The sequence below is a fragment of the Lissotriton vulgaris genome, chromosome 10, assembly GCF_964263255.1.
Source record: "Lissotriton vulgaris chromosome 10, aLisVul1.2, whole genome shotgun sequence".
NCBI classification, from domain to species: domain Eukaryota; kingdom Metazoa; phylum Chordata; class Amphibia; order Caudata; family Salamandridae; genus Lissotriton; species Lissotriton vulgaris.
Window position 1 is genome coordinate 1,049,464,887 of NC_141698.1, and position 288,358 is coordinate 1,049,753,244.

Sequence of the window (288,358 nt, forward strand, 5' to 3'; positions counted from 1 at the left end):
CCCTGTCTTATCTTCCTGGAGGTACACACTTGTCTCAACTCCCTGAAGCTAAGAACAGTATATCTGGAAGGGAGGACCTGTGGAGGGTCCACTGACACAAGGGGAGACTCAGAGTTTCCTCCTTTGTCTGACATACTGTTTCTAGTGTGGTGTAAGTGATGCACCTACCTACACTATGTGTTTGCCTACTGATCCCTTGCTAAGAGTTGCAGCCAAGGTGTGCTAAGCCTTGAGGAGCTGCAACAGCTGGTTCAGTAGAACTCAGAGTATTCTAAGCTTAGTTATATGTACTAACAGTACTTATGTGATCTTTCAACAAGATATTCTTAGGATACGTGTGGTAAAACAACAGCAAGCTCAAATCCCAACCGCTGCTCACCAATGTGAGAAGGTGGCCTGATATGCAGTGCTCACTATTCTAGTGAACACTATGTATCAGTCCAGCAACCCTTATTGATGATTGGTTGTAAGTCAACCTTATAGACCAGCTATCCTAGTAGCGTGGATACGAGCAGTCTAAGGCTAAAGACTCGAGAGGGCGTGTTAAGCCAGCTGTTTACCACACATATACCCCTTGAACACCAAGTGAAAGGACACCACACAAGTGTTATGAAAATAAACAGTTATTTATTAAGATTCACAACAGCCCTGTACTCTTTATGAGGACAGGGTACTAAGCACAAAACAAAACTCTTATGAAAATACTTAAGTTAGCACAGTATATACAAATGCCCGAGGGGCACGGAAAACCATATACTCTGAAAGTGGAATGCGAAATTACTAGCAGGTAAGTACAGTACTAATAGCCTTTGGAATCGCTAGGACTTGACTATAGAATTGTTAGATTACTTCTAGGAGACCCAGGGGACTCGGGTGCAGAGTGTGCACTCTCACGCGTGATGCGGGACAAAGTCTATGGTAGCTAGTAATTGCAAAGTTAGTGTTCTCGGGCGAACCCGACCTGGTAGGAGGAAAACGAAAGTGGATTCTGACCCTTGGATAGTGAGGCTATGGTGGGGCACCGAAATGCCGAAGTTACCTAGCCCAGGGGCTGCAGCTGCATAGGACTCAAAAGACGTCGGGAATCCTCGTAGACGGACCAGGAGCCTGGAAGAAAGAAGTTGCTGGCAGGCGACCAGTGAAGAAAGTTCGGTGGATCCAAGCCTGGATCGATGGAAGATGACACCTGAAAGCAGAGGGGACCAAGTTCGAGACTACTAGCCAGTAGTCAGTGGGCACCAGGAGGGCACCGGATGGTAGCCACCTCGACAAGGTGAGTGGGTGACGCTGTGATCGCAGATCTCACGGACCAGGAGGCGTTGTCGGCGACCAGGATGGAGGAGCGATCTGTCCCACGATGGATGAAGCTGTCGGCTTCGCTGGACCCAGGGTTGGGCAACAAAGCCTTGGCAAATTCAAGCCCACGCGGTGGACCTAAAATGGCGTCTGGAGTGGACCAGGAGGGTCCGGGGTGCCTCTCTTGAGGAAGGAAGCAAGGGCCAGTCTGGAGCAACCAGACCAGCAGCAGTGATGTCGTCGGGCGTCGTGAAGAAGGCCACAAGCCAGCCGGCTAGTAGCCACACAGCGCGGTGAGCACGCAAAAGCAGAAGGGCCCCACGCAGATCGTGGAGATGCTGGAGGGCTGATCTTCGGTGCTGGAGCTGCTCAGGGTTGGGGCTTCTCGGACCCCAAAGCACTCACCAGTGGAGCACACGGTGGGCTTGTTGCAAAGAAGTCGTGCAGTCTTGGCGATCGTCGGTCCCTCGAGCTCTCGTCGCACTCACAGTTCTCAGCTTTGCTGTAGAGGTGAGTAGAGGTCAGAGGTGCCAGGGAAGCCGGGTCTCGTCGAGCTGGGTCGTCGGATTCGTGAAGAAGGACTTGCAGCAGACCGCAGTGTTCTTAGGATGGTGCCTGCGGATGCAGGGTGACTACTCCTTAGCCACAAGGGAGAATCTTGAAGAAGGAAATCTTGAAGTCCTTTCGCAGAAAGTCGTGTCTTGATTCCAAAGATGATCTAATTTGAACAGGGGGCCCGCTCCCATCTTTATACTAAAAAAGGGGGCTGACCCGGTGACTAGGTCCTGCCTATGGGTGGGACTAGGAGGGGGGTGGTTACACCCCTCTGCCATGCCGGACTTTCCCCAGGCCAGGGGCTGGTGTGCCCCTGGAACTGGTTCTGACCGGCCTATGCGTAGTGAGCACCGGGGTGCCACTCAGCAGTCACCTTCCTGAAAAGCCCTGCCTACCCAGGATACACAAAACCATGTCTGGGACGGTGCTAGCACCGCCCCTGACAGGAAACCCTTTGTCCAGGCTCCCCTCGCTTGAAGGACTCCCAGCTGTAGGGGGTCAGACTCGTGTCTGTGGTGGCAGCATCCATTTTGTGGAGCTGAGGCTTCGTTTAACTTTAACCGGGGTTCACAGTTACATACATGTCGTGTCCCTCTAGAAGGGTGGAATGCTAACCCCGTCGCCAGAATTGGCGAGGGGTTAGTATTCCAATTCGTATGACACCTTACTCGACATGTTTTGATAAAGCAATACCAAAGTTAGCATTTAACCGCGAGGATTATAATGCACTTAAGAGTATATGGTATGCGATATCATGGAACAGCTATTAGGACTTGGTTCCGCAAGCTGCAGACAGGCTCAGCTCATGCCAGAGCACCATCTCACACGATTCCAAGCACTCTGCCTTCAGGATTGTCAAGGCCTGCCATAGGAGTGACTGATAGGAATCTGTGTGTCCATTTTAGGGTTAGGTATAGGTATACTACACCTACAGCAAAGGGTGATTACACGACTTTGCCCCAGCTGTCATGCAGCCAGTTGTGTCAAATTTAGGAGGCCAGCCAGGGGTGGCATAATACATGCTGCAGCCCCTGGCAGCCCTGGGTACACCCATGCCCTGAGTTACAGGGTCTGATAGGGTGGCCCAGTACCAATTGGAAATGCACCTAGGGTACATGGAATCCATTTTACAGAGAGAGCAGTAGGCCTGGGGTCCTGATTGGCAGGGCCCCAGGTCGACTATGTCAAAAACCAGCTAAAACACAGGGCAAAAAGTTGGGGGCAACCATAGTCAGGAGTTACCTTCCTACACATACAAGCTAGCATCAGTAGTTCTAATGCACTTATGGCCCATCCTAAATGGTTTCAAGGTAGGAGCACTAACAATATCATTTTTCATATCCTGAAAGGCCTTGTCTTGTTCATCTTTCCACTCAAAAGCTACCTTCTGCCTCAACAACTTTCTTAACGGTTCCATTTTGGTTGCAACATTTTCTACAAACTTACTGTAGTATTCGCACATGCCTGAAAAAGAAAGTAGTTGTTCTCTATTTACTGGAGCTGGTGCTTTAAGAATAGCCTCTACATTAGATTTCTTAGGAACTAAACCTTCACCTGATAATGTATGTCCTAAATATTCAACTGATTTACAAAACAGCTTATATTTATGTGCCTTTAAAGTGAGACCACTATCCTCCAGTCTTTTGCAAACCTGATCCAAATGTGACACATGTTAGAGTTCATTTTTAGAACATACTAAAATGTCATCTTGGAAACACTTGACAAAGGAATCCAAGTCTCTAAACATTTGGAAAATTACTCTCTGAAAAACAGAGGCCGCTGAGGCTAACCCAAAAGGCATCCTTTTATATTGAAATAACCCCATAGGTGTAATAAATGCAGTGTATTTTTTGGATTCCTCAGTTAACTCTATTTGATGATACGCTGATCTGAGATCAAGGGTGGTAAAAATCTGTGCACCATCAAATGAAGAAACCAGTTCATTAATGTTGGGAAGAGGATGACAGTCGATTATGATATTTGAATTTAATGCTCTGAAATCAATGCACACACGCAAATTTGATCAGGTTTCCACACAAGGACAATGGGAGAAACCCATTCTGAGGACTCAATTGGTTCTATTATGTCCTCTTTAAGAAGGTCATTCAACATCTCCTTCAATTCATCTCTCACATTAAGAGGAACACCTCTCGATTTCTGCTTAACAGGAATTGCATCATTTTTCAAAACAATTTTGTGCGCAAAATGTTTTAACCTTCCCAAATCATCACAAAAAAACTTTGCTATATTTATGACTCCAAAAATGTGTGTCTTCCCTTATATTTTCTTTTCCAACAACCTCATGACTAGTAGTACTTACCATGTCTTTTTCACTACATAAAGATACTGGATCTTTTGAATGTGGGTTGAGAATGATACCTAACTCATATTGATCATGTCAACCTAAAACATTCACACCCTTGACTGCAATGTATAACTTAATCATAGCAGTTCTGTTTTTGAAAGTAAGCGGTACCTTTAAGACACCCTCAATATCAATGATTGATCCATTGAAACTTTCAGCAATGATATCCGAAGGTAGTAGATGTTTAATATCACAAACATCTACAAATCTCTCACTAAAATGTTCTTTAGTAATGATCGTCCATGGCGATCCTGAATCGACCATAAGTTTTATTTCCTTACTATAAACATAAAAAGAACGTATAGACTTCATGCTACCTACAACAACACAACCCCTTTGTACAATAGAAACAACAAAACCTTTGTTAAGTTCTTGAGTTTGATTAACTTCTGTACTTTCACTAATACAAGACACTTTTGTGGGATCTAACTTGTTGGAAGATGTGCGTGTCTGGTTAAAACGTCTGTCTCTACAAACATTGCTAAAATGTCCTATCCTTCCACAAATATTACACTCTTTATTGATAGCTGGACATCCCTGAAATGAAGCAATATGTGACTTACTACCCCACCTAAAACAAGAAAGCAAATTATTATAGTTAACTTGTCTTTTATAAAGAAAATTATTAACATTCTCTTTGTTCTTTCCTTGCGCAAAATAGGAACCCTTATTATCAGATTTTGGTTTAATAACGCAAACCTCTTCTTCAGAACAGAAGTGGATTTGTTAGAGTTAGAATTTTGCTTAACGACATCCATCCATTTCTCAGACATTTCAGTGGATTTAGCTACCGCAATAGTTTCTTCCAAACTGGGATCTCCCATGCACCATAGTTTCTCCTGGCTCTTTTTATTTTTAACATGGACGATGATTTGATCCCGCAGCATTTCATCACACATTGTCCCAAAGTTACAATGTAGGCTAAGAGATCTTAAGGCCGTAAGAAAATCATCTAAGGATTCATCCATTTTTTGCGCTCTGGTGTAGAATTTGAATCTATTTAAAGCAAGGCTAGCAGTTGGCTTAAATCTTTTTTCAAGTCTAGACAATGCCTCAACATACACATTCAAAGCATCACCTTCACCCATACGTGAAGCAGATTGTGGCAAAGTTCTGAAAATTTCTTGGCCTTCTGAGCCAAGGCAGTGAAGTAAAATGCTTTTTTTTCTCTCAGCACCCATGCGTTCCCCATCAATAGCCTTCATGTAACTAAAGAACTCCTCTTTCCATCTGGACCATGGCATGAGAGGATCTACTTTGTTTCGTAAAAATTTGGCTGGGGGATCAAACTGCATATTTTTAACTAAGTCTAAAATCCAGTGAAAAAAAAAATGATGGTATCAAATCAATGAAGAATAAAACAAAATAATTATACTGTAAGATATTAATAATAGTACATATATACAATGGTTTGAGTTTTGTCCAAGTTCAGAAATAAAAGCTTTAGTTTACCAAAATGAAATAAATAAAATCCTTTGTTTTGAAATAGAATGTTACCGTGTGAAACTTAAGTAATTCAAAATACAGAAATCCAATGAACTGCAAACTTCTGTGTCCTTCAGTTGTGTTTTAAAAGGCTTCCGTGTGGTTAAATCTGTTGAAAAGGATACGAAATACAACAGCGTAATGGCAGTGCACTGCTTCCGTGTTATTTGAATGTTGCTGAGCAATCAGACGAAAGAGTGACGGCAGCTGCTTCCGCGTTGTTTGGTAGTTGCCTAGTAACCAAACGTGGTGCTCGACGTCTTATTACTGACGCGTGTGTTAGATCAGACGCAAAGGAATCAGCGTTGTCGGAAGAAGAAACGTCTTGTTACCAGGCAGCAGCGCGAGGAAAGAAGAATTCCAGTTCCTCACGCGTACAACAACATCGAGGAATTTAAAGAATGCAGGGCTTCGTTGCGCTGAAAAATGAAGCGCTTAGCTGACAAAAGGTACAACAGGTACGATAATGGCAACACAAAAAAAATGTCAATGAAGGTTTCACAGGAATGAATTCCCACGAGTTAAAATGAAAGTAAAAAAATGATCCAAACGAAGTATCTTTATCATCCATACGCTGACAAATCGAAAAACAATGTTGGAAAACTTGTAGAAGATGCCAGAATAGATGGTAGAAATCACCACAGAAATAATGTAAATGAAACAGTACCTTGAAATATGAAAAATCTTTCGGAGTTTCCAGGAACATGAAAAATACCTGTAAAATTCCAATGGGTTCAATTATACTCCGCTCCTGTGCTGGGAAAAAGGCAGGAGTAATAGGTCCTAGTCGCCAAATTTGTAAAGATTCAGTCCAGAAGCTTTTAAGAAATTTATTTGAAGAACAGCACAGCAGAAGTCCTGACTAGATGGCAGCAGGATACAACTGCCTTCCTAGTACAGAATGCTACATTAACAAAGCTCTGTTTAGAATACAGTCAATTACAGAAGATAACAAGTCTCATGCCTTAAAGTGATATAACAAAATACATGTAAATAATGTACTTGCACTATATACAAAATATAACACCGCGGTCCTTGCCAAGGATCAGAACCTCCATTTTATTGCCGTTGAGTTTCAAAAAGTTGACATTCATCCAAGCCATAACTTTATTGATGCCGGATCTGAGTGCCGAGGGCTCGGATTGTTTGTCGGCTGACAGCGAGAAGAGGATCTTGGTGTAATCAGCGTATGAAAAAAGCGACAACCCCAATTCCCCCACTAAAGCTGCCAGCGGTCTGATATAAATATTAAACAACAGAGGACTGAGAGTTGAACCCTGGGTGACCCCATAGGGCAAGGGGTGAGATTTGGATTTAGAGGTAGAGGAGAAAACCTGAAAGGCGCGATCGGAGAGGAACGAGCTCAGCCAACTCAAGGCAGTCCCCTTAACACCTAAGAGTCTGAGGCCCTTAATGAGTACAGTATGAGAGACCATATCAAAGGCCACACTCAGGTCAAGTAGCACTAAGGCCATGGTCTTGCCCTCATCGATGTTGAGTTGGAGCCCTTCTGTAACCCTGAGCAAAGTAGACTCAGTAGAATAACCAGTCCTGAAGCCGGATTGGGTAGGATGTAGCAGCCCATTTATCTCAATAAATTTGGACAAGTGTCCATTAATGTATCTCTCAAGGATCTTTGAGAGAGAAGGTAAAAAAGAAATTGGGCGAAAATTGGAAAGAAGGGCAGGATCAGCATTCGTTTTTTTTAACAGTGGGACCACCATTGCGTGCTTCCAGCTTAAAGGAACGGTGGAAGTCTTTAGAGAGGTGTTAAGCAATTGGAGAACGTGAGTGAGAGAGGGTGGGTCAATTTGTTGCAAGACTGAGTTAGGCAGTAAATCACAGGGGGATCCTGATTTAATATGGCTAAGATGATGTGTGAGTGCCACCATATCCAAAAGTGGCCAAGATTCAAGGGTGGGTATATTTGTCAAGTCAGTGCAATTTTCAGATGACATGACTGGGCAATTGGCAGATATAGTGGGTAGAAGAGAGGAGACAAGGGGTGGAGCTGGCCAGTGAAGAATAGATGATCTCCACTTTATTTACAGAGAATTGTGCGAGATCTTCGCATTGTGTAGAATTAAGTTTGGGAGGGGAATGTATGGTGGTTGAACCGGATAAGTCCTTGACCATATTAAACAAGGTTTTAGGACAGTTTTTAGCCTATAGAATAGATGTAGAAACATAATTAGCACTTGCAGCCCGACAAAGGGAATGATAGGCCCGCTATCCAGTATTATAGGCAAGTTTAGCTTCGGCTGTATAATTCTTGTGCCAACGACGCTCCAAGTTTTTACATTTGGTTTTCTCCTTTAGTTTGTCGGAGAACCAAGGGCTCGGGGGGGGGGCGGTGGTTGTTAAACTTTCTGACAGAAGTGGGGAGACAGATATCGAGGGCCAATTGAATCCATCCAAAAAAACGCTAGCAGATCAGAGGCAACATTATTATGGAAGGTGGGAGTGTTTATGGACAACAATGAGTTAAAGTTGGTGATGTCAAGCTTTGTCCAATTCCTAGAAGGTATAACGGTAATGTTGCTATTTATATGCGCAAGACGGGGGGTTACCAGGCTGAAACCTACTAAGAAGTGATCCGTCCAACAAAGAGGGGCGGCCGTTATACATTGTAACGAAGATAGGTATGAATGAGGCGAGATCTTTCAAGCCATCACTCAGGCAAACCTGATGGTAGGTTGAAGTAAGGCCAAGTGTGCTGAAAAACTTGGCACCCCCTAACACAGTCATCATTTTCATGACATTTGGAAGAGGAAATTTATACTCAAACACCTCTTTGTTGAGCTGTCTGAGGTCCACACACAATATGTTGTCTTGTGAGCTTTTAGTCGCCACAACCACAAGAGGCATCCACTCAGAAGCTACAATAGTTTCAATTATCACTTCAGCAAACAAACAATACAGCTCCATCCTTACCACACCTTGTAGGCTAATGGGAATATTCCTGACTTTACGCGCCACTTGCATAGCATCCTCTTTTGCGGATGCGATGTACATATCCCTGACTACAGCCCACAGTATTTGAAAAAACATCAGGGAATTCTCGAAGAAAGGTATCAGCAAAATATCACAAAGGCACAGCAATGATAGCAATCATTCTGACTAGAAATTGGGGTTCAAAATTAGAATCAAGGTAAATCCTGGACACTTTCCAAAGAGGCCAACTCAACATCGTACCACCCTTAACTAATACATAGATCTTACCCACCGCAACATTCACAACAAATTCTGTTTGGGCCTCAAAATACCCAGCCAACTCAATAGATTTCCCTCTATAAATGTAGGGGTTGAAATCATGATCCCTGAGACAGACTTTCCCTTGAAAACAACTGGCGAAGTCTGTCTGAAACGAAGGAAAATCTCGGTCTACAATCCATCATCATGGTGACAACAATACACCTGGTCCGCAGGATGATCACATTGAATACTAGATACACAATTGATATAATTAATCATTTGTAACACCATTTCTGGTTCCTCAGCCACAGCTTCAAACACTTCCTCCTTGAGCCCATTTGATTTACAGCACTTTGCATAGTGACCCTTTTTACCATATAATTTAAAGATGACTTTCAAAGCTGGACATTTCCTTGACATTGGCAAAGTGATTAGGGTTCCCACACCTAAAGCAAACCATTCTAGTTTTGGAGATAGCAGAAAATAGTTTTTTTCTGTTTGGAAGAAACAGAATCTATTGTTGACAATGTGTCAGTGCTTCTGTAACTCTTGAACACAATAGTTTATGAGCAATTAGGACCTTGTTAAGATTATGACCATTTTTGGATCACAATTCCTCATAAACTTCGTCACACTTGCATTCCAACATGAATTGATCTCTTATTCTTTCATCAGTACTGTCCTCAAAATTACAAGTAGCGACCAATTTACACAGAGCTGTGGCAAAATCCTCAACAGATTCATCAACACCCTGTTGTCTCTGGCCAAAGTGATAATGTTGTAGAATAATAAAAACTTGAGAGAAAATGATTATCCAACCTTTTCAAATACTTCTCAAATTCATTAGGAGATTGAAAGGCATCCCCATCACTTTCAGAGTCTACCTCGGGCAAATGTTCAAACATTTCTTGGCGCACAGCCCCCAAATAGTGAAACAACATGGAAGCTTTTCCCTGGATGCCACTACGACTTTTGATCAAGTGGAGTGGTCGTACCTCTTTGCGGTCCTGGAGAAGTTGGGGTTCGGCCCCGAATTTATTGGTTGGGTTAGCCTTCTCTACTCAGCCCCCCTGTCTAGTGTGGTCGTAAACAATCATAGGTCCGCGACTTCTCACTTGGGAGGGGCACTCTTCAGGGTTGCCCTCTCTCACCACTCTTGTTCGCCCTTGCTCTGGAGCCACTTGCGGCCTGGGTACGTTGGGACCGTTCGATTAGAGGACTGCGTTGGACATCGGAATGGGAGGATAAGATTTCACTGTATGCTGATGACATCCTATTGTATTTGACCTCCCCTCACAGTTCCCTGTTGGTTTTTATGGATATCCTTGCTATTTTCGGGAGGCACTCGGGCTTCGCTATTAATTGGGCGAAGTCGGTCCTCTTTGTGTTAAGTGGTGAACCTCCCAGAGTGCCAATGAGTTGCCCGGTGAAGCTGGAATTGGTCAGTTTTCGTTATTTGGGGATCCAGATATCGAAGGACCCCAAGGTACGCTTTAGTTTGAATTTATTACCCCCATTGGCCAGACTGCGTAATGATGTCGCAAGGTGGAAAGCATTACCGCTCTCCTTGTTGGGCCGTGCGGTCCTCTTTAAGATGTTGGCCCTCCCGCGTTTTTTTGTATGCTCTGCAGAACTCCTTCGACCCAGTGCCTCCGTCGTATTTTAACGAGATAGAATCATTGCAGCGCAGCCTTCTGTGGGAGGGAAGGCCGCGTATTGCATTGTCAAAATTTATGTTGCCCTGGTATTTCGGGGGTATTGGTCTGCCCAATATCAGGAAATACTATTGGGCTTCCCAGTTGGCTCCTATTAATCATGCAATTTATGGCTCGCCGGTAGATCCAGGCTTTGCAATGGACCGTGGCCAAGTGCCCGGGGGAGAGTATACTAGAGTGTTGTATGCGAAGAGTGGTCGCTTCCCTATGGTGGGTCCTCCATCGACGGCGACAAGGGTATGGCATGAGGCTAACAAGGCCCTTAAATGGGTGGGGCAAATAACACTGGCTACGCCTTTGTGGAGCTCGGAGATGTTGGGTAATCTGTAGAAAACAAAAGGGTTTGACTGTTGGGATTTGATTGGAATTACACATGTGCGAGATGTGTGGGGTAAGGATAGGGTGTTGACATTTGAGGAGTTGCAGGCCAAGTACCAGCTGCATGATACTGAACTGTTTAGATACCTTCAGGTTAGTCATGCTTTACGTGCTGTAATCCCCAGTGGTGAGACACCTCCGGTGGCCTCCCCGCTGGAGGACCGACTGTTGGATGTGTAATTGCCTACCAAAGCAATATCGTTGACCTACAGAAAACTCATTAACCATACTGAGGATCCCCTGGTGCAGCTTAGGGAACAGTGGGTGGCGGATGGATTAGTTCTGGATGAGGAAGATTGGAGGGAGGCGGTGTCATCCCCTAGAGTAGTGGCGGTCCAAATGAGACTTCGTTTGGTCCAACTCAGGATTCTGCACCGTTCCTACTCCACGGGTCCCGGATTGTTGAGGATGGGGTTGGCCGTATCTGTAGATTGTCGAAGAGGGTGTGGAATGCCTGGAACGTTCCTTCATATTCTGTGGGAGTGTGAGAAGGTCCGTGATTTTTGGACGAGGATACATTTGAAGATGAGTGAAGTATGGGGTGTGCGGGTTGAATTGGAGGCACCTCTATGTTTGCTGAATGTTTGGGAGCCCTCCGATCTCTCGAGTCATGGCAAACTCTGGGTCACTCTTGCTTGTGCGATAGCCAAATGTAATATTGCACAACTCTGGGGTGCTGTGCGGGCGCCTCGGATTGGGAAGTGGATGGAGGACCTCGACTGGCGTATGTTCCGGGAGAGGTCTGTGTATGTGTCGAGGAGGCGACCCCGCAAGTGGCGTAAGATCTGGGGAGTTTGGAACGCTTATCGTGGTGACATCTGTACACTACCTGAAGTGGATCCTGCCAGTGTGGAATCGGAAGACGCCTAAGCCCATTCCTTATATTTTGCTTATTTGTCTAATATGGAGGTCTAGGTTCTCTATGTGTATATTTGCAGTCACTCAATGCGCTCTGGTCAGTTTTGAGTTGTGTAATGTCCCTTTCTTTTTGTTCAATAAAAAGATGTTTTAAAAAAAAACATGGAAGCTTTTTTGTCTGGAGACAAATTAAGACCACACACCTTAAAACTATTTAGAAAAAACGTCTCCCACTTGGACCATGAGAGAAGAGGTTCTCCAAGTAAAGGTAAAAAATTGAGGTGAAGAGATATTTTGCATAATGAAAATGAAAATAAATTAAAAAAAAAGAAAAAGGAAAGAAAACGCAGGGCAAAGTGAGTGACTGGCACACATATATATGTCTGAAATCCTCCTGAAAAGGTTAACACTAATGCAATTTAAAATGCTAAATAGTTAAGCCTTTTTTGGAGGACTGGGTCCCAAATATCTGTCACAGTTTCAATCATGAAAGTGGGAGGAGCTGAAAACAATCCTCACTGTAATGCTACATGCAATAATTGCTATGCAATCATGAGGAGAAGACCATAAGGATGCTCAAGGTAAGCAGGCAAAAGCATTTGCACAGGGAAAGAAGACCAGTGAAGCCTACAGTAAGCACTCTCTGCATACACTGCAGCAAGACAGGCATAGAAACTGTTTTATCGGTACTCCGGTCATGGCAGGAGAGGCTAAATACAAGCGAGATGAAACCTTGAAAATGCTCTCTGAATGCACTCCCTGGTCACTGCTTGTTCCCTGAATACAGCGCCTGCTCACTGTAATGGTTTTACCAGTACTCCGATTACTGCTCAAGGGCAGGAGGGAAGGAGCATAGTGATTTCTGGAACTTACGTCCCAGAAGACAGCTCCCAAGTGCGAGCAAGGCTCCAATACAGGATTACTTAAATAACAAAAGAACCTTAAGATGTGCCAAAATGAAGTCAAAAAATGGCTTTTGGCAGGGAGGGCTTAAGTACAATATATCCATGAGCCCAAGAAAGCCACAGTAGTAGGAGGGCTTGAATAGAAGAGGGGTTATGGAAAGCAGTCAAAGTAAACTCTAAGATGAAGGAGCTGTACTTTGGGATAACAAACAATTAGGAGAAGCGTAGAAGAGCTGCTACCGAAGTGCAAGGAGAATGTGTTGGTTTCTCTTGAAAATAAAGTCTAGAATGAAGGGGAGTTCAACTAATCATCGCTAATGTGAAATGTAGGTATAGATGTAGATAATCCCAGTGATCAAGGTAGAAGTGTATTCTTTATTATTATCAAAAGAAACTCCATTAACAGCTGGGCAGGACCATGTCTTCACTGCTCCTCTACAAGCCATTCCTCGAGGCCAATGGATCCCTCGACCCATCCCAGTCCGGATTTCGAGCCAATCACAGCACCGAGACCGCCCTCATCGCAGCCACCGACGACATAAGGACCCTACTCGACAACAGGGAAACCACCGCCCTCATCCTCCTAGATCTCTCAGCCGCCTTTGATACAGTCTGCCATCGCACCCAAATAACCCGCCTCCACAACGCCGGGATCCAAGGTAAAGCCCTGGACTGGATCACCTTGTTCTTCTCCGACAGAACCCAGAGAGTCCGTCTCCCTCCCTTCCACTCCACGACCACCATGATCATTTGCGGCGTACCCAAAGGCTCATCGCTCAGTTCAACCCTCTTCAATATCTACATGAGCCCCCCCATCACCATCGACGCAAACACAACCTCAACTTCATCTCATACGCCGACAACACCCAGCTGATCCTCTCCCTCACCAAAGACCCAGCCACCACCAAACTCAGCCTTCAGGAAGGAATGAAAAATGTTGCTGAACGGATGAAACTCAGCCATCTGAAACTGAACTCAGACAAGACGGAGGTCCTCATCCTCAGACCATCCCCATCGGCCTGGGACAACTCCTGGTGGCCCAATGAACTGGGCACCGCACTGACACCCACGGACCATGCATGCAACCTGGGATTCATCCTGGACTCCTCTCTCACGATGACCAAGCAAGTCAACGCCATCTCATCTTCATGCTTCAACACCCTACGCATGCTCCGTAAGATCTTCCGATGGATCCCTACCAGATCTAGAAAGACGGTCACCCAGGCCCTCGTCACCAGCCGACTAGACTACAGGAACGCCCTATATGCAGGAACAACAGTCAAACTTAAGAAAAGACTCCAACGCATACAGAACGCATCCGCAAGACTCATCCTCAACATCCCCCGCCACAGCCACATATCAGCCCACCTGAGAGACTTGCACTGGCTCCCCATCAACAAAAGACTCATGTTCAGGCTCCTCACCCATGCACACAAAGCGCTCCACGACATAGGCCCTGAATACCTCAACAACCGCCTTACGTTCTACACTCCAATATGCAAACTTCGCTCAGCCAGCCTCGCCCTCCCCACCGTCCCACGGATCCGCAGAACCACCGCCGGAAGATAATTCTCATACCTGACGGCCAAAACGTGGAACTCCCTCCCCGCCCTCCTACGACTGAGCCAGGACCACCTCACATTCAGGAAACACCTCAAGACCTGGCTATTCGAGCAGTAGCGGCACTCATCTCTCCCCCCCCCACCCCAAGCACCTTGAGACCCCCACGGGTGAGTAGAGCGCTCTACAAATGTATTGATTGATTGATATCAACTTTCCAAGAACAACAAAAAATTCAACAATAGTTAATACATTGGAAGATAACAGTTAAACTATAACAAACTTTACAATTCTACAATGGCAACGGTTTGAATTTCAAAATGGTAAGTACAGCAAGTTATATTTTATGTGGAAATTATTCATGCCACTTGTCAATTACTTATCAATTAAAAGTTTTCTGTAACATGTGCAAAAACATACATTGCCATTGTAGTCCCTGGCCCTAAAGGCGAGCTCCCTTTGGAAGGGCAGAATGTGGTCACTCACAGTGAAGTTAGCCAATGGCTGAAGTGAGCTGAACCATTTTCCATGCTGTTTGGTATGATGGGCAGGAGAAAAATATGAATGACTTGGTAACCAATAGATGAAGAGGGCTGGCTGACAGTCCTTGTAAGGATTATGTTACTGACCCTGTAAGCATCTGTTTGTAGCATGTAATGCTGTAGATTCACATTCATTGCAGACTCCAGATGTTTGCAAGTTGCTTTTCTTTGAAGAAGACTTGACTCACAAGTTCGAGTGACTCTCCCTCTTGGTGATAATGCGCATGGGCATCACCCTTGTTAAATTGTTTTCCTGCAGGCGGGTGTGAATGGAGTGACAGTAAGCGCAAGTAAAGAGATGTCCATGCATAGGAGTAATGGTAAATGAAACTGCAAAGGCCACAGGTGTCTGGGAAGTTGGGTGGGCGCATGCGAAACTACATGCCACAAATACATTTACAGGGTAGTTAACAATCTGTTCGAGGAATGTGTAGCTGTAGATATACACGCTTTGCATAGACTGTAAAGCAGTGCCCTCAAAAGCGATTACTAACCAGTGGGTGTTGGAGTTGCTTGAAAGGGTGTACGTAGCACTGCCTGCCCTACTGCTGCTTGTTGGCATGCTAGAAATCCACACATTGTTTAGTGAAAGTGTGTGGTACATGTAGCCTTCTTGCATATGTCAGCTAGTAGGAGGTTGCTTAGGAAAGCCATAGAATCCCCTATTTTTCCAATACAGGGTCCTCTAGCGGGTGTTGGTAAAGTTCACTTCTCTTCCCTAACATATTTGAATGGACTTACCTATCCATCTGGAAATGCCAGATTTGGATATAGGCTTTCCTTTATGAGTAAAGGCGGGTGGAGAATTCCGCTCCACTAGCGGAGTGTGCGGAGATTTGCCTACGCTCCGTTCCGCAGAGAACGCAGAGTATAGTCCAAAACTCCCACTCCGCAGCGGAGCAGGCCAGCTCCCACCTCCACCCCCCCAAAAAATATGTACAAATTAATGTAAGGGGTGGGAGCGGAGTTCTACGGAGTTTGTTACCAACTCCGTGGACCTCAGTGTAGTCGCACTACGCCAGGTCCTCCCGCCCTTATTTATGAGGAGGCAAAAAAGCAACAAATAGTTGTTTCGTCTTTCGAAAGGTTTTAGTTCAATTAATGGAGTACAAAAGGTCTCTTGACATCTAATGTATGGAGAGCCGTTACTGCAATTGAGTCTGGTTGAGGAAACAATACTGCCAACTCAATTGATTGATGAGGTGAAAATGGGAGACTATCTTTGGAAGGAATTTGTGGTTGGTGCGAAAGACCACCTTGTCTCTGTGAATTTGGGAGAAGGGGTTTTCCAAGATTATTGCCTGCAGCTCACTAACATGTCAAAGTGAGGTAATGGCACTAACAATGACACCTTCCAAGACAGAAATTGTAGGGGGCAATTATGTGGGTGTTCGAATGGAGGACCCATGAGCCTTGTGAGAACAATGCTAAGATTCCATGAAAGAGCAGGTGCAACCCGGGGTGGAATCACTCTCAAGTCCTTCCATGAAGGTTTAAATGACGGGTACTCTGAATAAAGACAGGTGTTGTCTATTTTGCAGATAGGCAGCTATAGCGCAAGTTGTAACCGTATGGATGTGAATATGAGCCCAGAGAGCTGTAAATCAACAGGTAACGAACAATGTTTTGAACTGTGACATTAAATGGATCAATTTGTTTAGTGGAACAGTAACAAACAAATCTTTTCCATTTGGCTGCATAGCATGGCTTAGTGGAAGGCATTCAAGCTTCTTTGAGGATGGTCATACATTCAGGTGGGAGATTAAGTTAGCAGATATCTATGACCTCAGGGAGCCAGATCGCCAGGTTGAGTGCCTTGCAATCTAGGTGCCTGATAGAAATCAGGAACCAAAATCGCAAGGCACTCAACCTGGCGAACATGACGAAACATGGTTCTGAGTGAGAGAGTCCGGCCTGATGGGAAGCTACTGAGAGGTCTAGTAATGCTGCGAACCAGGGCTGTGAGACCCATGTGGGAGCGACTAGTATGCATGCGAGATGTTTGCCTTGATTTACAAACCAGAAACAGAAAAAGAGGGAGAGGCAGAATAGTGTGGGCAAATATCCCTGACCAATTCATCCAAAGGGCATTGCTCTTGAAAAGTGGGTGTGAGAACCTGGAGGCAAGGCCTGGGCATTTGGCATTGTCTGCGGTTACGAACATATCTATTTGAGGAAATCTCGACTTGCGGAAGTAAGGAAGGAGAACTTGGGGATGGAGTTCCCACTCGTGGACTTACTGCTGCATCTTGCTGAGGATGTTGGCAAAATCATTGTGTCCGGAAGGTGTTCAACTAACAGATGAATGTTGTGATGTAGGGCCCAGTGTCAGATGGTCTGAGGTAGGTGTGACAACTGTAGAGAATGTGTCCCCTCCTGTTTTTGTAGATAGTACATGGTTGTCATATTGTCCACCCAGACTAGGACAACCTTTTCGATTAGGTAAGGTAGGAACTCTTTCAATGCTAGGTGAACAGCTTGAAGCTCTAGGTAGGTGATGTGGAGATTCTGGTGCTTGGCATCTCAGAGACCCTGGACTGGGAGATCCTGTAAGTGTGCACCCCAGCCCGCGAGTGATGTGTCCGTTGTCAGAGTGATGTGGGGAATAGGGTTGAGGAAAGGTTGCCCTTTTAACAATTTCACCACTGTAGAGAGTGATGAGTGTGGCTGTTTATCAACACTAGATCTTCAAATCGACCCTGTGTCTGAGACCACTGTTGCGATATGCATACCGGTAAGGGATGCATGTGTAGTCGTGATGGAGCAGATTTCATCTGCAGTCAGGCATTGTTTTATTTTTTGTGCTTCAGACAGACTGCATTTAAATTGCCACGCACATTTTGGTGCAAGTTAAAACCAAAGGCCCATGAAAAATATAAAAGTGACACCTAGTCTTTCTGAAATGCTTGTGCTGAATTAACATGTGTTTTTACAGTATAAAGAAAAGTGGCCTTTTTAGCTTTAAAGATTAATAAAATGTGTTTCTCTCCTTCCTAGCTCATCTATTGCAATCTGAATTCACTATTTTCTGTTTTAAAAGACTTTAGCTTGGTACATAGTTAATAAACGTGTTTAGTTTAAAACACCTCTTTTTATAATGTGTGAAAATAATGCACCAATCACTATACATGGTGCTAAAATGCTTTGTACATGAAAAGGTATCTAAAACATTGATAACATGTTTCTGTGTGTGTTACATTAACTGTATGTGCTTTTAAATTTTACACTAAAGCATAACATGCTTTATTATACATTGCACATTTATTTTGCATGTTATTATAAATAATAGAAAAAGCTGCTTTAAAATTAGTAGCTGGGTTAGGTAAACATAGTATTAAATGGTATACATTGTACACATTAGTGCTGTATCTAGAGTATGTCCTCTTTTTATTTTTATTATGTGTTTACATCACATGACCAACCCACGTGACCTAAGAACTGGGCCTTGCAGCATTGGAACCTAGCCAGTTGGCTACCGAAGCTGGGACTCTCCTAAAAAAGCCCACCTTTGCCCTTGAAGAGATGCTGTTTTTATGTCTAATAATGATACAATGTTGCACACTTTTAAACTCTAAGGGGGGGGTAATGTCACGTGAAATACGTAATAGGGGAACATAGAATTATAGGTGGTGACAGTGACTTAACCACCTCCCTTGACCAATCAAAAGATGGGACCTTGTCACTTGCAACATTTGTGGGTGGTACCTGACCTTGAAGGCACTATAAAGGTGGCTGCACACACTGGAGAATCGTCCGTCTGGGCTGACTAGCTGACCAGACACTGACCCACCACTCTACAATAGGCCCCATAGATAGATGCTGCGAAGCACTCTGTCACTCTGTCAGAGGACCCGGGACGAGGTCTCTGTGCCTAAGTGCTGCAGAGCACTCTGCCAAATTTTCTAAGTATAGCACCCAGATAAGGAGAAGGGCTACAAAGTTCTTTGTCATTTTTTTCCCCACCGGCTCCTTTTAACCCAGCTGGCACTGGGCACATTAGGGAGGAGGGGGCGTGTGAGCCTTGACAGGAGACGCAGATTAGAACAGGCATCTCTGTGGGTTAGGCACGAGATCGTGGCGGGTATTTTTTGGGCGTTCCGAGGAGGGTCTGATAAGAGGGTTTCCCTGTTGATTTTTTTTCAAAATCCTGGCACGTCATATTTGGCACAATAGGCCACATTCCTCTCTGCGAAGGGCGGGCTGCTTGCTCTTTGGAAACTGACAGAATGCAGAAGAAGCAGTGAATAGATAGAATTAGGTTTAAAAGATTCGTCCAAACTTATGCATTTAATTTTCTTAATGGGAGACTATTGATTACCCTTGCAAAACTATTTTCTTAGACACTCTTTAAAAGTTTTGTATGACATTCTGCGCCACATTTTTCCTTCCTACATGTAATGCTTATATGCAGACTGTAATAAGTTCTGTAATAATGCTATTTTACCTGTTTTCCAAATTCTGTAACCTGATTGATGTTACTGATGAATAAAGGGTCAGAAAAACCTAACTTTTGATTAGAAAATAAAACCCTTTAAAACTCAACAACTCTCTTTATTGGCTTAAATTAATAATTGCATTTTTACTGTTCATCTTTATTTAAAGTCTCCTGAAGGTAAATTCATGGTGTGAAGGGCCCAACACCTTTTTGAGCGGTAAATTAGAGGTAGCATGAGGGTTTTGCATTGAGAAACTACCAGAAGAAATTACTGCTCCATCAGTTTTTGGTAATCAGAGGATGGTTATTATTGATTAGTTTGGTGATTAATGATTATTGATTTCACCATCAACTACTCAACTAATGGATCATTGACCTTAAGTAGGGAAGTAAAATAATTGCCCAAGTTAGATAAATGTCCAAGTCCTGATTCCTGACTCCAATGCTCAAAACCTGAAGACTGGCAAAGCAGTACTGGAAGGTGATGCAAGAGGTGGTGTGAGTATCAATAGGGTTGTGAAATGTTGTTGATATGCTAGCATGTATGTATGTATTTTTTGAAGTGTTGAAATAGTAAGGGTTTTTACTGTTGGTGACATTTTGCTCATTTTGAATTGATGGTGTTATTGATTATATTGGTAATTTCATAGGACATAATTTTTGGTTATTGATTACATGTTTTAACTCTTCATGTTAAGTTAGTGTCTTGTTCTTTGTTGTCTGGAACACGCAGGTATGCACACCTGTGGAATCCCGGGAAGGAAACGCGGGTGGTAAATGGAAGCCACACTGCACTGAGGTTACTCGTCTGTTGGAATAACTCTGAGAAGCTAGGTAGGGCTGGCAGTGTTAAATTAGGGACTATTTTCTGTGTGAGTGATTGTAGCAAAGAGTTCGCTGGTGAAACTTTGGTCTGATATCACCTAGAAAGGGTCACACCAAAGGAGTAGCAGGTTCTTCTGAGCTTGAGTGACAGCAAAAGGGTTCGCTGGTGAAACTTTGGACTAAGATATATCCTGAAGGATAAGTCCAAAGGAGTAGCAGGTTCTTCTGAGCTTGAGTGACAGCAAAAGGGTTCGCTGGTGAAACTTTGGACTAAGATATATCCTGAAGGATAAGTCCAAAGGAGTAGCAGGTTCTTCTGAGCTTGTGTGACAGGTAAGCGGAAGGGATTTACCTGTAGTGTTTGAAGAGTAAACGGAAAGCCTTACTTTGTGAAGGGTAAGCGGAATGTGTTACTCGCAGTGAATATAAATCTATCCTTTATTTAGCACAACAGACAGAGTAGCGAATGTATTTATGTTGTTACTAACAGAGGTATTGATTCAGAGAAATATTGCAGTAAGATTTTGTGGAGGTTCAGTAGTAGGAGTAAAACTGACTAAAATTGAGATTGACAGCTTTGGAGAAAAGAAATTGCATTGAACTATTGCAAAAATGAAATTGTTTGAAGGCTTAAAGAAGCTGTTAGGAGGTAAAGTGAAAAATTCGTTTTTAATTGGTGATGCTCCTGAAGGAACACCTGTGCATTTTATGTCTACCAATTCGGGACAAAATACATGTATGTGGGTTCACCAATGGTGCAAGATTACTAAAAAAGAGGGTGCTTTGAGGTTTCCAAAAGATGGTACTTTTGAATTGCAAATTATTGACAAATTAAGGGAAGTCTTATGTGAAATAAAGACACCATCTAAAGCTGCACAATTTGAGGCCTTAAGCATGTGGGAAAAGACAGCAAGAGAGAAAGCAAGTGAGGATAAAAAGGTAAAGCACCAAATGCAGGAGAAGAGAATTAATGATGATAAAGTGCTTCAAATAAATAATGATTCAGGGGATAAAATAATGGATGAATTGTTAACTGAGTGTCCACCACTTTATGTGGTTCCCATTAAAAATACTGAAAATGGTGTACTAGTAAGCACTACAGTGGCTACTGCTTCTGTTGAGCAGAGAAAAACACATATTGAGAAAACTGTGCAAACATTTCAGATTGACCCACTACCTGTTGATTCAGCACTGACAGTGATACCTCCAGGTGTTACTGCTTCAAATGTGCCATATTCAGTCCAAGAATTGCTAACTGCAGATGCACAGATAATACATAGAAAAATTATGACTGTCCCAATTAATATGGCCCCTACTGAAAAGGTTCAAAGAGCTGCAGAAGGAGTGATTATGGCAGAGTTTATTTCAGAAACTCAGAATTCACAGATTATTGAACAGAAATTAGCCCAAGCACTGAAAGGTGAGGGAAAAATGGCCTTTACCACATCTACAGCTCAGGATAAAATAAATATATTTGAAAATGGGATTTCTCAAACCTGCTTTGAGGAAGCAGCAGTGATTAAAAAGTTAGAAAACATGGGAGAACATATTAACACAGGCCCTGAAAAAGAGAGACAGCTTAGTGTTTTAAATTCAGCACTTGAACATGTAGAAAATAACAGTCCATGCTGTTTAAATAATGAAAATGTGAACAAGTGTCAGGAAAAAGAATTAATTTCCCTGAGTAAGGTAACAGCTGTATGTGCATTAACTACACATAATGGCCTGACAGATTTGATTCAAAATTATGAAATTGATGTTTCAGGAAGTTTTCCATCTCAGAAAGGTTTTAGAGTACATATGGATGATGAAGCAAATGAGAAAATGTGCTCTTCCGGAATGCAATTGCATATTGCAGAAATAAAGTATATTTTTAAATGAAATGGGTTTGAGAAATTAGGAGACAAATGGGCAAGAAAACATGAGAAGAAAAAGAAACCACCAGACCTAGCAAGGAAACTGGAAAAGGAAAAGAAGCCACCAGATTTAGTTGAGAAAAATAAGCAGAATGGGGGAGAAGCTTTTGCTTACTCATTGAGAGAAAAGGTGGGAGAAGTGCATGTTCCTATGCCACAGAATAAAAGTGAACTTGCAGCATTTCTGAACACATTCCCACAATTGAGAGACAGAATTATGCTGTGGTACCCACAAATTGATGGATGTCTTGACATTTTAAAAGAGTCGTGCATTAATTTGGAAATGTTCTTTTACATTGCCATGCAGAATGAATTGTGGTTTGAATCTAAAGTTATTCAAAGCCCAAGTGAAGAGGCAATGAAAAGGGTTTGCATGAATGCACCATCATTTTCTGTTGTTATGGAGGAAAACATAGCAGTGATTATTTTCCTGAAGGGTGGAGTGCCAACAAAGGATGTTGATTGGGTACAGATTAAAAGAACACAGGATGGAAGTAAAGGTGTTTTGGTTTGTGAAAATTCAGGGATGGATGTTGTACTGCTGGAAAATGTGTCCTTTTGCCATCTTTATAGCAGATTTGAGCATTGGAAGAAGAAAAATAAATTTAAACATGATGCACAAAAACATGGAGAAATGCAGATGCAAATTATACCAGCTAAGCAAATGCAAATGTCAGTTCAGAAACAGGTACCTATGGCAGGAATTATTCAAGCAAAGATCCCACAAAATATGGAAAAAGCTAAAATTAATTTAAATAGGGTGTCCAGAGCAAATGTGAATTATTTCCAGAGGCAAAATCAGAACCCAGTCCAACAGGTTGCTGTGTTTGAAAATGAGAGTTTTAACCTTGACAATTCTGAATTTATCAATTCCATTGTGAAGGCAGAGGAAAGTCCAGATTTAGTTGCAGGAGTTTTAAACAAAGAAATTACAAACCCAGTTTTAGAAAAATGTGCACCTAAATTAGGCCCATTTGAGGAAAATTACAAAACTGTTGTCTGTGATTCAGGCCTAGCAGAAAAACAATTGTTTTGCAAATTAAACAGCACAGAATACTGTACACCAGATAATATTATTTTTCAGATTCCTGATGAGGATGTACATTTTAAAATGGCCCAGCAAGAAACAGCTGTAGCATTATTTTCAGAAAAGACAGTTGAAAAATTACCTTCTGATTTTGAAAAAATAATAAACACATAAATAAGAGTTCATAGAGAAGGATGCCAGATTAATAAAATGTGCAGAACATGTCTTATTAAAATTAGAAAAAAGTGACATGTATTCAGGAACACCATCAGTTGCAGGAATTTTACCAATAAAAGTATTTTTGATGGAATTGATTAGAAGTTTGTGTAACTTTCTGATCACAGGTTCACAGAAAATAAATGAAAAGAAGAGAATAGTGCAGGAGATTAAAAGCATATTTTTTTCATGTTGTCCTGTGGTACCGAATCCAGCCAATATATTTTTTCACATTCCATGTGCTGAAGAATGGCTTACTTTTATTGATTTTTGCAAAGTCCATGTAACAGTGCCATTGCATGAGAATAGTCAGGAGTACTGTCAAAAAGCAGATGAATATCTGGGACACAAAATTGGAAAGGGAGATAGAAAGGTGTCACCAGAAAGGGTGGAAATGATTTCCAAGAAAAATCCACCTCAAATTAAGAAAGAAGTTAGGACACTTTTGGGAATGGTTAGCTGCTGTAGAGAGTGGTTACCAAACCTTTCCTTAGTGGCTAAGCCTTTACTGAGGCTGACACATGAGGATGTGTCTGATCCGCTTCCATTGGACAACAATTGCACAAAAGCATTCCTAGAGTTGAAAGAGAAAGAATGTTGCGCCCCAGCACTAGGAATGAAAGTTTATTTAAAAGAAAATATACCAATTTGCAGTGAGAGGGAGGGCTGCACTCTCTCATTGCCTATTGAAAAAGATGACTGTGTTCAAAGGTCTGTGATGTATTGCCCAATGACCTTTGACCCGAACTTCACAGAAATGTCAGCAAATGATTTGGATTGTGATGAAACCGAATATGAGTGTCTAAATATCATGAAAATATGCATAAAGCCAAATTCAGCCTTTAATGATGAATGTCTGAGTCAGCCCAACAATGTCCATTTTGTAGATGACCCATGTTTGAAAGGTGACACATTAAAAGCAGCACATGCTGTGCTCCTTATATACTATGTTGTCAAAGCTTCATGGCTTTCAGTAATTACCTCAGCCCAAAATTCGAAATTGATTGCCCTTACCATAATATGCAGTATATCTGCTCAAATGAGAGTCACTGTTGTCATGGGAGAGAGAAATGCTTATTCAGTTGCACACATTTGTGTTCTGTTAGCATGTACATTCTATGGAATCTTCACAGGTGAATTAAAAGAGGCTCAAGAAAATGTTTTTAAAGCAGCACAACAGGGTTGTATCAGAACTGTTTTTGAGAAAAGCGACAACTGCAAAGTGGTAAAAGTGTTATTGCAAAGACTGATGCCCAGGTATAGATTGCCAGTTTCTCTGAAATCAGATCATAATGTGGTCTCAAAGATAATGAGTGCAGAACAACAGATTGGACAAGGAATGGATTGCAGCTATCTGCCTGAAGTGTCAAGCATAATAAAGCTACACAATGGCAGCACTGAGTTACCTTTTGCAAAAGACGGTGTCTCACCAACACTAAAGTGGCTTGAAAATGCATATGCAAATGCACTTGTGGAAAACACTGAGGAGAACACTAGCCATTGCTGTGTAGGTCTGGTTGATGTACAGTGTGCAGTTTCTCACCAGATTGCAGCTGCTACACAAGATCTGCATAATGGATGGTGCAACGGCTTTGGTCTGAGAGATGCTTTGGTGAAACATCAGAATCTGATCAAAGTGAAAATAAGTGTGAAAGGCATTGGTTGAAAAAAAGTGCAAAGGATTGATGGTGCTCTGTCAGAGTTTCTCAGCACCTAAGTAGTCTAATTTGCATTGAAAAGGTAGAGAATGCCACACTGTATGAGCCATTCTGATGGCAAGCTGATGACAATGAGCAAAGAAATGCTGAAACTGTCCTGTTGAATTCCTTTTTTTATTATTTTAGTTACTTATTTTAAAGAAGACTTACTGTTCAAGAAGCTACTTACAGAACTCTGCACTAAAACAATTGAGCTTGGCTATATATGATCTGATTACAGATAGACTTGTGTTTGCCTTAGAAATAGAAGTAAAATTGCTATATGCTCAGCTTTTGCAATTAAAAAAAATCACTTTTGAAAATGAAATATGGAAATGTGTGATGAATTAAAAATCATTTTATTATGATTTGAATTATCAGAAGGGTGGATTGATGGAGCAGATTTCATCTGCAGTCAGGCATTGTTTTATTTTTTGTGCTTCAGACAGACTGCATTTAAATTGCCACACACATTTTGGTGCAAGTTAAAACCAAAGGCCCATGAAAAATATAAAAGTGACACCTAGTCTTTCTGAAATGCTTGTGCTGAATTAACATGTGTTTTTACAGTATAAAGAAAAGTGGCCTTTTTAGCTTTAAAGATGAATAAAATGTGTTTCTCTCCTTCCTAGCTCATCTATTGCAATCTGAATTCACTATTTTCTGTTTTAAAAGACTTTAGCTTGGTACATAGTTAATAAACGCGTTTAGTTTAAAACACCTCTTTTTATAATGTGTGAAAATAATGCACCAATCACTATACATGGTGCTAAAATGCTTTGTACATGAAAAGGTATCTAAAACATTGATAACATGTTTCTGTGTGTGTTACATTAACTGTATGTGCTTTTAAATTTTACACTAAAGCATAACATGCTTTATTATACATTGCACATTTATTTTGCATGTTATTATAAATAATAGAAAAAGCTGCTTTAAAATTAGTAGCTGGGTTAGGTAAACATTATAGTATTAAATGGTATACATTGTACACATTAGTGCTGTATCTAGAGTATGTCCTCTTTTTATTTTTATTATGTGTTTACATCACATGACCAACCCACGTGACCTAAGAACTGGGCCTTGCAGCATTGGAACCTAGCCAGTTGGCTACCGAAGCTGGGACTCTCCTGAAACGCCCACCTTTGCCCTTGAAGAGATGCTGTTTTTATGTCTAATAATGATACAATGTTGCACACTTTTAAACTCTAAGGGGAGGGTAATGTCACGTGAAATACGTAATAGGGGAACATAGAATTATAGGTGGTGACAGTGACTTAACCACCTCCCTTGACCAATCAAAAGATGGGACCTTGTCACTTGCAACATTTGTGTGTGGTACCTGACCTTGAAGGCACTATAAAGGTGGCTGCACACACTGGAGAATCGTCCGTCTGGGCTGACTAGCTGACCAGACACTGACCCACCACTCTACAATAGGCCCCATAGATAGATGCTGCGAAGCACTCTGTCACTCTGTCAGAGGACCCGGGACGAGGTCTCTGTGCCTAAGTGCTGCGGAGCACTCTGCCAAATTTTCTAAGTATAGCACCCAGATAAGGAGAAGGGCTACAAAGTTCTTTGTCATTTTTTTCCCCACCGGCTCCTTTTAACCCAGCTGGCACTGGGCACATTAGGGAGGAGGGGGCGTGTGAGCCTTGACAGGAGACGCAGATTAGAACAGGCATCTCTGTGGGTTAGGCACGAGATCGTGGCAGGTATTTTTTGGGCGTTCCGAGGAGGGTCTGATAAGAGGGTTTCCCTGTTGATTTTTTTTCAAAATCCTGGCACGTCATATTTGGCACAATAGGCCACATTCCTCTCTGCGAAGGGCGGGCTGCTTGCTCTTTGGAAACTGACAGAATGCAGAAGAAGCAGTGAATAGATAGAATTAGGTTTAAAAGATTCGTCCAAACTTATGCATTTAATTTTCTTAATGGGAGACTATTGATTACCCTTGCAAAACTATTTTCTTATACACTCTTTAAAAGTTTTGTATGACATTCTGCGCCACATTTTTCCTTCCTACATGTAATGCTTATATGCAGACTGTAATAAGTTCTGTAATAATGCTATTTTACCTGTTTTCCAAATTCTGTAACCTGATTGATGTTACTGATGAATAAAGGGTCAGAAAAACCTAACTTTTGATTAGAAAATAAAACCCTTTAAAACTCAACAACTCTCTTTATTGGCTTAAATTAATAATTGCATTTTTACTGTTCATCTTTATTTAAAGTCTCCTGAAGGTAAATTCATGGTGTGAAGGGCCCAACACCTTTTTGAGCGGTAAATTAGAGGTAGCATGAGGGTTTTGCATTGAGAAACTACCAGAAGAAATTACCGCTCCATCAGTCGTGCATGTGGTACTGTGGCAATGCAGTAAACCATCATGCCTAAGAGCCACATGACTATTCTCACTGTCAGTTATTGATTGGATTGGAAGAGTGGTATGAAGGTATGATAATGTTGGATTCTTGCAATATTGGGATAGGCTATTCCTAACTGTGTTTAGAATAGCACCTAGATACAGTTGAACCTGCAGCAATTGCAGGTGAGACCTGGTGATATGTATGGTGAAGCCTAAGCGATGGAGCAGATTTATGGTAGCTTGAGTATGTTGCTGGCATTGATGAGGAGTACTCGCTTTGAAAAGCCAGTCGTCGAGATAAGGCAATACATGGACGTTCTGTCTGCGCAGATGTACTGCTACCACTGCTAGGCATTTGGTGAATACCCGAGGTGCAGTATTGATCCCGAAAGGGAAGACTTTGAATTGATTAGGTTTTCCGACTATCACAAATCTTAGCTGGGGAACATCCTTTACAACGCAACTTTTACCACGCAGTGCCTTTACGACGCAACTTTTACAACGCAAACCATTACAACGCATTGCGCTGTGGGCGCTCTAGGATAGGGAATAGGTTTAATGTACTATCAAACACCTTCCCTACCATCCACGGGGACTGGAGTTGGAATAGTAAATTAAACTATTCACTATCCAGCGCCCCAAAGCACTATGCGTTGTAAAGGCATGCGTTGTAAAAACCACGTTGTAAAGGCATGCGTGGTAAAAGCATGCGTTGTAACATCATACATCCATCTTACCTACATGCTATGTGCTGGGTGTATTGAAATGAGAAAATAGGCGTCCTTTAAATCTAGCGCTGCCAGAAAGTCGCCTTGATGGAGAAGTGGGATCACGCCTTGGAGAGCGACCATATGAAAGTCATCTGACAGGATGTAGTGGTTTAGGGGCCTTCGGTCTAGAATGGGCCATAAAGATCCATCCTTTTTGTGGATTAAGAAGTATAGGGAGAATACTCCTGAACCTTGATGTAGGAGGACAGGCTCTATGGCTCCTTTGAGTACAAGAGCTCAAACTTCCTGTTTGAGCAGTGTTTGATGTTCCAGGGATAACCTGTGGGTGCGAGGTGGAATGTTGGGAGGTGTAGTAATGAACTCCAGACAATAACCATGCTGGATAATATCCAACACCCACTGGTCTGATGGTATTGATTGCCCTGTGGGTAGAAATTCCTGTAAGCGACACCCGACCAGTGGTATATGGTCTGGAGGAAGGAGAAGGAAGTCATTGTTTGATGGTGGGTGTTCCACCATGTGGGAAAGCACCCTTGCCTCTACCCTTGCCATTGTTGCCCCTGTAGGGGCCTCTAAATTAACCTCTTGGAGAGGAGTACTGACTTCATTGGTAAGAGGTGGAGGTATCAGAAGAGGTGGTTTTGGAAACTCCACAATAGGAGCCATGGTGAGTAGGTGTTTGAAGGGCCCTCATTGGTTTAGCCGTCTCAGGGTCTTTTTTTAATCTTCAAGGCCTGGTCAACTTAGGGACCAAAGAGATGTTCTTTGTGAAAGGGAACATTACGATGACTTTTCTGTATTTTAAACCCAGAAATATGAATCCATGAGTGGCATCAAAGCAAGATGCTGATATTGTGCCTCTAGCTGCAGTATCGGAAGATTCTAGGGCACAGCGTATTGAGGTGATTGATATTAGCCCTCCTTCTACGGCAAGTTTAGTTTTTCTTCCCTCTTTGTGTTCCTCTGGGAGATATTGGAGGAGGTACTCCATTTCATCCCATTGAGCACGGTCACAACAAGCAAGCAACCCTATTAAGATGACAATGCGCCAATGGTTGGCAGATTGTACCACAGCCCTTTTGCCTGCCACATCAATGTGCTTGCTCTTTTGTCAAGACGGGGCTTCTCAGCTACCTTGTGAGTTAACACGCTTGTGAGCAGTGGTAATTACTAGCGGTGGTATTTGTCCCCTAATGTATATGGGACCTGATGGATAGTCCTTCTATTTCTTGTAGACCCTGGGTATTATTACTATAACCCTAACAAAATCTTGAAAAATGTCCTCAGTATGGCGTGATCTGCCCTTTAACATGGCTAATTACTGCGTGGCCCTATGGGTAGAAAAGGGTCTCAAAGAGGAAATCCTCTTCTAGGGGTTCCTTGTGAAGCTGTGCATCATGAAAGGCAGCAGCCCTACCAATTAATTCCTGGTGAGTCAAGAGCCTCGTGGAAAGGCACCTGTCTTTTCGGTGGTTGTGGAACCGGAGCCGAACACTTGGTTAGGGTACAGTCAGTATGAGGTTGGATGTGGATCTGTCCTTGTCGAGTGTCCAGCATTTTTTTTGCAGTTTATGTAGGATAGGTTCTACTGGCTTGCCGGCATCTGGTTTTGGAGCCTGCTTCAAAGCTCGTGATCTGAGCACTGTTTTTGTTTCGGCGCCGATGTTCCACTCTGTGTCAGAGTGGTTTACGTCAATGGACGGCTCGGCATGGATGGTCAGCTTGACATCAATGTGCTTGACGCCAAAGGCTTTGGCTTAGGTTTATGTTTCAGCACCGAGCCAGCAGGCGGGGCGTCCGAACCATTTGCTCAGTGCCAACCATGGCCAGCTGAAATTGGTGAACTGATGGCATCTTGATCAAGAGGAGCCGTGTGCCTCTTAGAGTGTTCAACTCCGTGTTGAGGGACAAGGGGCACCGTACTCATGGTCCTGCATTTCAAAGTCAACTTCGATGTCGGAGCTGGAACTGCCCTCAACGGAGAACACTGCTTCTTCTGCTACGGATGCTGCAGGGTGTTCTTGTTCTTCTTCACTAATGTCTTCATGGCCAAAGATGTAGGGAGTGTCCTCTATGCTTCTCTGCTGTATTTCAAGCCGTCATGCATGATGATATCAGAGGTTTTTCTTAAGAGAGGAAGTTGAGAGGCCTCGCAATCCGCCTCTCTGTGTTCTGATGACAAACACAGATTACAGACCTGATTGAAGTCGGACCAGGGATATTTTGCGTGCCAGCGATGGGCAGTAAGAGAAGGGGGCCTGTTACATCTGTCTGGAGAACCTGAGGGAGACTGAGTAAGATGGACCCCAAGGGCGAGGCACTGTAGGGGCCACAGTCGAAGCCCGTCGACTCGACAAGCAATGTAGCAATAGCTCGATACACTGAATAGGAGAGCACGATTAAAACACTATAGGCAAGGTTGAGAGTAGCACAAATCGAAAAGAGCACCAAAATGGTCATGAACCGGAGCGAAGGCACACACGTCCGATGCTAACGGCAGAAAGAAAATCTAACTACGGAGTCTATGCCCATGCGCATTATCACCAAGAGAAGGAGTCACGCAAACTTGTGACTCAAAAGACTTCTTCGAAGAAAACAACTTGTACACATCCGAACCCAACACTAGATTTCAGGTGTATGCAAAGCATGTGTATCTACAGCTACACATGCCTTGAACAGAAGTATATTGTACATATAGTTGTAGTAAATCGAAATGTCTTGGCTAACGCCAGGCTTAAAATGAGTTGAAAGAATGTTAATGCAGTTTATTCTATTTTAAAAACACTTGAGGTTTAGGCCAGAGGCTGAATTGCGGTGTAAAAAACGCATAGGAGGGGTTTACACCTAAAACTGAAACTGTTGTTCCAGGACTGGCCCTTCCAGAACCCCAAAACATGCACCAACAACCAGTATTTTCCTCTGAGAACGTTGGAACCCTAGAAGGAGGTGATGCAGGTGCCTTAAGTTGTGGAGCATTGAAGGAGATTGTAGGGAGGAGTTTTTGCAGGCTGTAGAGATGTGATGCTGGAAAATTAAAGAGAGAAGTATATGAACCAAGAGCAAGTGACACCTCCAGAACCCTGGTGGGAGCACGCACTGCAAGAGTACTAAGTGTGGGGAGCTGTGGTAAGTAGCCTTGCCAAAGTTCCTAGATTCACACACAACTAGATTCTTCTATAGTACATTGTAAAACGTAAACTATCTAAAAATTCAGAGAACCCAGCATCTGGTCATACATGGCGTGGGAAATCGTGAAGGCATGGATAAGTAATTGCTGAAGGAGCCTGGAGGTAGTAAATGCTACAGTATCCTAGAGAAAGGATGTGCTGCAACAGCCTCAAGGATAGAGAATGAAGTATGGAGGGACTGTTGTAGGATTGAGAATGGGACCACAATAATGCAGGTAGTAGGAAGAGAGACTATGCAAGCTTGAAAGAAATAATGAAGTCCGCAGCGAGAGTGCACTGAAAGAGCTAGGAGTGGGGAGACAAGAAGATTGACCCATTTCTGCACCAGTCATGCACTGGTATAATTCCAATCTGAATCTATAACAATGCACTTCCTTGCTATGTACTTCAAACTCTCTCGCACCCAAAAGAAAATGCTACACACATCAGCGTTATGGGGCCCTCAGCTCATATAATGTTGGTTCAGTAGGCTGGGGACAATTGCCCTAGAATGATGGAAACTAAGTGTTATTCCAGCTAGACAGACAATAATTCAGACTTTGCGGGGTTTATTTTCGAACAATGTTTAGTCATTCAATCTTGGGTCAAGGTGAGGACCATCTGTTATGTTATACCTTCTTGTATAGCGCTCGAATCACTGTGGGGCATCTCGGCGCTTATGAATGCATATGAACGTCTGTTGCTGCGTCTGCCAATTTAGTCGCAATTTGAGCACACGATGTGTGCCATCCACATAAAAATATATTCTAATGTCAAACTCTAATAATGGATAATATACAGTCCATAAGTTTAAGTTAAGCAAGAAAGGGGAAAGAATGGACGCATGTGGAACTCCCCAGTGAATTTATTTTCCTGAAACAAATTGCTACATCATCTCTGATCTCTTCCATTTAGATAGGGAGATAACAATTTTAGAACAATGCCTCCTATGGACAATTTTTTAATCTTTGTAGTAGGACTCAGTGCTCAATGATGTCAAAGGCCACCTAGAGGTTGAGAACCAGGATTTCTCGTCCACCAATCCACGCAAGTTGTCCACTTCTGAGAGGATCACCAATTCTGTATGTCAACCTGGCCTCAAACCCGCTTGCATGAGGCGTAAGAAATATTCAGCTTCAATAAAGGACAGACATTTCTTTCCAGTGGCTTTGACTGGGTAAGAGAGCATTTGGCCTAAAATATGCTGTGCCTACAGGAGCCAAAGGATATTTTTTCGGATTGGGCATTTTTTAAAGCTATCCGGTATTAAACCATTTTTCTAAGGAGGCACGAAAAATATTTAAAGCATAGGGATCGGTGGAGTCCTTCATATTTTTCCAGAAGTGGCTTGGGCAGGAGGGGTATTGTGGGCTCCAGGATGGAAGTGGTTGCTATAAAGTTATCGCAGTCAGTAGAAGAAAGGAGTTTGAACTCTGATAGCGGAGGGTAATCATGTGGAGTCCTACTGGTTTGGTTGAGGAGGATAGCACCTCTCTAATGATCTCTATTTCTTGGGGGAAAGAAACTATCTAGTTTACCTACTAAAGCTTGTGAAAGAAGAGGACAGGCAACGTGATGTGAATTATTCCAAGTATTTCCAACTGAAATAATTATCGTGAAATATTTGGGAGATTAAGAATGGTTTTGAAAAAATATTCCCTTTTGGGTTTCCTTTTAAAGACTGGGGGTACCAAAGGAGTTACTACACTGGTAAGTTTTTCAACTTTTGTTTCTCCTGAACTTTCTTGAAATGTCCCAGTTATCTTAAATCAGAGCCTTATGTAGTATGTCTGCATCTAATTCTGTTAGTCTCTCCATAAACTTCACAGAGGTTTACATTTGAGAAATATTAGATCATGAATTTATCCTCGCTTCAAATACTTTAGATTCATTCATACACACACCCCAGTTAAATGCTGGAGAATGGTGTTGTACCATAACTCTTCATTTTCAGGTGTTCAGAGCATTTCCCATAGGATTCCAGCTTCCAGGGCTTCAAATTCAGGCGAGCAAGCATGAATATTGTATCTTTTTTGTTTCTCAATTACCTAGTAAGGCAAACAAGAGCAGAGAGTAGCCACCTATCTATTCGGAGTAGGGACAATGGTCGCTGATAGTGGGCGTTCTCACACGACTTCAGAACTCCTGTATCTCATGTGAAAACCACCCAGAGGCACTCTGGCCAACACAATGGCGATTTGCCGGAGATCCCGGAGACCAAGCCTTCACCACCAATGCCTCATCGCGTTTTGCCACTGCATGAGTTGAGAAGTAAGAAAATGTAACTTTAGAATTTTCTAGAAGATCTAAAAATGGAAACACACACAATGCAGTGTGATTAGCTGCCCATATGCTGATGAATGAGAGCAGGGAAGCGTATGTAGGAAACAGCAGGGTAGTCACAGCATCGCATTTCGAACTGACGTGCGGTGCCTTCTGGAGCTGTCCCAATGCATTTATCTATGAAAGCTTCCACTACATATTTCTAAAGACCAGAAAGAAATACATTTATAATGCTGAATGTGAATGGAGATATGTTTTTCATAATGGGATTTATCTAGGGGATTATCCAGATATTATCAATAGCTATCTCGTCATTTTTAATACCCTAATATAAATTCAAAAACAATAATTATGTGTTGCTAGGACTGCAGATGTATCTGGATCTCCAGGATTAAGACTCGACATCAAAACCAGAGGCAAAATCAGTAGGAGGTTAACGGAGTGAATTCAACAACGCCAATCCCACCTTGAGAAGATGAGCACAACATAATAAAAGATGGGCCAGCACAAGTAAAGGTGTTCAACCTCCATGGTCCATTATCTCCATACAGCTGTGTAGAAGAGTCCCTCTCCAACCCTGGACTTGAAGAGACTGCTCCATCCACGAGTGATTTTACCAGGACATTATTCATTGGAAAAACTTTCAGTAAAAACAGAAAGATGTCTAATCGCGTCCATCGCGTCTGATTTGCATTAAGAGTGCATGCTGCTTATGCACACAGTAGGGAAAGGATGGCTCCAATACTCCATGCGTATGGAATTGTAGAAACCTTTTTGTGATGAGACAGCCCAAATTTAAAGTGACTGGCACACTGGGTAACCATCCAAAATATGCCAAGACTGTATGAGGAGGACATCAGCTCTCGGCAACAGACAGCTGAAGCGGACTGTGGCCAGATGCTAAAACTGGAATTGTGTTACAAACTCAAGTACTCAAGTCTGCTGGAAAAAAAAGAACTTGCATTAAGACAGGCATGCACTATCTGGGTCACACATTTTTGAACACTCTGGTGGTGGGGGTCAATGTGTCCCTGATTACTATGTTTTAGTACGTAGCAGCAGTCCGCATTGGTATTCAGTGCTTTTACAGGGCTCACAAATTCTCCATTAGTTTACAGCAACTAGGTGGACATTACAGTAAATATTGTACACTTGGGTAACAGATGATAAAATAAATTACAATTCCAGTATTATGTCTCTTGTCTTACTATGCAGGTTTGACATGAAGACTAGGAGAAGAAATGTTGACCTCTTCAAGACCTATTGTTATAAATGCTTTAAAATAACTTGGAGGGCTTTGGTTCAGCCCACACGAGTAATTCTCACTCAGCTCATGTTACATCTCAAAAGTACACTGGATCATCACACATTTAATTATTTATTTCATGGATACACAGTATACAAAAACACTTTCTGGTTTTTTTCCTCACTGTAGCACAAACTATTATGTTTATATTTTAGTCAGGACTCAAAATGCAACTTTGGGTTTTGTTAGGGCTGGTGCAATCCAAGCCCTTGCATTTATGTTTTTTTAATCAGTCATATAGCCCGTCCTAAAGCCCACATATAAGGATGGGCTCCTTCGGCAATTGGCTTCTTTGGTTAAGGACTAAGCTTGGGCAGAGTTTGCAGAGTTCAACGAAGTGACAAAAAAAACTCCGCCAAGCTACATGGAGTTACCTCACGCCCTTCACACTGATTTTTAGTGCCGGATGTTTGTCCCGTGCTGTACAGCGTGAACTGCATCTTGCACAGTTCAAAAGGGCGCTGCGTCTTTGTGCCGCTTGAGTAGAAGTTCTACTTAAGCAGCAGCTTTCTCAACGTGAGCAGTAGTGCCCATCCGCGACCGCCTGCATAGAGAAATTTTGCTGGGAAGTGGTCTAGTGTTGGATTTTCCTTGCTCGTGCTCGCCAACTTACCGTTGGCAAGCGCAAGCGAGGAACAAACTTCGCTCTGCGAAGTGGAGCTGAGCTTTTCAGAACTCCGAGAGTTCCGCGGAGTGCGAAAAAGTCTGCAAACCAAGCGTAGTTTACCACCCAGGCTTATTCAGGACCCCAAGCCATTTGCTTGAGGCTGGACATCTGGACTATATTCTCACCATCTTCTGAATGACTTATTCCATCTTCAAGGGGGATGCAAGAGTAACTATTTTACATCTCCAAAACTATGGCCAATTGCCACACATTCAAATATTTACTGAAAAGACCAATAACTTCTAAAACACCCAAAATATTAACATTCCTTTGTCCTGTCCCCATGCTTGGATTTTGTGCGCGTGGAAGCTCTGCTTTAGCCGATGTCTGGTGGCTCATTTCAAATGCACCTGGAATGATGCTCACAAAGGAAGCATGCCTGTTGACTACTTCTCTGTCGCTGGGATGCCTCTCACACCGTGAACACCATGTGGATCTTCTCCCCGGCCGCTGTGCTGCTGCTTCCAAACAAGAACCTGACCTTTGGCAAGGCGACACCCTGAATATGTGAATGACAGATTGAGTCAAGGGAAGGGAGTCATTGTTTCTGATGTCCAAGAAATAGCCTACCAAGCCCACAGTATCCATTAATTGTGAGATAAACCAATTACAACAATTCTACACTTGTGAGAAGTTGCCCTTCCCACAAATGGTGCTTCATATGCATTTAAAACCAAAATTTGACCTTCTGTAGCATGTATGAATGTATCCAACTTGTTGATGAACATCATAAAATCAACAAAAAACAGCAAGTATGAATGCAAAAAATGTTTATTATGTTATACGTTCAAATGTGAATTGCATGGTTATCTTCGTTCAAGTACAAAAAGTTAAGCAGCATGGAATGGGTTGCATTTCACAGGCGGTGCATACAAGCGGCAACTAAAGAGAATGCTCTGTTAGTATCCCACATACGAATTAAAAGACGAAATATGCACAAAGTCACAAACCTAAGACTAATGCAGCCATCTTGGAAAAGTACTCATTTACAGTAATATCAGTTGCCTATTTGCTAAACCTTTCACTATTTTCTCAATGGAAGAAGAACTTGTCTTTTACTAGTAACAATGCAAAGGTCAGGCAGACTTTCAGTGCATCCCTTTCCATCTCTCCAATCTATATCTGAGGTGTACACCAGAAGTAAGGATTGCATAGATATGCACCGACCATATTCCTATCCCTATTGATCAGTAAAGGAAAAAAGGGGCCAAGACAACACTAGACTTCCTGACCGCATAAATGTATTAAATGGTATGGTACAGTTAGCAATCCCGCCGAATGTCCCCGGACATCTATAACTCAAGGAGTCTGCTCTTAAAGTGGATTCATTTTTAACATCAGCAATCATGTCACACTTACATTACATTGTATTTAAAAAGAGCAGCAAAGGTGACCATAGAAGACATTGGGTGCCAGAGAGGTGCAGGTCGCCCCAAATAAACTGGGTTTAAATAATAATGGCTGTGAATCTACACTGGTTGCCCCAGATGTACAAGGATATAAACGCATAGGACTGCCATAGGCAGTGTGTGTGCAATGGATGCACCACTACAGTACATACCATGAATAGCCATTCCGATATATTCAAATTTCATTGGGTCACGTTTAAAAAAGGCACGTGCTAAATTTTCCATGAACTCATTTTTGCCTGGAATTCTGGCTTATCTGTAGTACACAAAGATCACACCAATGCACCTTAACTCAGAACACGACATCCACATCCGACAGATCTCCTTACTCAGGTGTAACCAATTTTTTAGAGTACTTAAATTATTTCCCCCTAGTCATTTCTTTTAAAGAAAAAAGCTGCAATACTATAATAAATGAGAGCTGTCACTTCACCTATAATGGATGTTTGTGTAGGACACATTTTATATTCCCACTATCTTTTGCTGGCACTGCTGTCCTATAAGGCACATCATCATAAGTAAGCTGTAATAAGGTGAAGAAAACTGCGAAACCAAACAACCTGAGGCAATGTGGAAAAGAGGTAAAAAAAAAAGACTGTAAACATTAGCAGTATCACCAAACCCAAGACAGAGAGTAAAGGACGCAATGTTCCATGTCGCAAAAGGCTGTTAGTCGATATAAGAAGTTTAAATATACTTGCAATAGACTGAGCTGAACTGTGATCTTAAGTTATAGTAATGCCAGTTGGCATAAAATATTTCAAATCAACTCTTTCAGGATGGTCCAGTCCATAAACCCACCACGAGACATGTCAGAAATAAAATGGTTGCTGGCCGTATAGCGAATTCCAGATTTCTTCTAAAATTATGGTGTATGTAATACGCGGACACATTTACTGGTTAAAAATCTGGCATCAAATACCTTTAACGAAAGACAACTATCCCAAAAATCTGCCTTTTGGAACAAACAATCTCCTATAATAGGTTTTTTGAAGCAAAATCTTCAAAAAATAGAACCACCCTCACCCCCCAGAAAGGTGAAGCACAAGCAAAGTTTTGAGAAGCTGACAAGCTCTGCAGTCGATCTTCACAAAACGTAGATGGGGACATTATAATTTTGTACATACATGGCCAGGATAGGCATCTGAACTGGTTACAAAAGGCATACAGTAATCTGAACACTGCAATTATACTATCTAAAGCATGTGGGTTAAAGTAGAATTCAGGAATCCACATAGAATTATTTTTTTTGGGAGGAGCAAAATATTTGTGCGTGGTTATGTTCATTTTGACCTTCTTTAAATGGAGGTGGAAATGCAGGAGGACGTTGACCAGGTTCTGCTACTTTTTATTTTTTATTTCTTTTTACTAATTTCAAAACACTTCAACTGGCAGTTTCTGTGGCACATCAAGCAGACAGAGAATGGGAGAAACCTGAAGTTTGCTACCATTACTTATTGGAGTGCAGATACTTGTAAATAGGATCTGAGCGGAATGGCTGTTTCATGACTTACTCATAACGCGGACCTAAGTCCCAACGTCCGTTAAATGCCAGTGATCTATTGTGCGGTAGGTAGCACTCACCGATGTGCTATTTGTAAAAACAACAATTCGGTTATCTTTCTTACATGATTTAGCCAAAGCTTTAAGACAACCTATGAAATATAAACTACACAGCTCGTTAAATTGTACTTATTGCTTACTTGTTGACATATCCACACAATGGCACTATTTTATTGAAAAAAAAACAATGCAGAACTCAACCCCAACTCCCAAACAACTAAAACGACAAAAAAAAAATAGATTCCATTTTAAAACATTGTTGTGCGCAACTCTAGACCAGCTGGAAATCCCTTAAGGGTGTTGTTTTTACTCATGATTTTTTTTTGCAATTATCTTTCGAGCTCGAAAAGTTTTATAAAACTTTGTGGAAGAAGTTGTCAACCTCAGCACCCTTCTTCCTGCATGGTTTTAACTGGCACAGCCATCCCTGGGATGTTTAAAAATTGAATCCATGTATGATGAGGTAGGATAAGGTCATCATGAAAAGAGAAACATTCAAATAAAGCATAGTGTCTTCAACCCATACAATAACGCTCTTTTAGCAAGGGGAATAATCTTCTGAACGGGGCACGTGAAAATCAAAATGTTTGAAGATAAATGAGAAGTCTCCTTCAACATCTCAACATTCTGGAAAATGTAGAAGACTAGAGAACTCCATAAAATGTGCCAAGTATTAAAAAGTACACCACACTTTCAATGTTGACTTGACCTAGTGTGATGCCACAATGGTATCAGATTAATGCTGGATAAATGATCTATCACATTCAAAACCCAATAAAATGTTTGTAATGAAAGGTTAGAAAATGTAAAAGGGGTCCCTAGAAAATGGACTTTGTGCATTATTTTAGGGTTGAGGATCAACAAAAGGGAACAATGGATTAGTAAGCATGCAAGGCAAATCTTCTTACGTATAGGGAGTGGTGATGGATACATTCACTCAGGTACATACTTCTAACAGGAGTATATGTTTTCAAGTAGGTTAGTAGCGGGATATCTGGTTAATGCCATAATCTTCCTGGTGGGCCCATAGATTCCATACAGTAGTCTTCCTGCGATGGCTGGATTGACTCATCTGCTGAAAACCTCTAATACCACCGCCTGCTTGTTCTTCGGAGTGGCAGACGATTTTCCATAGGTAGTGTGGCCAGAGTGTTTAAATGTGCTCCGGGTGGCTCTGCAGGCAGGAGATGACTTCCTTTACAGGTTTTCCTTCGTAGCAGATCTGGTAGACTGCTGTGAAGAGCGGAAACCTAGAAGTAAAAGAAATAAACGCGTTGATTCCTGGACCAGATAAAGATTGGTCAGCTGATGTATGGTGTAGTAACCAACAAGATCCTCTGAGCTCAGGGGAACAGGGATTGGCAATAACTCCTGATGGGTACTGGGAATGTCTTCTACAGTGCACAAGGATGCTGTCAGTACCTACTACTGGGCACATTAAAATTGGCAATACCTGCTGAAAAGGGCAAAGTGGAAATTGGAAAGATGTGATAAACTGGGTACGTAAAGATAAAGGACCACTTACTCACTCCTGCAAAGTAGGTATTTATTTGCTACCACACTTCAGGCTGTAAGTCGTGTTTTTGAATGCGAATTTGCAAATCATTGGTTGTTAAGGGTGTAAATTGCTACCGTGCCGTTGCTTTTGTTCATCTCTTTATATACAGACTGTATCCCTTGTTACTGAACACATCTGAAAAGTTATAACTGCTCACAATGAACTGTTTAATTACATGCTACAGCCTCAAAATGTAAAGTATCATCACATCAAAAAATTCCAACAATGGCAAGTTATGCTAAAGGTGCATGCGTTTTTCCAGAAAGCTCACTGGGGTTAACGGGAATTTGAAGCTACTACCGCAGTGACTATAATGAAAGGACTAGAATAGCTGTTCATGTCTCCATATCAACTAGGCATTATTTTCCACTTGACCCCTTTCAGAGATTTGCACCAACATATCAAGTTTATCACATCGCCATGCACTTATATCGATTCCACAAAAATCGAATACAAACGTATTGTTAAGTAGATATGGAGACACAATCAGTAAACATACACTTCCAATTTTATTTGGGTAAATGCGACACTCAGGAGACTTCCAATCAATCTTTTCCATCAATTAGCCACTATGGAGTAGTCCGTATAGAAGAATTTCACTATGGCCATGGAAGGAAACTAGTTGCCATAAAAACTCCCAAAACTGATATTCCTCAATAATGGCATTCGTTATTCCGAGTGGACAGAAAACTATTTACCAGTGAGTCACATTTATCTAGGGTGATTCTATGCCATTCGCAATAAAATCATCTTCGTGCCAAAGGAACTTTCTATGGCACAACTCCACCATAATAGATCTTTGTGGAGTGGTGTGGCTCACTGGTTAGAGGCGGCAGACCCGTAAGCAGAGAACGGCCCGGGACCAGGGTTTCAATTCCCGACGCGGCAGGGTCATGGACCAGGGTCAGCGGACTCGATAATTCTCGCCTCGGTGCCTAATCTAACCAGGGAACACACTCGGCAACTCTGGGCATTAAGCTTGCCTCATCTCTACAACGGCCCCCCACATACGCCGGGGATGCCTGGTTTCACCTTGGAGATACCCAGTAGGGACCATCTCACAGGGAAAACCAGGACGGATTCCCCAGCGGTCTTCAGCGCGAGGATACTCCATGGAGTCGCAGTGCGCTTTACAAGTACACCCACATTTACATTCTCTCACAGTGTCCTACAGGAAATGCTCCCAATTAATATGTTTCCTCAAAGATAGAGATATTCTGAGATAGCAACAAATTCACAGAGGACTTGCCTCGGACAGTGACACCAATCAAAGGAATTGCATTGGCACAATTTTCTCTTGACTCTCTCAGCCACTATCACTGTGACCACCAAAGCTCTGCTGAATATTCTCGTGAACTTTATCGTCCTCTCCTGCAAACTATATTTTTGTCCAAATAGCAAGCTCCCTTTTTCAAACCTGTCTTTAGAAACAGGGCTTCTTCCAATACTGCTTAGTCTTGAACAAAGCAGTGTTCAGGAGACCCACCGATTCAGACGAATAAGGAACCTTCCATTCTGCTGCACACCAGCCTCTGCCATTCACAGTTATTAAAGATCCAATTGATCTGTGTGATCCAGAGGGAGCAGTTCTAGGTATGATCCATCCCTCCGAAATGAAACTATCTTGATGAGATGATTTGGTGGAAAGTTTCTGAAAGAACATTTGCACCTCAGCAGCCCATTTGGATGCAGTTCTCTTGAATCCCACAGCACATCAGAGCCTCCTCTTCCTTGCTTGAATTTTGCAAGAAGCTGAAGGCCTGGCTCTTTGAGTTAGCTCTGCTGAGCCAACTGCACACTTCTGCTACAGCACCGGGATACCCTTACGGGCGATAATGCACTATAAAAATACAGGTAACATAAAATTAAATGAACAATCTCACGTGAGAAAGTATCATGATAATAGGACCCCTTTTAGGGGCAGCTCCAAGACTGAGTTTTTTATGGTTAGTCCTAGTTTCATGCCACAACCAAAAACCAATAGAATAACAGACTAATTACCAGTAGTCAAAATTGACATCTTCAAAAGTCACAATATTTTTCTCAACAAGGTATGGGTATAAGAAGTGGTTAAACAGCAGAATGTAGAGACTCGTTTCTTCAGCTGCAATATCTGTCATGGAAACATGAGGACAATGCAAAAGAATATCTGTGTCAGAAGAAAAGAAATCAGAAAGGAGGCTAAAAAGTAAATTTAACAACAAAAGGAAATACCCCTAAAGAATAGAAAAATAACAAAAGGCTTTGTTTTCCAAAACACATTACAAACACAAGGTCTTCAAAATATACTAGTACAAAGGAAAATGTTTGCAGTTTTGTCAACATTTTGTGCCATTTAAAATTACTTCCTTGTTAAATTCATCTCACTACTGTATTAGGAACTGTTTACACAGAATACATTGGAAAGCTCGTAATCTCTTGGTACTGACTTACATGTGTAATCGGTACCAAACAGTATTGATTTAGGAGACTTGCAAGTGGTGTAGAGGGGCCTTTCGCCCGTTATGACCTTGAGCATGGGAAGAGAGACAAACCTTACATATATGATGTTGCTTGATTTGACCTGATTTTGAAATAAGATGCAGGTAATTTGATTCAGTATTTGTTGCTGGTGGACGTCCCACGAGAGACCGAAACACTGGAGAGAGCCTAAGAACATGCAAGAATTCAATGAAAATTTCAAATCATTGGGAAGTGGGACTGTACCCCAACACAAGTGAAGACTGATTTCCACTTTACAACTGTTGACGCATCGGTATGACCTCTTCTTTTGTTAGAGTTAATTTTAACAAATCACATAATTTTTCACTTTTTATTTTATTTTTTAGAGTTTTATATAGCGCAAACTAGACCAGGGACATCGGGTATCAGACCGCTTTACATGAGCACCAGTTTTGTTACAGAAGGACACATTCAGTTTTGTTAGGCACAGGGAGATTAAGTGATTTGCCCAGAATCACAGGATGTTGAGCGTCGTTGCCGAGACTCAAACCCAGTTCCCCAGCTTCGAGGTCAACCGCTCTAGCCGTATGGCTAAATCCTTTCCCCTTGGACCCAGAGCCCTTGAATCAATCCTGGCACGTGTATGGACACTCGCATTGTGCTGATTGTCAATGGCTAGAATACCCCAATTTCTTTTTAAAACGGAATTACAGTTTTGGGTCTATTTTTTTTTTTTTAGAGTGATAGGTAAAATCACCGTTTTATTCAGGCTTTCAGTTGCACCGAAGGCTTGATAGCCTAAGAGGGAAAAATAAAACGTGAAACTTGGTAGATATATTTAGGGTGGGGGGCTGCTTTATATGTTTTCAAAATTATTACCACATTATGCTGCACAAACATACTCCGTCCCACACATCACCCTGAGGATAAACAATTTTGCAGACCGCAGGGAGAGAAATTGAAGGCGTAAGGATAACAATCACCATAGGGGGCTTTATCATTCCAAGTTCTTATTTCGATCTTAGCCAAGCAAAGTGAATACTTTTATCCTGAACTGTGCACCAAATCATACTGCATTTTCAAGGCATCCAAACTTCTGAGAAAATGATTCTAAAGCAGAATGAGAAACACATACTAGTTCTGGGCTGTGGTGACCATCATAGCAGGAGGGATTTTAAGAGGAGAAACCTTAAGATGCATTAATATACTGAAGCTGTGGAACTCTTGCTATCCACCCAACAGCACATGAGATGGCTTCAGGCCCAATGACCGGCAAAAATGACACCAGTCAACAAGCTTGATCAATCCACCTAGACTTGGGGGAAGCGGAATCAAGGTTTGCGATCAGTAATACGCTGATGCAATGAGGGGATGTGAGGTGGCTGAAAGCACTGCAACAGCATGCATGGAGGAAGAACATCCATGGAGTCCACTGGCCAAGCACAGAGACAGCGGTCCTTTCGAGGGCCTGAATGCTTCTCTGAAAAATTAAGGCAGCAACCCCTCACAGACCCAGACGCTGATAAAGAAGTTGAGAATCAAACAGACCAACACAAACATTGTGCCTGCTATGGAAGATCACCACTATCGCACCATGCGGCCCAAGGAGGCAACAAATAAAGGGAGGAAGGAAAGAACATTTCTTCAACTCAGAGACACTGTGCTGGGCGTCACAGGCTTTCTTGCTACATAAAGAGAGTTGAAGAGCGTCTCAAGAGAATGCTTGTTTTACAACATCAATAAAGGAGCTTCACGGCAACCACACAACATAAGAGTGGAAGCAACATCCCCAGAAAAAGCAAACTGGAGAGTTAGGAATGGGTATTATGCAACCCTCCTGAAAGTGGGGACATTGAAACTGATATTTCTGCCCCTGTGGGAGTGTGAAGAGAGTGCAGAGTTCCAGGAGTGTGCAGTACATTCCTTTACATAATTAGGCTGAAAGTGATTGCCTGGAGAGCGAGGCTCATCATGGCCATCTAGATCTGTTGTGTCTCCCTGCTCCAAAGGATGGTGATAACATAACTGAATTAATAAAGAAATGTTTGCATTCTGAAGTGCTTTCTTGACAAACTCTACAACACTATGGAGGATATTCTGGTTCCGACTCAGGCCATATGGCACCTCCACAAGGCAAGGGACGAATATTGCAGACTTAGTATGGGACGGGGAGACGTAAATGGTCATTACCAATATGGTGAATAAAAAAATTCCTGATTAAGGGGAGCAGAAGTCTGTTTTCCAGATATGAGCAGATAGGAGAATTAAAACAGAGGAAGGGACTTTGTGCAATTGATCCTGGAAGTGATGATGTGATATCCCTACAAGTCTTAACGCATATTCATCAGTTCTTAAGAGTAAATAAAGCCGTCTGGCACTTTGTGGACAGTGTTAAGGCAGTAAAGGGGGAGGTCTTAAAACGTAGGTGTCTTTGTTTGAGGACTGTGATGTTGCAGTTTGTTTCTACTCCCTTGCGGAGAGGAGCATATGCTGGATGGCCGAACAGAAGATGGGATGGAGTGGCAAGTCTACATGCGTTGCTAACTTTGAGATGTTTCAGTAATGTTTGTGGGGATGTAGAGACAAACGTTTTGTATTTACATCCTCTCTCCTCCCCAAATGACTAAATCTTACTTGATCAGTTGGGGAGTGAAATATCTGTATTCTTATTGCAGTCATTATTGATGCATGCTCTCCACTCTGTTCTTTTGACGGGGCTTTGTAAGAGAGCTGGAAGATTTGCTCAAGACAAATTTATATGAAAGATTCTGCAAATGTGCACCAACACGAGCTAAGGAGACATTCTGTAACTGATATCACTGTACTAAAAGGCACTGCACTTACTTCTCCACCAGGCCCTTCTGTTGAAGGATGCGGTAAACCTCTGCCGAGGTCTGGGGCCCCTGCAGCTTTTGACCATTGAGCATCTCCTGCTCCAGTTCTTCAATGCTCTTGGGAAAAAAATGCAAATTAATTAGACTGTCAGGTTTTCAGTGTTTTTGTAAATTTCAGTTGTGTTTTCTCAGTGTTTTAAAAACTCTTGCAATCAATGCTCATCAGGGTTTATTCAGCTGTCTAGCCCCCAAAATAGATAAAACTTTGTTTTTACAGTGTTTGCAAAACATTGTTTTTGTAGCAGTGATGGTTAGAAATCACATATCTAATTTAAAAGGAGAAATAATGCAGGGTATTTAGCGTCTTCCCATTCATTGACCGTGTGTCCAATGGACTTATGCTAAATAATTATAAGCATAGAACGTGTATACTGAACTCACTCACACCCCATTACCTTCTCTCACAACTCACTTGCTCTCACACTCCCTGTAAGCACTGACTGCTTTACAGGCCTATTAATCGATTAAAAAAGTTAAGGGTGCTATATTCAAATGTTTTAATAAACACATTCTTGGACACAGTTGGGGGTTATTCACCTACTCCCCACTGAATAATATGACATTGTAAGGGTGGTCCACCCTGCCAACAGCAAAGTACCTTGTGAAACTATTAAAATGTTTAATTACACTCAATTAATTGGTAGCCCTGCATTCTAAGACACCTTAAACATGATGCATTAACAAAATGCTTGGCAATGTTTTTCTGCACTCTTTGCCTGGTTACAATATGGTGATGCTGCTGTTGAATGGACATTTATAGCTATCAAGTATCCCCATGGCAAATGTCTCACTTTAAGTCAATCCTGACCGGAGGAACTTTGGCTGTTAACATTGCAACTATGGGATTAAAAGACCATCAGGTTGGATAACAAGCCAGGATTAGCCAAATACATCCCTCAAAACAAAGGGACACCTTGCAACTATGATTTTTTATAACACGTAGAAGTGTTGTGATATGTGTTTGCCACTACTCCATGTGAATGGTGGCAGCACCCTTCTCACAGGTACCAGTCACTGCATCTTACATTGAATGTTTAAAGCCGGAGGTGTTTGGCAGCTGATCCGCTATCAATATTGACTCGTTAGGAAAGGGGCCTAGTGTATCAAATGTTTTTACCCATTCTGTATTTCTGGGAAAATAGGATACTACCTATTGGGCAAGATTCTTATGAGTCAGCCATTTCACAAATCAGTGAAAATTAAATACCACCAAAAAATCAAATACGATAATATTCACAGATTCTGTGCTATGTAAACAATAATTAGATCAGACCTAAAACCTGCTTCTAAACATTGCACCTTTAATAGAAGCAACACAACTGGAAGAAAGAAAAGGAAGAAACAACAATATTTTAATGACATCTGTAAAAGCAGAATAATCTTTGCTGCTACCATGTAGAACAATGTTCAATTCTGTTGGCCCTTTCAGGAAGAAATAGAAATGACTCCTCCCTCACTTTGCTTTCTTTGAATTGCATTTTAGTTTATGGTTGTGCAGGTATGTACCAGTTTTTTTATATGTTCACACTGATGAGGGCTGTTTGCCTTTCTGTGGCGTTTTATCAGTTATTGTAGATTAACACCTAAAACAGCATTGCCTAAAAATATTCAAACATTTGCAAATACAGCCATTAACTACAATGTGTATTACTCTGTTAAGGCAACACGCTGTGGATAAGTTTTCCTTGTGCGGTTCTGTACACTTTGATTAAAGTCTTTGAGAATCTAATACGGAATACAATGTTTCAGGAGAATTTGTGGGCACGTTGCAGCAACACTAGGAGAAACCCAGAAGGTAGGGGGCTGAAAGCAGCTTCATGATCTGCACTTACACAGGTTTGTGATACAGTTTGTATACTGTACTCTTTACTACAATCGTACATAAAGGTGTAATACATTGCAGAGGGAAATCCTTGACTTCGGATTATGGATGCTCAAGAATCCTACAATCTCAAAATAATGTTGTTACAGTCTATTTTGAACTGGTCACGTAATGCCCTTTAGTATAACTACTCAAACAACTCAACGTGTTAAATTTCTAGCCCACAAAAGAGATAGTCATTAGCCCTCATATACAGTCACAAGAAAGCAGGGAAGTGCCCTCTTTAGCCCTTCTCGAAATCCTCAATGACATTCTTGTTCACATCATCACACTCTTCATCTGTCCTCATCCCTCCTGCAGGAACACTGCATATTCTCCTGTGACTATGGTTGCAATTTCACCTCGTCCTCTTCTCTCATTTTTGGGTTAGGGACACAGGTGCGGCCTCCTGAATGTTCACTATTCCCTCTAAATATAAACATCCACTCTAGAGCTTGACACAATCCCTGCACAGCTAGACTGGAATCTAAAATAAAACATGTTCAAATCAGCTTTACGGTGTTGGAGACCACAGCTACAATGGGACTTTACTGCCGCCCATCCAACTCTGAGTGGACTTTAGCATGCAGCCTACCAGGAAAATGCCAGGGTGGGAGAATGGCCAGTCCAGCCTGCTCTCCCTTCTGACCCCCCTCCCACCCTAGATATCCTGTTCATCCCTGCCCTCCATACACACTACAAACACAATGGAGCAGTACTACCGAAACCACACATCAATAAATGTGTCAATGCTGACCAAAAACAGGCTTGACTTGAACCCTACTGGGACTGCACACACTATTGAAAGCACCCATTCTGTGAGCCTCCCCCCCCCCCCTCCCCCCATCCCAAACCAAGAGAAGGCCAAATAGGGGAGGCTGGAATTATTATTCTTCCAACAGAAATGGACAAAGTTCATAAAGTCTGCACCTTCTCAACTTTGTGAAGTGTAGAAAGTGTATCCTAACAAGCCGCTGCCAATGTCTTCCACCACCCTTCTCATCCAGAATTTGTTTTGCTAAAATATTCCCTTGTGAATTTTACTTTCACTCATTTTACTGAATGCTGAGTCAGCAAATGGTAACATGTTCACTTGTCTCCCGAAAGATCTATTTTTTGTGTACTCATCTGTTTCTTTTGAAAATCCATAAGCTTTAGAGGATTGTACAGCAGGTCTGCACACCCCAGTGCCTGTGGCAGTCTTCATGAAAAAACTGAGGATCCGCCTCAAGCACAATAAAAGGTACCACAGACAGCAAAACAGAGAGCACTAAAGGAGGCTTTCATAGAAAGGTATTGTGTGTGCAGAAAGGCCCAACTTTTATTTTTATTTCAAGGCATGTATAAATGTAAGAAAAGCACTAGAATGCTTTTTTTTAAACTGATTCATCTTAAAGGGGCACGACCACCAAGCAGTATAATAAATAAATAAACACAACCTTCTCTTTATCCAGCCTTAAGTCATTAACAAGAATGTTGGCAATACGTATTCTAGAATGTTCCTTTGTTTGCTGAAGTCTGCTGGGTTTAGAGGTGAACAGCGACAACACTGAATAGGTTGACCCTTTGATTATAAACCAAGGTTAACAAATGCTGAAAATATTTTAAAGAGATACTCTATAAAATATGAGATAGAAGGTAAGCTCCAGTGCAGTTTGTATTCAGTGGCATAAAAACAACAGCTTTTTAAAATTGAAATACCTTTCCAGTTTTCACAAATGCTTCCGACACTTTGCGGTTGCGACCGCCGTAGCAGGTGGTGACGAGGTCGGCCACGCCGCAGCTCTCCAGGAAGGTTGCGGTAGACACTGTGCCCTTGCAGAAGATCTTGGCGAAAGCGATCATCTCCATGAGGCCGAGGCGGATCACCGCTGCCTTGGTGTTGTCTCCGCAGCTGAGGCCGTCACAGAACCCGGCGGCCACTGCCACGATGTTCTGAGGACGAGTCGCAAAGACAAAACTCTGAGCATGTAGAAGTACACAGCACAACACATAATCTTAGGTAGGACAATGGTTATAGTGAATGGGGGAGGATTAACATGAAGGGGTGCAGAACAGGGCTCTCCCCTGCTGCTGAAGAGAGCTGGATTTTAGTGACCTAGATCCGCTGCTTAAGACCCTGAAGCAGAGCAGGTAAGCCATCAGCAGCAGGGCCGAACCTCAAGGTTCACCAAATACAATGGCGATGCCTTTGGACACAGAGTTTATACCGAAGAGTTTATCAAGAACACCAATTGCAAATCCCAATTCATAAAAAAAATATATAATTAAAAACTATATATATTTTTTTACATATTTTTTTACAAATGGCTTGAGGGGGGAGCGTAACTCATTAGTTCAGCATCTATCTGGTTATTAATTTTCAGTACTGCATGCATGAGCTAGGACCGTAAATGCCATTTTTTGAAGACGGTACAGTCGCATGGGTGCTATAAGTAAATAGTAATATATTCCTGTTCTACATACACTGAACGATATTGTAATTTCATTAAAGCGCATAAACCAACCACAAGAAAGAATCTGCAAACCGGCCATTGATGAGACCAAACTAGAAGGGACCGAAAAATCCCTACAGTGAGCTCCTGCAGATCAATGTTAATGATTACCCGCTTTACGCGACAGTGCAATGAATCACATAATAAACCCCCCAAAAAACACATTGCTTCATTAAATTTGCAAAGTCACACAAGTCCAATTATAATATTCATGGGACAATCAGACATGTCATCCACCTTAACTCTTAAAATTGTTCAGTGACACATCAATTGCATAAGGCCAATGTCCAATCACTGGAGCACTCTCCAGTAGTCGCGTACTTCAGTATCAGAAGCAAAACATCAAAATTGACACGGTCACCTACATCAAGATCAATCAATGATTTCTGTTTATGGTTTGATTGTCCTACAAACCAGCTGTTTTTTTTGTAATAACTAAAGTGCAATGGTTTGGTAAATTTACAGACCAAATCGCTTCCTTTCTTTTTTGGATTTAACACCTGGGGTGACATTTTGTATACCACTTTATAGTATTCGCCCCCTTTTAATTTTTTTCCTTTCAATTTTTATTTTCATTTTTTAGAACACACTTCTGCTCCGCAGACAACGCAAACAGGTTGTCTGCTTGCCGCTCATTTCAGACGCCTCATTTCGGGCGGCCAATGCTGCCCAACCAGACCACCATAATGGAATGGTTTTGCCCACAGTGTATTACTATTTTACTATTCCAAGATGGCCAACAAATGTAGCGGTCAAGCTGGAACTTCAAAGCAATGTAAAATATGTTCCGTACCACAGAAAGGCCGACACTCGGTATTGTGGTTAACTTTATTTTATATTGCATGCGTAGGCCAGCTATGTTTAGGTGGCAGCATATTTTCTATTTTATTCTCTTAATTTATCCGGTACATGTTGTTTTATTGTGGTTGTGTAAATGAGTGAATGCAAGAATGAGTAAGTGGGTAGATGAGTGGATGCATGAGCGCAAGGATGAGTAACCAAGTGCGTGCGGTGTGATGACTAATGAGTGACTGCACCCATCCTTTATAAGCCAGACCCTGCCCGTCCCAAAGCATGAATATATTCTCTTTTGCAACTGAATGGAAGAGAGGAAGCTACCTCATATGGATTGCTTGGGACTAGAGCTACAGAGTGAAGCAGGACACACCCCTTGAACAGAATGACTGTGGGGCATCAACACATGGGGTGAAGGAATAACGAAATAAATATTTTCAAGGGCATAGCTTGCCTACCTTGAAAACTAGGTTCCAATCCCAGCTTTTCCCCCTGCCCAAAATGTGCCACTATGGTAAATCATGTTTTCCTTCGTGTGGGAGTCATACGCAAACAATTTAATGTGAGATCTATTTTCCTAACTTTGTGGCCCATTCACTAAGACATTTAAGAGTATGTGGAATGGTATTGCAGAAGTAATACTTAATATACCCTTAGGGGCTCTGTGAATTGGCCCCTATGTGTTCATTCCCACTTCGACTATCATATCCTAGATTCTATAATCTGCCTCAACCACCACAATCCCGGCGGTGCCGCACCTCACAATGGCGGTGTCCCTCCTGCAATAAGACACTTCTCTGTAAAGAACCACCCTGCTTCTTGGAGCTAGGTGTGTGCTACACCATACATTTGAAACACAAATATGAGCTAATTCAGTGATATGAGGTGGGGTGGAGGACTCCTTTTACAAAAATGATGCCCAGGGACATGGAGCGCTACTAACGGGGGAGACCGAATCTTACTCCACCCACAGTGTCTGAAGACGGAGTGGAGTGGAAGATTATGACAGTAGAAAGCCCAGATGTGGGCATGCACCAGCCCAGGGATGGGTGGTGGAATCCAAGCAGACCTTGGACGCTCTAGTGCTGGGTGGCTAATATAAGTCCTATATGGATGGCTCCACTATCTATTTCAGGATAACCACCAACTAAATATATGCAGATCTATTTAGGATAACCATACCAAAATTACTTTTACGTAGATATTCTATAAATCTGGCCCATAGAGATCTGCACTGCACAACTCTCCCTCTGGAACAACCACCATGTGAAAAGAGGATGGATTAAACCACAAGAAGCAGAGGACTCTCACCACAAGCAGGGTGTAGTGTGTGGATGTGGTGGTGTGCACACTTACATACCCGCTGGATGTGGTGGTGTGTACACCTTGAAACCAAGAAGAGGGGCTCTTATACTCCAAAGTGATGGAGCACCCAGTAACTTTAAAGGTAAAAAAATCAATGTACCCTTTGGAGACACCCTGGGTAATATTGGAATCCACAATTTATGCAACCGCATTCATACTAAACACAGATATTACTCCACTCAAAATGTTTACGGTACTTATGAACAAATGTAAAAATCACAAATAAAGATTAAAAAATACACAATATTAAATTCGAAACAATTAAAAATACAAGAGATCCTGATAGGAATCCTTTCATATTAAAAAAGGAGAATTTATCAAGACATCTGTATTAGTCATACAATTTGGAAAAATAGACAGCACTATGCACGGACATCAGTACCCAGTCTAATTCGGACTGCTGACTTTGTACCAAATTTAACACAAAAACACAGGGCATTGGCGTGTTTTGGTGGGACAATCACAGTTAGGCCACCTTCTTCAGGACTCCGCTTTTATTTCTCCTTTGTAAATAATTCAGTGATCATTCATTTATAGCACCGGTGCAACAGCACTCTGGTTGAAACTGCTCCCAGTGGGTACTGATGGTACTTCCAAAAGGACCTTTTATAATACATTTCATAAGGGTTAGTGTTTTTTTTTTCGATATTCAAATGTTCTCCATATATCACATGCCCTGGGAAAGTCCTCGTTTCGCTCCCCCGATATGAAATGATATAGGTCGTCACAACTCCTAGGCAACTTTAATTTATATCCAACATATCTAAGGGACACATCTCGGCAATTAAGGAATATATACAGCGGATCTCCGTATATCCCGTCTGATATGCACCAGGATCACGTATCCGTAGCTCTTGATTCTAACGGATATCGCTACTCCCGGTGTTAGCTCATGGATGCGGTTTGTACGCCTACATATACGCTGGATGTGGTGGTGGGTATACACCTACATACACGCTGGAAGTGGCGGTGTGTACACACCTACATACACGCTGGATGTGGTGGTGTGTGTACACCTACATTGGTGTGTGTGTGTGTATGTGTACCTGTGTGTGTGGCTCTATGTGTGTGACTTTGTGACTCTTTACTACTCACTCTTTCACTCTTTACTACTCGCTCTTTACTACTCACTCTCTAATACTCTACTACTCTCCACTCACTCTCTAATACTCACTAAACTCACTACTACTCACTCTCTATTAATCACTCTATTACTCTCTAGTACTCACTCTACTACTCTACTACACACTCTCTACTCCTCTACTACGCACTCTCTACTTCTCACTCTCTACTACTCACTATTACTCACTCTACTACTAGGTCTCGCATTTGCAAGAGATTTAGCTATTGGCATTGTAAATGACAATGCCATTTATTTATCTGTTTTCAAAACCAACACATAAATAAAAATGTTGTCATTTACAATGCCAATAGCTCTAACTTTTGCAAAGACGAGACCGTTTCATTGTAAATGCTTGTTTCTGGTTTTAAAGGAACTGGGGTTTCTTTGTGGAACAGGGTCTGCTTAAAAAAAAAATACACACAGGGACAGCTATTTGTTATCTGCTTCAGGCCACTCTCCCTGTGCTTGGCACCGCCCATAAGGGGTCGCAAATTACAAGCTGCCTCATGAATATTAATTAGGCAGGTCATTCTGCAAACCCAGTAGTTTTCTATTTTGCAAACGGATCTATTAGTACAGAAGTCAGTTAGCAAAATCAGATTGAATTTGCAAAAAGTCAGTGTTCATTTTGTGACTGCTTTTTGTAAATCCAATCTCAGTGCATCTGGCCGAATATTCCTTACTTTTGATTAAAAACCCTGGGTTTTACACTCAGCTCTAAAAAGACCTTGCAGGGCCTTCCGTTACACTAGGTGAGGTTTGGAACAAGGGAGTTTTATCCTCCACAGCATCATTTCCCTCTTGGACCTACGGTGGTTATTAATCTTCCCACTGTCTACTCTAACCCAGTGAATACCACTTTGTATATATATTTTTATGATTTGATTTGATTTGATTTGATTTTTCTATTTGTATAGCGCGTGATTGCCCAAGGGTGTCTTGGCGCTGAGAATTCCCACTGGTTCATTAAAGATGTATAATTAGAGCTGTCTAGCGAAGAGCCATGTTTTAACTTCCTTTCTGAAGGATTTCAGGGATGGACTGGTTTTTATGTCTAGCGGTAGTTGGTTCCATATTTTTGCCGTCTGTACCAGGAAGCTTCTGCCGCCCCAGTTAGTTCTTCTGAATCTGGGTACCTTTATGAGTTTCATTTGCCCGGATCTTAAAAGTCTGTTTGGCTCATATAATTGCAGATGTGTTTTTAGGAATTTTGATCCAGTTCCATTTGTTGCTTTATATGCCAAGCATAGTGATTTAAATTGTATCCTGCTTGCTATTGGGAGCCAGTGCAAACTTTTTAGTTTATGGCTTACTTTTTCAAACTTTGGTATTTCCAGAATCAGCCTAGCTGCTGCGTTCTGCAGGCGTTGTAACTTAAGGAGGATTTTCTTCCTTGCTCCGGCATATAGGCCGTTTCCGTAGTCCAGTCTGGACAAGGCCAGTGCCGTTACCACTGTTTTGCGTGAGTCATACGTAAGGTAAAATCTTTTTAATCATTTTCAAGATTTTCAAGATGTTTATCACTTGTTTGGGATGGGGGGCGCACATACACAGGAATTGCCTACTCCATGTATGTCATACTACTGACATATGCATAATTACAACATTTGAGATTGTCGCCGTTACAGTAAGGTACATTACCTTTTATAGCTCTTAGTTTAGATGCAGAATTACAATGGGGTACATTACCCTGTCGTGGCACTGGAATTGTTCTGTGTAGAATGTGACATGTGTTGATTGCATCTATGATATACAATTGATTAGCCTCATAAAACTATTCATGTACTAAAGTTCATTCCATGCTCTTATTGTACAATAATATTTCCTTCCAGCTGTTATATGCAGAAATCTGTTTCAGTACATTAATGTTGCCAAAGCTGTTCCATTTTACACAGCATGACACGCTTCTGGATTTCTGTTCCAATTATGATTGCTTTAATTGTATGTTATTAATTTTTATTCATTTGTATTCACGATTGAGCTCTAGATTTGGAATGTATCTAGCGCGTCGATTGGCTTAGTAGTATTTCTTCCATGTTAATTACAGGCTTACGGAACGATTGCATTGGCGATTCAAATGTGATTTTATTGCACTCATTTTCTGCATCTTCAGACATTTTAAATTGATTTATTTATAAGTATTGAGGACATAAGACAATCATTTTTGCAATTGCAGTCTATTGTTTTGGTATTTGTTCCAAAACTATAGTATTTTCTTCATGTTCATGAATCAAGAGGTGTATTTCTATAGGTGATAGAGCGCAATTCCTCAACTTGAGAAAGGCATTGCCGAAACGCGTTGTTCTTTATGTGCACAAATAAAATCTGTGTACTGTCCTCTGGTGTGGCGCTGGACTTCTTGGTGGGATTTCCTACTTTGTTCCTGCTTTCTGCAATATATATATATATATTCCAATAGTACCCTGTCATGCAGGACCTAGGCTGTTTACAGATAACATATACCGTGGGTCAGGTGGCAGACTGAGCCTGTACACCCCCACAGAATATATTAGCCATTAGGTGAAAGGTTTAGTCCATAAAAGGCTGCAGTCCTTATAAGGCATGATGTACTTATAAGGCATTCTGTCCTTATTTTGAGTTATGTACTGATAAGGCTTTTTCATAAGAAACAACAGGAGGTGATGCAGAGAAAGTGTGCAATGTTTCTTGGACCTATATTAGGATACCAATATGAAATATAACATCTGTTCTTACTGGAGCTGGAGAGAGCTAATTCATATGAATGAGGTGGTGTTGTGTGTTCCATGTAGAGGTAACATTAAGTCCATATCATTCCATCTCCCATTTACCATCCCATTCCCCTTTCCCTTTTGTGTGATCAGTTGAATGGTCCTGTACCTTTCCAGCCTCTTCTTTGGTGAAGAAGTTGACTGAGAGAACATTGTGAATGTGTGAATGTGTGACGGCTCCTTGACTGGCAAATGCTATGCTGTGCAGGGACAGTCATGTGACAGCCGTGCTCTTGCACTGGAGAATTATAGCTGACGTCCACCTTTATGCCCTGATTTTGACAGACTTATCCTAAGTTCCCTGCAGATTTCCATGGACACGTTCCAAAAGCTTTAACCTGACCAAATGTATCCATGATAAACCCTGAGAGTGCAGTAGTGTTACTTTTTTTGCAATGCCCGTTAGATCAGAAATTCAGTTTTTGTGCAAAATCAAATGTACATCAAGACTTGCAATGAAGGTGTCTGTGGTGTCACAATGTCGCCACTATGTGATGTTCAGGCCTTGCTAATATGAAATTTGAGCTCTAATTTAGAATGAGTTCTACTTTGTAAATTAGATTCTATGTTTGGAATGAGAGTTCTAATTAGGAAATAAAAGAATTCCATTAGAATGCAGATTGGAACCACACTTCTAATTTGGATAGTCAGAACTGAGTTTGGAATGCAAACTCTACCCTTGGAATGCCTCTTGTGCAAAATATAAATTGTTTTTTCAGGTTCAAGCTGCAGCTGTGTATGATGTCCAAGGTTCATTTTGTGAGTAGTAATGAGCGGATTCTTAGGCTACAGTTTTGTTGGGCACCTCGTCTCCCCTGGGTACCCAGAACTACCTTCTATTGACTGAATGGGTGCGATGCTCTTGAAGCTGTGTAGAGTCACACAAGGAGTCTATGGCAAGCCAGGCCAGCACAGAGGCATTCACACAGATGAAGACTCAGAGCCCAGCCATAAGGCCACTGCCAGGCTCTGCCAGTCAGTGCAGAAGAAAGATGCAGGGTGTCTTCTAATTCTTAGATCCCACCCTGCCATTTGAGTACCTGAATCACACCTGTGAAATGGGCAGAGCAGATAAGAGGAAACAGAATGAAATGCTGTACATTCCTATGCAGTGCACCAGGTCCGTCTCACCAGCGCCTTAACAGATTCTCTTACGATGGGTTTGAAGGACATTCTTTTTGGCAGCGACATTGAAAGATGACTATTGTTAATTATTGACCACAGTGGCTACAACATCTGCAGAATGATCCAGACAGAGAGAAATTCTGAAACAAATCCTCTGACAGCTTCTGTCTGTCTAGGCAGGTTCAAAATAAAAGTCTGTAAGCAATAAAGAGAACACAGGAAACCTTAATACTTAGCTAATTGTTTTTGACTTCCTTTCCTTAATCTTTTGGTTATGTGATGTCATGTTACAGATGGGCTTACACCTATCAACATAATGTAACACTGGTCTCTCCATGCAGCCTTGAGTGCTATCAGTGTTTCCATCAATCCCTTGTGACATCAGGTACTACATCACATCCCGGGTCCTGGCAGGCTTGTGACATCATGTACCTCATCAGACCACTGGCAGATATTATGACATCATTCACCACTTAGCTATATATAGAGCCATAGCCAGGGATGCCTGCAGTGTGTGGGCTAGCCTATGAATGGTGTGAATGTGGTGTGAATGGGGCCCTCAGACTGCCATCAGACAGGCAGGATGGCCACAACAGCTCTACTTCTCATCGGCCTGACAGGAGCTTGCCTGGTTCCTTCAGGGGGAGAGATCAGGAAGCAACCTTGTGCACGCAGAACCCGATGAGAAGGCAGTCAATGGTACTGTGACGTGGGGGTGCAAGGACCAGTCGGTGTGGTATGGCCAAAAACAAGTTGTTTCCCGGGTTCTCCAGTAGGCAAATTGAATTTTGCCCTGAGCTCGACGAACCCGTAGCACTGCCCCTATCTGGAGCTGGACACCGGATCCCTGATCTGATGAGAAGCAGGGTAGTGCCCTGAATGTGACGGTGTGAATGGTGTGAATGCAGCCGCGGCTGGTAGTGGGAGTACCGGCCGGGCGGTGACGTGGGGAGGGGGAGGGGCAAGGTGGGGGGTAGTAATCCATACATTACTACCCCCCACCCTGCCCCTCCCCCTCCCACGTCACCGCCCGGCAGGTACTCCCACTGCCCCATGGCTGGTGTGAATGTCCAGTAGCAAAGGTCAAAACCTTGGCGTGGTGCTTCTGCTCACAAGTTTACCCATGAACTTGTTCTAATTTGACCTATTTTGGATGAAAGTGGATCGTGCATTGGCTTTGATTTCTTTGTCTTTCTGTTCTGTGTTTTTCTCCTAACTGCTTTCTTGTCCTTTCATGTTGCCTTTCTCACTTTTGCTTTCTAAATCTCACTTTATTCTCTTCATACATTCTTTTATTCCTTCATTGTTCAATTCTATGGGTTTTGCCTTCTCATTTGTTTAGTCTTGTATTTTATTCTTTCATCCTGTATAGGCTTCCAACTTTCCACATTGCTTTTTTTCTATTTTGTATCTTGGACTTTCTCTTGTCCAGAACATTTTCTTTTCTCATTCTTGCTGTATCCGTTCTCTTATTCCAACTTCCATACTTTCTCTTTATTTCCTAGGTCTTCTTTATGTTGTCTTTATATTTTATCCTTTCTGACATTGTATTCGTTTTCATATTGTTCCTTTTACCACTCTTCACTTCATTACTTTCTGGCATCAATACATCCCAATTTGTTTTATTTTAGGTGTTTCTTTTTACAAATGGGATAAATATATTTTAATTTGTTTGGGGATGACTTTTGAATCACCAATACAATGGGGTACCTAGAAGATGTCTTAGCCATTTTAGATGTAGCCACTACCTTGTAAGCAGTGAACCCTATCCTGGCACCATTGAGCTGTATATTACATCTGTTCTGCATCTTACCAGAGTAGCTGTTTGAGTTACATGAATCAAGAAGACGAACCTGGACAAAAGGACCTACTTAAGACCTTGTGTTCAACAGAAGTAGAAAGACACTGAAAGATGCTAAAACCAAAAATAAAATTTTGAAAGTCCTGCACCTGTCCTTAGAGGGGACAATATCTGAGAGGAGCTTCTCGGCACTCCAAGAACTGTGAGGTATAAAGAGGACTGGACAGTAAACCTTTGAGCTATTCTGAGTCTGCAGTGAAGGTGGCCACTTACACTTTTTTATTGTATAGCCTGCTTTGATTTTTAGACCATGTGTAGAGTCTTATTGCTGTAATAAGAAATGTGTACAGGTGTTGAAACCTGTTAAGCAAGTCTGGATTAGGCCCTGATACAGTATCCAGGAAAAAAGCACTGGTAAAGCCAATCGGTCTGACACTGGCTGGCAGTCTTTTGATTTTGCCAATTCTTATTTTGTTTTCTTATTTTTGTTTTATAGTAAAGAGTGTTTTTTTCTCACTCTCACCACCTTTCTTACTTCTGTTTTCTTGTCTTCCACCTCGGTTCAAACCTGGTTTGTTTGTGTTTGCCTTCAGAGAGGACATAGTCTGGCAGTTCAACTGGATGGTTCCCATGAGGAGCAGGGTCAAGACTGATTTGCCAAAGGCAAGGTATAAACCGAGGTGGCATGGTGAGCAAAAGAACCATTGGTGGGAATGCTACCCGCATGAGTGCCCGTGGTTAGATTACTTTCAAGCATTCCTCCCATCACCTTTTGAGAGAACTTTACATGGACCAATTGTACGAAGCCTATATTTTTGATCCTAGAAACTCACATAGCCATAAGTTGGAAATGTTGCTTCAGTATATTCATAATGATTTTGATATTTGGCTGGGAACTGAGAAAAACCTTTTGGCATTTGTTTTATCGCTCAACAACTGCAATCCTGACTTACAGATCACACTTGAATGCAGAAATAAAAAGACAATTATATGAGAAAAAGCATCTTAAGATCAGGATCAAAAACAAAGAGTTTCAATAGTGCCTTATGTAAACCTGCCAAGTAAAACTCTATCGCAATATGGTAGCTTTCATTCCAGGGCGGTGAGAGATAACTTGTCCTCGTTCTGCTTCTCTGGTTTGGTGGATGTGATTAATCATCAGTGACGTCTTGGATTGAGATTCCTGTGTGATAAAGTGTGGTTTCTGTATGGTCGAAGTATGTGGTCTTGCAGGGGTGCCTTACAGTGCAATACCGATAAAATATGCAAAGATGGAACCCAGGTACTCTCTTAATAGACCTCCTCTCAGTATACTCTCCAAGTATACCTTCTATCAGTCCTGGTGGAGTGACAAAGACCACACAGGCTACTTAGAGGAACAATTGTGAAGCTTTTCAAATCAGCAAAATTGACAATAAGTAATTGACACGCATAGAGAGGATTCCAACACCATTTTAGAAAAATAGCTCTGATTTGATATATTTTTAGACACAAAAATGAATTCAATACATACAGTATGACCGGAGCAATCAGTTTTCAAACAATACATAAACAATACTTTGCAATGTGAAAAACATTAATGTTACGTTCAGTGGGAAAAACACATGCAGTTGACACTTTAAAGGATTTGTTCGATGGAACTCTTAAAAACGGGTAGCGTGGTGCAGAGCGGGCGGGCCAAACTCCGGAGGAAATGTGTAAAGCATCTGCGCAGCACACTCACAGGCGACACACCAGGCACACTACAAAAAGAGACTCCACACCAGGTTGCATGTAAAATAGCTTGTGTATTATACCAAACACAGTAGGATGCAATCACAGTTGTGATCACGGCGCTAACTGGCACCGGGTAGCCGTATACAGGGGATTATTTACAGGGCAGGGCCAATTGGGCCTCTGCCAACATCATCACCAAGTACACATATAAAATGAAAGTCCATAAGCAGTAAACGTATAACAGCCAGTAGCTACTGGCCAGACCAAGACCTTAGTAGAAATCCTTGGCATAAACCTCAACAATGTGCACCCTAGGAAAAAGCATTAGGCCCATCGGCACAGCCATAGGTATTAACACATTTGTATAAATAACTTTAACATGAGGCATAACCTGGAACATCAAAACCTGACATTATGCAACTTCATATGCATTAGGCATCAGTAGGCATGGAAACCACCACAGCATGAAGTAGACATAAAACCGCATCAGCATAGGTACAAATCATGAACATGGGGCACACTATGCATAACCATAGGCACAAAACATATGAGCATGGAGACATAATCATATTTGCATAAATCACTTGAGGCATATGCTGAGTAGGCCTTGGGCATAGAACCTCATACAGGGCATCAGTAAGCAGGAAAACATTAGCATGGGTGCACTTTACACAAACCCCACTTACACCCAGGATCAGCAGCGCCAACATTTGGGAAAAAGATATTAGGCAGGATCAGAGCTCCTCCTGGGGCGTGAAAACACAACGTGCAGACCTTCAGCCTCTTATGGCATCAACCTCATTGGCAATGGGCAAATAAATAAAACCTCATGGCATTACTGAGAGTGGCACCTTCTGCACAAAATCGCCAGTGTAACTGCACCATCCGATAGCCATAAATCAAACTCCTTTCATTAAGCATGAATTACATTTGTAGGAGGCATCATCAGTAGCCTACAGGCCACAGTAGACCTGCCAATCATACTCTGCACCAATCCTATGGTTTAAACATATCATGTGGCTTCTCTTTTGCAGGAACAAAATAGGCCTAAAATCAGCACTGAAAACCGGAGGGAAAAGCATTAGGTATCATCCTAGGTACAAATGCATTATGCAACAATAGTATGCAATAAATCATATGGGGCAAAAGGCCTCGCCAGCACAAACACAGTTCGCCCCAATCGGAGGCACAACACTCTGAAACTGACCCGAGGCCAACTGACCTCTCTCCGGGGCTCAAATGCCATATGTCCCGCAAAGTCAGGTCTGGCTGCAAAAACAGCAAAGTGCGCAAAGCGCTGGGGCAGGGCATGAGTGTCTCTCACTCCTCTCTCTCTCTCTCTTCTCATGAGGAGTACAATGCCCCCAATACGTTGCAGCTGCCTGCGCACTCGCGACGCTGCTGGGAGTCAGGCCCAAAAATAAGCACTGGCACCACTGCACAGTTGGGGGCCCAACTCCGGGACCCCTGAAATTCACAGTGCTCCCCAAGGTTGCAGCTGCCCGCTGTCAGACGAGGCTGCTGTAAGGTCAGCACGGGCACCACGGTGCCCTCAGAGCTGCACCAGGTCGAGGCGAGTACCGACAATGTGCCCCAACACCACCCCCACCAAGATGGGACTGAGCCCTACTCACCGGGCTCCCTGGAGTCCTTGCGCAATCTCTCGGCACCGCACTGTGCCCAGATAGGCCCCTTCCTGCTGGCAGGCGATGGGGGCAGCCGGAATGGAGCACGCACTGCTCCAGCTTCTTCGGTAGCTGCAGGGCTCTCTCTGGCAACACCGTGGGGAGTCCCACAGGCCTTCTCCTTGGGGTGGGGTTGAAATACAGCACACAGGAAAGTAGTGCCCACGCTCCTCACTTCCTTCTGGGGCACAGCTGTAGTGCTCACGAGGCGCTAGAGTCCTCCCAAGTCCAGGGTGTCCCAGAATAAAGTAGCGCTCTGGCAGCACAGCGCTGCAGGCATCAGCTTCTCACCTCCTTGATGTACAGGCCACCAAATATAGCGCTTTGACAGCACAGCGCTGCTGGCATCACTCGGAATGGAGCACGCACTGCTCCTTCGGTAGCTGCAGGGCTCTCTCTGGCAATAACGTGGGGAGTCCCACCGGCCTTCTCCTTGTGGGGAGGAGGGGAGGGGGGGGGGTTGAAATACAGCACACAGGAAAGTAACTCCCTGTTGCATTTAACAAAATTAATTGATGACTCCTTGTGTTGCTGCGTCCAGATGTGTGTTCATTCTTGGTAATCAAATAATCAAGTACAGTATTTAGATAAGGTAGTAATCCATGTTCCAGTAAAGGTTAAGGTAAATGCCCCACCGGGAGCAGCTGCCCTGCTGCTCAGCCTCTAAGGTAACTGACAGTACACTTCAAGACACACAGATAGAGCTAAGGATGACATCATAGAGACAGGCTGAGCAGCAGAGTACAAGAGACTAAGAAAGGACAAGAATGAAAGATGAGCAGGGAGAAGCAGGATACAACACGCCCACGCTCCTCACCTCCTTCTGGGGCACAGCTGTAGCACTCACGAAGCGCTAAGAGTCCTCCCAAGTCCAGGGTGTCCCAGAATAAAGTAGCGCTCTGGCAGCACAGCGCTGCAGGCGTCAGCTCCTCACATCCTCACCTCCTTGAAGTAACAGGCCACCAAATATAGCGCTTTCCCAGCACAGCGCTGCAGGCATCACTCCTCCTCTGGCATCCAAGAAAATAGTGCCTTCAAGGCGCTAGGGAGCTGGTGAGGATCCTGAGTCCCACACAAGACAATAGTGCCCACGAGGTGCTAGCTCCCAGGAATGACATCATGGTCCCACAGAAGCAAGCTGCAGCAAAAATGCGGGGAATTGAATATATAGTACTTTAGCAGCACGGCGCTGTATAGAAAATAACCAGCTCTCCCTGGCAGCACGTGCTGCAGGTCCCACATACCTTCTTCTCCTGGGCAGGTGCTGGAGGCAGCGCTCACCAGGCGCTAGAGAGGCCCAACAGCTCCAGGGACAACTGACAGTGCTCTTCTTCTCTGGCAATGTAGACAATAGTGCCCACGAGGCGCTAAGAAGCAGGAAAGTCCTTGGGGGCTGGGATAGCGCTGCCGGTCCAGTGAAGGAGATTAGGATGCGCCCGCCACACTGGCGGGGGCATTTAGCATTTTTTACATTACGGCGAGCAGTGCTTTCAGCAGCACCCACCGCAATGCGAAAAAGGAATGTTGTGCATTTGCATGAACGTGGCAGGCACCACACGGTGCCTACCACTTTGTACTCTCAACTTTTGACAAGTAACACAGCAGTATTAATTAAAGGGAAACATTTGAAATGGATGGTCAAAAACATTTGGGAGACAACTGTCACGATTGCCAGTTCCACATCAAATATGGCCACAACGCATGTGCAAGGAGGTCAGGCAGCCTTAAAAGCCTGACTTCCCCTGTTTGATGCGCTTCGTGTTCTAGTGCTCGACTCTTCGCCGCGTCATTTACGCCTCGCTGCGTCACCCTCTGTTCTGTCCTCGTCAGATTTCCTTCGTTCCGGAGAGACCCTTGAACTTTTGTCGGTTCCGCGTCTCCTAGAGTTCCCCTGGCAGCTCTTGGCCTTCCCTGGAGCCACAACCTTTGCAGCTGTGAAACGCCCGAGTAGCTTGGCCGTTCTTCCTCCCATTGCGGCATCTTAGAACCTCCCTTTCTTTTTTTTACTTTGAGCCGGCTTTCTTCTCCTCTGTCCCGCAGGCCGAACGGACTGTTTCTTCGGCTGGACTTGTTGTTCCGTCGGCCGGCTGGATTTCGTCAGAGCAGTTCCGTCGACTTTACCGGGGCATTGTGGTTGTTGAAGTCCGCTCTACATGATTGTCATATACCCCTTATTTTTTGTTGCCCTCCTTGGATACCATTGAAGTCTTGACACCAGGCACCTGCCACGGCAGTGAATTCCTGAAAGACTGGTAACGGCGCAGTGCGCTACTTTATTATTACTTCCACCAGATTATATGTACCTTTAAGCTTACAACACCTTGTATCTTTCAGAACACACATGGTAAACTGATAGATTCTAGGGGCCTCATTTATGACAAATTACGCATCGCTGCGTGAAAGCAGCGATGCGCCACTTCTCAGTGCGCACTCCTTGCGACTTTCCTGATGCGTCATATTTAATGTATGACGCATCATGTCGCAAGGAGTTACAGATACGTCAGTATTTCTGACGTATCTGTAAGCGCAAAAGTGACGCATTGCTGGAGTGTGTCACAAAAGTGACGCAACTCCAGCAATGCGTCCTTTCACATGGGGCAAGCCCCATGTGAAAGGGCCTGCGTCAGTCTTACGCCTGCTGTGAGGCAGGCGCAAGATTTTGACGCAACGGCATCCTAAAAGTGACACAGTGAAATCTCATAGTTTTCACTGCATCACTTCTACGACCCTTTCTTGCGTCAAAACGCTCCCCTTGCATACATTATACCTGGCGCTAGATGCGTCACTTTGTAAATATAGCGCAACAAGGCGCATTTTTTACGCCACTGCTGCGTCACAAAAAGTGACGCACCGGCGGCGTAAAAGTGACGCACAGCCTCATAAATTAGGCCCTAGGATTCCTCAAGACCTACGCCCACTGTCGATGAGCCAGATAGGGTGATCCTCTATTAGGCGCTGGTGTGCCACTGTAGATATTGAGCCGGTTCACACATATCTTTTCTTTTCTTTTCATTATTAGGCTGCTTAGAGTAGTGGTAGTCTCTGGTCCAATCTATTGTGGGATCCTGTGAGAAAACTTTAGTGACCTGTGTTCTGAGAACCTGCAAGAAGACCTTAGGTAAACTTATGAAGGAATACCCAGTTGTGTTTATCTCTCTTGTTGTCTATTGATCGCTATCCTTTTTTTTAGTACCTGTGTCCTACTCGCCTGTTTGAAGACTCAACCAGTCCAAGGAATCTCTTCCCTCTTCCTTTCCTTGTTTTGTTCCCTCCTTTCCCATCATATCACCATCGTGGTCTAGAGTTTGATAGACGCAATAGGTGTAGGTGGGAGGGGGTGGGTCTGTCTTAGGTTCCAGGACACTCTTGCAGAAACAACGCTTGGATCCTTACAACAATCAAGAATTAGATCCTACAAATAGTCTTTCACCAGGGTCCCACAAACCCTTCTGAATAATCTGCTATGTGGATAGATTTGAATTCACTAGGAGGAAATCTGATGCTATCAGGCCCATCACCCAAACTGTTAGTATGGTATGTCACAATACTCCACTGCAACCAAAGACAGGGAATGCAAGCTCCCATTAGAAGGTAGTTTAAAGTCAAAGACAGGAAAATGGGTCCTGGGCATGGTCACAACTCTACCCACTGGATTGAACATTACTAAACATCTGTTACTTTAGTTTCTTAGACATTTATATTTTAGAAAGATTTTGTCAGAGTCTAAACAGCAATCTTAAAATAATTTTGATAATCTTACTAGCTTCCCCCATGGCCCACACCCAGGTTTCCTTCCTAGATGTAGAATCCAGAAGCCGGGCCTGATGCAGCAGCAGAATTACAATGATGTATGATTCCTGTGTTGGACTTTTTCCCGCTTGCAGATTCTCTACTGGCAGCCACTCCCCAAGGTGCATATGAACTGGTCCAGAAGAAAATATACCCAATAGGTCAGATTTAAAAAAAAATAACATGCAATGCAGCGCAACACCTAAAGAGGCTGCACTACGTTCCGTGACAGGGAGGGAGCAGGAGAGCGCCATATCTGCTATATGGCGCTTTCCTCCCCTTTCCTTAGCGCCAGCACTGATTTCAGCTGCTGAGCACCACAGACACACCTTAGCGACATAGCGCTAGGGTGTGTGCATGAGTCTAGCATAGGTTGTATACAGGAAGGGTACCCTTCCTGTACCAAATACCATGCCTAGACACGTTTGAAAGTTTTTCCCACTTTGTATGTGTGCTGCATAGTGCATCACGTAGGCAAAGTTGGAAAAGAAAGAAGAAATAAAAACATTTCCCCTGTTAGTGCCTCCTTTAAAGTGGTGTTAACTTTTGGTGCAAAACCCTGCCTACAATTATTGGTAGATAGTTTTGCATCAAAAGGCATGGGCGGTTGTATGGAACAGTCATGACGCTCGCGCAAGGTCACACATTGTTTTATCCTCTGACCAAAACCCGTTGTCCAACACAGTTGCACTTAGCAGTAGCGCGTAGGTGCTATATGAGAAGCTTGAAACTCACTAGCTCCATGAAGCCGTACGCTCCGATACTACCCCTGCTGGGGACACCCAGGGAGTGCGGCCTGGTCACAGACGGTGTTGAGAAGCTGGGCGCAAGCTGGGGTAGATACTGTAGGAGATTTATATGCAGAGGGGATGTTGGTCCCCTTTGGGACGCTAGCCACTGACACGGGCCTCCCAGCAGGACAGTTTCTGCTACATGCAACACTCGCAGGCACACTAACACGGGCCTGGGGCGACCTCTCTGAAGAACTACAAACTCATCTGCTAATACAATATTTGCAGGTCATGGGGAACGGGTCCCACGTGGTACACTGGCTTGCGCAGGCCCTCCATACCCACACATAGTTTTCTTCCCAGCGCCTGCGGGACAGGTGGGCGGAAGACAGGGGACGGGAGTGGACAGACAAGGAGTGGGCAGTGGTACTGACTGGCGTAACGAACATACCGCGCAACTCCCGCATTAAACTCATTCAGTTCTACATCATACTTCGTCCTTATTTGTCTCCAGCCAAAATCAATCGCTACTTCGGGCTCACAACGTCTGCGTGCCCCAGATGTGCACTTGTAGCTGCAGATCTTTTGCATATGCTTGGGTCATGCCCCTCGCTGCAAGCTTATTGGCGTGCAGTGAGAAATGCGTTACTTACCTGTAACAGCAGTTATCCAGTATTGGTGTCTTTCATAGATTCACATGCCTGAATCATTCCCCGTCGCTGAGACGGGAGCCTCCGGTACATAAAAAAGTAATGTCCTAAGGACATACATAGAGAATATAGGCCTAAGGGCCTCCCCTTTTGGGGCCTTTCCACGTCCTTATGTAAAAGGACCGAACTCTCATCGTTAGCCAATCAGCTCCGACCTCCTTCTAGAACCTTCCCGGGAGGAGCCTCCGTCCCTCAGATTTTCGTACGCACCCAGCTAGGGTGTCGCAATGTAGACATAGAGGTACGCGAGTCCTTACCGGGGAGGCGGGAGGGTTGCATGTGAATCTATGAAAGACACCAATACTGGATAACTGCTGTTACAGGTAAGTAACGCATTTCTTATCCAGTATTTGGGTGTCTTTCATAGATTCACATGCCTGAATCAGAGTAGCCAGCAGTTATACATGCATAGTGGTAAAGCACATTCTCACATCTAGCAGGCCTGCATAGATTACAGACAACATGAGAGAAACATGGTAATATACAGTCATGCATATAGCAGAGAAAACCATGAGGAATGTGCATACCTGGATGGCGGGACGAGGTAAGGCTCACCTTATTGGAAGAGATGGCGCAGCACCGCTTGTCCCACTGCAGCGTCCTTCTGCAGTTCGATGTCCAGGCAGTAGTGCTTGGAAAAGGTATGCGGGGACTTCCATGTCGCCGCTCGGCAGATGTCCAGGATCGTCACTCCAGCGAAGAGCGCTGCTGACGTTGACATCGCTCTGGTCGAGTGGGCAGCCACTCGGTCTGTCAAAGGCCGTCCGGCCTGATCATGGCAGAAAGCAATTGCTGAAGAAATCCAGCGTGAGATGCTCTGTTTTGTCAAGGGCAGCCCCATTCTCGGGTTGCTGTAGGCTACAAAGAGTTGAGAAGACTTCCTGACGTCTTTGGTCCTGTCCAAGTAGAATTTGAGACACCTTTTAATGTCCAGGGAATGCAGCGCCCTTTCCGCTGCCGTGGAAGGGTCCGGAAAGAACGACTTGAGGACAATTGGTTCGTTCAGATGAAAGTCTGACGGCACTTTCGGAATGAATTTAGGGTTGGGCCTGAGTACCACTCGGTCGTGCCTGAATTGGAGATACGGTTCCTGAATGGACAGCGCCTGAAGTTCGCTGACCCTTCTGGCCGACGTCAGGGCTAGCAGGAGAGCCGTTTTCCAGGAAAGATGCTTGAGCGATGCCCGGTGTATGGGCTCGAATGGGTGTTTCATCAATTGGTTTAGCACCAAGTTCAACTGCCAGGTTGGAGGAACTTTCCGAGGCCTCGGAAAGGATCTGTAAAGGCCTTTTAGAAATTGTTTCACCAGTCGACTGGACCAGAGGGAGGGTCCCGATGGGGTCCTGGTGAACCTAGAAATCGCAGCCAGATGAACCTTAATGGAGGCGTGAGCCAGTCCCGATTGAGCCAGGTGCAGTAGGTATGGTAGCAGCTGTACTGGGGTGACCCGGAGCGGGTGTAAGTCGTGTTCCGAACACCACACGCAGAACCTCTTCCACTTCAGCGAGTAGGTCTTGGTCGTGCTGCTCGCTCTCGCCTTGGCCAGTACTGCCCTGCAGTCCTGCGGTATGTCTAGCTCCCCGAACTCAAGGTGCTCAGGAGCCAAGCCGATAAGTTGAGCGAACGGAGGTTCGGGTGGTGTACCTGGCCTCCGGACATTGTCAAGAGGTTCGGGAGTTGTCGCAGGTGAATCGGGGGCCTGGTGGATAGGCGAAGAAGATCCGAGAACCAATGTTGTCTCGGCCAGTACGGAGCAATCAGTATCAGCGTGCACGGTTCCGTCCTCATCTTCCGGAGGAGCCTCGGTATCATCGGGAACGGCGGAAAAGCGTACGCAAACACGCTGGACCAGCCGATGGAAAAAGCATTTCCCAGCGACCCCCGTTGGGGATGCCAGCTTGCGTAGCTTCGGCATTTGGTGTTCTCCGCCGTCGCGAAGAGATCGATCCTCGGGGTGCCCCATTGTGAGAAGACGTGGGCCACCGTGTCGCCGTTGAGCTCCCATTCGTGGGAGAGAGAGGTCCGCCTGCTGAGGGCGTCCGCGATAGTGTTCTCCTTCCCTGGAACGTACTCCGCCTTGAGGGAGAGGCCGTGCGCCACCAACCAGTTCCAGATTTTTTGCGATTCTCGTGAGAGAGAGAGAGATCGCGTTCCCCCTTGTTTGTTCAGGTAGTGCATCGTCGTGGTGTTGTCTGTTTTGACGAGCACAGGGGAAGAGCCGATGCGTGGCAGGAAGGCCTGTAGAGCCAGGTACACTGCCCTCAGTTCCAGGAGGTTGATGTGTAGTTGTGTTTCCTGGGCGTCCCATTTGCCGCTGACTCGAAGGTCTAACAGTACTGCGCCCCAGCCTTCCAGTGAGGCATCGGTCGTGATGACCAGTGGTGCCGGCGGCAGGAGGAACGGCAATCCGGCCGTCAGGTGAGTCCTGTTTCTCCACCACAGCAGGGCCTTTATGATGGCCGGCGTGATTGTGAGAATGTCGTCGAATGAGCCTGAACACTGTTTCCATTGTCTCGCCAACGCTTCCTGTAGGGGGCGCATGCGGAGCCTGCAGTGCGGTACGAGGAGAATGCATGAAGACATCATCCCTAGCAAGGAGGTGAACGTCCGGACCTTGATGCGAGGCTTCTTGGCCACCGCCGTGGCCAGAGACAGTACGTTGCAGATCCTGTCCTCTGAGGGGAAAGCCTTCGCATGCTCCGTGTCCAGGGTTGCCCCTAGGAAGGTGATCCTCGTTGACGGAGTAGTGCATGATTTTTTGAGGTTGATCGTCAGACCCAGCTGTTGGAAAAGAGCGCTGCAGGCGTTGAAGGAAGCCAGCGCGTCCTCCGGGGAAGGAGCCTTCACCAGCCAGTCGTCCAGGTAGGGGAACACCTGGTGACCCCTTTGTCGCAGGAAGGCAGCCACGGGCGCCAAGCACTTTGTGAAGATACGTGGGGCAGATTTGAGGCCAAACGGCAAGACCTTGAACTGGTAATGTCTGCCCGCTATTTCGAACCTTAGGTATTTCCTGTGCCTGACGAGGATGGGGACATGGTAGTAGGCGTCCTGTAAGTCTAGGGAGACCATCGAGTCGCCTCTTTCCAGTGCACCCAGGATCTCCTGGATTGTGACCATCCGGAAGGATTGACTCCGTAGGAAGGCGTTGAGCGCCCGGAGGTCTAAGATCGGCCTCCACTTGTCCCCTTTCTGTTGGACCAGGAAGAAGTGGGAATAAAAACCCTTCCCTTTCTGGGAGTCCGGGACCTTTTCGATGGCTCCTTTGACCAACATGGCAGCGACTTCCTGGAGAAGGAGGTGCAGGTGTCTGTGAGTACGCTTCAGTGGAGGGGTGTTGGGAGGGGTGTTGACCAGTTCGAGGGAATGTCCAAATTGAATTATTTGTAGTACCCACCGATCCGTAGTGATTTTTCGCCAATTGTGGAGGAAGTGGGTCAGTTTTCCCCCAATTCGAAAGGATTGAGACGGTGGTGGGACTGGCTGGAGTAAGTGGTCACTGGCGGCCGCCAGCGCCCTTCTTGGCGGATTTGCCTCTGAAGGACGATCTCCCATAGGAGGACTGTCGGGACTGTTGTTTCTGCTGGGGTTGGCTCCTGGTGCTATAGGAATAGGACGACCGATTTTGGTAGGAACCTCTGTAGGAGTACTGACCTCTGGAGCGGCCTCCCCGAAAGGATTGGTTCCGGGACTGGAGGGAGCCCAGAGCCCTCGCCGTGTCGGTGTCTTTTTTGATGGCCTGGAGTGCCTCGTCTATCTTCTCCCCAAAGAGGAATTGCCCATCGAACGGCATATCCAGCACCTTAGATTGGACCTCCTGCCGAAAAGACGTCGCCTTGAGCCAGCCCTGGCGGCGGAGCACGGCAGCCCCTGCCAACTGGCGGAATCCCGTCATGGCTGCGTCGATGGCGCAGTCGATAATTTCAGCCGCGGAGTTTTGTCCTTCCGCCAGAAGAGCTTTCACCTCGTCCTGGACCGTGGCCGGCAGGCCTTGCAGGTAGGGAGCTATGTCTTCCCATAGCTGGCGGTTGTATCGGCCCAGGAGGGCGATGGAGTTTGCCACCTTGATGGACATGGCGGATGTGGTGGAGAACCTCTTGCCTATGGTGTCCAGCTTCCTTCCTTCCTTGTCCGGGGGCGCGGACAGCGGCGAGGAGGGGTTTCGGGATTGTTTTTGGGCCGCCTGAGTGACAACCGAGTCCGGTTTGGGGTGGCCGGTCAGGCAGGCAGGTGCGGAGTTCGGGGCCTTATATTTTTTGTCTAGGCGCGGAACCACCGCCGGCACCGAGGCAGGCGTGAGCATCAGCTTCTTGCCCTGTTCCCATAGAAAGTCTATCAGAGGAATAGACTTGGTCGATTTCTGTGTGTGCTCCTTGAAATCATGGAGGAAGCATTCCGTTTCCGCGGATTCCACCGCCATGTGAAACCTCCTTGCAGCTCTGTCCACCAGTTTGTGGAAACCTCCCACGTCCGCTGCTTCAGAGTGGCGTGGTCTCGGGGATGCCGGGGCAGACGAATGGTGTGATGACGCAGCATCGGCATCGTCGTCTCTGTGGTCCGAGGCGACGTCTTGCACCTCGCCTTCCTCTAAGTCCGTGTCATCCTCCTCGCTTTCCGATGAATCCTCCGCCTGTGTTTGCGGTCGGAGTTGGCTCCGAGGACGGGCCGGGGGAGCGGAAGGGTGCGAGGCCGACGGTTGCGCTTGGGTGACCGGAACCTGGGCACCGCTGTCTGCGTCCGGGAACCTTCGTTTATAGTCCTGCACCAGGGATTTCAAATCGTTGACCAGAGACAGTGGCAAACAGATCATCGGGGTTTTCACCGTGTCTACGGTCAGGGAGCTGCCTTGATACGTCACTCCGTCCCGGATCTCTTGGACGTCCTGGTGTTCTTCGTGAACCTCCTGTTCTTCGTCCGACTCCTCACTCTGTAGTGTGTCTTGTTCTTCCTCGGGTGCCAACTCCACCGTTGGGAGAACCGAGGGCGTTGGACTCGAGTGAATAGAGACTTCGACCAATCTCGATTCTTTCCAAGATGGCGCCGGGGTCTCTTCCGACGACGTGCGTGAAGATGGCGCTCCCGCCAAGCGTGCCGGTGATTTGGGCACCTCCGTCAGGGTCAATGGTACCAAGTTTTGCGGGGATAGGGGTTTCGCCGCCTTACTGATGCTAGTGTCGTGGACCTGGGATATCTTTGTCGAAGGTGTGGTTCTTGAATTTGACTTCGACTGTTTAGGAGACGAACTTGACTTCGATGGCTTGGGTGACGAGCCTTCGGTATGAGGTGTTTTCGGCGAAGGCGTACCTGAAGATTTAGACCTCTTAGGTGACGCGGCCTTCGTATTGGATGAAGGTTTCAGAGGAATGGTCGAGGAGACCGGTGCGCCTGAGGACGCAGTGGTGGTCGTCGTGGTCGCCGTGGAGGGCGATGAGGCCGTAGTAGTCGACACAGTGGTCGTGACTGAGGTGGTCCGCTTAGTAGATGGAGCGGGCTTCTTGAACCTCTGGCCATCCTTAACAGACACGGAGGAGGTGGTGGAGCGTGCCTCCGAAGGCTTCCTGTGCGCCTTCTTAGGAGGAGTGTCTGTCTCTCCAGGGGACTGCACCCTGGGTCTCTTCTTGGAGACTTTGGAGGTCGCGGAGACACTACCCTCGGAAGATTCCAGAGTGTCTCGGACCTTAAGCCTGTCGAGCCATTCACGAAGGCGAGTTTCCCTTTCCTTAACCGTCTTCTTTGGGAAGGCTCTACACACCCTACACTTGTCAGTGACGTGGTCAGGGTACAGGCAATATAAGCACAGGTCGTGCTTGTCCTCCGCTTGAATCCGCTGCTTGCCGCAGGAGGAGCAGGCCCTCAGGAGGGCTTTCTTCTGTGAGTCCGCCATGGACGAAGTTTTCTTATTAGATTCCGACATGTAGTCGATGCTAGGATGAAATCCTTTTCGTACAAAGTGAACTTCGGTGAAGTTTGAGACTTCGAATTTTGGAAACCTGAAGAGCTCAGGTTGGAGACTCCCTAGCACAACGTGCGGTAGAAAAATCTGAGGGACGGAGGCTCCTCCCGGGAAGGTTCTAGAAGGAGGTCGGAGCTGATTGGCTAACGATGAGAGTTCGGTCCTTTTACATAAGGACGTGGAAAGGCCCCAAAAGGGGAGGCCCTTAGGCCTATATTCTCTATGTATGTCCTTAGGACATTACTTTTTTATGTACCGGAGGCTCCCGTCTCAGCGACGGGGAATGATTCAGGCATGTGAATCTATGAAAGACACCCAAATACTGGATAACAGCCTCCTTAGCTGAAAGTGTAGGCGGGGAATTGCAACACACATGGGAAACATGCATCTTAGGCCTCTACAAAAGGACGAAGCAGACAAGAGTTCCCACTAGATTCTGGGACCTTGGTTTAATCACGGCGAAAAGGTTAATTACTAAACGCTGGAAAAACAGCGAGCCCCCCCAGGCGGCACATTGGCGCAGCTCTTTCGACAATTGGGCGAGAGCGGAAAGCACGACACTACATAGGGAAGAAACAGCGGGATTATGAACGTACCCTATAGCACAGTCCTGGGATGACACCTTGATTGCCTTTCACCGGGCGTGCCTTCAATGTGGAATTACATAGACGCACTCTTTGACCCAGTCTGTGAGCGAGACACTATCACAAGAGGTGGCCCAGTGCAATTATTTAGTGCCTGGCTTCCACCTGGGGAAAAGTCATTTGCGAAGCAGCGTTGACATATTCACATACTAAATTCCGATAACTCGGTTCCTAACATGCTGAAACCCTACTGAGGCCATTATTGACCCTTGTACCTCCCCGCTGACCCCCCCCTCCGACCACGTCACCTACATATCCCCTGACTCCCAAATAAGCCACACCTCGCATCAGATGCTTTACATTAGCAGTAACACAACATTGACAACCAGCCTCTCTTTTTTTTCTTTCTGCTTTTTTATATTTTCTGTTATTATTATGTATTACGTTATTGTTGCAGTTTTTGAAGATAGTTTCAATGTTCTGAATATTGACTTGTACAAGCACCCCTTTGGGCTCTACCCAATGACTACGCTTGCGGATTTCGTTACCGTGGTCCTATAACTGTTTAATGATACACACTACTAGAGGCACATAGGTGAGACTATACCTCTTGAACAGAATCATCGGCTGCTAGGAAGAACGGCTAGACAGACCACGATGTCATGCACTCTTTGCATTTCTTTTGCTTCATGTATCCCCTGCACCTTTCAACACCTTAGGTAATGTGGCACTAAATTATTTTGGATTGTATTTCCTTTTCTCTTCTATGTGAACCCACCACATCTTGGAAGAATGATTCCTTAGTAGTCGTGCCTTTGGCTGCATATTTGACTTGTAAGATATGGAACATGAGTAATACCATCGTAGCACACTGTTGTAGCACACTGTGGTCTCTACTGCATATTTTTATATGACTACGATTTGTTATGATACATTTTCACTATTGGTACTTTTGATATGTAAAGCAATCCACATAAAAAATGCAATAAAAGATATTTTAAAAAAAATGGGTGGTTGTATGTAAATGCCCATGTAACGCCCTGATGGTGCAAAGTAAAGCGCAGTGCTTCCCGCTTATTTGCAACACTTTTAGGGTACTTTCCAGCACATAACAAGTTTTGCAGAGGAAAGAAAATCCCCCCCCCTCAATTTTTTTGTGGTGGTTAGCGTTACTTTTGTGATGGTAATCCAGTTCAAAATGTTTGAAAATGTACCCCAATGGAGCAAATTTTCAAAAAATATATACAACACAGCACCCAAAGAGGTTGTGCTTTGTGACAGCGAGGAAGCAGGAGATCGCCATATCTACAGGGATATGGCTCTCTTCCCCTCTCCCTAGCGCTGGTGCGGATTTCAGCTGCTGAGCACCACGCACATACCCTAGCACCATAGCGCTGCAGTGTGTGCATGTGTCTAGCATAGGTTTCGTACAGGAAGGGTATCCTTCCTGTACAAAATACCATGCATAGACAAGTTTAAAGGCTTTTCCCACTTTGTAGGTGTGCTGCACAGTACAGCACGTATGCAAAGTCAGAAAAGAAAGGAGAAATACAAAAAATCCTCCTGTGAGTGCCTCCTTTGAAGTGGTGTTAGCTTCTGGCGCAAACCTCTGTGCACAATTCTTTGCAGATAGGGCTTGCGTCAAAAGACATGGGTGGTTACATGGGAATGCCCATGTACCACCAATGTACGGTCTCCTTGCCACTAAGTAACACAAAGCAGTTCTTCTTTTTGCTACTTTTAGTGTACTTTCCTGCGCAAAAAAAAATTTGCGCTGGAAAGTAAATTCCTTCAAAAACATTTTGTGATGGTTAGTGTCACTTTATTGATGCTAACCCAGTGCAAAATGTTTGAAAATCTAGCATGCAAAGTCAGAAAAGAAAAACAGAAATATAAACATTTATCTTGTTAGCGCCTCTCTTGAAGTGGTATAAACCTTTGGCACAAAACACTGTATACAATTGTTTGTAGATAGGGTTTTGAGTCAAAAGACAGGAATGCCCTTCTACCACCCATATAACTACAACTAGTAGCTACTTTTAGATTATTTTCATAGAAAGTAAATTTAAAAAGAAAAACATTTTGTGCTGGTTAGCATCACTTTTGTGATGCTAACCCAGCACAAAATGTTTGAAAATCTATCCTGAAGTGTCCTTGCAACACAAAAGATAAGGAAACCACTTTTTAAAAGCACAGACAACAAGCATTGGAAATGCAATAGGTCTCGCATTAGAAAAGTTGGAGCTATTGGTCTTGTAAATGACAAATATTTTATTTATTTGTTGGTTTTTAAAACAGCTAAATTGATAGCTTTGTCATTTACAATGCCAATAGTTCTAACTTTCGGGAATGTGACACCTATAGCATTTGGAATGCAACACTGAAGAGAGGGTGCTGCCACAGCACTTAATCATTCAAACTAAAACCTCCCTCCTCTAGATTTGCTTGGTGTGTTTGGACCATGGAGGCTGCGAGCATTGGAGGTTCGGCACTGTGGCTGTGGTGTGTGTGTGTGTGTGTGTGGGAGGGTCTCGGTTTACATTTAGAGCTGAGCATAGGTATATAACCACCTACCGCCTCACGGGGTTCACCGGTGGCCTACAAGTTGGAGACCCCGGGTGAAAAGCGCAGGGCCGGAGGCTCCCCAGATACATATTTTGGCACCTGTAAGAAGCGGTGGACGGATGAAGTGGGAGAGGGGTGGGGGGGGGTCAAGTGGGGAGGCTAGAGAATGGAAGATATCTCGTGACGGGACTTGGTGCTGATAAAATGTGTTTTCATGTTACAGCGCCCTGCTTAAAAGTGCTGGTACTCTTCCTTTCAAACTAAAGATGTACAGACAGCTACTATGTATTTATTTGGCAGCGCATGCCTAGTTCAAGTACAGCACAGATATACACAAAACAGAAACGAATTTGCTTTTGTAAATTACACTGTTATGCACTGGGGTGATTATTAATTGTGGCTTACATCAAGAGTGGAACATCTCTTCTCCCATCCTGTGCCGGTCAGATGCACAACCTGCCCGCACCGCACAGACTTTGTGCCTGTCACTCACCAGATCATCTGTTATTTTGCCTGGTGGGATTATGTCATCTCTGTCAAATTAGCTGCCACAAAACACCACACAATTCAAGAGCCGGGACGCTGAATAAAAATATCTTCTGTTGTTACCCTGCTCCTGCGTTCGTCATTTCCCCTCACATAGTCCGCTGTTGCCGGGTGAGCACAAATCGCTTCCGTGGTCCACTAACAGATGGGCGCTTTACTATGCCCAAAACGTGATACCAATGACACGGTATTAATCTGTTTTGGGTGCACGTACCCGTTTCGGCGTAGTGCTGTAGCTGCCTACTGTTGCATTGTTTTGTTATTGTATTGCCTGCTCTCTCGACCTTTCTCTGTGTCTGAAATATTGCAGTACTTTCCGCAATCTGATGAAAATGTTGATAAGAATAACAACTGTAGATATTTATTTTACAGCTTAAAGTTCACTTTTTGAGGTAACTGAGTAGATCCCTCAATATCGTTGACGAGTAGTTTGTTTCAGTGTGGCACAGATCATTTGAGTACAGGAGAAGCGCTGCATCTCTCATAGTCCCTTTTCTGTGTTGCTATTATAATGTAATGAAATGTCTGGCTCTTAAAAACAAGGATCAGGGTTACGTGGCTGCCCTTCCAAACGCAGAAATCACGCGAACTTTTATGTAAAGGAGACAACAAACTTCACTGCTTACATAACGCTCAAAAGGCGACATATACATGACAGTCGTGGTTGCAATCCTGATTTCCAACTGAAAGTTTCTAGTTATTATGGAGTAGGTGTTGTGAGACGTGATGTGCGGCACTCCCGACCTCGAATGCAGCATTTTGCTTTGAAAAAGACTTTACCCGACGTCACACTTAATTCAAGCCCTGGGTGGCATCTTGGGGTGAGGTGACCCCACACATCCTCCCACACAAAGATGATGGGGGAGAGCCTGCACAACCCCAGAGTTTACGCAAGAAGGAGCCTCACTGTACACCCTGTGCCTATCCCGTTACTGTGGGTGTTCGTGTTTGACGTAGGACGTTTTCACTACCTGACCAACACAGTTGGCAGGCTGTGCGATGCTGCTGAAGCTACCGACTTTGGAGCTAGAGAACAGGGTCCGATCCTCAGCGTGGGCTACATCATTTAATTATTAAAAAATAAATTGCAATCTCGGAGGGGGTGTGGGGAGAGACAAATTAAAACAAGTTTGTTAAATGTGGGTAGAGCGACTGTCCCGGTACCACGTCAAAAACTCTGGTAAAATGTCACCCGATAGTTAGCTCAGCGGGTTAGTGCGCCAGCTGCTGAGTTATGCGTGCAAACTGCTAGTTTGAAATACAACTTGTTGATTGAGCCTTCCCTCATTCTGGGGTTGTGAAGAAAGTGCCAGATGATTGTTGGAAAGTAACACCTAATGTGTAGAGCTCAAAGACGCTGCAGCACGGTGGTAGTTAGTGTCATATGGTTATTGCTTCAGGGTCTAGGGGTATTTTGCGGTCAGATTGTACGATAACCTGCCTAGCATTAGACGGCAGCTGAGACCAGGGCTAGCCGTAGTAAGTGCCAGTCGAGATGGTGGGGTAGATCCAGGAAAGGGAAGTAAGACAACCTCTCTTTCTGAAGCGTTTTAAAGTGCAGCCATGCCAGAGAAAGAGCATTCCATTATCACATTAATACAAAACAAGTAGGAGGGCACAAGAGTGCAAGGAAAGTTACACATCCAAGGCTGTGGGAACCTTACGGAGCGACTATAGCTATTAAAGACATCCCGCTGAGATTCCGATTGGCCCGCAGCCGGACATTGATTGATTGCCTGCAGGGTGATTGAGTGGATGGCTGCGCGACGATCAGGGCAGTGATTGAAAGGGGCCTAGTGATGTGAGAGGTTATTCGAGATGGAAGAAGAGGGCGGGGAGTTTGTGGAACGGAATGAATTGAAGGCGTGTCTGTAACTAAGCCTGGCTGGAGGCGCAGACTGTGAGCCTATGCCGGTGGGAGGCCCCGAGCTAGACTGCAGGCACTGGACACAAACACAGGAGATGGCTGCCGGCCTGCTCTTGCGCCAATACTGATTGGACTGTGCCGGTGCCCTAGTGCCAGAACAAAGAACTGGTAAGGGCGCCTGCTACTACCGCCTCAACGAAGCTGGGGCGGGAGATTGTTGTGCTGGGGCTGGGAGTCCACGAGCGAGAACACCCACCGGATGGAGACGTGGGCCGATGGGGGGGGGGGGGGCTATGCCGGGCGTGGTTGCACCTCAGGCTGAAGAGGAAATCGAGACAGCTGCCTGCTGTATCCGTGTTATTGTTGTAGCAATAATCATAGCACGTCTAGTCATCAGGACATGCGTGTGCTGATCAGTCTGAGTGTGACATTAAAAGGAACAAGTAAAGGACGCGTGCACACAGTTTTCTAGGGCAGTCAGAACACTCCCAGCGCCAGTGATCACACCGGGAGAGTTTGCATGTTTCCTCTTGGCGGGGGCGGAGGGGCTTGGTCGTGCCGGAGGATATTGCCGATAAAGAAAACAAGCGCTCGTGTATAGAGTAGCGGATAAAAGCGGATATGGAAGAACGCTACATTAAACAAGACGGAGGGAGAGAAGGGGAGGGGGGAGGAGAAATGCGACACGGCGGGCAGGGGAGGGGGCGGAGCGGGGAGAGGGTGTTAAAGCAGCCGGCTGAGGTAACTGATGTGCACGCGCTTTTAAGCTCAATGCGCATGCGCATTGAGCTTAAAAGTCACGGGCACTGCAAGGAATCGCCACGATTCCTTGCAAGTTAGTTAAAGAGTGGTTAAGCCCCCATAGTCTCGCAAGCTCCATGCGCATGCGCATCGAATAGCGAGACCTAAAAAACGAATCTAGTGATGGTGATGGTATACTGGTCTTTAACAGAGAAAAATCGCCATTTAAACAGTTTTTGTTAATTTAAATATCAATCGTGCAATGTAACTGTAGCAATTTCAGAAAAAAACTTGTACAAAACCAAAGCTGAAGATAAAAAGCTATTGAAAAAATAACCAACATATCAAAGAAATGTAAATTTACAAACGGAGAAAGGCTTAAAAATATCAGAACCTTCCTGTGCAGCGCTTTTATTATTCCCCGCAAATGATTGACCTGTGCCTCTAAATATATCCTGATATTCGGGTGTGTGCTAACATTTAGTTTAAAAGTACGTGGTTCTTTGGAATCCTGTTAAAAGAAATCCAGAGGCTCTGCCCAGCCTTCCTGTGCAAAGAAAAAAGAAAGGGCGCCCGGACGTTTCCAGGGTCAGCCAAAGATTTGCAAATTCACACATCTGCATAACAAAGCGCAAGTAATCAACTTGGCTGATACCTGCTGGCCGTGACCGTCAGAGATTGGGGGTTGGGCGCTCCTCCAGCCTAATACACACACCTTGGCTCTGTGAGCAGACAGAGCAGGAGGCCAGGAGCAAGGAGCAGTATGTGCGACGCTGAAAGGCTGAAGATCTTGTCAAAGCATTTTTCTTGTCTCTGCTCAAAGCATAGATGCGTGTCTGTGATTACAGCAAACACTTTTGTCCAAGCTCACGAAAAACATGTAAAAAGTATTTTTTGTAAGTGCATTAAATGGTGAGCTATAGCATTCCTATAAAAGCTACAGCAGCCTTCTTTGGACATTGGAATCCAGGTTCGAGTCTCAGTGTTTTCTAATCCTCCCGTGATTGTGGGCAAAGCCTTTATTCTCCGGGGTATTCAACCTTTACAACGCAACTTTTACCACGCAGTGCTGTTACAACGCATGTATTACAACGAAAACCATTACAACGCATTACACTGGGGGGCGCTCTAGGATAAGGAATAGTTTTAATTTACTATCCAACACCTTCCCTAGTGTCCACGGGGACTGGAGTTGGAATAGTAAATTAAACTATTCACTATCCAGCACCCCCAAGTGTAATGCGTTGTAAAGGTTTTCGTTTAAATACTTGCGTTGTAACAGCATGCGTGGTAAAAGCATGCGTTGTAACGTCATACATCCTTCTCCGGATGTAATGCCCTTGGGTCACGTTCGCGCTAGAAAATAAAAATGCCAATAACTGAGGCACCCTCATGATTTAATAAGTGCTAAGCACCTTGTACAATTGCATTTATTGAACGGAACCGCACAGTGACGTCACATGCACAGGCGTGCAGAAAGTTTAACATTAATGCTTGTTTTGTTTTAGTTGACAGCACCAATTCTTTATTTCGTTTTAAATTCATATTCATATTGCACCTGCTAGTCATTTTTCATTGAGCATTTCTAAATCCTCACAATCTTCATTTTTAGGTCTTTTTGAAGGAGGATGCAATTTTGAAATTAATCATCTACCTACTTGCAAAAAGTCTCTAATATTTCAAACAAGCATTAGCATAGCCAATAGGTCTCACCTTTGGGACCTTATAAGTGTGTAGCCGGAGATTTTGGCTCTGCCAATGTCTTTAAGCTATGTTTTAGAGTAGCATAGCTGCTGTGCAGCATGTTGAAAAGTTATAAAACAGTGTTATGGGGGCATGGCCAAGATGGCGGAGTGAATGGAGGGCTTTCCTTGCGATCCATCCCCATCCAGAAAATCACCTGAAACTGCACCCCTCCCCCTGGCTAGATAAACAGCAAGGGGCCCCTTTAAGTGCCTCGGAAGGGGGTGTGGGGGGGTCCGATGCATCCGGGAGCTGATCGGTGCCTGAGTGACATATACCTGATGGAGCCAAGAGATCTGGCTTGTGACGTGAGCGGGCCACGCCACTGTTGGACGAGCACGGACAGGTGAGTGAGGTGGAGGTGGGCCCCGGCGGGGGCGTATCGGGAAGAGATGGTGCACCTGGGAGGGCTGAGGTCAGTTCCCCTGTGACTGGCAGGCTCAGGCGTTGGAGCCACAAGGGAGCTCCAAGCCTTCCCTCATCTGAGCTCTGGGCCTGGGTCAAACCTGGAAAGTGTTTCGGGTGTGCACCAGACGGAGTGCAGCCTTGAACACTGTAGCAGTTTGAGGATGGGTGAGCTCGGACCCTCAACGTCAGTCTGGGAGGCCCTACGTTGACAAATGGATTTCCCCAGGCCAATGACTATGTTGGGGCTTCGTTGGGCCCGCTCCTCGCCCAGGGTCAACCTTTGTGACCACGGCTGCTGGTGGTGACTTTGCTCAGCTTTTGTTCAGATCTACTTCCCCCCACCCTCGGAGCTGCATCCCACTGTCCACCCTCACTCCCCCCGCGACAGAATCTCCTGGTCCCCGGTGGAGGATCTGTGGCAATGCTGGTTTCTGTCCCTGACTGGGTGGGGGGTAGCACTGGCCTGAAGGCCCCCATTGTCTGCACGACCCTCTGGAGTCCCTTGGCGGCTTGATGAAAGCATAAGAGCCCTCCTTTCTCAAGGGGCCTGTCTCTGGGAGTCAGGTCTGTCCTGTGCGCACCTCGGGTAATGGACCGCCCTGCCTCCCCCAATTCTGCGCCTCGTGCCCTGGCAGCCCTCCCCCTGCGGCCTGACTTCTTCAACGCTTTGTGGACTTCGGGGGAGGCCATCAGTTATTGCACATTCTGCACTGGAATCGGACCACCTAGGGGTCATCATCCTAAGTCTCCCCTGGGCGTAGGGGAGAGTCTATCTTGCTGGCCTGCCACCTGGGTCTCGTCAGGGAACAGGATCGCTGGTTTGTCTCTTTAACAGGTGCCTTCACACTCATCGCCCTGGCTGGGCTGCTGGGGGCAACACTCAGAGCCCCCACCTGGCTTTCGATTTTGCACTTCCTGTGCATGATGTGACCGGGGGTGTGACATTGCTAGGCATTCTGACGCCCGAGGGCTGCTTCCGTGTAGAGTGTGCTGGCCGTGAGTTCAGCGGTTCCCTCTGGGACCCCGCATTCTTATGCCCCTGGGTTCAAGATAAGTGCGCCATGGCTATAAAGGTGAAGAAAGACAGATATGTTAAAGATATGCTATGTAAGAATACGATAGGTCCGCAGCAAGAAAAACCGCCCACAGAGAACTCCAAGCACTTGGTGTTGGCGACACAACTGAGACCTCAGTGACCCGTGAATTTCTGGAGGCGCTGTTCATCTCTGCGTGAAGACCTACAAATGGTTAAAAAAGCTCTTACTGCAGAGCTAAGGAAAGTATACTGAGACATCCATGAGGTGGGGGAGAGAGTGGTGGCACTGGAGGAGAGCTCCCTATCTAGGGGCGTAGAGGTCGAGGAGCTACAGCAGGCAATCATTCGCTTGCAGGACCAGCAATTAGTTCTCCAGCCCCATGCTGAGGACGTGGAAAACAGATCAAGAAGGAATAACATTTGCATGAGGGGAGTCCCTACGGGTGCAGAAGGCATGGACCTTGAGGGCTACATCCAGGCCCTATTCAAAAAACATTGTAGGAGACAACTCGCGACTAGCACCAAGGTAGACCGTTGTCACAGAGTCTGCCCCCAGAGCATCACATCACCCACCTGCAGATATCTTCTTTGTATCCGTACATTCACTGAGAAAGACGCGATCCTCAGGGCTGCCAGATTTGATCAGACGACCGTTCTGCTGCCACTCCAGATATACCAGGAACTGGTGGTCTCTACCCTTCTGAAGCGGAAATAATTCCAGCCCGTCACTGGTCACCTTCACTCTCAAGGAATCTCATACTTCTGGGGCCACCCTTTTCACCTCGTCTTCCAGTTGAATGGCAAATCCTACCAGTTGAGTTCCTTCACGGAGGCCTGTAAGATTCTCAACCTCGAAATTCCTGACTCTGGACTCCCAACATCCCTTAAATGATCAGAAAATCCAGGGCAGGAGCGGCCGGGGCCTCTGGCCGTTTTTGAGATCTATGCCCCACTGCCCACACTCTGCACCCACGGCCTGGGAACGTTCAGAAGTTCTGCGTTCCCTCACTGGTGAGAGCAAGCCTGATGGTGACTCCCCCTCATATGGTACTGTGCATTGGCGAAACGGATGCTATCATACGGGTGGGGGAGGGAGTGCTAATCTACTTTGTTTCGAAGCTGGCTCACTGTGCCTTGCTAACCCCCAAGGACCCGGACTTCAAAGTCTCAAAAGACTTCCTGGACAATATGTTTATTCTTATTTTTCATGTTATGTTGTGGTTCTGGGGTTTTCCTCTTCCGACTGACTACAGGCGGGCGACACAGCATGCCACGGAGCAGCAATGGCCTTCCTACTTGTCGGATCCCCATACATTGCACATCTATCCCTTAGTGCCCCCAGACTACATTTGCTTGGTCCTCTTCACACCTCAGAACATGGAGATTAAATTACTTAGTCTCACTGTAAAAGGCCTTAACAACACTACTATGAGGGTAACGATTCTGTCTTTTTTAGAACACGCACAAGGAGATATCTGTCTGCTTCAGGAGACACATCTGCTCGCACATGACACTTTCAGAATGCACTCTAGGAGAGTCCCTCACCAAATCTGGTCATCTGCATGGGGGAAGAGAGGGAGAGTACCAATGCGGTTCTCCAGATGTTTCCAAGGGGTGATCCTGGGTACCTGTCAGGAGGTTAAGGGCCGTTCGCTAGCCGTCCGGGTTCAAAAAGGCACATTTTGCTAAACAATAGCCTTCCTGTATGCTCCCAACGAACAACAGGAGACCTTTATCACTGACGCTCTTGCCAAGGTCTTGCAGTCGCCAGACCAGGCCGTCTCGGTGGGAGGAGATTTTAACATAGTCATGGACAGGAAGTTGGACCGCTCAGGGCACAGGACAGGACACTTGAGGGTTCTCTCTCTCTCTCCTGTGGGGCTGGCCTGACTAGCAGACTGCGGGCTATGAGATGTATGGCTTTTACAGTACCCCGATGAACAGGACTACACATTCTACTCAGTGGCGCACAAAACCTAGCTTCTCACTCCGCTATCCGACACTTACCTTACTATTGCACTCACTGGAGTGGGAATAGTACATGTTTCCCCTCCGCTATCCATCACTTTCCCTACTGTTGAAATTACTGGAGTGGGAATAGTACATTTTATCCCTCCGCTATCCAACACTTTCCCTACTGTTGCACTCACCCATGCTGTCTTTCACATACCCACTTTCTCACCCATATACTGACACATACTGCCCCACACATACTCACTCACTAACCCATACAGTCACTGAATCACCCACTCACTCTTCGATACAGGCAGTCACACACACCCTCACAGGCAGTCAGATACCCACACAGGTACTCATATGTTCGAGGCATGAGGGCTGCTGAATTCATATCTGTGCATAGATCGCCGCCTAGTGTTGGGTCCGGATGATTGCACATTGTTGTCCTGGAAGAGTCTTCGAAGTATCACGAGATAGGTGGCTCCTCCCCTGGACTACAGTGCGCATGGGCATCCTCTCCATCCCCAGATTTTTTTTTTCCGCCATTGTGGCAGAGATGGAGTGTAATACTGAAAGTGATGACCATGCCTGAAAATGATTCTGAGAGCTGCAGCTGCGACAGGCACCGGGGAGGAGGGCGGGCGATATGAATGTCAGCAGCCCTTCATGCCAAGAACAGATGCATACTGGTAAGTAGCATATTCCGTTCGAGGCATGAGGGCTGCTGAATTCATATCTGTGCATAGAATAAATAGCAGTTTCCTCCTTACCGGCGGGTGCCCGTGCCAGCTGCAGAAGTCTGAAAGAGAGTTCTGAGCACAGCCTGTCCTACAGCAGCTTGCTGCTTGGAGTGTACATCTACGCAGTAGTGTTTGGTAAATGTATGTATGGTGGTCCATGTGGCTGCTCTACATATGTCCTCTAGAGGAATATTACCCAGGAAAGCCATGGAGGCCCCTAACTTGCGTGTGGAATGCGCTCTAGGGGGAACTGTTAATGTGCGCTTAGCTTTCTGATAACAGATCTGGATACATTTAACAATCCACCTGGCTATACCTGACTTGGAGATAGGGTTGCCTTTATGTTGTGGAGAGAATGCAACGAACAGCTGTTTAGTCTTTCGAAAGTCTTTTGTCCTGTCGATGTAATACAGGAGAGCTCTTTTGACATCCAAGGTGTGCAGTGCTCTGTCTGCCACTGAATCTGGGTTAGAAAAGAAAACTGGCAGTTCAATATTCTGGTTAAGGTGGAACTGCGAAACTACCTTTGGCATGAACTTAGGGTTGGTGCGAAGAACCACTCTATTTGCATGGATTTGCAGGTAGGGTTCCTGAATTGTGAGGGCTTGCAGTTCACTGACCCTCCGCAGCGATGTAATAGCTATTAGGAAGGCCACCTTCCAGGTGAGGAACTGTATTTCACAGGAATGGAGTGGCTCAAAGGGCGGCCCCATGAGTCTGGTGAGAACGATATTTAAGTTCCAGACTGGCGAAGGGGGGTGTCTGGGAGGGATTACTCTCTTAAGTCCTTCTAAAAAGGCTTTAATGGCAGGTACCCTTAAAACGGAAAGGTGCTGCCGGTTTTGAAGGTAAGCGGCTATGGCCGCCAGATGGATCCTGATGGAACTGTATGCCAGGTTGCATTAGTACAGATGCAATAAGTAACATATGATGTTTTGCGTAGATGCGTCCAACGGATTAATGTTATTGTTGGAGCAGTAAATAACAAACCGCTTCCATTTGGCTGCATAGCAGGCCCTGGTAGTCTGTTGTCTTGCCTCCTTGCACAGATATGAATGTCAGCAGCCCTTCATGCCAATAACAGATGCATACTGGTAAGTAGCATATTCCAACCAATCAATTCCCCATACACCCACCCATGTGCTTACTCACACCACCATACAGCCACCTGGACTCCAACTGACAGACTAATACAGACATTCAGACAACCTTGTAGGTGACCCATGCATTCACTGAGACACCTAATCACTTGCTTATGCAGTCAGTCACACACCCACAGAATCATTGATACAGGCACTCACACACCCACTGATTCATCAATGCACCTTGGTGTATATATATTTACCACTCACAGTCACTGGATGATGTCATTTTAGATGTCATGAGTGATGTTGCTGACCATGTCATGAGTGATGTAAAATGTGAGGTCATAAGCAGTTTCTTGCGAGAGCGCAAGTTTTAGTTGCCTAAGGTAACTAGAACTGCTACATTTCTATGGTTTTGTAAGGGCAAAATCTGAGCTTAACTGTACATCCCTATAACATTTTTTCAGTGAATATATATATATATATATATATATATATATATATATATATATATATATATCACAGCAAAAACGGCGTACCAACGAGCACTTAGAGGAACAAACACGGGAGTCAGGTCAAGGTTCCAGAGAAAAGGGTTTATTAATTCATAAACCTCGTGACGCGTTTCGCGCTTAGAAAGCGCTTGTTCACACAAAGTCTGCACCATTACAATCACGCTATATGGGCATTCTCACTTCCGTGTCATGGACACCAACAAAGGACTTGTTTATGGTCGCCATCTTTGAGTGGTGTAACAATCATTATTGTCAAAACGTAAAACAAATAACAGAATCGTGTACGATATAGTATACAAACACATAAGGCGGCATCATATTATGATTGCTAGTGCATTGTGCATGACACATATTGCCGAAAAAGTGGCATCCTGCTAATTCGCTTGTTAGTGCGTTTGTCAGCATAGTATATAATACATGTAAAACCACTGGCGAAGGAAATACTGTTCTCAGATAAGTATGGTAATCATGGAAACCGGTCAAGATCATTAATGTAATCAAAATCGGTTGCGGTACAAATAAAAATTGTCCTACCCATTAGAGACATAGCAATAAAGAGTCTCATGGTTGGTACGCACAAATACTAAAGTTGTAATACAAAAATAACTGTGCGATAAAGTCTAAAAAATATATAAAAAATATATATATTGGGTTCAAGCGCTGGTTAGTGCGCTACAGCTCAGGAACAATAAGTTCAAATAAATGCTGTATCTGGGTAGCTGAACCCTATCCATTAAGAGGAGAAGCTGGTGTAAAAATAATAAAGTCATTCATATCATGATTATTCATTTCAGGAAATACCATACATAAATTTATGCCATGCATGAAAAAATTATAAAAGTCTCAAGCTGCAAGATATGCATATCATCATCCAGCTATATTAAGTCCATGAGTGCTGTCCATAGCCCATATGTATAAGAGCACGGTGCAAACCCTTAGATGGAATGAGTGAAGTTCACCTCCTGATAGTGTCCAAATATCACACGTGTTATTCCAAAATCCAAAATTACCGTGAAAGTCAAATATGAAAATAAAGTACATCCATGGATGGGAGAGAAGAGGAAAAAGAGTCATGACGGTAGGCAGGGACACCGCCAGACACAAGCCTGTGGTGGGGGCCCTCACCTTCATCCTGTGTAATGTGGAAAAGAGAGAGAGAAAGACATCAGTTCATTCGCAGTAAACTACAAACAAGTACAGAATATTATTCATATAGATGTCTACTCATTTCTTCATCCATATTATGGCCTTTAGGAGATTTAGTGCATAAATTAATAATGTACTTGGACTCCCTCTGTCTAAGATGTAACTCCCTGTTACCACCTCTGGGGCCCAGATTGACCTGTTCCAAAATGAAATAGGACAATTTGGTGGCATCAGAGAAGTGACAGGCTTCAAAATGACGGGCCACCGGGTATTGTTTGTCATTTTTAGTGATGGCCCGAAGATGTTCCAAAATTCTTTTTTTGGCCATATGTTTCGTACTGCCCACGTAAAGAAGATCACATGGACAGACGAGAACATAAACTACATAAGTAGTCGTGCATGTCAGGAATTGTTTAATTTGTACGGTTTTGCAAGAGCTGGGACACCAGTATTCCTTCTTCATTTGACTGTTGTTACAGGCCTTGCAATGGCCACATGGATAAAATCCACATAAATCTACACCCCTTTTGGTTTTAAAGTTGCTGATTTCATCATGTACCAGGAGGTCTCTGAGTGTCTGACCTCGTCTGTATGTGATACTCGGTGTAGCTGGTAAGCTGGCACCTATTATCGGATCAGCTTTCACAATGTTCCAATTCTTTGCAATGATCTTGCGAACATTGTCTGCATTGCCATTGTAATTCATGATGATCCTGGTTGTGTTATCTTGCTCTTCACTGTCATTAGGGGAAGTTGTGGTTTTGGTGAAAAGGCTATCTCGTTTAACAAGTTTAACTCTGTCTTTAGCTCTTTGTATCACCCAACTGGGATAGCCGCTCTCCCTGAAACGCTTGGACATGGTAAGTTCTTCTTTCTGGTAATCAATGTCAAGACTACAGTTGCGTTTGGCTCTTAAGAGCTCGCCATAGGGGATATTCCATTTAAGATTATCTGGATGGCTGCTCATTCCATGTAACAGGCTGTTGCCTGCCGTGGTTTTCCTGTAGAGGGATGTTTGTATACAGTTGTCCCTAATCTGAACCTTAATGTCCAGGTAGTCAACTTCTACATTGCTTATGTTACATGACAAAGTAATGTTCTTGGTGTTTCTATTCAATTTATCTACAAATGTGAGAGCCTCTGTTTTGGTCCCATTCCAGACGACAAAAATGTCGTCTATGTAGCGTAGCCAAATTATTGTCTTGCCCAATTCGTCAGTGAGATTCGTGTCGCTGTGTAGATCATTTTCCCATGCCCCCATGAACAGATTAGCAAAACTAGGGGCAAAACATATTTGACTTTCACGGTAATTTTGGATTTTGGAATAACACGTGTGATATTTGGACACTATCAGGAGGTGAACTTCACTCATTCCATCTAAGGGTTTGCACCGTGCTCTTATACATATGGGCTATGGACAGCACTCCTGGACTTAATATAGCTGGATGATGATATGCATATCTTGCAGCTTGAGACTTTTATAATTTTTTCATGCATGGCATAAATTTATGTATGGTATTTCCTGAAATGAATAATCATGATATGAATGACTTTATTATTTTTACACCAGCTTCTCCTCTTAATGGATAGGGTTCAGCTACCCAGATACAGCATTTATTTGAACTTATTGTTCCTGAGCTGTAGCGCACTAACCAGCGCTTGAACCCAATATATATATTTTTTATATATTTTTTAGACTTTATCGCACAGTTATTTTTGTATTACAACTTTAGTATTTGTGCGTACCAACCATGAGACTCTTTATTGCTATGTCTCTAATGGGTAGGACAATTTTTATTTGTACCGCAACCGATTTTGATTACATTAATGATCTTGACCTGTTTCCATGATTACCATACTTATCTGAGAACAGTATTTCCTTCGCCAGTGGTTTTACATGTATTATATACTATGCTGACAAACGCACTAACAAGCGAATTAGCAGGATGCCACTTTTTCGGCAATATGTGTCATGCACAATGCACTAGCAATCATAATATGATGCCGCCTTATGTGTTTGTATACTATATCGTACACGATTCTGTTATTTGTTTTACGTTTTGACAATAATGATTGTTACACCACTCAAAGATGGCGACCATAAACAAGTCCTTTGTTGGTGTCCATGACACGGAAGTGAGAATGCCCATATAGCGTGATTGTAATGGTGCAGACTTTGTGTGAACAAGCGCTTTCTAAGCGCGAAACGCGTCACGAGGTTTATGAATTAATAAACCCTTTTCTCTGGAACCTTGACCTGACTCCCGTGTTTGTTCCTCTAAGTGCGCGTTGGTACGCCGTTTTTGCTGTGATATTGACTCCGGCTGCTCCGCCGGATACGAGCCACTTCTTTAAGCGTCCGGTTTGCCAGCAGGAGCTTCTTGAAAGGATATATATATATATATATATGTATATATATATATATATATACAAAGTAAAAAATTTACCATTAACAGTAATTAAAAACATATATTAACAAAAACACATTTGATTAAATGAAAATATTAATTTTAAATAAAAAAAGATTTGATATATTTTAGAATTAAAATACAACAATATAAATCATTTGAACAATATACCAACAAATATTCATTTAAAAAAAAAGAATATATTAATAAAAGTTGGAAAAGAGTCACACTTGCGAGGAGTTACACTTACTATTACCACTCCAATGTAAACAAAATCAGGGAAAGGTTGGAGTTTTGGAGGTGTTAGATTTGTTAGTCCCACTCCAACCTAAACAACAGCAAGGATAGAACTTGACTTTGGAAGGGTTAGATTTATAGTTCCCACTCCAATTTAAACAATACTAGGGAAAGTATTGGACTTCAGAGGGGTTTGATTTACTGTTCCCACTATAGACTAAGCAATAGTAGGAAATTGTTATAATTAAGAAAGAAAGACCATTCCAAAATAGAATCACCTTTTAATAGAATCTTTAAATACCTAACAACATAAAGTAATAAAAATATATTAAAACAAAAAATATATTTACTACATACATTTGAAGAAAATAGTTTTTAATACAAAAACACAAAATAAAAGCACACATTTAATTTACATAAAGATGAACTAACATTAAATACAATGTATAATTTGATTAACGTCCAGCCCTATTTCTTTATAATACTAAAATATAAACTACTAATTATCTTGAAATAACTATAAAGTACAATTTGAAATAACAAACATATATTTTAAATATAGTAAAATGTATTCCAATAAGACTTACACATAAAATGTATCTATTTATGTACATATACATAATTGCTTAAAAAATAATGATTACAACTATATTAAAGTAAAGTATAATAATTACAATAATATCCTTATTAACAATATTGCATAATAATAACCTGTTCTTCTTCTTTCGATATTCTGTTTCACAATATTTTTGTAGTGATGATATTTTTGACACATTCTTGTCAGATAATTTTTTTGAATCAATATTTGTGTCATGTAACATATTTGCCATGTGTCCATATTGATACTCTCTTTTCCAATGGAAAATGTAGCTGCACAACTTTAACTGATTTTCTCTACTCTGGAAAAAGGGACTGCAGGTCCAATTCAGAAAATAATATTTAATACTTTATGTAAAAATGCTCATTCATGAAAATATGTTTTTGAATTTTGTGAAGGATTCCTATCTATAACTAGGGCACATTTTATGGATTCTTTTCCCACACAAATGGCTGGTGCATGCCTATCAAAGTCCCTCATGTCAGTCGCTCACATTCTGTTCCTGTATGTTAACTGCAAATATTTTACTCAAACTGCGCAATTTGTGATTAGCAGCGAATATTGCGACATTATAGGCATAAAGGAGTATTTACTGGAATTTTGCATTAACAAGAGTAACATGAAATACCTGAAGTTATAAGAAATGTGTTGCATAATTTACATTTCACCCATGCCTAGCACTAAGCTGCATATGTGCTATGATTGCATCCAAATGCAATCAGTTAATGTAGCATCAGTGTTAGTCAAGCAGAGCAGCTGGTAGGAACTGATGCAAATCCATTCATGTTGCCCAAAAGACTGACTGCGGACCAACAGGGAAGTGTGACGAGCAGTAAGGAATCTTGTGCTGAGACACAACCAGCTGAGAATGCAATGTGGGGATCTGTGATTCATGTAAGGGGTTGGTGGGTGGGGCCAAATTGTAGGTGGCAACTGAACAAGGGTTCCTAAAAGAAAAAAGCCAGATCTGTGCCTACTCTACTGATAGGTGACCCCAATTGATGTTAATTACTTTTGGCCCACTTAACCCTTCAATGCCTGTAGATTATGCCTATGCCACTTTTAGGAGAACCTCAAATACCCCTGGAATTGTTGCTTTCCATTGGGTTGCTCATTTAGTACCTCAGAAGGCCCCAAAGTTTTGTAAATGCCTGTTAATTGTTAGATTGACACCTCCCACCTTCCCATGACCCCTATAAGGAAAACTGACTACCAGAGTAACATGTAATAGAACAGCCACTGAAACTAAAAATCTCTATTGTCATAGAGAAGCTCTGCAATCTCATCAAAATGTGCACACTACGCGTCCGTTTTCCAAGAAGATCTTATGCTCCTGAATACCAGTCTTACCACTCTAGCCTCTGTATCCACCCTCTATCTTATCACTTCAGTCTATTGTACATCCTGAGTACCTCCTCCACACTGGTATCCTCCTGCAAACTGCTCAATGCCCCTCAGTCTTTTAATACAGAATAAATGAGACAAGACAAAAACAGCATTTAAAGGCATCTCTATGCCTTATTCATCTTTTGACCCCCGGCTTACTTATTTTGAGGGTGCTGCAGTAACCCACCTTCCCATCCTTCAAATATTACTTTCCACTCCCTTTCATATAATCATACAATTTTTTCCACCTACTCCCATCAAGTTCCTCTCCATCGAACAGCTCACTTCCCAACATTCCCAGTCACCTACCCTAACATCCCGTACCATCTCAACCATCTCAACTCTTTCTAACCTACCTAACAATTCCCTATCTCTCTTATCCTGTCTGTCCGTCAAAGCATGATTTACCAACAAGAATTGCTTAAATATTTACAGTTAAAACATGCCATTTTAAACTAAAAAATACACTGCATTCACCAGTTATAGTTATCTCAAGTAATTATAAGTTGAGCTGAGTGGAAACACCAGGAGTCAAACTTTGAGTGGGAGGTCAAACACTGATCCTTCAAGTGAATACATTAGTGTACTAGTCCACTAGACTAATATAATCTGTTCGGTATCTTTAACATGGCATCATTGCACACATTATTGTGGAGACTTGAAATTCACTACGGTCACACTCTAGCAGGTGGGGATCTTGGCACCCCTATAATCACACACCGTCTCGCTGGGGACCTGAGCAGCCCTATAAGCATAGACTGTCTCTGTGGGGACCTGGGCATCCCTATTATCACACACAATATCTGTGAGGACTTACACATTACTATAATCACACACTATCTCTGTGGGGACCTGGCTTCCCTATAATCACACACTATCCGTGTTGGGACCTGGGCATCCCTATAATCACACACTATCTGTGTTGGGACCTGGGCATCCCTATAATCACACACTATCTGTGTTGGGACATATAATCACACACTATCTCTGTGGAGACCTGGGTATCCCTATTATCACACACAATATCTGTGGGGACTTGAACATTACTACATTCATACTCTATCTCTGTGGGGACCTGGCTTTCCTATGATCAAAAACTATCTGTGTAGAAACCTGACCATCAATATAATCACACACTATCTCTGTGGCGACCTGGCATCCCTATAATCACATACTATCTGTGTGGGGACACAATCACATACTATCTCTCTGGAAACCTGGCCATCTCTATAATCACACATTGTCTCTGTGGAGACCTGATCATCCCTATAATTACACACTATCTCTGTGGGGACCTGGGTGTCCCTATAATCACACACTATCTCTGTGGGGACCTGGGTGTCCCTATATTCACACACTATCTCTGAGGGGACCTGGGTATCGCTATTATCACCCACAATATCTGTAGGGACTTGAACATTACTATAATCACACACTATCTCTGTGGGGACCTGGCTTCCCTATAATCACATACTATCTCTGTGAAAACCTGACCATGAATATATTCACACACTATCTCTGTGGGAACCTGTGAATCCCTATAATCACACACTATCTCTGTAGGTACCTGGGCACACCTATAAATCACACATCTCTGTGGGGACCTGGCGATCACAATAATCAAACACTATCTTTGTTTGGCCCTGGGCATCAATATTACCAATCACATGCTATCCTTGCAGGGCACTGCGCCTGCCTATATTGACACACTTTCTCCGTGGGAAATCTGGTAACAACCTTCTCCAACACTATCTTAGTGAGGAAGTAGACATCCATCCCCATACTCACACACTGTCCCTGTGGGGAACCGGGCATCCCTACATTCAAAAACTATCTATGGGCATCTGGGCATCAATATAATCCATTACAGACTATCTTCTTGAGGAATCAAACATGGCTATCATCACATACTATCTCACTAGTGACCTTGCCATGTCTATAATCACACACTGTTGGGACCTGGCCATCAATTTAATCACACTATAGCTTTGTGGGAACTTGAACATTATTGTCTTCACACACTATCCCGGCAGGGATATGATTGTGTCTGTCAAAAAAAAAATTCCATAGAGAGACTTGTGCTGGACTGTTGTCTCACACGTGCGCTGCAGGTCTTCAGTCACTATTGTTGTGGGGGGGTGGGCATCCCAATCATCACACACAATCTTTATGCGGGCCTAGGCTTCACTATGATCGTACAACACAACAATCCCTGCAGGACTTGAGCAAGACTATAATACCCCACTATCCGTGCAGGCAACTTGTTATAACTATAATAACATACTATCACTACAGGGACATGAGTATTATAATAAACCAACTCTCTGGGAACTTGAACATCACGATCATAACACTATGTGGGGACTTGAACAGAACTATGAACAATCACTATCTATATGGCATGTGAACATAACTATAATCACAAAATATATTTGAGGGACCTTGAACATGAATATAACCACACACTATCTCAATATGGACTTAAGAGTGACTATAATTAAACGCTTTATTTGTGGGGACCTGAGCATTAATGTACTGACACACTATTTCCACATAAACATCAGTATGACTACCATCGTACCCTATCTCTACAGAGACTTGCATATGACTATTATAACACTTTTTATGTGGGTACTTGAATATAATTATGACACTCACTCAGCAAGAACCTGAACCTGACATTATTCACATGCTATTTCTGCGGGGACTTGAACAAGACAATAATCACACACTATCTTTGCGGGGACTTGAACATGCCAATCATCACACACTATCTTTGCGGGGACTTGAACATGCCAATAATCACACACTATCTTTGCGGGGACTTGAACATGCCAATAATCACACACTATCTTTGCGGGGACTTGAACAAGATAATAATGTATGTATGTATGTATGTATGTATAGGCATTTATATAGCGCACTACTTACCCGTAGGGTCCCAAGGCGCTTCGACCGCTGCGAAACCCTTCCTGGCTTCCCTGAGAGATGGTCCCTTAATGGGTATCTCCAGGGTGAGACCAGGCATCCCCGGCAGTCTGGTGGGGCCGTTAGTGAAGATGAGGCAAGCTAATGCCCAGAGTTGCCGAGTGTGATCGCTGATCAGAGTGGGCACCGAGGCGAGAGAATTATCGAGTCCGCTGACCCTGGTCCAGAAACCTGCCGCGCCGGGAATCGAACCCTGGTCCCGGGCCGTCCTCTGCTCTCGGGTCTGCCGCCTCTAACCAGTGAGCCACACTACTTCACTATCACACACTATCTCTGCGGGGACTAGAACATGCCAATAATCACACACTATCTTTGCGGGGACTTGAAAATGACAATAATCACACACTATCTCTGCGGGGACTAGAACAAGATAATAATCACACACTATCTTTGCGGGGACTTGAACATGCCAATGATCACACACTATCTTTGCGGGGACTTGAACATGCCAATAATCACACACTATCTCTATGGGGACCTGGGCACTTCTTGAATAACACACTATATTAGCATGAACTGCAGCATGACTGTCATTGTACATTATTTGTAGGGGGCCTGAATCGGACTATAACCAAACTAGATTATAATCAGACACTGTTTTGTAGGATTTAAACATGTCTAAAATCACATCCTATCTGAGCGAGAGTCTGGGCATCGCTATAATGAAAAACTATCTCATGTGACTAAAACATAACTAGCATCAAACACAATGTCGTTGGAGACTTAAGTATTAGTATACCCACACATTATCTATGTGGGACTTGAACATAAATATAATCACGCACCATCCCCATAGGAATTTGGGAGTGACTACATTGAAACACAATTTTAATATAATCACGCTCTATCTCTGCAGTGGCTTAAAAATGATTATCATCGCATACTCTTCGGTCAGCTGTAGAACATTACTATAATAACATACCATATATTTTGGGGCTTACATGGTAAGGTTGATGAAAAGGGCCTAGGGAATCTCAACTTGCCTTTCCTAACAGACCACATTGCAGGATGTGTGGCCTCTAAATTATCATTTCCAGGGACTTCATATGCAATAGGCTGCTGCTGAGAAATTCATGATCATCACAGTTCTTGTGCTCCTAGGACACAATGAGCTATTTATATATGAACAAACGATCATGTAATGTAAGTACAGCATTGAAAAATAACATTTAGCCACGTGTTTATGAAGGCATTCAATCACAAATGACAATTATTGAGTAAGTCCCCACAATGATGGTAACACATGTTCAAGTCCCCACAATGATGGTTCTGTGCGCGCGATTAAAAAACAATATATTTGCAAATTTGAAGCAGGATCCTTCATTATGATTTTTTTCTTAACATATTTCTGTTATTTCCATATTTTGAAACCATTGGGAAAGGGGAGTCCCCACAAGGATAGGAGAGAGGGGGGGGGGGGGGGGGGGGTGTGTGTGTGTGTGTGTGTGTGTGTGTGTGTGTGTGTGTGTGTGTGTGTGTGTGTGTGTGTGTGTGTGTGTGTGTGTGTGTGTGTGTGTGTGTGTGTGTGTGTGTGTGTGTGTGTGTGTGTGTGTGTGTGTGTGTGTGTGTGTGTGTGTGTGTGTGTGTGTGTGTGTGTGTGTGTGTGTGTGTGTGTGTGTGTGTGTGTGTGTGTGTGTGTGTGTGTGACTATCCTTGTGGGGACTTGGGTGTGATAACACACTCACGTTGTGGGGACTTGAACATGTGTGTCAATTTTTACAACTTTTAAAAATTTGCCTTGTGGGGACCTGTGTTACATCAAGTGTGTTTATATTTTTGATCGCTCTGCCCCGGTAGACAGGAGGTGGTACTGGAGTCTTAAACACACTTTGCATTTATACACACTTTGTTCACCAGGAACACGAGTTAGCAGCACAGATATTTCAAAGAAAAAACTGCAAAACCCTGTCTTAAACAATATTTTTCATGCAAACTAACATTTTCCCCATTTAATAAAGTAAAACTTTATTTATCTGAAATTTTTTTATTTAGACTATTTGAGTTTAAAAATTGTTAGTGGTTTTATAAACATTGCTAAAAGCAATTTGGGTACATTTTAAGATTGCATCGCTATTGCAGTCTGATCCTTATCTGCAATTAAAGAATGATGTTGCATTAAAATATGATACAATATAAAATGATCTGATTGTTTTTTGCAAATTTTATTACATAATATTATGCACTTTGGAATACGTTCTTAAGATGATGGCTAGATGAGTGAGTGCCTAGAGTTGCATTGTGCCTACAGCTACAATCTCTCAGACTCCGAACTGCAGTAATGTCATGCCCACAGCATGGGGAAGTTTAATTTTAACAGAAAAAGCATGTTCTTAGGACATTAGTGACATTCTTAGAAAATATATTCAAATATAGCCATACAATGAAATTACATTTCAATCCTTTAAATTGCTTAATTTCCAAGCTGTTCCCAATTATTTACAAATTAAAGCAGATTCATTCTCAAAGATGGGTGAAGAACAGTCATATAACAAGCATTGGCAAAGCCAACAGGTCAGCTACTGGCTTTGACAGTGTTTTTTTGCCCTGCTGTACAGCAGTGTTCTTGCTGTGCTGCATGGATGCATATGAGATGAAACATTTTAAAAAGCACTATGATGCAGCCAAAACAGACCACATCATGACACTTATTTTTATTGCTGGCAGAGGGGTGGGGGCGTTTGAGGGATCAACACAATCAACGGAGGGGGTGGGGAAAAAAATAATCACTGACGCTGCCACTACTGATCACAGTATATAAAGAAGTTGTCAGAGCCTCCTTGGCCTTATTCAATTATAAAATGCAGACTCTGATATGTTTCAACCTTAGTGAAGTAGGTGCAGCGACACAGGGGTCCTGGTTTACCTTAATTAGCGGCAATGTCTTAAAAGCCAAAACAGGGGAGGTGAAAGGGAGACCAAATCCCTATCCTGCATTAAGGCTCACAGTGCCCTTGCTACTGCATTGGCACCCACACTTTTGAACTTAGTGCTTCAGCTAAGGTGAAAAGTTCTGCTGTGAAATGGGCCAGCTCATGTTGGTGTCCACTTCAATTTGCCCTTCCTGTGTATTTAAATATAGTTTGCCTTCCAAGATCATACTCGTTTAACTACAACATACTGCAGTAGCATAGGCTGTGCACAACCACCTGCCTTATGAGTGAGAAGGTCTTCAAGCTGGATGTGTGGAGAGGTTGTGGCATTATGCTCGAGCTGCAAACTTGGAACTCAATTCATGATGTTGGCTTGACACCCTGTGTTTCTGGTCAAATCACTTTATCTCCCTGTGCCTAAAGAAATTGTACATGACTTAATTGGTGCTCATGTAAAGTGCTTCAAAGTGGAGTGACACAAGCGCAGCACTGATGGGAATGAGGCATTTACATAATTATGTGAGAAGTGGATTCTGTTGCTTCACCATGAGAACTTTTGTGTGGGTTAAGTCTATTAATGCAACCAAAGTCATGGGTGAGGATGATATAGACTACTGCTCAGTTCTCGAGATCTGTCATGCAGCCTGTTCTACATCAGTACTAGACCTACTGAGAAGATGAACTGCCTGTGTGTTTATATTCCTTCCTCTTTCCTTCAATTGGGAATGTTACTATAATCTGCCTGGAAAAGAAACTCAGGCAGGGCTTCAGGGCAATGACCCTTGCACATAACAAATTTCCCATTAACAAGTGAATAGGCCGGTGCACCTGAACCTTCTGAAGTTGATTCCACTCCCATAGTGGGAGATGGGCCCTGCTGGTAACAGCACACCTTTGGAACGAGAAGCAGTATGTGCTGTGCTAAGACCTTGAAAGCAACTAGGCAGGGAATGAAGCATCCAAAACACTTAAAAGGTCCCAAAGGCAACACCTATTGGCTATGCCAATGCTTGTTTTATATGCTATCATGCAATGAGTTTATAATAGGGTTAGGCGTAACTTGCGTAATTTGCTGTGGCGTAATTACGCCAAATTCCAGCTAAATTATCCAACATCGCGCAGAATGACGTGAGAAGTGTAACCATTCATTTTGTGCTATTTTCCTAGTGCAAAATGCACTTGTGTGTCCAAAATGGACCACAGGATGCATTTTGAGCTATGAAAATAGCGCCAATTGCAACAGAAAAGGAACAGCAACAGCCAGCAGCAGCTCGCGTTAGGCCTTTTTATGCCGAAATTACTCTAAATTATGCAAGTGGATTAAGTGGGTTTAATCACATTATGTTTGGTAATTTCACATCACAATAGTAATGCAAAATTACTGAAACTACTCTGATTACCCTGACGTAAGTAAAATTTCACCCAGGACTAGCATATGCAGTTGTGCGAGTGATGATGGCATTTCATTCTTACTTGTTTCCTTCTGGGGAGACTGCTGAAAGGCTGGCTTTTTTACCTTCATTATGTCATGGTATGTTGGATAAATATTATGTGTGAGCTATTTGTGAGAGGTGTGGTTATCAGGGGGATTTGCAAATAGAGTGATCATCAATTTTGACCCTCTTAATGTATACTTCACAAAGCGATGATCCTTTTATCTCAGTCTAATGATGTCCCGTACATATATCCCAGTGTGCACATACATTCTTCCTGTACTTCACTCAAGAAACATGGGAAGCTGATAAGTGGGGAAAGTTTAAAGGCCCTTACGTTTGTCCCATGCCAGTTTTCTATCCCTGAAACTCACTTCATACATTCCCCTTTTCATGCTGTATGGCCAACTCTCTAGGCAAAGCGAGCAAATGCAGTCCTCGGCCTCGGACCAGACCAATAAACGTAAAAACATCGCCAGTCAGAATGTGTCTGATTGTGGACACTGATCTCAATGACTGGAAATCGGAGTATGTTGACAAATGATAGATCATATATATAGTGCTTTGTTACATACTTAGCAACTTCTAAGCGCTGAAATAGATGCAGGTGCAGCACCTTCCACAAACTTCAACCATGCTACCTGACCAGTCTTGTGTGGACTCGCAAACTAACTAGGATTCACAATACTCTATGAGACAGAAGGAAATTCTACTGTCCACTTCATCACTTTTTTTGCTGATGTACAAGTCGAAAAAACAATTATGTTAAGCACTTGTATTTCAGAATGGGAATGGTTGAAAAAGTTAAAGTGCTTGGTTCGTCAGAATTAGGCACACTGGCATTTCTAAGTAGCATTGTAGATTGCAATGAAAAGTAGCCCTGTATAGTCATAGGTATTGCCATTAACAGATGCACAATAAATGTACATTTGCAAGTTAAAGCATTCATTTTTTTTTACATGTAACTTCTTATTAGCTGTGCCTCCTGTGTACCTTTTCCTGTCTGGTATCCACCTTCTAACTAATCAATGCCTGTCTTAATTTCCCTTCTTAACTTACCTAAGCCATCTAGCTATGTCCACCCCCTCCTACCCCTTTCTCCTACCCATACTTCTAATGTTACCTCACACAGCTGCTCCTACTTCCTCCGTCTTCCTATCCTCATGCCATTCCTCCAACACATTGCGTCTTAGGATTGCGTCCTGCACAAAAGAAATTCTGCTTTCAAAGCAGGCGCCCTTGCACCATGATGCAAGGGTGACTGCGTTTGCGATAGGCAGTACAATGTGCGCTTGAGCAAGAGAAAGACAGGAATGTGCCATATAATGTGGAATGCAGCGCATTCCTGCCCTATCCCTATCACACAGAGCAGCAAGGTGGCCTGCTGTGCTACGTGATTTTTTGATAAATATTCCCCCAACATTTAGGGGCTCATTAGGATCACGGGCGGATATTACTATTGCGGGGGGGACCGTGGCGGACGGAAAGACCGTCCACCGCTTTTCGGCCCGGTCAACGAGTTGACCGGGCAGAAAATGGTTTAATATGTTGGCGGTGTCTGTTACACTGCCAGCCATATTAACATGGGTGCGGAAAGATGCCTTTCCGTGGCGGCATTGCTGCCACGGAAAGGCATGCAGGAATTGAACAGGGGCCCATTGCGGGCCCCAGGTACTCTGGGGGGTGGGGCGTGCACATGGGGGGGGTACCTATGGTACCTCCCAGCAGTTCCATGTACAACATGGTAGGCACCGCATGGTGCCTGCCATGTTGTGCATGGAAGTGCACAACATGCCTTCCTGGCATTGTGGCAGGCGGTGCTGAGTGCACGGCCCGCCACATTGCCAGGAAAGCAGGATGCGCCCGCCACTGTGGCGGGCGCATCCTAATTGCCCCCACGGGACCCCCGCCATTATGGCGGCCGGTCCCTTTTACCGTGAGGATGACGGGTGGAAGAAGTCCGCCTGCCATCCTAATGATACCCTTAGTGTGTCTAACGCCTTCTTGTTTAGCTATTCAGTATTGGGAACAGATTGAAAGCAAAGTAGACCTAGATTTACTAAACTTTAATGGGAGAGCACAAATGTGAATCAAACTGTAGCAGTGATAAAAGTTCCTCTTTAAAAAGGGATTTGTATGTGAAAGTTGATGCAAGCACGGTGAGAAATGCAATGCTTTGTATAGCAGGGCAATATCCCTGTGCAAAGAGAGACGAGGTGATAACAGTGAAAACACCTCTCAGATTCCATGCAACGCAAGATCAGCCAAAGTCTTGACAAGTAACGTAATGAAAACAGGTGTAAGCAATGGGCAAAAGGAAATTGTGTGATATTGCAATACATGTATAATTTTCTTCACAATTGCACATACTACACGATTTTCCCACTACGCTTTTGTTGGTATGAAGACATTTGTAAGGGAGCGTGTACTTCCAGTACAAAATTCACACAGTGTACTTGCCTGCTTGCACTTGCTTCACGGTGAAACTCTAATGCACGTTTAGCATCATGAAACTACTGTCCTTTTAGCATCAGCATGCATACTGTTTGTACAATGCAATGCTGCAGGTTTTTGTGTGCATATGAATCAAAAAAGTGGGTGCACAATATAGATGTGAGCCATTGTTAACCTGTGTGCATATGTATTCATTGCGATGAGGGCACAAAAACGAGAAAGAATTTTATGCGGACAATAACTAAACGTGCTCCTTAGCTGCTCCATATTATGTACATTAGGTCATGAATTTTAGTGTTCCTGTTTCATGCAACATGAAGAGTTGTTCACTCACAATATTTTATGAATTGGGTGCGCCAGGATGAAAACTGATTTGAATGTAATGCAGACTCTTTAGCTTCTTGCCGGAGTATCGCGCCACTGTTTTTATTTTCTTCTACTTAACATAAAGAGCCAAGAAAAACCATGTAGGAATGAGAATAGTTTGCAGGAAACAAGTCCCGACCAATGCAACTGTTCCTATTGACAGTGAGAACCCCAAGCAGCGCTTAGGTTAGACCAGCCAGCCCAGCCCAGCCAGCGAGGTGCAAATGCACGATCGCGCATAACAAAAGACTGATTAGCATGACCAGAGGCCAAGGCTCTGAAAGTCCCTGAACTTGCTGAAAACCGGCTGGGGGAAGGGTCCGGCTGCTCAGAGCACACCTTTACTTTACAAAGCGGGCAGACAGGGCAGCAGCATGGTGTCTGATTGTCTGGTGAATCTGACAACAGCAATGATGGGGCCGAGTCAATCAATCAATCAATCAAAGACATTTATAGAGCGCACTACCTACCCGTAGGGTCTCGAGGCGCTTGGGAGGGGGGGTGCCGCTAATGCTCGAACAGCCAGGTCTTGAGCTTCTTCCTGAAGGAGAGGTGGTCTTGGGTCAGGCGCAGGTCGGCCGGGAGGGAGTTCCAGGTCTTGGCGGCCAGGTAGGAGAAGGACCTTCCTCCTGTGGTGGCTCTGCGGATGCGTGGGACGGCGGCGAGGGCGTGGCTGGCAGATCGGAGGTGGCGTTTGGGAGCGTAGAAGTTGATGCGGTTGTTGAGGTAGCTCGGGCCTTGATCGTGGAGAGCTTTGTGTGCGTGGGTAAGGAGGCGGAAGGTGATTCTCTTGTTGACCGGGAGCCAGTGTAGGTCTCTTAGGTGTCCGGAGATGTGGCTGTGTCGTGGGATGTCGAGGATGAGTCTAGCCGAGGCGTTCTGAATGCGCTGGAGCCTCTTCTGGATCTTGGCGGTGGTTCCGGCGTAGAGTGCGTTGCCGTAGTCCAGTCGGCTGGTGACGAGGGCCTGGGTGACGGTCTTCCTGGTCTCTGTGGGGATCCACCAGAAGATCTTCTGCAGCATGCGCAGGATGTTGAAGCACGACGAGGAGACGGCGTTGACTTGCCTGGTCATGGAGAGGGAGGAGTCCAGGATGAAACCCAGGTTGCGTGCGTGGTCCGTTGGTTTGGGTGCGGTGCCCAGGGTGGGGGGCCACCAGGAGTCGTCCCAGGCGGAGGGCGAGGAGCCCAGGATGAGGACCTCCGTCTTATCTGAGTTCAGTTTCAGGCGGCTCGTCGTCATCCAGTCGGCTACCTCTTTCATCCCTTCGTGCAGGTTGGCTCTGGCGGCGGCGGGGTCGTTGGTCAGGGAGAGGATCAGCTGGGTGTCGTCGGCGTAGGAGATTATGTTGAGGTTGTGTTGGCGTGCGATGGCCGTGAGGGGGCTCATGTAGACGTTGAAGAGGGTAGGGCTCAGCGAGGATCCTTGAGGGACGCCGCAGATGACTTCGGTGGCCTCCGACTTGTACGGTGGTAGGCGGACTCTTTGTGTTCTTCCGTCGAGGAAGGAGACGATCCATTCCAGTGCCTTCTCCTGGATTCCGACGTTGCTGAGGCGCTGCACTAGGGTGCGGTGGCAGACCGTGTCGAAAGCCGCGGAGAGGTCTAGGAGGATGAGGGCCGCTGTTTCTCCGTTGTCCATCAGGGCTCGGATGTTGTCGGTGGCGGCGATGAGGGCGGTCTCGGTGCTGTGGTTGGCACGGAATCCGGACTGCGATGGGTCGAGGGAGTCAATGAAAAATAGGCTCTCCCAAATCGCGCTGGGACCTTTATATGCTCTCAAGAAGGAGTGAAAGTAAAAATTTCAAGTGGCCTGTCAAACTTTATATTCACCAGGTCACTTAATTGTTATTTTCAACGCTACCTGGTAAATAAACAAAGCTTTTCTCGTGCGCAAGCAGCAGCTGTGTTTGTGGTAAGGCTCAGTGACAGGAAAACGTCTTGGTAATGGTTTATTGGAGATATTTGAATGTTTGTTTTGAAATGCATACATTTTTGATGATTTTCGAATAACTATATCGTAGCTGTAGCGGTTGTGTTTCTATATTGGCTTTATTAAATCCCCCTAGAGACTGCGCCGAGCCTCTCCCACCTGCTCCTTTTCTCTTCCAGGGGCCGAGAGCGCTGATCACCAAAATACCTGCGTGGGCTGGCGGCATTGGCAGTGGGGGTCGTCCTAATTGCAATAGATTTCCTTGGCATTTTTCACATTTAAACAAAAGTATAGATGGAGTGAAATGGGTTACAGAGAAAGGTATGTGGGGAAGAAGGAGAAGGGGAAGTCGGGGTGGAAAATAGAATATGAAAATTAAGATCCATTCAGAGTGGAAAGACAAAGAAGGAGGAATTGTAAAGACATGGAAATCTTAGCTCCTAAGAAGAGACTTGATAGTTAAGCATGGGCAAAGGGTATATTACACTTACATAATTTACATAATTTTGGGAATTTCGCATTACACTTTTTATGTACAATTCCCCAAATTACTCCGTTATGCCACTTTGCATATTTACGCGCCATTTGTGGGGAAAGTTTACCATAAACGCACACGAAAAACAAGACGTAGGTAGCTGCTCTTCACGGTGCTATAGTTTTTTTGCACTATTTTTTGCACAAAATGCACTTCACATCAAAAATTGATGTGAGGACACATTTTGAGCTCAAATATAGCATCAGATGACATATTTGCACTTCAAGTAATTTTGTGTAATTTCACATAATTGTACTGAAATTTCACATAGGTAAATGACAGCAAATTTCACACACCCCTAGTGATGGCACAGATAGTGAAAACCAGAACCTGGTGAGTAAAGAGGTAGGTGCACATTAAAGGTAAGGGCAGGAGCTACTTCAGGGAGAAAGAAGGGTAGACAGGAAACAATAGATGTGTGCGAGCCAACAAACTAACAGGGAGATCCGAGCCAAGGGTCAGCTCTTGCACTAAGAGCCCATGCATGAGTTGAGCCATGAAAATATTTGGCATGAGAATCATGTAACAACAATAAAAATATAATAAAGTCTCTTCAAAATGTGCTTTTTAACATACTGAAGTGTTTCATTTTACATTAGATAATTTCACTAAACAGAGAGACATTTATTTAAAAAAATTTTAACTTGAAATTATAAACATACTTGCCCTCCAACCTGACGACAATGGGGTTAGTGAACTATGAGGCAAGTCAGTTATCATGTGCACCACCTATATATGATTTATTTGAATTATATATGAATAAACATTATAGTGTATTAGACCAAGGACAAGAGAAGTTTTTGTACAGTGCGCATTCTGAACTCCTGTATTTCAAGGTGCTCTCATATGTTATGTTAATTCAGTTTTGATATAGCGCAAGCTCATCCCCGAAGGGACATCTTGGTACATTAGCAGGCAGGAAATGAGAGCGCATCGTGAGAGCTGCTTGTTAGAAATGTCATGTTTTAAGATGTTTTTTAAAACTGAAAAAGCTAGAACATGCATGAATAAACTGAGGGAGTTTATTCCAGTGAAGCGGTTAAAGAAGCGGCTCCAGGAAGTAATTATAATTAACATATACATTCACCCCAAACATAAACAAAAAGGTGCGGAAGACCTGGCCAAACTGGTGAAAAAAATAATGGAAGAAAGGGTGTCTGATTCATTCATCTTGGCAGGCGACTTTAATATGCTTCTCATCAATAAAGAGCAACTCAGCGACCTCACCCAAGATATGAATGCAGCATGGGGCGTGTCGACAAAAGGCCAAATAAAAAATAAGAATCCAACGAAGCATTTAAAAAAACTTACTTCGACATCTAGAACAACTTAACTTAAGGGGCCTGAACGGTCGCTATGTTGACGATGATCCACCAGTTGCCACCTTCCACTCCAACAAACAATCTTCCTATCTCGACTACATGTTCACATCTTTAAACATGTTTTGCTGGGTAAATTCCTTCAGAATAGGGACGAGCGACCTCAGTGACCACCTGCCTCAAGAGGCCGAAATAAGATCTACTTCTTACCTGGAAACTGAACCCTTTATAGGCTTCGATACAGATACCAGCTCAAATTTACAGCAGCTTTGTTGTAACGCCGGAAACATTGACTCCATTAGCTCTGCGGCAAAAATTCTTTTCTGTGATATCTTCATCAAAGCCATCAGGGAGAAAATGGTAAAAAACGCACCCAGCAATTTACGTCAATGGCAGACGCCCTTTCATGGGAAACACTCATGCCCAGAAATGAAAACACAAAACGATTAATAAATCAAACATTGAGATGGTTGCGAAAGGACCCAACAAATTATAGCTTGCAAGCTGCCCTACGAGAAGCTAAAAAACAGCTGAAACGGACAAAATGGGAAATCATAAGCGAAGTAATGAAGATCTATGGGTGAAGCTAGTTTACGAAGGGAAGCAGAAAACAGCTCCAGAATCTAGCAAATGGTTAAAAGATTACAGAATCCTGACCTCCCAGGTCAAAATTCTCACATAACAGAGGAGGTATGGTCAAAATACCTATTGATGCATTTCAACAACGATGGGACCATAGACGAGGCTGTTACAAATATACTCCGCTTAAAAGCCACAAGGCACAAAATAGAAGGAAACTCCAACCACTATACCGGCACAAATTCCCTCGAAACAGGGGAGTACGAGGCCACGAACATATCAAAACCTGACAAATCAAAAACGGAAAAAAGCTCCACAAAGGTTCTTGAGTCAGGGTTAAAGATAATTTTCCCATCTGACATCCAATGGCAAATAACAAGGGGGAGACCAACCGGAGCTCCGGGGCCGAACGGCATACCACCTATGCTCTACAAATCAGACATTGAATTTTGGAGCGCATCTCTAGCACCAGTGTTTAATAGCATAAGGCTCACCCAGAACCTTCCCGAGTCATGGCACGGGTCAGTCACCAGCCCGATTTATAAACAAGGTAGCAAAAGCCATCCAAACAGTTATCAGCTTATTGCCCTATTAGACGTGGAGGGAAAATACTTTGCTGGCCTTATCTTGGAGTAGTTAACATCATGGGCAACTGAAAACTCCATCATTCCAATCAACCAAACGGGTTTCTGTAAAGGCCAAGGGACCACAACCAATCTCATGGCCTTATCATTGCTGATGGAAGCAGCAAAAGAAACTAAGTCACATTTATTCTTCTGGTTCATCGACTATACTGCTGTATTTGATCACGTGGACCGTAACAAACTTTGGCTGAAACTGGACAATTGGGGAATACCTAAAAGCCTATTAGACATCCTAATGCTGCTACACTCAAACACCTGTATTAAAATCAAACTTGGGGCTGGAACACACCTCTCAAAACCCATCAGGACAACAAAAGAATTAACACAGGGGTGTCTACTCGCGCCCATCCTATTCAACCTCTTCCTAGCCGATCTACCTGGGCAACTCGACAAATGTCCCAATCATGCACCGAAATGAGGAAAAATTACCCTTTCCAACCTGTTATATGCGGACGACCTGTTGCTGATAAGTCGGACCCCAACGGACCTCCAACACCTCCTGAACACAACTCATGCTTTTTCAGCAAAGAATGTACTACAAATAAACTTCAATAAGTCAAAGGTTATGGCCGTGAATTATAGGAAAAAAAAGAATCCCCGCTGGCACTTGAATGGCGAAAAGCTCGACTGAGTTACCACATATAAGTACCTGGGAGTAATCCTGGACTCAAATAATACCTCTAGGGCGCAGCTCAACTCCTTGCGAGGGAAGGCCATAATGACCTATTTGGCACTAAAATCACTAAAGGCCAAACTACCTGACCTTACACTCAAACCTCTCCTTGAAATTTTGCGTGCCAAACTACAACCGTCTCTTACCTATGGGAGCGAATCACACCATGGTAAGGACGCGGCATTGCTGGACACACTCATGGCTAACTCATACAGGGCTATTTTTAATCTTCCCAAATATGTCTCCCCTGCTCAGATTCGATTAGAATTCGGCATCCTGAAACAAACCTTAGAAAGGCGGAGTGTGTATGCAACAAGCTGGCATAAGATTCGCAATGCAGAGGCTGGATCGTTATGTGCAAATGTATGGGAAGAGCTACTTCGGCACCCCAACTCCTCGCCGAGAGCCTACTTATATGAATCACTCAAAGTTCTAGGTTTGACTGATATTTGGGAAACATCTATAGATCTCGTCTTTTAAAAAAGTAGCTAAAAAATCAGCACGTATCATTTCAGTGATTGTAGACAAGAAGGACCTAGACTATAGAGCGAATGGATGACTAACGCTGGGTGATTACGGAAAAATGCAGTCACAAGCATACCTCAACATCGGCATGGAAATAAAAGTTAAAGAAAAATTCTTAAAACTACGCCTCGGCGTAATTCCCATACTCCCACATCTTCCCCCTTGGTAGAGAAACAACCCTTCACAACAGTGTCGCATGTTCATGTGATTTGCATCTGTCCTAGCCTAAAGGACTTGAGGTACAACCTCCTACGTCCATCCTTCAATCTACATGCCGTTCGGACCTGTAGGCAGGCAGTTAAACTGTGCTTTTCCATCAGCGACACCAAATTGAACTGCCAAGTTGTGAAGTTCTTCGACTTAACAAGCAAGAGACTCAACAACGCCGGATGAACTTTTAAATCCCTTGAGGATAACTATGAACTGTTTCCAACAAATCTGTAATTTTATGTATTCCAATTTGTTAAGTTCAAGTACAAATGGTTTTTCTTTTAACAATGATTTTATCGTAGGTTTTACAATTTTGTAAAGATTTTAATCATGTACAAATAAAACATTACTTACTTACAGTGAAGCGGGGTAAGATAAGAAAATGCCTGGCATCCCTATTTTGACGTGTGAATGCATAGAGGGTGCAGCAGATGCTGATTTTTTTATCTTAGATTCCTGTAAGGGAGGTATGGGGTAAGTCTGTCCTGAATATAATTTGGGCCTAGTCTGAACCTAGATTTGTAAGTGAGGCAAAGGAGTTTGAACAATTCTGTCTTATTACGAGGAGCCAGTGGAGTGCTCGAAGTGTGGCGGGTAGCAGAGGGCGTGGAGGCAGATTGTAAACCATTTGGACAGCTGTGTTTTGAACAATCTGCATTTTAGCTACCAGAGATTTATTAATGACAAGGAACAGAGCATTGCCTTAATTCCGGTGGCTGATGATTAATGCTTTGATTAGTGTCTTCCAGGAACTCAGAGGAAGCCATTGGAAGTCTTTTCTAAGAAGGCGCAGTGTCCCAAAGCAAGTACTGCAGACGGAAATGATCTGGTCTTTCATGGACAAAGTGTCGTCCAGAAGTATACCCAAGTTCCTAGCTGTTCTGCTGGTCACAGGGTTTGGCTGGCCAAAGGTATTTCAACCAATAGAGTTGGGCTTTACCAAACAAAGGAAACTGTGTTTTGCCGCCATTCAGATGAAGACAGTTATGGGACATCCAAACGCCTATTTTCCTCATACAAGCAACAAATCGCTGTTTGACGTTCCCGATGTCATGCACAAATGAGATAACCAGTTGGGTGTCATCAGCATAGGAGAGTATTTCAAACCTACCGGGCTTCACCAATAGGGCTGGGAAGCCACATATATGTTAAAGAATGTGGGGCTCAAGGAGGAGCCCTACGGAGCTCCTTGTCCAAGCGGATGGTTTTAGAGTGAGAGTAACCTATAGAGACATTCTGGACCCTGTCTGTAAAAGTCCTTGAGCCAGTCGAGGGCGGCGCCCTGGATCCCAATCTGTTTACGCTGTTGTGCCACCGACACATCAAGCAAAACCAACATGGCAGGATTTACAGCATCAAGGGATAGCCTGATAGTATCTATGACTGCAAGAAGGGCAGTCTCCATACTGTGGGATGGTCTGAAGCCTGATTGAAAGGCATCCAACAAACCTTAAGTCTCTAAATACGAGAAGAGTTCTTTGTTGACATAGGTTGCCTGATCTTTGCCCAATAGAGGGAGATGGGCTATGGGGCGAAAGTTAGCTTGGTCACTCGGATCTGCATTTATTTCTTTCAGGATTGGTGTAACCTGGATTGCTTTCCAAAGTCGCAGAATAGAGGCTAGAGTCAGGGACTGGTTGCAGAGAGCTGTGATAACTGGTGCGAGAAAAGGAGGAGAGAGTGGCAGGGATATACGGGATACAGACAGAGATCAGAAGGAAAACCAGATTTTGCATAAATCAGCACATTGTGCGTCTGGGATTTAGAGAGAGGCTCAAATCCTTAAAATATTACTGATGCAGTTATTTGAGGTGGTCCATTGGTTTGGAAAATATCTGGTGTATTAGTCACTGAATGAAAGCTATTGTGGATTTTGGTTTGAAAGCGGCTAGCTAAAGTTTTACATAGTAGTTGTGAAACAAGTATGGCCATTGAACAGGGTTGAGGTTTGGCAAAGTTGTTTAAGATTTTAAATCATTCCTTAGAGTAATTGCTTGCTTGCTCTATCTGGTTGACAATGAAATGCCTTCGGGCTGATCTTATTTTACAGTGGTAGGCACGAAGGGCTGATTTATATGTTTGTTTGTCTGTATTTGTTTTAGTAGCGCTCGATTTACATTCTAGTCTCTTGCAATTTTTTTTGTCGTTTTTCAAATCAGCTGTGTACCACAAAGTGTTAGGCCTGGACATTTGGCAGAAAGTGGCTTATGGGAGCAAACGATATCGAGTGCATGTAAAAAGGTGTCATGAAATTGAGCTAACACTGAGTTTATATTCTGTGAATTGTCTAAGATGGGAGCAGAAAACACAGATTGGAAAGTTTACACAGTAATCTGTTTCCATGTTCTCGAACTAATAACCTGAGCTGAAGGTTTTGCATACATGACCATAGTAGGAATCTGAAAACTTATTGGGAAATGGTCAGTCCAGGTTAGGGTTAGGGGAAGTGGAGCATCAGCTTGAAGAGACCTGAGAGTAGAAAAATGTGATCCAATGTGTGTCCTGCTGAATGGGTAGGACCGCTCTTGGTCAGGTGAAGGTCTAGCAATTCAAGGTCAGATACCACTGTGAGTATGTCAGGGTTAGTGGCTGTGTCGGTGTGATAGTTAAAGTCCCTGATTAGGAGGACATTATGTGTAGATAGAACGTAAGGTGCTAATCGTTCTGCTAGTTTTTGACAGAACTTATTCTTTGGGCCAGGAGGGCAATAAACAAAGGCAATAAACTAGGGTGCAGATAGCTACATATGCAATAATTAAGAAAAAGGAGGCCTGTTTAAATGAAATATTTGTCTATTCTCACACAATTTGCTCAAAGAAGACAGCAGGGATTGATCCCAAGTTTTCGGGATAAACATTTTGCAATGCAGCTACCAAGTGGGTATCTTTTTTTCTCTCCTGTTTTTACATCAACGTTTAATGTTTGTCTCTAATGCCTGGCACATGACGTTAGAGTTTGGGTGGGAGGCAGAAACCACATGGTGGCTCAGCTGGTTTTGGGTTTGAGGGTACATGAGGACCTCGAGTTGAGGCAGAGCTGGTCATATGGCTCGAGCCTTTAAAGACTTGCCCACCTCTATGAAACCTGCAGGACTTTGAAGAACTGACAAGGTGATAGATGGATATGCAGAAAGAGCAAAAACTACAGAAACAGACAGGTTGGCAGGAACAGTCAAGAAGAGTTGGAAAGGTACAGAAAATGCAGAGAGAGAGTAAATAACTGGGGAAAGACCTGCAGATAAAGGAAATACAGGGAGAACAAAAGTACATAAGGAGAAATGGACAGATAAGGAGAAAACATAGGGAGCACAACAACACAGTCAAATTGTTCCGTACCAGATATTGGTATCTAATCTAGTACTGATTTGTTTTCTTTGCATATTGGTACTTGCTGCTAGACATTTTAATGGAGAAAACATAGTGAACAATAAAATGATGTAAAGAAAAATAACAGGGCTGGATAAGCTTTATCTGCCTAATATCTAACAGCTCAAAGGTTACCGAAAACTGCAGAGGAATTATAAGATTTAAGGCAAACACAGGATGAAGAAACTATAGAGGAATGATGGACAGATAAGGGAACTCAAAAGCCCTATATGTTAATGAAAGTGGTCAAGACATGACCTGTTATACCAACTGAACTGCCCCAGCATCTTGCACAAGATCAATCCTGCACCCAGCTCACAAAAGAAGTGGCTAAAGGATACCCTGACTATGATAGACCGACCTCCTTTCAACCTGTTCTCGCCGTTCCTACCTTTGTGTGGATAACTGATCAACTTGACTCCACGCCTCACGGTACCCGCTGCGCGGGTCCCGCTTCGCAGAGGGGCACTTTTCTTTCACCTGGGAGCTGCTGCTGGGGTCTAACAGGGGCCGAGGGCTGCGAGCAGAAGGGCTGGGACTCCATTTCCCAGGAGTCTCAGGACATCCCGCGCCCGCTCCACCTGGGCCGCTCTCCCTCACCGCCCTGCCCCCAACAGAACTTTGGAATAAAAACCGGACTGCTCTTTGCTTCGTGGGACCTCCTTTCAACCTGTTCTTGCCGTTCCTACCTTTGTGTGGATAACTGATCAACTTGACTCCACGCCTCGCGGTACCCGCTGCGCGGGTCCCGCTTCGCAGAGGGGCACTTTTCTTTCACCTGGGAGCTGCTGCTGGGGTCTAACAGGGGCCGAGGGCTGCGAGCAGAAGGGCTGGGACTCCATTTCCCAGGAGTCTCAGGACATCCCGCGCCCGCTCCACCTGGGCCGCTCTCCCTCACCGCCCCGCCCCCAACAGAACTTTGGAATAAAAACCGGACTGCTCTTTGCTTCGTGGGACCTCCTTTCAACCTGTTCTTGCCGTTCCTACCTTTGTGTGGATAACTGATCAACTTGACTCCACGCCTCGCGGTACCCGCTGCGCGGGTCCCGCTTCGCAGAGGGGCACTTTTCTTTCACCTGGGAGCTGCTGCTGGGGTCTAACAGGGGCCGAGGGCTGCGAGCAGAAGGGCTGGGACTCCATTTCCCAGGAGTCTCAGGACATCCCGCGCCCGCTCCACCTGGGCCGCTCTCCCTCACCGCCCCGCCCCCAACAGAACTTTGGAATAAAAACCGGACTGCTCTTTGCTTCGTGGGACCTCCTTTCAACCTGTTCTTGCCGTTCCTACCTTTGTGTGGATAACTGATCAACTTGACTCCACGCCTCGCGGTACCCGCTGCGCGGGTCCCGCTTCGCAGAGGGGCACTTTTCTTTCACCTGGGAGCTGCTGCTGGGGTCTAACAGGGGCCGAGGGCTGCGAGCAGAAGGGCTGGGACTCCATTTCCCAGGAGTCTCAGGACATCCAGCGCCCGCTCCACCTGGGCCGCTCTCCCTCACCGCCCCGCCCCCAACAATCCTCCCACCATCGCTACAGCCATAAAGGAGAGCGCTACTACCGGCGCGCGGGAGCTCGCCGGGAGAAGCCCGGGACAAGGGCGGGACCGTCTAAGGCCGTCCAAGGACGATTAAGGTCGGGTTGGGTCCGCTCTCTTTCATTTGTGATCCCAGGCTTTTATCATTTGATTGGTTTTAAGACGTTGTATTACATATTTAGTTGTTTCTAGATAGGAATATCAATATATCAAATCCACATGATGTCCTTGCGTTCAGGGAAGGGTAGACAGGTAACTGTAAAAACGAATAATGGGAAAGCCACTGGTACCTTAGATGACTTCATAACCCGGGCCACGGGGATTTTAGAAAAAGAAATCGCCCTTACTGAAAAGCGCTTGTCCTTAGATCTAATAACAGGAAAACGTTCCTCCTTGGGACGTATTGGTTCAACAATTACCCCCAATAAGGCTCCTATCCCTGATCAGAGTGCAGACAGCAACTTGGAGGCTAGTCCAAATCTAGTTGTAATTTCTGACTCACAGACAATCATGGTAGCAGATTTAGGGGATTCCCAAGATGAAGCACCTACACTCACTCCTATACCCATTCCATCAGGTATCACGGGGGATAGCACCCTGGACTGTAACTTGAGCAGCAATGGGCCTATCCCCACAGAAGCTAGAGCCGTAGACTGTGAGCGTGAATCTAACAATCCGAATAAACGGAAAAGAGGGGGGGAATCACAAAAAAGGAACTAGAACCAAGTTAGCGAAGACAGTTGTACCTAGAGCTCTGGCAAATGCCACTAAACAAAAGGGCACCCACTTAGCTGATGCGGGACAGAAAATCTTTTCATTTAACACTATTAATAATGACGATTTTCTGGGGAAAATTGAGAAATTGGTTCAGATGCTTTTGTTGCCCCTTTTAGAGAAAACCCAAATTGTTAACCTAAAGTTAGACCAACTGGAACATCTTATCTCACTTAACACCCGTTCCCTCGATACATTAGCAAACAAGAGCAAATCATCCGAGGTGGGGGGCACTAATAACAATAATAACAACAATAATAATAATAGTAACACCAACAATAGCAACTCAAGAAAAGGGGGAGGGAGTAAAAATGTGAGTAAGACACCTCAATCACTTGCATCTGCTGATCCTAAGGCAGCACCGGTCCCTTTAGCATGAACTAAACCTGTACCACTAGCACGTACCAAACCTGCAGTGGCGGTCACTGTGGAGCCTCCAAGCCAAAATATGGCCAGTACAGCTCCAACATCTGAAGCAACAACCACTAAACAGGGAACTACCCATAGGCCCAAACCAACACCATTGCAGGGACCTGTAACAGACAATGATAGAGTACACAAAAAGAAATTACCACCAGTAAACCTGCCCCCAGACTCAGTCCCTTTTATGGTAATTCTTACAGGTGTACCCCCAATTTTGCCTAATAAAACGGAATCAAATCAGGAGTTAAAAAACAAAGCTACATATTGGCTCAATAATAATAGACCACTTCCTCCCGATTCTAAAACAAAAATACTCAGTGTGCGTAGAGTCCCCTGGGTGGGCCCAAGTGAGAAGGACCTAGAGGGTGACTGTATCCTGATTAATTTCAGTGACACCTGGGTTAAAGATATCATCTGTCGTAAACCAAGGTTTGCTAGAGTTGGGGATATCCAATGCATAGGCCTGGAATACTTTTATCCAAATTTGAATTTTGTCCCCCCGACTCTGTTGCACAAGAATTCTGGGCAGACCCCTTACAGTGAAACATACCCTGGGTGGGTCCGGAGAAATAGGGCCGCATGGCCGAACCAAAACAACTGGGAACCATGGCTCCAGGGTGATGGTTTCTTTAGGGGTCCAATATGTAATAACAACAATTCTTTGCAAATTTGGCATAATGACCCAAGATCAAGATTTCAGGGAGAAGACTATCTAGGATTGTTCCCAAGTAACATCCCCCTAAGAAACCGTTTTGACCCACTTGTGGGTATGGAGGAGCTAGATTGACCACCACAAAATTCTCCTAGTGATGCTTTGATAATAGGAGAGCCTAGCCAGAGGGAGAAGGGGGAAAGCCGTAACGATAACTTGCGGGAGAATGTTTCCGTAGGTGACGATCGTACTTCCAACCCTCAAGCCCCTGAGGTTAGCCTTACCCAAGAAAATGATCTACGTTTAATCACTCCAAGGCAAAATGTGGAAGCAATACCTGACCCAGTCAGTAAGAATCAAAGTGAATTAAGGTTGTGCCTAATTTCTTGGAACATCGCTGGGCTTGCTTCAAGACTAGAGGATGAGGCCTGGCTAGATTTTGTGGGAGACCGCGATCTTCTGTGTCTCCAGGAAACATGGAGCCGATCCACTCAGAATATAGATGGTTTCCAATCATTTAATGTCTTAGCGGTACCTTCACATGCGGGTAGGGCAAAAGGTGGACTAATGACAGCGATTTCTTTAAAATTATGTAAACTTGTAACGTCCAAGATTGTTGACACCCCATGGTTTCAATTGCTAATGTTGGTCAATTTGTTCCCTGAACCACTATTACTGATTAATTGGTATTATAACATCTTTGATGATAACGAGACAGCTGTAATGTCGAAATTGGAGGAGGCTATAGCCAGGGCACGTCGCGAACATCCCCTACTTTTTATCATCTGGGTGGGAGATTTCAACTGTTCGTTATGCAGCCATGGGGACTCGAATGTGTGTGGTTTGAAAGACTCCCATGATCATCCCCTGACACACTTCAAACATACCCCACAGGGGGACGCTTTAAATAATATCATTATTCTAAACGATTTATGTATAGTGGAGCCCTGGGTTGGTCCAAATTCGGCTCCGATACCAACCTTTCAGGGAAGCAGAGGTACGATGAGTTTTATTGACTTTACAATTGTGTCTAGTGGGTATTTCCATTATGTTGACAAGTTGGAAGTAATTGTAAATGCTGCTAGCGATCATAACCCCCTAATCTTATCCCTGCACTGTCCTGTTAAACCCAATCATCTTGTTTGGGAGCAACCTATTAAGTATAACAGGAACCAAGGAATTACTCTCAAATGGGGCAAAATAGATGCTGCTGGTCTAGAGGCAGAGATCCTAAATGGTTATAGCTCTGAATATGAAGCGTGTCTAACATCCACAGCTAACCCCGAAAAAATCATAGGGAACTTTGAATCTTTATGTAGGCATGTAGCCGAGCGCCTCATTAAACCAATTGGGAAAAATAAAAGGTTAGGTCCCAGATGGTTTGACGCTGCATGCTCGGCATCACATAGATCCCTGAAAACAGCTTTAAAACAAAAACCAAGGGACAAAGAGCTGGTCAGAGCATCCAGGCTGGCCTATAAAGAGGCCATAAGAACAAGGAAACAGGACTTAAAAAACCTAGCCTGTGAAGATCTTGAAAAGGCCTCGGAATTAAAAGATAGCAGGCTCTTTTGGGAGGTTATTAACCGCCCCCTCTTTACGAGTGATGGCAAGGATAATATCGTCATGCAGATTACATGCGAAACATGGGAATCACATTTTGGGAAAATTTTTAACCCACATGGAATCTTACCCCAAGAATTATCACTAGGAGACGCTAGGGAGTTGGTGGTCTCTCAATCATCTTTGTCCCTAAGTTCATCCCTTACCTTGCAAGAGGTGGAAGATGCTCTGTCGAAAGGCATACTATTAAAGGCCCCCGGCCCCGATCTAGTGCCTTTGGACTTTTTCAAACATAATGTCAAGGTTTGGGCCCCTCTGTTGTTAAATGTGTTTAGAGCAGTTGTTATTGGCCGTGTCCCGGCATCATGGAAGGAGGCAGTAGTGGTGCCGATTTTTAAAAAGGGCAATAGATCGGATCCCCGATGCTATCGCCCAATCTCATTAATCGATGCATCGTGTAAGATACTGGGTAGGGTTATCTTAGCTAGACTGGAAACGTGGGCAGACTCGGTGGGCCTTATTGTGAATTCCCAATATGGGTTCAGAAAAGGTAAAGGAACTGTCGAGCAGTGTCTGAACCTGGCCCTAATCATAGGGAAGTACATGAAGGCAAGGAATTCTTCCATCCACCTTGCCTTCATGGATCTTTCAAGTGCATTCGACACTGTGTGTCGGAGCAAGTTATGGCAAATGATGGGGGATATGGGCTTCGAGGAACCCTTGGTCACCTTGCTCCGTAGACTGCACGAATCAACAACTGTAGCTATAAGGTTCGGGCCAGGGGGAGAAAAACCCAAATCTATCCTCTCAACTGAGGGCGTTCGACAAGGATGCATATTAGCCCCTTTTTTGTTCCTTGTGTACACAAACGGCCTTGAAAAGTACCTGTTGGATCATTGCCATGACTTTCCAAAGGTTAACGGCAGAAGCATTCCAATGCTTTCTTATGCCGACGACACGGTACTTATGACACTCACAGGAAACAGCATGCAGCATTGTCTTGATGCCTTTCACAATTTCATGTTGGACCTAGACCTGAAGGTAAACTTCACCAAATCCTATGCTATGGTTTGTGGCCCAAAGGGGACCAAATCCAGAAAGTTTGTAGTAAATAATTCCACCATTGAAAAGGTTGAAAATTTTAACTATCTGGGAAACCTTTTTAACAACAAATTAAGCTGGGCCCCGTTAATGAAGACTCGAGTCCAGAGTGCTAGTCGCTCTATAGAAGGTCTGTTTCGCTTCTGTGGTAAATTAGGTCAAAAACCTGTTACACATCTAAAAACCCTGTACAAATCAAAATGTTTGTCGGTAGCTACTTATGGGGCAGGGGTTTGGGGGACTGAAAGCCCCGACAGGATACAAATTATGGAGAATAACTTTATAAAGCGCGTATTGGCTATTCCATCAGGTTCTTCAAATAAATTCGCCCATGATGAAATAGGTCTGAGCTACATGAGTGACACCATTCGCCTTTCACCCCTATTATTATGGGGCAAAATATGGCTATCAGAGGACTTACAGCTTTCTAGAGATATCCTCCGGGATTGGTCAAAACTGGAAAATATGAAACAGATCCCCTGGCTATCTTATGTCAATGAAATGCTTCACAAAATAGGCTTGGGTGACATTTTCAATAACCCTGAAAAAATACAGGGAGACTTTAAGACTGTCATTAAATCAAGTTATTGGAAATCCTCACTTGTACATTCCCTGGCCATGCCTTACGGTCCTATGGTTACTTTACAGCATCAGTTTTATTTAACCTTCACAAACCATGTGCAATGGCGATTCTATCTGACAAGGTTTAGGTTAAACATCTTGCATTTTTTGTTTGCGTTTCCTAAACAAGGGGGTTGGTGTGAGAGATTGCCCCCCGTCCCTGTAACAATAAAGATAGCCAAAGCACGATGCATGTTGTTCTCTTCTGTCCCCTATATAAGGACCCGAGAACTAGGTTTATTAAGCCCGTTTTGAAGGAAAAGCAACCCTGTCATTATAAGGAGGGTTATGACTATTTGTTATCTTTGTCATCATCTGGTGTCTGTTGTGCGATGTTAAATTTTATACGAGTGTCACTCTTGATAAGAAAACGGTATGGTTAATTTGGCCCCAAGAACCTTTGTCATTGCCATGTATGTTGCTCTATCGTGATTTTTCCTTCCTTTGCCCCCTTGATGCAGGCCCTAGTATGAATGACTCATGAACCATCATAATTTGACTGAAAGTAAATGTTATGGGTGCCATCTGCGATCATATCAATTAATGTGTTTTATCTGTTTGTTTAGTGTTTTAATTGTAAAACTGTATTTTAAAAATGAATTCTAAACCATGTCTGTAAATGTAAATGCCTGACTTTTATGATTCTTTTTTTTTAATTGAATAAAGTTTTTGAACCGAACCGACTGATCATCTTGACTTTGATGTAAAATACTGTGTATCTCTACTTCAAACTCCTCTACATCATGAACTACATCCTGAGTGGCACCACCATGCACCAATTTCAATAGCACCATAGCAAATATTGTCAGCTTAATGATCCTCAACTCAACTGCCTTCATCATCCTCAGTGACATCAAATACCAACTGGAAAACATCGCCAATCTCAAAACAGCCAACATATTCGAGGACCTGTCCAACCTCGGACTCTCTAAGTGCATGTAACCCCCACACATGCCCACCAGACAACTACTGGACCCCATCTTCAACAAACCCACGGTAGAGAAACCCACACCGATCAATTTCAGTATAGTCATGCCATACCACTGTAGAAACACCATCACAAGATCGGCATTTCACCTGTCCTTCTCCAAGACTTCTTAATGTAACTTAGTACGCAGACCCACCTTTGGGGAGAGATTGCTTTGGTATCTGTTGTAAGGTAAGGAATCTGCAGCTAGAAGTCTCTATCAGCTGAACATGTTACTTTCCTTCTTTAACGCCTATCTGGTATAGACTTTATCTAGCTGTAGGTTCCTTACCGACTCTCCCATCCTCCTTCATGACCTCTCCCTAGCACACTGGTCATTCCACTTCAGTTTTGCTCCGTGCTTATGGTGTGTTAGAACAGTCAAGAACTTGTGGTCAGTGCACTGATTTGGCGACTATATAGACACTGTGCTTGTCATTTCTGGCGCAGACTACACCGACGATGCCATGCACCTACGTACGCCTTGCTCAAATATTCTAAGGTAAGGATTCTGCAGCTAAATATTGTCTCTACCACATAAGGGGTTATGCTTATCTGGGGGAATATTCTAAGATAAGGAATCTGCAGCTAGCTAAAGCCTCTACCAGATAAAGTGTTGTCGAAGGTAAGGTAATTGTTCCTCTCACAGTCATCATAATCACACATTATCTCTGCAGGAACTTGAGAATGTCTACCATCGCACACTATCTCTGTGGGGACCAGAGCATCACTCTAATCACACACAATCTAGACTGAATTCAACATGATTTTTTCACACACTATCTCTGTGGGGTATGGATATGACTACAATCATAAACTATCTCTGTGGGTACCTGGGTATAACTATCATCACTCACTGTCTCTGTGGGTATTTGGGCATCACTTTCATCAGCCACTATCTTTGTGGGACACGGACATGACTCACATCACTCACAGTCTCTGAGAGCTTTGAAAATGTCTATTATCACACTATCTTTGGGGGGATCTAGGCATCACTACCATCTCAGACTATCTCTAGTGACTTAAACATTATTATAATCACACACTATCTCTGTGGGGACTTGGCAACTATCACACTCTATTTCACTGGGGCATGGACATCACTTCCATCACACACGATCTCTACAGAGTCTTGAGCATGACTCTAATCACAGACCATCTCTATGGGAACATGATTATATTCGCACACCATCTCTGGCATCACTATGATCACACACTTCCTCTAGTGACTTCAACATAATTATCATCACACTATCTCTTTGGGGCCTTAAACATGACTATTATCGCACACTATCTGCCTGGGCATCACTATCACCACATTCCACTTCTGTGGGGACCTGAGTGTAGCTGTAATCACACACTATCTCTGGGGGACCAGGGCATCTGTCTAATCTCACATTATCTCTGTAGAACACAGAGATTATTTTATGTTAAGCTTGGTTGCTATGTGCCATAGCTTCCAGGGGTTGAGCTCAGGTTTAAAGTACTGAAACCTTTATTAGACCCAACATGATTAGTGACATTATTCCCTGACAGGTACCTCGTGATACTGGTTAAGTATGCCCTAAGGGGGGCCATATATGTTTTGTGTATGTTTACTTAGCTGCATAGATGACATTAAGTGAGCTAAGATGGCAAGTCTATTTCTAACACAGAAAACACTGACCCAAGCTGACTCTGTTATTAATGTAATACGAAAAGTGAAATTAGAAGTGTTGACATAGTCTATTCAGAAACCAAATGTGGCTACCACAGCTGGGCTCTGAGGCCTTTTGTAGTAATAGCTCTGTACCTATCACATAGACCTGCACCTGTACCTATCTGATATGTGTGAACTTCGTCACTAAGCGTCACTTGCAAAAATGAAATAAAATATGTGATAGAATCTTGGATCTGTAGGCAGTAAATATTAGTCACATATGCATTATGTTTGGCACATGGCAGAGAAGGGTCCGGAATGGATTGGCTACAGCAAACTGGCATGGGATTACTAGAGACCTTAATGATGAGGTTGGTAAAACTGGCTTATTGGCAGTTAAATGGTGTCCATTTCACTAAATGCAGGCTTGGAGTTGCCATGCATATTGTAATTCAAAGTCAAGACACGATTAATCAACCTAGGTGGTGATTGTCTTCAGACTTAGAACCACAACACCAAGGAATCCTGTATGACATTTACCACTTCCCAAATATCAAGTACTGCAAATGACTACTAATGAAGCTCTAGGCCCAGGCTACATAAGCTTAAGTCCCAGAAACCCAACATCACGTCATCACTTCCCGTCAGTCAGTCACCTTGAAGTACTACTTATATAGGCCCAAGCCCAGCTCAGGATAAGAACCACAATTCTCAACCACCCTCCATCATGCAACACAATTCCTATCAACTAGGTAATGAGAATTACTATAAAAGAAACCATAGCTGCCTCTCAACTTAAAACTTAAACAACCAGCAACCCTGCATGACCTGACCTGTGTCTTCCCAATTTAGACATTACAAATGACTGCAAAAGAAGTGGCAGTCCTCTGTTTAGGTTCAGACACGCAACTCTCAGTAAACCTGCACCCTGTGGCGGGCTTTATACAAATTGGACAAAGTAAAACTTTAGTACAGTATACTCTCCAAGCTATCCTAGTAGGACACGGGGCCAGAACCACTGATCTCACCTCGACAAAATAAGCACCTCCAAAGTAATGTTAAGTCATGTGCCTTGCACACCACCTTAGATTATGCACACCATGACAACAAACACACCAGATTTTCACAACACACAGTTCCTCTGTAGCAATCTAAGGAGGCTGATCAGACCGGACTCCACTCAAGTGTACCTTTCAGAAATACCTTTGCTTTGTATTCTCTGACTGAGTCTTCATTTGTGAGGAAGGCTGAGAGGTGGCCGCGAGTTACCCGAGTAACCCTAAACGGGCCACTTCCTTCATTACCCCGGCCTAATCCAAATTCTACCCAGGCCTAATAATTACTCACATACATGCATCTCAACTACAATCAGCATTTAGCTGTCTAATGTTGAAGACGTCTCATGTACAATACGAATGTTTACAGTGGGCTTTCAGTCAACCCCCTTGCTTATCATAACTTGGCTATCTTGTCAATCTTATTTGCTTACTTCTTATTCAATAGAATTCCACCCTCTTCTTGTGTTTGTCACTCCCCTGGAGCACAACTTCTTTACCATCATATTGACTGCTTTGCCTGTAACATTCCACTGCTTACATTCAGGGAAGTATTTTTCTTTTGCTTTACAAACTCCATTGGAGAACATGTTTTCTTTCTCTCTCTCCATTCATTTGTCTGCTGCTTTCTCCTGCAGACCCCTGCCATCCTGCACTCTACATGCTATGCTCCTATACACCTGCACACCTGATGCTTCCTCTACTCCTTGATCTCCCAATCAGCAGTTTTTTATTTACCACCTCCCAGGCTTCTCTTTTTCTACCCTTCCCTACTCTTGCTGCGTTGACTTCCTACCTCCACAGTCTCTCCACTCTTAAATTGCTCCCCTAATACTTCACATCCCATTTTTTAGGAGGTCCTGCAAGGTGAAGTTTGAAGCGGTCCTATACAGGCCTTTTATGGTTTTCAGTAACCTTGCCTCTCTGCGGGCCTTTAATTTGCTTCCACACAAGCAAGATATGTACATTTTCTATGTGGCTTATGCAGTGTGTCCTTATCTTCTTATTTTTTTTATTTACCCTTTCTCTTCAATAAATGTACTTAAGAAATGAGATTTGAAGGACACCATGCTGTGCATTAGAAGCATTACATTCAGCTTGTATGATGTAAGCCAACACTACAGCCGTTCCAACCATCTTTACACTAAGCATGCATATGGCTTATGCTGCTGCGCGAAAAAAGGCGAATGCATTTATGCAGAAAAGCTGTATAACACTGCAGTAGAAGATACATGTATCACAATGCACCAGCATACAATGAGCAAGCCTTATGAACGTCAATTGTGGTTTGACATATTTCACAGCAGCGACTTCTTGCTTACCCCATGCAGCCACCTGGCACTGCTTTTGTGATCCCTGGCCTCAGAAGTGGCAAACACAGTGGCAAGAACATAGGAGTTCCTTGTTTTATGGGCGTGGGGTCTTTGCGTCTTTGTTTTCTGCCCATATTTGTATTACACTAATAGTGAGAATTAGTGAACTTTTCACAATTGGTGCAATAGAAAGTTGAGCACTGAGCAACAGAAACAGCTACAAAACCTTCATTGGCAGCTGTTTTTTTAAATGTATGTTGTGTGCATTCTTAAAATAGTCTGAGCGTGTGTTTGTGAGTGAAAATGAGTGAGAGTCAATGAAAGGTAGAGAGTGAGAATGCATGGCATTGAGTGTCAGTCAGTATGATTGAGAGATTGAGAGTGAATGTAAGTGAGAGTATGGGTGACTGAGAATGAAAGTATTAGTATTGAATAATAAATAGTACAACATTAAAACTAGATAAAAAAATGGAAGTAGGCATTTGGTAAATTATGCAAAGTTCACTGTACCCATCATGTGACCGAATGCATAGAAACATTTATGAAATTTGGATATTGTCAAACAATAACAGAAAATGCTGGATGCATGCAGGTGTAGGCGGGGGGTGCTTTAACACATTCCTGACTTTCTCTAGCTGCAGATAATGTAGGACTGAGGAGGTAAATTTGCATGTAACATTTCGGCAACCTTTCTTCCTCCAAAGATAAGAAACCCTTGAAGGCCCAGTCCATTGAGGCATCCCTCCCCATACTCATGTTGAGCTGCGGGTGAGAGGCTCTTTGTCAGCCTCTGTTGTCAGAGTGTAGCTGAGAATCAGGTGTGAATGTGCTCTATTCCAAGTTCAGCATAACAAAGGGCCGAGAGCTTGACTCTCCCAGCTGCATTCTGACCTGTTTCACTGCCTGGCACCAGTGCCCACAAAGTAGCAAGTGATGGAAGAGAAACCAGGCAGCAGAGGACTGCAGCTGTGGGGGAGGGAATCCACTGGGGCTGTAATTCTGATGTCTGCACCCCCGAATGAATTCATTTGCACATGAGGTTAGCAACTTCCGGCTGATATTAAAATGTAGTCTTGCAGGAAGTCTTTCATACTAGTTTACAACATGTTCCCAAGTTAATAAAAACATTTGTCAGAAAGCCTTTCTTTAACTCTTTTCACCTCTTACCAGAAATACCACTAAGCAAGCCTACTTTAGAGGCAGGTGTCCAACAGAAGAATGACAAGTGCACCTTCCTATATAACTCAATTTAAAGACTATTTTCTGTTTTACTACAAAATATATTTCTCACAGTAGGCCATCTTTCGCAACAAGTAAATGCTGGGAGTCTGCAAGTTGCTAGCTATCAAAATTTAAATGTTATAATAACTTGTTTTAAAATGATAAAATGTTTAGGGCTCAGGTAATGGGCACAGCAGCAATCTGAATTTTACAAATCTAAATCAGAGTGCGACAAGAAGGTTGAACATTCACACGAATACCATAAGTAATAAATTAATGGTTTAGCATAAAGCTGGGTTATTTGTAGTTGTATATGTCTGTGAAATGCCTATATACAAATAAGCATCCAAAGTCTGAAATGTAGACTGTGAACCATTCACATTGACAGCATAATGTAAAATGGTAGATTTCGCACCTTTTCATCTGGGTTGTAACTGAGCGTTCTGCGCTAGATAAAACACGTTTTGCAGATTGAACAAGACGCTTTATCTGCACTCTTCACTGTTACTCTCTGTTAGAATTGGGGGTCTCTAGTTGGCACAGGTAGGTACTTGTGACAAGTAGGGACCCTCTCCTCTAGTCAGGATAAGGGGATTACACTCCTAAATAACCCCTGCTCACCCCCTTGGTAGCTTGGCATGAGCAAATAGGCTTATCTCAGAGGCTGTGTGTAAAGCATTTGTGAACACATACAGTAACCCAGTGACAACACTACAAATGGAAACCACACAAGGTTTTACATCAAAAATAAGTATTCTTTTATATAGAGTTACCACAAGACCAATAAACGACAAAAATAATCCACAGTACTATTAGAATTCAAGAGTTCTTGGTTAAAAGGCTTAAATCACAGTTCTGTGCGAGTCGGTAGCCTGTCCGGCTACAGTGTTGCTGAAATAACACAGAGTCTAACAAATCCAGTGGACCGCGGCGGTCCAGGCCCACTCAAATGTCGACAGTCAGTCACAGTACCTTTTACTTGATGCGGCCGGCACGGACGTGCAAGCCGGTTCCGGTGTTTGTCACGGTGCAGAAAAGAAAGCGTTGCAGGACGTGTTGTCCCTCGATTCGGTGCAGGCAGCGGCCCGTTGACGGAGTCGGTGGATCCAAGGCGTGCGTTGCAGGGCGAGACGGTGCTTCGTTGCGGTGCTTCCAGCTTGCGGTGCGGCGACAGAGCCGGAGTCGGGAGCTGGCGTCGATCAGTCCGGATAGCAGTGCGAGTCGGGCGGTGCGTCGCGAACCATGCAAGGCAGTGCCCAACTCCGGTGCGTTCACAGGACTCGAAGTCAGCAGCAGTGACAGTGTCGGTCAGATCAGTACGAGTCGATGTAGCGAGGCGTTGCACGTCACGGCATCCACCAGTCGCGGTGCAGGCAACGGCTCGGTGACAGCGTCAGGACTGAGTCGGTGAGCACAGAGCTTGCATTGTTCTAGGCGGACCTTGTTCGATGCGGTGCCTACAGGACACCGGGCCGGTCGTGAGAGTCGGTCACAGTTCCCTGCCTCTGTAGTCACTGAAACAGCGTTTACAGCAGCAATTCACAAAGGCTGGTGAAGTCCACTGATCCTGGGACTTCGGTCAGGGGGCAAGCTCTCTTCCAAGCCCTTGGAGATCTTTGCACAAGTTGAAAGTAAATTCCACAGAGTTCTTTCTCCTCTCTTTGGTAGTCAGGTAACCACTGCAGGCCAATTCTCCAAGCAGCACTTCAGCTTGGGAATAGTCTCTCCTCAGTTTCTTCAGGTTCCTCTCATCAGCAAAGGTTTTGTCTTGTAAGTCCAGAAGTGATCTAATTTCATGTGATCAGGGTCCCAATATTTATACCCCAAAATCCTTTGTTCTCTGAGGGGAAAGGGGCCTGTACCCAGTCCAAACCAGTTCTGAAGCACTCAGTTTACCAGATTCTCCTTTCCTTTCACAGTGCAAGGCAGGAACATCAGACGCCCCACAGAATGTGGAGCCAGCATTGTGGAAGGCAAGTACAGTCCTGGAGCACTTTGTTAACAGTCTTCCTTCTCTTCTTTCAGTGTGCAGGGCAGAGACATCAGACGCACCACAGGGGGTGTAGCCAGCATTGTAGAGGGAAGGCCCAGCCCTATTCAGGTTCCAGGTGCAACTCCTCCCTCCCATCTAGATGCAGATCTCTCTATTCACCACCGGCTGCCCCAGCTTGTCTCCTGGAATTCCCTAGTCCTGTCACTCACAAATCCCAGACAAAGGAATACACAACCTCACAGAGGCAGGCTTGAAAGGTTAGGCAAGCAAATACCTACTTTCTAAAAGTGGTATTTGCAAACACAGAATATTAAAACAAACTTCACTAAAATATGTATTTTATTATTCTGAGTCCAGGCATACTAAACTCGAATTTCTACCATGTTCTCTGAGTCTGTTAGGATAATTAACATGTAACAATCTAAAGCCCATTCTGGCCTATGGAGAACAGGTAGCCTTGCATTAGTGAAAAACGAAAATGGCTGTAATTCACTATTGGGACATTCCCCACACATCAGGGCTTGTCCTACCTTATACTTTCAATGCACCCTGCCCTTGGGCCTACCACAGGGGTGACTAATATGAAGAAAAGGGAAGGTCTAAGAACTGGCAAGTGGGTGGACTTGCACAGTCAGCATGACAGTACCAGACTGCACGCAGCCTCTGCAATGGCAGACCTTAGACACATTTTACAAGGCAGCTTCTGTGGGTGGCACAATAAGAGCTGCAAGCCGACTAGCGGTACAAAAGGGGGTGGTGATGGACGGAGCATCTGAACCAATCAAACACTCACACCCAGTCAATAGATCAGAGTTTGATCCATCACCGTTCTTTAGCCCACTCTGCCACCCCAGTTAAGACATGGCCATATGCAAATCAGTCTGACCCTGTGCCTCATGGGAACAGTCCAGCCCGAACTGCCAAGCCATGTTTCCCTGGACCGGAATCAAAGTTCCTAGGACCGGTCTGTTGACTGGGTGTGAGTGTTTGATTGGTTCAGATGCTCCGTCCATCACCACCCCCTTTTGTACCGCTTTGTTCACCATAAGTTGACACGGTATGCTCAAACGTGAGTCCCTTGCTCACTTTGCCACTGGATCCAAGCAAGCCTGGCTGAAGACGGCTGAAATGCCAGAAACCGGTCCTAGGAAGCTTGATTCCGGTCCAGGGAAGACATGGCTTGGCAGTTCGGGCAGGACTGTTCCCATGAGGCACAGGGTCAGACTGATTTGCATATGGCCATGTCTGAACTGGGGTGGCAGAGTGGGATAAAGAACGGTGATGGATCAAACCCTAATCTGTTGACTGGGTGTGAGTGTTTGATTGGTTCAGATGCTCCGTCCATCACCACCCCCTTTTTTAGCCCACTAGTAGCACCCTGGGCACACTCTGCGGTTTATAAAAATAACCTAGCGGAAGGATTTTTATATCATCTACTTTGGTATAGCAATGCCCAGCCTTTGCCAAGATGCGTTGGACCAATGTTGGCGATCGAAAGCTAAGGACCACGCAGTCACCTGGTAGGGTCTTGTGTGACTTCCCAACCCAAGGAATTCTATGTGCCGTATTGAACTCAGAGAACAGATGGTCTCTTATACCTATCCTGTTGCCCAACAATTATAAAGCCTTATTTTTTAACGTTGACCAGTGCTCCAGGGCATCAGTTGGAAGCTTTGGAACGTTGGCAAGAACCACTGTATATGGAGTGGCATCCAGGGGGAAGTGCAAAGATATTTGTGGGTTCGTATCAATTGCCTCAGGTGTCTCAAGGGGCCTGCTCCTAAAACCACCCTCCCCTTGCTGCTGCTTCGTAGTCATGGATATACCATTAGATAAATTAATGGGACATTTAGGCTCAGAACTTGTGGCTATTGCAATAGAAGATGACTTATTGCAAACATTTACAGGGATTTCCTTTTGCACCATGTCAAGTACCCCCACCTGGTGATTAACTATCCCACCATCCTTCTGCACATTAGAGTGATTGGGGTTAACTGGAATGGTAACGAAGATACGCTGTTCTATCTTTTTTAATCTATCATCAACCGAGGTCCGTTTTTTAAGTAAAGGGTCAATCGTGGCTGTAATTTTCTCTCCTATCAATGAACATAACTCTTCTATGTTAAGCTGGGGGGATGAGTGAACTAAGTGGGATGTACTAGTAGCTCGATCTGCAGTGCTATCGGTTGGGTTTACTGTGGGCTGGTGGACACCTGTTTTACCAATAATGGCTACCTTACGTTTGGCTGTTCTTTGGGGTGCTGGATTTAGTTTTACCGGTCCACGACCTTTCCTTTTTTTTTTAGGGCAGTTCTCCGCCCATACCCCCATTAAGTTTCTTACCCCTGGTGGTAACCATGAACGTGTTTGATGGACATTCCTGGCTGTTGGTGGTGGATGGAATTGGTGACGCTAAATCAGGATTTGTCGTGTGGGGCTTGATACTGTGCGTTTCAAGGTCGGTAGAGCATTCTATTGGTTGTTGGGAAGGCTGCACTGTAAAACTACATCTACCTGTTGGAATCAGGGGTTCGAGCGATAGCCTATGCTCCGTCAATTGAATCTCGTGCATCAATGTGGATTCTGCCCTGCTTGAAAAGGCATCTAGAGTACCTACAACCCCACCACACAGCTTCCGTTTGCTCATGTTTGCAAAACCCCAACCTGCCTAAATACACGAATATGGCTGATTAACAATACTCAAGCAGAATAAAAGCTATGCAACACAAGCTTACAGTTCTAATGTCAGTAGTATGGCCCGGCCTGGCCTCCTCTGGGCTCGGACGGGCCCGCCCTTGGTCCGGGCTTGGTCCGGGCACATCCCGCACCACGGGTGAGAGGCAGCGCTTAAATGCGCGAGTTCACCACAGCGCCTCCCCCTCGTTAGCGGTAGCCGGGTGGAGCGCTATGCACTCTGGGCGATGGAGTCATTTAACGATGGCAGCGAGAAGCAATGAGCAGACCCTGGGATCACGACATCACCAGGGTAACATTGGATAGCAGGTGAGCTTAAAACATAGCCTGGACTTGAGAAAGTATTCAACTCAGTCGGCTGTTGACATAAGGTTTCCACTGGCACAGACCGCACAAATACTGTCATCAGAAATATAAAAGCCGGCCCGACTCTAAATAGAACAACTGGACCATCAGTTTGGCAGACAGGGTACTATGCCACTTTTGTGTCAGAGCGACCTCTCTGTCAAAATACAACTCAGCCGATGGTCTTCCAGCTTATCTGCAGACTTGCACATTGATGCTACTCCAATTCAATGTTGTCATACGAACTGCAAAATACTTTAATATCTTTGTTGAAATCATGACAGATAGGAATCATGATGTAACGTGCTTCATAAATGTAGACCGTGGCAGCATGTGTGGTAGTAAATCCCAAAAGGGTAGTGAAAATGTTTGGGTGTCTGTCTCAGGAATGTGTTTTTAATCTATCTGTCACAGGGGTCAAATAAATAGGACAGCTTGTGAGGTTAATGTGTCTGCTGCAGTTGGGCATAACGTACGTGCGTTTTCGATATACTAGAAAGACTGTATTTGATGAAATATTATACTGCTCAGTAGGTAAAAAGGTAGAAATCACTATTTAATAGAAACTAGGTATTACTTCATGTTTCAATTAACACACTTAATATTCCTCAGCATTTTATGCAGAAGTTCGAAAAGTATTTTATTGTAGATCCAAAAAGTTCATATAAGATTGCAGGTATAAGGACAATTGACAACTCCTCATTTTTACATATGATCAAATATTTCAGTCTACTGACTTTTTAAGACCATCTCAAGAAAATGTAGAGGTCATAATTGTAATTCTTCCACACAACTATTTTCATGACCATTTTCTGATGAATATTATCTCTGTTTCTCATGCACTTCCAAGGTATTTTTTATTCATTAAGTGCTCTCTTATTAGCTTCCACTTCTGTTGATGATGCAGCCCAAATTCATTTTTTTTAAAAATACTTGCTTTTGGTTAATTGCACCCACCAACATGGTCCTCTACTCCTCAAGGCAAACATTTAGGACGACCGGGCCAAACTAATATGTGAATACTATTGACGTTAATTAAAGGTATTGCATCAATAGGTAACAGCAATAGCAAATCTCCTGTAGTAGATGCTATTTATATTTAGTGATGTTAAGTAGCTGGTGGAGACTTCAAAAGAATCTCCCCTTTAGGCTTGTGTTTCCTATAATAGATAATATTGACCTTGGTTTATTAAACCTTCCTGATCTGTTTAAATACATGGCTTGAAGAAGCAACAAAGCAGCATGTTAAGCATCATAAATATTCTTCATATCTCAGTAAGAGGTCCAGTGAGGTTACTTCTTCCTTATCTGACATTACAGCCCTTGAGGAAGCCAGCTTTCCCAAGTCCCGGTTCATTGATTGACAAAAACAATCCTCAACGCAAGGCAGGCAAGAGTGCCAGTGCAGGGGAAAAAGCGGGAATGCACCTATTGCTATACAAAACGGTGCATTCCTGGCCTTTTCTCGTCACGCAGTGCAGCACAGCAAGGTTACTTGCTGCGCCGCAGTGCATGGCTTGGCCATAAATATGGCCCTAATATTTTGCAGTTTATTAACAGGCTGAAGTGCATAAAAAATATGGAAACTTTATAAAAGATATTGTTGGGAACAACTGTCTTATGTTCTGAAAGCTCAGTTCGCTAATGCAATAATTGCAGATGTCTGTTTGTGTAACTACCCGCAGAACTGAATTCTGGTGGGGGCACTGGTGAATGGGGACATTTATAGTGCTACGAGGTCCCATCCTGTGACTGAAAACACTGTAAATATGCAAGTCATGATTTTAAAATAGTATAACAGTATAAGATAGGCGGTCTCAAAGTGTGATTTAGACCCAAAGTGACAAAAACCCAGTGCAAACTGTTGTGGTGGGATTTACTTTTCAATGCAAATCATGATTTGCATTGGAAAGTTCCCTAAAGTAACCGAAAGTAGTGTTCGGACAAGATAATGAGTTGGAAATGTTGGATTACTGTAATCACACATTATCACTGTGGGGAATTAAACATCACTGTAATCACACAATATCTCTGTGAGGACATAAGTATAATCATGCAATATCTCTGTGTGCTATCCCTGTGTATCCCATTAATCACAGACTATCTCTGTGAGGACCTGGGCATGTCTGTAATCACACACATTCTCTTTGGCACCCATGGTAATACTATAGTCACACACTATCTCTGTGGGGACCTCAACATCTCTATAATCACACACTAGCTCTGTGGGGATCTGGGCATGTCTATAAACACACACCATCTCTGTGGGAACCTCGACATCTCTATAATCACACACTATCTCTGTGGGGACCTCGACATCTCTATAATCACACACTATCTCTGTGGGGACCTGGGCATGTCTGTAATCATATATAGAGATAACTCTAAGCACTAGTATATGCAGTAGACCTTTGTACTCTCTACCGTTCCTATGTGACTCTTAGAGTATATCCATGTGTATCTCTTCCTTGAGTGACTACTATTTGTACATTTGCAATTTTTCTTTCTGTTTGTATCTCTTCCTCGTGTGACTTTACATCTTGTACATTTGCAATTTTTTCTGTTTGTATGTTTTATGTAATGCATGTAATCCTAAGTCCTTATGTTTTGCAACTGGTTCTTATGTAAAGCGCTCTGACACCTTCGGGTATCACGCTATATAAAATCGCATGAAATAAATAAAAAAAACAAAAAAAATCACACACTATCTCTGTGGGGACCTGGGCATGTCTATAATCACACACTATCTCTGTGGGGACCTGGGCATGTCTATAATCACACACTATCTCTGTGGGGACCTCGACATCTCTACAATCACACACTATCTCTGTGGGGACCTCGACATCTCTATAATCACACACTATCTCTGTGGGGACCTCGACATCTCTATAATCAAACACTATCTCTGTGGGGACCTCGACATCTTTTTAATCAAACACTATCTCTATGGGGACCTGGGCATGTCTATAATCACACACATTCTCTTTGGCGACCGTGGTAATACTATAGTCACACAGCATCTCTGTGGGGACCTCCACATCTCTATTATCACACACTATCTCTGTGGGGACCTGGCCATCTCTATAATCACACACTTTCTCTTTGGCGACCGTGGTAATACTATAGTCACACAGCATCTCTGTGGGGACTTGAGAATTCCTGTAATTACACACAAGCTCTGTTGTGGCTTGAGCATAATCAGCTTTGCATTTTCTGTATGGGGCTTTGTGAGTACTGAAAAGTAGTAAAGTTAGACTTTTGGTCCAAGTTTACATTGTTGAAACTGAAAAGTTCGATATTTTTTGTCTAAATGTATCATTGTGAATCGGACCCTATTTAAATAAGGACTTAAACACAATCATCTTCATGCAATATCTCTGTGGGGACTTAAACATTGCTATAATAATACACTATCTTTGTGGGGGCTTGAAAAAAAAAACTATAATAAAACACTATCTTTGTGCAGACTTGAACATCACTATAACAACATACCATCTCTGTGGAGACGTGAGCATTCCTGCAACTAAACACAAGCTCTGTTTCGACTTGAAGCACCAGTGGGTGCCTTGAGGCACAGGGTCAAGACTGATTTGCATATAGCTGGGTCTGAACTGGGGTGGCGAAGTGAGCTAAAGAAGTATGATGGATTGAACCCTGTTCTGTGACTGGGGGTGAGGACCGAAAAGTTTCAGCACTCTGTCCATCATCTCCTTGCATTTGCTTGGTTCACCCTAAGTTGGCAGGGTATGCCCAGACATTGGTCTTTTGCTCACTTTGCCACTGAATTCAAGCTAGCCTGGCTGTTGAGGGGGGTGTTACCCCGAAACCAGTATCAGGTGTGTGTGTGTGTGTGTGTGTGTGTGTGTGTGTGTGTGTGTGTGTGTGTGTGTGTGTGTGTGTGTGTGTGTGTGTGTGTGTGTGTGTGTGTGTGTGTGCGCACACACATGCATGAAGTGGGACAGAGGGATCAGGTGAGGTCGGTGGGCTGCAGCAGCAGCAAACAGTAGCAGAAAACCACCCTACATCACACACATAAAAGAAAACCACTTCACACGGAGGGGTATATTTAAGACATTTCGTGGTAGGCAATTAATGAAACCAAGTGTGTTTGGGGTGGAGAAGATGTACACCGGCTGCCTGGAAAACAAGCACTGTTGTTAAAGGTGGACACGTGAACAGTACTGCATTAAAATCACGATGGGAACAAATTTATGGAGGATCAAACTGTTGTACATCCGCCACACGGGGACTCAGACAGCAAACCCAAGCAATTGCATTGGAATGCCACGATTCTCCAGGTGCAGAATTGCATGCATCTGGGTTAGTGCTGTAAAAACTCCCAAGGCATCCATGCACTTACATCTGTGCTCCCTGATCCCCCAACAGGGCAACCAGAGATTTGCAAGCATCAGGCAGGCAAGAGTAGGTGCTGAAACAGATTTGCAAGAACACACAACTACAGAAGAATGAAACCGACATACTTCCATTCTTGTCCTGTCCAACCGCTCACCTGGAGTACACATGCACACTGTGGCTGACAATCATTTAGTTTTAACAGAAAGTCCTGTGAACAACCATAGGCTGCTCTGGGAAACGTTTCCAAGAAGTGTTTGAGCACCGCCGTTTATCCCCGCCTTCCTAAGTGCGCCACTTTATCAAGTTCAGGTTTCATTGCCTACAAATTTTGTTAAATCACCGCGGACTCAGTGCGTCCACCCCACTGGGCTATCATCCATCTTCACCTGACAATGTGAATCAGCCCAGCTGATTCATGCAGTCGGTAGCAATTTTACAGCAACGCCTTCTATATAAGTGATGGATCACACGGCACCCTGCCGAGCAGGTGAGAACGAGATTCCAGTAAGTGGTCAGTTTGCAAGAGCCCAGCGACAAGTATAGATAAACTCGGAAGGAGACAAGCCCGCTTTAAATCTTGGATATTAAGGGGCAAGACTTGCTCTGCATACTGATGGTATGGATACACGACAAAACAGATTGGCTCTGTTTCTGAGCAGCAAATGCAGACAGCAGGCCTGTAGTAGTGATTTACGCGGGGCTTGGACAGCCCCCTGGGAACAACAGGCCCTGTAATGCTAGCCACAGATCTCCAACACCTCTCAGTATTTAGGACTAGTTGTACTAACTCCGAGCACTACTTGGACTGTTACAGGATCGTAGACCACATCTAGAATCAGGGAGACAGCCGCTCACTCTGTAATCACTCCGATGGAACCTGCTATGGAGACTATGGCCCCTTTTCAGCCCAGGGGTGTAGACATTTTCAACCTCTGCATCATTACTATTGCTTATTTCTTCTTAGGAGATGGGACAAGTTCTCTCTCAAACTATCCCCAAACTTTATCCCACAGAACTAAACACCACCCACTCCCACCTCCTTGTCCTCAGACTTAGGAAGATTGTGAAAACATCCACTACATGAAAACTGGCAAAAGGCCACTTTCCCCCCTCAATGCACTAGCATACTAAGCTGTCGGACTCATCCTTTTATTAATGTGATGGGGTGCCAAAGTTTCCAAAGTTTTCTAGAACACCTGTAGCGTTTGTGTTGCTGCGGTCTTCTAGGTGAAAGTTAAGGTATTCGAGGAAGATAAAGGTGCTGGCATCGATGAGAGGTGCAAGGAAGCCCGTCATGGCGAAATTGGTGCGGGGTCATGGTGGTCTGTATTGAAGGGCTTTATCCAGGGAGAGGTTGGCTGTGAGAAGGATCTTTAATATGTGGGGTGCTCCAAGAGGCTGGTAGGGGTGTCCAAGTGGGTGGTGCAACAGATGGTATCTTTGAATAGGACGGTGACTCCACCTCTGGGCTTGCCTGATGATCTTTTAGCCAGTGGGGATGGCTGTCGCGATGTCCAGTACAGAGGTTGAGTTTAGCTTCTGTGAGGAAGAGCAAGTCCAGAGAGAGTGGTGGTCCCATACCTCCTTGGTGTGTTTGGTGAGCGAGCAGGTATTGAAGAGCATGCATGAGAGTGTGGTGTGTTGTGTGGGTGGTGTTTGGCCTGAGTGGAGGTGTGCATGTAGCTGGCTTGTGTGAGCATGAGCAAGTGAGGTGCTGTTGAAGGAGAGGGTGAATGCCTACAAACTTGCAGGAGGCACATGTAAACACCTCCTTTGTGTTATGGCCGCAGTGTGGGGAGCAGCAGCCACGGGTTGAGAGCATGGCGAAGCACCGCAGGGTAGTGGTGGGTAGGTAGAGTACCAGAGGTCCTGGCACTAGGCGCAGTCCAGGTGCAGATGGGCTTAGATGAGCTTGCCTTCCATGCACCATTAGCTCACCCACTGAGTGTGTCCTGTAGTCGCCATTAACCTCTTGCGTGCTGCTGTCGGGAGCACTACCTCCCTAGTGGCCGACGGAGCCCCGCCCACCCTTTAGAACGCCCGCATCGCGGTGGAAAAACCACCGCGGTTAAGGTGTTAAAGACACTCCTGGGAGGGAGGAAGGAAGGATCACAGGGTGCCATGGGAGAAAAACCAGTGATGTCACTTCCTTTGCAGACTGGTTGATGGGAAATCCAGTGAAATTACTTGTTGTGAAGATGAGTGAGGGGAAATTCAGTGATCTCATTTTGTATGCAGATGGACGAGAGGAAATTCAGTTATGTCACTTCCTGTGCAAATGGATGATGAGAAGTGAAGACTTCTTGATAGGCTTCTTTAAAAGACGGTTTGGCAGGAAACCAGCAGCAAAGAAATTTTCCCAGATCACGCGATTTCTCACAAGCTCGATGAGGCTTCCCCTGAATGACCGCATCACATAGGATACTCCAAGTATCACCATTGAGTCACTACACTTGGGCACCACAGAACACTTGAACAGTATAATAAACATATCTGGAGGGGGGAGAAGCTCCAGAAGCAAATCATTATGTGGTTTGAGGACCAAATTAGGAAAGCCGCCTGTCAAATGCTCATTTTCTTCAGGGAATGCCCCCAGCAGTCCGCAATCCCTTTGAACGAGCATCCACCTTGCTGCATGATTAAGAGTATTCTAAAGGAAACTCAAAAGCTACGTCTAGACTAATAATAAGGGACATGAAAATCACATAAGACTGGTCTGGATAGGCACAATAAGAAACTTCTTTCAAGACCAACCTCTCAGAGGCGCCCCGGAAACACGAGCACCAAACCTATAAAATGATCCAGATAGAAAATCAGCATCCCAGGGTTACTGCACGCGTCCTAGTATAAAAGCCAACATCCTTTTATAAATATTGCTGTATAAATGCTTATATTATTAGTAAACGAAATAATACATTGTACTTCATGGTTACGGTTTTGTACTTTATCTCTTGCTTCCCAACGGTAAAGCGCTCTGGCACTCTGCAGCTAGATAGCGCTATATAAACACAAATATAGAAATAGATGAGCCTTTTTCATGTGGGAAAAAATTTAAAGTGCAGCTTCCCGAATGGAGCTAATTACTTCCATTCTTCGGAGTCCGGGTGGGCGCAGCTGTGTCTTTGTGCTTCCCACAGGCCGTGCGTCGGATACAGATGTGGCATCATCCGATGCTGTGCTGGCTCCGGCTTCTCTTCCTCGGGTCTTGATTCTGAATCATTTCTGCTCCACAAGTGAAAACAGACAATTTACGGTGCGTGTTCATCTGTTGTGCGGGCTGATTGCGGCGCTGCTTCCACAGTTGATAAGTGTAAGCAAGCGCACTTGTGTGCACCCTGTGGGTGCAGTTAAATCGCAGCTGCGAGCCTGGAATAGCATAGCACCTGCCTGCCATCCGCAGGGCGCCTTCCCTTAAAGGAGCTAGTATTTCCGTTTGTTTTATATTGCATTTAGAATTACCTAAATTGCATATACTCCGGTCTCTCTTCGTCTGGCACAATCGGAAATGTTTACAATTTCGTTGATAGACCTTCTTTAGATTGGACATAATCCTTCCGGAAAAATTACCCAGCGTGTAAAAGGCAAGTTCTCCTTTACTGTCAATATCAAAAACAGGCCCAAGTTAAGAAGCAGATTTTAAAATAGAGTCTGTGATGGATTACGAAGGCTCCTAGGGAGCACTCGCCCTGCGGGGTCCCCCAGGGCTCCTCCTTATCCCCTCTTCTCTTTAATCTCTATCTTCGACCCCTTCTTTTCTCTCTGAGGCAGTGGGACGTCACCGTTTTCAACTACTTGGACGACCTGCAACTCATCTTTTCTCTCAACTCCCCTTCTGCTATTCCCAACTTCCAGGCAGCTATGTCCCACATTCTCCAGTGGATGGGCCAAAACCAGCTAAAATTGAACCCCGGTAAGACGGAGCTCCTCCTTTCCGGTAGGAGTGCCACCTTCTGGGGGCCGCACTTCTGGCCGGCAGAACTTGGCCCCTCTCCCATCCCCGTGGCCTCGGTGAAGAGTCTTGGGGTCACTATTGACTCCGGTCTATCCATTGGGCCCCAGGTGGGGACGGTGGTCTCCTCCTGCATTTACCAGCTGCGCAGGATCAGGAAAGTGGCTTACCTCCTTACACCTGACGCCCTCCTGCAAGTCATCATGGCCCTCGTCCTCTCCCGCTTAGATTTTTCGAACGCTATCTATCACGGTCTGCCTAAAACATCTTTGGCCAGACTGCAAGCTGTTCAAAATCAAGCGGCGAGACTGGCCCTTGGGATCTCGAAGTGGCAATCCGCCAGGCCCCTCCTTTCCAAACTGCACTGGCTCCCTGTCACTTCGAGGGCGGCCTTTAAGATCGGCAGCCTCACTTTCAAGTCGCTAGCTGGGCCCTGTCCCGCCTTCCTGAAATCCCTCATCAGGCCCTACTGCCCATCTCGGAACCGGAGATCCTCCCACCTTCACTTCTTGATCATCCCCGCTTTTAAACTTTGCAGATCCGGAGGCCGGAGATTTGCATACCTGGCCCCCAAACTTTGGAACTCTTTTCCTCTTTCTCTTAAAACCTCCAATTCTCTTATTCTTTTTCGTAAATCCTTAAAAACCTGGCTCTTCCCCCAATCTAGCTAAGTCCCCCTGTCCCCTCTGCATCCAACCAGCGCCAGGAAACCCATGGTGTCAGTGCGCTCTATAAGCACCCCTTACAATACAATACAATACTGGTAAAGGCATTTCAAATCTACAGGAAAACCTATGATAATCTGTTTTTTTTCTTCATTTCTGCAGAGAAAAACGTGGAAAAAAAGAACTGTCCAAAGCCTGATGATGTTTCTCAATATAATGCAAATGGTAATAAAACAAGCTGCATGTTAATCAGGTCGATTGACACATGCAGGGTCACTGTTCGATCCTTCACCCCTGCAAACCCTTGGGCATGCAGGGGTGTAGCTCCGCTCAGTCCAGGGTCCCCTTCAGATCCCATCTCAAACTCCAGATGCCAAGGGCTCTGTCCCTACAACACACATCAGCCCATCATGGTACTCGGGATCCATGTTCTCCATGGTGGAGGCGAGGGGGGAGCGGTGGTGCTGGAAGAACCCGGGTACCATATGTTGGGCTCCAATTTCTTAACTATATAAATAGATCCAAGCGTACCCTCCTGGCCAGGCGTGCTCAGGATCACAGGAGAGCCTTCCTGTGGCGTGTTTGAAGAGCGCAGCTGAAACATACCTGGCCTAAGGCTTCCTTTGATTGTTGGTGCTCCTAAAAACACAAGGGATGGGTTGCATTTAGCCCTGCAGGGAAGGAGAGCCTCTCCAGCGAGTGAATGACTGAGGCTGGACAACATACGTGCAAATGTTATATGTTATGTTAGGTTATGATTTCTTGTATAGCGCATGACTCACCCGGGGGCACCTCAGCGCTTACCAAGGAAATTCCAAAAAGGGGGGCAGAAAAAGGTTCTGTAAAAAAGCAAGCTTAAAACAGAATTTTTTAAAATTGTTTCCTGAAAGACATATAGGAGGTGGATTTTCGCAGGGCCACAGGTAGCGAGTTCCAGTATTTAGGGGCAACATAAGAGAGCTCTGCCACCTGTGCGAGTTAAATGGATACGTGGGACCTTCAAGAGGGCTAATGCATTAGATCTTAAATTGCATTCACGTATTTGTTTACAAAGTTTATTTTGAAGGTAACGTGCTGGTCCCCCCCCCTTTAAGAGCTTTAAAGGAGAGACAACAGACCTTAAAGAAAGATCTTTTTACCACCGGAAGCCAGTGCAGTTGTCTGAGCAAGGGGAGGGATCAAAGAGGGCGATTTAGGACCATTCTTGCGGCGGTCTTCTGTATTACCTGAAGTTTGTCCAGATTAGTAATGCCTCCTTCGGCCAACATTGCGTTTCCATAGTCTAGCGGAATAATAACCATTGCCTGAACTACAGTTCTACCGTTTTCAAGAGGTAGGTAAGGGATAATTCTTCGTAGTATGCGCAGGCAGTAATAACAGGACCGTGCGATGTTCTTAACATTATCTTAGACGGACTACTGCTTAGCATGTGGCCTGTGACGAGACTGCAATAAGTAGGACCTCAGAGTCAGTGTTGCCAGCTTACTGTAGTTCCTGTATTCACTGCGGCTCTTAATCATCTGTTTGGGTCACGCAAATGTAAGTTGTTTTATCCTTCCAGGCCGCCGTAGCCCTGGACTTTCCGCGTATGTTCGGGTTCAGAATCGATTTTCATGGAGAGTGACATGCCTCTAGGAGGGCTCTAACCTGCCTGGCTGAGCTGGGACCTCTCTCTGCTGTTGCACATTACAGTTGTTGGTTAGAAGACTTTGGTCAACTCTACGAGTGTTTAATGAGCAGACTTACAGCGATAGCTGCCACAAAGCTGGACGGCCTCCCTGGTTCCCGTCGTTTCATGACTTTTTGCGCGTTTGCTCTCAGCCCAGAAAGTCAGGCGGAAGCAAAATCTGTGGGAAATTTTCAAAATGCCATAAACTTCTGGGAAATTGGGAATTTGTTTTCCACACAACATTTGGTGCTGCGGATCTGAACAGCAATTACATAGTTTAATTTCCAAATAAGAACACGTGGGCGGAACTTGTTTCTAGGTTGTTACAAGGATGCTTTTTTAAGCCAATATGTGCAACTGACACTCTGGCGAAGCATGCACACTACGGGGCCACATTTCAAATGTTTATATGATCAAATGAGGGAGCTGAATGATGCCAAACTTCAGGGAGTCAAGTGGCACGCGCAACCAGCCAACATGTCCAGGAATCCATGGAGGACTTATTGCAGCAGCCAGGTCTGCTACTTCTAGTCTACAGCACAGAAGTATGGAGGAGAGGGAGAGGAACATCCATTGGCATAAAGACTGGCAGAAAATGGCTATTTCAGGCAAATTTGGAGGATCAGACTATAATTCAATCAGTTGCTTATCAAGACCTCAACCCAAGCATTTTAGATTAGCCAGTGTGCACTGTAGATGCTGCTGTTCTAAATAAAACGGATAACAAAGACAGACAACAGTGCTGGAGCCATACATTTGTGTAAACCTTTGTAAAACAATGGTTTGGCCAATGGGATCAGGACTCAAGGGAGATCAGGATGGGGACCACACTGACAGAAATCTGAAATGTGTTAGAGCAGTGCTTCTGAAACCTTTGCTCCAGGAACCCCTGGGGAGGGGGGGGGACACAATGACTACTGTGGGAGTCTGCATCTGCTTAGAAAATTTAATATTAACAGAGTAGTAAAATGTATATAGAGAAGAAAAATGTACATTTGAGAAAAAGTAAAAAGTTCCATAAATGTGAAGGAATTTAAAATTTGAGGCAAAAACGTATTATTCACAGATTGATTCGTAGGAGCAGAGTAAATGCATCAAACAGAACGCAGCATGGACCACGAGTGGCCTCATTTGAATTTAGAAAAGCTCCAGCCGTCCCATTAAACTTACAATTTAGCGTGTTTTTTTACATTTTCGTTAGTGAATAAATAAAATATGTCATCATCATTTGTGTATTTGTTTGATGAAGGTCTATTTCTGTATTTGTGTATTATTTTGTGGTTCAAATGATCACAAATGCTTAGGCTGGGGTCCCCGACTTCCAGTAATGATTTAGTGGGGTTGCCCAGTTTCTAATAATGATTCAGTGGGGGTCCTCAGAAGTCAAAAGGTTAAGAACCACAGTGTTAGAGAAACAATGAAGACAGTGATCCACAGCACTGCAAGTTTATTGGGTCATAATCATGCAGAAGAGACCAGGGTTGCTCATGCAAAATAATAATGAGAGACTCGCTCCGAGGAAGGTTTGTTACAGAATGTGGAGGTGTTTATTTAGGACTATTATCTATGTAAGCAATGCACCACTGGAGAAACGTTTGGCTAAGCGGTTAGATGGCTCATGTAATGAATAATCTACTGGAGCTTAACCACGCATTGTCACTACTGCTACATACCAGGAAATAGTAGGCCACACTTGTATGGCGGACTCCTGAAAAGGTGGTGAATAACTAATAAAAAACTTGTAAACGTGTTTTTGCAGTTATAATGTTTGTTTGTTTCAACTTTATTTCGGCTATCTTTAGCCATAAAAGCAACAAGATAAAAACATTACATAACAAGTTATAAAAGGAATCAGAACTGCATTCGCTATGTTGATTAAGCCGCTGCCATGCTGCCTGTCCGTGTTATATTAACCGGCTTGAGTTCGCTCATCTCGATGTGCACAGACCTCATTTTCATGCCTGGCATGGCAAAGCAAGAGTCCTCCATCCAGCTAGCTCAACATCTGAGATCTTTTCTCCAAGTCCTTATTCGCAAGGCTCATAAGAAAACTGGGCACCTTTTAGTACCGTTATCTGAAGTTTCACACGTATGCTGCTTTAAGTGTTGTGACTAGGAGAACAAAATGTACAATTGTTGTAGGAATTTGAGGAAGGGTCAGCATTGGATGTTCAAAGGTTTGTGAAGCTAAGTTCGGTCTCTTGGCTGCGATGTCGCTATTTTTGTTTATTGCTTGCATAATAAATATGTTGTAGATTTCAAGTGTATTCAAAGTTACTTTTATTTATTTCACCGCCTCATAGGTTTGTAAGAGAAGCTTCAGAGTTGGCTTTAATACTGGCAGTTGTACATATTGGCGAAATGGGTGGAGATAAGAGGATAAAACCACCTGGTTTGCTGCTTAGCCCCTTTTCACCTGTCTTTATGGCTCGGATTAGGCTGTTTTCACAGGGGATGAGAGTGATCGAATTGTCCAGAGAGCTCTTCATCAATCACGGCACAGCTTCAAGGCACCGTGGATGCTAAACAGACAGGTGATGGACAAAACAATTGAAAATGGACTACACCACTGGCAGTTGCTCTGGGTGGCATTCCAACCGCAGTTTTTTCCACCATGTGTGCCCCTGTACACACAGACTCCACAAATACTTCTACTGGGAACTGTCCACCACAATTGGCAGGCAAGGTCCCCAAGATCTCAGTGAATTCCTAACAAGAGGCAATGGTCCTGGGAGGCACTAAATAAACACAAGTTATTAGCTTGGGTTAAAAAACACAGGATGTCGGGTGGTACTGTTACTTACCTACCAGAAGGCGCGGTATTCATTGACATGTTAAGGTTAACATGGCTCTCCACTGGTATGAAAAGGATTGGCTCCATGCAAAGCTATGCGAAGCGTATATCCCAGTGTCACCTAGGGCGCTTGGACTAGAATACAGAGCGTGATACAGACCATGATACCAAACCCTAAGGAGACGTTTGTCTTGGGAGTCCGGATGTAGGTTACACTGAAATAATCAGCAGAACGCTTTTGTGAACACAGCTGTCACAAAGCCAATTGTATCCACAAAGAGAAGCTCTCTGTGCAACAAAGTCCACTACATAGGTCCGAAGAGCAGTTCACTGCCTTGGACATACCCTATCACACTACAGGCTGACAGCACTAGGTCAGTGCAATTATTGACGTACGGTGCAAAAGAGCAAGTCCGTAGCAACCAGTGCAAGGAAACCTACCCAGAGGACAGGGAGATACAGGAACAATTGAAGAGCTAAAGCTAACCAGCACACCTGAATTCACTCCGCTGGCTTCAAATATTGAGAGAGGCTCTTCTATAGACATCCATTACAGGAGGAGAAAAGAAAGCAGATACAGCAGAAATATTAGACAAGGGTCTTTAGGATAGACTTCTCCAACGAGTAGCTCTTGAGCTACAGGTAGCTCTCCAGGTACCCGTTAGTAGCCTTGTCAACTAAGTTAGAAGCTTTTGCTTAGTTGAATTGATATAGGTGTACCAAAATGGAAAAGCACGTATTTGAGACGAAAACGTGCGTATTTTCATAACTCATAAGCTGATGCGTGGAGAAAAATTGTTGAATTTACAAAATATACTTAAAGACAATATTTGAATGAAAAATATCAAATGGTGTTGGGGAGATTTTTTGCTAATATTAACTTGGTGGCAGGGCATTGGACCTATGGCTGTTATGTATTATCAAGGTAGAGGCATTCCACATTCACAATGCATTTTCACATTACTGCTAGCACCCGTGCTGAAGGCGCTGAAGTGGTCGCTGTTGGAAAACTTGCATAAGATGACTGCTAATGTAATCTTGTTTAATGGGGTCTACTAAGTCTCAAATAATATTAGCAGCTAGGAAACATTTTCATTGACCTAAGTAGCTCTTATTACTGAAAAGGCTGGAGTCCCCGGATTACCACGCAAGCTAACACCCAAGTTACAGAAGAGATAGGAATTTTTCTATTTGCCTGGAAACATACCTTCCTCCTCCCGATATTTAAGAAACCCAACGCTGACCCAGAAGTCACCACTAATTTCAGTCCCATTTCTCTTCTCTCGACCCCCAGAGAAATCTTAGAGAAATTAGCGCATCAGCACCTGGCTGCCTTAATTGAATCCAATGGGCTACCACATGACTCCCAGTCTGGCTTTCGCCGTGGTTACAGCACTAAATAAAAAATTAACAAACAAAGGGGGGGAGAGAGAGAGATCAGAATGGATTCATTCTCCCTGGGCATATATAAATAAACAGTTAGAATCCACTCCTTGGAATCGAGGGTGTCTCCACCGCAGTGGGGAACACCTTTTTGTTTTTAGGTCCCCTCACACACCAGCAGGCCCCTTGGTGTCATGCTTCATCATCGGGGTCATCGTACCCCTCTACAGGGTACGGCGTGCTGCGACCTACGGAGACGTGGGAGCACTTGTTTAGACTATGTGTGGTGTTGGTGAAGGGTTCTATTTAATTAAGTGTGAGTGTATAGTGGGGTTTGGAAATTAGTGAAAGTTAAAAAGAACCTGGCTCGTGGGGTGACTAAAAATTATTTAATAAGCCCCCGGGCTGGTGCTGTTAAAAATAAGAGTGGGAGGTCACTACGCTGTCAATGTGCTTTACCTCCTTTTTGTTTGCGTCAACATGTTTCGGTGCCAGAAGCACCTTCTTCAGGACGGGGTGCACAAATCCCCACCTTACTCACGTTTCTCTAACTAATACTAGTAATTTCTAATACTAGTAATTTCTAATACTGGACATTTTACCTATGGATATGGAAAGAGAGACCACCAGAAAAAATGTTTTGTCTTCTTTCCTTTACAGGTTGATCAATAGACAACGTTCTTCTTCTTTTGCTAGGTACACAACCTGCACTATAATGACTTTTTCCTCACTTTTATTAGAAATTACTAGTATTAGTTAGAGAAACGTGAGTAAGGTGGGGATTTGTGCACCCTGTCCTGAAGAAGGTGCTTCTGGCACCGAAACATGTCGACGCACACAAAAAGGAGGTAACGCACATTGACAGCGTAGTGACCTCCCACTCTTATTTTTAACAGCACCAGCCCGGGGGCTTATTAAATAATTTTTAGTCACCCCACGAGCCAGGTTCTTTTTAACTTTCACTAATTTCCAAACCCCACTATACACTCACACTTTATTAAATAGAACCGTTCACCAACACCACACATAGTCTAAACAAGTGCTCTCACGTCTCCGTAGGTCGCAGCACGCCGTACCCCGTAGAGGGGTACGATGACCCCGATGATGAAGCATGACACCAAGGGGCCTGCTGGTGTGTGAGGGGACCTAAAAACAAAAAGGTGTTCCCCACTGCGGTGGAGACACCCTCGATTCCAAGGAGTGGATTCTAACTGTTTATTTATATATGCCCACGGAGAATGAATCCATTTTGATCTCTCTCTCTCTCCCCCCTTTGTTTGTTTATTATACCTAGGCAGCGCGCAGCTGCGGGAGTTCCCCTTCTCCCACTAGTATCACTGACAACACAACATTTTTAACACACACGTTGGTCGTAAAAATAAAAGTATACATGATTGAGTCCGAACATGGACTCACATTTGGCGAGGACGAAATTGACGAAATCCTGGCGGCAGCCAACGCTTTTGAAGGCCTCAGTAATACAGACCCTGGACCAAGCGTGGCAAACTGGGACGAGATGGTGAATCTCAGGAAAACCCAGATAAGAGCAGCCCTTCATGGTCTTCTAATGACGGAATATCTGAGAAACAAAATTGCGCCACAGGGGCTTCTAGTTAAGAATGAACCTTTCATTTTTCAGACGGACAAAGTGTTTAAAAAGGAGTGGTCACTAATCTCGTGGCACAGCACACGGGATTGGCTAGTCCTAATCGTAAAGACTGCAAAACGAATCACACAAGAACTAAAAATAGATATCCAAAAGATCGAGGTACAATTGAAAACTTATATTAAACCAACAGAATTAAAGAAAAGACTTGAGGAATTGAACCAAGAAATGTCGGATTTCGAAGCAACACTGAAACAGAGCAAGTTCAAAAAACTAGGGAAAGATAAAGATCGCTTTACTCCAGAAACAGCATACCCCTACACGAAGGATGACTATTTTTCCCGGAACGCCAACAACGATGTTGACAGTGAAGGTTCAGACAGTGGATCATCAGGATCGAGTACCGGCAGCAACCCCAGACATAGGGGCACACGAAGGTCTAGAGGCCAGAATTAACCAAGACAAAGAGGATGGAGGGGTTACCAACCACAACCTTTCTACTCACAGTACGGTGGCCAGCTCAGTTTCCACCATTTGCCTACGGCCCTCCACCTCCACCCAACCAAATGTACCAACAAAGGGGTAATGAATATGACAATGGTTTCTTTCAAAACCAGCCTTTTTTAGCCTCATGCCCAGGACCACGCAGAGGCAGAAACAGAAAAGGAAACAACGTGTCTTGGCAGGACCCGGCCCAAACGGATCCGAGAATGAACACCAGGAGTATGACGGGGGCCCTACCAGAGAACCCATCAACCAGCCGGAGGGGGACCTAGTAATAAATATTACCCCATATGAATTATTTGATATCCAAATGAGGGTCTTAAACAAAGGATTAGGCTTCGTTCCCACCAACAAACTAGACCTATTCAAGTTACACACTGAGGTACATGAATTTATAAGGAAAATAAAATTACAGGTTTTCTTTGAAGGTAAAGAGAAACCGACCGAAACGGATACAGGACTAAGACCAAAATCGTCCTTTGTCCCACCGGACAACACACTGCCGGTAGAAGTCCTGGCTTATGAAAATGCGGTAATGACTGAGTTACAAGCCCTGAACAAAGATAATCGCCAAGTCTTCCAAAATACCAACCATTGCGAACATGAAGCAATTCGTGACCTGGCTAACAACCAAGACATAACAATCAAGCCAGCTGACAAAGGTGGTGCAGTGGTAATCCAGACGACAACAGCCTATAGGAAGGAATGCCTTAGGCTATTGTCTGACCAACGGAACTACACCATCCTGAATGAAGACCCAACAGAATCCATCAAAATTACCATTGGAGCCACGGTGGAGGAAGCCCTGGCTCATAATTGGTTGTCAAAAAAAAGAGGCCGATTTTCTAGCCCAGATGACACCAAAAACACCATATTTTTATTGTATACTGAAAATTCACAAGAGACTGGAGAATCCGCCAGGCAGACCCATCGTCTCGGGGATAGGTTCCATCCTTGAGCCCCTGTCAAAATTTTCTGATGCCTTCCTACGCCCCTTAGTCCAGGGGACGGACACGTACCTGAAGGACACAAAAGCAGTCCTTCAGCTCTTACAAGAACTGACTTTCGATCCTGAAAATCAACTACTTCTCAGCCTGGACGTGGAGAGCCTCTACACGAGCCTCCCTCACGATGAAACCTTGGCTATCATAGAAGTCATCATATACAGTACCAACTGGAAATACCAAACACAGAGAAGTGTGGTAATGGAGTGCATCTCACTTGCACTAACGAGAAACTTTTTTGAGTTCGAAGGGACCCTCTACCTCCAACGCCATGGCACGAGTATGGGCAGTACTTTTGCGCCGAGCCTGGCGGGTCTGTACGTTCACTATATGGAAAGTACAAAAATCCTACATACCAACAACCCATACAGACATCACATACACACATGGAGAAGGTACATCGATGATGTGCTTGCGATATGGCATGGGGACCAAGAATCGGTGTCTGATTTCATGGTGTGGTTGAACCAACAAAACCAATTCTTAAAGTTCACTCACACAGTATCAAGAGAAACATTGGTATTTCTGGATCTTAACCTCTTCCCAAAAGATGGAAAACTACATACCAAAACCCATTTCAAACCAACGGCGAGGAACTGCCTCCTTAGCTATGACAGCTTCCATCCACAGCACTTACGCATCAATTTGCAGTATGGACAGTTCCTACGCCTGAGACGCAATTGCACACAAATCCAGGACTACAAAACACAAGCAAAGGATTTAAAAATCAAATTGCAGAAAAGACAGTACCCAGAGAAGGTCATCAATAACGCAATGAAAAGAGCGAGAAATAACCACCGGGGGGCACTACTGGAAAACAGACCCCAGAGCAATCAGGCTCCAGCCCGACCCATCTGCGTGACAACTTACAGCCCTTAAACCAATGAGGTTTCTAAACTCCTGAATAAACATTGGCGCATCCTGACAAGTGGCAAACTAAACATTGATAAACCCCTGTTTGCCCACAAACAAGGCAAAAATCTCAAGGACATGCTGGTGCATACACGTCCAAAAATACAACAGATAGCTCAACTTTATCCACAAGGATTGGGTGGCCACTACCCATGTGGTAATTGTGCCAGTTGTCACCTGACTCGGAAAAGTAAAAATCTGACCTTCAGGAACGGAACAAGTTGGGAACAACGGAAATTAACCAATTGCAACAGCAAGAATGTCATATATATGATAACCTGCCCTTGCAGTTTGGAGTATATTGGCATGACAAAAAGGCCAGTAAAAACACGAATCGGAGAACATAAGAGCAATATCCGTTGTAAGAAGACGACGACAAAAATGGCCACACATTTCATTGAGAATGGACACTGTGTGAATGGCGTCAAATGGACAGTGGTTGGACAACTCCCATCAGAACAAGGACTCTTCGAGAAAGAGCAGAGATGGGTTTTCAGACTGGGGACTAACACCACAGGTTTGAATGATAATATCCCCTGGGGTCAGTTAACATAGAATGGTGCCCGGATAAGAAACCCCTCCAATACGGCGTAAGAACAATTCAGCTAAACAGAGTGGTTCATGAGAATGGTCCGGTCACTCCCCTCCTGAGCATATACCAGGGGAACCATGATGTACCCAGGGAAGTACACTTCCCAATCGCCCTTACAATAAGTATTCACTGTTCCTGGCAAGTATGAGTTCTCTGGCTGTTTGCAAATAAAAACTAACGATTAATGAAACCCAGGACTATTAACTTATTGGGTAATTATATGTTCTCTATCTTTTTGCAAAAGAATAACTCAGGACTTTGAACTAATCGGGCCTTTTCTTCCAGCATAATGCCATGCACAACGATTCGTTATGACTAATTGGGCTTTTTCTTCCAACATGCCATGCACAGCACTTCGTGACGACAAATATCATTCGTTTTTTGTCAAAACAAAACATCAAGAAATTTCAGCGCAGGATAGCGCATGCGCATTACCGATAAACAAAGAAACCCGTAACAGCGCATGCGCAGCAGGTAAAACCATACCGCATGGACGCATGCGCAATGGGAAGACGCGAGTCGACAATGACCGCGAGGAAGGAACCGACAATGCCCTTATATGCCCTTAAGGAAACCACAATCAAGCAATTAACTAACCAAAACCGACAATGACCATATATGACCACAAGGAAAAATGAGTCATGCAATTAACTAATTAACATCAACCTGGGGAAAGGGTATAAAACCCCGTTTTCAGATTCCCTTCTGGCATTATCATCGGAGCCACGAAGGGATCGATCGGGAGGTATTTCCTCGTAGAAATCGTGAGTAGAAAGGTCATATGACCGTGAGCACTGCCACCACTTCATGAATGTAAGTAAAATCGAGACCTGAGTATTCCTTTCTCCCTAAAACAGGTGCTAGTTAGCACACCAGATCCTGACGTACGGACTCATGAGGTTTATCTACAACTCCAAAACAGTATGTTGTAAATATGTAATGGCATGAAATCAATATGTTTTTTCCTTTTCACTTCATAGGGATATAAACAAGTCAAGTCAAGTCAAGTAATTTATATAGCGCGCTACATACCCATAGGGTCTCAAGGCGCTAGAGGGAGGGTGGGGAATTATTTGTCGAATATCCAAGTTTTAAGTTGCTTTCTGAATGCCAGGTGGTTCTGAGTAAGGCAAAGGTGAGTGGGAAGTGAGTTCCAGGTTTTAGCTGCCAGGTAGGAGAAGGATCTACCTCCCATAGTGGTTTTGTTGAAGCGAGGTACCGTGGCAAGGGCTTGGTTGGAGGATCGCAGCTGACGGGAGGGGGTGTAGAAGGACAATCGTGTGTTGAGGCATTCGGGCCCAAGTTCGTAAAGTGCTTTGTGTGCGTGGGTTAGGAGGCGGAAAGTAATCCTCTTATTTACGGGGAGCCAGTGGAGGTTTTTCAGGTGACCAGAGATGTGTTCTTTATGCGGGATGTCTAGTATGAGCCTGGCTGAAGCGTTCTGGATGCGTTGGAGTTTATTCTGGAGTTTTGCGGTGGTACCGGCGTAAAGTGTGTTTCCGTAGTCCAGGCGGCTCGTGACCAGTGCGTGGGTGACCGTTCTTCTAGTTTCGGTGGGGATCCAGCGAAATGTTTTTTTGAGCATGCGAAGAATGTTGAAGCAAGATGATGAAACGGCGTTGACTTGTCTGGTCATCGAGAGTGAGGAGTCCAGGATGACGCCCAGGTTCCGTGCGTGGTCCGTCGGGATGGGGGCTTTTCCAAGGGCTTCTGGCCACCAAGAGTCATCCCAGGCGGAGGGGGAGGTGCCTAAGATGAGGACTTCTGTTTTGTCTGAGTTCAGTTTCAGACGGCTGTGCTTCATCCACTTGGCTACTTCTTTCATTCCTTCGTGTAAGTTGGTTTTGGCGGTGTTAGGGTCTTTGGTGAGTGATAGGATCAGTTGAGTGTCATCCGCGTAGGAGATGATGTTGAGATTGTGTTGGCGTGCGATGGCCGCAAGGGGGCTCATGTATACGTTGAGGAGGGTGGGACTGAGTGACGATCCTTGTGGCACGCCGCAGATGACTTCAGAGGCCTTTGACTTGAATGGTGGGAGGCGGACTCTCTGTGTTCTTCCGGTGAGGAACGAGGTGATCCATTCCAGTGCTTTTCCTTGGATTCCTACGTCTCTGAAGCGCTGTAGAAGGGTGCTGTGACAGACTGTGTCGAAGGCAGCGGAGAGGTCGAGGAGGATGAGGGCGACCGTGTCTCCATTGTCCAGTAGAGTTCGAATGTCGTCTGTTGCTGCGATGAGGGCGGTCTCAGTGCTGTGTTTGGCTCGGAAGCCGGACTGTGAGGAGTCAAGGGATTTGTTGGTTTCGAGGAAGGCGGCGAGCTGGTTGTTGACAGCTTTCTCAATGACTTTGGCCGGGAACGGAAGAAGCGAGATGGGGCGGTAGTTTTTGAGTTCGGTGGGGTCAGCTGTGGGTTTTTTCAGAAGGGCGCTGAGTTCTGCGTGTTTCCAGCTTTCCGGGAAGGTGGCGGAGTTGAGGGAGCAGTTGATGACATCTCGGAGGTGTGGTGCTATGATGGAGTCTGCTTTGTTGAAGATGTGGTGAGGGCATGGGTCAGTTGGGGATCCTGAGTGGATGGAGTTCATCAGGCGGATGGTGTCCTCAGTGGAGATTGGGTTCCAGTCATTAAGGATGTTCAGGGGGGGTGAGGGTCCTGCAGAAGATTGGGTGGGTTGGTCTTCGGGTCGGTTGTCGAAGCTGTTGTGGATGTCTGCGATTTTGTTGTGGAAGAAGGAAGCTAGGGAGTCGCAGAGGGCTTGTGAGGGGGTGATGTCGTTGGAGTTGGCTGATGGGTTGGTAAATTCTTTGACGATGTTGAATAATTCCTTGCTGTTGTGGGCGTTGTTATCTAGACGGTCTTTGAATGCGGCTTTCTTGGCAGACCGGATTAGTTGGTGGTGTATGCGGGTGGCGTTTTTGAAGGCGTCCCTGGTGCTGGTGTTAGGATCTTTTTTCCAGGCCTTTTCGAGGGAGCGACAGTGTTTCTTCGATTTCTTAAGATCATCGTTGAACCAGGATGCGTTTTTGCTGCCTAGCTTGATTAGGCGTTTTTTCAACGGTGCTAGGATGTCGGCGCTGTTGGATAGCCATTGGGTGAGGTTGATGGCTGCTTGGTCGGGGTTTGAGGTGTGGGTGGGGGGGTTTAGTAGAAGCGATGAGGAGATCTGGTCGCTGGTGATTTTGTTCCAGTTTCTTCGCAGGGAGGGTTGAGGATGATTGAGGATTGTGGTCTTATTGTAGGTAAAGTGAACGCAGCTGTGGTCCGTCCAGTGAAGAGCTGAGGTGTGACTGAATGAGACATGTTTGCTGGAGGTGAAGATAGGGTCGAGAGTGTGGCCTGCAATGTGGGTGGGGGTAGTGACGAGTTGTTTGAGTCCGAGGTTGGCGAGATTGTCCAGAAGGGTGGTGGCGTTGCTGTCGTTGCTCTTTTCCAGGTGAAAGTTAAGGTCTCCCAATAGACAAACTTTATCCTTTCCCTCTTTACCAACAAGAGTGTTACGACTAAATCATTTAGTATGTGTGTGTTTTATGTTGTATGTCAGTAAGTCTAGTGAGTCTCTTTTTATATATAAAAAAAAATTCTCACTATAAGCACTATAATAAGGCTATAGTTTGTCACCTGTAACCACTGGACATTTTACCTATGGATATGGAAAGAGACCACCAGAAATTTTTTTTGTCTTCTTTCTTTTACAGGTTGATCAATAGACAACGTTCTTCTTCTTTTGCTAGGTACACAACCTGCACTATAATGACTTTTTCCTCACTTTTATTAGAAATTACTAGTATTAGTTAGAGAAACGTGAGTAAGGTGGGGATTTGTGCACCCCGTCCTGACGAAGGTGCTTCTGGCACCGAAACACGTCGACGCACACAAAAAGGAGGTAACGCACATTGACAGCGTAGTGACCTCCCACTCTTATTTTTAACAGCACCAGCCCGGGGGCTTATTAAATAATTTTTAGTCACCCCACGAGCCAGGTTCTTTTTAACTTTCACCATCTTGCTTGATCGTCTTGAGCAAATTAGCACCCGTGGGACGCCGCTGGACTGGATCGAGTCTTACCTTCAAGGCTGAGACCAAAAGAGCTTTCTCCACCCTTTCTCCTCTGCTGCTAAACCTCTAAGATGGGGATGCCTCAGGGCTCAGCTCTAACTTCTATCTGACACCATTGGCAGAACCCATCTGATGTTCTCCTTCAGTGAAGTGTAGCATCAGCCTTTGACGCTTTCAGAGGTTGCCTTAAAAGCATTTCTGTCTGGATGAGTAGCAATTTTTTAAAGCTCAATGCAGACAAGACGGAGGTCCTGTTTTTTAACCAAGCAGTCCAACACCTGGCGGTCCTGTGGTGCCTGGTAGGTACAGGAGCAGTTCCCAGTTCTAAGGACTCGGTCAAGAATCTTTGAGTCCGATGGGACAATGACTTTTACCTTTCCGCCCATATCCAGCAATTATTAGAACATTCATCGACTTCTTGCCACAGATAGCTTGTAAAACTGCAGTGCATGCGTTAGACACCTCCCATCTCGACTACGCCAATGGACTATCTGGGTCTGTCTTGTGGCTTAATCCGTAGGCTGCAAATGGTGCAAAACGCAGCAGCTAGGCTGGTCTGCAAGCCCCTCTTCGCCACCATATCTCTCCCACCTTAGACAACTCCATTGGCTCCCGGTGGCCATGAGTTTAATTCAAGGCCCTCACATTTGCTTTCCTGGCCTAGCAGGGAAGAGGCTCCAATCATTTGAGGAAGAGACTTCGCCCTTACCAGCAGGGCAGATCACGGAGGTCCAACCTGAAACGCTACCTCTTCATCCCCTGCTTTGCTAAAGCAAGAATGGGCCGCAGAACATTCGAGGTGGGAACCTCCAAATACTGGAATGACCTGCCATTTCAACTATGTATGATGCACTCTGAACAGGAGTTTAGAAAAGCCTTAAAGACCTGGCTGTTCAGCCTTAGAGACTAAATATTCACCGGCATGGCTACGTTGTAATCCACTTTAGTGCTGGGACACCTCAGTCAAGGTAGCTGCGCACTCTATAAATGTCTTCATTATTCTTATATAACCAGTACCCAGCATGGTCGCCCATTCGACGAGCTGGTGCGTCACATCTCCACCCTTCAGATAACCTAGCGAGCGACAGTATGTAAAGCATCGACTGACAGTCTTTTGCATAGTTTCACGTTTTCTCTTCTTCTTTTAGTCTTGCAATTCCTAAAATCGAAATACTCAGAGTTCTAAACAACCCACAGGAGATTTTAAACTTTTACAATTGCAATCCTAATGCAGCACACTGTAAAAAACACATTGATCGGTAGAAATCTATTAGTAGTATTTGCAATACTCACCATTTTTATGGTGCTGCTTTTGAATGATCGATGTTTGGGAGAACTCTGCATAGATCGCTGCAGCAGTATCTCAACTGGCAGAGCCTATCTGCCAGTATTTTTATTCGGTAAGATCAGAAAATGTTAGACATGACTTTAGTGGGATTGAACACTAGTAAGTGTTCAATAAACGTGTCAACACTAATATATTTAATGCCGGATACAAAAGCCATCATCCATTATTCCTCCAAAAAGCTCCATGATTTTTAACCTCTCCCACGCTTTTGACGGAACCGTTCAGTCACGCCCCTCGGGTGGGCTGTGCTGGTTACAGAACGGTTCCATCACGGCCCGCTCGCCGCGCGTGCGTGGTGCTGATTTCGCGCCTGCGCTGCGCGTTCTATCGAGCGGGCAGGGCCATGACGGAGCCATTCCGTCACAAGCACAGCTCACCCGAGGGGCATGACGGAGCGGTTGCGTCACCAGCGCGGGAGCGCCGTGCGGCCCCCGCCCCTTAGCACTGCAGTGGAATAGCCGCCGCAGTGAAAGGGTTAATCAAACATTAAGACCCAGCAGGATCTTCTGTCTTGTTAAGAGAATGTGCAGGAACATAGACTTTTTCCCTGGATATCCTGGGAACCAGTGTGCTGCAGTGACAGCCCCCTTAGAGATAATGTACTTGGTATGCCCCATAGAGAGCTTTGGAAAGCGGCTCTCCTAATTCGACACAGGACTATAGGTACTTAAATCACTGAGCTCACAATGCACTTATCATACTCAGTTCCTTGAGCACCCTTGAGCGGCTGCTGCAGCAAAGGCCTTGTATTTAAATAGCCTTCAGAGGGCAGAGAAGCTTGTCAGGAATGTCCGAGGTAAACATTGGGACTAAAGAATTTAATTAGCTGCAGAACACGAGTATTGGTGCCGAGGAGGCGTTCTCAATTATTTTATTTAAAACTATTTTATGGTCAGAGAGAGCGAAAGGCTCTATTTGTGTGAGAGAAGTATTGAGCTGAAAGTGCGGCTTTTGAGCCCAAAAATCCCAATTCAGTCCTGCGTTAACCTAATGCCACGTCCCAGTAACCGTTATAAGGAATCAGGGTGAGTTTAGAATCGCTCCTTTGCAGGAAGGCGCGGCTTAACTACTATTGGAAATACCAATAGGTGGGGAGTTGGCGGCTGACTCTTTGGCTATGCCAATGCTTATTTTATTTACAAATGGCTTTTGTATGACGACACACATAGTATGAAAACAAGCATTGCACAAAAGTCAAATTGTACAAATATATTTTTATAAAGCACATACTGCTCTAGTAGTCCCTGGCTCTGAAAGGGACTACTTATTGTCTGGACATTATGCAAGAGCAGAATGCCGTCGCTCATAGTCCAGTAAGAAATTGGCTGAAGTGGACTTTACTGTACCCCTCGTTGCATGCTGTGGTATCCGGAAGTAAAACGTTAAATTATGGGGGCGTGGTTTGGACGCCGAGAGAGATGGCGGCTCTGTGAGTCTCTCTGCCCGTGCTGAGGCCGTAATGCGGATTTGGAACGTGTAACACCGCTCCAGCGCCGACAAAAACGGAAGAAATCGGACGCCGGAATGGGAGAGGAGAAAATAGAGGGCTAGATCGGCGATTTCTGCGAGGGAGAAGTCGGGTTTTGGCTGCTCCGTAGATTCCGCTCTGGTGGCTGCCGGGCTGCAGGGAGCTAAGGCGGGCGAAGGACCGCGTGACCGCCCAGGATGCCGGCGGACGAAAGGCGAGGATCCCGTTCAATGTAAGGGCGGACTGCTGGGACTCCGGTGGTAAACCGGTCTTTGAAAAAAAGGCGCGAAGGAAACCGTGAGTACTACACCCGTTTTTGGGTACAACAAGAGCTGCTCAGAGGGTGATCGCCGCTCGCGCTCACACAAGATGGCGGCCTAACGTACTTTAAAGGCACTACACATCGGATCAGGCTCTGCTGTCGCCAGCATGTACCATGGGGAAAAGGAGTGAAGACGTTCTTCCATAAGATTGGTAACGAGTGGAAATGTGATTTTTGGCGATTTTTGAATTCTTTGGCTTTATTACGAACTTATATGAGAAAACAGGTCATGGTCTCAAATTAAACAAGGTATTGCTAAAAATCTAGAATTACTGCAACTCGCATATTATGATGTCTGAGTGCTGGCTAAATGCGAGGGAAGCGATATTTGGTGACTTATGATGGGCAAATAAACTATGTGCTAAACCAGGAGGCTGGAAAAGGAATTTATATGAGTGCTTGGATGTAGGTTTCTGGAGCTAGCGCCTACTACGCACTGTGCTTAATCATTGCAATGCTAAATGACTGTGATTTCCGCACCTCGCATATTCCAAAGTCTGTGTGCTGGATAAAAGTGAAGAAAGCAATACGTGGAGATTTATGACCTGCAACTGATTCATGTGTTACACCAGAAGGCAAAAAAGAAAGCCAAAAAAGAAAAGAGAAAAAAAAAGAATTTCAGTGAATGCTTGGATGTAGGTTTCTGGGGCTGGCTCCTAATAAATTGAGGTTAAAGCAAAATTTAGGCTGACAAGGTGGCCCTACTGATGCAGGATTTACGTGCGAGTGGTGCACGTGGTGGTTTCTAAAATGGCGACGCAGGCTTACACCCTAAGGTGAGGAACGCACATTTCATCACGGTGCCTGATCAAAGTCAGGAAACGGACAGATAGGTTGATTATCGCTCCGGCTCCTAGGTGGCCCTGATTTATCATTGGTCGTTGCTGGTGTCGTTTGCTGGTGTCAGGCCAAGAACAAGGTAGCGGAGGCCGGCGAAGACGAGTGCTCCATAACGATCAGGCACAAAGACAGGAGGACCACTGTCAACGATCAGTCGGTCTGCGCCACGAGCAGTGTTGGCAGATAAGTCTCTAGGCTTTTTGCTAGATCTTTAAGTCTGATCTGCCCTCACCTGGCAAAGGAAGGAAAGATAACCCGGATCCGATAGATTTAATACTTAATAGACTGGACGAAGTAAGGGATCTGGCGAAAGCGACCAAAGAGGAGGTAGCAGCGATCAGACAAGATAACCGCGACACCAACGCAAAACTACTAGAGGCAGAATCGAGGATTAGCAGACTCGAGGATATGGAGGTCAAGACCTGTAACGCCGTAAAACGCTTATGCATAGCAGCGGACCAAACGACACGGAAACTCGCTGATTTGGAGGACAGGAATAGAAGGGGGAATCTACGCATTTTTGGTATTCCGGAAGGTTCGGAGGATCAACTAGGGAGCTGCGTGGCCTTTCTCGAGTCCTGGTTTACCCAAGCTACTAACATGACTTTCCTACACCCACTGGAATTTGATAGAGCCCATAGAGTCCCGGCCAGGATGTCTAAGGATCAAAAAGGTCCCAGAGCTATTGTTTGTAAACCGCTACGGTACCAGCATGTAGAACAAATTCTTACCTTCATGCGAAAAAACAATCACATTTTGTGGAAATCTGCTAAGGTCTATATCTCGCAAGACTATAGTAAAGAGACGGTAGACGTCAGGAAGGCATTCTTGGCGCTCCGTCCGCTGCTGAAGAAAAGGGGCTTCCAATATGGTTTCGCTGGACCGGCAAAGTATCGAGTGATTATTCAAGGCTCTCCGCACATTTTTTCCGATCCCCTGAAATTGAAACGTATGCTAGATGGCCCTGAGGACTTGGACATGGAGACAAACAATCCCGAAAGTTCATCGGACCAGGCTTCAGCCTCAGGTTATAAGTGAAGACCATCATATCTCACACATCTTACAATGGTTTCCTCTTCCTTGTTGCGGAAGGGTACAGTAAGCACAAGAATCTGCTCAAACTCTTGTACTTTTGAATGTCCAGGTTAAGGCCCAGGTTAAGAGCGCACTGGCACTCCTATCAGTCTTTTGGTTACGAAGTCCATGTCTCCACTTTTGTATCCATGTATCTTAGCGTAGCGAGCCTCGAGAGATGGGGGTCTATTTACAAGTTACTACGTTTTAACATGCCTCGTTTCATAAGCCTATACCAGTTGGTAATGCTGTTGGTTCTGTAACTCACGCACACTGAAGAAATGCCATGTTTCATATATCTTTTCTCTTGAAGTCTTTGAATTCCACCATATGCACTAGGTTACTAGATGTATGGTCTAACGTGGTTACATTTGTTAGCAACAAATCACGAGACTACAGAGACTGTTCATAGGTTCGTATGTTCCACACTTCTATGAATATGTTTAAGCACGGGGAGGTTGCATCGCACTCTCTCTCCAATCACCATGCCTACTGAATACAGGTGGGGTGGGGAGGGTGGGGGGTTGAGGGGATTGGGGGTTCGGGTATGTGTTACATGTCTTTTAGTTTTGATTCTTCTTCTTCTTGCTTGCACTTTCGTTATTGCACTAACACTTGATGGTGGTGAGGGTCATAGACTATGTTCGCTCATGTGTCCTTTCTGAATCTCAAGGTGTTGATCGATTAGCATACTGTTGTTGGTCCCTTGTGACGAATGTCTTTCTCCGGATGAAGCATCACTTAACTATTCACACATAACACGGTGAATACTCCAATGGGAGTATGTAATATGGACAAAATGAAGATATTATCTCTCAATGTTAAAGGGTTGAACCAACCAATCAAAAGACAAAATTTTTTAGACTATATACGAAGATTAAAAGGAGATATTGGATTGTTACAGGAGACAAAGCTGGAAGCTAAGCAGTTTTATCACCTGAGGAATAAGTTCTACAGTGAGGTTGTGGGCGCCGAGTCTGTACATAAAAAGAATGGTGTCTTAATACTTGTTGCGAAGAAATCAAAGGTGGAGGTTTTGTCTTCCGAGGCGAGTGTGGACGGGAGGTGGGTTACGGCCAAACTAAGTAAGGACAATACAGAATTTTATGTTACAAACATATATGCCCCGAACGCCAATGACCTCAAATTTTGGGAGGATCTAAATAAGCATTTGGAAAATATCCCGGATAATGCTATTCACATAGTGGGTGGTGATTTCAATCTCCCGATGGATGCAACGTTAGATAGGGACTCCCACTGCCCTTTCAAAGCAAGTAAATCCCATAGAGCCTTCATCAATCTGTGTCTACGCTTTCATTTAGTGGATGCATGGAGGCTTCAGAACCCTACAGGGAGGGACTATACTTTTTATTCTACACCACACGACTCGTACTCCCGGATCGACTACATCCTCATAACACAGAACGGGGTTCCCAGAATAGAATCTACCACCATAGAGCCTCGTGTGATGTCTGATCACTCTTGCATCTCCTTATCCATTGCAAATGCCAAATCCTCCCCTCGTCAGACGTCTTGGCGCCTGAACGACGAGATTCTAAGCGATGCTCAACACAGGTCCACAATACAAGCTGCGATTGCTTCTTACCTACAGATTAATAAAGAAGGGGACACATCTGATCTCATTAGATGGGATGCCATGAAAAGTTCCATACGGGGGGTATGTATCAAAATTAGGTCAGCCATGAATAAAACTTATAATGCGAAGTTGGAATCCCTGGAGAGTGAAATTTTAGATCTTGAAAGTAAACATCTGAGGGTTAGAGATGATATGACTCTTTATGCTTTGGCGAATAAAAAATATGAATACAATAAATTGATAAGTGAGAGAGCGGGAGTTTGGCTTGACAAAGGACGGAGATTTAAAATTTGTGAATCCAATAAAGCTGGTAAAAGCCTAGCTTCATATTTGAAATTTAAGGTTCAAAAGAATTCTATTAGCATCCTTAAAGATGCCTTTGGGACCTCACACTCAGAGCCAGATAAGATAGCTGAGGTGTTCAGGGTATTCTATGAAGACCTTTATGCAAAGAATTCAAAAGTGGAGGAGGATAAAATTGAGAATTACTTGGGTGAGTGTGATCTTCCACAGCTGTCTGCCGATGATCAGGTTGGTCTAAATGTCCCGATTAGTGCTCTAGAAGTGGAAAGCGCAATTAAAAAACTGAAATCAGGGAAGGCACCAGGCCCGGATGGCTTTACAGCAAAATTCTACAAAACATTCCCCACTCTATTAACTGGACCTTTACAGGAGATAAATAACTCTGGTGAAGTCAGAGGTACTCTAGCAGAGGCAACAATCGCAGTACTTCCTAAGGAAGGGAAAGACCCCTCGCTCCCGAAAAATTACAGGCCTATTTCACTAATTAATATTGACTGTAAGATCCTGGCTTTGATACTTTCCGCCCGTCTTCAGAAGGTACTTCCTCAGCTAGTCCATCCATCTCAAGCGGGCTTTCTTAAAAATAGGTTGTCCAGCGACAATACAAGGATCTTGGCACATGTGCTAGAAAAGGCTAAACTTCTAGACACCCCTACAGTAGCAATAACGTTGGATGCCGAAAAGGCCTTTGACAAGGTCGACTGGTCCTTCCTTGAAGCAGTCCTTAACAAATTTAACTTAGGGGAAACATTTACACGGCTAGTAATGTCCCTATATTGCTCCCCTTCGACAAGAGTTAGGGCGGGTGGATCGTTTTCCTCCTCATTTTGCTTAAAGCAAGGTACGAGGCAGGGGTGCCCCCTATCGCCCTCGTTATTTTTATTGGCAATCGAACCGTTCTTATACCATATAAGGAAAGACCCTAAAATCGCAGGCATACCATTTGGAGACTGCACGGTCAAATTAACAGCATATGCAGACGATGTGCTTGTTCTTTCTGAACGAGCTGAGGAGGCAGTATCTGCACTCATGTCGGACATTGAAGATTTCTCTAAGGTCTCGGGCTACAAGCTCAATAAAGACAAAACGGAGGTCAAACTCCTAAACAATATAGGTGATAAGGGGATCTTGGGGGACTCTGGTCTTACATGGCAGCCCAAATGCTTTAAGTACCTGGGGTTGGACTTCGATAAAGATTTAGTCTCCACCCTGAAAATAAATGAAGAATTGACTTTGAAAAAAATATCTACTCTGCTTGAAAGTTGGTCTCCAAAATTCCTCTCTTGGTGGGGCAGGGCTGAAGCACTCAAAATGATGTCGACTCCCTTAGTTAACTACCTGGCCAGCATGCTCCCTATGACGTTCTCGAATAATTTTGTTTCTAAAGTGGACCAGCTGTTTGGTAACTTCCTGTGGCGGGGCAAGAAAGCCAGGATATCTCTGAAGAAGCTACAATTGGCTAAAGATAAAGGCGGCCTGGGTCTACCTTCGTTCAGGAACTATCAGGCAGCCTTCCTTTGTAAACAAGGTGCTCAATGGTTAATAAAATCACCAATCTATACTCCTGTATGGATTGATATTGAAAGATCAATAGTGGGCCACGCTCATCTTGAGTCCTTGCTCACCATGGACCTGTCGCACCTGCCACACTCCAGATACATAATGCTAAACACCAGAAGGGCCCTACTTAGACTTGACCAAACGCACAAAACCAAGTTGACATTTTCTAAATCATCATGTATGTCCCTATGGAGAAATCCCTACCTTAAGCATGCGGGTATGGAACTCTTCTGGGAGTCATGGTCCGAAAAGGGTATTAATCTAGCGGGAGATTTGTATGACGATAGAGACCCGATCCCGTTCTCAAGCTTACAGCAGAAGTTTCATCTTCCCCCGATAGATTTCTATAATTTCCTAAAAATCAAAGCGGCACTAACTAACCGCAACTTCTCACCCTACACTCCATGGCTGACAACGCATCTCCCACGCATTATGTACGCAGGTCACTTCGTTTCTAAGGTGTATAAACTATTGCTACCGTTGCCCAAGAAAACTCACAGAAATGTGGAAGCGAGATGGGAAGCGGAACCGAATTCCACAGGAATAAATTTTGACTAGGACTTGATTCATAAGTCTGCACTTGCCCACAAAGTATCACCCATCCTATTCCAGACGAAGTATAAGCTCATAAATAGGTCGTTCTGGACTCCGGAAAAGCTATTTAAATGTAAATTACGTGACTCTCCGGCGTGCTGGAATTGCCAATCAGGGTCTGGTGATCTTGCTCACATGCTATTCTATTGTCCCTTACTAAGAGAATACTGGGAGAAAATATTTGAATGCATTCATCACGTATTTAAGATAAAACCTGTACAGGACTTTGTGTATGTTATTCTAGGGGGGCTGGAACCACGATTATCAAATGAACAAGATCGCCAGCTTTTGGATTTAATGTTAACATTGGCATGTAAGGTAGTTTTATGCAAGTGGAAATGTGCCAAAGAGGTAAACTTCAAGATCTGGCAGGAATGGCTGTCTTTTCTAAGAGGTGCTACTAATCAGGCATTACAGTCTTCTACGTGGTGTCCATCCAATAAGAAGTTGTGGAAATCGTTAGACATGTCTTCCTTCCATTATGATCCACCTTGATGCAGAGCGTTCTTGTTATAGTAACCTGTGATATATGAGTGTACATCTGCGTCCATATGTTAGAGTCATACCCGCTACATCCACACATTGAGTGTTCGGCATGTTAATCTATATCAATGAGACAAGCAAGAATTGATTTTTCTCCTTCTTTCTTATTATTTGTAGTTTCTGTACTTGTCTAACAATACCTGTATCGAATCACTTTGTAACGGAAGACTTACTGTAATGTCTTTTACTTTTGGTTTGTTACCTCAATAAAAACGGTTTGAAATAAAAAATAAAAAAAAACGTTAAATTATTATTTCGCTCTATGGCCCTTCTGGAACTATACTGGCCGGGCCGACTACTCGGCCCCGGTCCTGGATTGTTTCCCCGCTTTGTTTGACAGTGTGTTGACTGATCTACTTCATTTGAACCACTGTGATGGTTTTATTCGTGCTTTTACCACTTTGTACAGCACTCCGATACCAGCATGGGTCATGTTCCCGCTTTATAAAACTTTTCAAATAAATAAAACGTGAATAGCACAAGAGCAGGCAAATGCATGAAGAGGGCCAACTGAAAGCCCCCGTATGCATTACAAAGTGGGGGTAGCCACCTACGTTAGACTGAAATTATTTTGAAAAGGCATTTACTGATTTGCCTATAATGTTTGCCTCTGTAGATGGGGTGAGGTGGCGGAGAGGCATGAGGGGCAGTAGGAAGAGAGTGAAAAAAACACATTTTCCACTTTAGCTCCCGTATGAAATTTTGCCGAAGCAGAGCAAAAACAACTATACACTGGATTTCCATCAAACTTAGCATGATTATAGACCTTTACTCAGAAAGTGTACTTTTTTGATTTTAGGCAAATCAATTCAGTATTTTGAGGTGTCCTCATTAAAAAAATAAAAAAGGTGCCAGGTAGGATTTAAAGGGTTAAAACATTTGTATATCTCTGTCGTTTAAACTGTGGACTCATGTCAATCACATTTAAAAAGTTTATTTTTAACACAATGTGATTGGCTTTACTTATAGTTTGGGCCATCTTAAAACTGAGCCCAGGGTCACTTTTTTTTCCGTGTGTAAAAAACTTTTGAGAGCCATGCTGGGCCAACCCCAAAGATGACCGTCCTCCGGGCGATGGCGAAGGGTACCTAGAACAACAAGCACTGGCGTTGCCAATAGGTCTCGCAGTAGGAAAGTTTGAGCTATTGGTTTTCTAAATGACATTTTATTTTTTTGTTTTGTGATTTACAATGCCCATACTTTTAACTTTACGCATTAGGAAAGTTTGAGCGATTGGTATTGTAAATGACACTTTTTTAATTTATGTGTTGGTTTTGAAAATAGCAAAATTAATAGCTTTGTCAGTTACAATGTCAATAGTTTTAACTTTCGCAAATGTGACACCTATAGCATTTGTAATGCAATGTGTGTTGTATTTACGTGACTTAGATGTATTGATATTACAAATAACAACGGCTTTTAATTTTGTAAATAATTAATACTTAAATAAAAGTTATTGTAATTTATAATGGCAATAGCTTAAACGTTTGTAAATAAATTTTGTGAAGATTATGTTCAGTGTATTTTATTGTGACGAAAATCCAAGAACATTTCATTTGCACCTACACACACATGTGTTGTAGCACTGGGTGGTGTGAGGGTGTGAGGGTGAGGGGGTGTGAGGGTGAGGGTGAGTGGGTGTGTGGGTGTGTGAGTGTGTGAGGGTGAGTGAGGGGTGTGAGGGTGAGTGTGTGGGGGTGAGGGTGTGAGGCTGAGTGAGGGTGAGAGGGTTGTGAGGGGGGTTGGGGTGAGTGAGGGTGTGAGGGTGAGGGGGTGTGAGGGTGGGTGAGGGTGGGTGAGGGTGTGACCAGTTAGATATGGTTGGTATATGTTAAACATAATGAGGATAAGAAATGGACCGTAGAGCGTTAGATATATATGTTTACGGTATTTGCAAATAGAGGAAAGCGTCCCCACCCCTGCAAGAAATACTGGCAGGATAATGAGCAAGTAAGGGAAAATTAGATTTAGGAACTGCCATACGAGATGTGCCTAGGTTCCCAGACGATCGGTCAGGCGATGGAGCCGAGATTGGGCTCCAGTCGCCTCTTTCAAAGACTTCAACTCAGCTTCCATATAAGGTAGCACAGGATAGACGATGTTGGTGATGCAACGTGCGCGCCCCCCCCCCCCTTCGGTATGCATTTGGAGCGGGGGAACCAGGCTTGATCCACCATGTTTGGCTCGGCACCCAGTGATTAGGAGCAAATCACGTAATCACCCCGTCCCCGTTTGTGTTTTTTAAGCGGACCGCTGCACCGTGTGGAAGTCAGGCATGTTTGAATGGATGGTCGAAGTAGCACTGACAACAATTTAGAGGGAGAACCTTATATTGTAAAAGCAGCAGCACTGAGAGGTCCAGCCCTTTGCTTTAAAAAAACAGAAGCAGCACCTGACGTTTTACCCATGCTTCTCTCGAGAAACATGTGAAAGAAAATATTTTTAGCACGTCAGTGGGTAGTTTGTGGTATTTAATTCACAGCGCTTCATGTTGGCTTCTAAGCACTCGACGGTGTGGAGATATCTAGAGTTATGGCACAGCCTTCATTCCGCTCGGACTATATCAACTCTATAACTCGGCCATGACCTTCAACTTGTTTATCATCGGGCTATGCGCTCAGAAGTGGCAGATAACATCATAGCGCTCTACAAAGCACCCATAGTAAAGAGACATCAATGTAAACTTGCCTCTGGTTTATTACACCTCTGTAGTTGAATCGTGCTGGAGGACGCTGGGATCAAAACTGTTTTTAGTTTGATTGGATTGAACAGAGGAGAATGTGCTGCACACGTTGCGTCGTAATTGAAACCCACATCAAACTATATTTGAATCAGCAGGTTTAAGAAAGCTGATTTTTATGTTAAACAGTCCTGAGAAGAATAGCAAGCACTCTTTTCTCACATCCTCCCACAGTAACATTAATTGATGCTTGTTATGGGGATTTTTTCCCACGTGAGAAGCACATTTCCTCATAGTCTCGTGCGGTTGCCGTTTTCCTCTACTCATCAGACTCGCAACGAGCTACGTTTATTTGCTCCGTAAGGTGCAGTCTCACGGCCACCAGAAATGTCGCTGTGGTCATGGCACGGAGGAGTCGAGTGCAGGGAAATGAAACCCGCAAGATGTAAGAACCACAAGAGACCCTGTTGTTTGGGATGGTCACGAGCTGAGTGCAGGGAAATGAAACCCGCAAGATGTAAACCACAAGAGACCCTGTTGTTTGGGATGGTCACGAGCTGAGTGCAGGGAAATGAAACCCGCAAGATGTAAGAACCACAAGAGACCCTGTTGTTTGGGATGGTCACGAGCTGAGTGCAGGGAAATGAAACCCGCAAGATGTAAACCACAAGAGACCCTGTTGTTTGGGATGGTCACGAGCTGAGTGCAGGGAAATGAAACCCGCAAGACGTAAACCACAAGAGACCCTGTTGTTTGGGATGGTCACGAGCTGTGGTTGGACTTGAACATGCAGCAAGCAAGAGCATGTTAGAGAGCATATTGCTTATAATGCAAATACCGCTTTTAATAATGCAAACCGTTACTCGGTGAACATCATGTAGGATTACCACCTTCTTAGAACAAAATGTGTTTACCTTTTGATGTCAAGTAACGCATAATAAGAACTGTTATGTAGAAAAAAATCGAACAAAGAACAAGAGCGGCAGGGAAACTGAAAGTACGGCCGGCCACCGGCCAGCCATGAATAATTAGGGGAGGAGAAGCCGCAGAGCACACGCTGGGAGAAGCCCTTTAATGTGGTGGCGGCCGTGAAAAAATGCAATTAGGAGGGAGGGAGGCTAATGCGCGTGCTTGTTTGGTCACGTGATTCACTTGAACTCGAAGAAAACCGCAGGAAAAAACCTGTGGTTTCACGAGTATTTTGAGCACTTGAATTCTCGCCATTTCCCATTCCTTCGGAATGGAAAAGGCGAGACCTAAAAATATGGTACTGCTGACAATTGAGTGTCGTTTTTAGCACACGATTGGAAGCAGACTTTCTAGCATACAGCATACAGGTGGCTACTTTGAGTGAGTAATTCGACCACCATTTCGTCCCCGACTCTCAAGTCAGAGCCGACAATTCATGCAGGGTAAAAACAAAAAAATATAGCTACTTGATCTCCATGAACTGATTGGAAGGCAGGAGGGATGCCGGCAGGGCATGTGCCCAACTCCTGCTGGGCAAGGTCAAAGGCAGTGGGCACCAGGGGTTGAAAATTAAGTACATAAAAAAAGTCTTCAAAAAATAATGAAAGCGCCACTAAAAAAACAGTTAAAAACTGAGTTATGCTCATGCCTCAAACGTATTAACGCTACAAAAGGGGGTGGTGATGGACGGAGCATCTGAATCAATCAAACACTCACACCCAGTCAAAAGATCTGGGTTTAATCCATCACCGTTCTTTAGCCCACTCTGCCACCCCAGTTCAGACACGGCTATATGCAAATCAGTCTGACCCTGTGCCTCATGGGAACAGTCCAGCCCAAACTGCCAAGCCATGTCTTCCCTGGACCGGAAACAAGCTTCCGAGGACCGGTTTCTGCCATTCCAGCCGTCTTCAGCCCAGCTTGCTTGAATCCAGTGGCAAAGTGAGCAAGGGACTCACGTCTGAGCATACCCTGCCACACTTATGGCGGCCAAAAGCGGTACAAAGGGGGTGGGGGGGGGGGGGGGGGTGATGGACGGAGCATCTGAAATCAAACACTCACACCCAGTCAAAAGATCTGGGTTTAATCCATCACCGTTCTTTAGCCCACTCTGCCACCCCAGTTCACACATGGCTATATGCAAATCAGTCTGACCCTGTGCCTCATGGGAACAGTCCAGCCCGAACTGCCAAGCCATGTCTTCCCTGGACCGGAAACAAGCTTCCAAGGACCGGTTTCTGGCATTCCAGCCGTCTTCAGCCCGGCTTGCTTGAATCCAGTGGCAAAGTGAGCAAGGGACTCATGTCTGAGCATACCCTGCCACACTTATGGCGGCCAAAAGCGGTACAACATAACTCACGGTCATCCACCATACTCAAAATACATATTTGTCCATAGCCCAGATAAACAAAAACAGTTAACTGGAGAGCATCCTGAGTAAGACTGTGAGCTGCTGGGTTCTGAGTGTGCTCACAGCATAACTGGTGACTTTCTGTGGTTTTATGCGTTTGAGTCGTATCATAACTCATGCAAACATAACTGTTTTTAACAGTGTGTTTTTTCAGTGAACAGTATACATCTTTTTATTAAAAACTTCTACACAAGAAAATATTCTTGCATAAAGAATTAGCCGAGATCAAGCTCATATCAGCAGACAGGATTTGTTATTTGACGAATTTAACTCATTTATAACTATAACTGCGCGCCTCTCTCTTTCATATGTTAACCCACTACACGATACCCGCTCCTCAGGGGTCATCCCACACAACTTGGAAACATTTCCCAGATCGGATGAAAAGTAAGACAACACACTTCCAACCAGACACCCATCAAGGTGTAGCGTGCTAAGCATGTAGGCAATCTCTTCAATGCCCCACATCAGTGAGGTAAGCGCTACATACATGTTAAAATGCAATCAAACTAATTCCAGTAATTATCACATGAACTCACTTACTGACTGAGAACATACCAGTTTGTACGGAACATTCATCTATTGCCACATATTACCAAGTTTATGCCCTACACGTCTAACCTTTACAAGGTATGTAATTAATGTATTTAAATAAAATCATTTTTAGAGGACTTTAGCACTAACTGTAAAACCACTACAGTTATCAAACCTGTACAAATAATGCCACTCTGCAGGAAAATAACAATCAAAATAATGTTATAGTTAATGCAAAGTGCAGCACCTTTATCTCGCCTTTGAAAGAACCGAGGCAACATTTACTGTTTCTCCTCACATTCTCATTTGTGGGTTTAGGGACTCTGCTAAAAGCATCCTCAAGCAGCTAATCCAACTTTCCCACATCTACATAAATGAGCTGGAATCCGGGCTGCAGGTGAAAAGAGACCGCAAAAACATTAAATGTAAACAAAAACTAACAAAATAGCAAACTTAAATAAATGCTTTCGAACCAAAATTTGTACTGTCACTTTTAATACTATAATTGAATTATTCGCCTCGTAATAATATGTGGAGGCAGCCCGAATTGCAAATTAACCCAGTCCCAGTGTAGGTGGAAGAAACTTTATCCAGATTAAGGAAATAAAAATACAGGACTGATATTTTTGCAGTAAATTGTTCATGCAAGGTGGAGATTTTGGCAGCCGTGTTATTGAGTCTGTTTGTGGAGTCTGGAGCGTTGGGATCTAAAAAGACAAACATCTTAAGCCTCCATAAGGAAAGCAGGTTATTAATACTACTGAAGCTAAATGGTAATTAATCCTGGTAATAAACTAACATCCATTAGAAAATGGGAAATCGCTACAGACAGTAAAGTTACTGCCTGTAATTTCTGTTACAGACCAAAATATTGCCTTGAAAATGGTACAAAATTGTTGCCCAAGATAGGATCTTATAAGTGATCGGGGAAAAACATATCCAGTGGCAGCGACTATGATGCTGGATCATTTTTGTCTTCTCGGTGAACACCCATGCTTGACAATATTAAAAAACCCCTGATGCAGCTGAAAAGAGCACACCCCTACTGCTTATATCTGGAAGAAAACTCCCCATACCTGCTTTTACAGACACTACTGCAAATCTGGAAGAACAACGATGAAAAAAAACTTGCTGTCCGACACGTTTCAGAGGGCCAACCCTTCAAGATTGCTCCTAAGTTCCCAATGTTCCAAGCAACAACATGGAAGCATGGGCAAGCTATGCATGACGTGTACTGATCTAACACACTTCCTTTGCAGCCTACGATCCACCTCTGGCTCATTGGTGAACCTATAGGAACCTCGGCTCGCTGAAGATCATAATATCAAGGTACAGAGTCGGCTTCTTCTCTGTTGACACGGGTACAGTCCTAGGTAGATTAAATGAGCCGACAGTGTGCCATAGGCTGTGGCTATTGAGGATTCAAGTGGTGTGCCATAGGCAGTGGCTATTGAGGATTCAATTGTGATCAACAGAAAATGGCGGCCCAGCAACAGGAGTGTATAGGGCGCAATGGGGATAAATGAGACTAACGTTGACTGAAGCATGGAGGAAAATTGGGATTCCCTAACTTTAACCAAATTAGGCATAAAGATTGCTATGTCACAACCAGACCATGTCAAGTGATCCAGCAGATTAACAGGAGCCCGACTATTTCACTGCCGGGTGGGTCATCCATTGGGGACATGATTGTGAACAGGGACCATGACAACTATCTGACTTGTTGTGATGGGGGATCGTGTTCAAGGGTCCGACTGGGACAGAAAATAGGTCCAGGCACCAAAATAAAAGTGGCACCCATTCGCGAATTAGACAGATAAAACATACCCCATGTTTGCAAACAGGACAGTTTTGAACTTACACAGATATGCTATAGAAGTGCTTTGCAAGGTATGGAAGACTGCGTGGATTTGAGCTTGCTGCAGGTAATGTTTATTTTAATATCAGGGATATCAAAAGTATAAACCAGCCCAATGGACCATATAACAGGACCACAAACAGTCAAATATCAGCCCACACACTGACCTGCATGGCCAGCCCTTTGAGCACTGCCTGAACGGCCTATTGGTCAGTCCGATTAGCTTTGAAATTGGTGCCAAGCATAGCCTGTTATGTGTGAGAAAAGTGTGGATAACACTAACGGTTTCGTTTTGCCTTTAACATCCAGAAAATGCACTTATTGGGCACTTGCTGTGTTTTTACATTATAGTGATAACTGTGAGCAACAAATTAATGCAAGATTTTTGCAACCCAGTCCCTTGGTGTCCATGTTTCTTTGCCCCCTGGACAACCATACTTTTGATGGTCAGTTCACTTCCTCTGCCGGTGTTTCATGCTCTAACCTGCCCGTAGGGCCTATGGCTGCAGATGTGACCACATGCTCCGGCCCCCACCTCGGCTGCCCCATTTACCCTGTCCTCAAGGGCCACCCCCCACTTCTCCCGTCGATGGTAAGGGCGGAGAGGTTTGGGGTATCGGATTATGGCATCTTCCATGTATGGGATAATTATCGTGTTAAAGGAATGAATGAAACTATGTGCCTGTTATTGGTTTGGGAAGTATTCCAGCAGCAAGAGGCTATTGAATTCCTTTCTTAATTTGATATAATCTGCCTCCAGGAGACCTGGAGCTACAGGAACATGGATATTGGTGGCTACAAAAGCTTCACTATTATAGACAAAAGGTTCGAGAAGAGGAACACTCTAAGGAGGATTCTTGCTGCAACACACCTTCACCTGGGGTGCACAGAACTGAATAATAATCGCCACTGGATAACGGAAATTGCTGTAAAATTAAAAAATATCTCACTTCTCACAGGCTTTTATACTCAACATATACATTCATCCTTCAACAACAGTGAAGAAATCTAATATTGAAGAATTAGCCAACATACTAGACTCAACAGCCCTTTGCTCAAGAAGTCACATTAATCGTGGCAGGTGACACCAATCGAAATCTCCTGAACCATAGTACAAAATTCAACTGGCATGAACAGGAGGACGATTACTGGAATATATTGGAGCCCTCGACCACTGCCCAAAACTGATGATGCATCCAGTAGAGTTTGTTGGACTGTTCTTCACGACTCAAGGCTACGAGCCCTGAATGGTCATTATCTAAGCGACAACCCTGTAACTCCTACTAAAATAGGAACTGGTGGATTGCCTGTTTTGGATTACACATTTGTATTTATAGTATTAATGAATAGCTTTCCAGACTTTGAAATAATACTATTGACTGAAAGCGATCACTTTCCACAAGCTTGCACACAAAGGCTAAATGACTATGCAACAAAAACCTATGAAGAAGCTGGGCAGCAGGTCAATGTGACGTCTAACTTAAGAATTAAATGGTCATCCTTTAGTCAAAAGAAATTGGATCCATGTACATTTGACAAAGCCTGAAACATACCACCGTAACCTAAACTGGGTCTGGGCTCACGGGCAATAAGGACAAGCCTCACTAACAACTGAAAAACCAAAATGAGCACCAATATTGCCACTTACTTCTTTGTGGGGCTACTAGTGACCACTCGACCTACCGAGCTAAACAGTAAATCTCAGGACGCTTTTTTCAGTCCAGAATAAATCAATTATTTTTAACCTTCAAATTTCAACAGAACATATTTAGAAAAGATGTCATAAAATTAGAAAACATTGCCTACTTCACTCCAAATTCTCTCATACAAAGACACAATCATTCACTCAACCATACAATCTATACAAGACATGAAAAAGCTATACATCAGTTGATACAAAAGTTATTTACAACTCAAATTAATACAACACAGCATAGGAACAAGTTTACATTTTTACAATATTTTGTTTTTGCACAACAATCCTAATGCTGTATGAAGAAGGTCTACGCGTTTCGATAACCCTTAATTTAAGGGAGATCTCATCAGGACCACGTAGCTCAAAGGTGCTCGTTTTCTTTGAGTTCGAATGAGGCTTCGCTTTCAACACAGCCTATGGCTCAAAGGGAGTGAAATTTGTAATGTGGCGGGGTCCACAACCCAGTGTTTGGTTATGGGAAGGCGGGCGAAGAGTTGCGCCTTATTTGCACGATCAATGTAGCAGAACAGGTCTTCACGCCATCAGTCTCCGTCTCTTTCTTCACGAGAGATGTACTGTTTAGCTCGGTAGGTCGAGTGGTCACTAGTAGCCCCACAAAGAAGTGGCAATATTGGTGAAACATACTACAGTACGTCATTGAGTATGCAAACTGAAAAAATGCAGCCTTTATTGAAGCCTGGGATCTTACATCAAAACAAATCTTAAATACATTAAATAAATAAATTAAAAAAAAAAAAACATGAGAAAGCAAGCAAAAAGAAGCGTTATGGAGTCAAAAATGCAAAACAGACCAGGAAAAATTATAATGATGAAAGGCAATAAGGAGTGCAAAAATATAACAGAGCAAAACAATCGGAGGCTGTTCACCAGGCAGTGATATCCAAATCAACAACAATTCAGGAACTTCGCTCGGGCTGGGGACGCTCACTATACACAGATCCAACCTACATTGTAACTGATCCAGCACAACCAAACCAGGCTCCACCCCCTGCACTGTGCTATATTAAGGACAATACCGGAACCAGCAAGCAATTAAAACTGAAGGAACATATCATCAAGACAAGCAGAAATGATGGCACTCCAGGACCTAACTGTTTGCCCCTGCAAATTTCAGGCACAACCAGTATTGGGCTGAGGTACTGGGGAATTGATTCAAGAGTTGCTGCATGAAAAGCATTGTTCTAGCATCCTGGAAGGGCTCAATCTTGTATCCAGTCCACAAAAATGGCCCAAAAGAGGACCTAGACAACCACAGACTAAATGCTGCCAAGGAGGCGAATGCCAAATACTATTCAGCAAATGCAATAGGAATAGATGCTGAACAAATAAAACATTCACCCCCAGTCACAGATTTGGATCAAACCCATCATTTGTTTTGCTCACCACGCCATTCCAGTTTGGACCCAGCCATATGCAAACCAGTCTTGACCCTGCCCCCAATGGGCACAGTCCAACCCGAACGCCCAACGATGCATTAAACCCAGACTGGGAGTGAATGTTTGCATTGTTCAGCAGTCCGTCCATGATTTGTTCTTTTTGCTTAGATACTAATCAGCAACACTGACATGCGTAAAATAAAAAGCTTATCCCATGGTTTCAAACAGGGTTTTCGGCAGGCAATGAAACAATGTTGTGACATTTTCAGTATTCAACGAGGCTACAGAACGAATCAATCTTTTTTTTGCATGTTTCATCGACTACATCAAGGCTTTAGGTTTGATTAGCAGACTTCTCCTATGGTGAAAGCTCGAACAAATGGGCATTCCAAACCAATTGCTCAGAGCCATACAATCATAATACACAGACAAATGGATTCAAATTAAATCGAGGAACAGAGGAATCTATTTCTGACAGGGTTTGCATAAACAAAGGCCGGAAGCAAGGGCCCATTCTCGCTCCTCCGCTTTTTAATCTGTATCTAGCTGACATAGGACAAGCCCTTGAGACACAGCCGCCATGTCCACCAAAGGTAAATAAGAATCCTCTTCTGGTGATACAATTTTCTGATGACACAGTGCTGCTTAACCAAACACAAATGGGGTCTTTAACATTCAATAAACTAAATACAATTATACTACTTAAAAATGATTGCAAATTAATAACACTAAGATAAAAACACATTGCTTGTCTCCTCAGCTAAAAAGAAATTCATCTGAAGACTAAATAGAGTCAATCTTGAAGAGGTTATCGTTTAGCCAGTATTTAGGAGTGAACATTCAACAACGAGTCAATCCTGAAGCCCACCTTGAATCTAAGACGTCCAAAATTCCTCTCATATTATAAGCTTTCAAAGACTAGCTTTTAACCTTTCTGTTCCACCCCTTTTCCTTCTCTTGGAAATAACAAGAGCAAAGTTTCTACCAACCCTTTCACATGGGTCTGAAATGTTTCCACCAAAGTTAGGCAACTGGCTCAACATTTTGTTAGGTAATCTTCACAGGAGACAGTTTCACCTGCCATTGGAGACTACTCCGCATCAAATTAGACTGGAATTCAATCGCTAGGACCAACGGTTAGCTAAGAAGACTGCTCACTTACGCTATTTGCTTCACGTAAGTGCGGCTGACCAATGATCCATAAAAATCAATCTAAAAAAGGAATAGGGTTTGTGGAATCCACCCTCACAATGAAACTCTGCTTCAGTTAAAGCTACACAAAAATTCAATCCATACATGACCGAGGCACAGAGCCCGACAAATTTAATTTTGAAAAAAATCTTATTAAAAAAATGCAAGATTCTTTTAAAAGCTAAGGACTTGAAACTATTAAATAAAAGACTATTTGGCAGCATTGTTGTCCATGCTTACTCCACCAACCAAGTGGTATCGCATTTAAAACCGCTTTTGTAATTTTTAAAATGGAAACACTTCCACAAGGGCTCTGCTGCTGTCCGGTGTTTTATAAAGAACGTAAAAAACGCATTGCTCCCACACTGGAGAAGACTACCAATTCACACCTGTGAAAAGCAACAGAGCACTGTTACACAGCACCAAAGGGCTAATGGTGAATGCTTTTGTGAGGATGATGGATAATTTCACAGATAAACTCAACTGTAAATGATTAGAGAGAACTGTAACCTTACACTCATAACTTTATAAATCACTGCACACTTTGATACTTTTACTCAGAACGTGTTATTGTGAATGGTTTTAATTAACTATCAAAAAAATAATTTCATTCCATTCCTGCGTGAAAGGAATCCGGTTTAGCATCCCCCTATTTTTGTAGTAGTCTCATTCTTTATTTAAACCTTTGCCCAGCTCCTCCACCTCCCTTTTTTCTGTAATCCAATGTTATTCCTTCCACAGGTTGACCAATTAAAGCCCACCAGGTTTATTTCCTCAATTTGCCAACACCAGTGGATTATGCATACGCCATTTTATAGGTGGCCCCCACAAACTTCTTTCAGAGGGGTTTGTGGATCCTCTTTGTTTGAGCCTCCCCTGCTACTGGTGGACCCACAGACCCTTAAACTGTGGAACACAATATATTTTGCTCACTTGGCTCACACCCACCATTTTACCACTGTTCAATTGAGTATGTTACATACCTGCTGAATGAAAAGCCTCGATCATCTCACAAACCTCTATAAACACTGGCAAGAAAACTGCAGCATTAGGTGTGCTGCAACGAGAATAGATCACTTCCCATGGAAGCCATAACACAAGCACACACCCCTCCATCCAAATCTTGAGGACCACATGTAATTGCTCGGGACTGTGGCAGCTGTGCAGAATGCAAATACCAGATAACATAACTGTGCATCAAAACACAACTCAATTTCTTTCCTTGTTCTACAGAAAAAGATGGTGAATCATTCTGGAAAGGGTGGCAGTGTGTTTGCCTTCGGTCTACGCATTAGGACATTACCTTAAGAGCACCACAAAGCTCTACAGTATCTGCATCGTCCACCACGGTGATCCGGAAATTTGGTGTCTGTAGGAGCTCCTTGAACAGCAGGCCATGTTCTAGGTTCTTACTGCCTGTTGGGAACAGAGGCAACACATTACATACATGAACTCAATCTCCCAAAATTGTTCAAATGTAGCCATTGAGGCTACTCAGGGAGAATGTGGAATTTAACCAAACCGGTTCTTACACTGATGCAACCACTGAGAATTGGATAGGAATCATTCAACAGAGTCAATACATTAACTAAGTCATCAGGAATAACAAGGGAAATCCTGCAACTAAAGAGCAGGACAGGTGAGGTTATTCTTGTCTCAGATTCACTGAGTTAAATAATGCTCAAATGTTTTTACATGGAGAGACTTAGAAAGGCATGAACACAGAGAGGCCTGTGAGCTTTAAAGACTTTAAAAACTGCCTGAACATGTAGTCCCTATCTATATGCCACTTCACGTCACCCCTCCTCTTCTTTGTGGCTCAGCCGGTAAGTGACATACTGTTGAGAAGTCCTCAGTCTACATTCACACGCTGCGCTTCCTTCTTCCATATAGCGCCTGGGCTTGTAAAAGCACCTTGTTTGTCTCAAAGATGTTATTGGGTGTCGGCGAGGGGTGCAATCAGTATGATGATTTGGACCCAAAGCCCACAATACTCCAGACAAGACACCCACCATCTAAAGTTATTTTCACTGACCGTGCAATATCTGTGAGGTGTAAATTTAAACCATGTCTGGTAACACTCCTCTTAAATTAAGTTTCCAATTTATTTTAATTCATTTTACAGTATCATGATTTTAGAGTGCATCCCACAATGAGAAAAAAAGATGGGAGTCCCATTCAAGTTATGTTGGGACAAACCTCTCATGAAACATCTCACGAAGAAGAAAAGGTAATCAGATGGGGGGGGGGTGGTTGGGGTAAGAGCATACAACAGGCAGACAGGGGATTAAAGGTTGGCAAAGAAAATGATTTAAACAGGGTGCACCAGGCAGGCGGGGAAGGTGATCCAATCAAATGTGGGCGATGAAGCAAAAAGACCAGGAAGGCAGACAGAAATAGAAAAGAGAATAAGAATAAGAGGGGTGAAAGCCACAAGTTCATTTTTGAAACCTGAATTAAGATACAAAGAGCAAGCACATGTGGCAAATTAATCTGCTATAGAGAGTTAGATTACACAAATAATTACTTTGAATTGTGTGTATAGATACACAGGTGAGTTTGAGGGGCAGAGACTTAAAATTAAATCAGACACCAGGTCATTGGTTTATGTACGCTTTGAATTTTATATCACGTTAAATTTTCAACCTAGAACAAATATATTGAAAGCAGATCTAGGAACCTAAATGAAGGAAGTGTTAACAAGAATAGGAGCAGTATATTCTGATATAATGAAGGTTGCATATTTATTGCAACTATTCATCAATCATTGAGAATAATTTCCATATTAGTAACACTGAGCATAAGTGAATTATGATGAATTTTTATGAACAGCAGGAGACTCAAAAGTATTTAGGAAACTTGAATTGCCTATAAAATGTAAAGTTTGTAATTAAAACTATGGAAACGAAATAAAAAGAAAGCAATGAAAATAAGAAAACCATGGTGAGTTTCATTGTTCGGCTGTGCTCCCCGATTTGAGCATGTATTATTGTAAATATACACCACTGAAAGGCTGGATGAGAGGAGTGGGTAATTTTAGGCACCGGGCGGAAGGATTCCTTCACAAACCCTCCAATTTTTGAAGAATGCAATAGCACACCTGGGATTGAGGTTCTCCTTTGTGTGGGCGTGGCTTAGCAGTTCAGGTGTGACTGTCCCTTTTCAGGCAGGACCAAGACTGATCGTTGGTCCGTGCCTTTAGTGGTAGAGTGAACATAAACACTGGTCTTTGAAGAAGGCTCAGAGTAATTACCAGAGGTGGAAATTAATCCAGACATTCCATCCATCACAGTGTTTGCTTCTGCATTGTATTCAAGCTTGAAGCTGGAGAGGGTGTGTATTACAGCATACACCGATTCTTCCAAATAAATCATCCATTACGGCCGTGTGTAATAACAGAATACCTTTAGTTTTAACATAGACCAATACAGCCAAAGGACTATCTACTGAAGTATGTCTGGTACTGAATAAGTAAAAAGATGTTTGAAGACACCAGGAGAAGGAATATGTTACTTACCTTGTAAGCATCTGTTTCTTGCTCACGTAGTGCTGTAGATTCACGTGCTGCGCATACTCCTGCCATGTTGCAAGTTGTTTTATTCAAAAAAGTCTTTCGAGTCATGAGGTCTCGGTAACTCCTCTTCTCAGTGTAGATGCACATGGTCACTGACACCATTGGAAAATGGCAGTCATGGTGTCAGTGTGTACCAATACTGTTTTGCTTTCAATCTGTAAGAGAAATGCTTCCAAAGATAGCTAATGGCTAACAGCTCCAAGTGATTGATGTGAAGACCCCTTAGATGAGGTGGCTAAAGACCTTGTAAGAGTGCAAGCTGGGATGCGATTGAGGGGCTGAAAAAGAGGCACCAACTGTTGGAAAGCTTGTACCCTTTTATGATGAGGTAAGGCTTTTACCTCTATTGAGTCGAGGACGGACCCTAGGAAGGGTTGGATTTGAAGTGGCTCCAAGTGGGATTTTGTGGCATTTGTTGTGAACCCTAGTGTCTGAATGAGGGAGACTGTGTGGACTAGGTATTCTTGTCTGCTTGCACACTTTATCATCCAGTTATTGAGGTAAAGGAGCAGCTACTACTGCTAGACATTTTGTGAAATCCCTTGGAGCTGTGGTACTTCCGAAGGCTAGAACCTTGAACTGATCGTGACGATCACTTATCACTAATCGGAGATAGCGGTAAGGAGTAGTGTGGCTCGGGATGTGGAAGTAGTCACCCTTCAGGTTGAGGGTGGACATGTAGTCACCTTGCTGCAGTAAAGGGATGACATCCTGTATAATTACCGCTCTGGCATAATGTACCCGTTGAGAGGATGGAGGGGGAGGATTGGTCTGAGGGAGCTGTCTTATGGGGATTAGGAAGAATAGACAACAGACGCCCTTGCTCCAGTGTTGCGGGTGAATGGGCTCTATGGCTCCTTTGGACAGAAGAGCCTGAACTTCCTCTTGTAGGCATGAGATGTTCAGGGCCGGGGGGACGGGAGGATGTTTAGAGGGGGTTGCTATGAGCTCTAGACAGTAACCATACTCTATAATAGAAAGAACGCGCTTGTCCGTGGTGATCTCTTCCCAGCTGGTAAGAAATCCATGCAGTCTTCAGACAGGTGTTGTGCGATCGTGGGGTGCACACTACATGAAGATCTGTCAGGCATATCAGAATGACACTGGGTGCATCTCCTAAAAGGTGTCTGATCCATCACCTCAAGGAGTTTGGCATCCTCCAGGGAGGCCGGAGCATGCAGTGGTCCAAATTGCTTTGAGGCCTGGAGGCTTGCCATTGAACAAACTGATGGTTGATACGGATTTACAAGTAGACAGTGATGTGTTAAAGGTTGTACTTGCGACGGGGTGGAAGTCTGCGAACTTGAGAGACCATGACAGGAACCGACAGACTGTCGAGACTGGGAGCACAGTGGATCATGTCCTTTGAGGAGAAGCCACTGTGGCATCGTGGTTCTGTGTCCTTCTGTGCTTCATGACGTAGCTGCGCTGATGTCATGAAGCACTGGAATCTCCTGCACATCTCTTAGAATGTTATGCTTTGTTCAGCAAGCAGTTGTAGCCTTATCTTGATGCTGGCTGGATGCTCACCTGTGGATGGGATCTTTCTTCTGAATAAAACCTGAACTTATTTACCCTTCAACTCGTGGATTCATACTTTACATTTGGCGACGCAGGATGGGATATATTGAAATAAGAAAAGATCTCAACACCTACCTCTAATATATATATATATATTTTTTTAAAACGTTTCCAAAGACTTTACATGGAAAATCTCTCAAGAGGTACTTCGGTGACATTCAACTTAAGAAGAAGACTTCAACTTCATCTTTCCCTTATGGTAAGAAAGAAAAAATAGAGGGCAATATATTTTTTTTTTATTGACTCTCACTTTTGGGAACATTTAGCAGCGTGACCACTTTCTGGACATAGTGTCTCGACACTTCCTATTTTGAGACCATTGGGACCATTAAATTTTGCTCTTTGCCGTTGTTGGGAGACAACGCCTACGATCTGCATCTTTTGAAAAACAAGTCTTACCTGCCTCACGTCATCGCGAGCTAACTTCTTTAACGAGAACGCTTCCATCGTCCAAGCAGCCTTCGGAGAATTTCGAAGCTTCAGAAACAAACAAGTGCTCACCAGCTTCCTTCATCTCTACGTCTTTGTGCAAGGCTTGCTGGGAAGGACGTAAGCGTGCCGCAAAGTATCTTGGGAGTGACGCTGACGTGGGCGCCATCTTGTCCTGGTCTTTCTGCTGCTTTCTACTTCGGAGTACACGTCTTACGCTTTAATTGCGTTTCGTGACTCTGACTATCTTCAATATTTTGGAAAAAGTTACGCTGAAGTCTCTTGTGTATTCCAGGATTGCCACGTATTCTGCAATCATATAAAAGGTACTGTACTGTCTCCCGTTTTCATCTCGAGGATTTCAATTATTCGTCTGTCTTCTGTGACACACTCACTGGAAGCTGTTTTTGTGTGTCCTGCTACTGTGACACACACACACTAGACTCTCACTGGACTGTTTTTGTGTGTGCAACTACTGTGACACACACACACTAGACCCAATTTATTTATTTTTTTTATTATTTATTTTTATTAGCAACATGCAAAATGTAACCGCTCCCCCTTTCTTTTTATCCTCACCTGGGGATCCACCTATCAGATGGAAAAAATGGCGAAAAGTGTTTGAGAGGTATGCAAGGGTATGTGGATCTAGCTTGAGTGCGGAAAGAAAGACAGCCTTACTTTTACACTGTCTGGGGGCAGAAGGACAGGAAGTATTTGATCATCTTCCTGATCTTCATGATGCTAGTTTGAATGAGTACGAGATATGTATTGCGAAGCTAGATGAACATTATCTTCCTAGAGTCAGCACGATTTTAGAAAGGTATCATTTTGGTCGGAGAACACAAATGGAGGAGGAGACAATTGAGAATTATATAACAGCTTTAAGAAAACTTGCTTCGTCATGTAAATTTGGTGCGGGTCTTGATGAGCATATAAGGGATCATTTCATGCTTGGATGTCATATTGAAAAAGTAAGGGAGGAATTGTGGCAAAAGGACGAACCTTCTTTAGATGAAGTACTTACTATTGCAAAGAGGATAGAACATTCTATAAAGTGTGTGGAAGTCATAAAGAAGAATGGTGAGAACAAAGGTACTAAAGAAATAGTGAATGTTGTAAAATCCACTCCAAAAGTGGGTGAGAATCACCAGAAGGAGTTTAAGAGTGAAAATGTTTCAAGCAAAATGCCCTATAAAAAACAAGAAAACAGTTTTGATTTCTCCCAAGTAAAATGTTACAGGTGTGGTAAAATGGGACATTTTGCTACTGATAGACAGTGTCCAGGTTGGAAGGCATATTGTGGTAAATGTAAAAGAAAAGGACATTTTGCGACATGCTGTAGAGGGGGAAACGACAAAAGTAAAGTGAATGAGATATTTTATGATTTTGGAAATGAAAGTAATTCAGATGAGCACGTAGATTGTGGTCAAATCTGTATACATACTGTAAGTGCTGAAGAAGCAAAGAATTCTCCTTCCGATGAAATTCTTGTAGAAGGTTTTCCCACAAAAGTTTTGTTCGATTCTGGAGCAAAAATCACCATTGTAGCAAAAGATTTTTTCTTGAATAATTTGGGACAAAAGCTTGAACTGTCTCACCCTGATATAAGACCTTTTGGATATGGTGGGCAGCCCATTAAATTACTTGGGGTTTTTGAAGGGATGATCAATTATAAAAATAGATTGACCAAAGCAAAGATTTATGTTTCTCAAAAAGGAGATAGCATAATAAGCTGGTTTGCTCTCAAGGATTTAGGCGTAATGCTTGATCCAAACTCGACACCACCTATTGTTTTAAAGGAGCCTTTTCCCTGCACTTTTCAAACTGTTTCACTGGTCTCTCAGGATTTCACTAGTGAGCTGAAAATGAAATTTCCTAAAGTTTTTTCTGAAGAGTTGGGGTGTTTGAATGATTATTGTCATCATATCATTTTAAAAAAGGATGCTGTGCCTGTTTGCTGCAAGGTACGGAGTGTACCTGTGGCTGTCAGGGAACAGGTTAAGGCTGAACTTGACAAGCTTGTCAAGGGGGGCATTATAGAAACAGTAGAGGGAACGGAATGGGTTGCTCCGATTGTTGCAGCTAAAAAAATCGGACAACTCTCTTCGTCTCTGTGTTGATTTAAGAGAGCTCAACAAGTGTGTGGTTACAGATCATTATCCCTTGCCCAAGATTGCGGACATGCTAATGTTACTTAAGGGTGCTAAAATTTTCAGCACCATTGATCTAAGGTCCGCATATCATCAGATTAAGTTGGAGGAAGGTTCGAAGGATTTGACGGCTTTTGTGACACCTTATGGCACTTTTAGGTTCGTGAGACTACCATTTGGCTTAGTATCAGCCTCATCGGTTTTTCAGAGGGCGTTAGAAAAGGTTTTGAAAGGTTTGCAAGGTGTTAGAGTCTATCAAGACGATATTCTCGTGTTTGGCATGGATAATTCACAGCATGATATTAGACTCTTTGCTGTGTTAGAAAGACTTTGTGGTGCAGGTCTAACTGTCAAAATAGAGAAATGCAAGTTTAGGAAGACTTCCATAGACTATTTGGGTCACAATCACTGAAGGAGGAATTTTACCTAAAGAGAATTTGATCTCTACCATTTCTAAGATGTCTCCCCCTGGGAACAAAGAAGAATTGATGAGTTTTTTGGGCCTTGCTGAGTATTATAGCAAGTTTGTGAGGGATTTTGCCTCATTGTGTGCCAACATGAGATATTTGTTGAAGAAAGGTGTGGAATTCATTTGGGGCGAAAAATGTCAGCACGAATTTGAAGTCATCAAGGAAAAACTGGCCTCTGCCCCGAAGTTGAGCAGTTTTGACCCTTCTGAGAAGTCTATCTTGATTACTGATGCAAGCTTGAAAGGTTTGGGTGCGGTGCTTGTACAGAAATTTGAGGGCACCGAGAATGTCATTCTTTTTTTGTCGAGGAGTTTAAAGGGAGCTGAAACTCGCTACTCGGTGATTGAGCGTGAAGCACTTGCTGTTTACTGGTCCGTCAAGAAGCTTAAAAACTTACTATGGGGAACCACCTTTGAGGTTAGGACGGATCACAAGCCGCTTTGTGAAATTTTGAAGAAAAAGGGAATTGATGCAGTATCAGGTAGGATCACGAAATGGGTTGTTGGGTTGCAAGATTACGATTTTGATGTGAAATATCTACCTGGAGTGGAAAACAAGGTGGCGGATGCCTTATCTCGCCTTGTTCCTGTTTCTGAGACTAGTGGTGAGGAGGATATTGATGAGGATGATGAAATGGTTTGTGTTGTGGAGGAGGCTGTCATTGATAAAGAGAGGTGGTTGAGGATGGTACAAGAAGATTTGGTTCTTGTGGAGGTGCTCAAGCTCTTGATGACAGGATGGAAGGCTAAACCGAAATCAAACGAAGGGCTTGAGAAATTTTGGCATGTTAAGGATCAGCTTTCGGAGCAAGATGGTTTACTTTTTATTTATTTATTTTATTTTATTTTATTTTAGCTGTTTTATATCGCGCTCATATACTACCAGAGTGTCCTGGCGCGTAAAAAAGAAACAAGCATGTGGCCGGAGAGAAAGAAGAGATCAGAATTTTCTTTCAACTATGAGAAAATTTAATAAGCCATTCTGAAAAGATAAGTTTTAAGTGCCTTCTTGAATGTCACAAAATTTTCAGTTAATCTCAGGGAAAGGGGGAGGGTATTCCAAGTCCTAGCCGCGGTGACAGCAAGTGATTGGCCTCCCAAGCGAACTCGCTGAAATCGGGGTACTCTTAAAAAATTACAATCAGCTGAGCGCAGAGCCCGAGTAGGGACATAGCGGGAAAATCTGTCCCTCAAATAAGAGGGGCCAAGGTCATGAACTGCTTTAAAGGCTATAGTAAGAATTTTAAAGGTTATCCTCTGCGCTACTGGCAGCCAGTGTAGTTCCTTCATGTGGGTCCGAGTACTTTCTCTATATGGCACATTGCACAGTAGGCGAACAGTCGCATTTTGAATGATCTGAAGCTTTGAGACCAGAAAAGCCGGAGAACCACACAGCAGAGAGTTGGCATAGTCGAGCCGTGATAAAATAAGGGCTCTTGCGACCGACTCTCTTGCTGAAGACGGCAGATAAGGAAAAATCTTTTTAGGGGCACTAGACTAGTTCCACCTCTGGCTCTTCGGGATGAGCTTATGTCTTTAGCGCATATTGGACATTTGGGGGTCTCAAAAACCAAGGAGATTTTGAGGAGATCATATTGGTGGCCAAATATGGATTTGGAGGTGGAGCGTAAGATTAGGGATTGCATAGATTGTGCTCTTAGTGAGAGGGTGGCAAAACCTAAGGTCCAGCCTATGGTAGTTAGGGATAGACCAAATGCACCTTGGAAAGAGGTAGGTTTAGATATTTTGGGGCCTATTGTTTCTGCTGGTTGTGAGTAGTATGTTCTTGTCCTTGTTGATTTCTTTTCTAGGTGGCCAGAAATTGCCATTACTCGTGGTATCGAGACTAGACATGTGGTGGCTTTCTTAGCCAAGCTTTTTGCAAGGGAGGGCATTCCTAACACCATTCTCACGGATAATGGTCCCCAGTTGGTGTCTAAAGAGATGGAACAATTCTTGTTGAAACAAGGTGTTAAACACAAAAAATCATCTTTGTACCACCCAGAAACCAACGGTATAGTGGAGAGATTTAACCGTGTCCTTAAAGAAACTATCAGGATGGCTAAGTCTGCTGGCACAGACTGGAGGGCAGATGTTTTTAAGAAGGTTAAAGTTTATAGGCTATCTCCCCATGCTGTTACTGGGAAGACCCCCTTTGAACTTTTTAGATCGCGTAATGCGAATACCCTTGTGGTGCCTGCATGGGTTAATGATCTGCAACCAAGTTCTCCTGATTTGAATGATGATTGGATGTTGCGTGAATCCTCTAGAATTGAGAATAGGAAAAGAATTTTTGATGCAAAGAATTCTGTAAAAGTCACACCTGTCAAAGTGGGTGATTGGGTGCTTATTAAGAATCCCTGTAAAAACAATAAGGCTCTTTCTGCTACCTTTAAGAAGCCTATTCGTGTCATCAAAGTTTTTAAGAACGCCATCAAAACTGCAGACCATCGAGTTTGGAATTTGAACAGGGTGGTGGTGGTCAGAGATGAACTTGTGGAGGCTTCTTCTGGTCGTGATTTTCAAACTACTAGAGATGAACCTTCCTCACTTCCTCGCAAGTCCACTAGAGTTTCTCATTCTCCTGAGTATTTAAAAGACTATGTGACTGTGTGATTTATGTTTTTATGATTGCTCTTTTATCTTCATATTTTTGTTCTTGTTGTTAGAAGGGAGATGTGTGGCATCGTGGTTCTGTGTCCTTCTGTGCTTCATGACGTAGCTGCGCTGATGTCATGAAGCACTGGAATCTCCTGCACATCTCTTAGAATTTTATGCTTTGTTCAGCAAGCAGTTGTAGCCTTATCTTGATGCTGGCTGGATGCTCACCTGTGGATGGGATCTTTCTTCTGAATAAAACCTGAACTTATTTACCCTTCAACTCGTGGATTCATACTTTACAGCCACTGAGACCCCTTGTCTCAAAAGACTTCTTCGAAAGAAGACCACTTGCAACATGGCAGCAGTATGCACAGTATACGTATCTACAGCCACACATGCTCCAACCAAAACGTTTCCATATAACAAGTATGAGTCAGTGGATTCCAAGCTTTCTTAAGCATTTTAGTCATCACTGGGGAAGATTTAGGAGTCAACCTGCCCAATTCAAATGATCTGGGGGTCCCCCCTTTGATAACAGACCTTGCTAAGTAGACAATTGGAGCCCAGGATGCAGCTTGTCATCACTTTTCCCAGTTTGATAATCCTGTGCAGATTCAGCTCCAATTATGAACGTTTCGTTGCTGGTGCTGGAGCTGATGCACAAATCTTGCGATGCAGGGTCAGGAAAATGTGTGCACGGACATCTAGGCCTGTTATTATAAAAAATGGCAAATATTTTTCTTTTCAAAATTTTGGTTGAAAGTGCGGACATAAAATGTCATTGTGGTCGCAAAGGAGCCACACATTGCACACCGCCATAGACAATGAGTAACATTCGATGACAGAGGTTTTCCGCGCTCACGTTTTTTAGGGATCAGTCTAGGCAAGAGGTGCACATCTGACCTTTTCTATCGAGTTACTAAGATGGTCATGAAATCTTCCCAGCCTGAACCACTGGGAGGTGGAACAGAAGTTGGTGAATAAACGAAGGTCTCCTTGCATTAACAGAGGAATGATTATAGTGCAATCTCTGACTGCTAGTGGGATGTGAGAAGGGTGGGAGGTTTGTTCACAACTAGCAGGAGGACTATTACTAGATCTATCTGGGTTATACAGAGAGTTTAGGGACTTCATCTGGACTTCTTTGTAGAACTAACGCACAATCATTTGTTAACTCGACACAAAGAATGTTAGCACATCACAAAAACAACTGGCAATGGATATCTGATGAGGGCACGTCTACACAATGGTGCTGTGGGAAGAATAAACAGCACCTTGGTTTTATTCCTCCAATACACATCATCGGAAAAAATACAAAGTTTTTTTCTCTCCAAAACACATCTTCTAAAAAAAACGTAATGCGTATCCCGGTGTGGACCTAAAGGGCGAATGAGAGACCAAAGAAAATCATTACTCTTTTAGAAATAAAGGGGTGGCCACTGGTAATGTCACAATGGGCGTTACTCGTTACTTTCATTAATTTCTTTTACTGTACAAATTGGTAATGTATTTATGCCTACTGCTAGTAAAACTGCTGCTGTCACACTGCTGGTGCGTGCCTCACAAGAGCAGTACTGCACAAATCCAACACTTTCTGTACTCCTGGTGAAGCAGCACAGTCAGTGTGGCACTTTAGGGGTTACCTTTAGATGTAGTAAGGCTGAATCCTCATTTTTGTTACACTTAGTGAATAAGTACTTCTGTGGTCACACTAGCCTGGCAGTCTGTTACTCTCAATAGGTGGGACTGTCTAAATGGTTGCTCTAGACCCGCCGAAGGAAGTGATGGGGCGGTGATGATTTCTAGAAACCTTATGCAACAAATACAGCTACAGCCATGCTTCCTGCACACCTGGCGAAGGTTATTTGCATGCCGACTCTGCAGGGAAACAAACGTGTTTTGATGGCTTTGCTGATGAGCCTAAAACCTGGAGGCAAGGTTTTGAATCCTGGCATTGGCACCTGCCCAAACACGGTTTGCTCCCCTTTCCTGAAACTGGTAAGTGTGTGCTGTAAAAGATGTTTGAGTATGTAACTTAAATATAAAATGTAATGCACTTTCGTCGCTTTGTCCCAGTCATTGGTCATCTATGCAACCTTTCCAGTGACCCCATCTCCCACCTTCTGACTATGTGCAGTACTTAATTTTACAAATATCTTATCCTCCTTCTGCTCAAAAGATTCTTCCTTTGCAATAACCTCCAAGTCCGAAGGTAAAATCCTTGGCAGCTTCCGTAACTCCAAGGGTTGGCCTAACTTGAACCTCCTTTTGTGCAAAACTCACATAAGAGAACTCATATTTTAGTACATTTTACTTTTAAAAATAGACTTTCAAATAGTAATGGTCTATGGGTTATTATGTGAATGACTAACGTTCTTTAATAACATTTGTGAACCTTTAAATCAAGTATTGGATCATTTTGTAGCTGTGGCAATAAGTGTATTATTGCAGCATTATGGTTTGATATACCGGTTAACACACAGCCCTCGGATATCTGAGGAGTCGTCCTACTGGCTACCAAAGATGGCTCACCCTTGATCAGGGTGAAATGAAATGAAAATGGAATGAAATGAAATGAAATGAAAAAGATTCTTAATAGAGCGCACTGTGACCAAACGGCTTCCTGGCGCTAGAGGTAAGGGCTGAGGGAGGTGGGGGAAGCCAATACTGTTTAGCAGGAGTACGCAATAGAAAACAAATGAGTTTTTAGGGCCTTGCGGAATTGAGAGTAAACAGTGATTGATCTGATCGACAGAGGGAGGCTATTCCAGAAAGAGGGACTCAACACAGAGAATCTGGTGCCTCCAGATTTGGATCTGCGAAACGGAGGTACATTGGAAAGGAACTGATTAGAGGAGCGGAGGGAACGGTTGGGTCTGGGGAGGGTTCTGTTAAGGTTTGCAGGGAGCAAGACCATGTAGTTGCTGAAGGCGAATGAGGATGTTGGACATGATTAGGATTTAAAACAAAATTACTTTTGGGTGCATTGACAAAAAAAGTCTGCAAAAGTGGAGCAGTAAGCTGGTGTCCAAGAGTGAAATACAACTACAAGGCCACAAATACACAACAATGAAGAAGTCAAATCAATTTAGTAACCAATGTCATCTAATTGTAAATTATCAGCATATGGCTTATACTTTATTGGATAACAGGCACATATTTACAAAAAAACAAAACTGTGCACTGTTTCTAGGATCTTTGATCATAAATCGAAAGTAAAAATTGCAAAACTAGGCAGTACAAGCCAAAGTATGCAAACTATTCAGTCCAACAATGTCCCCAACATCCATTGGCGCAATAAAAGAAATAAACGTACAACGTCAAGCATTGCATTTCTGCCTTGAGTAGTGCACACTAATGCATAACACAAACAGCAGCAACATGTCAACCTTCATTTCCATGGAACATGCATTTTGAAAATGATCAAATGAAAAAAACAAACACAGCACAGCCACTTGAGAGGACTTCAGTAGCGGGACAGGTTTTTTTCCAGTGGTCTCCAGCAGATGCATTCTTGCTGGTGCAGGAGTTTCTCCAGGAGATGTTGTCGAGGGGTTACTGGAGACTGGGCCAGCAACCTCCTTGACAAAAGATGATTGCTTGGTGAATACGGATGTCCTCAACTTTGGTGCAGCGTCAGAAGCTCACATTATGACAAACTCAGTTTGACTGCGGTATGAATGGCCATTGACCTGACAACACCAGGACAACACCAGGAGAAACAGCACCACAAATGGACACTCCGGCACGGATGTGGTTGGGGACAATTCAATAGACCTTCCCAGCCTGCATTTCTATAGTTAATTAAGCACTAAATTACCTATGGTGGTTTCACAGAACTTCTCCGCTGCCACCTCATTGGCGATGTTCGCACCCATCAAGACGCTGATGTCTATTCCCATTTTCTCGCGGATGATGTCAGAAATCAGCTTGAGACCCTCCGGTCCTTCGTCTATTCCCTGCAGCAAGCATTTAAGAGACATGAGGAGAAACAATTATTCACTGCCATTAACAACTTCTTAGTGCAAGTCTTTTAATGGGGACAAAACAAACAAAAACAAAGTAAAAAAGTAAAAAAAACACGAGAATCCAGTTTAACTGCACATCAGATTTCCATTCAGAGGGGAAAGATCCCTAAGGCAATAACTTTCAAGACTGTGTCTAACGGAGATGTGAAAAAACTACTAAAAAGCAGAAATCACCAGAAACAAGGTATTAATATCAGTCATTCTGAGCCACGGGCAATTTGCGGTGAAGTCAATTAACTGGCCTGGGAACTTTGCTCAAAGACACCCAGGGAGAAAGCAATTCTCTGTGAGAAACCCCTGGCTGCTCGCCTGGAGCGAACTACTTTATAAGAAAACTGTATCCTGAACACAGAAAAACGACGAACACTATCAGATAACTAAAAAGCAACTTTAAAGAGGAAACGAAATCTGCTTTTCTGGAGGATTTGAAAAAATAATGCACAAAATGACTGCACCAATACACATGGAAGTAGCAAAAATCTAGGGCTCTCTACTAGCAAGGTTAAAGGTACCCATCTGAATGCCACAGGGTCGTTGCCTTCCCTTGTACAGAATCTGGCATTTCTGGTTTTGCTCCGTTAGCCAGGCTTTCATCTGCATAGAAGGCCACCTACCTACCTCCCTGTACGTCCAGTCACTGCACAAGTCAGGATAGTCGCTTGCTGTCGCTTCCTGCGCACAGGGAGAGGTAGAAACGGGCACAGTGTGCAGTAGGATCTCAACACCCTTTTTCCCTTAGTAGATGTCAGGCATTTTAAGACCGAGGAAGCCTTGGATTTTCAGAGGGAGGGCTCAGAAGGTCATTTTGGTTTCCTACATTGCCAAGGCACAAGCCGATGCTCATAACCATAGAGTGGCACCTTTTTCCTTTTAATGGGAGTCAGCTGCTCCTTGACCTAAGGCACATCCAAAGAGCCATGGAAGGAAAGGTCTACCCTAGTAATACGTTTCAAATTATTTATTCGACCTATTTAGGTCATAAAAGAATCCACAGAATAAGTACATACTATAAATAAGTAAATAAATAAATAAAAGCATTAAGATACAAATCTGACTCAGTGGGATACAATTTCTAAGATACCATTAGGGTCTAATACAATAAATCCATGCTCATATAAAGACCTCATAAAACCTAAAACATACTCGGTCATGAATTTACAAAAAAAAATATGTGACAAAGAGAAAAACATCATACATTTACCCAACCATTGCTTTTCTTGCCCAAATGGCAGACTTCAGAAAGGCAGGCGAGCTTAGTGACTCCAGGTGAACCAGAGTTACCCTACACCGTCGGACCGCTAACTTTCTTAGCAAGAGTATAAAAAAGTGCTTACGTGACAAACTGTGCAAATCGCAAGAAAGGTGCAGGGCAGTAATGTTTGAACAGATTGGTTAGCATACGGGCATGAAGATCGTATGTTCCCCTCTAGGTCTGGCACACCTTTGATATACAGGGACCGATAAATTGTGCCGGCCCTGAAACATAAAAGAAGCAAACGCTCCCATTGGGTAAGATCAAGGAATAACCACACAGCTGGTTCCGCTGTTGCTAAGGATCTAAGATCATTCTGGACTATGCACATTTGCACAGTGCTTTAGGAACATACCTGTTATATTGTACTTCGGGTCTTCCAGCTAGGCTGGGACTGCACATCTTTGATGTACCTTTGGTTCTAATGTGATGTCATGGGCCAGTGGGACCGTTGACCGTTGGCTCCAGATGTCAAGGATGATGTGTGGGGTTTTTCTCTGACCAATAAACTCCTATTAAGAAGAACCTATCTTCAGCGTCCTGACTTTGACTACAACAATACCTTTCACCTTTGATTTGTCTTTTTGTGATGCTACTTGGATCTGTAAAGGAAGAAGGCAACCCCAGAGTGGCTAGAGTATTCCAAATGTAACTCAGCCATGGGATGGCCTTCTGCAGTCTAAGGCACTCTAGGAATATGTCCCTGAATAAAGTGGCTGCTGGATTATTCCAAATACTGCCCCACAATGAAAGAGGGGCCAAAAGCGCCTTATTTGTAATAAATACCTAGTTAAGCTCAGAGTGTAATAAAGCTAGAAGTTGTCAGTGGTAATTACAACAACCGACGGAGAATACGATTTTCCTCTGCTGCTAGAAAGGAAGTATAACTAAAACCCCTAGCAATATTATAGCACACCAAGCAGGATGGTGAAGTATTAATAAAGGTAAGAACAGACTTCCTGGCACAGAGAGGGGACTTCCTGGTTTATAAGGAGAGACGTCGTAGCACAGTCCTGCACACATCCATCTGGTCCTGTGCATAACTTCACTGTCAATTGAAGCATGTCCCCAGGAAACAGGGGTTTCTCCTACATACACATTGCTACAATAGACACATTAATCAGATACACTGTTTATATTTTTTAATAAAATAAAATAAAACAGTTAGACCTCTAGCAGGAATTTCCGGGTATTTTTACGAAAATAAACAGTGTTTTTTCTTTTAAAGAACACTACCAATGAAAACTGTGTTCATAATAAAAACAAACACTGGTAAAGCCAATAGGTCTCACCCGTGAAACCTATTGACTGAGCCAATGTTTACCCTCTTCCACAACCCCCAAGTGACTGTTTACACACACAAGCCGGGAGGCCATTTTATTATATTTTTTTAGTATCCTTTATTCTTAATTTAGTGTTCCAGAATGGCAGGCGGCCATCTTGGAATGATAAATTCAAAAATAAAATATGCTTAGTATGTTGTGCAAATAGGGAGAAGCTAGTGACGCTATAACAATGTACAATTGCCGGGCCCTCGCAAAAATTAAAAATAAATAAATAAATAAATAACAAAAAAACTAAGGATTGGGAGTAAATCACCAAAAGTGAGCGGCCTGATGATAAGTGTTCAGATGCTGGTCCGTTGCAAAAAGATTTTTTTTTTTTAAAGGTACTAAATATGAACTGAAGCAGGGTAGAGGTGGAGATAGGACAGCGAAGCCAGGAGATAGAGAGCCGGAGAACGTAGAATAGAAGGTTAAGAATAAGGGGCTTAGCTAAAGCCCACTATATGGTTTAAGACCTTTGACCACAACAGCTAAACCTGCCTGTAGGCCAGACCTAAAAAGGGGACTCCGAGCCAACTACTTGGCTCTACAGTAGATGTCCACTTCAGCATATACAGAACAAACGACGGCATTGAAGAGCTCGTGTATTTGTATTCTTCAGTGAACAAGAATATCCATGTTTGAGCAGACAACACATGAAAACTCTGTTTTTAACCAACAATTACAACGATAATCCATAAAACAGTTCCTTGTAAATGGACAAGATATGGACTAAAAGCACAACTGTGACCTTTCTCATGGCAGAAAGTGCTTTTAACCGGAGACGTTTTAAGGCATGGGCAAAGTGGGCTCTTGCCCAGGGCCCCAGCCTTTCAAGGGCGTCCTGATAGAGATAGCCCTGTTCTACAGAGTGTTTCCCTGATGACTTTAAATAATTCTTAAACAGAGTGTTTTAAGTACCGTTTTCCTTTAATTTATTTTTAATATGGGGTAATGTGAGAGTCTATTACAGACAGTTTGCAGAGAAATGTATTTATGCTACATCCATAAAAAAAATTATTTCATATCAAAACATAACCTCTCATATGAGAAATGGGAGGGTGTCACAGAAATTATTTGCAGTAATAATAGTGAGCTGCTGCTGTGGTGCAATATTAAAAACAGGCGTCACTATAATTGAATATTAGATGTAAGCATATTTAGAATTTGGACCAGTGTGCCTGTGCACTGTCAGTGAACTGGCCAAAGAGGGCATGAAAGAGCAGAAACTGGATCATTAAATCAAAGCTGTTCCAAACAAGGGCTCCAAAACACGTTTGGCCCAGGGCTCCAAAAACCATTAAGATGTCCCCGCTTTTAACTAAAAAGTTTCAGTAGATGACACATTAATCCTAGGTTTATTCTCCTCCGGTAACTAGCATGATGGCGAAAAGAACACCACAGAGTCACAAGTAGAGCATGGGAAGGTAGAAGGAACAAATTTAAACATTACCAAATGACCGATAACGCAAATTACTGTACATTTTAAGGCCAACTGTGTTTTCACAATATATAATCAGGTCGTGCAGGGTTGAAACGCTTAGCCCAGTCCACAAAAGATGGATGTGAAGGGACGGCTGATGTACAAACCTCACCTATCACAATATGAACTGTCATAATAGAAGGTCCCAACTACACAAAGAAGACCTTCACTACCTGAAAAGACTAAACTTTAAAAAAAGGAACTATGCTCCCAGGGGTCTCAAAAATGTATGTCATGTGGGAGAAGAGTGATAACAAGGTAGGTAGCTAATTTGGGGGCTGGAGTTGCCCTGACTGCCACATCTTAGGCAGGAAATGTCCTAGGACCTCAATCCAGAAAGATATTATGCTGCACATCTCCACTGGAAGGGGTGGTGAAAACCAGAATCTACACACCTTCAGGCCCTCCTGTTTTATAATACAAGCTGAGTGATCTAAGCAAGATTCTGCTTCAAAATGCTCCGACACCATGTGTTATAGCATGGGTACTTGCAAACATTTTCCAGGGGGTCAAAGAGTTTGCCTGTAGTGTGATCGAGGGCCGCATGGATGGCAGGTGGATGGTCTAAGGTGGGCATAGAGGAAGCGAAGCATGTACATATAGAGGCCGAACTGCATATTATGAAGCCAGAGAACCTGGGAACAATCCTGGCTTCTCCATTTGACCAAATTGTGTGATACTTCTTTTTTTTCCATTATCACATATAAGAGGACCTCGAAACACATGCCTTCAGGATGCGCACTGTATGGAACCTTCTCATGCATTTTTATTTGCTTAACTATGCCGCCATCCATGTATAGTAGGAACCCTGGCCGCTCATATGGTAAACATCAAAAAGACTTGCCTCTTAGTTCCCTATTTGCGGTGTTGTCAGTGTGGAGGAGAAGCATGAATGTTTCTAAATTCATCTTTGCAAACGATCACTTTAAAGATAAAAAGTCTCAATTCACTGATATAATCTAATGTACTAAGACCAAACACTTCTGCATGTCAATGAAATACACTTTCTGAATTTTAAAGAGACTGTCATTTTTACAGTTGGAGCATCTCTTTAGAAATGAAGATGTTCCTAAATTTAAATGGTAAACAACATCTTAATTACTTCCCTTAACTTCAGTTAAGCTGTAAATGAATAAATGCCAATTTATTTAACATACTTCTCAACATTTGTGCTGAGTCGAAAAACTGCAGCTCAGTGATGCTGTTGACCAGGGGGCCGCATGCGGACCCCGGGCCGTGCTTTGAGTGCCACTGTATTATATTCAAAACAATTTAAGGTGACCATGCAAACACTGACACAAGGATGCTCAATGTTGGTTGATCAAGGCTAGATCCATGCCAGATTTTCAGGCCGTAAGGGAGAAAATTGCATAACAATTAATCTAAATTGTAATAATTTACATAGTCAGAGGGTACCATGTATGTCTGGCATGGATCCGGCCCTCATGAACCAACTCTGCATATTCCAGTTTGAACTCCTATTCTGGCAAAGTGAAGGATGCCTCGAGCAAGTATGGAATTTTTGGAGAATATTTAGAAAGCAGGACCCCAGAATGGCCCTAGAGTTTTAAACTGAATCAGTGAACCCCCTGGAAATTGAAGCAATGAGTCCGCTGGACAGCATTGGGTTTGTCAGCTGCAGAGCACGGAGCTTGTCAATTAATTGTAGGATATTCCATATGCACAAGCCTTTCACACTTTCCTCTCCTTCCCCGGCTGAAAATAATACCCCTTCCATTGTACCTTGATCAGGGTGATCCCAAGAGCCTTCTGGGCCACCTTCCCTCGGATCTCATCACAGATCTTATGAATGAACTGGTGGGGAATGACGAAGACCAGGAGGTCGGCTCCTTGCACCGCGTCCGAGAGGTTTGGAACAGCGACCTGCACAATGATAGAAGGTAAACGGTTTAACGGTCACCTCTGGAACTATGGAGACCTCAAATGAGACACAAAAGAATCACACACCAAGCGATATGCAGACTAAGAACAGCAATGTGTACATTTTAAATGCAGGGACACAAACACTGTGCATATCTGGTGCACAAAAGGCTACTTTTGCATTGCACATTTTCCAATGCACACAACTGATGAAATATAAAGCACTCCAAAGCAGCGGGGATTATCCTTTTTTCAATGCCTTATCTGTTCTCAACAGGAATAGGAAATCGATATAATTCTTTATTCGATTAATTAATAAGCATAAAAGTTTAAGTTAAAGTTACAATCACCGGTAACACACTCATAAAACAGGAAGGCTATAAATAAATCTACATTAAAAAGATTATATAATACATAGTCTTTAAAACTAGGATAAAAAAGTAATCATGCTTTAGTGCACATATTTAACAGAGTATTTACATATAATTAGCAGCATTCAAATGTAAAGCACTTTTTTTGAAGGACACAACAGCTGCCATAACAGTTGGATCAGTCAACATCTGTAAATGTAAAGAAGCAGGCCTATGCTGATAAAAACCCATAACCTTAAAATGGGGAGTAAGCGACTTTTACGCGGGTAGCGATACGTTGGACAGAATAATACCAAATGGCCCAAGGTTTGTGGGGTAATTCCATCACAATGGACAGGTTAAAATGGAATTATGTTCATATTGTCCAGGAGGGAAACAAAGGCAGCACTGTATCGAACCCAATCGAAATCTTGTAAGCAAAGATCTCTCCCATGGGTTTTTGACCAAGGTAAGATAAGGCTCAAGCCCTGGATTCGATGTTATCATCTTGCAGGCTCTCATAATCTGTCTCTCCAGAGCCCTAGTTTCCCTCATTTGCATAGCTACACTAAAAAAAAAATGTATCTTTCATGCTTGTCGCATCAACTTTAACAATAGACTGGGGAGTATAGTACAATTTGGGGTGTTCCAGTTTCATTGCAAAGTTCTTGATATAAGCCAACCATGGTATCTTATGCCCCAGATCATAGTCAAGACAATCCTGGATTACAGCACTATTAAAAGATGTGTGGTCCCCACACCAAACGGAAACCCATATAAGAAATGGGGCTAATTTTCCAAAATATTCTACAAACGCCAAGCCCAGTTGTTCATGAATAAAAGTAATTGGGCTGGTAGGACAAACCCCAAGTATTTTCGGCAGAACTGGTTCTCTTCCCTCTGTATTTTGGTACAATTTTGATAGCCCCAAATTGCTGCACCGTATGTATTTACTGGCCGGCATTTCATCCTGTGAATTTGAAGCAGAGGAGCTATGGGCTTATTTCCTATTGTCGCAGAAAACTTAATGAGGGCACCACAACCTTGGTTGAACTGTTGGCCTCCAGCAGCCATGCAAGGGCTCCATTTTCAATGTTGATCAAAAGTAACTCCCAAATATGGGAAGGAGTTGACCCACGAAAATACTCTGCCCGTAATAGTTAAAGACCCAACTTTGGAAGTTATCCAACCACAAATCTTTAGATCCGTTTTAGAGATGCGGGTGTCCAGGTCAATGTCATTCATAACATTTACAAACAGATCCACCAATCCCCTAAAACCATTAGCTGTGCAGGATAACAAAACGGTGTCATCTGCATACATCAGAGGCAGACAAAGACAGAGTTAACCCTAGGCATGTTTAATCCATTAATATACAACAATAAAAACACAAATTAAGGGGGTCCGTACACTCCTCAGCGTGCATAGAACGTAAAAAATCCAGCAAGATTTTAGGCAATCCCATATCCGCCCATAAAGACCACATCTTTGACCTATTTACTCGGTCAAAGGTGCTGCTTAGGTCCATAAACTCTTAGTGGACGGTGCTTTTCTTTGCCACAACATATTTCCCGATCAGCAGCTCTAGGTTAAGACATTGTTCCATTGTTCCCTTGCCCTCCCTAAAGCCATACTGAACAGGTCTTAGAAAATTTTTGGTTTAGACCCACTCCTCTATTCTCTTAAAAATAACTCTTCCAGCCACCTTTAAAATTGAACGTAACAAGGAAAGGACCTATAGGAGCTGAGTTTCTGGCAGTCCAGTTTTTTTTTTAAGACTGGAAAAAAAGTGGCAGACATCCACTTCTTGGGTATACCTCTGGCTGTGGCTGTATCAAGGGTATTAGTCAATAGCAGGGCCCAAAATGAAATATTTGATTTATATAAGTTCATTGGGATCCGATCAGGGCCAGGAGCCTTATTGGCAAGAAAGACTGATCCTGATAGCTTCCCATACTTCCTCCAATTCAAATATTACAGCTAGGGGTGAACACATTTAGATCCTTGTCCTATTCTTTGAACCTGCCTGGGTCCTCGGAGTAGACATCAGTAGAGTGACTTGCCCACTGTTCTGGTGAGATGTTTATCCCTATGTCAACATGGGCACCTAGCATCGAATGCTTACCCTTGACTATCTTCCAAAAGCCCCTGGAGTCACCCTTAGCGCAGGCCTTCATTAACCTGTCCAAGAATTCCTTTAGTGTTTGATTCCTATACTTTATGATCAGCTTTCAGCTTGCTCTAGCCTGGATAACATCGGCTTAATTTTAGTCCTAGTATTAAAAGTCTCTCTTAGCCGCTTATTTGCTAATCTGCAGTTGTGGTCAAAACACCCAGATTTCTTCTGCTTCCCTGGTGCAGAAAGACTCTTCATGATCTTGTTGAACAAGTTACTTACCTTGGGTAACAATATATCTGTAAAAAACATTAGTTAGCAATAGATTCCTTACCTTAGAATTACCCCCAGGCGTAAGACTGGATCCGGAAAGTTTTCGTCAGCAGTACCCCTGCGCATCGGTAGGCGTCGTCGTGCAGCTCCGCATACGTCGTTGGCGTCGAGATCATGTTGCTGGAGCTACTTAGACGCGCCCACGCGCACTCACTTCAGCTCTGTACACTACTTTACGCGCCAGGAACGCAGAGCCATGCAATATACTGACCACTGGTGCATTGAAACTAGGACCCTGAAAAGGGATGACCTTAAATCTAGAAATCAGTTTGTAGAACGGGGAGGATGTGTGGGGCAGTAAGGAATCTATCACCAAGTAATGTTTCTTACAGATCTATCGTTACCAAAGGTAAGTAACTTGTTCATCTGAAAGAAACAAGTTAGTGATAGATTCCTTACCTTAGAATAGATACCCCAGCAAAACCAGCCTTGGTGGTGGGTCTGCGAACAAAGATCACACCAGAAAGTCACGGAGAACAGAACGGCCAAAGAAGCGGTCTCTCTGGACTGGACTGTCAAGGCAATAGTGCTTAGTAAGAGTGGGCAGCGAGGCCAACGTGGCGGCCTGATAGATGTCACCCTGGTAGAATGGACGTGCAACCCCCAGAGGTTCCTTTTTAGCCAGAGAATAAAAGGCCTTGGTACACAAGACGACCCAGTGGGAGATAGTCCTCTTTTGTACGGCCCGGCCTTTCTGGACACCCACGTAGCCAACAAAGAGTTGGTCGTCCACCCGGAACTGTTGTGTGTGATTCAGGTAAAATGAGAGCGCACGGTTTGGGTCCAGACGGTGGAGCCTCTCTTCCTCTCTGGAAGGTTGCGGAGGCGGGAAGAAAGTGAGCAAGGTGATAGCTTGCCTGATGTGGAAGGCAGTAACAACCTTGGGCAAGAAGGAAGGATGAGTGAAGCACAACCTTGTCCGGATAGACTGACCGAAAAGGAGGCTTACAAGAAAGAGCCTGGAGCTAAATCACGCGCCTAGCGGAGATGATGGCAACCAGGAAAGCAGTCTTCAAAGTCAATAAATGAAGACAGTTGTGAAGCGGCTCAAAGGGAGCGCACATCAAATAGGTAAGAACCTGATTCAAGTCCTACTGCGGCATCACAAACAGAACAGGAGGGAAAAGTGAGTAATGCCTTTCAGAAATCTATTTACAAAAGGGGACTTGAAAAGAGAGGGCTGATCAGGGAGCCTGAGAAAGGCTGAAATTGCAGAAAGATAACCCTTAATAGTGCTCAGAGCAGAGCCCTGCTGGGCCAGAGAAGTAAGGTAAAAAAGGACTAGTGAAAGAGGGGCAGAAAGGGGATCCCCAGCCTTCGCTGTGCACCATGCCACAAATTTGTTTCACCCGCAGGCGGATGCCGATTTATTGGAGGGATGCCTGGCTGCCAAAATTATGTCACAGACTTCAGGAGGCAAGTCAAAAGGAATCAACTGTCGCCGCTCAATCTCCACGCATGTAGGCGGAGGCTGGGCAGGTTTGGGTGGAGGACCGTCCCCTGCTGCTGCGAAAGAAGATCCACCCGAAGAGGCAGTCGGATCGGGGGATCCATACTCATACTGAGTAGCTCGGGATACCAAACTCTTCGAGCCCAGTCCGGAGACACAAGAATGACTTGGCCCCAGTCGCGCCTGATCTTCTTCAGCACTCTGGGCAGAAGTGGTATAGGCGAAAAGGCGTACAATAGATAGCAGTTCCACTCATGAAGAAAAGTGGTACCTAGCGAGTACGGCCTTGGAAATTCTAACTCGCAAAAGTGACAAGTCACATTCTCTTCGGTGGCTAATAGATCTAACTAAGGCTCTCCCCACTGTTGAAAGAGACCTTGCGCCACCTCAGAGTGAAGAGGCCATTTGTGATCCATCATGCACCTGCGTTTGTCCGCCCTGGCGTTCAAAGAACCTGCCGAGTGCTGAACCGTCAAGGAAATGCCTTGACGATCCAGCCATGTGCAGAGACGCAGAGCCTTCTGACATAGGGTCCACGACCCAACCCCGCCTTGTTTGTTGCAATACCACATGGCGGTGGTGTTGTCTGAACACCTGCACTACTCTGCCTTTGACAGAGGGAAGGAATGCTTTCAGTGCAAGTAGGATCGTTAGAGCTCCAGAAGGTTGATACGGAGTCTGGATTCCGCCGGAGACCAGAGGCCTCTGATATCCGCCTCTCCCATGTGGCCGCCCATCCCAGGAGAAATGCATCAGTCATCACTGTGCGCTCCGGTTGGGGAAGGGAAAAGGATCTGCCGCTGACCCAACGTTGGTTCGTGAGCCACCACTCCAACTGTTGCGCAGTGCCCTCCGAGATCTGGATGTACTCTGACAGGTCCTTTTGATGCTGTGCCCACTGGAACTTCAGGTCCCACTGCAGAGCCTACATATGCCATCTGGCATGATTGGTCAGGAGGATGCAGGAGGCCATGAGGTCCAGCAGCCTCAAGGTCACCCTGACTGAAACCCAGGACAAGGGCCGAAAGATCGGAATCATAGCCAGAATGTCCTGGACTCTGTTCGGGAGGATAACCCCCAAACTGCACCGTGTCCAGAAATGCTCCGATGAAAAGGAGCTTCTGAGAGGGAATCAGGTGCGACTTTGGCACGTTGATGGAGAGCCCCAGCAAATGCAGGAGGTCGGCCGTAGTCTGGAGGTGGGGTACAACTGCATAGGGCGAGCCCGCCTTCAACAGCCAGTCGTCGAGATAAGGGAAGACTAAAACCCCTGCTCGTGGCCTACGATGAACCGCAGGTAACTCCGGTGGGCCGGCAGGACAGGGGTAAGAAAATATGCGTCCTCCAAGTCCAAAGCTAACATCCAGTCTTGCGAGTCTAGGGCAGGCAAGTGTGAGCATCTTGAACTTCTCCTTCTGGAGGAAGCGATTGACGGTCCGAAGGTCTAAGATAGGACTCAGGCCCTTGTCCTTCTTTGGAACCAGGAAGTAGTGGGAGTAGCAACCACAAACTACTACTGGCGTCGGAACGCGCTCGATGGCCCCCTTGGCCAAGAGGGCCGTAACTTCCTGCTGAAGAAGTGTCAAAAGATCCCCAACATGCCGTGGGACTGAGGTGGCATGGCTGGAGTGGTAGTCTCGAAGGGGAGGGAGTAGCCCCGTCGGACTATCTGCAGAACCCACCTGTCTGAAGTGATGGTGCGTCAGTGGGGGAGATGATGGCTAATCCTGCCACCCACTCGAGTTTGTGTGCTCCTTCCTTGGCCACGAAAGGAGCGAAAAGCAGAAGTGGAAGGTGTGTGCGTGGCCGAAAGGTCTAAGGACTTGGACGTAGCCCGCGAGCCCTTAAAACGCTCCAACGCACTGTCTGCCTTGTTACCAAAAAGGCAATTGCCATCAAAGGGCATGTTCATCAGAGTGTTCTGGACTTCCTCGGAAAAGCCAGTCATCCTCAGCCAGGCACGGCGGCTTAGCGCCACTGTCGTGGAAATCGCCCTGCCCAGCAAGTCAGCGTTGTCAAGGCTACAACAAATCTTGAATTTGGCAGCGTCTCTTCCCACACAGCAACAGCTTGATAGAGCACCGTCCGGGCCTCCTCCGGACACCGAGGCAGCACCTGCGCAACCGTGTCCCACACAGAATGGGAATAACGGCCCAAGAGGCATGCAGTGTTCAGAGACCACAGGCCCAAATTGTTCCATTTTCGGAAGGGAATGCGCTTGGGGACGCAGAGGCTTGGACAACGAAGCTCTCAGGGGGTAGGGTGTTGGGAGAGGAAAATGGGGTCACCCGGGGCGGCCGATGGCCTCGGGCCACGTTCTTATCCGCAGGAGCCACTGTGTTGGGCTTGGACCATGTGTCCAAAAGAACGTCCGAAAGTGCATCATTAAAGGGCAATGACTGCTCCGTAGAGGAAGACGCCGGCCAGAGCACTTCAGTCAGGAGGTTAGTCCTGACGGCCACCGTAGGGAGCCGTCAGGACCCCGCAGGGGTACTGCTGACTTTCGGGATCCATAAGTCACTATGGGGTAACCCAGTATCCCTCAGAACCTGGGCAAAACAGTTTAGTATACACAATGGTTCTGTCGGGTATATAGATTGATTACTTCAATTACATATTCATTTCAAACAGTTATTTCTTAATCAATCATCAAATGCTTTGAATGATCATCAAATGAGAACATAAAAATAGCAAATCCCAGAGAGAAAAAAGTAACAATATCTTTTTAATCCATAAATTAATTTCATTCAAGAGTACATTATTTTAAATGCAAGTAAGTTGATCATACATTGCAAATTACTCAATAACAAACGGCGCATATAAATAAAGTGCATACATTGTGACATAGTGCAATCGTGAGACAGTGAATTATATACAAGTGAGTGAAAGGGGAGGGTTTAGGTATTTTTTCATGAACACTTTATAGGACAGTATCAAAATTCCCTACCACACCCTCCAATGTCCTGAAGAAGACCTCAGACCAGGGCTCGACAAATCCACTTGCCCGCTCGCATTTGCGAGGGAGAATTGATGAGGGCAAGCTATTTTTAGGTCCTACTCGCCCATTCTGGCGAGTAGGAAGACAAACTAACTTATGTCCTCTGTCTTTGAAAACCGAGCAAACGTGGCAAGATAACAAGATTTAAAGGCATTTTTATTGCTCACAAAGGGAATGAGCAATAAAGATGCATTTAAATCATGTTAACTTGTCACTTTTGCTCCTTTTCCAGAGACCGAGGTCAAGTAGGTTGCAGTTGGGTCGAGGGGATTTTCCAAGGTACTAGACCTGCAGGACTAGCACCATTTTTCGGATTTTTCGAGCCCTGTCAGACCCATAACCAAGGCATCCCAGGGTCGAAACGTTGACGATAACGTAACCATTGGATCAGTATAGAACATTCAGTTACTAAGGCCGAATGAAATGGCATACTGAGTATCACAGCTAAACACCGGACCAAGTGGGGCCACGTCGTCTCCAGGGATGGGTCTTCCGTTATCCCCTTCCCATTTTCCTCGCAAGCCATCCAACGGTAGCAACTTTTCAGTCGATAGCCTCCTATAGAGGCACGTAATGGCCTTGAAAGTACCAGCTGCCATAACCACGTATTGGCAGCCAGGAAAGGTCGGCGGTTCCGAGAGTCCCATACCCCATTGTTTCTGAATACCAGTTACCAAAGCAGCATGCAATAAGTAATCTCCTCTCGGAGTTCATAGGTATTCTGCAGCTCTTGGAAGGGCAAGAGGGCCCCGTCCCCATATAAGTCTCAAATCATATGTAGCCCGAGATCCTCCCAGCCAGCCAGTGCCGACCAATTGCCGCCATGCGGGAGAGCCGTGCACACTCCCAGAGGTATCTCTTGGGCATACGGGCGAATGATACACGATAGTTTGCGACTGCGATTCCAGCAGAGACGAAGTGTACGTTCCTCAAGCGTGAGTCGATCTAAGTCAATCTTCTGGTGCAGTATTATAAAGGATATTACATGTCTGGGAAACAGTCTGCCCTGTGGCCCTTCCGGTCCCCTGAACTCCCGAGCCACCGCCTGAGTAGGCCATTGCAATTGTGCTGCCAGGTAGTACCATTCAAAATCAGGGACTGCCAGTCGCGGTAGATGAGCAGCAGCCAGGAAGTCATCAAGTTCCCCCAGGTATAAACGGCATCGCACCTCGGTAGAGGCGTTCATAGTAAGCAAAGAATTGGTCGTTAATTTCTTTCTGGGCATATATCAAGCGACCCTCCGCAGTACATAGGGTCAGAATCGGGGAGCCTCGGGCCGCAGGATTAGCCAACCATACCAGTAGGAGCCCACCTTATCTTGCTCAGCATGAGCCCGAATGAGGTATTCTTTATCGTCGAAACATTGTAGTTTTTCCATTAGTGTAGCGACCTCTTCACGTGCGGTCGAAACCGCCCCATGAGACTGAGTCCGTGTGGCTGGCCTGTTCCGCGTGGAGTAACCGATCCTCGCTCTGTGCAAGATCCCATAGTAGAGTCTTGCAAGCCCCCGCTGTGGAGGAGATGCAAACCCCTCGGATCACCACCTTAAAGCCATCCCATTCGAGGGCCCTACTCGACGCCGTCCCCTTATTTTCATTAAAGTAGCGCTCGATACCCTCCTGCACCAACGTCTTAAAAGCAGAATCCTACAGTGCCAGAGGGTTCAAACGCCAAATGGGGATTGGTTGCCGCTGCCTGGTCCACTGGGCCACCACCAAACAGGGATTATGGTCAGAGATAGTTCTCGCCAGGTATTCGCTGTGACGGACCAATCCCTGAACATCCGGGGAGCATAAAATACTGTCAAGTCTCCCTGAACATCCGGGGAGCATAAAATACTGTTAAGTCGGACATGGAGATCATGTGGAGCAGAATAAAAGGAATAATCCCTCTCGGCAGAAGGTTGCGTCCGCCATGCATCAACTAGACCCCACGTGTCCTGCCAATCCCTCCTACCTTTCACCACCCTATGGACTGCAGACTGAGCCAGAGGTGGGTGTGACCTATCTAATTCAACGTCTACAACAGCGTTAAAGTCCCCTCCGAGCAAAATCGTGCCAGCTAAGACTGTTGCTAGTTTCCCAGATAATCGTGCAAAAAAGGCCGTCTGCTCTATATTCGGGGCATAAACTCTACATAGTGTCAAATCCCTCCCGTCTAGTCGGCCCTGCACAGCCACAAACCTCCCCTTGGGATCTATCATTGTAGTTAGGGGTTGAAATGGAACTCCCGCTCTCACCCAGATCAGAACTCTCCGCGATTAGGCAGAAAAGGTAGTATAAAACAATTGGCCCTGCCATCTGCGTTTTAAGGCACGCCCCTCAGTTTGGTCAAGATGAGTTTCCTGCACAAAAGCCACCTGAATCCCCCTGCGAACCAGATAGGCATGGACCTTGTGTCGCATGGTCATGGAATTCAGCCCCCTCATATTCCAGGTGATACATTTCAGTTCAGGTAGGGTCCCCATTCAGAATTATACATGCGAAACGTTGCAGCATCAAAACCCCTGGCACACTGACAGTCCCCAGAAACCCCAAAACAACCCAACAAACCCTCTTCCCACCCACCCCCAGAACGGGCTCTAAACTGCAGTAACCCATCCAAATTCAAAATCCCAATTAAAGAAAGTCTCTGGTAGCCACCTGAGTCTAACAGCTAGTGTGAGTTTGAGGGGGTTCAGCACCACAACAATGTGGACAACAAGTCTCTGAAGATTAGGTGACCCAACCTCCCAGACAACTCCCCTGATATCCCATAGACCCAGACAACTACCTTTAAAAACTCAATAGGCCTTGTTACCATCAGCGCACACTCCTCCCCCCCATCCCGCACGGTTAATCACATTCCTGTACTATACCGCAATAAGAAAGATACAGGGATCACTCGTCCAAAAGGCCATCCGCAGTCCTTGGAGTGACATGTGGCAACGTCTGGTCGCCGCCTCCCGAATCCTCAGATGTTGCATCCTCGGATCCTCTTCGGGAACCCGAGTCCCCAGCGGATGGAGACGTCACCGCCCTGGAGCTAGTGGAGACCGCCCTGAGGGCCTCCTTGCGTTCCAATTCGGTCTGCGACACAGAAGGCACTAGATTAGCCCCTGGTTGTCTCTTAGTCCATCTGCTCTGCCTAGGCTTCAGCGCAAGGTCCCGCTTCACCCCGTCCGCCAAGCGGGAGTCCGTCCCAGCCTATAAGACTCTAACCAGTTACATACTTCCTCAGGGGCATTATAGAATGAGGAGTTGCCATCCAGCATAATTCGTAGACGGGCTGGAAACAGGGAGTAGCGGTTACCCTCGTCACGAAGAGCTTTCTTGACCGCCAGGAACGAGGAGCGCTGGCGTTGGACCTCAAAAGAATAGTCGTGGTAGATGGAAACCCGTGCATTGTCCACTTGGTAAGGCTCCATCGTTCGTGCTCTCTGCAGGGGGCCGGCCAGGCGCCAGGGGACGGGCCGGGATGCGGTGAGCTCTCTCCAGCGTATAGAATTGCTTCAGCCCTTCAGGAACAACCACCTCTCGTAACCAGGTCTCCAGATAGCTTACCATGTCAGCCCCCTCAACTTTTTCCGGCAGACCCACCACGCGTATGTTGTTACGCCTGTTGCGTCCGTCCGCATCTTCAGCCTCTTTTCCAGCACCTATACTCTCCTCTGTAGGTCTCCCAGGGCGGCCTCCGATGCCTTTTGCGCAGGTTCCAGCAAATACGGCTTATCCTCAGTCTGTTTCACTCAGTCTACCAACTTCCCATGGTCTGCCCACAATAGTCCCAGACTTGTGGACACCTGGGTGATGTCATGATGTAGGGCTTCTCTGGTACCGGGTATGGCCTTCAGTATCTGGTCCATCTGACGCTGCTTGAGTCCCGCTGCAGAGTCTCCTGATAAGTCAAGCGCCCGGTAAATCCTCCGCAGGGTCTAGAGGCGTGTGCCCGGTTTCTGGCGCAATTTTCCCATTGCGCCGGCCGTCGCTCCATGGGCAGTCTCTGTGCCAGCACAGTTTTCCTCAGGGCAGTGTCACCAGGAATACCCACCAACGAGGATACCTCGCACGACCACCGAGGCAATGGCACTACTCAGAAGTGGTGACGGGCCTGCATCCACTCTCCAGCGGCATGGGTGTGCCTGCGCAATACCGTCATGGTGCCAACGTCTACAGGGCAGCGTCCGCTCAGCCGGAGAGCCCAGAAGCAGTCCCCGCAGCCGTCAGGATCTGCAGATGAAGGAGGGGAGCCCCGCTTATGGGCTCGGGCCCTGTGTCACCGGCTCCCAGCCCGCCAAGTCCGTCTACCGGACTCACTCACTTCCAGTATGGTACCCGGTGAAAAGAGGGGTGATCTCGCCAGCAGTTCTGGGGCTTTGGCCGCCCGTTCTCAGCGTGTGAAGGTCGTCCAGCAGTCTCTCTCCTGCCTCAGCCAAGCCCCACGGAACACCACCTGGGCAACAGGACAGACTGCACACGCAACCCAGATAGGGCCATCATATGGGGGTACGGCGCGGTCCTGCCACCACTTGGCCAGAGAAGGAATCCCTCGGCAAACTCCACCTGTCTTACTCCTGCTCACAGGTCCAGCAGGCCCTCCGGGGCAGCCAGCACCTCCCCAGCGTCCACGCGTGGTCAGTGTTAACAAAGCTCTCCCGCCGGCCAGCCCAGGGATCAGGCAAGGTACTCCAGTCTTCTGCAGTGTGCAGCTCCGCTCCACTGAGGCCTCCAGGAAGACTCCCGTGATGCAGCAGAGCACCCCCACCGCCCTGCTGACTCCAGGGTCCCGGGCCTCCGGTCCGTGTAGGCTTCAGCAGTCGCCGAGTAATCAGCAGGCCCCACCGCGTTCTCCTCTGCGTAGTCCCACCGCCGAGGGACATGCTGCGCCTCTCCTACCCACTACAACCACAGCAGAGCACCGTCGGGGCCTCCGGTCATACTGAGGTCCCCATCACCTCCGGTGCCAATCTCCCGGGGCCACCACCGGAGCTCCAACTCCTGCCGCGAGTGTAAGCCAGACTGCCCTCACTCCGGATCGGACACCCGTCCACTCGAGGTCAGGGATGTGCCCAGTCATTCAGGCCGCACAAAATGGACGGCGTCTTCCCAACAGCTCTCCGGCGGGTCGAGGAATCGCCGCTGCTGGTCGTGTCTCGCTGCCCAGAACAGCTCCGCTGGCCCACGCCAAGGTAGGTAATTATGTCCTACCCGTCGCTAGTCTGAGCCCAGCGACGAGCAGTGCTGTTTAGGATCTCCCAATTAGTCTACGATTTTTCATCTTACACGACCGTGTCCTTTGTCTTTTTTGAATAACGAACCGCAGAACAAACCGGCGGCTTTCAGTGTATGCCACGACCCTAATTGAACCCCCACTCTTCGTGACAATCTTGCCTTTGTTAGATTCTGCCGAGTGGAGCAGACGAGGACCGCCACAATAACGGTGACCCACGTACTTCCTGGTTTCAAACTACATCTGAACCCCTCACTTGTTTTGCTGCATCTCTGTTTTGGGCAGATTTTGTTCTGTTCGAAGTGACAAGGACTGCCACATATGATCCAGCGGTGATCCATGTACGTCCTTGCTAAATGTTACAGCTGAACCCCTGATTGTCATCGGCAAATTTTACTGACAGATATAATCTACCTTTCATATCTTCAAGATTCTACCAGACCCACTACATTTCAGTATCTATTTAAGATCTATTGCCCCATTTCCCGCAACCCCTGTCCTGATGAAGACCCTCTAGCAAGGTTTATACCACGCCTACATCCACTTGGGTCGAAACGTCGACATTTCCTCTTGTGCTCAGCCTCCTCCCTCATTTATCATCTGTGATTTTATTTGAGGCATGACTGTCTAAATTAACTGAAGAATTATTTGTTCCATTGTGTCAATTTATTAAATTTCTGGTATATCTCGGTCTTAGTGACCAATGTTCTAGTTTCTATACTTTCACTAGCCCAGCACCACCCTTCCCCATTTCATTTCTTCTAGGGGCATTATATGTGATTGATTATGTATTTAATTTTATTAATGAATCTTTCACGATACACGTTGTGATTAAAAACAATGTTGTTATAATTATCTTTGTATGTACACATTTGTTGTTAAGATTCAGTTATTTGTGTGTCTATCTGGGACCGCTTTGTTTGTATCAATAATTGCTGCTAGGCCCGGGTCGAGAATGCTGAGGGGGTAGTTTCCCTTCCCCCCAGCAAAGGACCATGGTTCAGGGCTGCGACAGGCAGCAAACGAAATCCCAGGAGGAATTGAAAATAACTGGACAAAGAGTAGTGTCACTCCTTTACCATTAGTCCTTTGCTTCTCACCTACTATAAGCAATTTCCCCTCCACTCATCCAGCTTCCTGCCAGCACCAACCAATAGTCTCTTTATGGTCCAACTCAACATCTGAAGTGACTGCTTGGGTTATGCGTAGGAAGGGGCAGGCAGAAATGATCACTGCACACTTCATTTTCATCAGTTTTAAGAAGTCTGGACACAGATGGGGGACATCATTTATTTATAAAGTTTTATATAACGCAAACTTGACCATAGAAAATATCAGAGTGCCTTACAAATGATCTGGCAAGAAGAAACAAGTAAAACAAAGAACAAATATACCTGCTACCTGTACACGGTGTAACTCAGGAAAAGGCATAGATTCATCTCCTCATTGTTTACAATTACAATCCACTGAGCCTCTGGTTTGGTTTGACCCATTTTTAAAATGGGAAACTACAACCAGTGTGCCTACTGTGAATTTTATGTATAATTTTTTTATTACTGGGTATATCAGGTCCATTTCCTGCTCGTAGAGGCAGAAAAGTTAAAATTTCTGAAAACGCAACATTAATTTGCGCTTCTTCTGTACTGTGTTATGGAGACCAGTATTTCTCTTTGAATAGCTGAGCACTCGAAAAAGACCATCTCAGGGTTGGCCAAAACCCTGGGCAGATTATAGCTGCTGAAGTGCTTGCAATATGTGTGAACCAAGGTAATTTGAATGACTAACTACTTTACCAAAGATTACACGCAAGTTTCAAATAGCTCGCTAACTCTGGATTTGTCCAAATTTTAAACCAATACAAGATTGGTCTGATTGCTAAAAATGCTTCTACAGTGACCAATGCAAAAACAGGTGATGGACAGAATGCAGAACAATGTCATACATTCACCCCAGTACAGAGATCTGGGCCTAAATCCATCGTTTTTTTTGCTCACCATGCCATTCCAGTTTGGACCCAGCCATCTGCAAATCAGTCTTGAACCTGTGCCCCATGGGAACAGTCCAGCCCGAACTGCCAAGACAGGTCCTCCCTGGACTGGAAACAAGCATCCAAGGACCGGTTTCAGGCTTTCAGCCCTCATCAGCCTGGATAGCTTGATTCCAGTGGCATGGAGAACACGGGACTCACGTCTGAGCATACCTGTCCCACTCGGGTGACAAATGCAAAAACAACAGGTGATGGACGAATGCAGAACAATGTCTTACATTCACCCCATTACAGAGATCTGGGCCTAAATCCATCGTTTTATTTGCTCACCATGCCATTCCAGTTTGGACCCAGCCATATGCAAATCAGTCTTGAATCTGTGCCCCATGGGAACAGTCCAGCCTAAACTGCCAAGACAGGTCCTCCCTGGACTGGAAACAAGCATCCAAGGACCGGTTTCAGGCCATCATCCCCTTTTGTATCGCTTTGTTCGCCCTAAGTTGGCAGGGTATGCTCAGACGTGAGTCCCTTGCTCACTTGGCCACTGGATTCAAGATAGCCTGGCTGATGAGGATTATGAATCCGAAACCGGTCCCAGGATGCTTGTTTCTGGTCCAGGGAAGACATGGCTTGGCAGTTCGGGCTGGACTGTTCCCATGAGGCACAGGGACAGATTTGCATATGGCCATGTCTGAACTGGGGTGGCTGAGTGAGCTAAAGAATGGTGATGGATTAAACCCAGATCAGTTGACTGGGGTGAGTGTTTGATTTGCTCAAACGCTCCGTCCATCATCCCCTTTTGTATCGCTTTCTACAGTGACCAAGGCCGAGCACAGCTCATCTACACTTGGGCCTGCTCTCTCTCCCCTCTCATCTGAGTTTAAGTGAGTGAGTTGTGAGGCCCCAGAGTCCACTGAACAGGTTTTATTCTTTTGTAGGGTATACACAAAGCAACAAAAACGCTGGATCATACCACTATGCAGAATGATGAGCTTCAAAGACCATATTACAGCACCGATGTATTACAGATACGATTGGAGCAGTTGTTTTTTCAATTGGTAAATTTCTCACAGCCATATGGCATTTGAGGACCAAGAAAATTATTGTGGGAGAAAAGGTCTTTACTTTACAGTTTCCTGCTTTCCTTTGCATTCACCTGCATAGCTTTCCTCAAACAGATTTCTTTTCTCATGGGAGTACTCTAAACTCTGTTGAGTCAGTAGGTCTCAAAGGCTTTAAACAAGTGCATGCCTTGCACTGCTGTTTCCCAACATTTGCATACAAACGTATTGCGAAAACCAAGACTTTCCCACAAAACCACAAAGGACTTTGCATATTTTTCATAGTTTTTGAGTGATAAATGCAAAATTTGCTGGAGAAGTCAGTGTGCAAAGATACAACCATCCCGCTTAATATTAAAACCAAAAGAGGTGGACAGAAAATTAGCTAAATTTAAGAAGCACTATTGATCCTCTGAACCTCGCAGATATGGGGGAGAAGTGACAAAATAGGCCCTACAGGAGATGGCTAAAGTGTGACCAACCAATGGCCTTTTCTGATACCATAACCTCTCCTTTTGCATCCCTATCGCTTCAGAAGGTTACCGGCTTCATTGCCTTTTCCTTCGGTTGCCATTATCTAGTCGTGTGCATTCTTTCCCTCTGGGTGTCCTGCTCATATCTACTGTATTACCGTAACATTCTGAGGTCATTATTATATCTGCTGCATACTTTGAGCTTACTGATGTCGCCATCTTATCTGCTGCTATTTACCTTCTAAATTCATCATTCTATCTCCCGCATTATGTAGCCATTACAAACGCATATTATTTGATCACTACCCCCAACCTTCGGACATCATTATCGAAGCGGCTGCATGATCTGACCAATCGGATGGGTGGATCTTATCTACTCATTTCTCTATGCTTTGGAGGTCATCATCCTTTCTGCTGTACTCTCCGACTGATCTGATACCATTGCATCAAATAGGTTCTTTGAATCTTCCGGTGTTATTTTCAAAAGTTGTATTTGCAGATCCTTGAAATGTTGTTATAATATTTAAAACTAGTGCTGCTTGTATATTGAGGGGAATCTTTAAATAGGCCGATTTGACTTAAGGCACAGCTTCAAAGACAGTCCTACATGCTTCCACAAGGTCTTACCACATTTTCAGGCAGCTTATGTCCAGGGAGGTACTTCACGTTCTCATGGTCGCTGTTGATGATTTCTGTAAGTTTCCTACCATTGACCTGTTCCTCGAAGACCCACATATTCACCGTAGAGGCAAACTTGTTCAGGGATTGCACATTGTTGCCTATTATTTTGGCAACAGCGGAGCCCCTAAGAAAATGGGAAAAGAATTAGAAAAATTAGGGCACCCAAGTGGTGAGGCACTCGACAAAGAGGTATATCCCACATGGATCTTTTAGAGACACTACACAAAACTTGCATGCAGACAGGTTACAGGTGCCAAACAAGATATTTGCTCCCAATACAGCAATGAGATTGCTCTGGATACTTTACTTGACATGTGCATGAATATTTATAAGTGTAGACCACACTACACTTTAAATAAATTAAATACAATAGCCGAGTCTCCAACCAACAACCTAAAAACAGGTTAAACTGGGCACTGGTTGTAAATTCAATGGCGTAATCAACTGCCTAAAAATCTTGCTAAGGCACTGACCCCACCATTGGATCTATCTCAAAAGAAAACGGGGTAATTTTCCAAGTAAACCACATACTTTCATTGCACGTCCCCTTCACTATCCCACACATGGATGCTATGTACTGCCAACGAAAACAACTGTTTCTTCTACTGATGTAATTTCTGTCAGCAAAGCTTAACACTGCTGAATGGAAAAACATGAATATGCGGCAGAATACAAGTTGCATAGTTTTTGCGTATTTGCACAAACACTGCTCCAATTTTAAAGCTACTGATTGGTTTTAAGATGTATCGTAAAAGTAAACCTGCAATTCTTAGTGTAAAATGATTTTCTGCACTTTTTCTTAGGATCGATTGTTTTATGATGTTATACAATTGTAATATTTTATAGTTATAAGCTGTGTAATTGTTATGGTTTTAATTAACTGAAATAATAAACTTGATACTTGGTGGGGACAAACCTAGCCAACTAGAAGTGCTGTGAATAACAGAGGCAAGGGACAACTTGCTCCTTTATCATTGATGTAGGTGCCTACACCTAACCTACTCTAAATGGAGGGAAATAGAATCATTATGGAGTTGTATTTCTTCAGTTTTGGTCCATTCAGTAATGGGCACCATCAGTGGTGATTTGCAGATCTTGTCAGATGTAATCAAACTCCCCTCTCCCAGACAGACCCAGTAGTCTCAGTGAGGAGGCAGACCCCGGGGTCGGCAGACTCCCCCCGTAAACAACATGCAGGTTTAAACTGTTACATCCGTCTTACAATTGTTCAGCACCGTATTTATCCTTGGAAGAATGTCCCACATCTGGAGGTTGACTCTCACAAACAGAGGGCTGCATGTTGCACAAGGTTATAAGGATTAGAACCTTAATTTTATATGTGGCTGTGTGCACAGCAGATCCCCATAGAGGTAACGGGCTCACGGTACATTCCCACCACAGGCGAATGCGGGGATGGGAGGTATCACTTTAGACATACAATGCTACTCTGATAATTTTGTAAGCTAGCTCTGCACTTTAGTGAAGTACTGATGTCTATCTATGAAGTGGTTTTAATCATTCCACTAATGTTACCACCTGTGGTTTCAAAGGTTGAGTGACCTCATGTCCTGTGATCTCAATCATGCTTTGCCCTTATATGCTGTGTTTGACACTCTGTGAGCAATCTGAAGCCTGGACCCCCTCCTATGAACGTGACCTGCACCAGTCACCCAAGGCCATTCAGAAAACAAATCCCTCTACACGGGTCCTCCATGTGCGGTGGGAGAGGATTGGAGCAGAGTTTGGTTTCAGTCCATGGAGTGGTTCGCACACACAAAAAACTCAAGGTATACATTTGTTGTGTTAGGTCTATTTCCACCCATTGCTTTCAGAAGCAACTTATCTTGGAAAGCCAGAACTATTTTGTATGATGAGAATACACTAGTTGATGACTGGTTTGAAGAAGAATTAAACATTTTTCTGGCAGATGCAGCAACGTAGCCTTTTGCTATTCCTAAATAGCGATTTTTAAGGAATCGCTATTTAGGAATAGGAAAAGCCTATGCATGTAGAAATCGTATTGAAATAGCGATTCCTAAACATTCCTTAATTGCTACTCGCAAATTGCTAGTCGCAATTAAGGAATGCTGTCCCATTCATTCCTATGGGCCTTCAGGCCCATAGGAATGAATTGGAGATTGCATGAGCAATTTGCGAGTACCAGTAGGTACTCGCAAATTGCTCATGCAAGTTCAAGGGTGTCAAAATGACACACTGTCGCACCCCTGAGATTGATCTCTGCACATATGTTGCACACACACACATGCCCTGAGGGCATGTGTGTGCAACATAAAACTTAGAAAAATGCACAAAAGTGCTTTTTTCAAAGTTTTAGCAAATTACCATGAAGTTCAACTTCATGGTAATTTGCTACTCCTATTAGCGAATTCGCTATTTTTTTTACTTTCATGCATTGCATTTAAGGAATATCAATTTGGGATTCCTTGAATGCAATCGCAATTTAAGGAATCTCAATTTAGAGATTCCTTAAATTGCCATTTTTGCATTTGGGATGATGCATCCCAAATGCAAAAATACCGGGAGCAAAGGGGCAGATTCTGAGAATCTGCCCCTTTGCTCTTGGTATTTAGTTTGATGCATATGCCTGTTTGTAATTTACTAGAATATTCATCTTGCCTGCTAATACAGAATTCACTGCTTTTAAAAAGGCATGGTTTGGTAGGGGGTTGCTCAATAGGTAGGGAGTCGTTAGTTTGTAAGGTGTTAAATTGAGGAGACCCCCAAGGCCAAGATATAATAGCTTGTGGGATGTTAACAAGCTTTGTTGTTTGTTTGTAGGCTGGCCTGCAAATTAGTACTCGAGTCTGAAGCAGTTATCTGGTAAGCTAGTGAGTCTACTGTGTCTGGTCTCATTCACGAGAGTATCTTATGTTAGGGCATTAGATGTTAGTAACATGCTATTTTTACGATTACTAAGAGAACGAAACGCATGTGTTCTACAATTTTTTATCCAAAATTTGAGGAGCATCCTAAATTGTGTGCGATTAGATGCTTGAGAGAATATGAGAATAAGTTGAGTCAATTCAGAAGGCATGGTGACAGTCAGTTGTTGATTTCATATGTGAAGCCTTTTAGACCGGTGACTACAGCTACTATTGCTAGATGGGTGAGGTTTTGTATGTTTGAAGGGGGCGTAAGTTTGCAAGAGTATGGTGCTTATTGGGTGAGAGGAGCGATGGCGAGTAAGGTTTTCTTGTCAGGTGGTCGTCTGGAAGAAATTATTTCGTGCAGCAGATTGGTCAAATGCCGATGTATTTGCAAAATGTTATTGGAGGCCTTTGAGTCATGTATCGTCTGTGGTTTATATCACAGCTTTGAACATGCATACTGCTAGACTCCGGTCTCGTCATGAAATGTAGATTCTCCAAGTTTATGTAGAGAGAATCCGGATTTCATTAAAGTCACGGAGGCTAGCATTATCCCCCCCACACTCCCAGATTGGAATTTGGAGGGGGTGTGGACTTGTTGAGGCATGTCTTGGATTTTAACGAAGTCTCATTGAAGAATGGTTTATTTATGATTTTATGTCTGTTTCAGATGTCCAGTAAAGGAGAGCATGAGGAAGTTGTTCTTCATGCAAATAAGTTGATGATTGCATCCGGAGAAGCTCAAAAGAGGAAGATGGCTGCTGTGACAGGGTTTATGTATGTTGTTGGACATTCTAAAGTTCCAGAATGTTGATGCTTGTGATGTAATACTTTGAAGTGCTGCAAGGAACTGGAAATAAACGTAATATGCATAATGCTAGCCTCTGTGTCTTTAATGAAATCCAGATTCTCTCTACACAAACTTGGAGAATCTACATTCGCTTTAAAGAGACCGCAGCTTCCCTACCTCATACTGAGGTCAAGCATTTACAATGTTCTCGATAGACGGCTTTAGTAGTCAAATCTACACATGTTTGAGTGACAAAATAGTGCTTACAATAATTGCAACCCTAGTATGTGCATCTTTTGTGCATATGTTCTAGTATTGTGCCCTAGTAATGGTTATGTCATCGGTTGCTGTGTTCTCTGGGCGCCTGCTCTAGTGGTTCGCATTCTGCTTTGGATGGCAACTTTCAGAGAGAAGTTGAGAGGATGGAGCGAGTGAAGCTTGTGCATGTCTGTGCTCCTCTTTATCAGTGCTTCAACCTGGCAATAAAGCATCTTTTACAAAGCTTTGTGTGTGCTGCACTTCACAGTATCATTTCCCAAGTGTTCAGGCAATAGAGTGCTTCATTATCCCTGCGTCATCAGAGTTGATGTAAAGTTTGTGGCATTTTAATAATTTGGACACTCTTATGCAGGCATTACCAATAAGAATGCATTCGTGGGAATTGTAAAGATTTAGATGCATTGTGTCACGAAATGCGCTACATAGCACTATCAGCAAATTAAGAGTTATCTCTAAAGATGAGAACACAGAGAGAACTCTTGGGAACGGATGGGTGATGAATGTTTAATAGGCAGGACAGTTTGAAAACGGTCTCAAGTGAGCATGTTCAGAGCGCATGAGCAATCACTATCGAAAACCTCCGAACGCACTGACTGAAGCAAGGCACAGAAAACAGCTCTTAAAAACTTCTAAGTATTATAAGGGATACTTACTTTTAAAAAGCAAAGCAAGTAAGAGTGGCAGCTGGGATGTAAGGAGGATGGCAAGGGGCTGGTTCCAAGGGTCCCTTTTGTGATGCAGCGCACACAAACAGACCCAGCTGGCAGATACATGGTGCTAGGCTAGAGTGGCTCCCGGATGGCCAACCGTTGTCCTTTAAACGGTCTATGCCCGAATGTGCAGCAAACGGAGTTGTTTGACCACCTGTCCCCCATGTTGCTTCATGATCCGCGCATTCCCCAGCTCTGGAGGGGGATAGACTTCTATTGTGTAAATACGTTAATGCTAAATCGCTCCACCCCTCCGCTGCCCGGAACGGTCATGCACGCCGGTTCAAGGACTGGCTGCCATACAAGCATCTATGTGATGCCTGGAGAAATGGTCACCCCATAGACAGGGAATATTCCTATTACTCCCTGATGCACCAAACTTCACTCCAGCCCAGGCTACTGACGAGGCCCTGGGGACTTCTACTCGAAAGCGTTAGGAACTGAATATCTTGGACGCACCATATAGGACCACAGCCCTCTGAATTTGGGCTCATCTTGGGTGAGGACATAAAGCAAGGGGTCCGACGTGGAGGCTTGTACCAGAAGTGCTGGAGGATGCTCCTCACCGTGAACAAATACATACACACTTAACACAATACTTTGCTGACGATGAGGGGATGGCCACAAACACAACTACAGAATGGGGTGCATTCAAAGTGCTCATTAGAGGCCATTGTATTAAAGCTACATGGGGAGTGCAACAATTGCTACGCAGGAAGATATTTGACTTAGACAGGTCCATTAGAAGGGCAGAGCAGCAAATGGCAATCGCCCTGGACTCTGAATTGTGCAGGCGACAAGCAGACTTGTGCACCTGATAATGCCACTTATCTTATACTGCCTTCTTGGCCACAGCATGCAAATGGGGATAGGGCAGGTAGAGTTCTGGCACGGTTACTACGATAGGCTTCAGACAGGGGAAATAACTAATTGTGAATTGCTCATGGTGAATACACAAAAAGCCATATGTAATACTTATTGCGACTATTATTGCAAGCTCTACTCACCATGGGACTGCCCGCCATCAGACAGGCTGTGCCGAAACATGTTCGCTGTGCCTACTTCTGTGCTGGATCCCCTCCAGCAGCAGGAGTTGGATGAGCTGCTGTTCATAGATGAGGTATGCACAAGTCTACTTCAGATGACACGTACCAAACCACCAGGTAATGGAGTTTTACGCTACGTCTAGGACCCCGTTACTTGACAAGCTGATATCGGAATATAAAACGTCTTTTGACATGCCAGAACGATCCACGTCAATAAAAAAATAGACGCCCTGAATGTGACACTATAAAAGGGGGTGGGGTGTCACTGAATGTCCACTCCTACCGCCCTTATCTCTTATTAATCAAGACAAAATATTGAGCCACGTGCTAGCCAATCAGCTACTGCCACTATAAACAACGCTCATCCACACAGACTAGAATGGGTTCATTCCAACATGCAGCACGTTCATAAAAGTGTGCAGACTATTCACTATTATAGCTGTGGTGGAATCCCCGGGAGAGAGTAATGTTGCAGTGTCCTTGGACATCGAGAAAGCCTTCAATACTCTCAGTTGTCTCTAACTGGGTCTGGTGCTGACTGCATGGCATTGGCCTGGTGTTCCCAAGATAGGTGAGATTGCTATATGAGAGACACCTGGCTAGAATGCACATTGGACAGATTATATCGACTGAATTTCCTGTAGCGCACGGCACTCAACAGGGATGTCTCTTTTGCCCACTATTATGCACCCTGGCCATAGAGCTGCTGGCCTTCATATTGCAGCAAACAGCACCAGAGTGGGGTATTGCCCAAGGTCGCAAACACCATCTGATATGCAGATGATGCGCTGGTGTACCTATGTAAGCCTGGGGATGCACTGCCGGTGCTAATGGTGAACCTAGACGACTTTTGGTAACAATTGGGATTCAGAGCGAATTGGACCAAGTCTTGCATTTTTTCCTCTTAGGAAGCAGTCATTAAGTGACGTAATCGTACCCCATGACACTAGACTATTGTGGGCACCCGGTATCTTTAAATATCTCGGGGTCCAAGTGCATCACAATAACAATGACATAGTGGAGATCAATCTATGCAGGATCCGGACGACTTCAAAACACTTCTTGCCACTTTGTTGTGTGTTACCTTTGTTACCAGTGGGCTGCATAGCTATCCACAAAATGCTCATCCTACTGCGGTTACTGTACAAGTTCTCTGTGGTCTTGCTTCTACTGTTGTGCACCTTCTTTCTAGACCTGCATACAATGCAGTCAGACTTAATCTGGGGGGCAAACGAAATAAGTAGCACTCTATAACACAACTCCCATTCGTGGAGGGAGGGTTAGGAGCTCTCAACTCTGAATGGTAATACACAGCTGCACAACTGCAGTGGCCGCTGCACTGACTCCACACCTCTGCAAAACCAGAACATGTCGGAAAGTAGCCTAGTGGAATGGCTCTTCACCAGCAAGCCAACTTAGGCACGACTGCCCAGAATATATGTAGCCGCACAAGCCTGTTGGATTACATTCTTGCACACCAGAGGTGGCCTTATCCCGTACTCTGCATCGCTCCCACTGTGGGAGCCCTTTTGCACAAAAAACATCGGCTGCACGTTTGAGACATGCCTGTGGGCCCCAGCCAGCATCATGAAGGCAGGGGACCTATATGCACAACTGATGGACACCCATGGGATCGGACCGGGTCTTTTTCTGACATATAGAGCGTTTGCTCATGAGCTGGCTGACACTTGGGATGAGGCGGAGTAGCGGCTAAATGCGATACTACACTGCCTACTAACACAAGGGGAAAGTTGCCGGGCTGTAGCAGTTTTGTATGCAACACTGCAATATCAGCTAGCAAAACAATGTGACAATGTAAGAGGCAGGTGGGCTCAGTGCTTGCAGACAGACATCACGGAAAAGCAGTGGACAGATGCCAAAATGTACATCAAAATAATCTTGTGGAGTTGAAGGTTTAAATTACTGCAATTTAAATACTGTCACCAATCTTACCTTCCTCCAAGGCGCATTGGCTGAAAATTTCCAGGTTCAATCTCAGTATCCTTTACAAATTCTGCATAGAACATACTATTCCCGCACACTTCTGCATACGATCGGGCATGCAGACTCAGATCAGATCAGTGAGAGGAGGTGTGGGTCACTCTGCACATTTTATGGGAGTGTCCAGCGATACAGCGATATTTGGTCTAGGGTGGCCAATGTGATGACCGGGGTGCTGGCATACACATTCAATCGGACGCACGGTGGCTCTTGCTAGGCGTCACGGGGAGGATTGATGGGCAGCTTACACAAAAACCTGGCTAATGCTAGCTGATGGAGTGGCTAAACGCAACAATGCACGCCTTTGGGTGCATGCATACCTCCCCTCCCAAATTATCGGATTGGATGGCAGATATGGCCTGGTGTTGCCTTGCGGAACGGATGGTGTATGAGAGCAGAGGTTAAAAATATGGAGCCCCTGAGAGAAATATAGAGTTTAAGACTAAAAGGGACCGAAGGGGGGTGAGAAGGATGTACAAAATGACTCTGGGAGGTGAGATGTTGACTCGCACAGGATGTATAAACCTTAATGCGCTGTAATCGGCAGTACCCTCCGCATGCTGTAACCCGTATTTCATATGATGACATGATATATGATGTATTTGCCTGGAACTGTTTCTTTTTCTGTTCAATACAAATACTATATATATATATATATCAGTATCCCTTTATCACATAGTATGGGAATGTCCAGATTATGGAAATCTTGGCTTAGCGTGCTGATCCATGTGTCGGACCTAGTGGGTAGGGAACTGAATCCTAATCCAGGCTTCTGCCTATAAGGCTGTATAAGCAAAGAGAATAAATAAGAGTGCTGAATGATCAATCTAACATTGATGCTATATAAGCGCCTTATTGCAATGGCATGGAAGGCCTCGGAACACCCACATATATCGCGGTGTCTTATAGACCATTGCAAGTAGGCCTCAGTTTAACAGACAGCCATACATTCAACGTGTTGAAGGTCTGGGGCAAGGCAGAGCATTACCACGTGGGATGCATACGTCATAAAACAAGAGGTTCAAGTGGACGATTGGCCGGCTTGACTGTTGTCAATAAGGAATGCCGCGTATTGTGTAAGGGTTCTATTAGATGCCCCTAGAGGCTGCACCACAGGGGAGAGCGAGGGGCGGGGAGGGGGGGGGGGGGGGGAGAATCATACTCTGATGACATACCTGGGCAGGTAGGCCCAATGATAAGGAGGCGGTTAAGGAGCCGAATTGATGGTTTATCTTAGCGGGCTGTGGACTACAGAGGGCGCACAACAAGGGGTGATAAGGTCACAGGGTCTATGGTATGTTTCACTAGTATGTAGTTGAATTATTTGTTGCCTGCTCCGTTTTTCATGTTCCCCAAACAAGATGTCGATGTTACTGTGGGAAGAGCACAAGTGTATAACCCAGCACCATATGTGGAGAGTACCCACTCCACGCTGTGTCGTGTGGGGAGAGTTTACAATGAATAACACCCTACTGTTGTACTGTTACTAGCTTGTGAGTGCTTCATCAATTAACTGTCTACAGTTTACTCTTGTACAGCAAAAACGTAAAAGCAAATAAAAAGCAATTAAAAAAAAGTATTCAAATATTTTATTAGCGCCTTCTCAAAAGGAGGTAATAAAATTTCAAAAAGGCTTTTTGATTCACTTAAAATAAAATCACATTGTAAAATGCCACATTAAAAAAAAAAACATTTCCTAGTTGGAGTTATTAAACGGGTTGTGCTCTCTCTGATGTGGCCCAGACGGGTCATGAGGTGACAAAGTTATATTTCCGAAAAGACACTATTGTTACCTTCAGTTGCAAAAGCAGCAAATACATATAGAACATAGAGGCATTATTAACATGCACGCTGATGCCAGCCCGTCACTAATAGTTCGCATGATTTGCATCGTTCACATTGGTCTGTAAAACTGCCGCTTTCCCTACAATTTGACCTGGTGGCAGGTAGTCACCTTCTCCCTGTAGATGAGAGATGAAAGGCAACAATACCAGCTGGCTACAAAGGTATGGATCAGGAGACGGACTATACAGAAAAGGACTTGGTAGCAGGCGACTCAACTCCACCAGATTGAAGTAGATGAGAGGCTACCTCGAGGGAGATTAATTCTTGCGTACAAAACAGGTGCTTACAACTTACCTGTGACGGAGCCCTAAGCACGATTCTCAAGTGCTGATGACACCTTATGAAGATTGGTGGCGAGGTCACTTATCTCAGAGCAGGAAGGCTAAAGAGTGGAGCTAGAATAAGTCACAGAAAAAGAATCTAATGGAGAGGTTATAATTGATGACTGAACTGGCACAAACAAAATGCTTCATTGGGTTAGAGGCAAATAATGAAACCGATTAGGGCCTGAAAGGCCCAAGTAAAATGAGTTATAAAGCACAACAAGACGGGGTGTAGAGGGAAACAAACTAGAGGATAACAGCATAGTGACCTTCAGATTGCCGAATCAAATCAAAATCTGGATAGGAGATAGCCCAGTCTCACCCCCTCCCCCCCCCGCTATATTCACCTTTTAAGAAAGGATACCTTAGAAAACGAAATACTGGTCTTTGAAGTTTTCACACAAAAAAAAACTTTGCCAGATCCGGATGGGATGGGGGCAGGGGGTTAGGGGGCAAGGGACAGGCAGAGACTAAAAGGCCTCAAAACCGTGGGAGTGGAGGTAGTTTGCCACTGATGATCTGGGGCCTGTCCTACGATGGTTCTGCCAACTGGACCTGGTACACCCCTTGCACACTTGACTAACGTCATGAATCAGAATCAGAAGTTATTAGATGTGCAGAGTTCAAATGTATTCGGTCTTCTCCTTGGGTTAGAAGATAATACTTTCAAGTACTCTAGGTGCTGTCTTGTACAAAGGTAGCCCACACAGCAACATCCACAGGGAACCAAGCACAGGTTATGATTGGCAGCACGCCCACCCAGTCTTTATGACCCAGCTCTGTGCCCTCTGCTATGAGCAGGTGTGGACACGGGTCCAGCCGAAGTGTTAAGATGGTTGTGGTACCAGGTGGACTGAAGGTAGGGGTAACCCCATAGGGCCGCCAGTAAACATGCAGTTGCAACCCCCGTCCAGACCTACAGCACTCAGGAAGATTGAGTCCAAGTGTGGGCCGACAGATGCCTCCCGACTTCTGTAGGCAGCCTTTGTTTTGGTTCACAGCAATCTGGCAAATGTAGCCATTATACTGGCCTTTTGCACTCAGGTAGATGCTCAACCACAGGGTCAAGGGGAGGAACACAGTGTTGCGGTTCCAGTCAGAAAGTATGATGAATGACTGGGGGAGGGAGCATGGGGGCACAGGCTCTAGGGTCCCCTCTAGATCACCCTAAAGCAGTAGGCTTCTTCTAACAAGTCCCACTGCCACTGGGAATTGGCTGGACCTCGCTCCTCCTGGAGAGTTGCTCTTCCCGCAGGGCCAGACATCCTTCAAGGCGCTTCAGGACAATTCCACAAATACTCCAGTAGAAAGTCCAGACTTCAGATGTTCCCTCAGCTCAGGGACACCGGCTATTAGGCAAACATCAACCTTGGTGGCACAGTTGTGCTTCCAGTATTCTGCGGAGCACTGCCTTCCTTGTATAGAAATCACCTGGATCAAGAACAATGTGGGGTAGCTTGGGTCCCACTTTTTTTTTTTTTACACAAACAGTGTCTCAAACTGTATAACTGGTTTGAGGTGGTACTTCTTTCAAGTGTACTCTCCACACTGTTCTCCAAACAAAGCCTTTGTGTGATGCAGGTACCACTGGAGCCGTCTCCATGCTGTAACAAGCACAGCCAAGGCAAATAAAGGTGTGAGGTTTCTGCATCTGGCTAGCAGCAGCTCAACAGAATGAGTAATTGTGGTCAGGCAAAAGGGGAGGACTTGCGTAGCAAGCTCTTTGCTTGTCACACGAGAGACTTCAATTCCACTTCTCACCCCTACTATTCACCAATTGGCAGTGCTCAGGAAGACTAATCAGCAGCTTCTTGCAACCAAGAGGCTCACACAATTTCTAAAAGGAGCCATTTCTCCATTCCTTCACTTGTGTTTGAGGCTCCTCACTCCAGCTATGGGAATGCAAGCAATAAACTTCCATGGTCTTGAAGCAATGTTCTTACCCTATATCTTGTGTTAGGCCTAGCCAGGGGAATGCCAAATGGATCCCACTGGCCTTCCATACTCTGGCTCGCTCACGCACCATGCATGTGCTACAATCGCTACACAAATAGATGGACCGGGGATGTCAGTGCAAAAGCCTTTGAACTCACATAGTAGTGAAGGTTTACACAGGTAGGCTATCACGCCTCAACCAGATTAACCCAAATAAAGAGGTCTGGTCACACTACTGATCTCAATGCAGTGGCAGCGTTATGCTGCCACTGCCACTCTATGCACTATTAACCATGACAGAGACAGTAGTCCACTGGAGTACATTGGTGCACCCATCCATGTCAACAATGGTCAAGGACAGACTTCTGCATAAACATTTAAGAAGACGTGATGGCAGGGCCAAAATTAAAATACTGGAAAGTGGGCTAAAAAAAAAAAAAATCAGCTGAGAACACACAGCAGAGGAACATGCCTGTACACTATGCAGGGACCATTACTGCCCAAACAAACAGCATGGCACCTGCAGATGCCTTATGTTGGGGAAAATAAAGACTATTACACTATGTTTGTGACATCACATAGCTCATGACAGCAAGAACATGATGATATTAACACAGGATAGTCACAAAGGAACACCTAAGGCACCAAATACAACAGGGAGAAATGTGTAGCCAAAGCAACATTAAAATATGTGCACTGCGCTTCTAACAATAAAAAGTCCAGGGAAAGACTGCACTGGCAGAGGCGAGCAACCAACAGCTGCTCCTTGAAGGAGAATAAACACTGGAACGGATGAAAATGGCTAATTAGCCAACTTCCATCACCAGAAAATGTTTAAGTGCTCAAATGCACAAAAATAAACGTATGCAAATAAGCCAGGGAATACATCAGTCCACGGATGACAGCACCTTGCCTTATCCCTGCACTCAATCTACATTGACCCGGATTACATGTTACTTATAATTTCCAACTTGGGCAGAAATGCGAGTCTCCTACTGAATAGGGAACACAAGTTTAGCAGATGTACTGCACCGTTCCGAGACACCCCCTCACCTCCCCTCTCCCCCACCACCCCTCCACTCCATTTGACCTGAAAAGTGCTGGCATTGAGATACAACCAGTGACTCATGGGTATGTGCCTCATTCTGGATTTAAAAACTCACAAGAGGTGGGTATCACCAAATAAGTAAATACCAAGCCCTTTCCCCAGACATCACAATAACACTTGTAATGAATCCCATTGAGGGAAATTGGAGGGTCACTGGGGAGGCACCTCAGATAAGTAGGCAGTCCAAAAATGTAAACTCTAATGGACCAACTCTCAAGAGGTCCCATCCTCAAGACCTGAAATCATGGTTATGAAACAGCAAAGACACCCTAAAAGTAGCCAGCCATGGAAAAGGAGACCAAGCTCAGCAGGCCTCTTCCACCACCCAAGAGTTTTGTAGAGGAGGGCATAACCCTATTGCCAACACGCCTACTGTGCATCTGAAAAAATAACTGTTGAAACAGTAAATGGCTAAAAGTTGCGAAGTGGTTTGGCAGCCAAAAGAATTGGGGAGCCGCGTTTACAGCAAGTGGGGAGACTGCCAGTCCCACTATCCATCAGGGTAAAGGAGCCCTGAAACAAGCCATACCTGCCGGCTTGACAGTGCTAATAAAGCGCACCTTGTGTTGCGCGGGAAGTCCCCGGGCCAAGGGCGGGGCCATCTTGCGCCCGTCTATTGCCCGAGGACGCTGGGCGGGCCACCCCTATGACATCTGCAGAACAAACAGGTAAATTCAGCTTGAGTGATCCACTTGAAACTTTGCTTATTGTGCTTTCAACTGTCCCTTCTGTTAAGCGTGGCTTTGGGAGTGAGGGAATGCAGCCCACAAAATGGGGAAGAGCAGGACCCCAGCAAACCGGCTAAACCTGCTGTCAACCCTACTCTTGATGGCTTCCTACACAGTGCACTGGGTGCGAAAAACAATGAAATCAAAACAGTTGAAAGGCACTTATCTCTGCTTTCGACCTTCCTGTGCCCTCCCTCTTGCCCCTTCGATCACAAGCCCAGGCATGGAAGCTGTCACACCAAGTATACAATTGGATTCTAATCCCACTAGCCCACATCCGGCTATTTCAAACTTGATAGCCCCTATACCCTTGGAGCCGCAAATTGAAATTGTCCCCCAGAACTGCAACGCCCCATGAGGGAAAACAACAAAAGACCAGAAGTGTGCAAAAAGTTAAACGTCCAAGGACAAGGGCTAAAAGCTTGCAGCAGGATCTAAAGGATCGAACAGAGGACAATATTGAGCACATGGTGGGGTACATTCTTGAGAGATCTGTAGGTAAACTGGAAGCCAAACTAAGGCCCGTAAATGAACGCTTAACTGCAAAAGAAGTCGTACTTGATCGCAGGAATAGGTTGCCCAGGTTGTCCACTGCGATCGCCACTATCCCTTTGCCTCCCTCAAGGGCTGATTCAACGGCCTTGGCAGGCAGGTCGAATGTCCCCTCCCCCCCCCACCACCACCACCACCAGCAATCATGACCCCTAACTGCCCTATGAGCGACACCTCTACACAGGATCAATGTACAACACCCTCCACACTGCGAACCTGAAACACAGGATGTCATTCAGCCAATTCCAGGGAAGGATAGGAAGGAGAATGAGAAGGGGGGGTGGGGGGGGGGGGGGGGGGGAGAATAAAACCGATGGGAGAGCTACCCTCAAAATCATAGTCCTTGATCTCCCCCTGAGGCTTGCCCTTATGTTGCAGTGTTCTCTAATGTGCCTGGTCTTCCAACAAACGCCACTGAGTCATTCACCCAATTGAAGAACAAGGTACTCCACTGGTTAAACCTGTATGCTAACTTATTGTTCCTAATGGCGCCCAGAATACTAATGGTGATCAGGGTGGGTTGGCTGTGTGCCTTGCCCAAGCGCTTCCCAGGTGACTGTGAGATTGTTAATTTCAATTCTACTCTTATTGTCTGACAATTGTGTCTTAATTATCATGCAAGTGGCAAGATGCACCCTGGCATATGCCTCAGTCCATGGAATTCTTTCTATCCACCCTGGGATACAGATGCTAATTACCCAAGCGAGGAGGAGGGCATACTGTAGGAGTGATACTAGAGCGAACTACAGGAAGTATTTCTCCCCCACAGAGTGAGACCAGTCTCCTCTGGCTGTGATTGATCGAGTCCGCTAAAATGTACCCCCATGGCCACACTGACACTTGAACAGGCTAGCCTGTCAGACAACTGAGCCCAATGTCTCCATTTCATACCAATTCTACTCCTTCTAGAAACTGCCCAGATGCCAGATTGCTTGACTCACTTACTCACCATAGTTAGCTGTGACTCTTTGGTAGGAGAAAAAACACTGGGAGACTGCATTCAAGAGGAAATGAGAGATCTATTATTGGCCTGACCCTTTAAAAACCAATAATGTTACTCCACCGCCCCCTCACCCAACGTAGACAACATGGTTAGCTTCTTAACTTTGAATATTGCAGGGAATCGTGTGTAGGTGGATAATCCAACATGGGGCATTTTATTGATAAACACCAAATATGCCTCCGCCGAGAAACTTGGGCTCAAGATCCAACTGACAGGTGTGGCTACAAGAGCTTGCGGGTCCCAGCTAGCATTTCAACAGCAGGTCAGACATTGGGCGCCCTCTTTGTATAGATAAATGTATCACTCTCCTGCCCCATCACTCAACTCCAGTTGAGTTGGAGGGACATCCAAAGGCTAGTTTTCTCCCGAGATAAGGGCGCTCCCATCATTGTAATAAACATATACAATTGAGGCGTAGGGAAATGCTCTGAATCTCCAATTCTGACTGCATTGAACAAAATCCTAGAGGGTTTCCTGGGCTCTCACTACATGATTATTATGGGTGATCTAAATCTCACCTTTGAGCCCAATAATGCAGCACAGGATGCCTCCTCGAAAGAGCATCAATTCTGGGGCAGACCAGAACTGAAAACTCCATGTAGGAAATTAGTATCAAGAGCTGCCCTGTTCAGAGTGGAGCACTAACCCCCGTTTTATTTTCACACCCAGACACAATTTCACCACCTACACTACACATATTCGCTAGGGCCCTCATACGCACTGCACCCAACGGCATTAGGAAAAAAGATCTCCGCCAAGAAGGCCCCTTCACGGGTGCCTGATCGGGTATTTCAGCACAGACCCGATAAGGAGCAGACCCGTTGATGAAGCAAGACACCTACCTGTTGGGTGTGTGACGGTCTCTTTCCGAAAGGAGGATATACTTCTCCTGTCCATCCGATTATCCACACACTGGGTCTTCCCCTTGATCTCACACCGTTACCTGCACCACATATTAGGAACTGCATACTACTTTTGGTTATGTTGACTGAACAGCCAATAGCAGCATCTGTCCCCCTTCTTTGGGGATGTGCTCTGTGCTCCCCTGGAGTTCCTGCTAAAAGGAACTGCTTTAGCAGCTAACACTTTTAAATTTGGAAATGCACCAATCTTAGACAAAATCTCAGGTTACCTTTAAAAATCCAACAACAGCATCTGGGTTCCATGTATAAATACTATTACTAATATAATTGCTGCTGGTGCCTTGACTCCATCTACATGGAGGGGGAGGAGAGTGTCCCAATCGTCAGAAAGGGAAATCCGGTCCATCAATTTAACTACTGCCCCACCAGCCTCTTGGACAACCTCCAGAAAGTTTTCGGTAAGCATATTGTAGATCGACTAGAGGACTGGATAGAGGGCAATCATACCATTTCCAATCTCCAAGCCGGATTTAGACTTCTGATAAGTTCACTAGATCAAGTCTTCCGCTTTCTGCAAACTAAGTGGAAAACTGTTGACATGGGGCGGTGATCTTTTTGTGGCCTTTGTGGACCTCCAAGCCGCTTTTGACTTAGTCCCAAGAGACAAGCTACTGACCAGTCTCCAGGGTATAGGGGTCCTGTGTAATCTATTAAGAATTATAGTCTGCCTCCATGAAGGGAAATACGCTGGGATCTGCACAGTTATTAAGGGTGTTCACCAGGGATGTGTTCTGGACCCTACCCTCTTCCTTTTAAATACTAATGAATTGTGTAGGTTATCTAACTAGCTGTGCAAATGAAGCTCCCTCTCTTGCTGGGAAAAAAATACCAGGCCCTTTTTTATGCAGTTTTTATGATGAGGTCATGGGTTATGATTTATAATGTTGGTTTTTAATATTCTTGAAAATTAAACTGGTTTTCGATCTGTCAAACTTTGAAACTGAATTGATGACTGGAGGCAGGCAGATTCATCTAAAGAGGTTTACATCAGACAGCAGACACAAAGGTAAGTTGCATAAAACATGTGCCTCACCAGGAGCAAATGTTACTAACTAAGTTACCTAGTTACTGTTTGTCAGATCCCTGTAGAACTCCCAAGGAGGAAAGAGGCAGCTCTCAAGACGCACAGTGACCAGACAACAGTCATGCCAAGTCATAACACTATTGAACTGCTATTGTGATCCAGTCTACGCATCAAAAGAGGGGTCCAAGTCGTATTTTACTTCTAAAACGAACATGCCCAAACGTATTGTTAAGCAAGAGTTACTTTTCAAAATCCAGAAATAAGGTGCCAAAATCCTCCTATATGTTTAGTTGATAACCAATAAGGTCTTACAAAAAACAAAAAAAACAAAAAAGAACAAAGCAAACAAAGGCTGTAAAATTACTCTTTCATAGTTTTTGCTTTTTACTTAAGAAGCTAGAAAAGAAGGACACTGTTAATCTTAGTTCAATAATAGATGAACATCTACATCATGGAGAATAACCATCCTCATCGCATACACAACCATGAAAGTAAGTCTCAGCGAAGCTCAGCTTCAGATCACTAAAAAGCTGTTACCTAAGCTTGTGCATGACTCTTCAACCTCTTAATCTGACTAGGGCTCTCTGTGGCCTTAGTGGAAATATGAATGGGATATAAAGGATACATCAATACTTCTATGGTATAGATTTCTCTGAAAGCCTCGTCTGCCATCGACATCAAACAAGTCAAGCCATGCCTCATACACATAATGCTTGCACTCGTGGATGGCAGAAAAATGAACTTCATGCTTAACAATACATTTGCTTAGACGACAAATGGCATGATGGCAAACGGTCATGTTTGACCAAGACAACTATGGCTTTTGAAATCCAGAAAAACATCCAGCAATATTCTGTAAGGTTAACCGTAATGCCAGCAGAGGCAGATCCTGGCTTACTCATCCTGAAATCTTAAAAAGAAAGCATCTAGAGAAGGCATAGAAAAAACATCCACATGTCATGATGGGGAAACATTTTAAAAAGAGGCACTCTACAGACAATCAACAGAGCAAGACTGGTGGTTGAACAAAGAACGTGCAAAACTCAAGGATCTGCTTCAAGGCCCATTGGTTGGGCAACACAGTCACTAGACCCACAATTTCTCTACTCAACACTGCTTTCTTAATGGAGGTATAAAATATATTTGACTTCCAGGATTTTAAATTTGTCACCATTAAAACAAACGTTTACAGGAACTGGAACTTACTACTTCATACATGCCTCAGTGTCTTCAAACACCAGTACAATGTAATATGTAGTAGATTCGAAAAGGTGATGGAATCAATGTTATATGTAGGTAGGTCACTTAGAATGTTTATGCTAGGGGAGAATTACCTTGTCTACGTGTTCCTGATGAAATAATTTATTTCTGAAAAACCTGAAGTCGAGTTGTATGTGATAATAAACAGCTATCCAGACAGTGCAAAGAATCTAACCTCCTATAGCAAGCATTGCAGCAAACCTGGTTGGTGGCAACACGTTTTACGAATAGCAACAAAGGTGTGTAGGGGGTTTTATTTTTTACTTTGACCCCTGGGATTCTGAGGCATGATTGTTTAAATCTGCTATTTCAATCTAGATCTTGTTAGGGCACTACGGGGATATATCACCTTCGAAGTCTCTGAGTAAGCGAGTTTTACTTAGGGTGTGCAAAACTTGCATAATTTGCTATAGCGTAATTACATGAACTGCATCTTGCCCTCAAAAAATTACCTGAACAGTTCATTAGAATAAAAGTTAAGCTGACTTCGGTCGTTCGTGTTCAGATTTGTAGTTCTGCGGTAAAAATTTACCAGAAAGGTGCACTTGGGTAAAAAAATCTACTTGAAATGTCGCTGGAATCCCCATGTTAAAGGAGCTGATGAGAACGTTCAAAAAACTGCCACACACGTTTGGATTTGTAGTTTCACACTCAAAAATTACCCAAACGATCTGCTTGGGTAAAAAATATAAAAATATAAAAAATAAACCTGAAATGCCACTCATGTTCAAAAACTGCTCCAACGGTACAGCTCAAGAAAAAACATCCGAAATGACACAATATTTTTGTAAATAGCATTTACATAGCGCTTCCTACCTCGGACAAAGAGTTGAAGCGCTTTGCAGCAGGTAGCAAACAACTCCAGAAGTGGCATAATGGCATAATTTTGGCAATTTAGCAAAAACTCCAATACGTGAAATTACCAAAAGTACGCCAACTATGCAGGGGATTAGAATTTCGACCAGGCCTAGTTTATCTAATAAAAATGTAAAAAGTAAAAAAAAAAAATAATAATAATATCAAATAAATGAACTATAAACAAACTCAAATGCTAAAAGTCTTTGACATCCAGCCTCTAGTGTTTATTTAAGGTAAGGAGGTCAATTTTAATTGTTGAAGACTGCATCAGACGTAAGTGGGGATTGGGAATTAATTTTAATGCTCCAAAGGCTGTCATCAGGGCTCCATTTACTACTACTGCACCCAGTGTTGGAGCTAATTTTCTCCACCATCACTTACCAATTTCCTGAGCCTACGATGCAGACCTTCAAAGGAGCAGACATGGTCTGGGGAGAGCGGTGCAGAGCTGCAGCGAATATCTATTGAATGAAGGTCAGTCCCAGCTCTGCTGTTTCAAACGGCGAGCGCCTAAAGGAGACTTGCTGAGCTGCAATAACACACCCAATGTAACCCACGCTGCATCGTCATCATAACGACGCGACACTGACACTGTTTCAGGAGGCCTGCTGGACATTGTAGTTTGTACTAAAATTACTTCCGGGCTACTCTCAAAGAGTCTGGAACGCTAATCGACAGAGTAAACGTGACGAAAAAATCAGCGGCCATCTTGGTAAGGTGATTTTTCACAACCGGCTATGATTTAGCATTTAGTCACAGTAGATGTTTAACTTTGGGAGAGACTATACGACGGAACGGAGCAGCAGTGCTAAGTGTTCACACAAAGTACAGCTAAAGCTATGATTAAAGGTCCTGGTGCTAATGTGACGCCCGGCTCAATAGGAAAACAAACATCGGCAAAGTCAATATGTCTCACCTGTGCAATGAGATCTATTACTTTGTCAATGTTTATTTTAACCATGTTGTACAACGGCACGGCTCCTGTGCAAGGCCAGGCTGAAAACAATGCTGGAGAAAAGATCATGCTGTGTAAATATGTTTTATATATTTGTCCAACCCTAATCGCTTCAAATTACCTTGAGTGAATTTGCACCTTGTATATATGTACCTCTAACCACTAGTATCTGTAGTAGACTTATGTACTTACTACCATTCTTACTTGACTTTAGAGTTTACCTGTTTGTATCTTTCGTGTAATTAATGTATTGTGAAGTCATTATGTAATATAACTGGTTCTATTGTAAAATGCTCTGACACCTTTGGGTAAAGATCACGCTATATCAAATTGCATAAATATATAAATTGTATGATACGCTATGATATAGCCTGTCATTTAAAGGCATGCATACATGTAAACATTTTCGAAGAAGAAAGAAGGAGAATTAAAAAAATGAATCAGGAGAATGTATTTCCCCCATTCACTTCTATTGAAGCAGAGGCAATTTCGGGCAGGAGACGGCCAAAACTCATTTTAGCCCTAAAAATTCGGGAGTCTCCCGCAGGGCACAAGTCCTAAACAAGCATTAGAAATGCAATCGGGCTCGGATTTATTTGAGTTTGAGCTAATGGCATTGTAAATGACAATGTATTGTTGCTATGTGTTATGGAGTGTGTTCATGTGGTGTGTACTGCCAGTGATCTCCTTGTGAGTGTGAGAATATTGCACCGTTACTGCCTGTGATGTCCTTCTTGTGAGTGTGAGAAGCTTGCACCTCTGCTGCCTGTGGTCTCCTTGTGAGCTCTGCACTTACTACTCTCCACTCACTACTCTCCACTCACTACTCTGCCCTCACTCACTCTGCACTCTCTAGCACTCCGTGCAGAGTGGTAGTGCAGAGTGCAGAGTGGTAGTGCAGAGTGCAGAGTGGGAGTGCAGAGTGCAGAGTGGGAGTGCAGAGTGCAGAGTGGGAGTGCAGAGTGCAGAGTGGGAGTGCAGAGTGCAGAGTGGTAGTGCAGAGTGCAGAGTGGTAGTGCAGAGTGGTAGTGCAGAGTGGTAGTGCAGAGTGGTAGTGCAGAGTGGTAGTGCAGAGTGGTAGTGCAGAGTGCAGAGTGGGAGTGCAGAGTGCAGAGTGGGAGTGCAGAGTGCAGAGTGGTAGTGCAGAGTGCAGAGTGGGAGTGCAGAGTGCAGAGTGGTAGTGCAGAGTGCAGAGTGGTAGTGCAGAGTGCAGAGTGGTAGTGCAGAGTGGTAGTGCAGAGTGGTAGTGCAGAGTGGTAGTGCAGAGTGGTAGTGCAGAGTGGTAGTGCAGAGTGAGAGTGCAGAGTGCAGTTTGGTAGTGCAGAGTGGTAGTGCAGAGTGGTAGTGCAGAGTGGTAGTGCAGAGTGAGAGTGCAGAGTGCAGTTTGGTAGTGCAGAGTGGTAGTGCAGAGTGGTAGTGCAGAGTGGTAGTGCAGAGTGGTAGTGCAGAGTGGTAGTGCAGAGTGAGTGCAGAGTGCAGTTTGGTAGTGCAGAGTGCAGTTTGGTAGTGCAGAGTGCAGAGTGGTAGTGCAGAGTGGTAGTGCAGAGTGGTAGTGCAGAGTGGTAGTGCAGAGTGGTAGTGCAGAGTGGTAGTGCAGAGTGTGGTAGTGCAGAGTGGTAGTGCAGAGTGTGGTAGTGCAGAGTGGTAGTGCAGAGTGGTAGTGCAGAGTGGTAGTGCAGAGTGGTAGTGCAGAGTGGTAGTGCAGAGTGGTAGTGCAGAGTGGTAGTGCAGAGAGTGCAGATTGAGAGTGCAGATTGAGAGTGCAGAGCTGCTGCCTGCGAGTATGAGAATATAGCATTGTGCATCTCTGTGCTATTCCTGTTTTTCGTTGTTGCGCGTGTGAGCAGTTTGCACCTCTGCTGCCTGTAGTCTCCTTGTGATTGTGAGAAGCTTGCACTGCTGCTGTTTGTGATGTCGTTCTTGTGAGTGTGAGAAGCTTGCACCACTGCTGCTTGTGATGTGCTTCTTGTTAGTGGGAGAAGATGGCATCTCAGCTGCCTGTGGTCTCCTAGTGGATGTGAGAAGTTTGCACTGCTGCTGCCTGATCTATTCTGCAGGGCTCCTCTGTCTCATCATCCTTCTTGAGTATGCAAATATCCACTGCCTGGCACTGAAGCCTGATCTGTGGTAATGTAATCTGCAGGGCTGCTCTGTGTCTTTATCCTTCTTGCCTCTGCAAGAAGCCGCTGCCTTGCACCACAGCTGTTTGTGATATCTTTCTTGCGAGTGTGAGAAGATTGCACCTCTGCTGCCTGTGGTTTCTTTGTGAATGTGAGAAGCTTGCACTGCTGCTTCCTGCGGTCTCCTTGTGAGTGTAAGAAGCTTTTACATCTGCTGCCTGTGATGTCCTGCTTGTGAGTGAGAAGCTTGCACCACTACAGTTTCTCATGTCCTTCTTGTGAGTGGGAGAAGGTTGCACCTCACCTGCCTGTGGTCTCCTTGTGAGTGTAAGATGCTTGCACAGCTGCTGGCTGTGATGTCCTTCTTGTGAGTGTGAGAAGCTTGCACAGCTGCTGCCTGTGAGTATGAGAATATAGCATTGTGCATCTCTCTGCTATTCCTGTTTTTCGTTGTTGCGAGTGTGAGAAGTTTGCACCTCTGCTGCCTGTAGCCCCAATAGATTAGATGCTTTGTTCTCCCACTAAGGCAAGTATTAAAATAAATTACTAAAAAAACATCATACTCTCTAACACATAAGTTCCTTCAAAGTTTTTGTGTAATAGGAAATGTAACAATACCTGCAACAGTAAGCCATGGATCATAACATTTCACGTACAATGTTTTCAACTTTAGATGTAATCCACACAGTGGGACACATTGCCCAAGGCTACGCAAATAACTTTGCAAACTGCAAAAGATTCTTAATAAAAACTAGTGAAAGAAAATTAAACAGTAATTTCTATAATGGACAGATTTAATAAGGAGAGGAGTAAGGTCGGTGTATAGAGGGGTGGCTTTCTTGAAACGGCCTTTTTGTAAAGCAGAAGTTGTTCAAGCTGTTCATGCAGCCATTCTTGTTTTGATATGTGAAAGAAGGGCATGCCTAACTTGTAAGTCTCTGTATTATTCAGAGTTTGCTAATTGATCATCTTTCTTGAGGGTCTCCACAGGGATTGCACCCCCCCTCTTCCACAGCCACCCATATTTGAGAAAACAATTTGGTCCCATTTCTGAACATATAGGTTGCGCACCGCTCTCAGTATGTTGCTGTACCAGAGCAGCATGTGATCTGTTACATTACATTTCCACCGCAGGTATGCTGTCGTCTTTCTTCAGGCCACCACCACTGTTTCTGCGTGGGTCGGTAGAGTCCCTTTTAATTTTACCCTATATAGCGTTGCCGGATATCCCCAGTCTCCCATCATAACTGTCTACTCTTACTGCCGATACATCTAGGGCCGTGAACACCCAGTCATTTACTGTTCCCAGGGTGGGGTTAAGTGCACATGATAGAAATGGGCTCCATGTGCTCACAGGTGAGAGGAGCTACATCATCTCGACAATGTCGAGTTGCCTAATTTAAGTCTGAGTAGCGTAGGAATATATCTGGAAAGAGATCAGAGGGGCTACGTACACACAGATGAGATTTGGCTATGTGCACAAAGTTTAAAGTGTGATCTATGTGCAAACACATGAGATGGGGGCAATAACACATTTCAAACATGACTTAGTGAAGTAACGTGCCAGAAGTTGGATGCATAGGTTTCAAAAAAGGTATAAGATAGCACATGTGAGTCTGCTTGGTGATTTGTAAGGCACACAAGGGTGCTATGTGTAGGTGCACATGTTTAAAATAAAATAATGTATTCTGTTGGGTAGCAGCTTTTACTTAAGCACGAATAAGCAGTTCTGTCTGTAGAGTGTGATATATACATGGTTAAGATATTTAATGTATATCAGAGGAAGCCATTATAGAACAGTTTGGAGCTAGCTTTCAAGTTTATATAAACGGCAGGATAGGCGATGTAATGTTTCTTTAACATTGTAGATAAATCATAAGACAACAAAAGTGTACTTTTTCAATAATTTTACGTTACTAACTTAAATGCAGAGAGGAAAGTATGTTGACAGAAAGAAAAGGCCTCCTGCCCTCTGAATACTGAAGGGAACATCTGTTTACTGTTAATCACTTCTTATCTCATCTTGTCACAGTAGTGTTAAATCCCTACACTTCCCTGTGGCCTCATGCTTGACCGAGAGGGGCCCAATAAATTGGATGCTTTGTTCTCCCACTAAGGCAAGGATTAAAATAAATTACAAAAAAAACAGCATACTCTCTAACACATACACTTGTGTGATGAAAAGGGCCGGCCACCTTGCTTTGGCTCTCCAATGTTCACAGTGGCTCCAAAAGACGAGGACTTTCTCATCAGGCGGCCCCAATACCCGTAAAGTCCCATAAGAGAACAGGAGGAGTTCGATTTGACGAATGGGTCCTGTGCGTTAAAGTTTAGAGCCAACTCACAAGCACTAAGGAAATGATTCTAAGAACACAGTGATATAAAGCAGAACACAACAAATGTTTTGTTTTTAAAAATAAAAGTGAAGTTACAGAAAGTAGAAAAAAACAGACTCTCAAACACTCTTGGCCTCATAAAAGTTAAGAGGACATCTGTTGTCTGTTAATTACTTCTAATCTTGTTTTCTCGGAGTAGTGTCACATTCCTGGCCTCTTCCCTGACCTCAGGCTTCATGGAGACGGGGAAAACAGAGTCGGAGCTTTCTTTTCCCACTAACAGAAGGATCCATTTAAAAAAAAATAGGCAGCATATTGTCCCAAACAAAAAGCCCCTTAAAAGGAATATTACATTAACAGAACGGCAAAGGAGGCACGCTTGCAGAACATCCAGGTTTTTTAGTGATTGTTCTATATTTCCGTTTAATAGCAAATGTAAGAGGACCTGCAACATATTTGCTATATTGATTTGTTCCAATTATGTGATGTTCGTACCTTTTGTGCTGCTAGCTGAGCTAGTCCCCGCTTTCATTCAAAAGGTGTACTCAGCAGCAGCTCTCTCCCCACTCACCCTGGCCGGGCTCTCCTTGAGCCTGGACTCAGGAGTAAATATAATATTTTTCAAAAAGTGATGTAGAGGACACTGTGCGGTGCTTATGGGACTTTACTGGCCGTTGTTGGTATTTCCACCAAAAGTATTCTCCTTTTATCCACATCAAAAGGATGAAATGCTGAGCCAGTCCCCTATCCACATCAAAAGGATGAAATGCTGAGCTAGTCCCCGCTTTCATTCAAAACGGCGAAGTGAAGCTATCACGCTGCACTCACAACCTGCCACACGCGACTGCAGCAGGCGCACGCTGCCACTGAGCTATACGAGGAGAGCGGGAAATTAAAGGAGGCGCTTCAGGGTGTTCTGGCAAAACAGAGAATATTCGTGCAGTCTGCACTATTTTCAATATTAGCATTACTGCTTAAACTCGGTGCTTTTATTGTCAATGTCTTGTGTATTTGCGTCGGAGTGTGGTGAGCCTGGACTCAGGAGTAAATATAATATTTTTCAAAAAGTGATGTAGAGGACACTGTGCGGTGCTTATGGCGCTTTACTGGCCGTTGTTGGTATTTCCACCAAAAGTATTCTCCTTTTATCCACATCAAAAGGATGAAATGCTGAGCCAGTCTCCTATCCACATCAGTCCGGGAAAATGGTGCGGGATTGTTAAAATGCGGGCCTCATTTCACTACTTTACTTTACTGTGTCTCTACAATGCATCTACAATGAAGGCAACCTTTGTTCACTCCTACAGTAGGTATGGAAGAGTACACACACTACACACAGACATATAGGCACACCCATATGCATTTAAGGTAGCAGCATTGTTGGTATTTCCACCAAAAGTATTCTCCTTTTATCCACATCAAAAGGATGAAATGCTGAGCTAGTCCCCGCTTTCATTCAAAACGGCGAAGTGAAGCTATCACGCTGCACTCGCAACCTGCCACACGCGACTGCAGCAGGCGCACGCTGCCACTGAGCTATACGAGGAGAGCGGGAAATTAAAGGAGGCGCTTCAGGGTGTTCTGGCAAAACAGAGAATATTCGTGCAGTCTGCACTATTTTCAATATTAGCATTACTGCTTAAACTCAGTGCTTTCATTGTCAATGTCTTGTGTATTTGCGTCGGATTGTGGTGAGCCTGGACTCAGGAGTAAATATAATATTTTTCAAAAAGTGATGTAGAGGACACTGTGTGGTGCTTATGGCGCTTTACTGGCCGTTGTTGGTATTTCCACCAAAAGTATTCTCCTTTTATCCACATCAAAAGGATGAAATGCTGAGCCAGTCCCCTATCCACATCAGTCCGGGAAAATGGTGCGGGATTGTTAAAATGCGGGCCTCATTTCACTACTTTACTTTACTGTGTCTCTACAATGCATCTACAATGAAGGCAACCTTTGTTCACTCCTACAGTAGGTATGGAAGAGTACACACACTACACACAGACATATAGGCACACCCATATGCATTTAAGGTAGCAGCATTGTTGGTATTTCCACCAAAAGTATTCTCCTTTTATCCACATCAAAAGGATGAAATGCTGAGCTAGTCCCCGCTTTCATTCAAAACGGCGAAGTGAAGCTATCACGCTGCACTCACAACCTGCCACACGCGACTGCAGCAGGCGCACCCTGCCACTGAGCTATACGAGGAGAGCGGGAAATTAAAGGAGGCGCTTTAGGGTGTTCTGGCAAAACAGAGAATATTCGTGCAGTCTGCACTATTTTCAATATTAGCATTACTGCTTAAACTCAGTGCTTTCATTGTCAATGTCTTGTGTATTTGCGTCGGATTGTGGTGAGCCTGGACTCAGGAGTAAATATAATATTTTTCAAAAAGTGATGTAGAGGACACTGTGCGGTGCTTATGGCGCTTTACTGGCCGTTGTTGGTATTTCCACCAAAAGTATTCTCCTTTTATCCACATCAAAAGGATGAAATGCTGAGCCAGTACCCTATCCACATCAAAAGGATGAAATGCTGAGCTAGTCCCCGCTTTCATTCAAAACGGCGAAGTGAAGCTATCACGCTGCACTCACAACCTGCCACACGCAACTGCAGCAGGCGCACGCTGCCACTGAGCTATACGAGGAGAGCGGGAAATTAAAGGAGGCGCTTCAGGGTGTTCTGGCAAAACAGAGAATATTCGTGCAGTCTGCACTATTTTCAATATTAGCATTACTGCTTAAACTCGGTTCTTTCATTGTCAATGTCTTGTGTATTTGCGTCGGATTGTGGTGAGCCTGGACTCAGGAGTAAATATAATATTTTTCAAAAAGTAATGTAGAGGACACTGTGCGGTGCTTATGGCGCTTTACTGGCCGTTGTTGGTATGTCCACCAAAAGTATTCTCCTTTTATCCACATCAAAAGGATGAAATGCTGAGCCAGTCTCCTATCCACATCAGTCCGGGAAAATGGTGCGGGATTGTTAAAATGCGGGCCTCATTTCACTACTTTACTTTACTGTGTCTCTACAATACATCTACAATGAAGGCAACCTTTGTTCACTCCTACAGTAGGTATGGAAGAGTACACACACTACACACAGACATATAGGCACACCCATATGCATTTAAGGTAGCAGCATTGTTGGTATTTCCACCAAAAGTATTCTCCTTTTATCCACATCAAAAGGATGAAATGCTGAGCTAGTCCCCGCTTTCATTCAAAACGGCGAAGTGAAGCTATCACGCTGCACTCACAACCTGCCACACGCGACTGCAGCAGGCGCACGCTGCCACTGAGCTATACGAGGAGAGCGGGAAATTAAAGGAGGCGCTTCAGGGTGTTCTGGCAAAACAGAGAATATTCGTGCAGTCTGCACTATTTTCAATATTAGCATTACTGCTTAAACTCGGTTCTTTCATTGTCAATGTCTTGTGTATTTGCGTCGGATTGTGGTGAGCCTGGACTCAGGAGTAAATATAATATTTTTCAAAAAGTAATGTAGAGGACACTGTGCGGTGCTTATGGCGCTTTACTGGCCGTTGTTGGTATTTCCACCAAAAGTATTCTCCTTTTATCCACATCAAAAGGATGAAATGCTGAGCCAGTCCCCTATCCACATCAGTCCGGGAAAATGGTGCGGGATTGTTAAAATGCGGGCCTCATTTCACTACTTTACTTTACTGTGTCTCTACAATGCATCTACAATGAAGGCAACCTTTGTTCACTCCTACAGTAGGTATGGAAGAGTACACACACTACACACAGACATATAGGCACACCCATAAGCATTTAAGGTAGCAGCATTGTTGGTATTTCCACCAAAAGTATTCTCCTTTTATCCACATCAAAAGGATGAAATGCTGAGCTAGTCCCCGCTTTCATTCAAAACGGCGAAGTGAAGCTATCACGCTGCACTCACAACCTGCCACACGCGACTGCAGCAGGCGCACGCTGCCACTGAGCTATACGAGGAGAGCGGGAAATTAAAGGAGGCGCTTTAGGGTGTTCTGGCAAAACAGAGAATATTCGTGCAGTCTGCACTATTTTCAATATTAGCATTACTGCTTAAACTCTGTTCTTTCATTGTCAATGTCTTGTGTATTTGCGTCGGATTGTGGTGAGCCTGGACTCAGGAGTAAATATAATATTTTTCAAAAAGTGATGTAGAGGACACTGTGTGGTGCTTATGGCGCTTTACTGGCCGTTGTTGGTATTTCCACCAAAAGTATTCTCCTTTAATCCACATCAAAAGGATGAAATGCTGAGCACCGTTACTGCCTGTGATGTCCTTCTTGTGAGTGTCAGAAGCTTGCACCTCTGCTGCCTGTGGTCTCCTTGTGAGTGTAAGAAGCTTGCACTGCTGCTGCCTGTGATGTCGTTCTTGTGAGTGGGAGAAGATTGCACCTCAGCTGCCTGTGGTCTCCTTGTGAGTGTAAGAAGCTTGCACAGCTGCTGCCTGTGATGTCCTACTCACTACTCTACTCACTACTCTACTCACTACTCTACTCACTACTCTGCACTACTCTACTCACTACTCTGCACTACTCTACTCACTACTCTGCACTACTCTACTCACTACTCTGCACTACTCTACTCACTACTCTGCACTACTCTACTCACTACTCTGCACTACTCTGCACTCACTACTCACTACTCTACTCACTACTCACTACTCTGCACTCACTACTCTACTCACTACTCACTACTCTACTCACTACTCTACTCACTACTCTACTCACTACTCTACTCACTTTTCTACTCACTACTCACTACTGGTGGTGGTGGTAGTGGTAGTACTGGTGGCGGTGGTAGTTGTAGTACTGGTGGTGGTGGAAATGGTAGTACTGATGGTGTTAGTACTGGAAGTACTGGTGGTGGTGGTACTGGTAGTGGTAGTACTGGTGGTGGTGTTACTGGTAGTACTGGTGGTGGTGGTGGTACTGGTAGTAGTGGTAGTACTGGAGGTGGTAGTACTGGTAGTGGTGGTACTGGTGGTGGTGGTACTGGTGGTGGTGGTACTGGTGGTGGTGGTACTGGTGGTGGTGGTACTGGTAGTGGTGGTACTGGTGGTGGTGGTACTGGTACTGGTGGTACTGGTGGTGGTACTGGTAGTGGTAGTGCTAGTGGTGGTGGTACTGCTGCCCGTAGTACTGGTAGTGGTAGTACTGGTGGTGGTGATACTGGTGGTGGTAGTACTGGTGGTGGTAGTGGTACTGGTATTGGTAGTACTGGTAGTGGTAGTACTGGTGGTCGTGGTACTGTTAGTACTGGTGGTGGTGGTAGTTGTAGTAGTGGTGGCTGTAGTACTGGTAGTACTGGGGGTGTTGGTGGTACTGGTAGTGGAAGTACTGGTGGTGGTACCGGTAGTGGTAGTGCTAGTGGTGGTGGTGGTACTGCTGCCCGTAGTACAGGTAGTGGTAGTGGTAGTACTGGTGCTGGTGGTGGTACTGGTAGTGGTAGTACTGGTGGTGGTACCGGTAGTGGTAGTGCTAGTGGTGGTGGTGGTACTGCTGCCCGTAGTACTGGTAGTGGTAATACTGGTGGTGGTGGTACTGGTGATGGTGGTACTGGTGGTGGTAGTACTGGTGGTGGTAGTGGTACTGGTATTGGTAGTACTGGTATTGGTAGTACTGGTGGTCGTGGTACTGTTAGTACTGGTGGTGGTGGTAGTTGTAGTACTGGTGGCTGTAGTACTGGTAGTACTGGGGGTGGTGGTAGTACTGGTGGTGGTGGTACTGGTGGTGGTGGTAGTGGTAATGGTAAGGGTAGTACTGGTAGTGGTAGTACTGGTGGTGGTAGTACTGGTGGTGGTAGTACTGGTATTACTGGTGGTAGTGGTAGTACTGGTGGTGGTGGTAGTGGTAGTACTGGTGGTGGTGGAAATGGTAGTACTGATGGTGGTAGTACTGGAAGTACTGGTGGTGGTGGTGCTACTGGTAGTGGTAGTACTGGTGGTGGTGTTACTGATAGTACTGGTGGTGGTGGTGGTACTGGTAGTAGTGGTAGTACTGGAGGTGGTGTTACTGGTAGTGGTGGTACTGGTGGTGGTGGCACTGGTGGTGGTGGTACTGGTGGTGGTGGTACTGGTAGTGGTAGTACTGGTGGTGGTACCGGTAGTGGTAGTGCTAGTGGTGGTGGTACTGCTGCCCGTAGTACTGGTAGTGGTAGTACTGGTGGTGGTGATACTGGTGGTGGTAGTGGTACTGGGATTGGTAGTACTGGTAGTGGTAGTACTGGTGGTCGTGGTACTGTTAGTACTGGTGGTGGTGGTAGTTGTAGTACTGGTGGCTGTAGTACTGGGGGTGTTGGTGGTACTGGTAGTGGTAGTACTGGTGGTGGTGGTACTGGTGCTGGTGGTGGTACTGGTAGTGGTAGTACTGGTGGTGGTACCGGTAGTGGTAGTGCTAGTGGTGGTGGTGGTACTGCTGCCCGTAGTACTGGTAGTGGTAGTACTGGTGGTGGTGGTACTGGTGATGGTGGTACTGGTAGTACTGGTGGTGGTAGTGGTACTGGTATTGGTAGTACTGGTAGTGGTAGTACTGGTGGTCGTGGTACTGTTAGTACTGGTGGTGGTGGTAGTTGTAGTACTGGTGGCTGTAGTACTGGTAGTACTGGGGGTGGTGGTACTACTGGTGGTGGTGGTACTGGTAGTGGTAATGGTAATGGTAGTACTGGTAGTGGTAGTACTGGTGGTGGTGGTACTGGTAGTACTGGTGGTGGTGGTGGTACTGGTAGTAGTGGTAGTACTGGAGGTGGTGTTACTGGTAGTGGTAGTACTGTTGGTGGTAGTACTGGTAGTGGTGGTACTGGTGGTGGTGGTACTGGTGGTGGTGGTACTGGTAGTGGTAGTACTGGTGGTGGTACCGGTAGTGGTAGTGCTAGTGGTGGTGGTACTGCTGCCCGTAGTACTGGTAGTGGTAGTACTGGTGGTGGTGATACTGGTGGTGGTAGTACTGGTGGTGGTAGTGGTACTGGTATTGGTAGTACTGGTAGTGGTAGTACTGGTGGTCGTGGTACTGTTAGTACTGGTGGTGGTGGTAGTTGTAGTACTGGTGGCTGTAGTACTGGTAGTACTGGGGGTGTTGGTGGTACTGGTAGTGGTAGTACTGGTGGTGGTGGTACTGGTGCTGGTGGTGGTACTGGTAGTGGTAGTACTGGTGGTGGTACCGGTAGTGGTAGTGCTAGTGGTGGTGGTGGTACTGTTGCCCGTAGTACTGGTAGTGGTAGTACTGGTGGTGGTGGTACTGGTGATGGTGGTGGTAGTGGTACTGGTATTGGTAGTACTGGTAGTGGTAGTACTGGTGGTCGTGGTACTGTTAGTACTGGTGGTGGTGGTAGTTGTAGTACTGGTGGCTGTAGTACTGGTAGTACTGGGGGTGGTGGTAGTACTGGTGGTGGTGGTACTGGTGGTGGTGGTAGTGGTAATGGTAGTGGTAGTACTGGTGGTGGTGGTACTGGTAGTACTGGTGGTGGTGGTGTTAGTGGTAGTACTGGTGGTCGTGGTACTGTTACTACTGGTGGTGGTGGTAGTGGTAGTACTGGTGGCTGTAGTACTGGTAGTACTGCTGGTGGTGGTGCATGTATCAATGAGTCTAATTTTTCCTAATGAAATAGCCATTGGCATTACGTGAGACACACAAGACATTTGTGAATTCCCATTGTAACAGCGGGAAGGCTCTGTTTTCCATGATTATTGCGTATTCACGTTTTTTCCACAAACTTTAAAATAATGATGACTGCATGTTAACTCTGGGAGTCAGGCTCGACAGCACGTGTCACGAAGGTCACTTTTAACCTTCATCATTTATTCAACCAGTAGTCTGCATGTCAGCACTTATTAAAATTCGGAAACAAAGCTTACAGAACCAGAATCCAAATGTTTCATAATAAAACGCCTTTAAACCCCGTTTTTTAAACCACAGACAAAAATAGCGCAGTGTGCGAGGAAAAGAAGGAAATGACCTTTGGAAATGAGAGTATTCAAGAAACACAAGAACTACAGTGTGGACGAGCATGTATGAGTCATCTTCTGTGAGCCTCGCCTGCTGCCTGAACGCGCTCACCGCTGTCAAAGTGCACGCATCATCTGGATTGCATTACACGGGCACTCTGACAGCTCCTAATTAAGATTAATCCCTCTGCTGTGCTCGTTCACGTACAGAATATGCCATGAAACTGACATCAATGACGGACCAAAAGTCAATATAGCCTATCACGTCAAGGCTACTAAATAGACAGCACAGCGAAGACGAATCACTAGGCACATGCCATAAAACACTATGGAATTTAAGGAATGTGTCTGGCCATAGCCCTACATATCCTTTTTTTTCTTTAACATTAGGATCTCGAAGCTCCGCCCCTTTGGGGGCGTAGTCCGAGCCCTAAAAACGAATCGAGGGGACTAACCAAGTTAGGCAGTATGCAACTGACATCATGGCACTATGATGTCTTTGAGTGTGACATTACAAGAAGTGATATCACAGGAAGTAGCATCACAACCCATGAATCACAGGAACTGACAGAAGAAGACGTAACATCAGATCTTAACACCTCACACATATGTTTAACAGGTCTACCATGAGTGCATTTGATTGAATTACGATTTTTTTTTAATTTCTGTAATTTTTTATTGTAGAAAAATATATATTTACATGGAGCATAGAATATACATGGGTTGGGGAAGAGAAATGAAGGGGAGAGAAGAGGAACAGAAGAAAAACACCCGGGGGGGGGGGGGGGATATGGGAGGGGGGGAGTCATTTCGCTGCCAGCTTCCAGTCTTATTGGGGTTAGTCCAATTGCCAGTCTTTCAAGTTCTGCTTGTCGATGTCGTCCTCCGCCCCTTTGTGTTGCTTGGTTGACATCCTAGGTCCCACGCCCCGGAGGATAGAGAGGATAGAGAAAGGTTGAAGAAGAAAACAGAAAGGAGCGTTGCAGGTTACATTCCTGTTGTATGCACAGAGACCGGCGAGGTGTACCGCTTCGCTGATTGCCTAGCTTCGCCGCCTATGGGGGTTTATGCGATGATAGGTAGTTGTCTAGGGAACCCCACATATTCGACCGCCTGTGTGTTTTCGGTGAGTGTATCGCTGTAATGTTGTCAGCCCCTCGTAGGAAGGTGATCCAGTTAAGCCATGCTTTAGGCGTGGCTTTTGCTGTGTCTTTCCAGTTGTTTAGGACTGTTTTGACTGCCGCAGTCAGCAGTAGGTCGATGAGGTCAAGGTCTTCTATTGTTGTGATTGATGGGGATGCGAAACCCAGGACCAGGCTGTGGAAGTCTATGTGTATGGTTACCCCTGTGATATCGTTAATTAGTGTTCCAATTTTGTCCCAGAATTTCCTAATCTTAGAACAGCCGAAGAGTAGGTGTTCCAGGTCTCCCTTCCCCTTGTCACAGTTCCAGCAGGAATCGCTCTCTCGGATTCCCATGGATGCTAGGCGGGCTGGTGTCCAGTATGCCTTATGTACTAGCCAGAATTTGGTCTGGTTTAGAGTTGCCGTTACCTTTTTCCTGGAGGTGGATCTCCATTAAGCGTGGGCGGAAAATCCGTTCCGCTCGCGGATTTTGCGGATTTTCGGGAAATCCGCAATCCGCGAGATTTGCGGATTTCCCGCAAAATCCGCAAATTCGCACGCAGCGGATTTTTTTGGCGGCGCGCGGCGTTGGTGATACAATTTTTGCGGCGCGCGGCGTTTATCATCGTTTGCCGAGTTGTTTTTTTCGATAGTTTGCGAGTGCTGCGCCATTTTGGATCTTGCTGTGTGATCCCGCGGGAATTGGCGAGCGCGATTACGTCATCGCGGCTTGCCAGCGAGAGTTTGTCAACGCGAGTACGGCGAGATCACGTCTCGCGGTACTTCGCAAATTGCGAGATTTGAGATGCGGCGCGCGAAAATATAAATTTGCAATTCTGCACAAGAAATCCACCAGCAAGCAGCATAAACCTTCTAGAAATGATGATTTTTATGTGAATAACTCCTTAGTTTGACATTTGCCTGCACTTTTTTAGCGAGGAGTCCATTTTGGGGAGGGGGGCAGGGGGGTGGGAGGAAGGAAGTGCCCCATAGTCTTCAACTTCCTGTTCCTGTTCAGCAGGCTCCTCCCAGTGCTTTGTCCATCTCCTGGTCACTTTTCATTCGGATGTGGACCTGGAAGGATTACCTTTTGTGGATGCTGCTGGATCTTTGGATTTGAGGCCTTTTTGACTTTCTTTGGATCACTGTTGGATTAGAAATTTTACAAGTAAGTTTGTTTGGGGCATTACAGTTGCTGCAACTAAAATTTTGGGATTTTCGATTTTTGGGCTGTTTTGGGGCCTTTTCCCAGGGGTACTCAGTGGTGGGTGGACTGATTCTTTCTGTGGGTTGTCTTGAATTTAAACATCATGGAGGCCATAGATGAATTGGGATTGTGCTGATTTTTCTGTGTTTTTCGATTTTTTTTGTTGTAAAATTTTGTGTTTTTCGATTTTTGACCTGTTGTTGGGGCCTTGACCAGGGGTAGTGAGTGGTGCATGGGGCCTAGTCTTTCTGTGGGCTGTCTTGAATTTAAACATCATGGATGGAATGGGATTGTGCTGATTTTGCAGTGTTTTTCGATTTTTGGGGGTGTTCATGGGGAGGGACATGCCATGTGGCTGGTGGCCATTTTGAGTGCAGCTACAGGCACTTGCCATGTGCTGGCAGGCAAGTGGCCATTTTGAATGCAGGCTTTGTTGTTAGGCCTCCAACCATTTTCCCTACTTTTCAACCTTTATTTATGCCAGGGGTAGTGAGTCTTGCATGGGCCTAGTATTTCTGTGGGTTGTCTTGAATTTAAACATCATGGAGGCCATAGATGAATTGGGATTGTGCTGATTTTTCTGTGTTTTTCGATTTTTTTTTTTTGTAAAATTTTGTGTTTTTCGATTTTTGACCTGTTGTTGGGGCCTTGACCAGGGGTAGTGAGTGGTGCATGGGGCCTAGTCTTTCTGTGGGCTGTCTTGAATTTAAACATCATGGATGGAATGGGATTGTGCTGATTTTGCAGTGTTTTTCGATTTTTGGGGGTGTTCATGGGGAGGGACATGCCATGTGGCTGGTGGCCATTTTGAGTGCAGCTACAGGCACTTGCCATGTGCTGGCAGGCAAGTGGCCATTTTGAATGCAGGCTTTGTTGTTAGGCCTCCAACCATTTTCCCTACTTTTCAACCTTTATTTATGCCAGGGGTAGTGAGTCTTGCATGGGCCTAGTATTTCTGTGGGTTGTCTTGAATTTAAACATCATGGAGGCCATAGATGAATTGGGATTGTGCTGATTTTTCTGTGTTTTTCGATTTTTTTTTTTTGTAAAATTTTGTGTTTTTCGATTTTTGACCTGTTGTTGGGGCCTTGACCAGGGGTAGTGAGTGGTGCATGGGGCCTAGTCTTTCTGTGGGCTGTCTTGAATTTAAACATCATGGATGGAATGGGATTGTGCTGATTTTGCAGTGTTTTTCGATTTTTGGGGGTGTTCATGGGGAGGGACATGCCATGTGGCTGGTGGCCATTTTGAGTGCAGCTACAGGCACTTGCCATGTGCTGGCAGGCAAGTGGCCATTTTGAATGCAGGCTTTGTTGTTAGGCCTCCAACCATTTTCCCTACTTTTCAACCTTTATTTATGCCAGGGGTAGTGAGTCTTGCATGGGCCTAGTATTTCTGTGGGTTGTCTTGAATTTAAACATCATGGAGGCCATAGATGAATTGGGATTGTGCTGATTTTTCTGTGTTTTTCGATTTTTTTTTTTTGTAAAATTTTGTGTTTTTCGATTTTTGACCTGTTGTTGGGGCCTTGACCAGGGGTAGTGAGTGGTGCATGGGGCCTAGTCTTTCTGTGGGCTGTCTTGAATTTAAACATCATGGATGGAATGGGATTGTGCTGATTTTGCAGTGTTTTTCGATTTTTGGGGGTGTTCATGGGGAGGGACATGCCATGTGGCTGGTGGCCATTTTGAGTGCAGCTACAGGCACTTGCCATGTGCTGGCAGGCAAGTGGCCATTTTGAATGCAGGCTTTGTTGTTAGGCCTCCAACCATTTTCCCTACTTTTCAACCTTTATTTATGCCAGGGGTAGTGAGTCTTGCATGGGCCTAGTATTTCTGTGGGTTGTCTTGAATTTAAACATCATGGAGGCCATAGATGAATTGGGATTGTGCTGATTTTTCTGTGTTTTTCGATTTTTTTTTTTGTAAAATTTTGTGTTTTTCGATTTTTGACCTGTTGTTGGGGCCTTGACCAGGGGTAGTGAGTGGTGCATGGGGCCTAGTCTTTCTGTGGGCTGTCTTGAATTTAAACATCATGGATGGAATGGGATTGTGCTGATTTTGCAGTGTTTTTCGATTTTTGGGGGTGTTCATGGGGAGGGACATGCCATGTGGCTGGTGGCCATTTTAAGTGCAGCTACAGGCACTTGCCATGTGCTGGCAGGCAAGTGGCCATTTTGAATGCAGGCTTTGTTGTTAGGCCTCCAACCATTTTCCCTACTTTTCAACCTTTATTTATGCCAGGGGTAGTGAGTCTTGCATGGGCCTAGTATTTCTGTGGGTTGTCTTGAATTTAAACATCATGGAGGCCATAGATGAATTGGGATTGTGCTGATTTTTCTGTGTTTTTCAATTTTTTTTTTTTGTAAAATTTTGTGTTTTTCGATTTTTGACCTGTTGTTGGGGCCTTGACCAGGGGTAGTGAGTGGTGCATGGGGCCTAGTCTTTCTGTGGGCTGTCTTGAATTTAAACATCATGGATGGAATGGGATTGTGCTGATTTTGCAGTGTTTTTCGATTTTTGGGGGTGTTCATGGGGAGGGACATGCCATGTGGCTGGTGGCCATTTTGAGTGCAGCTACAGGCACTGGCCATGTGCTGGCAGGCAAGTGGCCATTTTGAATGCAGGCTTTGTTGTTAGGCCTCCAACCATTTTGCCTACTTTTCAACCTTTATTTATGCCCAGGGGTAGTGAGTCTTGCATGGGCCTAGTCTTTCTGTGGGTTGTCTTGAATTTAAACATTATGGAGGGCATGGATGGATTGGGATTGTGCTGATTTTGCAGTGTTTTTCGATTTTTTTGTGCTCTATAACTGAACTGATGTTCCTCTGTCTTCCATTTTTTTTAGGTGCACAAGACTCAAGAGAACCACCAGTGCCAGGAAGAAGTCCTGCAGCGGTGTGTGTGTGCAGCATAACGTCACGCGACGTCACGTCTTGCCTCAGACAACTCTACAATTCGTGCAACTGCGGCCTGCTGTCTGACCTGCTCTGAAGAAGATGGCCCCAAAGAAACTTCTCCGTAGCTCCTCTAGCAAGAAAGTTGCTAGTAAGGAGCAGAAGAAGCAAGTTACCAAGGAGGCTGGTGTGCCACCCACCACTTTTTTTGGGAGCAAAAAAAAAAGTACGCCTGCAGCAGCAGGATCTGCTGGGGACCAACCTGAGAGCAGCACCCCTGCTCCATTGGGTTCAGTGCCTCCACCACCACGCCAACTTAAGTCAAAGCCCTTGAGTGCTTCAGAGGCAGTCAGTGTACTTCTCCAATCACCATCGACCAGTGATGTTGGCTCATCGCAAGAAAGTAGCAGCAATGTCCCTGAATCAACACAGGTTGTTGTAACTCATCTGACAAGTGTTGAACAACCACAGCCGCAACAACAACACCATGTGCAAGTACACGCCCAAGTACATGTGGAAGGAGAGGCAGCAAAAGGAGATGCGCAAGCAAAGGTGCATGGACGTTCACAAGTGCCCACAATAGTTGTTCCTCCCGAAGTAGGGGCACATTTGGAAATCGACAATGAAGCTGAGGTATCATTGGAAGCCACTCCTCCTGATGATCATTCATTGTCTTCCACATCCCTAGCAAGGAAAAGATCAAGGGGGGTGTCTACATCTTCTTCAAGCCCACCTCGTTCTGGTGCAAGTGATCTGTCTTGGGAACCACGACAACTGCGGTCTGACAGTGAGGCAGAGGCACACCATGATCTGCCACCGGTACCTAAGCGTAAAAGGAAGGTCGTCCAAAAACTCAAACCTATGGAGTGTGATGAGGCTCAACAAGAAGTGACAGATACTGCTGGTGATGAAGCCTCTCACGATGACGACGAGGCAGTCATCACAAAGGTCACTGCAGCCCCACCGGGCATGCAGCAAAGAGACATTTTGACCCTATCCCGAGAAGCTGCTGAGCGTGATGATGATGTCGGCGAGGAGGCAATGGAAATGGAATCATTAGATTTGGAGTTAAGTAGTACACCAAAACCTACCGCTTCCATATTTCTTCCTCGCAAGAAGGTACCCACCTCGTCCTCGACCTCAATTCGTGGTGGTGAAAGTGCAAAACGTACTGAAGTTCGGCAATCCACATCCTCCACTTCATCTGTCATTAGCAGCAGGACCACCACCACCAGTATCGCCGCCTCCTCCGGCCCCCGAAGACATTTCAAGTCTCCAGTTTGGGACTTCTTTAGTGTTTGCCCAAAAAAGGAAAACGTAGCCATTTGTAGCCTTTGTAAGCTTCGATATAGTCGTGGTAAGCTTGGTTCTAACTATGGTACCGGAGGCCAGAGAGGTCATCTTGAGAGAAGGCACCCTGTCGAATGGTTTCCGCACCTAGAGGCGGTCAAGAAAGCCGGAATTGCACGTAATGAAAACGTTGATTTGTCATCTGCTGATGACGAGGAGGTAGAAGAAGACGATTCAAACACTTCACTTACACCCAGTTCCCATGTCAGCAGCACACCCCATGGGAGCCACACTAAGAGTGTGGGAGAGAGTGAGACATCAATGCGGAAAAGTACATCAGCGAGCGTAACTGGGTCGAAGAGATCATCATCATCCCGTAAATCATTGGTCCAGGGCAACATTAAAAAGATGTTGTTTACAGAAGCGCAATATGAACGCAACCACCCAATGACCCGTCTGTATAACACTAAGCTGGCTAAAATGCTAGCTCTGGACCTTCTCCCTTTTTCTTTTGTAGAAGGGGTTGGTTTTCTAGAATTAGTGACAGTGCTCTGCCCTAAATGGAAGGTTCCTAGCCGGTTCTATTTTGCCCGAGTTGCGGTTCCAGCACTACATGAAGATGTTCTGAAGTTGATTGGGGCAGCTTTGGAGAAGAGTGCTGTTCACACTATACATCTGACAACAGACATGTGGACCAGTGGCGCAGGCGCTGATTACATGTGCATCACTGCACACTGGGTCTCTTTTTCAGGGGCTAAAGCAAAGCTAAACTCAGGTGTTGACACTAACATTGTTTTTAAAGGTGCTCGGAAACATGCAACACTAGCCATGTTTGGTTTGGAGAAACGTCACACAGCAGAAAACATTTTGGATGTCTTTAACACAAAGGTCCTTAACTGTCTGTCCCCACTAAAACGCAAGGTTGGTTATGTTTCCACAGACAATGGCTCCAATATAGTTAAGGCCATGAGGGACGGTTACTATTTCAGAGTGCCGTGTTTGGCGCACTGTATAAACCTGGTTGTCCAAAAATTCTTGGGTAATAAACGCAGTGCAGCGTACAGTGTATTGGACAACTGCCGAAAAATTTGCAAGCATTTCAGGCATTCTTTTAAGGCCCGCAAGCAGCTGAGGAGCATGCTATATCAAAGTCAAATGCCAGTGAAAGCACTCATCCAGGAGGTGGTAACACGTTGGAACTCAACCTTCTACATGCTTGAGCGTCTGTATGAGCAGTATACGCAACTCGATCAATTTTTCTTGAAAGAGGGTATAGAGGAGCTGAGGATGGGTGGGCCGCAATGGAACATAGTTGAAAGCCTAACACGCATGCTTCGTCCTTTTGAGGTCTTCACACGTGCAGTCAGCAAGGAGGACTCTAATTTGGGAAAAGCTATCCCATTGTTGTACATGCTGGAGGACCAACTGAAGGAGGTGTGTTCTGTGTTTCGAAAAGATGACAAAAAGAAAGACTCTTTGCTTCTGGCTGAGACATTATTAGAGCTCCTACAAGGTGATGAACGTCTTCAAAAGATCCACTCAGAACAGCATTACATTTGTGCTACTATTCTGGATCCACGCTACAAAAAGGCGCTGGCAGGCAGAGCATTCTTTCCTTTTGCTGATGAAGATGTTACAAAGTACAAACGTTGGCTAGCCTTGTCAGCCAAGAAGTTTGAAACAGAACGGCTGGAAATTGAAGGAAATGGCAGTACATCAGCAGGCCATCCCCAGTCAAAACAATCCACTTCTGCACCTGTGGCTGTGGCACAAGTGACCTCTCAGCCGTTAAAGACACCGGCAACCGCATCATCTGCACGAAAGGCAGCAGAAACATTGGAGGCTGAAGAGGATTGGCTAGCTCTGCGTGGGTTTGGTTCTCAAAAGGCCAGAGGCACAGCAAGAGCTACGCAAAGTGGAGGAACCTTGGAGGAGGACCTTGAGTCGATGGTGAAGGACTATCTGAATGACTCCACAGAGGTCTATGTTAATTCTGACCCATTGGCGTATTGGCATGGGAAAAAAGAATTGTGGCCACAGCTCACCAACCTGGCTTTAAACTACTTGTCTTGCCCACTCGCAAGTGTGTCTTCTGAACGGGTTTTCAGTGCGGCTGGTGGGATTGTAACTCCCAAACGGAGCCGCCTCTCGCCCAAAAATGTGGAGAGGTTAACAATGATCAAGATGAATCAGCACCTCATACCACCAGATATAAGAGTACGAGAGAGCGTGCCGGATGAAGAGGAGGTGGCCAGCACCATAGATGAGGGAATTTCTACTCTGTCAGGTGGCACTGACCTCACCCGGGCTGAATTCGCAGAGTATGATGACGAAGCCTTATTCTTATTCCTGGACCGTGATTCCGACTCCGAGCCCTGAAAATGAGACAACGAATCAATAACTTTCTTTTTCATCCTTATTCACTTTTATTCCTGTGTGTCTGTCTTTCTTTGTTGTGCACAGTTAATATAATTCAAACTTTAATCAGATAATCACAAAGACAAGCCCATCAGCAGAACTGTCTTCACTTGTTTGCTAATTTATTTGAAGGTGCCGCAGTCTGCATTCCTCAGGTTCACAAGTTCAGAAGAACATGCTCCTCTATCCTCCTCCTCCAGACTCCTATTTCCATCAAAGCAGAGGGCTGGTTTACGCCCAATGAAGAAAGACTCAGCACTTGTGGGGGTGTTGTTCTACCTCTTTGCAGGTGAGTTGACGGGTCTGGGGGCCATTGCTGGGAAGCACTAAAAGTGGTTTGTGCCAAATCCGAGGCGGAAATTTTTTTGTGTTTTTGATGACTTGCTTGCCTTTGAGGTGCTCTTAGGGGGGGTTCCGTCTGTTTGTGGGTGAGTTTCATGGTCTGAGAGCACTGCTGGGACACTCTAATCTTGATTGCATTTGCTTTTCAGGAAATCCGTCGTGCCAACCCCGACTTATGGCCCAGCTACGCAGCGCGTTTGGACCGAAGGCCCAGAAATATTGCAAGTATGAGAGTTTGCTTTTGGCCTGTTTGGGGGTGTTATACTTCTTGGCGGGTGGGTTGCCGGGTCTTGGGGCATTCCTGGGAAGGTCTAATACCGGGTAGAAGTGGTTGGGACTAAATCCAGGCCGATTTTTTTTTGGGCTATTTCTGACATTTTGCTCTATGTAGCGTTTTCGGGGGCCTGTTTGGGGGGCTTCCTGGTGTTTGCGGGTGAGTTTCGTGGTCTGGGAGCACTGCTGGGACACTCTAATCTTGATTGCATTTGCTTTTCAGGAAATCCGTCGTGCCAACCCCGACTTATGGCCCAGCTACGCAGCGCGTTTGGACCGAAGGCCCAGAAATATTGCAAGTATGAGAGTTTGCTTTTGGCCTGTTTGGGGGTGTTATACTTCTTGGCGGGTGGGTTGCCGGGTCTTGGGGCATTCCTGGGAAGGTCTAATACCGGGTAGAAGTGGTTGGGACTAAATCCAGGCCGATTTTTTTTTGGGCTATTTCTGACATTTTGCTCTATGTAGCGTTTTCGGGGGCCTGTTTGGGGGGCTTCCTGGTGTTTCTGGGTGAGTTTCGTGGTCTGGGAGCACTGCTGGGACACTCTAATCTTGATTGCATTTGCTTTTCAGGAAATCCGTCGTGCCAACCCCGACTTATGGCCTAGCTACGCAGCGCGTTTGGACCGAAGGCCCAGAAATATTGCAAGTATGAGAGTTTGCTTTTGGCCTGTTTGGGGGTGTTATGCTTCTTGGCGGGTGGGTTGCCGGGTCTTGGGGCATTCCTGGGAAGGTCTAATACCGGGTAGAAGTGGTTGGGACTAAATCCAGGCCGATTTTTTTTTGGGCTATTTCTGACATTTTGCTCTATGTAGCGTTTTCGGGGGCCTGTTTGGGGGGCTTCCTGGTGTTTCTGGGTGAGTTTCGTGGTCTGGGAGCACTGCTGGGACACTCTAATCTTGATTGCATTTGCTTTTCAGGAAATCTGTCGTGCCAACCCCGACTTATGGCCCAGCTACGCAGCGCGTTTGGACCGAAGGCCCAGAAATATTGCAAGTATGAGATTTTGCTTTTGGCCTGTTTGGGGGTGTTATGCTTCTTGGCGGGTGGGTTGCCGGGTCTTGGGGCATTCCTGGGAAGGTCTAATACCGGGTAGAAGTGGTTGGGACTAAATCCAGGCCGATTTTTTTTGGGCTATTTCAGACATTTTGCTCTATGTAGCGTTTTCGGGGGCCTGTTTGGGGGGCTTCCTGGTGTTTGCGGGTGAGTTTCGTGGTGTGGGAGCACTGCTGGCTATATATACTTTACTTTGCAAGAGGTTTGAAGCAAATCCATGGTGGCTGAGGGGACTTAGGGCCTAGCTGCAGAGCGCGCGCGGAGTGATTTGGGAAATTTGTGAAAAAGTGACTAAGTCCCCATTTTTGTACTTTTGCTCTTTGGCTGTTTGGGGGTCTTCTACTCGTTTTCTCCTGGGTTGACGGCTCTGGGGCCATTGCTGGGAAGCTCTAATACCGGATAAAAGTGTTTTGGACCAAATCCCAGGCGGAATTTTTTTTGTGTTTTTGATGACTTGCTTGCCTTTGAGGTGCTCTTAGGGGGGGTTCCGTCTGTTTGCGGGTGAGTTTCGTGGTCTGGGAGCACTGCTGGGACACTCTAATCTTGATTGCATTTGCTTTTCAGGAAATCCGTCGTGCCAACCCCGACTTATGGCCTAGCTACGCAGCGCGTTTGGACCGAAGGCCCAGAAATATTGCAAGTATGAGATTTTGCTTTTGGCCTGTTTGGGGGTGTTACGCTTCTTGGCGGGTGGGTTGCCGGGTCTTGGGGCATTCCTGGGAAGGTCTAATACCGGGTAGAAGTGGTTGGGACAAAATCCGCGCGGAAAAGCCTTTAGTTTTGGCACTTTTTGTAACTTAGGGTTCGTTAGGGTTAGCCCTAGCAGCAGGATTGCATGTGTATCGGGGTGTTCTAGATTTTTCAAACTGAGTTCTGGGGTCTTAGAGCACTCGTGAGAATGTGTAATTTTGGTTGCAAGTCATTTGAAGAAAATCCATGGTGGGAAAGGGGGGATTTGGCATAGTTAAAGAAAGCCTTTGCCACTATTCTTAACTTAGGGTTCGTTAGGGTTAGCAGTATTTCTATTGCATGTGTTTGAGTGGGGGGGATTTCGAGTCTTGGAGCGATGCTGGCTATGGCTACTTTTGCTTGGTTGCTTGCAAGTGGTTTGAATGCAATCCACGGGGGGTAATGGGTAATTAGGGTACTTCGGCCTACTTTTACTTTCAAAGTAAGTTTTGTCTCCAGTTTTCTGCTAGGCCTCGTTTTTTGGGTGGGAGCACTGCTAGGAAGATCTATTTTTGTTCTAAAACACAGTTTACAGTACACCTAGCTTGAGGGGCAAGATCCGCTACATTAATTTGCCCATACTTATTTATCCTTCAAAAGGTGACTCAGAGTACGCACTTTCAAAAACATTGTACTGTCTGTCTACTAGGAAAAACAAATTGTGACTTTTTGCACTCCACAGCCTACATACCTTATATTTATTTATCAGTGGTGTTGTAATATTATATCACTTCCTGTTTTTCGTTGCAGAATTACAGGCCGGGTTTCAGTCTCTGCAATGGGGAAAAAAGGATGGAGTCAGGCTTCACAGTAGCGAGCCACAATTCAGCATCAGGCAGGCAGTGGACAGGGTGTCTTCTGGTGACCAACATCGGTGGACGAAGCGTCGGCTGCAATGGAGGAGTGCCGCTAATAGGAGGATTTTTTTTCTGCGGGCAACTTACTTACCACTTCCAACAGGACCACTACAACCACATAGATACAGTATCCCTTGCCTTTTTCTCTGACTGTGACTGCATTTCTTTGCTCTCTCTCGGCTTCTACATTGATCCCTTAACACATCACTTAGTCCACTCCACTATCTGCACCACACATAGTCATTTGTAAGTGCTCCTACGTAATTCGCAAGTCGCAGCACGCCCCAGGCCGTAGAGGACTGGGATGGCCCCAATGATGAAGCATGTCACCAAGGGGCAACCCTGGTGAGTGAGGGGACACCTAGAAAAAAAGCAATTTCTCCTTTTCTATCTACTATACCTTCTGTCAGGTTACGCAGCCCCTAAGCGCCTACCGTACTATGAAACTACATTTCCCATGAGTAGGCGGGAGACTTGCAGACTATTTAGTGAGACTATATGAGAGTACCCTTGTATGTTAGGACATCACTTCACTGATGCCTGTCTTGTCTTCTCTTACAGGTATCCTTTCCCTGCTGACCCTACCTTTACCCATCCCACATTTTTTATTTTAGTTTGTTATTTTTCTCCCTCGCCTAATGCCTCGAACACCCTGTGTTTACACTTCTGGGTGTTGGTGACATTTGGAGGTGGAACCATATTTGCATCGACTGGATCACGGGGAGTAAACGTGACACCTTCCAGACCAACCCCATTGAGTGTTGTTGTGAATGGATTTATAGTGACCAGCAAGGCTCTCGGGTATCTGGCTACAGAGACCTTATGTTGAATATAGTTATCAATAATTCCACACAGGCCCTGTACTGTCGCATTCTTTCTTTCCACAGTTGTCGATGATATATTCTTACTCTGCTTGACAAAGAACCATTGCTAATGTGAAAGAACTTCAACCGAATTAGTAGTTATACTTTACCATTTGTTAGGCTACAATGTGGCACTGCTCTACTGTACTTCTGTCACCTGCTATATTCTCAGTTGTACCGTTGAATTGCTCAGGAGGACAAACCACATTTCATTTTCTTTTTTTTCATAGGCATGCAACTGCCACTGTGTCACACCACTACTACCACCGCTATGAGGAAATTTTATCCGACCAAGATTGCCAACGTTATTCGGTGTTTCCCGTGGAGCCAGCCCTGGGCCTAGCCCTACTTTCAAACACAAATTACAGGTAAGATAAGCGTTTGGTGGTTTGGGGGTATAATGGAGTATTAGTACGAGAGACGAGAGCCTGAAGGTAGTACTACTAAAGTCCTAGGACTCTTGGATTCACTTCACTTAGTCTGTGAGAGGCACTTAGTGTTGAAAACATTTGGGCATTTACACTTAAAGGAAGAAAATGGAACTAAACTTTCAGGAAAACAGTCAACGTTAAACCCCCACCCACCAGGCAAGCAGTAAAAAACAGGTATGCTCAGATAAAGTTTGAAAAAGTATATTTATATCCCTAACAAAATAATCTCCCGCAAGACCCTCCCTAACCCCAACGATTGTCCTTCAAAAGTCCCCAAAAACCCAACTCCCAATTCCCACCCCCCAAAAGTCTCTAAAAAAGGGGCAAGGGACACTATGGGTGGATGCTGTTCACTTTTTGGGCCAGGGCATCATGCTCCTCGCGGAGCAAGGCGAGCTCCTGCTGAAGGCGGGACACCATCAGGGTGGTGCGGCGCAGGCGTGCCTTCACTGCCTTGCAGGTGCAAGGCCTGTGAGAAGCAGCTGTTGGCCTTGCTGCTCGGCGGTGGCGTTTGCCTTTGGCAGCCCGGCTCAGTCTCGGTGGACCACTGTGCTGGGTCACGGTGGCAGCCGGTGAGGCCACGGAGGACGACGTTGTCGTTGTTGTCGACCGCACACTTTCCACGTCCTCCAGGGCCACCAGCCGCCGATATTCCGCAACAGTGGCCTCGATTCTCCGTTGCCGGGCCGCTCTAGCCAGCTCCTTCCTCCTTGTTCGTTTGGAAGGAGAACCTATATGAAGAAAGAAAGACATAGTCTGTAACCAATGCTCTTTAAGATTAACTCAATCATTCAGCAGAAATGTGTGCTGCAGTACAACTAGCAACTTGCAAGCGCATTACATAACTATTGAGGCCAGTATCTATCTAACCTCACACTTCTTCATCCTTGCTCTAACATTAGTGGGAGTTTAAGGAACAAATTCTATGAGCACTGTGGACTTCCATTGGAGTCGACTATGAAAGTACACCAGTCTTATTCTTCTTCTTGTCTCTTGTTTTGGAAAATTGGTACGTTATTTTCTGCAAGCCGGCATAATGCCAGCGCGGTAAACTTGCACCCGAGAAAAAGAGACGCACGCCATGAGGAGTGACCTAGACTTGCGTTGCCGTTGCGTTACTGTACCCGTCCAGTACATGCAGGTGGTGAATCTCTTACTTTTCTATTACGGGTGGCACTGAGAATACTCTGTTACAACTCAAGGGCTACTGCTTAATTAATTTAACTTTCACCCTACAGTGGAAATGAGTACTAGAAATGGAAAATTGAAGAAGATAAATAATCTGATTATCTATCACTTCACATGGGATGTTTTTGCTTATATATGGGATGACTTTAGGTGCTTTGCTTTTTATTGAGTGACAGGCAGTGATACATCCACACATGAATGACTGAGTACTACTAAACTTATTAAGAGAGGTAGGGAGTGGCCACCATAATAACCGGATCTATGCAGTGCTTGCAATACAAACTACTGCTACTATTTATGGTAGTATTTGGACAAAATTAAAAGTTCTTTTCCTTGCCTTTCCTACACTGGAACGGACGTGCGGGTGCAGTGTTAGTGTTACATGCTCTTCAAAGTTACACTTAGTTCATCCACTGACCGTCTACTCTCTCTAGATCATGGGTACCACAAACTTTCTCTCAGGGGCTACATTTACAGTGTAGTTTGGGGCCGAGGGCCGCACTGGTGGGGGCGGAGTCAGAGGGGGCGGGGCTAAAGCAAAACGATAACTTGTGACCATGAGGTTGCACACAGGTCCCTGCAGCAGATGCCCTCATCCACTGAGCCACCAGACCCAGCATTTACATACATCTCTCTCCCTCCTGCTGTCCCTCCTGCCCTCCCTCCATCTCTCTCTCCCTCCTGCCCTCCCTCTCCCTCTGTCATCTCACTGTGTGTGTGTCTATCTGTGTCAGCCTTCAGCCCGGGTTGAGACCGCTTCCTCAACGCGCACACACAGACAACAACACCAAAGTACTTAACAGGTCTTTAAAAGACCATTAACATATTATTGAGGCTTTGTTTGTTTTAGCGCCCCTGCTTCTCCACCCTGACAATCACTGCTTGCCCGGCCCCACAGAGCAGAGGCTTAGTTCTATTTCACCTCTTTGTGGCCTTGCATCTCCACTCTGCTCTGTGGGGGCCGGGGGAGCAGTGATTGTCAGAGTGGAGATGCAGGGGCGCTAACAGGTGAAATACAAAAAAGCCTCTGCTCTGTGGGGGCCGGGGGAGCAGTGATTGTCTGCAAGGTCAGCGCACCGCCAACGAAGGCTTGCCGGGCCACCACCGGCCCGCGGGCCGTACTAGGAGTACCCCTGCTCTAGATACACATATGCTATCTAAGAGTCAGATAGTAGCATGATCCAGGTATATGGACACATACAGTTTCTGTGTCACCCACCCAGGCTGTTGTCCTTCCACCCATCATTGCTTCATCATTCACCCAGCCATGCATCTCATATTCTTGCCTTCCCAGCTAGTCTTCAATCTCAATAAGTAAGGAATATATAAGAGCTTACCTCTGGCCGCCACCACCACCGTCTCAACTCTCACAGCTGCCGCCGCCGCCTCCTCCCCTGAAGCATCGCCCGATTCGCCCTCCGCCTCGGTGTCGAGCACCACCACCTCCACACTGGCCCCGCCACCAGATGTTCCACCTACAAAGTACATTTAAGAATGTTAGAATAAAGCAGTCACTAGTATTTGGTCTAGGAATGAAGACATGTGAAAACAATGTAATTTGTGACTGTCGTTAAAGTTAAAAAAAAATGTCCCTTTTTCCAGGGAAGGTTGTCTTGCTGCACTTTTTGGCACAACTGATGAAGGCTGTTTTTTTAACACGCACCATTTTTCTCCACACAGACAGAAGATGGACTTCTAACAACAAGATCAAGTTGAAACCAGGTGAGAGCTCGGCTCGACCACAAGAAATGTCTTCAATTAATCGTCAGCACTAACCACTTTTCCATTATCAGTTAAACGTTTAGTTTTATTATGACTTCATTTTAATAAATGTGTTTACTTTTAATAAAGCTTTTAAAGTTAAATACAATCTGTGTTTTTTGGTCCAGACTAGAGTGACTGAGCGAAAGGTTTTGCAATTTTTGCAAGCATGAGTCCAGATAGAACACTTCAAAAGACATTATGGACAATCCCAGAGGACTGCACTAAGTTGATAGAGCTATTGCTGACTAGAATCATGGGAGTTTCGCCAACCGTGCAATCTTAGTTAGCTACACAGACAGACTAATAAGAATAATCTAGTAATACCACAGGGAGTCATAGTAGAGGCAGGATAAGAATTTAGATACAGTCTACAAGAAGAGCAAAGACAATTTTGAAAAAAGTCAAATGAGGAACGCTAGGAAAAATAGGTACTAGTCTAAAATGAAAACTTACTGGGGCCAGCAGAGGAGCCCTCGCCTGCCCGATCCTGGCCCTGTTGATGAACAGCATCCGCCGCCTGCTGCTCCTGTGTCCTCCTCTCGCCCCTGGGGGGAGCTGACGTACAACATGAAAGAAAGAACAGAAAACATGGATGATTGTTGCTTGTCAATGTCAACCAAATCAAACATTTCAAAAGAACAATAACAAAATATTTCTGCGAAATTATATTGATTATGGTTACTTTTCATTTATATGCGGACCTGTGACTTCGAAAGTCACGTAACTCACTAAACAAAGTACTGAAACGTTCACCTAGGACTGGCAGGCAGCAGTCCGCAGGCAAGACGCAAAGTGACAGACAAACTCCATTGTGATTTCAGTCAGATCAGTGACAACACTAACAGTTGCCTGCTACATTACCAGTCATTTAAATAGTCAAACTATCAATCCACCGCCACTATTTTTCTTATTGTCAGGGTTACAAAGGAAGGGGCAGATTTAAGCCCTTGCGGCTCTTTTGCGCCGTTCTTGCGTGACTTTTGTGACGCAGCAGCTAAACAAAAAAGGGCGCCATGGTGCGGCGTATAATATTATAACAACGTGACGCATTTGGGAGATGCATCCCGTTATAAAGCCCTGCGCCATCAGGGGGCGTTCCGGCGCAAGGGAGGGCATTCCTGCGCTGGAACACATCCTAATAGTGGCTGAGGGAAATCTACAAAATATCAATCAGTCACCTTTAGGACAATGATGCGTCACACAAACCCTGCACCTGCTTGAAGCAGACGTACGGCTTGACCCAGCATTGGGGAGATAGGGTACCCCAGAGCATTGATGGAGCTGCGCCATCGTTGCGACGCAACTCCAGCAGTAAAGCTTCGGTGACGTTTTGGGCCCATGGGGCGCCGCATTGCAAATACGGCGCACCATGTTTGGTGGTGGTAGCGGGCCGCACAATTAATGGCGCATCCCTGCTACTTTGCAGGGATGCGACGGTAATTGCAATTCTGCCCCTTAGGGGCATACTTACTTACGCGTTCTGGCGCATCTCCAGAGATGCGCCAGATCAAATGCGTCACGCAAAACTACCCTTGCGACACGGCAGATGTGCCTCATTTACAATGCGGCGCGCCCTGGCGCAAGGGTAGGCACTTGCGTGACGCATCTCGTCACGTAAGAGCGGCGCATCGCTGGAGTCACGTCGCCAACGCAATGCAACTCCAGTAATGCTCAGGGCCACCCAATACTTTACATGCTGTGTCAGTCCTTTCGCCTGCTTCGAGCAGACATAAGGAATTGAATTGACGTAGCAGCGTCGCAGAAGTGCCTGCGTTAAATCTTGTAGATTTCACGCAGGCAATTTTGCGAGGCGCACAGCCGCTGGACCGCCCACCCTGCGTACTAGGAACGCACCCATTGTGGTGCAGGCCCATGGCTTTATAACGTGACGCATCTCCCTAGATGCGTCATGCTGTAAATGACTTGCAGGGATGCGGCACGTTTACGCCGCTGTTGCGTCACGCAAGGCAGCGTAAACGTGGCGCAAGGGGCTTGTAAATGTAATCTGCCCCCTAGTGTCTAGCATTACGCAGTTCTGTTAAGTACACTCATACATAATAGTTACTCAGGCCAATGAGACCACGAAATAGAAAACAAATAAGCATAGTAGCAACCCCACTGAGAAGGAGAGCAGTGCACCTGAAATGCACAGAAGATTTTGAAATATAATTTAACTACAATGTAATCGTCATCAGCGGCATTATTGGCTTGCTCCATGTAAAAAACAAATATTTGCAATACAACAACACAGAGCAGGAGAAAACATCATAGTAGTGAGTGATTAAATGCCAATGGCTACTACTACTCACCAAGCCCGGGGATCTCCAAGCCGAGCTGGTCCAGCAGGTCGCGCTCGCGGTCCAGGAGGTCCGTCCAGCGATGGGTGACCTGGCTGTAGGTGCGCTGGACCCCGTAGAGGTGGGATATGGCCCAGCACACCTTCTCCCACCGCTTCCGGCGCTCCCGCATGTTGTACCCGCCGGCCGCGATCCTGCCGCCTCCCGCGATGGTCCTGGGCAGGCGGCGCTGGACGAAGTAGACCAGCGCGCCCACTTCCTCCGGGCTGAATATCTCCCGGCGCGTCACCTGCTCCCCCCTCGATCTCACGCCTGCTGTCCTGCCACTGGGTCCAGCACTACTCCCCGCCGCCGCTGCGGCCCTCAAGTGCCTGGGCAGCTTCACGGCGCCTGGCTTGACCATGGTCTGGGCAGGTAAGGTAGGAAGAAGTAGAAAATTAAGAAGGAATAGGATAGGGAAGAAGAAAAGAAAAGAGTTTACAAAAGTAGTTTAAAAGTAAAGAAAAATAGCAGAAAAGACAAAAATATACAGCTAGGAAAAGAGAGGGATAGATAAGAAGCAAAATCGTAAAAAAAAAACTGAAAACAAGCAAAGGATGGGAAAGATATCAAGAGGATTAAACACCATGCCCAGACACAGGAAATGAATGAAAAACAAGATGGCCGGCGCCCGTTTCCGAGCGCGAAAGTCAGTTCGCGCGAGATTTTCCTCGCGATCTCGTGCGAACCTCTAGATTTCCCGCGCGATCTCGTGCGAACCTCTACTCGCAATGCGCTTACTGCGCGAGATTATACATAGCGGGCGGAAACGGAAATACGTCACGCAAACAAAATGGCCGCGCCCGTACTCGACCTTGGGGTAAATTCGCGTGTTGCGCTGCAAGCGGCTCGCGAATACTGCAAAAAAACTCGCGAAACAACAAGCCGCAAAAAAATAAAATGCTCATTCGCACGAATTGGCGGCTTCCGCGGTCGGTTTCGCACGACGCCGCGCCCCGCGAATAGCGCGAAAAAAACCGCAAAACGATTTCAGCAAAAGCAAAAGCAATGAGCAGGTGCAAAAGGTCAACCTCATGATTTGTAACGATTCTTTGTACTGCTTCCTGAGGGGGCCCTCCAGAATTCGGTTGCCTGCTTGCAACTATTGTGTGACCCTGCTCTGACCTTAACTGTATGCCACAAAGGTCCTGATTTACAGCTAAAGGAGCAGACAAGCAGGTGCCAGGCTGGAACTTTAAATTCTTTCAGTGACACATTAATTAGCCCCTAATTCATTATTGTCATTTGGGGCAGGGCAGGTGTTGTTAATAAACTAACCCCAAATTAATTCATGTCAGTTCAAGCAGGGCAGGTGGGCTTGCTTTTCCCCCCCATCTTCTACAGTGATGATGAACCAGAGGGTGGCATTGATTTAACAGAGGGTGGCATGGGTGGGCCAGAGGGTGGCATGAGTAGTCAGAGAGTGGCAGTGATGAAAGAAGAGTGTCCCAAACAGGCTGGACAAGTAGAAACAACAAGTTCGCGAAACTTGCGACCCGACAGGTAAGTTCGCAATTTGCGACATTGTACAAAACCCTCGCGAACTCGCAGAAACCCGCGCAAACACAAAAAAAAAAAAAATCCGCAAATTCGCGGGAATTCGCGGATTTTGCGGATTGCGAATCCGCAAATCCGCAAAATTCGCGAACGCGAGATCCGCAAAATTCGCTCATGCTTAATCTCCATAGCTCGGCTCTCTCGTCCTCACTTAGCACCCTACCCGCTATTGTTCCCCAAAAATTTGTGACTTTGTCGTTGAGTTTGGTGGATTTGGGGCATAGGGCTTTGTAAAGGTGTGCCACTTGGTGTCCTAGTATGTTGAGGTTGGCGGCGTGTTGTATGAGTGATGGTGTTAGACCGTTAAGGTTTGCCTTTTTATTGCTACCTTGATCTTCAGAAAGTTGTACAGTTCTATGCTCTGTAGGTTGTGCTCTTCCTTAAGGGTGTCAAAAGTTAGGTGCATGCCTTGTTTCTGAAGGTCGTTGACAGTGGAGATGCCGTGTCTCTACCATGAATGCATGTTCAGAGTCTTATCCCTGTACTTTATTGTGGGGTTGTGCAAAATGGACTCGAATTGCCTTTTCCTTATGCTTGTTCCCATTAGTTTGTCAACACTTAGGAGCGCTGTTCTTGTGTTCTTTAGGACGGGGTTGTCCTTGATTGCTGGGTGTCGGGTGGCGGTGAGAAGAGTGACGGGGTTCATACCTTTTAGTAGTCCCCGCTCAAGTGTCAGCCATGCGGGGGTGTATTCCGGGCTCGGGTCGAGCCAGTGGAGCCCTTGTCTGGCTATGCATGCCTTCTGGAATCTTTTGAAATTGGTTAGGTTGAGGCCTCCCAGGTCTTTTGACAGTCTAAGCTTGTGTAGGCTTATACTGGGCTTTTTCTCCCTCCACAGAAAGTTGTTCAGCATTTTGTCTAATCTCTTGTGGAAGTCTTCTGTGTTTATTAGTGGCAGCATGCTCAGCATGTAATTAATCATTGGTGTGAGCATCATTTTAATCGCTTCCACTCTCCCAACCACGTTGTGAATTTGGGAGACCACCCTTCTACTCTATCCTTAATTTTCTGGAGAGTGGCTTGCTCGTTCTGGTCCAGTGTGGCTCTTAGGTCCCTCTCGAAGAGAAGGCCTAAATATTTTATGGGTTTCTGTTGCCATGTTAGGCCGGACGTGCCTAACACCGTTTTTGTTGTGTGGACGTTCAGCGATTTGCATTCGGATTTGTCCCTGTTCAGTTTGTACCCCGAGACTTGGGCATATTGTTCTATCGTATCCATCAGTGCTTTGATGGATCTCTCTGGGTCTTCTGTGACTATTAGTACGTTGTCCGCATATGCCGCTAACTTGAAAGTTTCTCCCTCTACAGGTATTCCTGCTATGTCTTTGTTGGTTCTGATCATGGTTAGGAGTGGTTCTATCGCTAGTAGGAATAGGGCTGGTGATAGCGGGCACCCTTGTCTGGTCCCCCGTCCTAGGTGAATTGTTTCTGATGTACCTCCGTTTACTACCACCCGTGCTTTAGGGTCATTGTAGAGGGCCATTACCATCTTCCTATAGTTGGGTCCTAGCCCAAATTTTTCCATGCATTGGTCTAGGAATGGCCATGACACCCTATCAAACGCTTTCTCAGCGTCTAAGGCTATCATGACTGCTGCGTTGCTACTTTTGGAGGAGTGGTTAATTATGTGGCATAGCAGCCTTGTGTTGTCGTGGGACATACGGTTTTTATGGTAGCCTACTTGGGAGCTGTGTATAAGCTTAGGTAGGTATGCATTGAGTCTGTTTGCTAGTATTTTTGCGTAGATTTTACAATCTACGTTCATGAGTGAGATTGGTCTAAAATTCTTTGCCTGGTTTGTGTCCTTTCCTTCCTTTGGTATTACTATTATGTTTGCTTCCTCCATTGACTGTGTCATGCGTCCATTCTGGACACACTTCGTGAAGACTTCTTTCATGGTGGGTTTGAGAATGTGCAAGTACTGCTTGTAGAATCCGGCCGTGAAGCCGTCTGGCCCTGGTGCCTTGTTGTCTTTCAGGCTTGCCAAGGCTCTCCCTATTTCGTCCTCCGTTATGGTTAGTTCGAGGATGTCTCGTTCCTTGTCTGATAGCGTCGGTGTGGATATGCTTCCTAATAGTTCTTTGCCCCCATCATCTTTTAGTGTTTCGTCTCTCATATATAGACCCTCGTAGAAGTCTCTGAAGACCTCCAGAATGTCTTTGTTTGCAGTCTGGGACTTGTTATGACTGTCTTTGATGGCCCCTATCGAGTGCTGTTTCTGTTTCCCCTTAAGGTAGGATGCTAGGTTTTTCCCTGCTTTGTTTGCGGTGCATAGGTTAATAGATTTGTATTTATTAATCCAGGTCCCTGCTCTCTCACTCAGTATTCTGTTGAGTTCATACTTCCGTTCAGTTAGGCTAGTGAGGCTGTTCTTATCTTCTAGGTTGGCTATGTGGCCGTTCTCTAGGTTTTTAATTTCTTTTTCTAGGTCTGCAATTTTTTTGTTTCTTTATTTGTTTAGCCTGCCCTTGATTGTCATAACGGTCCCCCTGATGGTGGCTTTTAAGGCATCCCATAGCAGTTCCCTGTCTGTCTCTGGGGTGTCGTTAATTGTCATGTACTCTTTTATTGCTGCTTCTATCTCTGCTTTCGCTGAGATGTTGGTGAGCAGATAGTCATCAAAGTGCCATCTTCGAGTTGACTTTTCATTGTGCTTCCCTGACAGGGTTAGGCTTATATGCGAGTGATCTGAGATTGTCCGAGGCCCTTTTTCCGTGTGGTCTATGAGGTGGGTGTGTGTTTCTGACATGAGGATGTAGTCTATTCGGCTGTAGGAGTTGTGTGGGTTTGAGTAAAAGATATATTCTCTGGCGTCTGGGTTACTTAGGCGCCATGGATCTTTCAGGCTGAGTTTGGAGCACAGGTTCTTTAGGATATTGCCTTTGTGTGTCGCATGGCTCGGTCTGTGTGGGTGCTTGTCAATCGTTGGGTCTAGAACCTGGTTCATATCGTCAGCGACGACAAGAAGGTCGCCTAGTGGTAGGGTGTGCAGTTGTCCTCCCACCCCATCCCAGAAGGGTCTATCGTCAGTGTTTGGGCCATATATATTGGCCACGTGGATTGTTTCCCCGGCTCTTCTTAGGCTAGTCACTAGAGTTCTTCCCTCGGTGTCTGCCTGTGAGTCCACCACTGTTAGCTTGGAGTTTTTGCTAGTTATTGTCACCACCCCATTTTTCTTGTTCTGTGCTGGTGACCCTATAACATCGCCTATCCAGCTGGCTCTGAGGCGCTTTATTTCCTCGGCTTCTAGTCTTGTCTCTTGAAGTACATATATATCGCCCTTAAGTTTCCTGAGGTGTTCGAGCACTTTCCTCCTTTTCACCGGACTGTTGAGACCTTTGACGCTCAGGGATACTATCTTAATGTCAGATGAGAGGTTTGTCTGGGTGTTGTGTGTCACTTGTGTTGCTTAGCATTTTGCGGTCTGTGTGGCCTTGCTCTGTGTGGATTGCTGTGGCCCCCTCTCTCTGGTCCTTGGGTGATAAGTGGGTGCCTGTGCTTACGCCTGCGCTTGTTGCTCCTAGATGTAGGTGTGGAAGTTAGAGAGAAAGAGTAGTAGAAGAGATAGTGAAAGAAAGTGACCCCATGTATGTGCTCCCCGCTCCCCCCTCCCTCCCCTGCCTCCCCTGCCCTCCCCTCCCCTCCCACACCCCTCCCTCCCTTACTTGCTGAGTGGGTGTGCGACAACAAAGTTCCTTTGCACCGCATCGTCCATGAGGTAGAGTTTGTGTTCTTTATTTGGTAGAGCCTTGAAAGTAGAAGAGGCACAGTCGGTCTCAGTCGTTCTCGCTAGGTCAATTGTTCCGGATTGGTTTCAGACTTTCCTTTCCCAGTCCTTGACAGTGCTGAGGTAGGTTTGAATGAGCTCGTAAGCGTGGCTTTGCTTCTCAGTTCTGCACTCCGCCAACCTGCTCGTTTTTCTGAGCTGAGGTAGATTTTCCAAGCATGTGAGGCTAGTCCTTTCTCCTGGTGGTCAAGGCACATTTTCGTATGTCGCTTGGTTATTTGAGGTAGACATGTTGTCCTGTTGCTTGTGGTGCTCCTTACTCCGATTGACCGATCACGTCGGGAGAAGCGCTTCTTTTCGCTGCGCCGGGGGTTTTTGTTTCCTCCATCTCCTCTGCCGGTGGTCCCTGCAGGTACCGTCTCAAATCTCCTGGGCTTTCAAACACCATTGTTCTCCATTTGTCCGTGACCATGAAGCGAGCCGGGCCAACGAAGCTGAAGCTGGCGCCTCTTTTCCGCAGGGTTTCTCTGAGGGCTAGAAACCCTTTCCTGGTCTCGACCGTTGGTTTTGAGTAGTCTTGGGTCAGCACGATCTTGCAGCCTGCCCATGTCAGGTTCTGATTTTTTCTGGCGAAAGCAATAATGGCGTCAGTTTGGCTCGCTCTCAGCGGATTGCATATTATTGGTCTTGGTCCTTTGCCCGTCGCTGGTTTCACTGCCGGCACTCTGTAGGCCTTTTGCACCTCGAACCGCCTTTTGAAGTTGATGCCTGTGAGTTTGGGGATCATCTCCTCAAGCATGGCTGCACACGAGCCTGCTTTATCCTCTGTCCCCTTCGGCACGCCCAGGATCCTTACGTTGCCTCTCCTGGCCCTGTCGTCTTGCTCAGCTAGCTGTCTCTGTATGGCCTTCGTGGCCTTCTGACATTCTGCTATGGCCTTAGTATTCTCCTTAGTTGCATCCTCCACAGAGCTGATTCGACCTTCTGCTGCTTCCATTCTTATGTTGGTCTTGTGGAGATCAGCTCTTATTGCCGCCAGCTCAAGTTGCATGTTCTCCACTTTTAGTTTTGTTTCCTTCGCCACCTCATTCCCCTCATTGATTCTCCTCAGGATGGTCTCTAGGGTGGCTGTTTCGCCTTTGGTTTTCATTGGGGATCCTTGATTGTCTATTTTTGGCTTCTTTTGGTCTCCTACCGTTTTCCCCTCATTGTTTGCCACAGTTCCGATGCCTCTTCGCGACAGAATGTTGCCTAGGCGCCCTCTCTTTTGGGCCGCTGCTGGGTTGCCTGCTAGGGTTGCTTTTGATGTTGAGGCATAAGATCCTTGAGATCTGTATCTGCTTGGCTCTCTAATGTGCCTTGTTCTGGTCTTGGCTTTGGGACCTGCCAGCGTGTGCTTTGTCTCGTTCGCGGCTTTTGTGCCATCCGCTTTACGAAGCTGTGAGTGGGTGTGCGGCGTGTGTTGCCCTAGGTGTTGTCCTCTGACCCCTCTGGTGTCCTTGTTATCCTTGTTAGACACCTACTGCTTGCAGGTAATGGGCCCCACGTAGTTTGCCTTAGCGGTCCTTCTTCGCAAACTTGAGGGCTCAAGATTGAGCTAGTTAGCGCTTGCCTCTTGCGCCCATGTGTTGTGTGGCTATGCGCTTCCACCTTGCCTCCGCTTTCCCCCTCGCTGTTGGTGGGTTGATGTTTGCTGAGAGGTGCTGGTTGGCCGCTTCTGTCCCCCTGCTTGTGCGCTCGTGCGCTCGTTGCTTTCCCCTTTGCCTTCCTGCGCACCTGTTGCGGGGGGGGGTCGCGGTTGCGGCATTTGTGCTCTCGCGCGTTTCCCCTTGCGTTCTTGCCGCTATTCCGGCACTTGTGCACTCACGTGGGCAGTTGTGGAGACCTTTGAGCTTGCCTCGCCTTCGTGCCTCAGCTCCTCTATGCCCCCGCGTTGGCCAGCCGCCACCCTCGGGTATTGTCGCGGTGAGCTTCGCTCTTCCTGCACACCTGGTGCTTTTTTTTTTGCCTCGTAGCCTCGTAGCTTGTGTCTCTTGATCGTGGTCGCGGTGTTTGCTGTCGGCGCGTCCTACTGGGCGTTCACCACTTCCGGCGTTTGTTGTTTACTCCCTGCTCCGCTTCCGGTGATGGCGGCCCCCATGAGCGGTGATGGTTTCGTTTTCGTTACCGTTCTTCGTTTTCGGTAAGTGTCAGAAACCGCCACCGTTTGCCACCGTTAGCCGCTTTACTGCTTGCCGACTCGCTCTGCGGACCCCTCCGCTTGTTTGCTGTTGCGCCCGGCCTCTTTATGCCCTGCAGCCGCTCCGCTCCGCATCGCACCACTCCCCCGTTCACCTCTGGTTTCTCTACTTCCGCACACACTGGTCGCTTTGCCTGGGAGCCGGCTGGGGGTGTTCGTGTGCGGCTCACCTCCTTCCCTTCTCCCGCGACTTCTCCGTTTTGGCTGCAGTGGCTTCTCCTCCTCCTTACTCGCTGGGCGCCATTTTGGGGTCTGCACCTTGGCTGGGTCCCGGGAGCTTCGAGGTCCGATATCTTCGTTTTGCACCGATTCTGTCTGGCAATTCCTCGACTCGCTTGTAGCCTTGCTCTTCCCCTACATGAAACTTGTTCACTGGAACTGCACAAACCTGTTTGGCGGGTAGTTATGGCCTTAGTTTGCCTCAGGGATGCGGAGCGAGTGGACTCAGACGACCGTCCACATTGCCGTCCAAGCCACGCCCCCTGAATTACGATTTTTAACAAACTAGATTGTGTGTCATGGTTGTGCCAAAAAAGTTACTCAATCCAGAACCAAAATCTGGCCTTTAAATGAATAGCTTTTTTTTTAACATCTCAGAAAAGGGGGTGGTGATGAACAGAGTGTCTGAATTAAGCAGACCACTCTTGCCCAGTCCAAAGATCAGGGCTTGATCCATCACCGTTATTTATCTCACTGCACCATGAAGAAATTGGCAATAAGGAGAAATATGGCTGTAAATCTTTTTTGTGTAACTGGTTGCAAAGTCTGCGTTTTAAAATATCTTACAGGGTTAAGGCACGTGCTGCAGAGATGTTTGTTTGCCCAGTAAATCTCAGGGAGCAATACCAATGGTAAGATAACTCTGAAGGTTAACACATTTGCTGGAGTGATCTGTGTTTTGTCTAGTCTCAGTTTCGAATCAAAGTGGGCTAATGTGTCTCCTGCAAAGCACATTATCTAACATGCAGATGACAGATTTTTATTTTATGTAGCTAGGTAAGTGGGTTACTGCTTTTAACACAGAGATCCTTTTGTTACTTGCAGTTCGTAAATTGTAACCATTCTAATATAGCACAGTGACCTATGAAGGTCATGTGACTTGTACACCTTGTACCCCTCACTGTCTTTTGTAACACATTCTGTACATTGATTCACACACATATGGTTTATTGCTAATGTATAATGTGTACATGTGATGTGAAGCGCTCTGGCACAGTGGATTGGTATGAGTAGCACTATAAAATATAAAAAACAAAATAGTGGTATTTAAATTGTTATTTGTGTAAATACTGGCATAGACAACACAGTGGACATTCTTACAGTGCATACACATCTCTTATACCTAGGGACTGAACAAAGTCAAAACTATCTCCCTCTTAAGTACTTGTGAAGTAATAACACGCTGTGTGCTTTTGTTCCCCTCCAATACATTTGCACATAGGTGTAAAATAGCTCAATGCCAGGATAATTGAACAAAAGGAGGTCCCTTAACTTCACTCTTTGTTTGGGGCCCAGCTCAAATTTTAAATAACAAAGTCCCCTCCTCGCATGCAGGTTACTGCTCTGAAGGAAAGCGGACAATGTGCAGGTGCTGCTGAATGTGTCCTGGTGTGGGAAAATTACACAGGACAAGTTCAGCATATTTAAGTGGAGCCCAACTTCTTAGCAGTGTGGATGGCATCTACCCTGTGAAAATAGTGGGTGGACGCCGTCCCCTGACTTGTGCCATGGTCAACGGCCTGAATCAGGTCTATTGGCATGAATGGCCAGACCTGATTCTGGTGGGACACTCCCGGGTTTTCAAGCCCAATATATTTTTTATTTTAGCTGTTGCCCGCCTAAAATTGATTCCGCTTCAATGCTAGTCAATAGGAAATTAAATTCCCCTGATTTATTTTTCTCTATCTGCCTCTTTCCTGTGTTGAAATGTTGGCATGTATGTGTCACAAAATGGAATGGCGTGGTATAGTACAGTATGTTATGGTATGGGTTGTGCTTCTCTCCCCTGCCCGCACTTGTGTTGTCGTTTCTCGCCCATCTGTTTTTCCCGCTCATGCTCCACATTACTGTCTTTAACTGTGTTATCTCCCTTGTGTTGCTTCTCCCTCATCTTGTTAATTCACTCCAGCTTGCTATGTTGCTTCACCCAATGTCTGTATGTTGCTTCACACCCTCCCCGCCTCTGTTGCTCCACCTCCACCGTATCGCACTCCCTGCTAATCACTTACATTTTTGTGGAGGGCTTTCGCGTAATATTTTAAAATAGCGCTTCATGCAACTTTTTTGTTCTTCTTTTTTATTAGCTGATCCATTTGTGCACGTTTAAAACATTTATTTTAGCCAGATGCACAGCAGCTAAAATGCTGTACAGCAAGGCTAAAACATTGGTAAGCCAATAGGTCTTGTAGGCAAGACCTCCTGCAAGTGATTTTTTGACAGAGGTTCGAGTGAGTGTGCACATTAATCACAGTGCTGTGCAGGGTCACATTTCCACCACACTCTCATCACATCAATGGCAGTTTGATTGTTTAAATTGTCTCCTGGTGTGTTGCTTGATCTCATTCAAGCAGCCCAGCAGGATTCATTGAGGGTGAGGGGGTGAATCAGCCTCTGCAGAGCCCATCTCCCAAGGCTGGGATCACAAGCAGAGCTTTATATGTATATATTCAATTTTCAGACCATCAAAATGGCTACCCGAGTATACATGCAGGATCAGTAAATGTCATGAAATAAATCAGAGGGTAGCCTTCGTTCTGAACAAGGGTGTTAGGTCGCTGTGTTCTGGATTGGAGGGGACCTGGCTTGGCAGTTCGGGTAAACTGTTCCTATTGAAGAAAGACCAACTCTGATTTACATGTGGGTTGGTCTATTCTGAGGTTGCTTAGTGGGCAAAAGTTAGATGAAGTGGAATGTGGCTCAGAGCAATCACCAATGGCTGACGTTAATTCGAGCATCCCACCCATCACTTACTTCAGTGCGATGCTCTAAGTGCAATGGGTATGCCCAGACATGGGTCCTGTGCTCATTATGCCACTGGAACCAAGCTGCACAGAACTGAAGGCCCCCAGCTAGGCTGACACCAGTTCTTGGTTTGCTTATGTTTCAGTTCGAATAGGACCTTGTTTTGCAGGTCTTGCTGGACTGTTTTATTGGAGTAGGACCAAGGCTGGTTTGCATGTGGCATGGTGGGCAAAAAGTCAATGGAAGGGGATGTGCCCAAGTAATTATCAGTGGCTGAAATTAATTCAAGCATTCCACCCATCAATATTTTGGTTACTCCTCAATGAGGATCTAGCAGCTTGTCAGTTGGTGGTTGCCAACTGAATCCGTATACAAATCTAAATGTAAAATGTAAATTGATACTTGTATAGCGCACTACTCACCCGCAAGGGTCTCAAGGCGCTTGTACGAATACCGCTGTGGAACCCATCCTGGCTTTCCCTGTGAGGCGTCCACTCCGCGGCACCCCCAAGGTGGAGGCCAAGCATCCTTAGCGTTGTGGGGGCCATTGTGGAGATTAAGCAAGCTATTGCCCAGAGTTGCAGAGTGGGACTCCATGATTGGAATAGGCACCGAGGCGAGAATTATCAGGTCCGTGGAATTTTGAGCTCAAGACCCACCAAGGTGGGGAATTGAACCCTGGTCCCGGGCCAGACATCTGCATCAGGGTCTGCCTTTCTAACCATTGAGCCACACTTCTCCACTTTCTAACTATTGAGCCACACTTCTCCATCTAATAGGGCTTTGCCTATCAGAGATCCTGATTTGCTTTAGAAGTCTAACAGTCCAGCTGCACCGGTGGGATTTAGCCTGAGAGGTGCCAGCTGTAGGCCTCCCAGGACCCATGTCTGATGCCCATGTCACTCACTAGCAGTTTTCCAACCTATCCCATGAGTCACCGGTTGCTGTTGGCTGAGCAAACGTCACTGACATCCCATTCTGTGCTGAGTGGGAAAGTATAGGGTAAAGGAGAAGTCATTGTTTATGACTGATCCAGAACCCCCAAAGATCCTTCTACTTTGAGAGGAGAGAGGAGGAAAAGACCAACCAGCATGTGATGTGTATTATGTGACAAAATAAAACTAAACAGAGTAAAACCACACTCCAACAAGTCAATTGAGTGACAGAAAATAATGCACAAAGGAACTACTTTGCAGTGATGGGGGGTTTGGTTCAGATGATAATAGCTTGATGTTCGATCAGAGCAATGCAATACATTTTATAAAAATAAGGACATTGTATTAGGATTATTACAGATCGAGTCTTGCTATTAGTACTTATGACTCACAGAGCAGCATGCGTGCATTCTTTTAAACTGAGGAATAGAAACTTGTTTTTCCAAAAGCATTTCTCAACAAAGAGGTAATAGACAGCTTAAACTATGAATGGAAGGTGCTGTACCATCAGTTTTAGAAGTGGGGGTCTCTAGATGGCAGTGGCTTGCCCCCTGTCCAAGTAGGGACCCTTCCTTTGAATCGGGGGAAGGGAGTTACACATCCAGACAACCCCTGCTCACCCCCTTAGTGGCCTGGCATGAGCAGTCATGCTTATCTCAGAAACAATATATAAAGTATTTTTACCACCAACACAGTAACCAATGTTCCCTTTAATTTCTTTCCTTCATGTGCGGCAATAAAGGTGCTTTGTGTACTACATTCTGTGCTGAGTGGGAAAGTGTAGGTTAAAGGAGAAGTCATTGTTTATGACTGATCCAGAACCCCCAAAGGCGCTTCTTCTTGGAGAGGAGAGAGGAGGAAAAGACCAACCAGCATGTGATGTGTATTATGTGACAAAATAAAACTAAACAGAGTAAAACCACACTCCAACAAGTCAATTGAGTGACTTAACTACTGTACTAATACATTTCGTTCCCTAGATTAACCCATTGACCTAGTGACCTAGTGTGTCTGGTGTTGCTATGACAGTATTCTATTTGTCCTTTTCAACCCGTTTCCCTCCCCTCTTGTTACCTATCACCTTTAGTTTGTTTGTGTCGACCTTCCTTCCTTTTTAGGGCTCGCCTGCTGATGCGCTTGCGCATAGCTGGCAAAGCTCTATAGTGGCTTATCCAGAGTTCAACCACTGGCGATTCCATGCAGTACATGTGCGCTTTTTAGGTCATTGCGCAAGCGCAAGCCCTAAAAAGCGTGTGCACAATGCCACCAGCTGCCTGCCTGCCTGCCTCGCATTACCACATCAAAGGCAGCCCAGCCTCCCTCCCACAAGCTTCTCAGCGTGCGCTCTGCATTTTTCCTCCCAGCACATTTCTCATCCCCTAATTATTCACGGCCGGCCGGCCGGCCGTACTTTCAGTTTCACGGCCGCCAGGCCGTGGCTCCTTTTATCCAGCGCGTTTCTCATCCCCTAATTATTCACGGCCGGCCTTTACTTTCAATTTCACGGCCGCCAGGCCGTGTCTCCTTTTATGCTCTCTGATGCCTGTTTTTTTTTTAACTTGTTATTAAATTCCATTCTGCGCCTATAAACACTTTGCGGAAGAAATAATAACATTACTTGGATAATCTGATATAAACAAAGTTAAAAAAAAGAACAGAAATAGCTCTGAGTTAAAAAAAAGAACAGGTTTGATTTATTCCAGTCTGTGGGAAAGAAATCCTGTCCTCTTGAAACTGAAAAATCTCTGATCAAGGGCTCAGCCGAACAAGACTGAATCCGTGATTTGCGGCAAATAATGTCTTTCGTTGAGGTTTCATGCAGTAATTCATGTTGCTTTGAATCGTCTTGAATGTGTCAAACAGGAAGTCCGTAGCACTTGGCGCTTGTGAGCCTGGCTTGCCCTTACCGTGGCGTGTGCTGGAAAGCTTGTGCAGGTGCGATTCGATTCAGTTCTATAGGAAGCGTTACGTGCTGGTTTCCTTTTTTGTTTGTCTTTTTGAAGTATTGTGTCTGCATTGTTTCAGAGTCCGTTTTTGTGGCTGTGGAGCATTTGTGTTTCTGCATTTGGGAACTCTGTTTGTGGGTGTGATGGTTTCTTGCTAATCATTCTGGAGTGCTAAAGATCATATTTTTTAATATGTGGATGGGCGTTTTGTTTTTAATATATGCAATCAGGGCAGTTGGTCTCCAAATTGTCGCTTTAGTTTTGATGCGCCTTGGATGTCTCTGTGTGGACTTCACATGTCCCCTGACTTTCGGATTTTTTTCCTCAATAGCTACAGAAATTGCAAATTGTTTTCGACCAAGACTCTTTTGCCAACTGCTTGATTGTTCTCAACGTTTTAAAATGTCTTGCTCAATCACACCCTGTTGTTGTCAGGATTTTAAGAGGAAAAACGAGTTTCTTTGATTACTTCCCATCTCTATGTTGAAGTACAGGGACATTTCTCCTCTGCAGCCGCGCACCTGGGTTCAGTCACCATTTTCGTACTCTAACATTTATAGTGCGGACACTTATACAGCCCAGGATGGTGGTAATGCTTACAAGACTCCACACCGACACCCCTTAAAGGCACCTTACGTGCTGCAACATGTCTCATCTAGGGACTAGGGCAGAACCCCCCCCCCCCTATACTGCTGGAACTACATGAACTCGCCTTGCCAGCCCACACAATATTCAAAACCAGCTGCATCATTTATAAAATCATCATGACTATCACCCGTTAACTCGTGGAAAAGCTTACCATCTCTGGTGGCTCTCGGTACACCCGTAGCCAGGCCACTATACCTCTCTCCCTTTCCCTCACTTCCCTCTCACTCTCTCCTCTCTCCTCTCTCCTCTCTCCTCTCTCCTCTCTCACCCCCTCCCTCTCTCCTCTCTCCTCTCTCCCCCTCTCTCTCCTCTCTCCCTCTCTTTACCTTCCCCCTACTCTCCTTTTTCTCCCTCTCCCCATCTCCCCCTCTGCCTGCTCTCCTCTCTCTCTCCATCCCCTTTCTCTCCCCTCCGTCCTACGCTCTCATCCTCCCCCTCTCTTCTTACCCTCCCTCTCTCCCTCTACCCTCTCTCCCTTTCCCTCTCTCCCTTTCCCTCACTTCCCCCTCCCTCTCTCCCTTTCCCTCTCTTCCCTCTCCTCTCTCCCCGTCACCGTCTCTCTCTCCTCTCTCCCCCTCTCTCTCTCCTCTCTCCTCTCTCCCCCTCTCTCTCCTCTCTCTCCTCTCTCTCCTCTCTCCCCCTCTCTCTCCTCTCTCCCTCTCTTTACCCTCTCCTTTTCTCCCTCTCCCCATCTCCCACTCAGCACCACCACAGCACCACTCAGCACAACCACAGCATCACTCAGCACCACCACAGCATCACTCAGTACCACCACAGCACCACTCAGCACCACAACAGCACCACTCAGCACCACCACAGCACCACTCAGCGCCACCACAGAACCACCACAGCACCACTCAGCACCACCACAGCACCACTCAGCACCACTCACCATCAACACATCATCACTCAGCATCACCCCAGCATCACTCAGCACCACCACATTATCACTCAGTACCACCACATTATCACTCAGCGCAACCCCAGCATCACTCAGTGCCACCCCAGCATCACTCAGTGCCACCCCAGCATCACTCAGCGCAACCACAGCATCATTCAACGGAACCACAGCATCACTCAGCGCAACCACAGCATCACTCAGCGCAACAACAGCACCACTCAGCACCACCACAGCATCACTGGTTCAAATATGTTCTTTCAATGTTTCAAGCTGTTTTCAAGCTTTCACGCTTTATTACAAATCACAAAAAGATGTTAATATTTCACTTCTGTTCTTGGATTTTCGTCACAATAAAAAACACTGAACATAATCTTCACAAAAGTTACTTACAAAAATGTAAGCTATTGTCATTACAAATTAAATAAATTATTTAAGTATTAATTATTTAAAAAAATTAAAAGCATTGTTATTTGTAATATCAATACATCTAAGTCATGTAAGTACAAAACATGTTGCATTACAAATGCTATAGGTATCACATTTGCGAAAAGTTATAACTATTGCCATTGTAGATGACAAAGCTATTAATTTAACTATTTGAAAAAATAACACATAAATAAAATAAAAAAATTCATAAGACCAATAGCTCAAACTTTCCTAATGCGAGCCCTATTGCATTTCCAACGCTTGTTTACTTTTCAGACCCGTTCTTATCGTGTCTCCTTTTCTCTACTCTCCCATCTTTACTTTCATTCTATCTTTCCTACATCCTTTGTCCATTTTCTAAGGTTGTGACTTGCCTGCCTTTCTTCTCTCTCTACTTCATTTCCGATTCTCACCTACATATGTCCCTCTTTTATTACCCTCCTCTATATCACTTCTCCTTAGTTTCCCACTCTTCCTCCCATCCTCTTTCTATCCTGCTCTACTGCCTTCCAAACTTCTGTTTTTCTTGACGTCTGTTGCCTTTTCGCCACATCTATCAACTTCCACACTGTCTCCTGTTTTCTTCTCTACCTCATGACAAGCTTCTACACAAACCCAGTGAGTGAACATTTCTGATGACCTCCCCCAGTCTGAGTAGCCGCTCCTATGTGGCATGGTCCAGGCTCTTGCAAATCCTGACCCCAGGTCATCTGCTTCTAACCATTGTAGGCATATGGGGCCTAGGTTGCAAGCCAGCTCTCGTTGGCCACAATGAATCTGCGGGCACCCTCAGCATGTGCCAGGCCGCAGAAGGTACCTCTACCCGAGCAAGCCTCACTGCGGACAAATGCCTACCCTGCATTTCAAGAGATGGAATATGTGAAAGGCCGTGTGTAGGAGTGGAAATCAGCCTTCAGGACTGTCAGAATGGACCTGTTAGGGATAATCCTTTACTCACGAGTATAGAGGGGTTCACGTGGGACAGAGAACCGGCAATCAGAAACCCGGGTAACTCTTGGTCCTGGTCTCTGTTACAGGACGCCGATGGAGAACCTTACACCACCAGACAATCAGCTCGCGCCCATCAGGAGGAAAAGGCCGGACTGGACGCACAATGGGGTGACGTCTTCGAAGCCAAAAGAAGACACCTGAAGGACCAGGTTTTAGAACCTAGCGGCGTCAGGAAAAACGCCCGATGCCTTCGAGTTCCCCTGCCTCGGCAAACAGAGACACGGGACGTTTCTTGATGACGTCAAAGACCAAGTTTATTGGCTGCAACCAGGAACAGAGGTCTACGAAGCACACACAGGTAGTTCGCTAGAGACTGCACAATTTCAATGAGCGGAGCATGTTCTTTTATGCCAAAAATCAGGCCTCAGGCAACATTCCAAACTAGCATTGCTTACACACAAACTGGCCAATGACAATGTCCAGACAATGTTCATCTTTTACCCATGGAAGCTAAGCAGGTAGCCATCCAGGGTCTGATCCAGTCCCGCCTGGACTTTAACAACGCCCTCTACCTTGCTGCCCCAGATTATACACTGCAGAGACTTTAAACAGTGCAGAATTGTGCAGCTCGCACACTACTTCAGCTCCCTCGTCGACAATCAGTTAGAGCTGGTTTGATCAGCCTACACTGGTTGCCAGTACGCCAAAGAATCCACTTCAAAGCCATGTGTATCGCCCACCAGACTTTCTGGGACACAGGTCCTCTGATCACCCGCAACCTAGTCTCCCATAACCAACCAAGCAGAAACCTCCGCTCAAACCAGGCCTTTATGGCCACAGCACCCAGAATCAAAAAGGCCAGATCAGGTGGTAGGACCTTCACCAATAATGCTTCCAGGACGTGGAATGCCCTACCCCTTAATCTGAGAGCCAACACCAATCTCTCCTCATTCCGGAAACAGCTCAAAACATTCCTCTTCAACTCCCCACATGTCGGGATTGTAAGCAGCGCAAGAACAGCCGCGCGCCACTAACCTTATGTATCTGGCCAGCAGGAACGATGGGATGAAAGTCCCCTCGACTTGTCTAAACACAACACCCAGTGGTGATGTATTAATCGGCTTCTGAGCGTGTATTGCGAGAAGCCGTGAGGTGATAAGGTGTAGAAGAGTCGAGGTTAGCGGTACTGCCTTCTGGGTCTGGTCTGAGTTATCCACGAGATCTCGGTTGAGGGACGTACTGCAGCGTGGAGAGACAAAGGGCAGGAATGAGTACCTTGTCTGATTAATGTCAATCCCCCCCTGGCCCCGGGTTACTACACTTACCAGATGTAACGCTATATTGTCGTAAAGCGTAATCGTGCAGTTCCTAAATCCGAGAAAACCGGATATGTGTGATGAGAAAGTTATCGTCACTTTCTTCAATAGAGTATATTCCAGTGAGACTCTTCTACCCTCCGATACTGAAAAGTGCTTTTTATTTGCGGGCGCTTTGCTCTCAATGATTCTTGGGAATAAACAAGATGTCTAATGGTTTAAAGAAAAGTATATTAAGTAAGAACCCTTTCTTACTAAGTCGGGAATCTCTGGTGTGATAAAGGAACAAAGAACGCGTAACACGCGGGATAATATTAAGAAAGTAAAAAAGAATTGGAAAGAAGAACGAGCCCGTTCTTCTTCTGTGTACTTGCGACTGCAGCAGGAAAACTTCTCGAATCCTCTGACCTCGCAGGCTTTTCATCGGCGTTGGCTTGAATCCTCTGACCTCGCAGGCTCTTCGTCTGCGCTGGCTTGAATCCGCTGACCTCGCAGGCTCTTCGTCGGCGTTGGCTTGAATCCTCTGACCACGCAGGCTCTTTGTCTGCGCTGGGTTTCTAGGGTATACATCCGGCGGGGACAACACCTTCCGCCAATACCAAAACCACAATAAACAATTGTCAAGCAACTACCTGCTGCACGGGAGGAGCTTATATAGGCTCAGCCTTTTTTCCTGCCTTCCATAGCCGCTTTGCCTTCTGGGACATGTAGTCCGTTTGGAGAGATCGCGCTATTCTACATCTCTTTCTTCTCGCCGTGGCGGCGAGAGCGATCGCGACAGAACCCCCTCTCGAGGACAGCCGTCCCGGCGGTCGACCCGGCTTACCAGGAAAACGCTCGTGGAATTCAGCGACCAGATCCGGGCAATGCAAATGGTCCACAGGTTCCCATGTCCTATCCTCGGGCCCGTACCCTTTCCAATCGACCAGATACTAGACCCTGCCACGCACCAAACGAGAATCCAGAACTCGCTGCACCTCATATTCCTCCTGGCCTTCCACCTCCAGAGCTTGGGGACGCTCCGGCAACCGCATACTCGGCGGACAGGGCCGGAGGAGGGAGACATGGAACACCGGATGGATAGACCAAGAAACAGGCAGGGACAGTTTCATGGCCACAGGATTCACTACTTCACAGATCCCATAAGGACCGATAAACTTAGGCTTAAGTTTATTTACCCCTTTCAGATGTATGTTACGTGTGGAAAGCCACACCTTGTCTCCCACCTTATAAGCCGGCTCCTCGGACCTCTTCCTGTCAGCAAAAAGTTTATGAGCAGCTTGTGCAGTCTCCAAACAGTTCTGAACATCGATTAGGATGGCCCTCAAATGAGCATGATGTTCATGTATGGTAGGAACCAAGGATTCCGCAGGCCAGTCGAACGGAAGCATGTTCGGATGGAAACCGTAGAGGCAGAAGAAGGGAGAACACCCCAAAGTGGTATGTACTGCATTGTTATAGGCGAACTCCGCCATCCACAAAAGGGTGGTCCAATCCGTGGCATTCTGCATGGTAAAACAGCGGAGGTATTGTTCCAGTGTCTGATTCAGACGTTCGGTTTTACCATCAGTCTGGGGATGGTAGCTAGATGATAATCTTGCGTCAATTTGTAAGATGGCACAGAGAGCCTTCCAAAAATGGGATGTGAATTGCGTTCCGCGATCAGTTATCAGCACACTCGGCAATCCATGCGCCCGCACAATGTGCTGGAGGAATACCTTAGCTAACTCCACAGACGTAGGTAGACCCGGCAAAGAAATAAAATGACCCATCTTCGTGAGATGGTCTACTATCACCAAGATGACCGTCTGATTGACGCAGGGAGGCATCTCTACAATAAAATCCATGGATAATGTATGCCAAGGTTTAGGAGGAATGGGTAATGGATGGAGTAAGCCTGTTGGTTTAGTATGGACAGATTTGCCCTGGGCACAAATCGCACAGTTCTTTACATATTCCTTTACATCAGCTCGTACATCCTTCCACCAAAAGGAACGTTCCACGATTGCTGTGGTTTTGTATATGCCCATGTGTCCGCTTAATACAGAATCATGCGCCCACATCAACACCTGTTGTTGCAACGCAACCTGGGGTATATACAACGCATGAAAATGGTATGCTAGGTCGTTTTCCGTATGTCGGTGTTCTGGCGCCTCTTGTATCCAAGAGGCGATATCAATATCAGTTAGTGCCACTTTTACATCTTCCAAAAAGTCGTCAGACGTGACCAGGGCAATCGATGTTGTGGAACATTCAGCTTCTTGAAGGATATAGGGGGGTTCCTCAGGTTCCACCGTCTCTTCTTCTCCTAGACGGGATAAGGCGTCCGCTTTTCCATTTCGTGACCCAGGCCTGTATTTGATTATGAAATCAAAGTCGGAGAAAAACAAGATCCATCTAAGCTGTCGCGGTGTCAAGGCTTTAGCCATTTTGAGGAACAACAGGTTCCGATGATCCGTGATAATTTCAACAGTGTGCAAAGCACCTAGGAGATAATGCCGCCACTCTTCACACGCTCTTTTAATGGCAAGGAGTTCTTTATCTGTGATGGTGTAGTTTGTCTCACAGGGTGTAAGTTTCCTCGAATAGTAGGCCACCGGGTGCAGCTGCCCCGTGGTGGGATGCCTTTGGGATAAGATCCTTCCGAGGGCGAATTGGGAGGTGTCAGTCTCTAGGATAAATGGCAGTTGAGGATCTGGATGTCTGAGAATCGGGGCCTGGGTAAACCTGTCCTTAAGAAGTTGAAAGGATACTTCTGCTTCTGTTCCCCATACAAACGGTCCGTTCTTTCGTAAGAGGGCTGTGATTGGGTGGATGGTTTTAGAAAAGTCCCGAATAAAGCGCCGATAATAGTTGGCGAAGCCAAGAAAACTTTGCACAGCCTTAACATTCTGCGGAGTCTTCCAGTTAAGGATCGCCTCAACCTTGCTCATGTCCATCCTGAACCCTTGGGCGTCTATAATCTACCCCAAGAAGGTGACTTCCTGAACTTGGAAAAGGCACTTTTCCAGCTTAGCGTACAACAAATTTTGTTGTAGCTTCCTCAACACAGTCTTAAAATGGAATATATGCTCTGACATAGTTGACGAATAAATCAAAATATCGTCGATGTAGACCACGCAGTAGGACTCCAAACACCCTCTTAGCACCTCGTCCATGAAGAATTGAAAAGCGGCGGGGGCGTTGCAGAGACCAAAGGGCATTACCCGATATTCGAATAGACCAAATTTGGTCCTGAACGCCGTCTTCCACTCGTCTCCTCTTTGCACTCGAACAAGGTGGTATGCTCCCCGAAGATCGAGCTTCGTGAAATAGCGTGCTCCCTTCAATTGATCCATCAGGACTGGAATCAGGGGCAGGGGATAACGTTTTTTTATCGTCACCTTGTTAATGGCGCGGTAATCTATGCAGGGGCTTCGCTCATCACAGTCCTTCTTGGCAATGAAAAACATCGGCGAGGAAGCTGGGGAGGTTGAGTGTCTGATAAACCCGGTTGCCAAGTTGTCCTCAATATATGTTTTCAAATATTGGGTTTCCTTTTCCGTCAGAGCATACACCCTGCTGCAGGGGATATCCGCCCCCGGTACCAGGTCAACACGGCAGTCATAGACCCTATGGGGTGGTAAATGGGCTGCCTTTTGTTTGTCAAACAAGGCCTTATACTCCTGGTATTCAACGGGAAGCGCTGTGGCACAACAGAACTTCTCAAGGGTGCAGGCATTCGCCAAATAGGTGGCAGGTGAGGGTTCAGTGAGTGAAGGAAGGAGTTCATGATTCGTACAATGTTCCTTACAATAGAGAGAGGTCATATTGACTGTACGGGATGACCAACTCACAAAAGGATCGTGTAGGGTAAGCCATGGCATACCCAGGATGAGACGAAATTGCGGGGCGTCAATCAGGTCGAATTGTATATGTTCTTGATGGTCCACCCCGAACTCCATCAACAGTGAAAGGGTGTTATATACCACCGGGCCTGATGAAAGGACTGTGCCGTCCACTGCCTTTACTGTTTCGGGTCGAAGCTTCTTTTCGCAAGGGATGCCCATCCGTAACGCAAAGTCTTGGTCGATGTAATTACCAGTGGCCCCAGAGTCAAGGAGGGTATCGATCTGTAGTTTGCCTCGAGAAGAAATCCAGAGAGACACACTCACGTTCATGTGGGCCACTGCGGGATGAAGGGTGTTAGCAAGAATGGGGGAGATCATGGAATGCTGGCATCTCAAGTCAGAGACCTCCGTCTGATTTGAGATCTTCAGTTTTCCGACTGTTCTGCGTTCTTCATCGTAGCTTGGACTCGAGGAAGGGTAACGCGTCCTGGAACGTAGTTCCGGGCTCGGCATTCCTTGATGAAATGTCCTCCTTTCCCACAATAAAGACAAAGCTTAAGACGTCTCCGTTTATCCTTTTCTTCTGGGGTAAGGGGGCCTCTAATCCCTCCTATCTGCATAGGTTCCGACTCTTCTGGTACCTTAGTTTTTTCATCTCCTCCTGTTCTAGGTCGGGTCAGAGGATGGTAGACTCAATTTTCTCCTCTGGGTCTTTCTCCTTTTCTTTCTAGCAAACGGTGATCTAACTGGACGGTCAGATCAATAAGTTCTGATACCGTTGTCGGTAATTGTACCACTTGGGCTAACACGTCCTTCAATTCTCCTCTTTTTTTTAATGTTATATATTTTTTTTATTATTTTATTTTTCAAAGTAGCAAATTACAAAGCACACATAGCCACTTGCCTACATCCCATCTCGGGCCGGCGTTATTCCAAAGTATCTTGTTAGTTAATCATGCCCAAAACGAGAAAACCAAGTATCACATAAAGCTTATATCCAGCTAGAGACGGAACCTCTCAGGCAAAATGTCACTGTTGGTAGATGCGCTTTGCTCTGTGCATGCGTGAACAGATCAGTACATTTTTAACATTTTCTCCCGCCCCACCCCCCTCCCCAAAACTTCCATCCCGCCCCAACAACTCCCCGGTTGCTGCTCCTTGCGCGTGGTAGTGTGTAAACTATTGGTGCGATGTGGCCTGTACTGCGTGACTCGTCCGATAGCCCCAAGGAACACCTCCTATTTCCTCACTCCCAGGCATGCTGTGAATCCTCAGGTTCCTGTCGCGCGGCTGTGTAGTCGCTACCCTGGCTGACTCCACCAGTATCCAAGTCCGGGATGCTCCCCTGTTCCTCCCTCTCCCCTGCTGTGAGGTCGTCATCGACTTCCCTGGAGGTTAAGTAGGTCTGGTATAGTCCCCAGAAGTTCTTGGGTCGACTTCGGGGTGGGAGCAGCTCACTGTAGAGCTCCGCTTGTGTATTACAGAACAGCAAGTCGTTGGACCACCGTTTCAGCGTGGGTAATGGGCCCCTCATCCAACACATCGCCACAACTCGTTTGGCGAGGAGCATGCCCATGCTTACTATTTTTCTCACAGGCACAGGAACCTTTCTCGCAAAGCCTAGCAGGGCGAGGGCCGGGTCCATAGCCAATTCCATTTCCACGATAATGCTCATTTCAGCGAACACCTTGCACCAGAATCTCTGCACCCCCGGGCACGTCCACGCCAAATGCAAGAAATCCGCAACTGGGGCCTGGCATCTCTCACAGTGCGGCGTGTGGCGGAGACCGTACCTGTGTAGCCTCTACGGCGTGTGATACACTCGCTGCAAAAATTTTAAATGGACCAAGCGGTGTCGCCCGTTCAGCGAGATCCGTCTGGAGGCCGCACAGCAGTATGCCCACATACTGTTGTCTATCTGGGCATTCAGGTCGGTCTGCCAGGCCAAACGCGCCCTCGTGTATTGTAGCGCCGTATGTTCGTGTCCTATCTTATAGAGCTTAGATATAAGCTTTTGCGGTGTCTCGGTGGCTATAACATATGCTAGTTCTGGTATCCCGGGGGGTTCCTCCATGTCGGGGCCTAGCAATCCAAGAAGTGCACTCCGTACCCTATGATACTGGAAACGCTGAAGTAACGAGGGCCGCTCCCTCCCTCGAGTCAACTGGTCCCACGTCTTGACTTTTCCATGTTCGAACAGATCTCCCAGAGTGTGGGCGCCCAGTTCGCGGAGGGCCCTGCAGACTCCTGGTTCCGCCAAAGTGGGGAGCCATAGCGCCCAATGCACCGGCATATTCGGTGAGTACATCAGCTCTTTGTCTTGTCTCTGTAGTATGGAGTGCCAGGCATGGTTAGTACGAAATACAGGAACCCTATGTCAAGGGTTCAGAGACCTGGTAGGTGTTTGTATGGTCACTGCTTACTCAGTCAGTGTGTACCAAAAGTATGTAAGAAAGAAAAATTTCTTTCTAGAGTCCCCTCACTCACCGGGGTTGCCCCACGGTGACATGCTTCATCATTGGGGCCATCCCAGTTCTCTACGAAAAGGGGCGTGCTGCGACAAGGCGACTACGCTGGAGCACTGGTTTTGTGAGATGACTAT

At 44.9% G+C, this 288,358-nt stretch overlaps 1 protein-coding gene across 1 annotated transcript; it reads right to left on the reverse strand.

The window, feature by feature from the left end:
- Positions 1–36,248: 36,248 nt before the first annotated feature.
- GPD1L (glycerol-3-phosphate dehydrogenase 1 like) lies at positions 36,249–232,782 on the reverse strand. Its single transcript, XM_086942106.1, has 8 exons — positions 232,561–232,782; positions 212,853–213,030; positions 196,112–196,252; positions 190,101–190,239; positions 176,777–176,889; positions 48,924–49,157; positions 45,312–45,418; positions 36,249–39,717 (listed from the first exon to the last, which is right to left on the reverse strand). Exons 1-8 carry the CDS (start codon positions 232,602–232,604, stop codon positions 39,621–39,623), a joined length of 1,053 nt encoding a protein of 350 aa, XP_086798232.1. The 5' UTR covers positions 232,605–232,782; the 3' UTR covers positions 36,249–39,620.
- Between the last annotated feature and the right edge of the window lie 55,576 nt (positions 232,783–288,358).

What these genes read in the sequence shown, in the direction of transcription:
- GPD1L (XM_086942106.1), bottom strand. Translation starts at nt 232,604, where the DNA reads ATGTCTGCTCCTTTGAAGGTCTGCATCGTAGGCTCAGGAAATTG. An exon ending in ATCGTAGGCTCAGGAAATTG is followed by an intron (nt 213,031 to 232,560) that starts GTAAGTGATGGT and finishes CCATTTTCTTAG; the next exon opens with GGGCTCCGCTGTTGCCAAAA. An exon ending in AGCTTTGTGGTGCTCTTAAG is followed by an intron (nt 49,158 to 176,776) that starts GTAATGTCCTAA and finishes ACTCGTCCTCAG; the next exon opens with AACATCGTGGCAGTGGCCGC.